The sequence below is a fragment of the Ctenopharyngodon idella genome, chromosome 11, assembly GCF_019924925.1.
Source record: "Ctenopharyngodon idella isolate HZGC_01 chromosome 11, HZGC01, whole genome shotgun sequence".
Taxonomy (NCBI): domain Eukaryota; kingdom Metazoa; phylum Chordata; class Actinopteri; order Cypriniformes; family Xenocyprididae; genus Ctenopharyngodon; species Ctenopharyngodon idella.
Window position 1 is genome coordinate 13,601,446 of NC_067230.1, and position 288,358 is coordinate 13,889,803.

The window sequence follows — 288,358 nt, forward strand, 5'->3', positions numbered from 1 at the left end:
GTGTCATTTAATAGGTTAATTAATGCCAACAGTTCTGCAACCTCGCCAAAAGCTCTATTTTCACATTTTTTTCTTAAACATTTTTATCGCTTTTCATTAAAGCTCCACTAGCATTGATCGGTATTTATATTATCTTAGTCATTTGTTGGCCGGATCCCTTACACTCTAAAATGTTTTATCATAATGTTATAGGTCAAAGTCCTACATTTTTATTTCTTCAGCTTTATAATTTCTAAAATGTTATCTAAATTTTCTTCATCATTAAGTAAATTCAGTGTGTTCGAAAAATGCAATGCAACCAAAATGCAACCAAACACCGGTTGTAACTTTGTCACTTCTTCCTTTTTTTTCGTCTTCTTCTTCTTCTTCTTTTTTTTTTTTTTAATGTAAACAGAATGCGTAAAATAAAATTTTTTTACAAAGTGTTTTCACTAAACAGCTGGTTTTGTTTAATAGTTTATGTATGAAAACCTTTGAAGGGAATGCCACCTTGAAGTGGTGATGTATTGATGCAGCATTTTAAGAGCTGCTGAAACTTGTCGCGTGTCATAATTTAAAAACTGCGTAGAGTTGCCTAGAGGGAGATTCCTAAAATGGCGGCCGAACTCATCTAATTAGACAAAAACAAAATGAGTAAACTCCAAATCAGACTAAAACTTTGTGTCTAGGAAAAAAATATCTGAGAAATAAAAGCTGTGATAATGGAAAATTGAAATGTTCAGGCCACTAAACCATTGGGGTTTCATTTGTATTTGGCTAAATACAATTATTTTTAAATATCACAAAAAATACATAGGCTATAGGCCTGTTATATATATATATATATATATATATATATATAATGCCTTTTTAAAAGGCTCTCTAACCAAATGTGTCTCTAAACATATACTCTTCACTTCATGATCGAGTCAAGAGCTAATGAAACTCACCTGAGCACGATCGCGTCTTGCTTTTACATTTAGGTGTGAAGCTCGAAGCGGATCCACTGAGGAGGGTACCAGGATGAAACAGACCGCCGCCGTACTCGTGCGGCGTGGGCAGAGAGTATGTTGGGTAGGTCGGGATGGGATGATGCGTGGACGGTGTCTGAGCGCTCATAGCCAGGCTTCCCCGAAGAGGACTACAGCCCTCCATTTTCATCCCATCAGCGATGACTTGATACTTGATGGACTCCTTTTCGTCCATTCTAGCAGTGGTGGAGGTCGGAGAAGAAGGACCGGGGTCTGGTGAGACGTCTTTCGGTGGGGTTGGGGGGAAATTGTAAAGGGGATGCGGACTGGAGTGGGTTGCGGATGTGAGGGAGGAGACGGGAGCGGTGCTGGAGCTGCTGCTGCACGGATAACCGGCGCTGGCGGGGTGCAGGCCGGGCTTGCTGAAGTGACTGACCGCCCAGGCGTTGTGGTGGGCTGCGGAGAGCGCTGCCTTCCCGCTGTCCAGCCAGGGAATACCGGGACTGTGTATGAGGTGTGGCCGGCAGACCTGACTTCCCGTGAGGCGAGCTGAGAAATATAAGACAGAAACAAACATAAAAACTCGATTCGAAATGAAAATTGCGAGCAAATGTACATCTCTACGCTGTTTTTGCCGAAACAAATAAACAAAATGTCTAATGTTCAACTTCACCTGTTGACTCCGTAGCTGCTCGAACAATTCAAACTTGACATTGAGATAAATAAAATTGTAGTAAATATCAATTATTTACAAAATCGCATTTGCCGAGTCACCCTTTAGTCCAGTACTTGCTCGCTAAAACTTAAAAGACGTTTTTCTTCGTGTCGACATGATTTTCTAAATAAAAACGCACTAAGGCTACTCCTAAGAAAAAGACGTAAAATCTCCTTACAAAAGCGACACACGACAACTTTTTTAACGAAGCATTCTCACTACAGCTTGTTCTTCGCACAAATTAGACACTTGAACTAAGAAGTTCATGAGGAATTTTTCGTTTTGATTTGGCATCCGGGAAATGCCTTGATCCCCCTCTCTCTCCCTGACACGAACTTCCCTTTCCTCATCAAGTCATTCGCTGGACATTTTCTTTTTCTTCTTATCTTTACATTTCAACACGCACCTCTTGGAGATGACAGTTCGCACCGCAGAGAAGAAATCCGATATCTTACATTTTAAACATATTTTTGTCACCCTTTTGCTCGGCTAATTTGTAACTGTCATGCACATACGCATAATGTTTGTGCAAAACAACAACAAAAAATAAATGTTTAAAAAAACATTAAGCCTACATTAGCATATATTTGGTTAAGCATCGAGACTTCTCAGCCATGGGACAGTCGCGTATTTAGGCCCCACTATGATTCGCCACAAAGTGAGAGTAAAAACCATCGAAATCTTTCGTTTTTACACTGCACGCACAACACAGTTGTACTAAAGCTACACTAGTAGCCTATATATAAGCAACTGGCACAAAATGGGCATAAATGGTGTTGACAATGTCAAGTTTGTTTACTAAACCTTTCTTTAAGCACAAGAGTAGGCTATACGACCAAAAAAAAAAAAAAACCCCACATAAACAAGTGATCTCTTTCTCCATAAATATGGGCAACATTTTACACTGAACTGTTCGTTACACCTTTAAGTATAAATAATAAATAATTTAGCAATAGCAGTAACACCATTATTTCAAGCAGCTTCATAAATAAATTTACATTCAGTAGGCTAGTAGCCAATTAAATCAACAAACAGTGTTATGTAATTTATATGACGTATTTTCGTTCATGATTAGCCTAATGCAAAGTGTGACTGAAATATGTCTCGGTAATTACATAATGAAATATGCGCAAGATATATAGCTATATTAGGCTATATTACTGTTACACATTTTGCCATTAAAATATTACATGTAGCCCACTTCATGCGAGAGAAATTTGACATAAAAAAAGAATCCTACCATGCGCTTGTCCGTATGATACTCTGGCCCGAGAATTGGAGTAGTAGGGGTTCCCCTGCGAGTCCAAGTGATTCAAGAACACATCCACCTCGTCCGGGGGTAGAAGAGGGGCCATGGGCTCCATGTAATTGTGTGTAAGCCCGTGATGATGTGAATCTGGGTGCTGGCCGTTGAGTACCGCATGATGATGGGCCATCCATCGAGACTGATCGGCCGCAACCTCCATGTCTAAAGTGTCCGCGCTTAGAAAACGTTTTGAAAAGTTTTCTAGATGCCTACTGAAAACCCTTTGGACACTAAGAGACCCAGGAACACAACTATGGTCCTTTAGATTATTAAAATAGCCTGTTTGTCGTTAGCTTACTGCTTCAGTTGGTGATGCTCTATTCACCTTCTACACATGCCCTTATTTTTGGAGAAGAGGTCCTACTTCTTTGCTTTCAACAATGCTCAGGAACACCTGTAAGAAAACAAATAGATACATCTTATTTGAACGTTTTTGCAATTTTAAGGTTAAATACATTGCAAGACAGATCTAAATTTGCTTTATCGAAATAGGCTATGCGTTGCAACTTGTAAAATAAGCATTACAGGCTCAGCTGTACGCAATTTCAAAGAACTCTCGGTAAGTACTTACGGCGAGAAGTAGCATTTCAGCACTACAATCCTCAGTTTATTTTTTTTCCGTGTTAGTCCTGTACAAAGAATGTTAATCCTCAAAGATGTCTGTTGACATTCGTAATTCGCCACTGGTTTAAATTGTCCACAGCCCAATCGTTAAACTCTCCCTAAAACTCTGCGTCTGTCTGAAGCGGAGAGAAGTCTCATTAATGAATTGTGCCTGTGTACTGTCGGAACTGGCGCCAGTAGATTCCATATCTTACGAACGTGGGCGGGGTCACGGGCTGGCAGGGATCGCTCTGTTAACCAATAGCAGATCGCGTTGACTGCCATTGGCTCTAACATCATGCTTTCCAAACTGCCACGGCGACTACCGGCCTAGTGCTCCACTTTCAGAGAGCTGAGAGACTCATCATTCAGCGGAGCAATTTATTGAGTTCTTTTTACCTTTCTTATAGCTTCAGATGATGATGTAATAATGTTGTCTTTTTACTCAAAGACTAACAGAAAGACCTGAAATTAAGAATGTAAAGCTGAAGTCTTGTATAGGTTTATCTAAACAAAGAACGAATTGTATTTTTAATCGAATTATAATATTACATTCGTTAGACTACTTTTGTTTAAGCATAAATTAATGAATAGTGCCAACCAGCAATTATAGCTACTTTAATTGATAAATAAAAATGATTTATTGCAGTTATCATAAACGTTTGTTAAAGATTCTATGAATGTGATTAGGACCTGTTGCCTGACCATTAACATTGTAACGTTGCTTAATACAACAAAACCTGTAACAGTCAAGTGTCACATGCGATATGCGTAATGCAAACAAACACCATTCCTAGCACCTCAGGCATTAATTGGGGAGGAGTATTTTATGGTCTCTAAATTGGGGGCTATTGTTCTTGCGCGTCTAATTGTTTTAAATTAGTTGTCACCACATTCTTCTTGTGAAAACAGTCTTTGTATGCTGTTTCGAGCGATCAAACGTCACTTTACATATTAATAGCGGGCCCTGTCTCTCGGTGGTGCCGACAGGTCGCATGGGCAGGTCCAAATAGAGCCAATTGGTGGCCATTAGGGCAGCTTCGTTGATTCTTACTTACAATTATCTCGTGGCAAAACAAGCAGCAGGCTCGCCCACCGCAGGCAGAAAGACAGAACGTCGCCAATTAGCTTGATAAGCGTTTAGATAGACCTCATTTGCACATTGGGGTTAATAAATTGTTGCAGCTCTCAATCCTCAACATAAAATTTGCTTGTCTCTCCAGTCAAAAAAAAAGAGGCTATCTTTCCAATTCCACACGTTTTAAAGTTGTTTAAACAAATTTGCGTATAGCCGACTAATTTCGCAGTGGAAGCTCCAATTCAAATAATGTGATATAAATAAACACTCCTTTGACATATAAAATATGTAATAGGCCTATGTAGCAACGTGCTCCTCGATAGCTGCTTCTAGCTCTGTGGCCTCTAACTGCTTGTAGCAACGCTTAGTGTATATTAATTATTTAACTTGTCTGGTTGGCTCAATCAAAGATAACACAAGATAGACTTGACTACCAGGTCAAGTCATCATCTATCGAGAAAGACACTATTGTGGTCATTTAGTTTTTTTAATTAATTAAAAGCTCTACACCAAGAATCAGTTGTAAAAATGAGAAATTGAGTTTTAACTGATTTTGTATTTTAAATAATGGTGGGGTGTCTCTCTGACAATATGCCTATATATTTGTATTATTATTTAAAGCAGGAGTTTTAGTCTGCGTGCTCTCCTGAAAATTGAAAGGCAATAATTGGAGCTCAGAGCCCCTGCCGGCCGCCACTCTGACGCCATGACTTGATGTCACAGTATCTCGGTAAAGAAAAAAAAAAAAGATCTTGACGGGCTGCAAAGACTTTCCACAGCTATCTACAATGTAATGCACTGAGTATTAAGCACTAATTCTATGGGTTGTGTCTTTTCATGTTTTCATCTAAGCATATAACCATCATAAGAGGATAAGTTTTTTTTTTTTTTAAGAGTTTTGGTCCAACTGAAGAGCAAATAATCAATTTGGACACAAATGCTACATTGAGTACTTAAACCACAGAACTTCTGTCAACGTTGGATGTATAGCCTAAAGATGCTCAAACAGGCTATTTGGCGTTATTGTGTGACAATATCAGATGCTTAAATCCCTTTTTAACAGACTGGATTCCTGCCAGGGGCCCTACACAACACAAAGAGCCCTGGCAGCCTGAAGCCAACAAATTAGAATGTACAGAAAAATATGACGCTTGGTTTTGCTGTGTAATGATGCATTTTATACACAGTCTTACGTAAAAAAAGGTGCAATAGCAGATTATTCACTCTAGCTGATATAAACCTTTAAATACAGTGGCCTTTCACATTGTCAAAACTGCTTTATCACAAATTTTCTCACAAATTGTGTGTAAAAGCGCAGTGCCATACTTTATTATTCCAGCTCTGACCCACTTCAGCCCTCAGTATAATGGAAAAATAAAATACTCAATATCTGATATACAAATATTAAAATATTTTCATAACATTTATTCTATTGTAATTTCGGTGTAAATTCATTTCCGTCGCTATGTGCAGCATCAAACCGTTTTAGTGGTATATGCCACCTTAAGCCTGCAGCTTTAGTGCCGCATTTGAAGTGTAAATATGGCAATATACATTTATTATTGTGTGTGTGTGTGTGTGTGTGAGTGTGTGTGTTTCCCATCACAGCCAGTTTTGGCGCTAATCACGGCTCTTGGTTCAGCTCACCTAGGGCTAAATATTCTTTAGAGAATACCTGAACTAAATACCTGTGGTAATCCAGGTGCTCTCGATGTTAGAACAAAAGAGACTGTCCTTTTAGGGACTTAACATTTAAGGTTGGGGGTGTTACTAAAGAGATTGACCCGACTGAGGACTCTAACTCAGTGGGCACTCTTCTTTAAATGCGTGTGCAGATTCAGACTTTATTTCTTATGTAACACAAGTTGTGTCGTCTAACACGTGTGAATGTGACGACGGCAATGACATCACGTTTGTGATGTCACGTCACTTTGCTTTAAATTAATTGCATCAAAAATAATGGAGAGCGGTGGAAAACAAGCTCCGCGAAAATGGAGGCAATCATTCCCTTAATTAACAGGTGCCGTGAAATGGCTTTGCCCGTTCGTTCCCTCACGGCGCATTTATCATTCTCCGTGGGGTTAAAAGAGGGCAGGAGGGGGCAGAGAGCGGCGCAGAAGGGTTTGTGAAGATAAGCAGGCACTGGGATATAGGGGGAATGACACAGACCAGCTGAAGCGGTATTGTCCTTTACTCACGGGTAATTAGATTGTGACAGGGCACTCGGGGGCAGACACAAGCACAGGCAAAGTCACAAGCCTCCTGTCCTCTGCTGAAGCATGGATAACAGGGTTTGAAAGCAAAGCGTCTCACCCCTCTTTTCATTTCAACCAACAATCCACATTATTTTGAGGCAAAGTCTCATATTTGTGCATGCGTTAGCAGTATTAGGCTAAACGACCCTTCTAGTCGCGTTTATACTAACGTGCTGTTTTATGCGACACACTGGGTAAAGTTCTTCTTCTGAGTGACGGCATTTGTTAGTCGGAAAATGATCCTGTGGCAGTCATAACTCTGAAGGGTGATGACAGCGCGCCCGCCCTTCTTTTGTGCTTGACAGCTCTTGGAGTCAATGATTTAAATAAACAGCACAGGTGGGCTAATGCAGGCGTCCTTGGGGCATTCCAGAGAAAGCTAATTCCTCAACTCACCCATACCACATTCGCTTTCACATTATTAATAATTCAAATGCCCATTTGAGATGTTGGCGAAAAATTGCTTCATACGATTTTCGTAACTTGTGCTGCGTTCTTGCCCTTGTTAGATTTGTTAAGTAACAAAATCGTATCAACACAAGCATACATTTTCACATCTTAAATGTGCATTATTTCATATAATTCGTAAATTGTTTATTTGTTTCCTTAATAAATACATTTTGTATATTGTGTGGTGTAAGTATATGGAATTGCATTTTCGTTCGTTTAATTGGTATGTTTAATTTGTATTTTTAACATGTTTACAAAGAGGAGTGCATAAGCATGTCCCTTTCCATACATTTAAAATAAGAAAGTAATCATATTCTAAATAGTATAATATTATATTAATATTATTAGCACTTGTCACTATATCTCTGAGCTATACGTGTAACGCTCTTTGTAGTTTCCTATAACCCAAAATGCCTGCAGTAGTAAAGTGTAGATAACGGATTTAGTAACACAATATGGCCTAATAACAATATGTAATTTTTGTATTTAATATATTGGGCCTATTAATATTATTTATTAATTATTCGTATTATTATCATTAGCCTATTATTATTATTATTATTCAGCCATACAAAATGCATAATTCAGTTTATTGTATTTTTTGTTTTATTAAACCGTTTAAAACTGCAATCAAATTAAAATTAACTCTATTGATTTGCAGATGGAATTATGCATGATAATTATTGGACTAACAGTTCTCTTTATAAACACCTCACTAAAACGCGTGAATAATCTCTTCGTATTACTCCGCTTCACGCTCGCTGTGTCGAATGATATAGTCTACGCAAAACGCATCTTACCAGTGTTTACGATTAGGCTCTCTTCTCTTGACATTTCGCAGAGAAATGTGTCCTGGGGCCAATTCCGTGTGGCACCGTCTTTGATGGAAGAGTATCGGTGATTCGTTGTGCTTTGCGAAGCGCTGAAGCTCCGGGCACAGTCTTCTCTAGCTGGCGATGCCAACCTTCCCTGGCAGTCAAGCGTCCTTCCAGAATTCATTCGCTGAGGATCTTTCTTCAGTGACTTACGGCGTGGTGTAGTGTCTGACACCTCGTACTCTATCTTGTCTTACTCCAGTTCTCTCTCTCTCTCAATGGAAACAGCGAAACTTGAGGCACAAAGTGGGGCTGCTGCAACGTAGCCGTGCGTCAGCCAATCTGGTCTTCCGGGTCGTGCTTTGATGGTTAAAGGCTGTGCTGAAGCTGTTATGTGTGGTGTTCTCACTCGTATAATTATGAAACAAGACCCAGTTGCTACAGGGAGTGCGCCCAGCTCTTAAATTTTGACCTTCACATTAGCAAACAATGCAATGTACAAATCCTTTGAGAAGATTTGCACTTAAGACTGTCACTCTTACTTGGTTTGGCATATGCTACTATCACTTTTCCGTTTTTGAGATTGAGAAGATATATTTTACGATTGCCAGGAATAAGGAATAATTATAAAAAGCTAACCCCACCATAGATAACTGGTATAGTGTGCGTGATTTGCACATTAAGTATTGCCCTTCTCATTTGATTGCTGCAAATGTGTTTGCGTGAGTGTTGTGAATATGTAAATCTTTACTTTTAATATGAGACGCCTTTAGGCTTCCCATCTTAATGAATTCTATTCCTTCTTGATCTTGTCTATAATATGTTGCGACGTTGCGGTCGACCTTGCCTTCCCCCAACCCGGCCAGTTTTAACTCTCTCTCTTACACATAACACCAACTTTTAAAACATGCAAAGCCTCGATAAATCTCTGGCACAAGACCCTGTGCTCGCGTGCAGCGGCTCATGGCAGGGCAGGTGCAGCTCCAGCCTCTCGCGCCCGGGTTCCCCCAAGAGTGCACGAGCACAATGACAGCGCGAGAGGAGTGAACTCTGACAGAATTAATTGCATTATATAGAATGATCAAAATAACAATGTCCAATGCCAGCTATTGTTTTGTTTTCATTCAAAAGACTACGAACGATGAAGGATTCAAGTCAGTCAAATCAGAGACTACTCCTGTTGGTTTCTCCCATGATGTTGAAAAAGAGGGCCTATAAGATTAGCCTATGATAAAAATCAAAATTCTACGAAATCCTTGGTTCTCCCTTTGTCTTACACTTATCAATAAGGATGGAATAACAGATTAAAAGAAAGACAAGTATTTGGCTACTCACAGAGTTTCCGGCAGTGCAACGTTCTTTTTGGACAAGAATAATCGTTTTGTATCGTGTTTATCAGTTCCTTTTTGAGTGCTTCAGTTATCAGTTTTATCATTGTTTGAGGATAATGTCATGACATGAGTTGGCATGTCTTTTCGTAGCCAACTTAATCATATCTTCTTACTACAAGTAGTCTGACAAGGGAATATCCCTCATATACACACTTAAAAAAAAATTGACTAGCTGCTGACAGCTAATCACGAAATTTTGGAGGAAACATCTCTAGATGTTCTGGTAACTTAAGAGGTTTACTTTGCACCGCTAAATATTAGTTTTGCCCGCCTCATGAAACTTTTGTGTGGGGACAAAATTCTTTATCAAAAGTTAAAGGACTAAATGACGAGTAATGAATACACTCTTAAAAATAAAGGTTCTTTTTTGGCATCGATTGTTCCATGAAGAACCTTTAGCATTCATGGAACCTTTCCATTGGACAAAAGGTTCTTTAGGTTCTTTAGATTATAAAAATGTTCCTCACACCTCACTACAGTTCCTCTTTAAAGAACTGTTAAGTAAAAGGTTATTTGGGGAACCAAAAATGGTTCTTCTATGGCATCACTTCAAAAAACCCTCTTTTGGAACCCGTATTACCCGAGTGCTCCCGTTAATGTTAACTAAAAAACAAAGAAAACTAATGATCAAAAACAGTTAAAGTATTAGCTTATATTGTTGCGACTATCTAAAAATATTTGAAACACTATTATTATTATTGTTATTTATTGCTATAAAACAAAAACAAAAAAAGAATAACGCATATTTGATTCTAAAGAAATAAATGGATTTAGTGTGTGCGGATTTATGAAAGATCTTATTAATGCGTCTATTATCATGGTAAAGCGTTAAGAGCAGTAGGTGCCTGGCTTACAGGAGCTTTGCAATCTGACCAGAAGAAGATGCTCACTCACGATGCGAGCGAGATAAGCGCTTATCAGTCTGGAGCTTGCATCTCCAGCGCATTAAAAAAAAAAACTACTTTAGACTAATAAAGGCGACTGCTAAGCTCGCCTGCTCCTTTCCAGCAGTGCACACTGTGGCAGACACGGTGACATTTCCATTTCACGTTGTCCATCAAAGGCGCAGTAGAGCCGTGCATAACTGTCTCTGAGTCTGAGTTGTCACTGCGTCAAAGTGTGCTCGTGAATCACACTCATTTATTACGAAAAAAAAAACAGTTTAAGTTCTTATGCCTATTTTTATGTAGCTATGCTAAATAGTAAAAGGCGTCAATTCCTAAGCAAGATAATGCATTTATTCCACACTGTTTTTTTTTTTTTTTTTTTGAAGACTTGTAAAATATAAAGCATTATTATTATTATTATATGTTATAGTTTGTATTTTTAATAGTCTTTCCATTTTTATATATATTATTCTCATCATTTTTATTACTTTTTTTAAAGGGCTCTAAAGTTATTATTTATATATGCATGCATCAGATGCCAGGGCCCTCTCCTTCCGATTATTACCGGGGGTAATATTTCATCGGCGTGAGGCAATCTTTGTTCTTTGTGAAGATAATAAATGGCCTAATCGTTATCAGCTTACCGCTGGAGGTGTCAGGACCGAGCGAGGCTGGAAACAGGGTCCAAAGTGGCGCTGAATAAATTGGTGTTTCTTATCTCTCTCCCCCAGATTATCGCCGCCTTTTCAAACCGCCACAACAAATACATTCAATGCATCTAATGCATCATTTGAGGGGGAAGATCGCAGGGGTGATAGAGACAGATAGGCTACCCGAAGGAGAAATATTTACACATTTAACGTGTTCGGGCCAATATTAGCTGGGTTTTTGAGCGAGTTTATTGGACGAGCAAAGGTACACACGCTTAACATATCAATGCAGCCATTATCATTCATATTGTAGCGCTACTGTTGATAGGTATCTGCGTGATTATTCTGTCTTGTCATTAGATCTGTTACGTGTTGAATTAGTTGTGAAATTAGCTCGTTTCATCCAAACACTTGTTTTGCCTTCTTTATCCAGTGGATATCAGCAGTATCGTTACCCATCTTTTCAGCACGTCTTTCTTATGGGAAATAAAATCGATAGTCCTATAAATTAATTGAAAGGCAGACAGCTGAAAACACTTGGCACTGGCTATAGCGCTTTGCAATAGCCTAAATTACTAATTACAAAAAACAATAAGAGGCGGTTTCTTCTTATAGATTTAAATTAACAATTATAGACTAGTCATATAAAGAGCGAAGTCTACATGCGTTTATGGGAGTCACTACATTTGCCATTTAAAATATTTCTAGGCCTAGTTTTTTAGTCAAAAATCGTTTCAGTTTTAGTCGAAATAACTCTCATCAGCAGATTCACAGAAGCAGGCTATAGTGTTTAGTGTTCTGTAATTGAATATCAGTCCGTCCATTAGGCTTTAAAACAGCGGTGATCTCGTTTCATCACTAATGAACGCCTACAAGTTAATTCCATTAAAACGTGTGTCCTGAAAGTGTAGACGTCATAATGATTTTTCATAATGAATTTCATTTAAAATTTCCCCGCGCTGACAGAAGACACTAAAAACTACAACTAAATAAAAAAAAGTAAATACAAAGTGGTGCCAAAGTGAATTTAATTGATTTTCTAACGAAGAAAATAAAGTTGAAATTTTGAAAATACATTCAGCATTATTATAGAAATAAAAAAACGACAGATATTATTGTTAAATTGGAATGGAAACATTGTTGTTATAATTATGAAACAATTTTTACAGTGTACTTTACACATTTATTATATTAATTATAGCCTACTTAATTGTACTAGAGCCTTTCCAAATGCCTATATCTATTATTAGCTATATTATTATTATTAGCCTATTGTTATTCTAAAATTTAAAATTGATACCAGTTTTTCCATTCCAGTTTAAGTATCTGTGTTTAGAGACTCTATAGGCTGTTTTGTTTTATTAAATGAACAACTGTGCAGTTAATTCATGTGAATGCTGAAGTGATTATTAGTTTGGAGAAGACACTGAGCGCCGTTTCACTGATAGGCCCATTCTGCGCACAAAAATAGACTTCTATGCTTAACCGTGCTCGAAGTGAATTTTGTTATGTTAGAGAAAAGAGACAGGTTTCCATTTACAATCGAGAGGGGGACGTTGTGCATGTGAGTGACACTTATGACAAAAAGCGCCTTTTTCCAATATATACAAACTCCCCTTTTAATAAGGCGGCATCTTCACCGGGCGCTCGCTCTCTGATGGTCTCCACGGCAACTCAGATAACGGAGCAGCAGTTTTCCATATCTGCACCAGAGTCTATTATACCCCAGGATTAGCTCGTTTTCCGAAAAGGTCAAACACAAAGTCATGAAACCTGGTATTTTCACCCTTCTTGCGAGTCCCTGCATATTCATTCGCATAACATTCGCTCCTCTGTCATTTCATTTAGCTAATTTCATCAGGATAATGGCTTTTCTTCTGAGTTATGTGAGAACTGAGGGGAAAAAACTGTCTACATCAACCGTTTTGTGTTGGAAAAATACAAGTAGCTCGCAATGAGCGGAATGACTGATTATGGGCGTTTTGCTTTGTGATATAGTGACCTCTGGTGGTCAGAGCGCAATGTATTCAGATCCCACACTCCCACAATGGATTTGAGGGGGACAGGATGCGAATTATGTGTGGTTTAGGCTTGAATGTTAAAAAAGTTAAAAAGTTGTGTTATATATGTATAAGTATTATTTTTTATGTACAAGTATGCAACGTTTCATTACTACAAAAGTTAGATTACAAGTTAAAGTGAGCTAAATACGCTCGCGAAAAGAATTCGCGCTCGCCTGAGGAGTAACCATAGCAACAGAACCCCTGTCGGACCGCACATCGACAAAACACAAGTACTGTCGTTGTTTATTACTTTATTATATGTTCACACAACACATCTATCACAAAATAACTGTAGCCTATTTTTGTGTGTTAGCCAAATGTTTAAAAAAAAAGCCATATCAAATGTTCAAAGGGCGCCAAAAAAACAACATGGGTCGCGCGAAACAAAAACCGCGAATATTATTGACAGAAATTTCTTTACGAAACTGAATGTTATTGAATAGCACACTGCAGAGAGAGTAATATTGTGAAAACCAGGATGGAATTCAACCACGAAGGGGAAACTTTAGCTTAGAGTGTAACCATAATAACGTGTAGCCTACGGTTTGTAAATAAAACACAAAATGAAAGAGAGATAGAGGGAGAGCGCGAGGCACATTTCATGGATGGAATGTCCCAGGTGGGAATCCCAATAGCTGCAGAGGAAGTGTGCTGAGTTTTGGCAGGAAGAGGGAGCTGGGAGGGGTGGTCCTGACTGAGGAGGGGGGGAGTTTCCTGATATTCCTCTTAACTGGCTCCAACTCGTGGGTTCTCTTCCCTTCCCCAAACCGTCCACTCTCCATAATGCATGTCCAACTCACTCTCACCCCAGCGTTCCTGTCTGCACTCTGCCCTAAAACATCATCTTTCCAAAATCACTCCCTACAATCTCCCAGCATTGTTCTCTTTCCAGTGATCTATGTTCAGCTGCGACTACTTATTTACTCTTATCATGACCTCTTTATAGCACTATACTGATTTTGTCATGGTGTACCTTGTAAAAAATGTATGTAAACTCCCACCGAAAAGAAAAATTGCAGTCAATAACTCAATTATTTCTCATTTGAGATAATAATAATTTAATAATCTCACATATTGTTCAGAAAACATCTCAACAATGTTGCAAATTTGCCAAGATACAAATCAGAAGTGAGATTTCAATATGAACATACATAGGCTGCATGATTCAGTATGACTATAAAATAACAATAATAATCATTTTTATTACTAAATCAAAATAAACAAAATAAGAAATATTGCTGTTGTAATAAAAATGGTGATTATAATAATAATACACCGGAGCACTTGCAGAGATGTGATGGTACTAAACATAACTAAACTTAAGTTAACTTAACTTGAAGATAACCTTTGTTTCATCTCACAAATAGTCAAGATAATGGCTTACTTATAAATTAAACTTCTAAGTTTAATTTTTAAAAACTTGTCATGACAATTGGAGTTAAAAGAGAAGAAATAAGTTCAAATAACTTAATGGTACTGTAATGTTTTACAGTGCAACGTTTCCTGCGAACATTTGATAATTGGCTATTTTTGGTTTTATTACTTAAGGTATCATCACCTTAAGTTTTTCTTCCCAGTGAAGAGCTTTGGGTGGTCTTGGGCTATGCAAGTGGAAGTGAGCTTCAGATGTTAGAGGACAGCAGGTCCGGCAGTCCGACACACAGTTTGATGGAGGGGTAAATAAAGAGTGATATGGGAAGCAGCCGGGACAGGAGGTCACTTCCTATCTGTCAAACAGCTCCAAACATCAGGCTTCATCAAGTTCAAGTGGACAGCACACCTGGCCTCACCTTCACGTTCCGCTTTGACAGGTAGAGGGCAAATAGTTAATATTGTGGGGCAGGGTATAAAAAAGTGGAAGAAGATAAAGAGGGAGAGAGTATATGAAGGGTCAACATGGAAAGATGTCTTGAAGTGTCTGGGGAGGTGAGAAGGAAAGTCTTTGTCTCTGCTGAGCTCAGCAGACTATCTAAGTTTCCTATCAGCAGTCGAGTAGGGGGAAAAAGCTGCCCTGGAAAACAGAGGGTTAGACTTGCGGCCAATGGGAAGTGACCTTGCCCTTCCAGTCGGTCCAAGTTTGTGTGACTATTTGTGTGTGATAGTTTATGCACACAGATGGTTGTGAAGACACGTATCAACTGTGTTGCGTCCTGAGGTGGTTAGACTATTGTATGTGTATTTTGACAGGGAGCTGGGTTGAAACTACCTTTGGAGTCCTGCTGAGGCAAAGAATAACACACACACTCATGAAAAAACATTAGACAGGGATCTGACACAGGCATGCTTCCTCCAAAGATGAATCACGGGGCTGACTCCTTCTTAGAGCCTGCAGTGAAGGTGCTTTGAAGGGATGCCATGTGGCAGAGATCAGGGGGTCTTAGCTGGAGCTCTGGACACAAATGAGGTGGAGAGCAGGAGGATTAGACTATGATCTACACAGATCTATTATGAAACTAAACACTGTTATTACATATGTATAAAAAATGTATGTCACACAGACATATTGTATATTAAAAACCAAGTCTATATTCACAGTATAGACCTGGTAATAAGTTCCTAAGTCTCTTAAAATATCAAATAATTTGACCTTTTTATGATAGGACAAGCTTAGTTCAGGTTGTAAAACGTTGTTGTGTAACTACACATATATACACAGTATAGTAGTATATATATATAGTACTTAGTATATAGATATAGAAGTTAATATTGTGTTGTATTTTAGATACAATAGTGTCTGTTTTTGCTCAGTTTTGCCAACAAAAATATTACCTATAAAGCCAGAGCAGAACTGTTGTGCGTCTCTGAAGCACACAGCGGTGTTTCGTTTCTGAATGAATCTGCATTTTGAGCGAATCAATCGAGTGAACCAATGATTCAATGGCCTGTTCATAAAGAGAGCCATACTTCATTCCTGAATGAATCAGCTGTTTGAACTAATCAAATGAATTAATGACTCAATGACTTACTCATCAAAACATTTACTGCCACCTACAGGCAGTTTTAGTTTCTTATTTAGAATATCATTTCATTAAAAAACAAATTATATTTCCATATTAATAAAAAAAGGTATAGTTCATCATTTTATCATCATTTACTCACCCTCATGGCCGTGAAGCCTAAAAGTTTGTGTAATAAATTATTTGTTGAATCAAAAAAAAAAATATATATATTTCTTTTTAAAGCTACTTTTTATAATGTCTATTTGATGCTTTTCTCATTTAACACAATAATGACTTTAAATTATCTTATGGGGGTAATTTCTCAACAAAATGTGATGTGTGATTAATTTGCAATTAATTAGATTAAATATTTTAATTAGAAATAGTGTAATTAATTAAACATTTTAATTGCTTGACAGCCCTAGTGTGTGTGTGTGTGTGTGTATATATATATATATATATATATATATATATATATATATTAATAATCATAAACATGTGAACTCACATCTATTAAGGTGTAAGGGCAATATGTTAAAAGTTAAAAAATTAAACATTTTAATTGAAAAAATCAAACAAAATTAATATTAAAAAAATTACAAGTTTTGAAACCAGATGAAACCAACATGAATAAAAATGGCATTTCTAAGAATTTGGCACATGTGTTTTAGACTATATTTTTTAAATAGTTTTGCCCTTTATCATGGACACTTTTGTTTGTCATTGGTCCAGATGAAGACAAATTGGTGTATGATTTCCTTTGAAACAGTTTTCACTCAGAAATTGCTAGTAAATTTCACAAATAATTACAAAGAAACAGCAAGTAACACGTTGAATTAAACGTGAAATTTTGAATTAGAAAGACTGAAATACTATTTTCTTGTATTTATTCAATTTTTTTTTTTTTTTTTTTTTTGTAAAACTTACTCAGATAATCTTTATTTATAACTTTAAAAAAATCATTTTTACATTGTATAGCCTGATGCTGATATTTCTGATTTCAAACCATTGTTCGTAGTTAATGTGGTTATAAACTACACTGGTGGTTACTCTACTAGCACACCTGTGTGAACTGTCTGAAATCACACCAATCAATGTAATGTCAAAAATCAAAAATGGCGCTTTTTTGCAATCTATTGCTCTACCATTCAGACAGTTTCAACGTCTGAATGCCCAACTCGTTTTTGAAGCCACTGTATAGATTGTTCCCTGCCGAACATCAAGAGACAGGCACGCACACTTGCGCACAGGCAGCATTACTCTTTTCTATCTCCCTCTTTCTTCCGCCTGCCCCCACCTTCTTTTAGAAAGAATGTGTCTCTCGGCACCCAGGACCCAATCCTGCGTTTGAAGTATCACCGTCAGAGCTCTCCTTCCATCTTTCCGTCTCCCTCCGTGCCTCTTCCCTCCCCTCCCCTGTCGTGTCTGTCTATCTGTCAGCCGGACTCATCTCCACCCCCTGCAGCTGTGAGCGGGAAACAGACCGGTCCTTTGTGTCCCTCTGTTCCTGCCGTCCCTCGTCTTTTACCGCCGTGATCACACCTGCCACCTGCGCAGGGCACCACTCACCTTTCATCCTGCTCTCTGCTCTTTTTCTCTTACTAAAGCTCTGTCAGTGTGGAATGACCGCCGGACAGGGCAGTGCCTGGCTTCTCTCACATACTCTATTGTTGAGCACTTTTCTAAACCGGCAGGCGCTGTGGTCGTGAGAGGACCAAGTTTGGAAGCCACTTGAAGCCGTGCATTACACTGATTTTACCATTGGTAAGGGGTGTTTAAACCACAAAATCACTGCAGAACCTTAAGTGTCTTAGTGCTTTTATCATATTGCTATTGCTGCCATTATATAAAAGGCACCGAAATTGAATTACTGGTTACTTTAAAAGAGTTATTTAATAAATACATATAGTAAATACATATAATATATAATATGTATAAAATATAAATCTATGTATATTAAAATATACTTAATTGTATGTATTATTACACACATACACACACACACATTTATATATGTACCGTTTAAAAGTTTGGCGATCGGTAAGATTTTTAAATGTTTTTAAAAGAAGTCTCTTAAGCCCTGGGTATAGATACCTCAGGGATGACGTGTTTTTGTAGGCCAACCCAGAAGTTAGCGGCACACGGGTTCCCTCGATCGAAAGGCCAATGCATTTTTCCCATAGACTTTTGGAAAATCGCAAAAAATCAGCTCTGTGTTTAACAAAGGGTTATGACACTTACACGTTTTGTCTATCAAGATAATCTTTACAAGTTAACACAACACTTTTGAAGCCTAAATAAAGTCGTCAGATATAAAAAGCTAACAGTAGGCTATAAACGGACTACAGCACACCATGGTCGCGGATCAACGTCACCACCACCAAACTTCCTCAAACTTTATTTAGAAAACAACTTTATTTAAAAACATGCTCTCTGATTATGATCTGCGCTGTGTATGAATACTTATCCACTTTTTCCATGAGAAATGCTGTCCAAATGTCCTGTTTGTCATGATGACATCTAAAGTCCCCGCCAAAGGAAGTAGTCCCTTTTAGCAATTTGTTAGCAACTGCTGTTTTTAAGACACAATAAAGGTTTAAAAAATCACAACCGGGTTATAACTGGTGTGATTTATGTCATTAATCAAAACGTGAAAATATTTAGAGGCTTTGTTAACCACAGACCTTATTTCAGGCGATTTAGCAAAAACACATTCAGAAAACCCAAAGACTTCAGGGCGATGGAACCGGAAGTCCTAAAATGCTAACTCGCTTCCGGGTTTTTCCTACAAAAACACGTCATCCCTGAGGTACTCTATAGAGGGTATGCACGGGACGTCAGCGTCGGCTGTTGTGAATGCGGTTACGCCCACTGAAAAGACTGAGTGGCAGCATTGGTTTTCAGCGTGAATGCCGCAAAAAACACACAAAACATCTAAAACAGGAAAGAGCATTGTGACTGACTGTACAAATAGATTTGACTAGAAAAATGTTTTTAAATAAACACTGACAAAAACTATACAAATTTTAGAGCTGGACGATATGACGATATATATAACATTGATATAAGTGATCACCCGGATTTAGACATATTTATTGTATTTATATAAAGCGTTCACGGGCAAATTTGAAAATAAAATCAGGCAAATAAATGTCAGGAAACAAGATTTCTGGCTGCATGTTGATATCCACGGATCACTGGAACTTTGGTAAGTTGTAAGGAACACTAATCCAGTCCAACCTTTAGTTTAAACTGATATTCATTTGTTGTACTCGCGTTTTCGCAGTTTCCCCTATTAAATCCAGTTATGCAGCAGGTTCTTTTGCCACTCAGTCTAGCTGAAGAGGCGTGTTCCGGCAGGAAAGTGACGTCAATGCGTACCCTCTATACTTTGTTTTTTTGCCACTTCGTGGATAAACTAATTACTGCAAAAAATATAAATTAAATGCACATGTGCAACCTGTGCGTACAAGTAAATGCGGTTACAAAAATCCAGCGGTGCGCGTACAGTATGCGTGTACTCTTCTGATGACGAAATTCACAGAATTTATTTGAAATAGAAATCTTTTGTAACATTATTAATGTCTTTACTATCACTTTTGATGATTTTATTTCATCCTTGCTGAATAAAAGTATTAATGTCTTTTTTTTTTTTTTTAATATATATATATATATATATATATATATATATATTACTGAACACAAACTTTCGAAAATAGTAAATTACATTAATTCTTCAAATCTTATAGCAACTTTAAACTTATATATACTGTAGCTCATCCAAACAGAATTTATAATCAAATCCATGTTTTAAAAATGTCATTAAAAGTCAGAATGGAAAAGTGTATTTTTGGAGGATGTTGAGGAGAAAGAAAGAGACAGACATAGAGAATGCTGCAGCTGGACTTCGTCTTTCTTTATTAAAGAAAAAAGATGGGATGAAAGAGAGATGAAAGTGCGTTTGAGATAAAAGTTGTTGTGAGGGGAGGATTGGGCCTCAGGCCTCAGGTCCACTCCATGTGGGGATGTTTAGAGGTCATATATTCACCTGTGGAGGGGTGTCTATTTCCTGTTAGACTACTGGAGGTCTTTGTTTCTCGTATAAAAGCTGAATGGTTGTAAGGTTTATGAGATTGTGCAGCTAGAAAATGATGAAAAGATGGAAAATGATTCATTAATTGAAATAGTTAATTCGAACAACATGAAATACAACCAATGTTACTTCTGTAATGTTATATATTTATGAGGGGATTAGAACATTCAATGAAAAAAAATGAATAAATATATGTGCGACTTGATTTCTGGGAATTGATTGGATTGAGTAAAGTTACTATATCAGTGTGTCTGTTCTGATAGTAGGGGAAAACAATGCTAAATGTGAATAATAAAATGCAAATAACCATATAACTGTTCATACTTTAGGCTTATCAAATTTTAAAACAGTAGAAATCTGGTTACACTTTATTTTGAGGTGTCTTTTTTACAGTCTAATAATACAATTATTATTATAACACAATATATTATTACTATAGTAAATAAATGTATGTGTAACAAGGAAACTGTAAAATAAAGTTTTACATTCCCTCATTTTTGTTGATGCCAAATGCAGTCCATTCAAACTGTACGATATTTTGCAGCAAATTCATATGTCACATGGTAGAGGCAAGCCAATTGAGTTAAATTTTGATGAAAAATATTTAAAAGATTGTATTATAGATGATTAAGGCAAACAGGTGTTTTCAAGTCATTTCTGTTACACATATGGAGAGCTGTATTAACCAATCAGCAACCAGGACCAGCATGCTTTATATCCGTTTCATGATTACGTAAATAACAGTTGTTCTATGCGAGAGGACGCAGTTAATAAGCTGAATATTTTTTTGCTGGCCCAAGTCAGGTGCCACAATGTAACCTTTCAAAAACACCCCTTTCATGTAGTTGCACAGCTTGAGGTTTTCTGACAGAGAGAAAGAGTGTGTGTGTGTGTGTGTGTGTGTGTGTGTGTGTTTGGTTGCATGTGTGCGTGTCATGGAGTGCGGACAGTGAGGGCGGTGTCTCTGTCACCGTGGTGATTTATGAGCGTGCTCAGTTGCAAGCTGCACAGTGCAGGATATTGTTCTCTGACACTGACGGGTCTCTCTGCGGGCTGTCAGGACGTGCGCGCGTGTGCGTGCGCAGGGGCTGCAGGTGAGCCCGGCCCGGCACAATCAATCAACGGCGGGTCAGTGCGGTCCTGGGGCCCGAGACCACCTCACACTCGCCTCTATTGTCGGCTCTCTATCGCTAATGAACACCGGCCAAGTTGAACTCTTTGTTCGGTTCTGGAGGCTTCTCGAGCTTCTTGAGCTTTCTGCCTGGGCTTTGAGAAACTGTCATTGAACTCTTCAGCTCCCACCCTCTACCTCCCCCACACCCTCACATACACCTCAGCTTTCATTGTGCACCACATCAGGATACAGTACTGCTGCTGGATTCCGGTTTCAAACAGAATTTAAGCTCCGGTCTGGTCAACAGCTAAACCGCAGCTTTGGCAGGAGCTGTACTGTATGTTCTAGATGAAGCTATGATGGAGCAGCATCACCCGTAACGACCCTCTTTCGTTCACCAATCAGCTCGCGCTGGAAATCCAGACAAACCTCGACGTGTATGCATGTGTGGGCTTATTAATGTCAAATATCTGACATTTGGCTCAGTGTCAAACTCAAGCTGAAATGAAAAGTTGTTTCTTTAAGGAATAAGTTATGAGAGGCTTTGTGAATATAACGAATGGAACACTGTACTGACCTATCAGCATCCAGGATCCAAATTATGCTGGTTTTATTTTATGTGAGTTTTATAGTAAACATTATAAAATTTGTTTGACAACTAAAGACAAATTGGTCAACTGGTGGTTGCTAGGGTGTTGCTATAGGTGGTTACTTACTGGCCCAAGTCAGAAAGAGCACACTGATATTATGGTCTGTTGATATGGCTTAAATATCTATGGGATTTTTGAAAATTAAAATATAATTTACATTACTTAAAACTGCAGTCTGTAAGTTTTGCCTTTTTGTCGCCATCTCTGTTTGAAACCTGCAGTTGCAGTTATTTGCGGAATTATCATCTTTACGTGGGTTGTGGATCAGCACGGCTCCTCAGCGCAGATAAATCTAATGTTTGCTGTCAGTCACCACATTGGTGATACTGTACGTCGGAATCACAGATTCTACGTCTTGGAAGTATGACCAAAATAAGAATTTTCACCAGAAAATGAACTAACATGTCTGCCACTTTTGTTCTGACCAACTGAGAAAAAAAGCAATAAATCTCGCTACCAATGGTGATTAAATCTAATGATCGCTTAGCTCAAACCGTGCAAATTATTATTATTGTTATACTTTGTTCTCAAATTGTTAATGTTAACAACATCAGCACTGCGTGACTATATGTATTTAGTGTGTATTAACATTATAACTGTATTTTTTAGTTTCTGTACAGTCTAATCTATATATAACGTTAATTTGTCATACCATACAATCCCATCAAAATGATAAGTTTAATTATTGCAGCTGCTGTGAGAAAAGGCTATAAATGATCCGCCGCCTGCAGCATCCTCACATGATATATACTGGGACTCGTTCTTTATGTGAACAGACGTGACGTAATGACGCAAAGACAAACGGCTGCATGCACAAATTTCCTGTGGAAACCCGCCAGTACCACCCGAATTAGAAAACATTATTACAAGCTTACTGTTGTGAATCAGGCTAAGGTAAGGAGATAGTTTTGAACACTGGCTGGTTATGTACTTGCTCAAAAATAGATTTTGGATCATTTTTAACCAAAAAAAGTTACAGACTGCAGCTTTAAAAAAGTGTTAGCATATCAAAAAGCCACACAAAACAAATAAATAAAAATACATACATTACCAATCAAAAATTTGGGATCGGTAAGATTTTTTATTGTTTTTGAAAGAAGTCTCTTCTGCTTACCAAGGCTGCATTTATTTAATAAAAAATACAGTAAAAACTGTAACATTGTGAAATATTATTCCAATTTAAAGTAACTGTTTTCCATGCCAATATATTTTTACTCCTGTGATCAAAGCTGAATTTTCAGCATCATTACTCCAGTCTTCAGTGTCACATGATCCTTCAGAAATCATTCTAATATGCTGATTTGCTGCTCAAGAAACATTTATTATTATTATTATTATGTTGAAAACATAATGATTCATTTTATCCAGGATTCTTTGATGAATAGAAATGTAACATTATGTCTTTACTGACTTTTGATCGATTTATTGCTTCCATGCTTAACCCTCTATGTTACAGAGTTGCCATATGGCAACAATTAATTTCTACTCATTTCCTTGTTATTCAGAAAAAATAATCTGTTTTTAATTCCCATGACATTTGAATGTCCCTCAAAAACTCTCTTTCCCACTGTCACCCTCACATGGAAGACACCTGTAGAAGTGCTCCAGAAATTGCTCTATTAACCTCATTTCTAAACCTCTTCTCATGGGGGATTTTTTTTTTGCAGCATCTTTGAAAAGTAAATTAGAAAGTTGTATTCAGAAATCAACTTTGTCTAACATAGTTTTACTGTAAATTGAGAAAATATCAACGTTGCCATTTGGCAACTCTGTACCATAGTGGAATTGCAGTAATGTATTTCCCCGTTGGGATTTTTTATAGATAGTACCATCAACAATATGATTGCGGTTATTTATTTATTTTGAAATGTTTTTTTGTAGTATAGTTGTATTTATGTATAAATAAAATTATTTCTTCTTTTCAGAAAATGAATATAGCAATATTTTACGGAAAGGGCAAAAAGTTAGCTCTTCCATATGATGAGTGTGAGGATGAGTTGGCCAAATAATAGGGAATAATAGGGATTAAATGATAGGAATCTACTTATTTTTGGTTTGCATGAGTTCCAAGTATATAAATCTATCAATTTCTAAAAGAAATGTGCATTTAAACAGAAAAGAAAATCATAATTTTATAGAAAAACTACTTTTTTGACCCTTTTCCATTGTGGTACAGAGTTGCCATATGGCAACGTTTCCCCAAGTACCCCCCGTCCAAATATATATATATTTTTTTTAAATCTTGTTTGATATGCATAATCGAAGCTATTTCATGTAATAAAAAAAATAAATAAAATAAAAGTATTAATTGTTATAAAAAATTCTGACCCCAAACTTTTAAACAGTATTGTAATAATAGTAAAAACATACACAATTAAAAACAAAACAATTACAAAATCCTCTAGCAGTAAAAATGGTCAGTACTGTCCAATTGTAACAGAATACTCTCACTTTAGTATGACCCAAACTGATGTGCTGACAGATGTTATCAAGTTCTGTAACTATAAACATATGGACTATGGCAGTAGTAATGCATGACAATGAAAAGCAAAAGCATATAGCCATTCTAGAAATGTTTCTGTTTGTATGTTCTGTTCAGCATTCACACATGCCCTTGACTTTCACAAAAGCCATTTTGACAGCATTTTGTCTGCGAATGTGTGAGAATAAGTGTTTCACAGGGTTTCCCACCCAGCGGTGCTAAAGACTAACCACAAACACAGAGTGCGTGCCATTGTGAGGCTCTGGGCACTCTAAGCATCAGTGCTAACAGACATTGTCTTGGTTTCCCTCCAGTGTGTATTTTCAGAATGATTATTGTACAGCATATACAATATGTCTGCGTTATCATGGAGACGAGAATGGCTCTTGTTATTTTGGCGCAGGAAATGGCCCTGTGGTGACCAGTGATGACCTCATGAGGGAGGTGATGACCTCAGGTTGGCCTCTGCCAACTTTTTGGCTTTGGCTGAGAATGGGATCCTGGGTATGTCCTGTATAGAAGCACTTCAAGTAATGTTGGCCGTATGATAATACAGATTTGTTTGCATGTTAGTAATGAAGGAGAACTGGTTACTCTATGCGAGATATTTCACTTTTTTGCCACAAATCTACAAAATTGCACAATAATGGTAAACTCTGGTCCTGTAGTGATTAAACCCAACAACTGTGTAATGACATATAGATTTTTTGGGGGAATTTATTTACTTTTTCATCCCTTACCTTGTCCAGCAGACAGGTTAGTTTGAGAACGTTAACAACAACTTAGAGAGACCATGGTTTTAGATTTGGTTTCAGAACAAATACAGCGTGGTATTGCCCTCTTGTGGTCATAACATGCAAACTCATTAAAGTGAGGCTCTACAGGAGAATTTATTTTACATTTTTCTTTTTCAAGTGGGCACAGTTGTTCAAAAGTAATCTGATAGGATTTCGGCCATCGGATTGGATCAAATCCTGAAAATTGATTGTTCAAAAGAAGAAGAAGAAAAAAAGGGTTTGATCTGGATCAAGTTTGTGTTGTTGAAAACATTTTAGTAAGATTGAGATACCTTTAATCCAAAAAAAAAAAAAAAAAAAAAAAATCAGGATTATCCTGATCCCAGTAGAAGGCTGGATTTTATGGAAGTAAAATAGTGCCATATGTTTTTGAAAAAAAAAAAAAAAAAAAAATAATCTTGAATTGCACTACTTGAAAAATATATGCATATATATATATGCAAATATGTATTTTTAGGGCTTGCATTTTTTAGGGCTGAAATTCAAATGGTTGTATATTTACGCTGTGAATATTTCAATTCAAAACATTTCACACACATTTTCATTGTTAAAAATGCAATAATCCATATTTACCTTTCAGATTTCACTTCCAAAATATTAATTCTATTTAAAAAATACAACCTATAATATTCAGCAGGCAATAATCGGTCCATTTTATTTCGCGTCCACAAATTCAGTGGTTCAAATTTCAACATTTCACATCCAGGAACTGCAGGAAAAGCAGTAGAGTACCGATCTGATGTTAGTCGACCTCACCAGCAGGTGGTGCAAGCGCGTGTTGACGAAGAGCAGAGCAGCAGAGCAACTGTTTTTTGGGGGAACGCAAAACTTTTGCGAGACAGCGCAAAATCATTAATATACAATGTATATATATATATATATATATATATATATATATATATATAAATTTTTCTCCCATTTAATTTTTTTTTGTCCATCACCATGTCCCTTTAGTGCCTCTTATGGTTTAAACTTTAAAGGAAATTGAAAATGGAATAATAAAACACAAAGTGACCAACATTGACTCTTCTACCTGTTGTTTTTAGCTAGCAGCCTACACTGATAAAAAAAAAAAAAAAAAAAAAAACCGTAGTTGGATCAAAGTAAAAAAAAAAAAAAAAAAACTTCAACTTTTGTGATATGTGATACTTTTGTGTCAACATTGTAATATGTAACCCCATTTGGACCACTGGTAATCTGGATTTGTTAATCTAATAAAGTGTGTATCTGGATCATGGTGGTCCAATCCTATTTTGCTTTGAAAAAAAATAAGATGGATTACCTGGTCCTGGATAGCAAAACATGGGATTTCCAAAACTAGATAACTGATCCAGATTAAACTTTTCGAACAACTTGGCCCTGTAGACAACACCATAAGATCTAAAAATATTCACACCCACACAAAATAATATATTATCATATACGGTGTGATTAAATTACGCTTTTATAATATGCAAATTATCAAAAGATCTAATTTGCAATTCTTGTCAAAAAATGGTTTATTACACAGTAATACAGTTAAAAGGGCTCCAAAGAATCATAAAAAGGTTGTAGTCTTACATTTTAGTTTTAAGTTGCAAAATATTTAAAGTGTTAATTTACATAAAAAAAAGTTATTTATGCTTGTAGTTTTGCCTTAAGAACAGGAAACAGCTCAAATATATAACAGCGGCCTGAACATTCTGAAGCAGAACTGCGTTACTTTGTAAAGACTGTTGTAGTAAAATAAATGAGATCACGGGTCCGGTTTTAAACACCTTGTTTATTTACGGACTGAAAATGTTTCACCAGCAAATTGTGTCACATTTACCCTTGCCATACAAAAATCAATCTCATTCATGTCATTCACTTTGGAACTGAAGTACATCATTTACAAAAAAAAAAAAAAAAAAAAAAAAAATTATACAAAAATGTGAGAAATAAAAAGCCAATAAAAAAAAATTGAAAACATGAGAATATCAGTGTCAACCATTTCAGCACCTGATGTTCCAGACTTGTGTTTTAGGATGGGGGTAGATCATTTTCTCTCTCCCCCCCCTTTTTTTTTTTTTTTGGAAACAGTAAGTGCAATGTTTTTCAGGTGAGATTACTATAAGGGGTTGTGGAACTAATTTAAATTCAAACCCAACTGCAAAAACTGCAAATGAATATGAAAAGGAAGCAGTTTGGTGGACTGTGATAATGAAGACTGCATCTGACATTCAGCAACTTTAAAACAAACAAACAAAAAAAATTCTGCATCCAAGAACACACACACACACAAAACCCTCTTCCACAATCACACACACATATTCAGCAACACAAAACAACATGCACATCCTGCAAAAATCAGTTTCATTTCCCATAAAGGCACCAACATGATGTTCACAGAATGATACATATTGTATGTGAGTGTACACAGTTGATCTGCCAGTCCGTGTGACTGTTTCGAGGACGGTGGCTGTTTCATGGCCCGGCTGATGACTGGACATCTGATGTTCGATTTACAAGGCGTCCAGAAGGCTGTCGATGCGGCTGACCAGCTCTTGCCTTTTGCCTGCCAGGGTTTTATCCGAGTCGATGTAGGCATCCTTCTTCACCTTTCCGGCCACCAGCCGCTCAGCTTCCTGACAGGATCGGCACACCAGATCCTTCAGCTGGCCGTCCAGCTTCTGTATCTCACCAACCTGCAGGCGGAGAGACGAAAACAATTTAGAAAACCAACTTAAGCATTCTGAAATACCGTAAAAAAAGAAAAAAGGGCTTTCAATGAGATTGACTGTACTTTTTCAGCCAGGTCGGAGCCTTCTGCTTTGAGACGGGCTTGTAAAGCAGTGATGTCACTGGTGAGGGTGCGGTGTTCGGCCTCCAGGGTCTTTCGGCCGCTGTTTAGTGCTCCGGTATCCCGGGATTGCTTGTAGCGGTTCACAACTTCATCCATGTGGCGGTACAGACCTAGGCGCTTGTTGACCAGAGTCAAGACCTGCTCAGTGATGGAGGCCACCTTCATACGCACCTCTGCTGCTGGATCCTAGCAAAAGAAATGAGGAAACGGACAACTTAGTTCAAAATCTGACATCTTCACAGTCATTTCAACAATACTGTGTGCTCCAGGCGCACCTTGGTAATGGAGAAGTCGAGGCGCACGTAGATGATCACGGTGAAAAAGAGGATGTAGAACGCTCCCACCACTAACAATGGCTCCTGCAGCATCAGGATCTTATTGAAGTTGTAGTGAACCTAATGAGAAAAACAGAGGGTTTATACTTGCCACTTTTTGCCCAAGCAAACTAATGCGAATACTGCCTCCACAAGACATATTTTGGCACTTTCCACGCTTTGCATGCACTTCAATTCCATTGGAAAAATTAAGGAAGGTGCACCTGTACTTTAGAGGCAAAGTAGAACTGCAGTGAATAATAAAAGAATACTGTAGTTTGATTTTTTTTTTTTAAAGTATTTTTTTTTTTTTATAGCTTTATATTAGAGGTGTGATGAGACGCTTAGCTCACAAGACGAGACGAGGCAAGACTTCACGAGAACAGAACAAGACAAGATTTTTGCATAGTATTTTAAAGGGTCATAAAAAAAAAGGGTAATAAAATATGACAAGATCTCAGAGTTAAACTGTCAGAAATCTTAATTATGTCAGATAACACTTAAGCAAAACATGGTCAGGTCAAAGTGTCTGAATAATTTTTGGTTCCAAATGTTTATCAATTTTACTGGTAGTCCACTGTATGAAGAATTTTTGGGTATAATATGTCAGTTTACTTTATTTTGCTATCCTCACTTACATAAATAAACTATAGTGTCCTGCACCCACTAGTAAAAATATATCAAATGTCTGAATAATTTTTGATTTGACTATATATGAGAATATGAGTTAATTTTTTACATTTATCTTTATTTACTTAAATTACATTTAAGCTGATTAAGAAAAAAATATATATAAAAAAAATTGAGTTTACAAAATAATTGATGTTTAAAAAAAAAAAAAAAAAAAAAAAAAAAAAATCAGTTGTGTTAAGTTAAAAATAAAAATGTAAAAAAATGTCAGTGACAAATTGGTGCATTTAAAACCTTTTGATTTATATTTAAAAATCTAGTTAAATGTAGCACTTAAATATTTATCATGCATTACATATAAACTGCATTTTTATAAAGCATTTACAAATTGCTTTATCCATTTGCCAATTGCATTACACTTTAAACTTTAATTAAACCAACTTAAAGGTCTATTTTTTGTCAGTTTACTTTAAAAAAAAAAAAATTTAAATTAGTATTTTAACACCTGGTTTAACAAACAAGGCTTAAGCTAGTCCTAGACTAAAATGCATTTGAGCTGTTTTAACCGAAAGCAACTTGCACTAACATATCTTAAAATATGCCAGTGTTATTGTTTTGTCTCAAGATGCAAACTAGTAATTTTTTTTCTAGGGTGTGTAAATAAGTTACTTAAATACCCTAAATGAACTAAGGCCTAATCCTGACTTAGTCTAAGCCCTGTCTGTGAAACCGGGCCTAAAACTTTCCTTTTATTTAAGAGGCGCTCTTAGCCCTCCATGCTTATCTAGACCAGACTCTAAAACATGAAAATAAAATGTTCAGCACGTATTTTCTCAGCACTGCTGTAACAAATATAAGATGATAAAACAGGATTGTATTTGGGGAAATTGAGGGAAACAAGGCTTTACAGATGTTCTGTATTCTTCCAAGAACTTTAACGTCATTCAAAATGACACTGTTGGTCTCCTATGAAAGTCTGAGATTACCACAACGTCCTGAATGTGCTGCTCCACCAGATTGTTCTTGGTGGCCACCAGCACAGGTCTGCCAAAGGTGTCCAGGTAAGTGTAATGCAGTTCATCCTGACTGCGGGTGATGGGGTAGGGAGTGTCCATGTGGATATTTCTAGGAGATCAACAAAGTAACAGTCAATCAATTATCAAGATTTTCAAAGCAATTGTGTATTTCATATTTATATTAGTGTCCAAACTAAACTTTGCAAGTAAACAGTTTTGATTGAGTTGTGATGCTAGTGCATATAAAATGCTCACCTGGCTCCTTCAGGAAGGATCAGTTTCACAGTTAGCTGGTCAATAACCTGGTCATCATAGACATGATCGACCAGACGCATCTTCAGGGCATACTGATCACCTAAAGAACAAATGGATGCATAACATTATAATGACTTCAATTTAAGGAAAATGTTTCTAATCTGTCAACTTGATAAATCAGACACACACCCAGATTATAGAGATATTCGTAGCTGGGAAGATTATAACCAATGATGTAATGTGTTTTCCAGCCACCGAACAGCGGGAAACGGGGACGGATTTCAACCTCTACGGAATCATCTAGAACTTGGAGGTGAGAGGTGGAGATGTTCCCAATCTCATCGCGGTAGTACACATCCTGAGCAGAGGCTGGGAGGATGGTCTGCAGGGAGACAAAAATAGAGAAGTTGGAGAACACCAAACCAAAGTGCCACATGGTTGTCAAGTTTCCTCTACTTCAACCGGGTTAAGCTTAATTTAAAGGGTTAGTTCAACCAAAAATGAAAATTCTGTCATTACTCATCCTCATGTCATTCCAAATCTGTAAGACTTTTCATCTTCAGAACACAAATGAAGATATTTTTAATGAAATCTGAGAGCTTTCGGTCCTGAACCCCTGACCAAAACAGAGTTCTTTCAAATTGCCACCTTTAGCTAAACCATTATGTTAGACCAGCTGTCATTTTGTAAACATTTTTAAGGAGTTTAAAAAAATAAAATAAATAAAAAGAGAGTTAAGACACCTTGAAAGATTTGACTGAGGAAATGCCGCTATCAGACTGTCTCTGGTAGTCATATCGGGAAAAGGGCCCCTTCAGGTAGGCACCAGTGTGCCTCAGATCGATGGTTTCCTCCACAGCGATGTTGCCCCAGTGAGAGACCTCGATGGTTCGAGTGATGCTGCTGATGGTAAGGAAAGGCGTGTTGTTCTCATAGTGGAGCTTCATGGCATCCTACAAACCAGCAGTTTTCAAAAGGTTATACACTACTGTTTAAAGTAGAGGTCCACACATTATCATTTTTGTTTCTCTTGCCTCCCGCAGCTGAGAAGGGTACGCTGTCATTACACAGTTCGAGAGCAGCCTCTAGAGGCAAAATAAAAACTATCACTGATGCCTCATGGTGTTTGTTTTGACACGTGATGCTTCAATACTATTATGTAATCACACTGTTTGAATTATATTACTATACAACAGAATGAATATTGTGATCAGTCACCTGGCTGAAGGGAGGTACATCTTTGAATGGTCCATACTCAATGGCCTCGTCGCTCTTGCTGGGGTTGCCCAGTTTGGTATAGCTCTCCACGGTTTTGGAGGCCAGGCGGACACGGGTGGTCTGGGAGCGGGTGGGATATGGGGAGTACAGGTAGTGGTTCCCCTGGAAGACCACCAGCTGTCGCTCGGCCTGGGTGATCTGGGTGGGGAAAGGCTTCAGCACGTGACTGAACACCGTCTCAACCTTCACCCGCAGTTTAGCACCCGGTGCGAGAGAAGATGGTAACTGTGCCTCGAAAAATTTACCACTGCAGGAGGGGAAAGCAAACAAGTTGGAGCTGTAAATGATATATACACATCTCCAAGAAGAAGAAACATGCCTATATACACAAAGAGAAGTGTCTCTCATAGCCCACGTGTAACTGTCATTTTAGTTGCAATCGCGATTATTACTGCATTCGAATAAGCATAATCATCTGGGATATGAGCCCACTGGTTATAACATTTTTTTTCCCCATTGCATTGGTAACAAGCCTCTGTGAGCTTTCATGCTTGTGTTGCCAAATGTCAAGAGTTTAAATCCCCAAAACAGAGCTTTTCTCTTAAATGGATACATTTTCTGGCCAGTGTAATCTTCCCAACCTGGCAACCACTTCTGCACTGCAGAAAAAGTGCTGATGATCTGAAAACATGGACAAACGTGTATGTTGGAGTTTAGCGATGTCAATTTCGATATTCTGTTCAAATTAAAATGTAATACAGTTTGTGTTCCTTCACAAAGCAACTTGTGCTGTTTGCTGTGACTAACTCTGCAAACAAACTGTAATAAATCCAAACATGAATCTTGACTATATTGTTAAGGTATCAGGGTAACACTTTACAATAAGGTTTCATTATTTAACATTAGTTAACAAATTTAGTTAACATGAACTAAGAAATAACAATGCTTCTATAGCATTTATTACTCTTACATAATGTTAATTTCAACATTTACTAATACATTATTAAAATCAAAAGATGTATTTGTTAACATTAGTTAATGCACTGCGAACTAACATGAAAAAAAAAAAGAAAAAAAAAAAAATATATATATATATATATATATATCTCAGCCAAACAGAAAAGCATAAGGGTCAATGCCGATAATTAAAAAATGGCAAATATTGTCCAACATATTGGCCTTGGGCTGACCACTAGTAAGAAGTGTTTAAGTATATGATAAATATAATAAATCAGATAACTATATAAACTCTGCTTATGAGTTAACATTCTCTTGAAGTGTGCTCATGTGAAAGTGGAATGATTGTCAAATGAGAACAACCGTAATTACTAATAAATTATAATTTCAGCAAAATAATTGTGATTATCAATTTAACCATTATTGTGCAGCCCTAATTTAAATCTGATTTTTGGAATGCTGATCATGTTAAAGTCACCATGAAATAAAAATTTAAAATTTCTATTATTTATTGCAGTATTTATTATAAAGAAAATTCATGTGCCCTCATACACTTTAATCAAAATAACTTCTCGTCTCTGATGACGCATTTACTGGTGCGAGGGAGGGGCAACCTGTCACTCACATGAGATCCACCAATAGCAAACCACAACCATCCAATCAATTCCCCATGGACAAAAAAAAATAAAAAATCAAGTCCCAGTTTTACTCAGATATAGGCTAAAGCCCCGTTCACACCGCCAGCGACAAGCAGCGACAAAGCGACATGATCCCATTCATTTCAATGGAGCGCTGGCAACTTCCGGCGACAGTGACCGTTGGCGACAAGAATGTAGGCGTGTCAAGCGACAAAAGTTCAGAAATTTCAACTTTATGCAAATGAGAAGCGAATTTCACGAGCAACAACCAATAGGAGTGAAGGCTCTCTGGAGCTCATGTCACCGTCTCGAGTGCAGGCAAGACAGACAGGACATAGTGTCGGAGCGATATCACTGTTTTATATGATTTGACTGTAACCACATACATGATGGACATAATAAAATGATGCGTGGAAAAGAAGAGGTTGTCAGTCTTGTGAGTTTGATTCATACATTGATAGTTTGTGTGCTGTTAATTATGATGCTGTGAGCAGTTTAGCACTGCTGCAGTTTATATTATAGTTTCCCCTGCATTATGCTGATTATTAGGGACAAGAAAATTGATTATTTGTCAAATTCGAATGACGTTATAGTCATTTTTGACAGTATGAGTGAGTTTAACTTGTTGATAGATTGATTGTTAATCTAGTTAATGATTTGATGCACTGAGCACTGCAGTCACTCTACAACAGCAGAATGTTACTTTTAATTATTTTAAGCCTAATTCCTAGTCAAATTATAATGATTTCTTAGTTTTATATATCATTTGTTATTGCATCTTCTATAGATATGATCAGACGTGCAGTCTACCAAAGATATTAAAGAGACAGCACTAGGATCGCTCACAAGCGAAACTAGCGACATGCAGCGAAAAAGTCGCTGGCGGTGTGAACGGGGCTTAAGTCACAATAAGGAAGAAAAGATGATCACAACTTGCTGACTTTAATACTTTGCCCCAGTGTTTACCTTTGTCCATGGATAGTTTTCTCTTTTAGCTCTAAGCTTTCATCTTCCTCTTCCTCCCCTTTTACCTAGTGAAGATAAAAAAAAAAAAAAAAAACTTGTTATAACCAGAAACTTCTTAATATGCAGAATCTAAAGTACGAAAAAACAGGGCAAATCCATGACCCTAAATTGTGTTGAAGCTTAAACAGGTCAAAGTCAACTACCTGCAAATGAGCTCTTGATATGTGGATTCACTGTCTGTCAAACACATAGCTGCTTATGTACACATTTAAGCAAGAAATCGAAGATTTTATTAAATGACAGAAAAGCAAATGATGCAGTATTCGTGTTTTTGTATACTATTGCTGTAGGGATACAGCACGGAAGTGAAGTGTGCATCCAGAGCTTACGTGTCACGCTGGCACTGACAGAGCAAAGCGGAAGTCCGCTGCACACTCACTGCTAATGCTAACTCCTAGATATAACACTTAAATAATGACATGTGCATAACATCATAATTCATTTGAATGATTTATTCGAACCAGCATTACATCTTAACTACGTTGTTTGAGATAAACTTTGCCCAAAATATGTGCAAATGTACAAATCAAGCGGAATTATGCAGCTAGCTTAGGCTACAGTATATGAGAGGTTGCACTCCCTATTGTCTCTATGCCAAAAATAAGTTTCAGAAATAATTTAATAAGCACAAAACAGTCCGAAATGAATAAGTTACAGCTAAAAAGAGAACCAATGAAGTGATAGCTAGTAAAGAGCCCCCAGTATCACCCACTCCTGCCTTCTTGCATATTTATTCATCATTTCATTTACTCACAGATGCACCGATGAAGGCCAGATTCGGCGCGAGCTCGGCCTCCAGCGCGAGGGTGAAACTGTGCACTCTCGAGGCTCCGTGATTTGCGAGCTGAATCTCCGCTGTTATCTTCGCGAGGTGAGTGCTCAGATCCAGCGTGCGCTTCACGTCCTCATTCACCAGCCCGTCCGCACTAACCGACGCGCAGAAGAAACACGAGATAAGCACAAAACTCACCGCTCCGGCGCTCCACATTGTCTTGCGTTTATATGTTATGCTTTGGAGGTTAATAAAGGTAATTAATCCTATCTAATGATGCGTTTGCGCGTGCAGTGAGGCCTCGCGCTGCAAAAGCTGCTCCTGAAAGATGACGCTTCATTCATTCCCTAATGAGGGACGTCACCAACATGGCGGACGTTGAACCCACCTTTCACAGGGGAAGGTACTGTCACTTTTCATTCATTAGTCTTGTATTCAGCAAGAAAATTTGGTGAAAAGTGACTGTAAAGATATTCATAATGTCGCAAAAGATGTCTATTTCTAATAAATGCTGTCCTTTTGAACTTTCTATTCATCAAAAAGTCAATAAAAATGTTTAGCAGTTTTTTTTATATAAATAATAAATGTTTCTTGCGCACCAAATCAGCATATTAGAATGATTTCTGAAGGATCATGTGACTGAAGGCTGCTGAAAATTCAGTTTTGCTATTACAGTAATAGCGTTTTAAAATAAATATTTCTTGAATATTAGTTTTTACTGTATATCATTTTTTTTTTTTTTACTAAAAGAAATGCAGCTGAAATAAAATAAATGAGCATCTGAGTCTTCTTTTAACAACAAAACAGTGGTGTGTGTGTGTGTATATATATACTAGGTTAAAAAAATTCCTACACATTCAAAAACGATGTCCTGTCACTGTTAGTTTATTGAAACAATAGACAGATAGTGTCCATTCCAAAATGATTTTAGCTGATACAACTGGGATGATATGAAAAATAGGCCTATTAACTTCTTGTCATATACCATTTTACGAACCAAGACCCAAAAACGGCCATTTCTACATTCTTTCAGAACAATCCTAACTTAACCTGTCACATATTACAATGCACAAACATTAAGGTCAACACTTTAAAGTTCAACATTTTATGAAAATGTTTAAATTGGTCTAAGAACATTTAATAGTCAACATACAAAATCAGCCAATTGAAAGTGCTATCAAGAAACATCAACACTAACAAAGCCAAAAGACAATATTTAAGCATTACAAAACTCTAAACAGAACGTTATTCGATCACAACATGAAAACACTAAGAACAGCTCATCTCACTGTGTGAGAATGAAGAGGAATGCTTCAGATGTTTTGGATGTTATACGTCTGTTGAATGTTTAGTGTGTCTCGCAGCATTAGGTCCCGTAGTCGCCACAGAGCGTCAGCCATGGTCTTGTGAGCTCCCTTGCTCTTCAGCCAATGCGAGGGCAGACGGCTTTCCTGCTCTTTGGTGAGCCGCACATCTTTCCTGCGAGCTGGGGTCACAAATGGCATTTGTAAAAAAAAAAACATTTGTTACAAAAGATTTTTAGTCCAAAGATATTCTGTTCTTCAAACTTTCTATTAATCAGAGGAAATTGAAAAAAAAAAAGAACCGTTTCCACAAATATATTAATGTTAATAATACTAATGATAAGAAGAAATGTTTCTTGAGCACCAAATCAGCATATTAGAATGATTTCTGAAGGATTTTAAAATATAATAAAATAGAAAACAAGCTATTTTGCAATATTTCTTTCTTTCTTTATTATTTTTTTTACTGTATTTATGTTAAAATAAATGCGGCTTTGGTGAGCGTAAGAGACTTTCAAAAGCTTAAAAAATATGTACCAACCCCAAACATTTTCAACAGTAATGTGAATGTTTATTTTATTTATCAACAATAATTTAATAAACCAACGATACAATAACATAATACTGGAATTGTAAAATTATTTTATATTATATATACTGTATTTTATCATCCATACGTTGAGTGAATCTCACTCATATTTTGCAGTTTCTTTATACAAAATGTAATTATTATTTTTTTTTTTGTCAACAGTTTACAGTAAGGTCTCAATTGTTAACATTAGTTAATGGATAAACTAACATGAACTAACAATGAGCAATATATTTTTGCAGCGTTTATTAACCTTTGTTAATGTTAGTTAATAAAAATGTTAATGTTAATTAACTAATGCTAACAGATACAGTTTTTGATATTAAAAAAGTTATTAGTAAATGTTAAGATTAACATTAACTAAAGGTGTTTTCACACCTGCTCGGTTGGAGCATTTGTTTCGTGTGTTTTTTGCCTTAGTTTGTTTCGTTTAGCCATATATGAACATCCGTGTATCTGCCGCTCCGAGATCACCTGAACGAGGTGGTCTCGGCCTGATTGAAAACAAACACTGGAGCGGTTTGGAGGTGAGAAAGTAATCCAACCCAACGAACCAAGCGGTATCGTAATTCATAATGGGAAATGTGTTATCTAAAAAGCAGCAGTGTCTGATTCTGTGAGTGAGCACATTTGTTCCTGCAGTTGAAAACCAAAGAGTGCCTCTTCATTTGATATAATTTTAAATATAATTAAATGGGGGAATGACAGCTACGTCCGTAAGTGTTTGCATGTATCACAAATCACGACAGCTACAGATAAAGCCACAATAAGCTGGTGGAGTGAACTCTGATAAGAAGACAGCTACTGTATACTCACATGTGACTTTGAAATGTTGCCTTGTGAAAGCAAACCAAGAAGAAAATGCAACACTGTAACAAATTAAGTCCCTGTTTCGGAACAAAGCAAACAATCTACAGGTCTGAAAATGCCATAAGATTAATAAATGCTGTACAAGTATTTTTCATTATTAGTTTATGTTAACTACTGTAGTTAACTAATGTTAACAAATGAAACCTTATCGTAAAGTGTGACAATTTTTGCTTTTGATTTTGTAGTGACATGTGACCTTGAGTCATCTGGCTATGGCTGCATTTACACTGCAGGTCTTGATGCCCAATTCCGATTTGTTGACTATATCCAATTTTTTTGACGACCAATTTACATCTTCTTTTAAAAGTGACCCATATCCGATGTCTGCATTTACACTATACACTTGGTGAAGCAACCCAAGGTAGACGTACTGATCCAGAAAAGCTAATGCTGAATGCACGCTGACAAAATGATAATACAAGCATTTGCTTTCTGCACCGATCTTTAAAGGTCAGTGATACATTGGTCTCTTGAGGCAGAGAAAAAGAGGAGTCATGTGATCGTGGTTGGATCCAAGTTGATGTCGTTTGCCACCGTCACTTTTTCAATGACATACAAATGGCATTGACGGGAATATCCAATCTGTCCGCTTGCATGGCAAATGCATGTATACAATTCATATCAGATTTATTTCCACATGAATGAGGCCTGAAACCGATCTGAGAATATCTGAATCCATGTGCTTTTTTCCTGCTTACATGTTTGTGGGTTACCCATCTGTGCCACACGGGGGGGAAAAATCAGAATTGTGTCACTTTGAACCATGTAATGTAAATGCGGCCTTAGTATTTGCATTGGCAATGTTGGTCCACCACTACAACATAATGTAAATCTGCCTTCTTACTCACCAGAGAGTGTTTGGTCCCATTTGCTGACAGTAGTGGACTCAGCACTGAGTCCTTCTATATACCTCAGGTAGGCCTCTGAATGTAGCAGTCGCTGGGGTTTGGGTGGAGGAGCCACAAATATGGGGGTGGAGGGCTGCTGTAGAGAGGGCTGCCCAACCTGCCCCTGTCCCGGGTAGGGTGGTGGGGCCTGTTGGCCTGAGTTCATCACACCCATCTACAGAAATGTGAAGATTCAGAACAACTCAAAGCGCAGAATTCATATACAACTGTTGTTTTTGAGATAAAATTGCATCAGCATTTAGCATTAAAGGAACACTCCACTTTTTTTGAAAATAGCTCATTTTCCAACTTCCCTAGAGTTAAACAGTTGAGTTTTACCGTTTTCAAATCCATTCAGCCGATCTCCGGGTCTGGCGGTACCACTTTTAGCATAGCTTAGCATAGTTCATTGAATCTGATTAGACCGTTAGCATCTCGCTCAAAAATGACCAAAGAGTTTCGATATTTTTCCTATTTAAAACTTGACTCTTTTGTAGTTACATCGTGTACTAAGACTGACGGAAAATGAAAAGTTGCGATTTTCTAGGCCGATATGGCTAGGAACTATACTCTCATTCCGGCGTAATAATCAAGGAACTTTGCTGCCGTATCATGGCTGCAGCAGGCGCAATAGCCATATCGGTCTAGAAAATTGCAACTTTTCATTTTCCGTCGGTCTTAGTACACGATGTAACTACAGAAGAGTTAAGTTTTAAATAGGAAAAATATCGAAACTCTTTGGTCATTTTTGAGCGAGATGCTAACGGTCTAATCAGATTCAATGAACTATGCTAAGCTATGCTAAAAGTGGTACCGCCAGACCCGGAGATCAGCTGAATGGATTCGAAAACGGTAAAACTCAACTGTTTAACTCTAGGGGAGTTGAAAAATGAGCCTATTTCAAAAAAAGTGGAGTGTTCCTTTAATGTAAGGAATAAATGTGAAACCTGTCAGAATCAGCAATACCTGAGTCCCGTAAGTGCTTCCTGTTGAACCTGGGGCCAGTCCATTCATACCTGTGAAAGAGGTATCCGCATACATGGAGAATAAGACACTTTTAAAGTGAACTGATACCCTGAGCTCTTTCTGTTCATGTTTATCTGTGTAGATAATCAGTTCTCCACTGCTGAAACCATTAGAATCTGATCTAATCAACAGGAATTAAGACATCTGAAATCTTTGTTCCAAATCAAGCAAAAGGAGAAATTGAGAAAAATGTTCAGACTGCTCTTTTTTCTTTTTTTTTTAAACAACAAAATCATATAGTGACCAGGGGCTGTCAAGCTCCAAAAAACGTACTATAAAAGTACTGCATATGACTTTCTGAAGTCATACGATAACTGTGTTTGGAGAAGATTGAAAAATTGAAGTTTTGTGTCAGGTTCGATATTTAAAGCACCAATCAGCCAAACACAGATTTTTATTGAATAATGAATTACATTTTGGTCTGTTCCTGACACAAAACTACAGTACAGCTTCAGAAGACTTGAAATGCATTGCAGTCAAATTGAGTAATTACTGCATCCGAAATCACATACTGTCTTAGTTGGTTAAAAGGTTGGTTCACCCAAAAATGAAATTTCTGTCATTAATTACTCACGTCGTTCCAAACCCATAATATCTTCGTTCATCTTCGGAACACAAATATATTTTTGATGAAAACTGAGAGGTTTCTGATCCCCCATAGAAAGCAATGTAAGTACCACTTTCAAGGCCCAGAAAGGTAGTAAAGTCATCATTAAAATAGTCCATGTGACTACAGTGGTTCAACCTTAATGTTATGAAGTGACGAGAATACCTTGTGAGCAAAAACAAAACAAAAATAACAACTTTATTCAACAATTTCTTTTCTTCCCTGTCATTCTCCTACGCTGTTGACGTTGTACACACAGTGCAGCACTTCTGTATTCTACGTCAGAACTTCAGCGTCAGTTACCTGCCATTCACAACTCCTCTCCTGTGGCTTTATGGGATAGTAATGTTTCCATCGAATGTGGACTCTAGAATCTCGGCAGAAGTAGTAGGTCATTTAATATGTACTTTTCACCTACTGGTTTTCAAATACTATGTATTCAAACACACTACTGTTTTAGCGATGTGTTTGTCACATACTACATACTGTAGTAGAAAAATAGGTATATTTGGATGCAGCGATAGTGTGTTTTGTCTCTTTTTGAAGCTTAACTGCTCCTAGTCACTTGCTTTCGTTATATGGAATAGAACTTGAATATTCTTCAAAATATCGGTAACATCTCATTTATTAACATTGGTTGATGTGTTAAATAACATGAACTAAAAATGAGCATATTTTTACAGCATTTATTAACCTTTGTTAATAAAAATGTTCATGTTAGTTCACGGTGCATTAACTAATGTTAACAGATACAACTTGATTTAAAAAAGGTATTAATAAATGCTGAGATTTACATGAACTAATATTAATAAATGCTGTAGAAGTATTGTTCATTGTTAGTTCATGTTAACTAATGTAGTTAACTAATGTTAAAAAATAAAACCTTATTGCAAAATGTTACCAAAATATTGTAAGTTATTAATAGTTAAAATGAATTAATCAGTGAACTAACATTAACTGCAATACATTTGTAACAGTATTTATTAATCTTGTTAACGTTAGTTAATAAAAATACAACTGTTCATTGTTAGTTCATGTTAGCTCAGGTCCATTAAATAATACTAACAGACACAACTTTTTTTATTTTAATAATGAATTATTAAATGTTGTAATTAAGATGAACAAATGCTTTAGAAGTATTGTTCTTTGTCAGTTAACTAATGTTTACAAATGGAACCTTACTGTAAAGTGTGACCTAATTTGGTGCTGTACGAATATAAGAAAGCCATACAGGTTTGGAACGACATGACGGTGAGTAAATGATGACAGAACTGTCAATTTTGCATGAACTATTCCTCTACAGAACATTGGGAGTCTCTTCAGTCGGTTTTGTCACGGGCAGGGCAGACAGTTTGCTCTATGGTACAGGTAGCCCCTCTTGTTAGGATTGGAGAGGCAGACAGGAAGCAACTGCGAGTGGCTGTGAAGTGGTCCTTACCCAGATACGGCATGCCAGGCATACCCCACGGGAAGTGGAGGGGTAAGGCAGGCACCCCCATGGGATGTGGAGGCATGCGGGCCATGTTAATCATGCCATCGACAGGCCCATGAAAGGGCAGCATGGGTGGCCCGTAACTACCCAACATGCCTTTTCCTTGGAAGAGGAAGGTGGCGACACAACATATGCATGCATCAGTATATCATGCAGTTATGAGAATGAATTCATGCACTACATGTAAAAAGAAAATTAAAACTACAATTAGAGCAAGTTAGCTGATTTATCATTCATGATTAAAAGTAAAACCCAACACACACACACACACACACACACACCCCTTTTCCACTAACTGGGCAGAGCTGTGCTTAATCTGGCCCCTATCCACCCATTTCCACTGAAGAAAAGTGGTTCTGGGCCTGAAAAATCATCTCTGCAATGAAAGCTGGAACTTCACTACAGTGCACAGCATAAATGAGTACACCCCCTCTGAACAAATACAAAAGATGTATTTTCTTTATGATCACTAATACAGTTCATGGAAAGAAGGCAAAACTAAAATGTATTAAACATATACATAATAAAAACTGTGAAATATTTGTCATTAATAGCCATAAAATAAGTAAATTAGCCAATTTTGTTTAAATTAAGGATTGCAGAAATGAGTACACCCTAGATTTAATTCAACAAATGTATAATATTCTAGTACTTAGTATGATTAAATATACTAATGAATATACTGCTCTGACCCTTCTTGGCACGGAGTGTACAAGCTCATGACAAATTGTCACATCTGTCCTGTTTAACTCCTGGATGATGAGCTCCTTAAATGTCCTGATCTTTAATGGGGAGTGTTGCTCAACTTGTCTCTACAGAATCCCCCACAGGTGCTCAAGAGTGTTAAGATTGAGAGCAATACATGTCCACAGAAGGTTTTTCACCTTGGGAGAATGCATATCCTCATTGTCATGTTGAAAAAATGCCCAACAATGCAGGAAATGAGGAAAGGGTAGCATCTTCTGTTTCAAGACGGTGTATTAAATTACACAGTGGTGTGGGAATTCATGACAGCATTGATAAAGCACAACTCCCTCACACCTTCAGCACTCATACATCCCTATATAAGAGCTTTACTACCACTGAACTTTACTGTGGGAACCAGGCACTTCTCGCTGTACTCCTCCTCTAGCAACACCATAACATTTTGGATGCTGTTATATCCAAAATGATTGATTTGGTCTCATGAGACCAGAGTACTGATTCCCAGAATCTATATTTTGTAAATATGGGCTTTGGAAATGGCTAACTTACTTTATTGTGCTTTGGCTACAGTAGATAGTTCCTGTGAGAACAACAACCATGCATGTCATTTCTGCAGGCTGCATCTTACTCTGTGAGATAAACAGTCACTCTTTTCATAGCTTTTGCTGGCTCTGAGACACTCACTTGATATTTCTCCTGCTCCTTGTCTAGCAAAAAAATCCCTCATCACTAAATGAAAGCTTAAAATGAAGGCCTGATTATTTCAGGGGCCTTGTCACAAGTCCATTGTTTTTGAATTTCTGTGTTACTTTTACTATATTTTCACACTTAAAACAATGATTTGGTAATCCTCTTGTACCACTGTACTCTTTTGTGCTAAGAAATAAGTCTCCTGACAGTTCTCTCCCAAGTGCTTCCATTGTTGTCAGCATTTAGTCTGAGAATGATTCAGTGGGCTATATAACACTTTTAATTGTCAAGAAATTACTTCTCTTTAAATGTTTTGGTTCAACATACTTACCTATTGATCAAACATTGCCTTAAACTTACACCACACAATTTTTATTTCGTAACTTTTAGGAGGGTGTACTCATTTTTGCTACACAACATTTTATCACCTTGATAAGAAAATATTATTTTCCTAAATATTTTTGACATGCTTCTTTGGTAATTGATTAAGCAGACTTGCTGGAACATTATATCTTTAAAGAACCCTAACATGTCTTCTAAGTAATTGAGTAATTGCTGACTTTCAGAAGTTTCAGAGGGGGTGTACTCATTTATGCTGTGCACTGTATGTAAAGTACACTGTTCTACTGTTTGTTCTTCTCCAGTTTTGTTGAGCTGTACAGCTACTCCAGCAGCTATTTTAGTATTTATTCATATTTTGAATGATCTTTTAGTTTCATATTTTCAGTTCATATTTTGTCATTTTTATTTTTTTTAAATGATTTCTATTTAACTATTTTTAATTCAGTTTTATTAATTTTACTACTTCAATTTAAACATTTTATTTCAGGCTTTAACTTTTATTTATTTAACAGTTTTATTCTTAGTTTTTTCATTTGAAGCGTTTTCATCTAATAATTATATTTTAAATCATTTCTGCTTTATTTCAGTTAACGAAAGCAATTCTTTAATAGTTTTAGTTAACAAAAACAACACTAGCCTTTTTATTTTTGTTATCCATCTGATTATTTTAGGAATGCACCAAAATGTACATTTTGGCTGATTCTGATCTTCTTTTTTTCCTTGTTATATGTGTTGATGGCTGATATTAAAATTCTATAATATTGTATATAAATAATTTCAATTGAAACTAAAATCATTTTAAATTATTAAGTGAATTTAGGCATCACGACATTATAATATACAGTCTGAAAATGGTATTTATTTTGACATTTGCTAATGACACGTTTAACAGTGTTGTTAAATTAGTAGCGTTAATAACAATTAATTTTAAGTGAGCATTAGATGATGGCAAAGGTAATCAACATGTAAAAACAGGAAAATTAGCATGCATAATTAAATATCCAATATCAACTGATATTGATAAATTTAAAAAAATCTAATATGGGTCGATAATTAATATACTGTGCATATTTTGCTTTTACAAATATGTTTTTTAAAATATTTATCATATTTTTCACACGCTATTCTATTCAGCTTATGTTAGCATAAAGATGTCAAATTAAACTTTTTTGGATAAACAATCCGTTCCGTCATTATTCAGCTCTCAAGTCAGTGGAAACATGGATCATTTCTGAGAAAAGTTCTCAGAACTCATGGCTGAGCAGCACCATTCCAATGAAAGAAAGGGTAGTAAAGTTTCACGATTGTTACAGTTCATGCAGTAACTCTTTGATGGATGACAGAGACATGATGCATTCAGAATGCATCAGATAACAGAAGTTAGTTTAGGAATTACAGACATCAAAACATGGCAACATTGCGGAAGGAATGAACTGGTTGAAGATGGCGCTGGAGATGAGTGTGTTAGCAGTTAGGCTTCATATTGCAACTCTGTGTGTCCACCACACCTGAGAGGGGTTACCTGCCATAGGCGTCATGCTGTGGCTAAGCATCCCCATGGGGGTCGGGGGAGGTACTACCCCCATGAGCGCCCCTACTGGGGTACCTGCTCTTGGGGAGTTCTGCGTTGCTCTTTCTCGCTCCTGCTGCTCCGCTACCTTAGCTGCCCGCTCTGAATTGACGACAAAAGATAAAAACAATTTGATGTTTCATGGAGAACCTGGAGACACTGTATCACATGCATCAGTGTCCATATATGATTTCCAGGCCAATTTCTTTTGTGAAGAATAGCAAACTTTGACACTTTACCTTCGTACTCAGCTTTCTTAGTGGCCTCAAGGTTCCTCCACTCTGTGCCCACCAGTCGACTGAGTTCTCCAAAGGAGAAGTCAGGGTGCTGGGCCTTGATGACAGCTCTCATTTCACTGCTGAAGAGAATGTACCCACTCATGTTGATCTTCCTCTTTGCTCCCTCCTTCTTCGACAGACCCTTGATCGACTTTGGTGCGGACTGTGGGAAAATGAGATACTGATTATCTAGTCTCAGCATTAGACAGCATGCATAAGGCTGCTTGCGGTACTTTAGATTCAAATTGCATACAAAAGTGCCAAAATCCCTCACTTCAATATGATTGACAGGATTCTATGTAACATACAGTGGTCAGGGTAGAAGCTTATCATCAGAGCAATCTGCTACCATGAGCGTTTCTGCAGAAGAACTAGTCACTGGAAATGAGCTACCACTTTGTGGTTCAAGCGGGGCTGTTATAGGGTACCACTTATTTCAGATTTATGGTGCTGTTTTACTGCCAAAAAAGCCCTAAGATTTTGAGAATAAAGTCATAACATTCCAAAAATGACGTCTTAAAAGGATAATTCACAGAGAAATTAAAATTCTGTCATCATTTACTCATCTTCATGTCATTCTAAACCTGTAAGACTTCTGCAGAACGCAAATGTATATGTTAAATTTTTTTTTTTGTCAATATAAAAGTCAATGGTCACCAAAACTGTTTGGTTACTGACATTCTTCAAAATATCTTCTTTTGTGTTCCACAGAAGAAAGAAAGAAATTCAGGTTAAAGGCGCGGTCATATTAACGAAATTTCATTGGCAAAAAATTGTCCATTGTCTATTGTCTATAGTGTAGCGATGTATGAAGCACAGCTCACACAGAAGTCACTTGCAAACCAAGCTGTTTTCTGTTGGTCAATGCGGTGAATTTGAGAACCAACTTGAACCCATTGCAAAATTCCTAATCATGTGGATTCCTAATGTAATTACTGGATTTTACCCCTGCAAAAATTTGTAGTGAGTGAGTAAATGCTAACAGAATTTTCATTTTGGGGGAAACCATCCCTTTAACTTTTTGAGAATCAATTCATAAAAGGCCTTTTACAAGATTAGTCAATGTTTCAAGAATAATGTCACAAGATTGCAAGGTAAATGTGAAAATATTTTAAAAACACTTAAGGTGTCATTCACACAGCATTTATTTTTGCCTTTAAAAAACTTGATAATGCTGGGCAGTTGAATGAAAAAGTAAGGTATAGAGGTTTTCAATTATAAAAGTTAAAATGATTTGAACACTGCATTGTTAGAATGCTATGTCGTGCAAGACGCTGCAAAAGATGCAAGTGCAATGGTTAAACACATCCAGCTAGAGCATTTTTACATAGAACCGTCAATTTGGGCGGAAGAGCAACCTTTGACCTGATGCGATGATGCAATGATGAACACAGAGGCACAGAGGAGAGAGCAAAACAAAACGCTGGTCACGAATTAGAAGTTTAAAACAAGAAATTTTAAAGAGAAATGTCGGAGGATTTCGATGTAAGAGAAGAGGAGCTTGAGTTTGTTGCCCAGCCCTATTTATTTGAACCATGAGAGACGTCTAAGCTTACGATACTCCTACATCCTGCGTCATACATCGCGTCACAGGTTACTCATCTGGTGCAAGTGGACTTGCGCATTCTGCGTGCGGTCGTTCGCCGGAAACTAGTTGTTTGAATCTATAAAGTTTTAAATATGGATATTTTCAAAAACGCATCCTTTCACTTCAAAAGGCCTTTATTAACCCTCTGGAGTCATATGGATTCATTTTTTTATGGATGGATGCATTTTTTCTGTCTTCAGAATTTGGCCTACCATTCACAACCATTATAAACCTTGGAGGACTAAGGATATTTTTAAATATATCTCTGATTGTGTTTGTATGAAAGAAGATAGTCATATACACCTAGGATGTCTTGAGGGTGAGTAAATACTGGAATAATTTTCATTTTTGGGTGAACTATCCCTTTAAAGGTGCAGTATGTAATATTGACAGCTAGTGGTTGAAATGGGTACTGCAGTCCAAATTCAAAATATTGGATAGAGTTGTTTCTCCCGCCCCCTCCTCCTCAGACCCAACGCTCACACAGTTTGCCAGATTAAAGACACGCAACTGGAACAAGCGCAACTTACAATGAAAGGAAATAAGCCTTACACTGTAAGTTGATGAGTTGATTTATCCGCATTTTAATATGCCTCTGGACACGGAGCTTTTTAGATGGATGCCAAGGCTTTTGAGGTCAGGTAGAATCTGCAATCTCTGAACCAGTTTGTTTGCTGGCTTCCATTGCTGCAACCCGGGATGTCAAAATACTTTTGGGTAAATTAGCAGCGGGCGGAATCACACAGACCAAAAACAAAAACAGATATTCCGACATGGTACGCGCATTTCAAAGTAGAATAACTGGCCGTAGCATTGTTTTTCTGAGAAAAATGTATATGAACTTGTTTAGGTACAGTAAAAAAATTACATGCAGCACCTTTAATGTTACAATTTAAATTGAATAATTTTCATTATTCTAGTAATTACTAATATTACTAATTTAATCTAATAATGACCGGTTTACGTGTTCCATGTCGGCAGTTTCTGACCAGAATAAGCTGCAAAATAGTGAAAACTCTCATTCTTTGAGACTACTGATTATCAGACAATACAGCCAGTTACAAAGTACTACAATGACAACTTCTACGAACAGCCCCTTTTGAGATCAGTGGTTTTCTAGGCATAAATCATTGAGGGTCATCTACTGCTATTCCTATTGCTTTTGCACAAGCACAACCAATAATTTTCATTCAACAACAGCAGACCTGCGGGGGTGCATAATGCAGCATGTCCATGTCGCTGGTCAGCTGAGTCTGAAGCTGCGGCATGCAGTGAGCATCAGAACCGTCTCCATCATCATCACCCAAATCCTCCAGCTCTTCATCCGTCATGTCCGCAAACTTGGCCTCCAACTCCTCGATCTTCTTATCCAGCAATGGAGACGGCTCCTTCTGAGGCACTATGAGCTTTCTGACAGAGATAACCAAAAGCATGAGTCCAATGACAGAAAACGAGCAATCCCATCGCTATACACTAAAGTCTGTTTTCTATGTAAACCAAGTTTTATTTTTCTTTGTATTACTTCAGTAGTTATCAATAATGAAGCAACTGACCGAAAGTAATAGATTTCATCCTCGACTACTTTGGCAGACAGAGAGAAACGCTTCAGCCCTTTAAACTTCTTCATTTGCTTCTCACTCTCGATGTAGCGGCTCTCACACAGCAACACATCCTCCTCCGGCATTTCAGTTGGCCGGCATGACAGGAAATCTTTGAAAGAAGACACTGTACACTTCCCTGAGGACAAGAAACAGTCCAGATGTGGGAGAAGACATGGTGATAAGATTTAATCAGGAAAACTAACAAATCACTTCATGTAATAATAGTCCTTTCAATGGAAATAACTCAGTGGCAGATTCAATGTCCTTCAGTCAATGTTCTTGAAACCACTTAGTAATACAACTGTAATGATGGAGGCCAGCTAAAATACTGTTACCTCCAATACAGGTCATAGGGCAGGATTCCTCCAGGTTACTGAGGAACACTTCCTTCTTGTAGAACATCTTGGTAGGCTCATGCTCAGTCTCCTCGGGATGGATGAAAATGGGCCCGAAAAAATAGGCAGCTCCATCTCGCACCCACATCTTCTCTATCCTATTACAAGACAAAATCATTCATATATCAGGAGACACTGTCATGAATCCAAGTGTGCTGGTCTTGTTGTTACTGACACGTTAGGAAGTGGCAGCTGAGATTTAGCTACAGCTACAATACGTACAAAAAGAAATAAAATAACCAAGTGGGATTCGTATGCAACATTAAACAGTCAGTTTAGCCAAACACTACAGCCCCGTTTCCACCGCAGGAACTTTCCCCAGGAACTAGGGACTTTGGGGTGGTACTCGGTGTGTTCCGACCGCAGGAACCAGGGTCTAAATAAAGTTCCAGGTAAAAATGATCCCCTCAGAAAGTCCCTCCTCGCAAGGTAGTACTTTTTCAAAGTTCAGGAACTTTCGGGGTGGGACTTGGGAGCTGAACATGCTGAATGGTTAAGTTCACGCAGCATTTTATTTCACCACCATTTTTAAAAGTCTGTTGCGGTGCGTGCCGATCCGACCGATGATCTGACGACGAGATTCAGGCATTATTAAGCTTATATGTGGAGAACGAAATCCAGCGGGAACTGAAAAGTCGCGTGCAGTCCTATGTCACCGGACTAATCTTCACGGTACTTTAGATGCGATGGAAAAGCAGACAGCAACAGATCTGGGGGGAAAAAGTTCCTGGGACAAATTGTTCCCAGTAATTTTGGTGGAAACAAGGCTTTTTATGATGTTAACATCAATGACATCAAATGCTGTTAGTTCTCTTTGTATCTTTTAACCGAATGCGACATCCAAGGCCTCAGAAAAACTTGAAATATCACCAAGTCAGTTCCGTCATCAATTACTCAACGTTATGTCTTTCCAAATCCATAATACTTTCCGGTAACACTTTAGTATAGGGAACACATATAAACTATTAACTACGACTTTTCCTATAATAAACGCCTAATTTACTGCTTATTAATAGTAAGTTTGTTGTTAAGTTTAGGTATTGGGTAGGATTAAGAATGTAGAATGAGGTCATGCAGAATAAGACATTAAAATGTGCTTAATAAGTACTAATAAATAGCCAATATTCTAGTGATATGCATGCTAATAAGCAGCTAGTTATAAGACCCTAAAATAAAGTGTTACCGACTTTCCTTCATCTTCGAAACACATTTGAAGATATTTTTAATGAAACCCCAAGCACAAAAGTGAAACTCCTCCTATGACTGTAATTGTTGACAGAATTTTCATTTTTGGGTGAACCCTTTTTGTACTTTTCAAAGCTCTATATTGTCCTATTCGATTTCATTGTATGGAAAAGAACAGCGTGAATATTCTGCTAAATATCTCCTTTTTCGTTCCACAAAAGAAATTACGTCATTCGGTTTGGAACAACATGAACAACACTGCGTCTCGTCATTGGTACCCTACCTGCCCACACGGTTGCGTACGAGCCCATGAGAGCGGATGTAGACGCAGTCTCCCACTTTCAGCCACATGTCGTTGTAGCAGAGCTGCTCATAGTACTGGCATCCTGGCTCGCCATTACTGATCTCCATGGTAGCATCCTCCCTCTCCTAATGACACAGATTGTTGGTCAGGCAGCATAAGATATTTAATATATGTCAATATATGTCTTACCTTATCAATAATAGATGGTACAGCTTTGCTATCCTCTGCCACCTCAGGAGGCTTTTCACTGTCCTGTTTGGGTGCAAACATGGAGGCCACACGGACCACAGGCAACGGCACTTCACGACTGACGAACTTCACTGAGCTCAGGGGCATCGTCCACATCTTGATCTTTTTGAAGGACTTGGTTTTAGCAGAATACCGAGACTCGCAGACAAAAACGTCTTCAGGTCGGAAGCTGTCAGGCTGAAGTTTGAAATACTCCTGAAATATCAGAACAGATTTATAATGTTTTTAAAATGTAATCGTAATGTAAAAATGTGTTTTGTTTTATTGGGAATGTTTTGGACTCATTGCTGAATGATATTACCTTCACAAACATGACGACACATTTGCCCATTATTTTACTGACAGGAATTTTGTTGTAATAGTCGCTTTTGAAAACTTCTTTCTCAAGAAATTTGCGTGTAGCAAGATGAAATGTTTCGTTGGGTCTGTAGAACCAGCAGCCATAAAGCCAGTTCTCTCCTTCATGAAAAGATACATACACACAGTTGAATAGCTACACTACTGTTCAAAAGTTTGGGGTTGGTAAAATTAAACTGGAAATCGAGGGTAACGAGGGTATGATGTCACTGATAGGCAACGCACGGACACGGTCCGTGTCCTGGTTAAAATTGCTTATTTCTCTGGATTTAAACATTCTTGGAAGCATCTGGGATAATGTAAGTACACAAGTCAACAAAATATATAATATTGTTCTAGTGGTTTTTGGATATTTTAATCCAAAAATCTTACATAATGTGCCTTTAATATACATCCTTGCTGAATAAAAGTATTAATTTATTATCTTTCAAAAATAAATCTCACTGACCCCCAAATTTTTAACAGTAATATATATTTTCAATAATTAGTGTTATGAAACAACATATATGCATAACTCACATATATGTTGACAGCATCTATTTAATGATTTATGAATGTAATACCTGCATCATCCTGCCAGAGGCGCTCTATGCAGACTATGTGTGGCTGCAGGTTTGGTTCTGTGGGCTCCACATAAACATAGTCTCCCACATGGTACATGTTGTCCTTGAAGCTGCAGTCCTGGCTGTAGTTGCGTTGCAGGACTCCCTGCCATCCACCACCTGCCGTGTCCTCACTCTTCTCAGCCTCTGGAGATCAATGTGAAAAGATTAATAACAGCCATCTGCACCACAAAACATAACAATTATGCACACTGCAAAGTTTAGGGAGTGAGAACTGTGACCCCTAAATGATTGTTTTGTGTGTATGGAATAAAGGGGTCGCTACCAAAATTGTGATGGTTGATAAAGGCTGTTTAGAAAAAAACTAAACAAAAACAAATGTTACAGTAAATGTTTGATTATGGTTTGTGGTTACGTTTGTCACTCCTGTAAATGGGTCAATGGTAAATAAGAATGTCTAAGATAAAGATTTTGCGCCAAGTTTATATTATTTAATGTGATAATATAACATATAATGTCATTATTATATATATAAAAAAAACAACAACTTAAAATACCTTTTTCAAGGTAAAACTTTTTTCCCCAAATATCATGAAATACTAATTTAAAAATATTTCACTTGAATTCAAAAAATGAATGTGAATTCAGAAATTAAAAACATGCTTATTTTAAGTTTTTTTTTTTTTTTCAAACATGAAATATTAATTCATAAATATTTCTGAATTTGAAGTTATGATTAAAATTTTTCGGGGTAATTTTTTATCTCAAATTCTATGACCTTGCCACAATCATGAAGGTGTGCTTTATGGGTTTTTTTCTGCATGTTTCTGCACATTGGTTGCACCACATGACCTTGATTTGGCAGACAAACATTTATAATATTATATAATCTATATATCTAAAGTACTTCACTTAAGTCAAAAAATAAATTTGAATTAAGAAATTAAAAATATGTTTATCACAGAAGAGGTATGTTCAAGTAATTGTATGTATGAATTGCATTTTATTATGTATTTTTGAATACATAAACGACTGAATACTATTGGAACAGTACCTTTTTTCTCTTCCTCTCTCTTGAGTTTATCTTCTTCATATTCTTTAGGCAGCTTCTCTTTCTTCTCTTTCTCAACGTCGCTGTGCAGGTGTTTAGTGGTATAACTGAGGGCGGGCGTCAGCAGAATCTCTCCGTTCTTGCACAGCTCATCTCTGATCCGGATGAAGAACTGCTGGAGCTCCACAGAGTCCTCAAAGATCTCAGAGTCCGTCCTACGACACAATTTAAAACATTCGGTATTGTGCAAATGAACTCTGTACCTCTCCAGGTACAAAAACCCCATGACAAAATGAGTACATGAAGAGCATCACCTGTGCAGACGTCTGGCTTTCTCCAAAACTTCAAACATATGGTCCTGGAACACATCTAGTCTCCTATAACGGCCCTTATCCACGTTAGCTCTGATGATCTCAAAGTTCAATGGAGTCTTATCGGAATTGTTGGGATCAACAGCTGGAATCTCCGCCAGTGAGTCACTATAGCAACGCCCCTCGTCGTCCTGGTGGCCTAGCACTGAGACAAAAAGATTGCGAATGAGCTCCTGGATGAGCCGTGCAACATCTGGGACATGCGCGTCGTCGCCTCCCTCCAAGTCTCTCCTAGTCTCCAAAAGCACTTTGTGAAGCACTAATGCATCTTTGTAGATCAGCGATTCAGGTTCGTTGTAGGTGCAAGCGTTGTTGAACATCAAGACTAAGTCTTCCACCAGAGCATCAACATCCTGGTACTTGTTGGCCAGCATGTGGCTCTTGACCTTCTCCATGTCTATGGGTTTCTTGATGGCAACATAGTAGTCTGGAAGCTCAGCACGGGATGGAAGACGGAGGAAGATTGTGCTGAGGCGCCGTCCGCGCTTGTCGGTGTAGTTCTTCACGGCTTCATAGAGCTCATTGAGTTTCTGCTGCAGAGGGGTCAGGTACTTGGACTTTTTAGGAGAGATGCCACTCTTCCCTGGAAAGACAGTGGCACATGGTCAGTCACAGCACCTAAGATGGTGAAATCCATAACGCCTGTGACTTCACTCCAAAAAATAAGTCAGAATTTTTTTAAGTTAAAATACTTTCTCCAAAAATGCAAAAACTACAAGTATTTGAAGGTTGACCGGAATAAATATTGTAGCTCTGAGGCTCTTTCACAATCTGTGTCCATTTGTTTGAGAAATCCAATTCAACCAATGGCGTGAGGGCAGAACTACCTATAAAAAGCAGGACATTGGCTAGTTGCAAATGGTGCGGAAAGTGGGAATGTTTCAGAATTTAGTTTTGGGAATATCATTGTTTTACACACTTTCTATTTAAATAGGATTACACTGTATTTTCTGATTTGTTGAGGCAGAATTGATGAAAAACTTGTCAACAAAGAGTATCCGACAAACATGTATGTATGTTTAAAACTGAAAAGCAAAACCTAAAGTAGGGCTGCCCGATTTGGGGAAAAAATTCAAATTGTGATAAAATATTGCTGATAAAAATTCTGGGAACACACTGGTATGGGGAACACATATTCACTATTAACTATGACTTTTACCTCAATAAACTCTTAATTTACTGCTTATTAATAGTTAGTAAGGTAGTTGTTGTAGCATTTAAGTTTAGGTATGGGGTAGGATTTAGGGATGTAGAATAAGGGTGATGCAGAATAATGCATTAATGTGTGCTTTATAAGTACTAATAAACAGCCAATATACAAGCTAATAAGCACCTAGTTAAAAGTGAGAAATTTTTCCCCATACTAAAGTGCTACCAAATTTCTGATTTAAAAAACTGCTTTCTAAACATACTAATTTTCAACTTGGGTGAAATTATATCGTCGTCATCTGGCGGAGGTCCGAGTTCCCTTCGTTTTTCTCTTAATATCTTCTCCAGAATGTTGGCGTCATTGTAAACCTAGAGTCAAACCAAATAACAAGCTAGTCATGAAACGGCAAAGTAGTTTAGAATATTTATATGTATAACCCGAATTCCGGAAATGTTGGGACGTTTTTTTTAAAATTTGAATAAAATGAAAACTAAAAGACTTTCAAATCACATGAGCCAATATTTTATTCACAATAGAACACAGATAACATAACAAATGTTTAAAGCAGAGAAATTTTACACTTTTATCCACAAAATGAGCTCATTTCAAATTTGATGCCTGCTACAGGTCTCAAAAAAGTTGGCACGGGGGCAACAAATGGCTGAAAAAGCAAGAAATTTTGAAAAGATTCAGCTGGGAGAACATCTAGCAACTAATTAAGTTAATTGATATCAGGTCTGTAACATGATTAGCTATAAAAGGGATGCCTTAGAGAGGCAGAGTCTCTCCGAAGTAAAGATGGGCAGAGGCTCTCCAATCTGTGAAAGAGTGCGTAAAAAGATTGTGGAATTCTTTAAAAACAATGTTTCTCAACATCAAAATGAAAATGCTTTGCAAATCTCATCATCTACAGTGCAAAACATCATCAAAAGATTCAGAGAAACTGGAGAAATCTCTGTGTGTAAGGGACAAAGCCGAAGACCTTTATTGGATGCCCGTGGTCTTCGGGCCCTCAGACGACACTGCATCACTCATCGGCATGATTGTGTCAATGACACTACTAAATGGGCCCAGGAATACTTCCAGAAACCACTGTCGGTAAACACAATCCGTCGTGCCATCTGCAGATGCCAAATAAAGCTCTATCATGCAAAAAGGAAGCCATATATGAACATGGTCCAGAAGCGCCGTCGTGTCCTGTGGGGCAAGGCTAATTTAAAATGGACTGTTTCAAAGTGGAAAAGTGTTCTATGGTCAGACGAGTCCAAATTTGATGTCTATTTCAGGGAAGACCTTGTGTATTTCAGCAGGACAATGACAAAACCACATACTGCAGCTATTACAACAGCATGGCTTTGTCGTAGAAGAGTCCGGGTGCTGAATTGGCCTGCCTGCTGTCCAGATCTTTCACCTATAGAGAACATTTGGCGCATCATTAAACGAAAAATACGTCAAAGATGACCACATACTCTTCAGCAGCTGGAAACCTATATCAGGCAAGAATGGGACCAAATTCCAACACCAAAACTCCAGAAACTCATAACCTCGATGCCCAGACGTCTTCAAACAGTTTTGAAAAGAAGAGGAGATGCTACACTATGGTAAACATGCCCCCGTCCCAACTATTTTGAGACCTGTAGCAGGCATCAAATTTAAAATGAGCTCATTTTGTGCATAAAATTGTAAAATTTCACAGTTTAAACATTTGTAATGTTATTTATGTTCTATTGTGAATAAAATATTGGCTCATGTGATTTGAGTCTTAGTCTTTTAGTTTTCATTTTATTTAAATTTAAAAAACGTCCCAATATTTCCGGAATTCGGGTTGTACTATAATATAATAATAATATAATACTATTAATATTTCTTTATAGAATATTTATAATACCTACAACAACAAAATTCTTCAGAAAGCTAATTTTCATGCTTATTTACTCTATACCAGGGGTGACTGTATCGAGCAGTGGTGCCCAATCCTGTTCCTGGTGATCTACCTACCTGCCAGCCCTGCTCAACACACATGTCTGTAATTATCAAGTGTTCCTGAAGATCCCAATTAGCTGGTTCAGGTGTGTTTGATCAGGGTTGGAGCTGAAATTTGCAGGAAGTTAGATCTCCAGGAACAGAATTGGGCACCCCTGCTCTGTACGGTCTTTCCATGCTTATTAGTAACCCTCACTTGTGAGCCTTCTTCATTGAAGTGACGTGCATTGCGGAACATCAGCTTCATGTCCTCCATCATGGAGTCCTCACTGGGGTATCTGTCGGAGCGGATGTTGTGGTCTATGGTCCTCAGGTCCATTGGTTCCAGTATAATCTTGTAGTAGTCTGGGTAGTCTTTCTTTGAGGGCTTGACCATGAAGAGGTCGCAGAGTCTCCGGCCTGTCATCTCCCGAGCCTCTGCCACAGCAGCGTACAGAGCCTTCATGCGGTTTTTCTTTGTGTTCTTCTTATGGCTGCAAGAGGTGATACGTTAGGGCCTAAAACAACTGCCACCCTTGCAAAGTGTGAATGTTTAAGAGCCAAATGACGCACTATACACTATGCACTTATACATTATGTACACTATGTACTCAACCGTGTAGTGCAATAAGTGCCAAACATATACTACCAGTGGTTTACTTATGCTGTAAATGTACCTTTTGCGTTTGATGCTGCCGCCATCAGAAAGAGTGGATGAGAGCATACTGTCACCATCTTCATCATCTCTCCTCATCAGTTCTTTCCTCTTCATCTGAAGACACACGTATACCCAAACATAAAGTCAAGACAAAAAGCATTTAGATTCTCTCTGGATGTCACACATTGGTGGAACATGTTCATAGTTAATGTGATGAACTGTAATTTCTTTTAGGGATGCATGATAATGGTTAAACTGATAATCACGATTATTTCACAAATCAAGAGAATGTCAACTCGTATGCCTGGTTTAATTTCCCTCATCTAGTTTCGTGGTTTATTATATTTAGTCCAATCATTTAAATAAACACACTCTACATTATGGAAACTTGCTTCTCTCAAGCTTGTGCAAAACCTGTGAAATTCCTAATATTACTGTAACTCCAACTATTTCAAATTATGTTAATGTTTTTTTCTATTAAAACAACAAAAAAGACTTGCAAACAGTCAAGATCCATGTTTAGATTTATTACAATTCATCAGTTAATTGCAGATTTAATCACAGCAAACAGCGAACCGACTGGCTGTATGATGTTGAGTGTCACGATTCCCCTGTGTCTTTGTTCATGGACTTTTATTTTTATATTCTTTCGTCTTGTATTGCCTGTATTCAGTTCCTGTGTGTTCAGTTCCTGTTTCCTTGGTTGCCATAGTTATTCATTGTTTCATTGATCAGTATCTCACCTGTTCCTCATCATTATCAGTACTTACACTTGGAAGAAAATGTACTTTTTAAAAAGAAAAACTCTGATTGGGGATTTAAACTCTTGACATCTGGCAACCCCAAGCATAAACACCTGTGGAGGCTTATTAGCCATGGAAGATAACGCAAATTTCAAAAAAGAAATAAATTAAAAAAAAATCAGGATAAATAACCTGTGTGCAAATATCGCAGACAATTATGCTTAATTAATCGAGAGAAGCAATAATCGGAATCAGCCCTAGTTTCTTTTTAGGTTTAAACATCTAACAGCAGTTTAAATGGTGGGAAGAAAAAAAGATTCAGTGACATATTTATATTTATTAAATTATAATATAATGTAATAATATAAATATTCACACATTATAAATTAATATTATATTTAATAATAAAATATTTGTATATATTTTATTTTTTATATATTTTTCACAGTATAAATGTAAAGATCCCGCACATGAGGGGGGAAAAAACAAGATATTGTGGGCATGAATTAAAAATTTGTTCCCACAGCTTTTTAATTTGTGGCCACATTGCACTAATAAATAGTTCCATCATTTTAGTTAAATTGTGGTCATTTCATGTAATCGAATTCTTAATTCAAGGCCACAATATCTATTTTTTATTCTGCATGTCATGTGCAGGGCAAAGCACAAATCATTCATTCTAACTGCACTGCCTATTGAGTCACAGTAATTCACAGTCATTAATAACATGTCATCATATTACCTGCAGTATATGCTGCAACTTTAGCACGCGCTTGTAGATTTGAGAGTTGGGAGCGTTGTAGCGCTTCGCGTTCTCAAACATCAGGTTTAGGTCTGTATCTATCTGTTCCACACTTTCATATTCATTGTTCTTCATCTTACTCCTGAGGAGAGATAAAAAACATGTCATTATATGTTCAGAACTGAAGAACATGCAGCGATGCTGTCCTACTGCACCTTATCTGCTGGAGGGAGATTGGATGGCTGATTTGCTGGAAGTAGTCGGGGTAGTCTTTCCTGGAGGGCAGCTGAAAGAAGGGCTCGGCTAGGAGCTGTCCCTGGTTGTTTCTGCCGCCCCGCACTGCCTCGTACATCTGGAAGATGGGGTTGCACATGTCCATGCTGGAGTGGATGCTCTCGGCCTCTGACTCACCTTCGTCGTAATGAACAGAGCCTTAAGAACATGGAAACAGTCGTCTGATTAGTGTATACTAAATAAGACAATAATGAGACATTAAAACAAATTATAACATAATATATTGATGTTACATCTCTGTCTTCAACAGTGCTATTACCAGTTAGTATGGCATCCTCTTCACTCTCTGAGCCGTACTGTAGAGCAGTAGTGATGGAGGAGAGTCTGTCTCCTTGTGCAAACCTTCTGTTCCTGTTCACAAACACCAGAGCAAAAACAATACTATAGGTCATACTTGACAGAATATATATGTTTTTGTTTGTAGATAAAAATTATTATGTTAAAACCCACACAGTGGTAGGGTACGTAACACTATGTTACATACCTTAAAAAAAAACAACAACATGGTAACACAAATATTTTTTGGTACTTTTTATATCATTTTTACTATATTAAAATGGTGTAATTGTAAAACTATGTGGTCACAAAGCAAATATTATATTGGCAAAAGTTTAAGAAATACTGCATATGATAAAAATATATTATATGTAACCAATAACATAACTTACCTGATCCTGATGCTACTTTTAACAGGTTCAGCATGTTCAAGCTCCAGTTTTCTCTGTGCAAATACCTTTTTGATGGTGTTTGCATCCTGGAAATTTATGATTTTACATTATATATATATATTTATATTATATACATGACATTATTCATGTATTACAAAAGTATATATGTATATTACAACATGCTAATCAGTGCAAGTCTAAGATATAATATAAATTGTATACAAACATACAAATATATATACACAAATATAAACAGAATTTCAGTGACACTTTACTTTAAACACTTGTGATCCCGGTTCATTGTAGGTTTTGGCATTTTTGGCTAACAAGTCAATGTCTTTAGCCATATGGTTTACACTTTTATAGTAGCACATCTAGGGGGAAAAAAAGACACAAACTTCAGTGTAAATCGATAATAAATGGTGATACTGTATAAGCTGTAATAGAATATGATCATAATAATAAGATACCTGTATTCGGTGTGCAATGGTCTTCAGATCTATTGGTTCTTTAATAATAGCATAATAATCTGGATATTGCTGAAAAAGAATGTTTAAATGTTTAAATAATAATAATATGATATGCTTGTGTATGTACTCAGATGAAACTGAGACAACTACCACTTTAGAGGGAAGTCTCTGGAAAAGTTCACTAATGAGACGCCCATGTTCTGTGTAAGTCAGCACAGCATCCAGAAGCTGCCCAAGAACTTCCTTAAGGCTTGAGACGGACTGTACAAACAAAACAAACCAGAATGAATTTGTCTGCACATCTAAAACACATTTGAATAGGTCCAGAACATCATCGACGGGCAGATACAAAATGACAGTCAAGATCTGTGACGTCTGACCTCCTCCTCTGTGACCCCTCCAGGGTTTTCCTGTGTGTCGTCATCGTCATCATCTTCATCGTAATCCCCTCGCTGCACAAACTCATTTTTGGTGCGTATATACAGATCCCAGAGTTTACAAGCCGCTCTGAACTCCGGAGTTTCAGGCTGCACAGGAAAAGAGGTTTCAGCGTATTTATTTATTTTTTGGAATTTGTGAATTTATTATTTGAACGGTTTTGTAGATATTTCAATATCATATTCTCAAACCTATTTATGGCACAATAATTAAAACAAAACATACAGTCAAACCAAAAATTATTCAGACATCTTTGATATATTTTTACTAGTGGGTGCAGTTCATTTATGTAAGTGAGGATAGCAAAATAAAGTAAACTGTGACATATTATACCCAAAAAATTCTTCATACAGTGGGCTACCAGTAAAATTGATAAACATTTGGAACCAAAAATTATTCAGACACTTTGACCTGACCATGTTTTGCTTAAGTGTTATCTGACATAATTAATATTAATTTTTTCTGACACAGTTTAACTCTGAGATCTTGTCATATTTTATTAACATTAACACAACTATAGTGAATAATCTGTAATAATGAATGAAATGTTCAAGGTGTCTGAATACATTTTGGTTTGACTTTAAATATATTTTATATATACACTAAAGTTTTGAATAATTAAGATTTTTTTTTTATGTTTTTGAAAGAATTCTCTTATACTCACCAATTCTGCATTTATTTGAACAAAAATACATTAGAAAACAGTAATATTGTGAACTACTATTACAAATTTAAAAGAACTGTTTTCTATTGAAATATATTGTAAAATGTAATTTACATCTGTGATCAAAGCGAGTTTTTTTTTTTTTAAATCATATTTTTATTCAGCAAGGATGCATTAAATTGATTAAACGTGACAGTAAAGACATTTATAATGTTACAAAAGATTTTCTGTTTCAAATAAATGCTGTTTTTTGCACTTTCTGTCCAAAAAAGATATCACAGTTTCCTCAAAAATATGAAGCAGCACAACTGTTTTCAACACTGATAATAAGAACGGTTATAATAATAATGCACCAAAAATAATTAGTCAGCAAATCAGCATATTAGAATAATTTCTGAAGGATCATGTGACATTGTACATTGTTACACTGTAAAGTTTAAAGTTGTAATAATATTTTACAATATTACTGTTTTTACTATATTGATGCAGCCTTGGTGACCATGAGAGACATTTAAAAAATGTAATTATTCCAACAGAAACATAAAAAAAAAAAATCTTAATTATTCCAAACTTTTGACCAGTCATGTAAGATATATACGCACTTTGTAGTATGTCTTGGCATTGTTGAATAAGAGCTGAAAGTCGGCCGTGAGCTGCTCAACATCATCATACTCCTCCATCTTCAGCTTCTGCTGGATCTTCATCATGTCAATGGGCTGGGACACCACATCATAGTAATCCGGCTGGTTTCTGTAGGCATGCATTGCATGTGTTATCCATTATGATGCTAAAACTCTTTCCCCTGGTTTCACAGACAAGGCTTAAGCCTAGTCCCAGACTAAAATGAATGTTTGAGCTGTTTTAACTGAAAGCAACTTGCACTGGCATATCTTAAAATATGTCAGTGTCATTGCTTTGTCTCAAGATGCACGCCAGTGATGTTTTTTTCTGAGGCATGTTTATAAAAGCTACTTAGATGCCCTATTTAAACTAAGGCCCTATCCTGGCTTAATCTAAGCCCTGTCTCTGAAACCAGGACTTTAAGTTTTAGTTTTAAATATTCAGTTAATGACAGTAAAACTGCGTAACTGGTTAGATCTCTCGTGTGTGACTGACCTTCTCTTTGGTGCTCTGATGAAGAGTTCACACAGCATCCTGCCCTGATCATCCTTATAGTCTCTGATAGTGTTGTACAACTCATGACACACAGCAATCTGCAAGCAAAAAGGATGGGGCACAATGACACACTAGACTAGAACATACAACATCTGCAATATTCCTAAAGCAGATTGCGAAGTCACTTGATCTGCGAGAGCTGGATCAGAAGAGCAATAAACGTGACAGCTAGGGGTGTGACGAGATCTCATGCCACATCTTGTGATGAGATTTCTCGTCGAGGTGAAAATCTGTCTCGCGATATTGCCATGACAGAGTGTGAGGGGGAAATTAGGATAGAATATACCAACGCTACATTTACATTATGCTTCTGCTGTTGTTTTGCTTTTTATAGAAATAAAAACTACTTAATTCAGTTGGATAACGGTCGCTTCAATTCCATCCAGCTCATCCAACACAAGCTGTAGAGTCGTACGTAGTGCAGCAGGAATCAGAGTTCACTGATCACGTGACTAGATTAAGTGAGGAGATGACTGGCAAGACCATGGCGGAGGATTCGCTGCACAACAAAGCCTAAGCGTCTGATAAATGTATTTCTTATCTTGTAAATGCGAGCTCAGCACCACTGCTCCCTATTCACAGAGTACTCATGATCACGAAAGTGAAAGTAAAACGCGAATGCTCATTCAAACACAATTTTAATACCCCGCATTTAAAAGCGGCTCCTTGATGCATGCAAATATCTCCCATTATGAAAGCTATCTTAGGCTGGGCTGTGTAGTTGTAACCATCTCTTAGCTCTGTATCATACTTTATTTGCACTTTGAATATTGAGAGAGTATTTTGATTATGGTTGCACTTACTGTTTGCACTTGATAAAATTAAGAGAAAACTGTGCTATTCATTTTTATTTGTACTGTTTTTATTTCTATGATCAATTTGTGGAAATGAGTTCAGTTAGTAGGTCAAAAGATGTAGAAGCTCATAAATCATGTACAGTCTGAAGAGACTCATGTGAAATCATACAGGAGAGAAGCCAGTCAGCTGAGTTTGTGGCAAAACCTTTTACAGTGCTTGAGTATTGTTGTCTTTTACCGCATATGATAATTCATACTCAGAAAGTAGAACTGAAATGACCTTTATTACAAGATGATTAGTTAAAACATTTCAAATGCGCCTGCAGACTATTTTTCTAGTCATGTATTTCGTCATTGTCTCGTCACACCCCTAGTGACAGCTGTGAATGAGTAATGTTGATATGCAGTTATTAATGCCAGAGATATGAAGTGCATTGAACTCACAGGGTCAACAGTGGGGATGTTTGTGGTTCTTCTCCTCTTCCGACTGGTTGAAGGTATGGATATGGTCTGGCTGTCCTCAAAATCTCCTCCGCTCACACTGCTGGATGGAGACGTGGCTCTCCGTCGCTTTGAGCCCATTGTAAATGCTAGAAAAAAAATATGTCAAATAGTTAATATTCAGTAAAATGGAAGCTTATTTTAGATCAAACTGAGTGCTCCTTAAATTTATTTGATAAATTATTATTGCTGTTGAAGTAAAGCTGTTGCACAGCAATACTAGTAATCTAGTACCAGGGTATTATGCTCTTACAAACCACTGATTCCACCAAACGCCTAGTCACTATTACTAATAAAATTGTCACAATTTGCTATCTACCAACACTGTTATCAAAATAAAAAATATATATAAAATAAAACGAAAATGATTCTGAAAACTCTGAATGAATGAGACCAAATATTAATTTAGAAATATTTCATAATAGTAACAATAATTGTAGTAACTGATATTTTTTTGGTGGAAACTATGCTTATCATAGTAAAGGGTCAGTAAACCAACACAAATATGTTTTCAAATCAAATTTAATAATGTATTTATTAAAAATAGCTATAAAGTATTGTTATTGTCATGAATTGCCAGTAATACTAGTTAGTACCATTTACTAACAGAATTATTTCTAAACATCCATTCACCAGTGTTGTGTTTATAAAAACTGTAGGCATAGTTTAAAAAAAAAAAAAAAATAGATACTTCAATTAATATTGCAACAACAACAACAACAACAACAACAAAAGTGGTAACTAGTATAAGTCACCCCCAAAAATAAATAGAATAAAATAAGCAAAATGCCAGAAAGATTCTAAAAAGATATTAACACTGATTGATGGACATCCCTTATTTTATTTATAAACATTTACATTAATATTTATAACTGAATATATATGGGGAAGATGCTCACTTGTTTTGTAAGAGCCCAACAGGAAATCGGGACACTATTCTCAAATCAGTGAATGTATTACAAGTAATTAAATAAGTATTTAATACAATTAATTGATTATTGTTGGTGTACTAAAGTACAGTAATGTTTGTTAATAACAGCTTACTAACAGAATTAGTGGCAAATTATACGTCTAAACATTCATATGCCATTTAAGGGAAGATGCCCACACTTTTGAAAGAGTATGCAGAAATAAAACAACACAAGAAGCTGCATATCATTAGAACACCTTATCTGCACAAAACTGATTTTTATTATGCTGTAATACAATAGCATCTCCTAAGTGAGTGATGTGCAGCTATGAGACAATGCGTGAACCTGTGATAAGATGCATTTATTAACACGTCTGATAATCACAGCCACTTCAACAGGGTTCAGAGTGTCTGCAGGACTCCGTGTTTTACAGTGCGATGATGATGATGAGGGTGAAGGTGGGACCGTCTGCAGACACAAGCTGTGTGACACATGCATCAGCACAGGCGGATAAAAACAAAGACACACACACACGCGCGCACGCACGCATTGGGCCATGCAACACTCTGCGTGATGATGCTCGCGCTTTATTATAGCATGAACAGCAGACATGGCAAACAATACACAGAGCGCGCGAGCTGCAGGCCTTACCGTCCGTGTCTTATCAGCTGTCTCTGAGAGCTGTCTGAGGACTGACACACATTCAACAAGGAGGCTGATTGATTTATTAAGAAACCAAGAGGAAAAAAATTAACCCTTTACAGCGCGAAAGCGGAAGCGGAAGTGAGGAGTAGACACGTGCTGCGCTGTGAACGAGAGGAGCGCGTGCTGGAGCAGCGACAGACATGAAGAGACCGAGTGAGTTTATAATCTCGAAAATGTTATTATTAACATACTTTAACTATACAATCACAACATAAATCGTTATATTTACCAATTGTTCGTTATAAGGATGTAATAAACTATTAGAAGTAATCTGACGTAACTCACGTGTCTTTTGTAGAGTTGAAGAAGGCAAGCAAACGCGTATCATGCGCCAAACGCTTCAAAATACAAAAGAAGGTAAGAGATTTCAACGGTCCATGTACATTATATAAGTAAATATGGGCTTTGGTACCGACCTGGTTGTTGTCAGTCAACTAGAGCTAACAAAAAGAGTGCCACGGTGTACAATAGAGTTAACACTGAACAATCATTCAGTAAAAAAATTGCCGTCACCTACTGGCTGTTTAGATTCATAATTAAAAGTATCATTGCGTATTTTTGAAAAAAATCATATTTGTATTTTTTTTTTTTAAATAATCTCATAACCTTTTGATACTGATACTTATTCTCATAATCTTTTGATACTGAATTAATTTGATTGGTAACAGTCCTATAGTGTTTTATTATTCTAATGGAATTTATTGATAAAAGTTAAGAAGGGTAGGAAAAAATGCCCTGGAAATCAATTTCAGAGAGCAAATATCACAATTATGCTGATTTATGTAAGTAAAAGCTGATAGAACACTGATGAGAATAAATTACTTTTTTCTTTAGAGACAAGTAACCTATTTACTCAAGTGAATGTCTGATTTACTGACAAACACATGACCAGGAGTAATGTTGTTTATTATTGTTCTGGATGTTATTATTACACATTTGGACACTTGTTATTTTTTTCTTTTTTGTCTTTCTCCATTTCTAGGTTCGGGAGCATAACCGTAAATTACGGAAAGCGGCAAAGAAGACAGGGATAAGCAGAAAGCCAAAGAAAGATGCTGGAGTACCAAACAGTGCACCTTTTAAAGAGGAAGTGCTTCGAGAAGCTGAGCAGAGAAAACATGAAGTAAGATCAGTACTAAAACCAGTGGAAATCAAACTTAATTTTTCCAAATTAAAGAGCATATTGCAGGTTAAAATTTTTTTGAGATGAATATATAACCTTGTACGAAAATATAAAAAGGTACTGCAGGATTTAAAAATGTTTTGCAGGACATAAGGGCACAAATTTGATAGATAAAATGACGGTCTCTGTAAAAAAAAAAAAAACACTTTTATTTTTATTTTTTCAACGTCACGTCATTTTACGTCACGAGAGTGAGTCGTTCGCCGGGCTCTGTGTTGACTCAGTGCAGAGTAGGTTGGTATTCAGTAACAGCGGCCGTGAATCTGTGTGTTTTCGGGAGTGTTTGTATTTTAAAGGGTTAGTTCACCCAAAAATGAAAATGATGTAATTTATTACTCGCCTTCATGTCGTTCTACACCCGTAAGACCTTCGTTCATCTTCGGAACACAAATTAAGATATTTTGATTAAATCCGATGGCTCAGCGAGGCCTGCATTCACAGCAATGACATTTCCTCTCTCAAGATCCATAAAGGTACTAAAAACATATATGTAAAACAGTTCATGTGAGTACAGTGGTTCTACCTTAATATTATAAAGCCACGAGAATACTAATAGTAATTCCAAAACACTGCTTCTGAGCTTTACGAATTGAATCAGTGACTCGGATCTCCTATCAAACAGCTAAACTGCTGAAATCACATGACTTTGGCGCTCTGAGTCACTGATTTGATTCGTAAAGCTCCGAAGCAGTGTTTTGAAATCGGCCCATCACTATATTGTTGAAAAGTCGTTAATTTGTTTTTTTGGCACACAAAAAGTATTCTCGTCACTTTATAATATTAAGGTAGAACCACTGAACTCACATGAACTGATTTAAATATGTTTTTAGTACCTTTATGGATCTTGAGAGAGGAAATGTCATTGCTTTGAATGCAGGCCTCACTGAGCCATCGGATTTAATCAAAAATATCTTAATTTGTGTTCCGAAGATGAATGAAGGTCTTACGGGTGTAGAACGACATGAGGGTGAGTAATAAATAACAGTATTTTCATTTTTGGGTGAACTAACCCTTTAATTTATCATCGTCATGGCAAATTATTGTTTTTGTGGAGGTTGCACGAACTCCTGCCTGTCAGATCATAGAGTCCATAGGTTTACTAACAAGAAAAAGGACGGTGCTATCTTCCGTGCCGGGGTGTGTTTAGTGCAGGTGAAAAGACGGGACTTCACTTCTGCATCTGCTTCGAAAAAACGTGTTCATTATAGACCAATTATCATCCCGGCGATATGATGGAGTTCAACAATGTAATACTACTGTAAATGATGATATTAAATGAATAAACACACGCGACAACACTGATGAATACAAATTATGTACACAAATGCATCCAGTCTCACACTCACACAAAACAGTTTTGAATTATGTGCTGGTAATGTAAATACTCCAATTTCATTCGTGCCATGTGTGTACATTCAAGTTCACTCAACTACATACAACAACATGTGCATCCTCACACTATCAGTGAATGGGCACGGAATAAACTCATAACACAATTAATGAATAAAGGATAACATGAAACACATTCAGTAACACTATACTGTCTGTGGTTCGTCCACCGGCGGGAGACATGACGGTCACGGATCCGTCAGAGATGCAGCTCGACGAAAACATGAACTGTGCACCGTAAGTCTTGTTTTTTTACATTTGCTAACAAATCAGTTGTGATGAGAAACCACTATATCACATAACGTTAGTGTGGACGGATATTAATGTGACAGGCTATGCCTGGTCAAAGTTTATTAGTTTCTGTTATTAGTAATCAACACTCCTAGATGACCAATACTAGCTCTGACCTAATCCTGGCCTGTCCCTGCTCTCTTGACCACATAGCAGGCTAATTTTGGCTATAGTCTGTTATACGAGTATGAATAAACATTTACAATTTCCTCAGCGTCCGAACTGTCATTGCGAGCCATTGTTTTCCTATTGTTTATATTGACCGCACTCCCTCCCGTTACGTCACTTCTGATTTGGCATTTTTCAGATGCGGAAGTAAAATTTTCTTACAAAAAACGACTCCAGAAGCCCAAGTAGCGTATTTCTATGTGTATTTTAAAGAAAATCTAGCTCCTACATTATTTTTTTATACATTGGATCTCTGAAGCTCTAACCTGCAATATGCCCTTTAATATATAAGTGTTTTGTACATATCTATTACTGAAGCATATGTCTTTGCACTAAACTGATGTGTAATAATTGTGTGTTGTTCTTGAAGCTTGAAGCTCTGAAGGAGGAAAACAAGATTGCAAAACAGCAAGAAAGAGCTGAAAAGAGGAAAAAGGAGAAAGAAGCTGCCAGTGCTGAAGTCGAACCTGCAGCCAAGAAAGCCAAGCAAGCCAAAAAGGAAAGAAAGGTGTAGAAACGTTTATTATAGAAGTTATAGAACTCACTGACTCTAGCTTCACTTCTAACTTTAGTGTTTGTTTGCAGGCGATGAAAGCTAAAGAAGCAAGGGCTGCTTTAGTTAAAGAGAAAAGCGCTAAAGCATTCAAATGCTGTGAGCTAAACAAGGCAAGTTGACAAACTGATATCCAGCATAACAAATTGACAATGATATATTCCTGAATCCATGTGATGGTCTCCAACGTGGCCAAAATTGTCATCTACAAGGTTGATCTTACATTGGATTGAATTGTTGTGCAGGTTATTGAGGCATCTGACGTGATAGTGGAGGTTTTGGATGCTAGAGATCCTCTGGGCTGCCGCTGTCCTCAGGTGGAGGAAACTGTCCTGAAACACGAGGGAAAGAAAAAACTCATGTTCATATTGAACAAAATAGGTAGAGTGCAATCTGTATTGCCAAATACTTAAAGTCATCCAGTTATCATGATGGAAACTGGTTACTAATGTCTCTTTTTTACTTTCTAGATCTTGTTCCTAAAGATAACCTAGAGAAATGGCTTGGGTATCTTCAAGCTGAGTGTCCAACGTTTCTCTTTAAAGCATCGATGCAACTAAAAGACAGAACTGTGGTATGTACATGTGGTTCCATAATACAAAACATTCCTTAATTAAATGGGATATGCAACAAGAAAAAAAAAAGTTTGGTGGCCCTTATCATTTCAGAATTTTAAACTTTGGGGTCGGTAAGATTTTCTTTTGGTGTTTTTTTTTAAATAAGTCTTATACTCACCAAGGCTGCATTTATTTAATCTAAAATACAGTAAAAACAGACATATTGTGAAAATTTAAAACAACTGTTTTCTATTTTAATATTAATTGAAAATCTTTTTGTAAGCAATTTAATCTAGTATTTTTAATAAGCTTCATTAGATTGGAAAAAAACAACAACAAAAAGCTGGATTTCAAAGCGTGGCAGATATTGACAGCTCATATTTTCCATTTTACAGCAACAGAAGAAGCAGAGAGGAGCTAATGCAGTTCTGGATCACAGCAGAGCAGCTTCATGTTTTGGAAGTGACTGTCTCCTACAGACGCTTACTGACTTGGCTAACAAGAAGGATGGCGAGACCATGCTTAAAGTTGGCGTTGTCGGTAAGACTTGTCATTTGTATGGACCACGGTGATCTCATTTCTTGATCATAAAATAACTTCTTGACTGCTTTGTCTTTTTCTTTAAAAAATGTTCGTATTGAATCTTTTATTGTTGCCTTGTCTTCAGGCTTCCCTAACGTGGGAAAGAGCAGCATCATCAATAGTCTGAAAGAAATCCGAGCGTGTAATGTTGGCGTACAGAGAGGATTGACCAGGTAAATCTTCTCTATTTTAGTGTCCTAGTAGATGTGAATTTGAAGCATGATGAACTGTATTGGACTGACCACATCATGAAGTTTTCAATCAATCCAACACTGAGCTTCATATCCCACAATGCATTTTTTCTGCAAGGCATTGAGCCTCAATAACATACCACCTTCAATGACATTCTTCCCCCTATATAGGTGTATGCAGGAAGTGCATATTACTAAGAGGTTGAAGATGATTGACAGCCCAGGGATTGTGGCTGCCCCCAGTAACCCAGGAGATGTGATGGCCCTCAGAAGCCTGCAGGTGGAGGAGAAGGAGGAGAGTCCCCTGGAAGCAGTCAGGACTCTACTCAAACAGTGCAGTCAGCAGCATGTAAGAAACACCACTGCTCATCACATATAAACTCCTTAAGAAATTACATTGGGAGATTTGTGGCTTTTAGGTCAAATATTGATGACTCATGATTGCATAGAATTTTCATTTCGTTTTGGTTGTGTTAGCGCCTATACTTCATACTCTCTTGAACTGGTTACAAAGGAAGTGACTGATTCATTTTAAAAAGCATCTACATTGCTTACACTGATGAGCCAAAACATCATGCCAGTTACAGGTGAAGCGAATATTGTTGATCATCTCCTAACAAGGCCACATATCAAGGTCTGTGGCCCTGTCCCAAATGGCACCCTAAACCCTCACAGTTTTCCTCTGAGTCCGGACTTTCACGACGTGATGCTGCTTTGACTGCCGGGTAAAGTCCTCTGCGTAGCTCACAGTCTTGCGGGCTCAGCAGAAGTGTGCATCGAGGGCGCATCGCAGCCGCAAAGGGGGCGCTCACGAGCACCCTTCTTTAAGCTTAAATGACGAATGGGACACTCTACGGTCTTGTGGACTTAACGGACATGCGCACGCAGCGGCCATTGTAAGTCCACAAGACCGAAAGTGCACATGAAGTGTGCCATTTGGGACAAGGTCTGTGTAGATGAGATGGTAAGCAAACAATCAGTTCTTATAATCAACGTGTTGGATGCAGGAGAAATGGGCAGTGGTGAGTGGTGAGAATTTACCAACAGTTGTCCGAGGAGGGACAAACCACAATCCAGCGACAGGGTGTTGGGTGCCCAAGACTCATTGATGCACGAGGGCAACAAAGGCTATACTGTCTGGTCCGAGCCAACAGAAGGTCTACTGTGGCACAAGTCACACAAAATTTAAATTATGGATATGGAAAGAAATGTGTCAAAACACACAGAGTGCATCAGACCAATCAGAGTGTAGCTGCAGACCAATCAGAGTGCCCATGATGACCCCTGTCCACCTACAATGGGCATGTGAGTGTCGGAACTGACCTTGGAGCTGTGGAAGAAGGTCGTTTGCTCGTCCGATGAGTCCTTTTTTCTTTTACATCACATGGACGGGCCGTGTACGTGTGCGCCATTTACCTGGAGAAGTGATGGCAGCAGGATGCACTGTGGGACAAGCCGGTGGAGGGAGTGTGATGCTCTGGACAATGTTCTGCTGGGAAAGCCTGGGCCCGGTCATTCATGTGGACGTAAATTTGACAAGTGCCACCTACTTAAACATTGTTGCAGACCAGGTTCACCCCTTGATGACAATGGCATTCCCTGGTGGAAGTGGCTCTTTCAGCAGGATAATGCACCTCCCACACTGCACACATGTTCAGGAATGGTTTGAGGAACAAAGAATTCAAGGTGCCCTGGCCTCCAAATTCCCCAGATCTCAATCTAATTGAGCATTTGTGGAACGTGGCAGAGTTTGATCCATCGCGGCTCCACCTCACAACCTACAGGACTTGAAGGATCTGGGCCTGTATTTATCAAGCCTCTAAGAATTACTCACAAAATCACTGCTAAGAATTGACTTGAGAGTACAAAAATTCTTGGCTCAAACCTACGCTTAAATTACGACTGAGATGCTTGATAACTAACTTTTAAGTGAAGTGTAGGACTAAATCTCAGGTGTCAGTCTTAGAGATGATTCACAACACTTTGTTGTGCCACAAACGGGATTTTGGATGACGACATTGGCATGGACCAATCACTGAACAGATTTCCTTATTAAAGAATATTGTCAGGTAAATTCACATTGAATGGTGAAATTGCTAAGAGTTTACATTCAACACACATTTGACAATAAAGAATTTAAGAGAAAACATGATATACACATTGGAAATTAAAGATAAACATGTTTTCAACCATGTTTTAATTGCAATTTTTAAACCAGTATGCTGTTAACTGACCTAGATATTATGATATAATCAGCCGCCATGGATTCCAAAAGACAACCGAACTGGCGCGAAGAAGCGCTACTGCAAACAATTCAGCCCAATATTAAACAGTGCTGACAAAGATGATGCCTGCTCTGTCCAAATGATAAAGTTTAACTGCTTGTCCTCAAACATTTCAAAAACATTCTTGCTCCCCTGAAAGGTTTGCGCACGTCTGTCTCCTCAGTGCCATCACAAGCCCCTACTGGCAACTCCTAACCACTCGTGAGACCTCTCAAGTTGTCTTAAATAACTGGGAGAGTAAGAGTGATTCTTAGCTTTAAGAAATTTGATAACTTGCTTGTATACTTAAGTTTGAAAGTAGGAGTAAATTTCTCAGCACTTAAGACTAAAATGGCACTTTGAGAAACTTAATACGGGCCTTGCTGCTAATGTCTTTGTGCCAGAAACCACACGACACCGGTCACGACAGAGGTCTTGTAGAGTCCATGCCCTGCGGGTCGACACTGTTTTGGCAGGACTGACAGCATATTAGGCAGGTGGTCATAATGTTTTGGCTCATCGGCGTATGTCTGTGGTATAAACTATCTGGTACTCCAGTCTGTGCTGTAAACTAAAGGCTATTTTTACAATGAAAGTTCACTGAAATGTCCAGCTTTTTGCGTAGCATATTTTAAGGTCAAAATGAATACCTCTTATGCAAAATGGATACAGGTTAGCAGGTCTGAGAAAGTCACAATTCTGAATTAAATTAAGTAAATAAAATAAAAGCTTCATGCAGTTTAGAAATCGCATGTGCTCATATTGTGATTTATTTGCGATTGATTGCACAGCCCTTATAAATTTTGTGCATTCATTTATTTATTTAAAAAAAATGGACTTTAGTTGTTTCTAAAGGGGCTTTTCATTGAATATAGGTAATAACTGTAACAGGAATTAAATTAAGACAACAGAAATACTTTTTGAGGGGTCAATTTACTTCATTTTTGGGGGGTTATTTTTCTGTTTAACCTCATACAGTAATGCAAACTTTTCGTGTCTCTTTCAGATAATGCTACAGTACAATGTCCCAGACTACAGAAACTCCTTAGAGTTCTTGACCACCTTGGCCAAGAAACGAGGTTTCCTGCAGAAAGGTGGCGTTCCAAACACAGAGCTGGCAGCCACAACATTCCTCAACGATTGGACTGGGTTAGTTTCAGATTATATTCATCTTATATAATTCTTAAATGACTTTTTCTGTTAAAGTTGAATCAGCAGTTGTGCCCTGTATCCTCTCTCTTCCTAAGTTTTGTGTTGATGTTTTAGGGCTAAACTAAGTTACCACTGCAGAGTTCCAGAGCGGCAGGGCCTGCCCTCATACCTCTCAGAATCCATCGTGACTGAACTGCAGTCAGATCTGGATATGAACATGGTGAGGAGAGGCAACATGAATGTTATCAGAGGTACATCAGTTCATTGAACAAATCTGAATATAACACTTGATATTTCATGAAACAAAATATCAGTGAAATAAAATGTACCTCTCCTCAGGTGTGCGGTTCCCAAATCTAGCGAGCAGTTTAAGTTTTACCTCAAAAGGCCCCACTGCTGGTGTGCTGAATGCCAGTGAGCTGCGTAAAGAGATGATAACAACGACAGCAACGACCACAACGACAAAAGCAGATGAGATGGACATGACCACAAGCACAGACAAGGTACTTCATATGAGCGACTTACCTCTGGAGCAAATCTGTCATCAGAGACAATGAGAAATGATGAGTTTGTTGTTCACATAAGTCCTTGATGACCTTCTAATCCAACTCTGATCTCTCTCTGACAGCAACTCCAGTAGATTCGATATTCACAAACCATACATGAGATAAATGTCATTGTTTCTCAGAATGCACATTGAAGAAGTGTTTTAGGTTCAATACATCTTAAGATCTCTCATGCTGCCGATTATTCTTTATTAATAAAATAGTAACTTTACGTTAGGGCTGCACGATAACTCATTTTAGCATCGATATCGCGATGTACGTATCCGCGATAGTCACATCAGTTTGTGAAATGTCATGTATAGGGATCGTAGTTGATACGTGATCCGCGCAGACCAGGCACCATGTTTCGAAATGCATGTGATTCTCGGATTAATCAAAGTTTAACCATCATAGAGTGAATGTTTATCGTTTGCATGTAATTTAGGTCTTGTCAGTTCAAACATTCAAAAATTAAACTTTTTAAGCTCATTTCAGAACTTGTACGCTGTTTTCTGTGCGCAAACACACATATGGATTACGTGAACGTAAACAATTGAGAAAGAAAATGGATGTGTATCATTGTATTGGATCTGTGCATTAGCTCTTAACGTGACAGTAGCCTAATATTGCTCCTGCTGTCTGTCATTAATGTTAAAATCAGTAGCTTTAACTTGGCTTTCAATGTAGCTTTAACAAAGATTATTTATATTTAATTTATACAGTGAAGACTATTCAGTGTTATTTTACATTTGATTTATTGTTTCTGTACCTGAATACTGTTAGACTTATCTGACAAACATAAATCACTGTTTATTTCATTTGTATCTTTGTTCTTTTGTGTTTATGTATGCTTGTAATTTATTTTATATGCAGATTCACTCCCCTAATTCCAAATAGGGCTATTCAAGTCATCTGGTGAAACTGTTTTTGTATCACAGAAAAACAGTTTTTTTTCCCCAATATATCGTGCAGCCCTACTTCACATTTCAGCTTTTAAAACCTCTATAATGCCAAAGTCTTCCATTGCAAGTGTGTTACTTTAAAGTTGTGTTTGAAGATAAGTTTGAATATCTAAGTGAAATGGATTATCGGGGGAAAAAATGAAGGATGGGCATTATTTCTACCCATCAGTTATGCACCAGTTATTGATTGGATTATGAGATGTAGGCGTTGCGCTCAAAAATGCAGTTGATTTTCGAGAGACAGGGTTAAAGCGGACTAAATGGTTAAAGTCCAGCATAATCTCAAATATTTCTTAAATGAAACACATGGATGAACAGTTTACAATAAGACCAATAACATGCACTTTCAAAAAGGGTGAATTATTTCATAAGTTTTTTTTTTTTGTTGTTTTTTTTTACTAATTGAGTGTCAAGGTTTTTTTTTTTTTTGGTTTTTTTTGGTACACAGCTGCTGAGTGTGTTTTGAGCACAGCACATTACCCCAGTTCTCAGAATGCAGTAATTGGCGTATGTTGAATATTGATCGACACATTTTCTGTTTTTAAGCCTGAGGCTGAAACCCCCATTTCAAAGATGGTGACACCGATTCAGGAATCAACACAAAAGAGAAAAGGTATGTTGTTTTCTGATTTACACCAATAAACTTTCTTTCTTTTTTTGATGTCTTCTGTCTATCTCAGTTGTTTTGTCTTTTATCTTATGTAGACAAGCCAACGAAAAAAACTAAAGTGAAGTTTGTCAACGTTGACCTGACTTCAATGCAGAACAACAACAATGACAACGCATATGATTTCAACACAGATTTTGTGTAAAATTTCACCAGAAAATGCAGATTTTTATGGACTGAGAGGAATCAGATTGTGAAATGGCACTGGTTAGAGTGCATCTGTATGTATTCATAATTAAATTGTGTGTTCAATCTTATTTGAGTAAATAAAGGGTTAATACTCCTTACATTGCATACAAAACTTATACTGAGCTTTATTCAATACTTTGTTAGAACACTTTCCTTTCTGTACAAATTAGCATATATTCCCCTTCAACAGTAACAGCTGACAAGTGGGGGGGGGGGGAAACATCCACAGAAATATAACAATTTATAGAAGGCGAAAGTGGTTCCTGTAGTGTCAAAGAAAGAAATTCTGAAATGTTAGTTGTCACAGGTTTGTGTCTGAGCCCTGAAACAGACTAAAATATTTTATAATGAAATGGACATTTTGCACAAAAAAAAAAAAAAAAAGCAAGAGGTGGGTCCACAATTCCACCCCAAAATATTCAGGATTATAACATTTAAAAAATCTAGACACTTGCATGGATGTAGTATACAAAATGGAAATTTAGAAGCTTTATCATGAATGTTTTAGTGTTATTACTTTATAATTAGACAATGAATGCTGAGGTAGTGCATTGATTGGTGTTGAATGTCGCTTCTTTACTGTTGCTCCGTTCCAATGTTGGTCCCAGTAACTTAGGTACTTCTAGGTTTCTTAAAGCCCCATATTTTGCTTCCAGACATCCCCTGAATAAAGTCAAATGTTCCAATGTCCCTCCACAAAGCACTTGCGTAATTTTTTTTTTTTTTTTTTTTTTTTAAATGTAGTCCAAGCCACAGTCTATTTTTCCTCAACATGTCTCCGGATTGGGTGGAATTTACCTGTGGGATCTGGTATGTACCATTTGTCCCAAATGTCAGAAAAAGAGGAGGTTCTTCCCCACGGTTTATAATGTCCGTTCCAATGGAGAAGTTTAGCAGCATTCACAAACTGAGGTGAATACCGTTTCCCCGCTCCCGTTGCCCCTAGAAACAAAGCGCGAAATGAAAACAAATTATTGGTCACTTGGAGATTTAGAAAGCTGCTTTACATTTATGAACCAGAGCCTCATTGATTTCCTTACCGAGATGTCGGACATGCCACATGGGATCAATGTTCGAGTGCTGCTTGTAGAATACAATGAGCATAGGTGGCGTTGTGATGCTGTCTGCTAAAGTCTTACTGTAAAGGTCCTCTCTAGAGCAAAACCACCACACAAAACCATTAATAGCCCTGGACCTCCAGAGGCCTCAAGATGTCTTATATACCATTACTAAAGAGGATTTTAACAGATTAAACACTGGAAACAGATTTTACTCTGGTTCTTTGCCTTGTAACATACAACAGCTGTCCTTAACAGTTTATGAATGAATGATATTAGTTTTCATAATAGAGCAGAACACAACGCAAGTAATAAAACATGAAACTAACTTGGCATTGTGCTCCATCCAGAACTCAAGCTGGCTGGTGATATTCTGCTGCTTCCACTCGGTTAAATTGGCCACAAAGACTCCAGGATTGAACGAGCAAGTGTTTGCTCTCATTCCAAGCTTCTTGATCGCCTCTTTTTTGAAGTCCAGAAAACCAATATAGCTGTTCTGTAGCAGGTAAAACAAATAAGCAAATCTAAATTTAAATGTATGGATATGTTTTCTGAAAGCCTGTTTTGAATTAGAGCTGGATGGTATGAATAATTTTATACCACAGTGACGGTATACAATAACAATAAAGAAAATAAATGGTTTATATATTTAAAGGGTTAGTTCACCCAAAAATGAAAATTGTCATTTATTACTCACTCCATGTCGTTCCACACCCGTAAGACCTTCGTTCATCTTCAGAACAGAAATTAAGATATTTTTGATAAAATCCAATGGCTCAGTGAGGCCTCTATTGACAGCAAGATAATTAACACTTTCAATGCCCAGAAAGCTACTAAAGACATATTTAAAACAGATCATGTGAGTACAATGATTCAACCTTAATACTGTAAAGCAACAAGAATACTTTTTGTGCGCCAAAAAAAAAAAAAAAAAAAAAAAAAAAATAGCGACTTTATTCAACAATATCTAGTGATGGGCGATTTCAAAACACTGCTTCATGAAGCTTCAAAGCTTTACGAATCTTTTGTTTCAAATCAGTGGTTCGGAGCGTGTATCAAACTGCCAAAGTCACGTGAACTATTGAAATTTCGAAACACTTATGACGTAACGAAGCCTCGTTTAATGAAACCATGTGATTTTGCCGCTCTGAACTACTGATTCGAAACAAAAGATTTGTAAATCTTCGAAGCTTCATGAAGCAGTGTTTTGAAATCGGCCATCACTAGATATTGTTGAATAAAGTCGTTATTTGTTTTTTTGTTTTTTGGCACACAAAAAGTATTCTCGTCACTTCATAATATTAAGGTTGAACCACTGTAGTCACATGATCTGTTTTAAATATGTTTTTAGTAGCTTTCTGGGCATTGAAAAAGTAAATTATCTTGCTGTCAATGGAGACCTCACTGAGCCATCTAATTTTATCAAAAATATCTTAATTTGTGTTCTGAAGATGAACAAAGGTCTTTTGGGTGTGGAACGACATGAGAGTGAGTAATTAATGACTGAATTTTCATTTTTGGGTGAACTAACCCTTTAAAAACTGTATGGCTATACATATATTAATCTGATGATGTACAGTGTGAATTGGGGAATCAGGACAGAATAATCATACCTGATTTCCGGCTCCTCTGACCATGCCTTTAGTTGAGGCGGAGTCACAGTCCTCTGAGAAAGCTGCTGCATGTCCAAACTTAAGACTGGTGTCGAAAAGCTCACGAATGTCCCCTGAAGCACAGAAAAGAATACAATTAGTACTAACTACTGTATTTTAGTCAAAATTCGCGCAGTATATAATATGCATATTTTTCACAGTATACGGATTTTCTCTATGCGTAAAATATGCAGATGGCGTACTACATGTAATAAAATATATAGTATAAAACCAAAGGGGAAATGCAAAGACCACTGCAGTCCACAATACAATGAACTTTACATTTCATTTCTTTCAGTAATTACAGCAGGAATTTTGAACTATATATATATATATATATATATATATATATATATATATATATATACACACACACACATACAAAATAACCACTTTAATTTCCCATATAACTGGATGCCACTCACTGAATTAAAAATGTAAGACTACAGAGTAGTGCAGGGATGACATCAAAATCTGGAAGACTAATTTGCCACTGGTTCCCTCAAGATTTTCTTATGGGTTTCTATAATGGGGTTTTTCAATTTATAAGTAAAATAAAGTCTGTGGTAAACATAAGTTGACAATGCTTGAATGTTTTGTTCTACAACAAATTACATACCAGGGGTCGACCGATATGTGTTTTTCAGGGCCGATGCCGATACTGATCATTACAGATGAAGTAGACCGATAACCGACATTTTGAACCGATATACATGTCTGGTGTAAAATGAAAATTAATGTCAAAATTAATAATAACAAAAAAAAAAAATGACCAAAAAAAATAAAATAAAGTCTTTAAATGCTTTTAAACATATCCTTAATTCTAAGAACTGTTAATAATAACATTAATAATAATAATAATCCAATATAAAATAACTCTACATAGCCTTAACTGTATAAATTAAATATAGATTAATCCTTATTAAAGATTTTCTTTTGTTGTTTGATTGTGACAGGCAATAGTAGACAGTAGCGGGTTTAAAGGTATTGTATTAATCGGAAAGAAGAAAGTCATATACACTTAGGATGGCTTGAGGTTGGTAAATCATGGGGTAATTTTCATTTTAAAGTGAACTAATCCTTTAAGACTTAATCAACGGATTCAATATACTGATTTCTTTCCCAAATGTTTCCCCCCCTGTGGACAAGATGTGATTTCTGGGGTCTTTAGAAACTATAAAACTATGCACTTCACCTTGTACAATTACATCATCATCTAGGTAAATTGCTTTCTCTGCATCCGGCAAGAAAACTGGCATGTAGAATCTGGCGAAGGTCAACTGAAAAATAAAATACATATACAGTTATATGATATATAACACAACACGATACACTTCTATTCAAACAGAAGCACTTGCACTTGATTACCGGCTTCACTGCCTCCACCTTCTGAAGATCATTAGAAATTTTCCCCGCCAGAATCTTCGGATCAAAAATGATAATTTTATGTTTCAAGTCAGTCTTACTCAACCATGTTCTGGAATGAGAAATAATCATGTGTACCAATGATCACAGGTAATGAAACACAGTATAGTTTAATACAGGGGTTTTAATGCTCATGCGATGGACCCCCATCAATTTATTTAATTATGTTAATTTTTTTATTGATAATCTATAGCAGAGGTTTTCAATCTTTTAGATGCCAAAGACCACAAATACGATGATTCTCATACGAGGGACCCCCATCCTAAAATTTAAAAGGAAGCTATATAGTTTCATGTCTAAAGACACAATTTAAACTGTGGAAAAAAATAAATATTATAAATAAGCATAAAATATAATTTGGAAAATATTTAGTTTCTATTACAATACTTTCCTTTTTTGTTCTACTCACTATGGAATGGTACTAAATTAATCTATGCTGTTAGATTTATGCATTTATTAAAAATAAATAACTAAAAAAAAATGTGTTAATCAAGTTCTTCATTTAGTTTAAGCTTTTTCCATGGACCACCTAGCTGCAGAACCCAGTTTAATAAACCATTGTAATGCAAAATAAGGTGTACCTGAGATGGACCACAGACTCATTTAGAGTCACTATGTTGAATACTACATTAGCTTTGCTGTTGCGGTAGATGCTGTTCATGGCGGTGACAGCTGCTCCCAGCCTCTCCTCTGGAGCAGTGATGAGAACTGGGATCTCATCTCCTGCTCTGATGACCTTATGATCCGACAGGAAGTCAGTCTCAAAGGGCAGGGCCATCCCAGGCACTGTGTCTGCAAACAAAGAAAAAAACAGTGAGGTGCTGCATTTCAGGGTGCCAAGTACTTTTAAACTTCAATAACATCAGCATCTTCATACCTGGATTCACTTGCTTCAGGAAATCATTGAGATTGAGCAGATTTCGATGCAAAATAATTAAAAAGGCGATGGCAAGGAGCACAAGAATAACCACATTCACTGGAAAAGAGAGGATATATGGCAAATGTTAAAGTAAAAATATATAACGTTTGAAGTAAGCAATGCTTAATAACTTACCTCTGCGTACAGTCATGGCACTCGATCAAAAGCTCTTGAGTTTAAATCCTGAATCAAAACAAACACTAACATGAGTGAACAGAAAAAAAAGAGAGAAATATGTATTTAACTGCAGGCTGAAGTAGAATATAACACAAGCAGGTTAAAAATTAAATCATACAAGTAAAAAAAAAAATCCCTGCACATACAAACAAAATGAGTTTTAGCAAAGAAGCAACTCCAAAACTGTTCAGACATAAAGCCTTGAAAATTGCAGGTGTGTACAAACCTTGTTTATTATAACGTCTGGACTCTCCTCGGCTCTTCATCCAAAACGCCAACTCAACATCAACAAGTCCAGTTACCCTTCAGTCCTGCAGTGAACACGCCAGAGCCGAAAAGCCCTTTCACTGATTATATAGTATCATGATCGAGCGCAACAGTCACGAGTCACGAGTGGTGCTTTGAACGAATCTTTTAAGTGAACAAATACTTTCCATACACTGACTTCTCTGCTTTCCTACATTCAAAGAAGACAGACTGTAGCGACAGCCAATAGCATTCGAGTGCGGTCTGTGAAAAGGCATTTCATTGGCTTGACCTATTGAACGAGCACGCCCCCTTCAGTTCACAGAACGAGTCGATGATTTGAGTCTGAATGAGACTCGGAGCGGGAATTTCCTACTTTTCTTCTCAAACTTTTTTCTTATTTTTTTAAATTGTGTGTAGATGTGTATATCTTTAAGTTAATGTTATTAATGCTTTGGCAACGTAAATACTTTTTGCCATTAAAGCCACTTGAAACGGAATCTAAATCACTGAACGTCTCTTTCATGGACCAACTGAACTGAATGAATTGATTGAATTAATATTGAATTTATATGTGAGGCAGTTGACAAAATGGAATGAAAATATGATAGATATGTTTATGCAAATCTTAATAAAAGACAAAAAGACTCGTTTCGGTCACGACTGATTATATCTAAAGAAAAGAACGAACGATTAATTCACTGAAAACACAAAAACGTTTGCTTGTTGCCATCTTCTGCAATCGAATCAAAGAACAAATCTGAACGGAATTAAATAATACAAAAGATTCGAATCACTGAGATGAATCAAAATCCTTACGTTCTCAATATGAGTTACAGATCTGATGGTTTCAGCGGCTGATGACGTACTTCAACCTGCCCATGACCATAAATGGTCTGAAGTGTGCGTCTAGAATACCGCCTGATTAAAAACATAAATATATTTGAAATGTAAAATTCCACGGAGACAGCGTTGAAAGCTTATCTTATTATTTAAGCCACATTTGCACTGAGAGCTCACAAGAGGTGTTTTTCACTGATCGGAAGCATTTTAGCCGGTCGATGCTTTTTGAGGGGTCCTGCGAATCTCTACGTACACACTTTCAAACAGGAAACCATCACTCTCATCTGAATGAAATTTTCTTGCAGCTTTATTTTGTTATTTCAAAATGCTTTCAATGTTTAAATCCATTCCGACACATATGGTAAGCCTTCATGTGATAAATTGCTATTTATCTGCACGCATGCGTTTATATTGTGAGTTTAGTGGTTTTTAGAGCTGTTTCAAAACACTGACATATGTTAGCAGCTAACGGATTAGCGACGGTCCTGTAAATATTAATTATGTAAAAAACAAAACAACAACTTTGGTTTTGCTGCAGTAATCGGCACAAAAACTTCAGCTAGTTAGTGCTGGTATAAGAACGAAAGCTACCCATTAAGTGTTTGAATCTAGTGTGCACTCAACAGCTTTGGGAGTCAAGTGATTGAGATTAATTGTGGATGTAACATTTATATAAAAAATATTACTTACTATAGACATACAATATTGATCCCTATGTTTATGACGTAATTCATTACATATATTGGGTGTTAAGCCAGATACCTTACATTTTACGTTTGAAATGTGCTCTAATATTTATAATATACACTAATATTAGTATTTATTGCAAAACCTACTCTAAGAGAAAGTGTGCATCTTATGCATGGTTATCTAATACAAATTGAAAAACATTCCTGATGGCTTGCTTGTATATAATTTATCACAAAACATATATTATATATTTACACTGATTATTTGCAGGACTATAAGGGACAGAAACTTGCTGAGCAAATTTTCCAAGGAATCATTCTGGTGTCAGCGGTAAGTAACATGGACAGCACCTTCACAGCCATCACAACATTATCATTTGTCCTCTGCCTCATGTCTTTTACCTTGCAGGTGATCGGCTTCATCTATGGCTTATTTATTCAGCAGTTTGGATGGACGGTTTACATAATGTTGGCTGGATTCACAGTATCCTGTTTGGTATGTCACAAGACTTCTGTTTACTTGATGTAAAGTTTCAAAAGTCCTCTTGTGTAATTCTGGCTGTGTCCTGTTCTTCAGCTCACCCTGCCTCCCTGGCCGATGTACAGAAAAAATCCTCTGAGCTGGCAGCCGGCCATGCCTGAGACATCTGGAGAAAACCGTGAAAAACCTCAAGAGAATCCGACTCAGAAGAAGAAGAAGCACAAGTGATTCACAGCAGTATTTTAGTTTGGATTTGGCACAGCAAAGCCATATAGATATACAGTAGAAAAAAAAAAAACAATCTATATGAAAACCCATTCATTTTTGTCACTGTTTGAACATTGAATATATGTAATAAAGAATTGGTGTTTGGTATATTTGTGAGGAACTTATTTATTTTTGAGTGGAGATGTATTGGTTTGTTAGCGCAAAAGAAAGCACGGCATTCCTGAAAATGTCATTTATTATAAATCATTTCTTACTGATTTACATTATTCATAATATAAATATACAGAATGAAAATAGGAAAACTATTGAGCTATTTTCAATGTCTTGCGATTTAATTCAATTTTGCTATCCACATAGCATAAGTTCACATTTCCAATAGAAAATAATGCTTTTATGAAATTTAAAGGTGCATAATAACACAGCTTTATTGCATATCTAGTGTTAAACTCAGTTCTATCACTATACATTTACAAAAGCATTAAAAAAGTAACAGTGATTGTTGATAGGAGGCTTCAGTGAAGTGTTTTTCTGTTAAGAGCACAAATCAGTCTACTGCCCACCAGCAGTAATGGTATATCAGTGTTTTACAAGGGATTCACACAAGGCGTCTGGCTCAATCTTTGAATGCGACATCCTCAAAAAACTTCAGCTGTCGCACTTTCACTGCGTACTGCTTGTATTTTTCCTCCCCCATTTGCTCCTGCAGTAAATGCTGGATAGAAAAACAGAATACAAATCTTTTGAATGTTGCTATTTAGTATGTTTTCTACAAATGTTTCATTCGTTCATTTGTTTTCACAGTTGAAATTTAATTTAAATACATCCCCTTTAGTCAAGTCACCTTTATACAATATAGATCGTTTCAAAGCAGCTTTACAGAGATAAACAGGAAAATAAAGGTAACTGTAGTACTCTAAAATCAATGGGTTGCATGGATTATTTAGATTTATATGCACAGAAGAAATTTGTCTAATTCACAACATGTGCATACACATAGTTTTGTTCTTAAAGGGTTAGTTCACCCCAAAATGAAATTTCTTTCATTAATTACTCAATCGTTCCAAACCCGTAAGACCTTCATTCATCTTCAGAACACAAATTAAGATATTTTTGATGAAATCCAAGAGCTCTCTGATTCAACCACCACATTCGAGTTCCAAAAAGGTACTAAAGACATTAAAACAGTCGACGTGACTTCAGTGGTTCAACCTTAATGTTATGAAGTGACGAGAATACTTTTTGTGCACAAAAATGAAACAAAAATAACTATTAAACAATATCTTCTCTTCTGTGTCAATCTTCTACGCAGTTTACGATCAATGCTTCCGGGTTCCACGTCAGAACGCAGAGTCTTTATTGGCCGGCTCCTGTGTCAGCATCACACGCATGCGTCGTGCTGCTCACATGAACAGCATCGACCAATACTGAGCCGGCGTTCTGATGCAAACACGGAAGTGCTGAACGTAAATAGCGTAGGAGAATGACACAGAAGAGAAGATATTGTTGAATATAGTTATTTTTGTTTCATTTTTGCGCACAAAAAGTATTCTCGTTGCTTCATAAAATTTTTTTGTTCTGAAAATTTGTGTTCTGAAGATGAACGAAGGTCTTGCGGTTTTGGAATGACATGAGCGTGAGTAATTTCATTTTTGGGTGAACTAACCCTTTAACCTCAAATCTGCCTTTTTACGCAGAGGAACCTTGCAACTTGAGCTGTAATGCACATTTATAAATATTAAATATATTTGAAATGTATAAAATTTAATCTTAACACATTTATAAGGCCCCCCCAGAGTATGTAATTTTTGTGTACGTGTGATTTTACTTGTTCCTGCATTGTATCATAAATTTTACAAAACAACAAAAGTTAATGATGAATCATGATTTGTTCGTAAACATCATTATCAATGGCCTATTAATTGTAATGTCTTTCTAATGTACAGTGAGTCACCAGTCTGCTCTAGCACATGGACTTTAGCTGACTTGCCTCTCTCTTAACTTCATCTTCTTCCTGCATGATGTCCAGGACTCGGTCCAACAGCTTCACGCCGAGTCCTTTAACCACATCTGTACGCAAGTGCTCGATCACTCTCCTGACCTTTGCCGGACCCGTGCTGTCATCTGAATGCAGAAAATTAGGAATATAATGATGGATTCTGTCACCAGACTAGTGTATTTAAAATGCAGAATTACTCAATTCACATTTGTTCTAAATATATTGATCATTTGCAATTTTCTTTTGTAAAGGAATTTGCAGATTTGTGTTGATGGTGAATGTTACTAAAAAAAAAAAAAAAAAAAAAAAAAAAAATATTGTCAGGTGAGTTACCTAACGGGAAGCCACTGATTTGGAAATCTCCCTGTCCCTCTCTGGATTTCCCATGAAGCATCAGTGTGTCCCTATACTTCCTATTTAGTTTGAACTCAGGCAGTGGAGTGGAGTGGCATCTTAGCCCATCTGGCTCAAATGATACATCTCTGGCATCCATGTGTAATGTCTGTGTCATCATTTGAACCAAGTCTTGCATCTCATTGGTCTCACACTTTCTGTTAAAAACAAACAAAAAAAACATTTAGGCCTTTTGTCACTGTTATTGGCAGTAAACAATGCGAAGAACATATGCCAGCTACACGTGATGCATACATAATCAGAATATGACCCAATTCTGACATTATTCATAATGTGGCCAGTTATGTCTCATTAGGGTGCAAATTAGTGCGAGGTCTTACCGTTCTCTGTAGTCCCCCTCTGAACGTTCAGTGGAGCTGGTGGAGGAACTACACTCGTCTTCGTCAGACTGTCTCCATGAGGATTTCCTCTCCTGATACACAAAGACAACCAAAACAGTTCAGGTAAGATCCCTTTTGACCAAGTAGCTGAGATCTTGCATTCTAAGGTGATATTACATAACACTGAGTAGATGTCAGAGTATTTACTTCAAGTCAGCATGAAACTGGTTTGATTAAATGGTGTATTTAAAGGGACTGTTCACCCAAAAATGATACTTTTGTTATCATTTACTCACCCTCATGTGGTTCCAAACCTGTATGTGTTTCTTAAATGTAATATCTGAGATAATAATATAAAATATAATTTAAAGAATGTTGAGAACTTAACTCTGGGGCCCACTGTATGGACAAAAAAAACAAACAAAATATCTAAATGTCCCATAGAAAAAGAGACAGGATTTTCATTTTTAGGTGGACTATGCCTAGAACTCAGATTCTGTCTAAACAGTCTTATACTGCAAGTATGAAGTGTATGCTGTTTGACAGGCCGTTCTGAGTCAGCGAGAAAGAATTAGACGTACCTTTTTTGTTTCCAAAGTTGTGCTGACAGGTCTTGGGCAGTCTATCTGGTCTGTCTGCTTACTGTCTAATGAGGGGACATCACAAGGTGCCCTTTTGACAGCGGACACTGCTTCAAAGAAAAGAAACCAAGGAATCATATTCAGTGAAACTGTACAAAATCTCCTTTCATCTGAATTCATGTATGCAGCACCTGTGGGCTTTGATCATAGTGGGCGGCTCTACAGCCCCTCATGCATTCTAATGGACACATGCAGAAACGTCTCGCTTTGATCCGCCAAAACTGTTCTTAAGGGTGTTATCGCTCTTGAGGCCTCTTTAACAGAATGAAAGTCAGACCCCCTTTAAGTGGACTAAACAGTGAACAGTTTGAAAAAGAATCTAGCATACATACTGATGGTGTTTATATACACATATAGTAGTCAGAATATGGTCATATTCGAAAAAAAAAAATGTGCATGTCTATGTCTATATTCAAATAGTGGTGCAGTGTTATTTTAGTATTATTTATATATTATTAATTTGAATGAGCTTTTATTTTATATTTTCATTTTAGTAATTTTTTATGTGCTTTTGTCATTTTATTCATTAAAGCTATGAAGCATTTAAAGCCTTAAACAGAATACGGACCTTAGTCGGAAAATGGAGTGTATGTGAACACAGTCATTGTTCCTGATAGGGCTGGGAAAATAAAACGATGCATCGTGAATCGAGAAATGATTCTGGATCGATTCTGAGATTTTCCGAATGCATCACGATTCTCTCTCTCTAATCGATTCTGAGCTTAGTTTTTAAAAGCAGATGGCACTGCGTGCTTTAGAAACAGCCGTACTCTGCTTGCTTCCAATTCCTTACACACACCACTTGAACCTAAAACAATCATTTATAAAGTTCGAAAAGGTTGAAGTGATTTGCAAGGGTGTTTTCAGTGGGCTGTTTACATTAATATGACGTCATAAAAGCATTTTGAGGTGCAAGTACATTCTCAGACTCAGCCGAACGCACGAGCACTCTTCAGCACTCTTCTTCGTGAGCATTTGAGCGAGGTTAAAAAGCAGCCTAGAGCACCATCTGCTGTTAAAAACTAAGCTCAGAATCAATTTGAGAGAGAATCTCAATGCATTCAGAAAATCTCAGAATCGATCCATGAATTGCGATGCATCGATTTATTGTCCCAGCCCTAGTTCCTGACCCAAAAAGAGTATTCAGATCCTGCTTTGGTCTATATTTTGCACACATTCCATTCACAACATTTTAGAGGCAATTTAATGGCATTCAAATATATTCACAAACCTTGTTGTCTAGAGTTCTCCTGTAATTGCTTCAGTCTTCTCCTTTCCCTGGCAGACAGTGGGCGATTCTGTAAGTACAGTGATTTCTATTAACAACAAACTCACAGATGAAACTTTACCGATACAAAGCTTCAAACATACTGTTTAAAAGAAACATGATGCCATGGGAAATATCAGATTTCTGCATGTGCACATGCATTCTTTATAGGGATATTTTGTATACAGTAGTTTAAAACAGTCCCCAATGTTTCACCTGCTGTTCTGGAGCGTTCTTGGATGAGAGGTTGGTGGGTCTGTTCGTCTCTGAGTTACTCTGGCCTTTCTGTGCACTGTTTATTGATAGCACATCTTCAGGAAGAGGCGGCAGAGGTCTGGGCACTGCTTTGACCTAAACATACAAATGTTTTAGTGAGTTTCAGCGACAGACAAAAGTAATAATATAAGGAGTTTGTGTTAAATTAATCATTAAATTGTAAAAATAAGAGAATTCCAATGCCCAAACTACTCACTTGATGACTGTTCTGGTCATCTAGAGACTTGTCCTTCTTCCTCTGCCTGCGCTGACGTGACATGGATGGTTCGGAGGAAGAGGAAGAAGGCAGAAGAACTGGTCTGCTTTGATCTGAGAGTGCTGTGGACTCTGAATTGCATGGCTCCTAAATGTTATTACAAGTAATGTTTAAATATTATTTAAAGGATTATATAAATATTTATAATAAAAATATCAAAATATTTTTAATATACAGCAACAATAATAATTAATTAATGATTTGCACAAAAAGTAATTGTATTTGAATCACCAATCTGAAAAACAAAAGCAATAAAAACACCTGTGTTTTATTATCAGTTTTTAAAGGATAAATATCTAGTAAATATCTGTACTATTAATAATAATATAAACAAATAAGTAAATATATAATTTTATGGAATAATTATATAACAATATACAATTATTTAAAGTATAAATTTTACAATAAAAAAACAATATAATTTTGTATTAATAAATTTAAATAAATAATTAAAACAAGAAAGAAAGAAAGAAAGAAAGCAAGAAAAAGATAAAAGAACAGAACGGCGTTTTACCATTAAAATGACAGGAACAGGCTTGAGTAGTTTCTCTGTGGAGTCTAAACTTCCCTGCAATGTGAAGGACAAAAAATACATTATCTTTAGAATCAATCAATCAATCAATCAAATAAATAAATAAACATTAAAGAAATAGTTCCTGAAAACTGAAAATTCTGTCTGATGTTGTTCCAAACCTCTACGGTTTTCTCTCTTGTGTGGAGCACAAAAGATGACATTTCAAAGAATGTTGGTAACCAAACAGTTTTGGTGACCATTGACTTCCATTGTATGGACAAAAAACAATGAGAAATTTCTTAAAATATCTCATTTTATGTTCCACAGAAAGTAAGTCACACAGGTTTGGAACGACACGAGGGTCAGTGAATGATGACAGAATTTTCATTTTTTGGTCAACTTATGAATCTTTCTTAGTGTAAATCTTTCTTGTTAGCACAGATCATAAAACATACTTCAATCCATCAATGTAAGAGTGACTTTAAGAGAGTTATGGTTTAAGATTAGGCAAACCTATCAGAAGCTTTGATTGGTTCCATCACAGTAACGTACCTCACTCTCCTCAGTTGAACTTCCAGTAGGAACATCCTTCAGGACACAAGCATTGCTGTGATTATCATCAACAGCTGCTGAAGTTCTTTGGCTCTCCGACTTTCTCTCAGCATTGTGATGTTGTTCAGTGGGCTCATACGGGATGTCCTCCACCCCTGCCTCCTGCAGGAGCTTCATAGTGTCGTCTTTAAGATCCATACTTGCATCAAGAGCCTTATTATTGGTTCGATCCGCAGGTTTGGCTGTGTTTGAGCTTTCTGATATCAGTTCATTTGCTGACATCTTATCCTCCGTCCTGCTGACACCAAACTCTTGTTTCAAAGGGTGTGTCTGAGGAGGACTGGGATCTTCTTTCTCATCTTTCTCTCTCTTCTTGCTCACAGATGGCGGCTTGTGGTTTTGATGGCTGCTGGGTTTTGGCTGTGGTGGTTTGGCTTTTCTTTGTTTCTGGGATTGGATTTCAATGTCTATGTTGCTAATAGTGGCTATAGATTGTCCTGTTGAGTTAAGAATGTCCCGACTAGGAGATTTGGGGGGCAATGGTGGGTTGGGAACCACATTTTCAACGACACCATTACAGAGTTTTTGTCTGTTCAAGTGATTTTCTTCAACCTATGAAATGTGGAAAACAAAACAGATGAACTGAGATCATGTCCACACACATGGGCATAAAATCAGCAACTTGGCAGCTGGACGCACAGACTTCTAGGATTCCCATTTCATCCTACCTTTTTTCTTCTGGTCTTTGACTCAGAGTGAAAATACTGTGGCTGAACTTCATGATTTGGTTTGGTTGAGCCATCAGATCCGGCACTCGGTTTGCTGTTCACTGCATTTTTCCGTGATTTGGCAGTTTTCCTGGTAGATCAGTAACAGGACAGATCATTTAAACTAAGGGTTTAACGGCACACTTATAATTACGTTCCGCACATGCAGTGATTAAAATAACACTGTATTCCTTTGGTACACATGCGTACAGACCCGAAAGACACGGACCGAAAAATTTCATACACGTGTACCAAATGAATACAGTTATTTTAATCACTGCATGTATATGGGAAAATATTGTTTATATTGATGTACTTTGATGTTGTAAACATATCAGAAACATAATGAAGGACACAGAGTGAGCTGCTACAGAATAAGTGCACAACCCAACCTGTCTTAAAGGGGACTTATTATGCAAAATTCAATTTTATATTGTTTTTGAACATATTTATGTGTCTGCAGTGTGTGTACACAACCACCCTATTGTGTTTTGAAATCGGCCATCACTAAATAAGTCGTTATTTTGTTTTTTTTGGCGCACCAAAAATATTCTCGGCGCTTTATAATATTAATATTGAACCACTGTACTCACATGAACTGATTTAAATATGTTTTTAGTACCTTTATGGATCTTGAGAGAGGAAATGTCATTGCTGGCTATGGAGGCCTCACTGAGCCATCGGATTTAAAAAAAAATATCTCAATTTGCGTTCCTAAGATTAACAAAGGTCTTACGGGTGTGGAACGACATGAGGGTGAGTAATAAATGACAGAATTTTCATTTTTGGTTGAACTAACCCTTTAATGCGTGCATTTTTGAACATGATCAAACATGATCACATGATCAAAACACTAATCTATTATAATGTCAAAAGAGCAAATGTCGATATCAGAAGTGGCCAGTAGTTGTTTGTTAAAATCGACGCATCCCTAGTTACAACCTACTGTAAACTAGTGGAATTTTTTTATTTTAATTTTATGGGAAAGGTAGGAATGAGTGCACATACTCTTTTGTGGCCTCCAGGAACATGGAGATCTGATGTTTGATGTACGGCTGTCGGAGGATGTGTTTGACGTCTGGCCTGTCCTCTGGTTTCTTACACAGCATCCGCTTTATCAGTTCTCCCAGCTGGGGGTCGTACCTACTCGGCATCTGGGGCAGCTGAATATTAAAAATTAATAATTAATAATACTGTTGATATAATATGAAGAAGGATGAAATGAGTACTGATATGAATTGACAGCTCTTTAGAGATAATGCAAATATTTACAGTTCAACAGTGAAACAGATGATGAATATAATACCTTCCCTTCTACGATCCGATAGACAAGAGAGTTCATGTCTTTTGCGTTGAAGGCATGTTTTAGGGTTGCCATCTCATACACGCAACATCCCAGAGCCCATATGTCCGACTGCAAACACAAACAAACATGAGCGAAATGAACAAACATGAATAATGATCTTAAACACAAAATTTGGTGAAAAAACTCCAGGTTACCCAAAAATTAGTCTACTTTAGGACTATTTAGATTTCTGTCTTAAAAATTAAGTAATCCTCAGACATTTTATGTTTGATAGTTTACTTAAGTTTTTTTTTTTTTCATTCCAATCCTTCATCATTAAATTGTCATTACTTTAAAAAAAAGTATATTTTAGTGTTAAGGCAGAATAACAAATACTAACATATCTTTCTAATATGCTGATTAAGTGCTTAAGAAACATTTCTTATTATTATCAATGTTTAAAACAGTTGTACTGTTTTTTTTTTTTTGGGGGGGGGGTAATGCAAACTCTTTTGCATTACAATAATTAGAATTAGTAGGGAAATTTGTGCTTGTCACTATGTGCTTATTAAAAACAAAAAATATAAAATCTATTTTCTTTTTTCTTTTGACTTTATGACGTTGACAGGTTTTGTGACATTCACCTATTTAGCAAAAGTTGATACAGACACGATCACTGACGTAGACTGAATCCAGTGCTGTACTAACTGTCATTGTGAGTTGTGTCCATGCAGTACCTTGTAGTTGTACGGTTTGTTGGAGAACAGTTCTGGACTCATGTAGTAAGGTGTGCCGATCAGAGTGCTGGCCATATCGTTCTGATTCTCCAAGACCCGTGCGATGCCCAGATCACCCACTTTGATTATATTGGTTTTGGTCAAGAAAATATTCTGCGTTTTCAGATCACGATGCAGAATGTGCTTCTCATGTAAATACTACAGATCAAGAAAAAAGCAACAGCTTTATTATTCAGCCGAAAACTCGGAAAGGACAAATGGACGGACTGATGGATATTGACTTACCTGAAGGGCCATGGCTATTTGAACAAACCACTCCACCACTTGTCTCTCGGGCAGCAGTTCTCCCTTCTGCTGTTTGAGTCTGTGGTACAGATCTCCTCCCTCACAGAAACCCATCACGATGTATAGCTGACAGTCCTCTCCTTCCCATGATTCCCGGTATGTGACAATGTTGGGATGCTTGAGCTGAGAGAGAAGCTGTGCTTCCTGCTCCGCGGCTCGCCGTTCACGTCTGGAGGATGTTCTCAGGTTCAGCTTCTTGATCACATACTGCCAAAAAATGACTTTAATTGTTATTATGACAATTAAAATTATTATTATTTTTTTTGTTCAATATCAAGTTTAAAATGTAGAAAAATGTAAAAATAAAAGTGTATGTTTTAAGTGCGGGTAACTATTTCTTTTAAGATTTTCCACAATTTTAATCAATTTTTCAGTATATTTAAAATCACCATGAAATCAAAATGGACAATTCTTATTTTTTATGGAATATTGCAGTACTTATTATAAGTTATAAATATGTATATATGTGTATATATATATATATATATATATATATATATATATAATTATTATTATTAAATTCATGTTCGCTCATAATCTTTAATCAAAATAACTTCCCCTCCCTCTTACAGAGACAACCTGTCACTCACATGAGATCCACCAATAGCAAACCACAACCACCCAATCAATTCCTGTTGGACAAACTCAAGCCCCGCCCTACATTTTTTCTTGTTCAAGAAGCCGTTTCACTCGGAAATACATCACAACAGGGAACGAAATACTATCGCAACTTCTGTTTCATGCTGACTTTAAATGGACCTGCTTGACAAATGACAAAAAGTAAAATAAATAAATAATCATAAAAACGGCATTAATGATAATTAAAGAGAATTCAGTTTCTAACTTAATTTAAAAGAAAAAAAAAGCTGTTCAAATAGTTTCAAATTATTTTAGAGCATTTTACACTCCAGAATGTCAACTACCTTTCTAATAATTAGTCAAAAACTAAGTTAATAATAACATTTAAAACATTGCATTATCTGCTTAACAGATCATACATATTCACCTCATAATTTGCCTCTTAAAATAAGTTATTATATATAAGTGTAACGTACAAGAAATATTAAATGCATCATACAATAATTAAAAATACCTAAGCTTTTCCTAAAATATGCAAATTCAATAATTCCACATTTTGATGGAAGAAGCTAACTCTAAGCAGTAACGTGTACCCATCAGAGTGCATAACAACAACAAAATCTGTTATTAACTAAGGCATTAGTTCAGCTTAGCAGTTAAATATATAAACCAGTGTGTTACTGATTAGCAGCTTTATGCACAGGTCTGCACAAGCTGTGCACAAACTCAGCAGCATGCATCACTCTACCTGTTTACGGTCTGATTTGTGTCTGACCAGGTTCACCTCCCCATAGCTCCCCTTCCCCACAACTCTAACGAATAAGTAACTGTCCATGATCCTCCTTCCAGAGATGCTGTCTGTATCACATAGCGAGTGATTTTAAGCCCCTCCGCGGGAGTTAAAATACAAGTAAGCGCGTTAATCTCAATGCATCGACGGTGATTTGTCTGTTTCAAACTTGTTTTTGGTGACACAGGGCGCAGGAAACAGACAAGCACAGCTTCGGTGTCACCAGGCAACTGGCCGCATTAACGCTACACACTCCGGTTGAATGTGTGTTCAGTTTGAGCACAGCGCCCTCTATAGGCTCAGCGACACATGACAAATGAGAATAATAAGACGGTTTGAGTTTCATAAGAAGATATGTTGACAATACAAGTTTGATTTCATAATCCTTAACATGTACACTAATATTTAAAAATAACAATTATCTGCATATTACATTTCACACTATATTTATTTTTTCTACCACATAATGCAAATATGAAGGTTAGAAGTTAGTGTATGCGTCAGTGTATTTTCACCAGTAGGTGGCGTAATGTTTTTATTGGTGTCATTGGTTGGTGCAGATGAAGACAAGTAAAACCGTTTGCCATAGTTGAACAAACAACAAAGTTTTAACATTTTATGAATTTTAATATTCATGCTGTGAATGAAGGAAACGCAAAATCTAAAAATGCCATGTCATTGTGAAGTTACTCTAAAAAAGTAATTAATTAATAGCTGCTGATTACATCTTCATTAGGTACTGTACTAATTAATCTCTATAAAAATGATTACATCGCTTATTACTAATTACTACTTTCTAAATCTCATATCAACCTTGACCAGTTAAACAATACAAGGATATACATAAAGCTGCTCTTTTAATTCTTTCAAATAAATAGGCTAATATAAATTTCATAAATTATTTTTAAAGTATTTAAAGGGTTTTAAAGTTTTTAAAGTATTTAAAGTTACATGAAAACATAAATTTTTACATTAGACGTTAAATTTTCATTTTAAATCCACTATTGTTTTGTTCTATAGTCAATACGGTGTTTAATACAATTAATTAATAAGTAACTAAATTACAGAACATTTAAGAGTAATCCCTTACTTTACTTTTCAAGTGAAAAGCAATTAAATTACAGTAATTAATTAGTAATGCATGCATTACACCCTGTATATTTTTATATGTAGCTAGATAAACATATTCACGTATATCACCAAAGAGATCGAGGGACAGCGGGAGAGATTTTCTTAAACAAACGTCCCCATCAGCACATTCTGAGCTCTAAGGAATAAGGATATCAGATAATGCCAGCTATAAGATCAAATTCTGGGAACACCGAGTCAGACAGACATAACCCCGCCTCTATTACCTGATTCAGCGATCTCTTTCATCTGATTGGCGCAGAGCTGTAGAGTCGCCGTGACGTCAGGCGCGCGCTGAGACTGGGTCAGCCAGAGGAACCAGCAGTCAGATCTCTGCGAGACTAGCGCGAGCGCACCGCGTTCATATTACAGCACGAGACGCGCCTCTGCACCTCTCCGATACACAGCACAGGTACCGACATCCACTGCATTTTTACCTTGTATTTAACTCGAAATGTTCAGGACAGGCGTGCATGATCGATAATTGCTGCTGCTGCTGCTGCTTTTTTGCAAGTAATATAAATCAGCCATTTATAAGCTTTTTGTAGCCTGTAATGTTGGTTTTATGTGTTGGTGTCATGTAATGTATGAATGTATGTATGTATGCATGCATGCATGTACACAATGTGCAGAAAACTTTTAATATTATTAGTAATAATGCACATTAATATTAATATGCACTTCGCAAGTGCAGGCAGGTCCAACAGATTAAGAGATTATCTTTCTGTCTTAGTTTGTATTAGAGCTGGTTGTCTCTACCCCTCATGACTTTATGATGGGTTTGTTATCTCACTCATTCAGAGGGTGGATGTGGTTTACCACTCTAAGTCTTTGAATGCACTGAAATTTTGACAGCTGATGGCTTGAAAGAATATCAAAGGATGAGGATCAGAAACAAAACATATGCCTACATGTTTTTAAGTTGTCATATGAAGCATCAAATGCTCTTTTTTTTTTTTTTTTTTACAATAGTAAAAAGATTTTACTATTGTATTGAATACTCTGCTAGTTTAAAACTTGAATTATATAATTTAAAAAAATAAATAAAAATAAATTGCTAAAATGACGCTTTTTTGAACTTCCACAACATTCTGACGTCAAACAAATGAACAATTCAGCAAATTATCATTTGCATTTATCAGTCAGTAGCATAAAAACTGATTGGCTGTCAATCCATGTCATTCCACGTTGATATCTTAGCAGTAGTGGTGTTTATAACTGTTATTATGACACCTGCCTGTCGTACAGCGACTGGAGACATGCAGCGTCAAAGTTGCTGGCTTTGCGAACAATGCTTTATTCCTAATACCAGAATAACTAACAATAAGAGTAAAATATGGGAACATGGAACTGTTTCTCGCGCCGCACATCCTTCTGAAGAATCTCGATGGTAGAAATGAGCAATTGAAGGGTGTATTTAACAAGTTTTCTGATCATTTCAGTCTTATCTTAACAGTTTAATTGGCACATTTCAGCACTGATTGTTTAGTGAACTTGTCGGGCCCCCTTTTTTTTTTTTTTTTAAATGGCATAGTTAAAAACTTGTTCAAACTTGACAGCAAAGTGCTTTATCTCATTTGACATTTACAAAGAAGTCTTAAAAGATTAGTTCACTTTAAAACGAAAATTACCCCATGATTTACTCACCCTCAAGCCATCCTAGGTGTATATGACTTTCTTCTTTCTGATGAACACAATCGGAGTTATTAATAAATATGCTGACACGTCCCAGCTTTATAATGGCAGTGAACAGGGCAACAAGTTTGAAGCTTAAGAAAGTGCATCCATCCATCATAAACGTACTCCACACGGCTCCGGGGAGTTAATAAAGGCCTTCTAAAGCGATGCGATGCGTTTGTGTAAAACAAAATATCGAATACGGAAGGCCATCTAGGAAGCTGGTTATTTTACTTCATAACTTGTTAAATATGGATATTTTTCTTCAGAAGGCCTTTATTAACCCCCGGAGCCGTGTGGAGTACGTTTATGATGGATGGATGCACTTTCTTGAACTTCAAACAGGTGGTTTCCATGCACTGCCATTATAAAGCTTGGGAGCATCAGGGTGATTATTAATATAACTATGATTGTATTCTTCTGAAAGAAGATAGTCATATACACCTAGGATGGCTTGAGGGTGAGGAAGTCAATTTTCATTTTAAAGTGAACTAATCTTTTAAAGACAAAGGAGCAAAATGGGCTGTTTTATTCTAAAGGTCAGAGACATGCTAAAATATTAAGGATTCATCGATATATAATTTTTGGTCGATATGATAACCGATAATTCTTCATATTTGGAAGCCGATAACTGATATACAGGCCAATGAATCTAAATTTTGATGTAAATATTAGAAAACAAAAGTCTCACCTACACAATTATGTCCAAGACTTCAAATTATATCAAACGTATATAGTGTACAACTGCTTTTATTTTGAAATCTTAACTGTAGAAAACAAAGAAACTGCAAGAAAACATCTTTTCTTTTTAGAAAAGGTGATTTGTTTTCCCCCCAAAAATATTTTACCCTTTTGTAGCCTGTTTGAACTAGTTAAAGATATCTTAAGTTTTAAAACTCTTCTAATGTATCAACCTAATCACAGACAACGATAACATAAAAATATAAAACATAAAACATTTATCAGCCAATGCCAATATTGTTTATCCCAATAAAATAGTCAATAAATAATGAATTTAGAAGAAAAAATAAATATTACATGTATTTAGGCCTAGTTTTTAGTATCTAGTATCTAAGTATCTAGTTTTTAGGCCTAAAAAAATACGGGAAAGGGACCAATGAAAACTAGCCTTTGGGCTAATTTGGGTACATTTACATTCATGAATGTCGATTAATGTACACAGTCCCTTTTGAAATAAATAAATAAATAAAAAATATTACATGACCCCTTTAAAATATATGAAACCACACCGCACGGTTTCTGACCATAGAAGGACAAACTTTGCTTCTAATAGACTCAAACTGCATAATATTTTGGTTTCATCAATGTTATCTTATCTCAACATAGCATCTGTTTCTTTTAACCAGTAAATCAAGTGGCTCCACATGTTTGCCCCTTTCTCTGTCAGCCTATTAGCATTTCTTTCATTCTTGTGCTATTTCCTCCTCTTTGCCACACAGCACAGCTAATGAAGGCGTTATTTAAATACTTTGGCTTGTCGATTTCCTCAGTTGCACATTTTTAGGGATCAGACAGCCTGTCTGTTTTAGCAATTACTAATCTCAGATGAAGTCAGTAGAGATCTATTGTTTGACCAGTTTGGTGTACTAGAATAGTTCAAGTCTTTATCAGCTGTTGTGGGCTGCTCTGACAGTCAGAATGTGATTGTGATGTACAGATAGACGCATTAATGTTAGGGCTGGTGTTAGAAGTGACGTCTTCCTCTTTGCAAAGCGTTTGTTTGCACTGTTCTGTACTAGGCTGTAGAAGGAAATAAAGTCACAGCTATCGCTGCATTTTAAGTGTTTAAAACAGTAACAAAGCAGCAGCTGAACTTCCCTGTGCTTTCACATTGCATTTACTTCCCTTTAGTGTCACGTCAAGTGCACGTGCTTCAGTGGAAGCCTCTGGGAGGTTAAAAAAAGTCTCAAAATACAGCATTTTGTTATATGGTGCTGTAGTTAAGAGCTGAACTTTGAACCTGTCTGCAAATAGCATGTGGATCACACTAACTGTCCCAAGCAACCATATGGCATTTGTGTATCTGTAAGCATCTCACCCATGCTTAAAGAGACAGTGCACCAAAAATGACAATTCTGTCATTATTTTTTCACCCTCATGCCATTCTAAACCTGAATGACTTTCTTTCTTCTGTGGAAGAAAAACTGTCTCAGTGTGGGTTTTTTTTTTTTTTTTTCATACAATGTTAAATCATTGGGGTCCAAATTGTTTTGTACCAAACTGACATTCATTGTATGGACGAAAATGACTTTCTTTAAAATATAATTTATTCCAAATAATCTTTATGCAGTAGTGCTGGGTATTGATACAGATTTCACAATTTTGATTTCGATTCACAAGCTCCTGATTCAAATTGATTCCGACTTGGATTAATTTGGATATATATTAGGTACAGTATATGTCAGATTTTTAAAGAAAAAAAAATCTCTCTCAACTAAAGCAGTAAGCTATACAGGGAACCCTGTCAGGTTGTACATTAAAATTAAAGGTTCAAATTAACAACAGAGTCCAAACTACCAATTCAACTGCTGTTTATTTTTTATAAACATTTAAATTGCACATAAGGCAGTTTTTATATTTAATAAAATAATTATATTTCTACTCAATTTTATTGTTTAAATATAAACATTTAAACTCAGGGGCGTTTCAAACAGCGACACCTGCAGGTGAAGTTACAGCGAGGAGTCCGCGTCTCTGTGCCTCCGTTCAGCTCATAGAAACAAAGCAGAGTTGGTAGGTTTAGTGGGGGGTAAGAGAATGAATGGGCAAGGTTGCCAGGTTTTCACAACAAAACCCACCCAATTGCTACTCAAAACTAGCCCAAAACTTGCCCAATCATGTCTCAAGGGGGGTCCCCCGGTAAAAATCACGTTCTGGGGGGTAAAATCTACGTTTTTCGGCAGAGTTCCCCTGGTAAAACTCACATTTCAGGGGCTAAATATCATATTATTTGGGGTCGCTTCAACCCTCGGTCATAAAAAACAACCCACAGCAACAGTGTTAAAAGTAGCCCAAAAAACAAGGACTTGGCAACACTGTGAATGGGGGAAAGTCACGTGAGAGGAGGCAGTGCCTCCATTGCGCTATGATTGGATATGATCGGTTACGATTGGACATGACTGGTTCGTGCGATAAATCCCGCCTCTTGTTTTCGTGCGCATCCGTCGAATCTGCCTGAATGAAGACAATGATGGTGTTAATGGGAAGACTGTAAACAACTGTCACTTGGATATCACCGCTTTATTTCATGTCAAAATCAAACTCGAAATGGCCTGAAAACATGATGACTGCGGGGGTTTTAGTGAGCAATCAGGGTGGTGAAATTAAAGGTACATCTGTGAGTGAGTGACCCGTGTGTACAAGCTTGATGACTGCTGAAAATAAATTGACTATTAAAAAGATTTATAAATAATATATATTGTTTTAATTGTTACTGCCTTTAGTTATTATTTTGGAATAAATGTAAAAATGCTTAAAAACACCAACTTGATGAAATTTATACTTGGTTTTAATAAATAGAACATTATATAGTGTAAAGATACAAAATAGAATTGTAGTTGGTCTCTCTTTTTATGTAATGTTAACTTAACCAGGAAAATTGTGTAACAGGGACATAAATGAGGATATTGCTTCCTCATTTTAAAACACCACCGCACACCACTGTTTAAAAACGTGACATTGTTTGCAAGCTTTTTTACTGATGTCCTTCTGTGGTTGAAACATTACATGAGACATGGTACATTTCAGTAAGTTGTGCTGTTTCTTTCAACATACATTCTGGTGTTCATTCATGCATATTTCCTGCTGTAACTAGTAAAAGGAAGAGATGATCAGTTCACATGCGCTCCGTTCTGCCGCTTGATCTCAGATGGTGACATGGATCAAGAAATGCCACAAAACAACATTTATTGTTTAAATTTCATGTTAAAATTGACAGAATTTGAAAGCTGAGACTTTGGCCCTGTTTCCACCTGGTATTAAAGGATTAGTTCACTTTCAAATGAAAATTAGCCCAAGCTTTACTCACCCTCAAGCCATCCATATATGATATGATATGATATTTCTTCTTTCTGATGAACACAATCAGAGAAATATTAATAAATATCCTGATGCATCCGAGCTTTATAATGACAGTGAACGGATGAGTATGAGCTGAAGAAAATGCATCCATCCATATCCATCCATCATAAACGTGTGCTCCAGGGGGTTAATAAAGGCCTTCTGAAATGAAGCGATGCGTTTGTGTTAAAAATATCCATATTTAAACAAGTTATGAAGTAAAATATCTAGTTTTTGCCAGATCGCCTTCCGTATTCAACGTACAAAGAAAGTGTAAAACTCTTGCAGTTCAAAAAGCTTACGCTACGTTATACGCCTTTCCTATTGCACTTACGGAAAAAGTGTAACTGACGCGATGCCAGTTTACACTTTCTTCGTAACTTGAATACGGAAGGCGTTCTGGCGGAAGCTAGATGTTTAAATATGGATTTTTTTTTTACACAAACACATTGCTTCAGAAGGCCTTTATTAACCCCCTGGAGCCGTGTGGAGTACGTTTATGATGGATGGATGCATTTTCTTCAGCTCATACTCGTTGGTCCCATTCACTGCCATTATAAGGCTCGGATGCGTCAGGATATTTATTAATATTTCTCCAATTATGTTCATCAGAAAGAAGAAAGTCATACACCTAGGATGGCTTAAGAGTGAGTAAAGCTTAGGCTAATGTTCATTTGAAAGTGAACTAATCCTTTAAGATGCGTTTTGGTCGATTGGATCACAAGTAGACGAGGGAGACACGTACACATTTAAACCTGGTGTTTTTAATCTCTTTTCTCCACTTTTGACCACTTCTGTCCTGATTTTTTCGAGGGGATTGTCTATGGGCGGGTAAATTTATGGCCTTTTTCAGATCTTTCGATCACACGCACGTCACTCTGACAGCTGCAAGACCAGCCGAACGCTGTGAGTGTGTGGTAGGAATCAGGAATGGTGAGGGAACATTGTGCTTGGTTTGTTTTTTGTCTTCAAATCAAACTTGGATATCAAGCCAGCAAAGTTTAAATCCCGCCTGGTTGGCTCATTTCCCATAATGCATCTACGCATCAGTAGGCAGAGTAGACGCTACTACACAAAGCATTCGACCTACACAACGAAAGCAATCCGGTCAAATGCGTTTTCAACTACCTCTGGAAGTGGTTGAAAGTGGACAAGCGTAAAAAGTTTTGGACCCCGTTTACACCTGTATTTAGCGTCATCCACTTGTGATCCGATCGAACAAAACACATCTTAATACCAGATGTAAACAGGGCCTTTGTTCCATATCAAAAGTATTAATGTTTAGTGAAGTTTCGAAACTGCATGAAAACATCATAGATTGATTCTTGGGATTTAATAATTGCTCACAATTCCAGTTCATTGTTACCAAGACTATTAATCTCCAGAAAATGTCTATACGACTTGTGCACTATATTCCAAGTCTTTTGAAACCCCATGATAGATTTGTGTAAAGAAACAGACCAAAATTTGAGTTGTTATTCATAGATAATTTCCCCCAATTTTTCGGGAGTATGTTGATTGGTTTGATTTCTCACTGATCATTATTGGTTTTGGAACCTTATGAACAAAAAGACAGAGTCATTCCTGTAGCCTGTTTTTGCACTTCCTGTAGTGGAGGCCTTTTTCAGGGTTAGAGAAAACTTGCTAAGGTTACCTCTGTGTATATAAGCTTTATACTTCCTGAGTGTGAGTTATGGTGCGGTTAGATAGCTCACCTTAAAAGGGGAAGCACAGTTTGTGGTTATAAACGCCCATGACAGACTCCATCAGTACGAATCATGAATCGTTCTGAGTGTGATGTGACACATTTCTGACCTACTGAAGGTTTAGGTGTCACTCTCTATCTCTTTTGTCCTCTTCTGAGCAGCCATGGGAAGCCAGTGAGTATCTCCATCGTCTGTCTGATGAACTCAACCTTCTGAATGCTGCATGATGATCTAGATGGATGCGTTGTATGGATGTGTCTGTTCTCAATCTTTCAAGCTTGCCTTTTGATTCTCCTTTGTACGTGGGTTAGTTTATAGCTTTTCTACAATCTATTTCCTTACCTCTATGTGGTTCCTCACTAACAAACGATGAATTAAAACCCTTTCTACTGCTGGACCTGCATGTATAGTGATGCAAAATACCTACCTGGCCTTTCATTGTGATATATAGTGTATACAACTCTTAAAACTTCTTGCCTGAGATTTTGGATGCCTTTGAATCTTTGGTGTATGTTCATATTTTGCTTGCCTTGGAGAGCATTGGATTGGAAGTTCAGTCTAACTCAAGGATGCTCTTGTGATTCTCAGTCAGAAAATGGGTTTGTCAATTAAGGGAATTAATGTTTCCCATCTTCTTTGCATGTGTCCATCCATGTTAGATGTCGGTCTGGTCATCTCGTTTAATTCCTGTATTCTTTTTTTGCTGTCTTTAGCTGTTTTGCAAGCTGCCTGTAATGCAGAAGTTTTAAGGAAGTATACCAGCCCAGTTGAAAAAGAGATTTCCAGCATTTAAATAAACATTCTTGGTTAAATTCTATAGATAACTTTTGTGATAAGCTTTTGATTATCACAGACGTACTCGTACAGAGTACATCTGTGGGACGGCCATCTACATTTATATCTGTTCATTCAAAGTCTCTTCATTTTTACAGATTTCTAATCAGATTTCTTGGTTTCGATTATACCAACAAAGTCTTCCACAATAAAAGGATCCATTTGTATAATGTTAAAGCAAAAGTGTGATTGTAGCATTTATAAACCAATTCGGATTTCATTTATTACGGTAATGCAGCATAGTACTTTGTGAAATCAATATTTATTGAGTCCGTTTTGTTATGCAATGACATCAAGTATGTCCTAATATACCACATCCTGCGGTCTAGGGAATGTGTTCAGTCTGTGAGGCTTTACAGCCAAGCAGTGTATCCAGCTTATCCCAGTGAACTAAAACAGAGCCTACAATGGAATGCTATGGTGCAACATATAATTATTATCCCATAAACTTTATTTGTAAGTGAATCTCTTCATTTTTTTTTGTTTGTTTTTGGGTCACAGTTTTCTAGAATAAAAGAAAAATACACGTAAGGTGGTTTAAAAAAACATTTTAACCAATTTTCAAGAAAGTTACAATTTTAATGACTCTAAATGTAAAAAAAATAATACATAAAAAATAAAATATGTAAACAATAACATATCCTCACATTATGAAAACATGTGAATGTACACATCTAAATCATTTATTTTTATCATGATTTTTTTAAACATATTTTGAGGGGTTACAACCTGATTAATAATTTACAACCTGAGGTAATTTTGCAATGTCATATAAAAGGTCAAATTATCATATATTTTAAGAAACCTATTGTCCATGTGGGCCATAGGGTGTCCTCTCTATTATATAATTTCCTGCATGTTTTTGGAAGTTGGTTGCATCACATGACTTTGTTAGTCACGCCACATTTGCATTGCGTGATTTGCTGTAAAAAAGGGGTTTTCAAATATGAAATTTGCTTCACTATAAAAATAAAAATAAAAGATTACACCAAACATTTTCTTTTCAAGTATTTCTTTCTTTTAATGAGGCCTTTTTCTTCATTTTCACATAATATTAATATCACTTTGACATATTTGACTTTATGCCTCTTCAGATTTTTCAGAAATTAAAAACATTTTCATCATAGAAGAGGTACGAGTATGAATTGCATGTTAATGTATTTTTGAATACAATAATAGATCAGGGGGGAAAAAAAATGAGCTTCATGTCTTTGACCTTTGTATAAGGGGCTGGTCTATTTTCTGTGGTAACTGACAGCAAGTTGCTGTCGATAGAGTTTAACTTACTGAACCCGGAACAGTATGTAGGCCAGGTTTAGCTATGACTTTTGATGCAATTAACATTTGATGGCCGCAAACATTAAATGTTCAGGTGTCTGATCAGTGTAACATGGCTGTGACATTACTCAATATTGCTACCCCATTTTGCACAACTTCTGTTTTAGGAAAGAGGAAATGTACTGTCTCAGATTAAGAATCAATTGACACAGAGGTTTACTGGTGAGACAGCCCTCCCTAAATACAAACATTCAAGCAGTTTAGAGTGTTTACCCAAACTGTACGCCTAAACCACCCGAGATCCCATCGCAGCTGCTCTGTTAGCTTGCCGTTTGGATCCAGACACACCGTGGATCACCGGGTTCCCATGGAAACATTGTCATCACATAAAAAGAAAAAAATACAGTAGACCACCAATTGTGTTTAAGCTAGAATAGACATAGCCAAAAACAGCACAGTAGACGGTTATGGTTGACGTTAGGTGACAAGGTTTGGCTGAAAGCCCTTTGACAGTTGTCTACATGAGGCATCTAGTCAGGTGGATAGATGGTGGCAACTCTTAGCATGAAGAAATGCTTTTGCACTCTTTAAGTTAGACACAACAAACCCCCACACAACAGAACAAGTCGTGAGTCTACCCTGGAAGTGATTGCTGAAGATTGCAGACTTACAGGCGACAGAATGTGCAAAGCTGTATAAATGTTATTTTGGTGTTGATCTTAGAATATCCCTAAGGCTATGTGGAGTGAAAGTTACATTCACCAAAGCTGTTTGGTGGCTTGTAATTCACACTGTTGAAAATTAAAATGGTATATAAAGATTTACAAAGTCACACATTTTATGTTTTGTTATGAAAGCCATATTTCTACTTGTACTATTTCAGAGCTGTTACGTTGTATCTTTCCAGTGTATAATTATAAATTTAAGGTGGATATTGAGCATATATTTTATGGATGCACTGATATTAAAGGATTAGTTCACTTTAAAATGAAAATTACTCCAAGCTTTACTCACCCTAAAGCCATGCTAGGTGTATATGACTTTCTTCTTTCTGATGAACACAATCGGAGTTATATTAATAAATATCCTGACACATCCGAGCTTTATAATGGCAGTGAACGGGACTAACGAGTATGAAAGTGCATCCGTCCATTATAAACAGCTCTAGGGGTTAATAAAGGCCTTCTGAAGCGAATCGAAAAGAAAAATATCCATATTTAACACATTATAAAGTAAAATATCTAGCTTCCACCAGACCGCCTTCTGTATTCAACTTACGAAGAAAGTGTAACGCCTCTCGCAGTTCATAACGCTTACGACTTCAACTTACGGAAAAAGCTAAACTTATTCGACATCAGTTCCGTTTTTTTCGTAAGTTGAATACGGAAGGCGGTCTGGCAGAAGATATTTTATTGAGAAATCTATTTTGTCTAAATAAATTGTAAAATTTCAAATTATAAAACAATAGTGAAACATAAAATCAGTTGTTTTTACAAGTGAACTTAAAGGATTAGTTCACTTTCCAATTAAAATTTCCTGATAATTTACTCACCCTCGTGTCATCCAAGATGTTTATGTATTTCTTTCTTCAGTCGAAATGAAATGAAGGTTTTTGAGGAAAACATTCCAGGATTTTTCTCCATATAGTGGACTTCAATGGTCTCCAAACGGTTGAAGGTAAAAATTACAGTTTCAGTGGCAGCTCCAAAGGGCTTTAAACAATACCAGACGAGGAATAAGGGTCATATTTAGCGAAACGATCGGTCATTTTCTAAATTTTTTAAAAATGTATATGCTTTATATAAACAAATGATCGCCTTCAAGTGGTTCCGCCAAAACCACACTTCTGTATTCTTCAAAAACCTTACACTGTATGTCCTACACCTTCCCTATTCAACTTACGGAACGAACGCGGCGCCAGTTCCGTTTTTTCCGTAAGTAAAATAGGGAAGGTGTAGGACATACAGAATACAAGAATACAAAAGGACGGTTTTGGCGGAACCACTTGGAAGGTGATCATTTGTTTATATAAAGTATACACATTTACATTTTTTTTTAGAAAATGACCGATGGTTTCTCTAGATAAGACCCTTATTCCTCGTCTGGTATCGTTTAAAGCCCTTTGAAGCTGCACTGAAACTGTAATTTTTACCTTCAGCCGTTTGAAGATCATTGAAGTCCACTATATGGAGAAAAATCCTCAAATGTTTTCCTCAAAAACCTTCATTTCTTTTCGACTGAAGAAAGAAGGACATGGACGTCTTAGATGACATGAGGGTGAGTAAATTATCAGGAAATTTTAATTTAAAAGTGGACTAATCCTTTAAGCATCAGAAAATGCGTAGATTTTTACTAAAGATTACATTTAAGAGTGTTATTAAATTATTTGTGTTTTTTAAAATTATCTTTAGGTGGATGTTCGATAATGACAATTTAATGGTCATCTAAATATAAAATTAGAGGAAATTAAATGGTGAATTGTATAATTAGTAATTGACAATAAAAGGATAGTTTAGGTCATGAATGCTGATTGGTCAATGTAAGCCATGCTTTATTGTGAGCTGAAGGGTTTGTAGGGTGTGTCATGCCTAATGGGCCGTTCATGCAGAATTTGTTTTTGCATACTACTTTATAGTTTTTCAGTTGTTTTTCTCTGTGTTTGACCATTGCGCTCACGTCTTGCATCTTTTGCAGCATCTTGTGCATGATGGACTGTTCTAAAAGTACCGTTCTAAACTGGTGCTGCACTTCTCTGTGTGAATGGCCCCTAACAGTTCCCTTTAGCCATGAATATATTCTCAATATAGCACAACCTCTCGTTCCTTATTGCTTAATTATAGTAAATGAGACAAATACTGACATGGAAAGAGTCCTTTTTGTTCTGGTGGAAGCTTTGATCAGGTATAGAACAGGTAAGTTAAATAACTTATGTTAAGTCTTAAATAAAGACATGGTGAGAATATGTTAGACTAAATAATTCATTAGATTCCCATCATGCTTAACTGACTAGTGTTAACTTTCCTTTTTGTCTTTGTACAACCCATAAAAAGTACTTTCTCTCTGTGAAAATATTCTGATGTGGTCAAACGGGTGTTGCAAGATTCTTTAAGAAACTGCGGCAGACTCAATTTACACTCTCATGTCTTATTGAAGCCTGAGCTAAATGAAACAGGTCTGGCTGATAGTTCATATATTGTGAGTATGTAGTTGTCAGACCCCTTTTTTTTGACATGCTCAAGGCAAAACAGACAGATGAGGAGAACTTGCTGTGACATGATGGTGTCTTAATAGAAATCACAATCTACACATAGTAAAAGGTCTTAATGCTTTAAAGGCACATCATGTGTCTTTGTGTGACAATTATAAATTATACCACAGTCATGTAAGCCTGAAGATTTGCACATGGTGAGGTCAAGGTCCAAGTGAATAGCCCTATAGGTCAAAGGTTTAAAAGATTCAGCTTAGTTTCAGGGTAATTTCATGTCATAAAACATAGGATTTGGCCTAAATATCTGTTTTGCATAGACTTTATTGTATAGTAATTGAATGGTTTCCTGTTCCTCTCTCAGTTTCTCCATCATTGACCGCAGCAAAATGCCATTGGGAGAGGATGGACACTCTTGGAAAAAGAAAACATCAAGCATCAAAGAAATCTATGACTTCAAAGATGTTTTGGGAACGTAAGTATAAGAACATTTTACTTCCAACTCAGCAGCTACAAAGATACCGCTGATGTTTGCATTTCAGCCGATGGCAGTCGTTTCTTCCTGACATTAATCTTACTTCTCTGTAGTGAATTATGCTACAATTTTGTGCAGAGGATCTTTTTGTGTTGACCTATGCGGACGTGGCACTTCCCTTTGATTCCAAGTGCATGGTCATGATGTTTGCTTAGAAAGTCAAGCTTTTAATGGACTTTTAATAGGGAACATTCAGTATTTAGTGACTTGGCCCACCCTGACAAATCAGAGTATATGTGGAAATTAGCTGTCATAACAGAGATCATTTACAAATTGAGGTCTTAAAGGTGCAGTATCAAATTCAGATATTTTTGATGAACTCCGATGGCTCAGTGAGGCCACTATTGAGAGCAAAGCCACAAAAGATACTAAAAACATATTTAAAACAGTTCATGTGAGTTCAGTGGTTCTACCTTAATATTATAAAGCTACAAGAATATTTTTGTGCACCAAAAAAAAACAAAATAAGGACTTTTCAGCAATATCTAGTGATGGGTAATTTCAAAACACTGCTTCTGAGCTTTATGAATCTTTTGTTTCAAATTAGTGATTTGGATCTCCTATCAAACGGCTAAACTGCTGAAATCACGTGACTTTGGTGCTCCGAACCACTGATTGGATTTGTAAAGCTCCGAAGCAGTGTTTTGAAATCGGCCCATCACTAGATATTGTTGAAAAGTTGTTATTTTGTTTTTTTGGCACACAAAAAGTATTCTCGTCACTTTATTATATTAAGGTAGAACCACTGTACTCACATGAACTGTTTTAAATATATTTTTAGTACCTTTATGGAGGTTCAATGGCTTTGCTCTCAATGGAGGCCTCACTGAGCCATTGGATTTCATCAAAAATATCTTAATTTGTGTTCTGAAGATGAACAAAGGTAAGCTGCAGGTGAACTAACCCTTTAAGGTGTCCTTGTTACAGTGTAATTATACATTTAAGTACTGAGTGATATTAATTAATTACATCTACTTACTGTAGGGTTAGGATTAGGTTTGGTTGAGGGTTAGTTGCATGTAATTATGCATAATTTATAGTTATTACTAGAGTAACTACATGTAGCATGTGTAATAAGGACATTGTAAAATAAAGTTACCCTAAAAATCCAATTAATTTTGAATTGTGATTTGACTACTTTCTATAAGATAAAAAATGTCATTGTTTATTTGGGCAAGCAGAAATCATTTCTGCATTTGGGGTCTTAGGATATAGCTGATTTTTGTTTTGTTTTTTATTTGCATATGAGACCTTGAGGAAATTATTATTATTATTGTGATGTTTGCTAAGTTTACTGACTCATTCATCGAAATCAAATCAAATTTTTCTGAATTTGCAAAAATCGTGAATTCCTGAACGAATGCTGTCTACCCAGAGATTCACATCGCTACTAAAATATGTAGAATATAGCTGTTTTAATCAAACCAGATATTCAGATTTCAACAAGGATCAACAACAATTCCCACAACTGCTCACACGTGACTGTCATTCCAATATGAAGCTGTCCAGGCCATTGTGCGTAGAGTGCATGTTACTACTAAGTTGCTTTCTGGTTATTTATTATTCTGGTTCTGATCCTTCTTATTGTTTTGGCTCTTGAACAATTTTATAATGTGTTTAGCCCCTTTGACCCTCTATCCCACATATTTGGTGCTAACTACTAAACAAAATCAATGCTATTTTCTATATGTATCTTTAACTACTCATGACATGCGAACAAGTCAGTAATTACAAACTTTTGAAGCGCGGAACATTAAGTACAGATAACTCGTTCAAATTATTTGTCCATTTTGTGTTGGACTTGATGAAATAAACAATTGTGGTTAAGTGAGGCAAGAACCATTTCAGGCTGCCCATAGGACCGGCTCACAGGAGTCATTTGTTCAAACTACACAACATGTTGTGTTATTTTGCACCAGCAATTTTTGTCTTTCTCGCCACATTTAATTCAAACTATACTTAATTTGTTCAAGTTCAAGAACCATTAACCATTTTTTTTAGCATTCTGAACAGGAACCAATTCTAAATTCCATACCCCTGACCCTCTTTAAACACTTCCACATGCTTACTTATAGCCAGTTTAAAAGTGGCTATTGTTAGGGCTATAAGGGGGGCTTGCTTAGATTTTGGGTGTGTGAGATTACCCTTGGTCTCTGCTCACACAGTGACAAGAGTGGGAATATTCAGGGCCCATATCCCAGGCCTGGATTTAGTGCACACAGCAGTGTTAATGGAATCTTTAGTGACATCATTCATGTCTGCAGCAATGGTTTAGGACAGAGAGAAGGGGAAATTGTGCTTTCATTTATTTAACTAGAGTTTTAGGATGGTCTGGTTTCTCTGCTCTGACTGTAGGTTTAATGAGAATTCAGAAAGACATATTATGTTTAAACAGTCCCAGAATCCAATTGGAACAAATGTTAAAATCTAGGGCTGTGAAGCGATTAAAATTTTTAATCTAATTAATTACACAATGTGGCGATTAATGAATCTAAGTAATCACACATTAATCACACATCAAATTTGTCTGAGAAATGACCCCCAAATGATAATATAAAGGCATTATTGTGTTAAATGAGAAAAGCATTAAAAAGATATTACAAAAAATAGCTTCAGAAAACATAATTTTTTATTTGATTTAACAGAATTTATTACACATAAACTTTTAGGCTTCAGCGGCCATGAGGGTAAGTAAATGATGATAAAATGATGAACTATACCTTTAATGTTTTTTATTACACTGTAAAACCCGATAAGTTGAGAATACTCAATTTTTGTAGACACAGATTACCTGAAAAAATGTAAGTAAAGCAACTCAAATTTATTAAGTAAACAATAATTATAAATAAAGTAAAACTGAAAAATGCTAATTTAATGTTTAAGTCCACTGTACTTAAAACTATTGTTTACCATATGTAATGTTTGCAATTTTTCACTTATTTTGATGCAGTGGTTGTAAAACCCGATAAGTTCAGAATACTCAAAACATTTAAGTAAGCAACTCAAAAATTATAACGTATTTTGTACTACACAAACTTGCTAATTACAATTTAATAATGAAATATTGAATAAACTAACACTTAATCTTTGTGGTTAAGTGTTAGTTAGCAACAGCAACATGCACTACATATAGTCTTGAAGTTTCACAGGCACTACTGTTCACCATGATGGTAACCCTACAAAACTTCAACATCACAGAAACACATTTAAACACCAAAATAACATTAAACAATAACACATCTTCTCCTGTATTAATCTTAAACAAAATACACTCAATTTCACCAATTATTCTACTTACACAGTGTGACGCAAAGCATGCTGGGAACTTTAAAATCTGCTGCAATTCAGTTTAATGTTGAATGGATTCTTCTGATAACGTCGGATAGAGAAACAATGTGACATTGATGTCACTTTATGTCGCTCAGTAAACTTAAAAATAATAATTTGAGTATAAGGGTTTACTCAAAAATGTTGAGCTACACAAAAATAAAACTATACTCCTCATTCAGAAAATGTAATTGTTTTAAGTTGCATCAGTGATTTAACAGACTTTAATTGCAGCGTACTCGATCTTTATAAGTTAGTAGTACTGCGTCGGGTGTACAGTGTATTAATATGGAAATATAGTGAAATGATACTCTATATAAGAAACTAATAACGGCCAGTTTATGGCGGTAAATGTCTAAATGAGTAAGTTCATTCATTCGAATCATTCAAACAGCTGATTATTTCATGAATGGGCCATTAAATCATTGGTTCAAATTCATTAATTCAAAATGAAACACCGCTGTGTTGCTCGGAGATGCACTACAGTTCTGCTCTGGCTTTATAGGTAATATCTTTGTTGCCAAAATTGAGCAAAAACAGACAATGTTATGTATAAAATATAACACAGTATTAATTTCTTATTTATTGAAAAATCATAAAATCAATATCACATTTGCAGTTTTGCTATTTAGGACAAAAACGGCACTCTTGTGATATTGCAGTCATTACTTGTGTGATATTGCTTAACTATATCATGATATAAATATGAGACAAAAACTCAAACAGAGGCATTTTTGCCCGACATCTTCAATTTTAGGTCCATTCTAACTGTATTCTGTTGGCTCCATCACGCAGTTGTTGACCTGCTTCAGGGTCGTCATCAATCAACTTTATGAAATGTAAGATCTGGGGCGGGGCGGGTGCATCAAATGCGTTACTAATTTTAACACGTTATTTTTCCACACAACTAATTAATTAAATGAACGTGTTACATCAACAACCCTATAAAAATCTATGACAATTAGTCAGTATTTTTGGCACTGCAAATTTCAACAACATTCTCTTTCTCAAGCCTTAAGATTTTAATATTGGCTAAACTCTATTCTTAAGGTCAGTTTTGTATGTTGTCCAGGCTTGTTTGGGGATAGATCAACAGCTCTCTACATCGTTCAACTGCGAGCTCATCGTGGGTTGGTTGTCTTGGCAACAGGAGGAGACACTTTCCATATGGACTATAACTGTTGCTATGGAAACAAAGTTTTTATTTTCTATTAATAATCTGGCGAGTAAATGTGTAAGGATCGAGAGCCTCAATGTTCAGTCTAGTGAAAAAGATTTTTTGGGGATTTTGTCCAGTTGTAATGCTCTGCTGAATTTCCTTAGGCTTCCCCTGTTTGACTTTAAGCTGCAGTGGATGCTTACCGCTTTGAGGGATGTTACACAGCTCCTCATCAGACCTCATCAACCTAAACAAACTCTTTAAACATATACTCAGCCAGCCTAATAAAACCTAGCTCTTAAACTGAAGAACATGTCGATATAATGTCAGACTGTTAATGTGCTTCTCTAAACCGCTATTGATTGAGTAAGTGAAAAACTCAGGAAATGTAAGTTGATGCATCTTCGAAAAACCTAAGCCATTTCCTCTGGTGTCAAATAAGCCTACTGTAAAATCCAACTTATGACCATCTGGACCAAGCTGGTAGACCATTTTTGGACCAGCAATAAACCAAGGTGGTTAAAGAGTTAGTTCACCTAAAAATGAAAATTATTCCATGATTTACTCACCCTCCAGCCATCCTAGGTGCAAATGACTATCTTCTAGACAAACACAATCTGAGATATATTTAAAAATATCCTGGCTCTACCAAGCTTTATAATGGTTGTGAACGGGGGACGTGTTTTGAAGCCCAAAATAAATACATCCATCCATCATAAAAATAATCCATACGGCTCCAGGGGTTAAAGGGATAGTTCACCCAAAAATGAAAATGTGATGTTTATCTGCTTACCCCCAGGGCATCCAAGATGTAGGTGACTTTGTTTCTTCAGTAGAACACAAATGATGATTTTTAACTCCAACCGTTGCGGTCTGTCAGTCGTATAATGCATGTCAATGGTAACTCCATCTATAAGAGTAAAAAAAACATGCACAGACAAATCCAAATTAAACCCTGCGGCTCGTGACGACACATTGATGTCCTAAGACACAAAACGATCGGTTTGTGCGAGAAATCGAACAGTATTTATATCATTTTTCACCTCTAAAACACCACTATGTCCAACTGCCTTGAGCATCCGGTTGGTGAGGTCTGAAAACGTGTTCTGATGACGGAAGTGATGTCTCGCGCTTATACTTCAGACCTCGCACACAGGATGCTCAAGGCAGTTGGACATAGTGGTGTTTTAGAGGTAAAAAATTATATAAATACTGTTCGGTTTCTCTCACAAACCGATCGTTTCGTGTCTTAGGACATCAGTGTGTCGTCACGAGCCGCAGGGTTTAATTTGGATTTGTCTGTGCATGTTTTTTTGGCCTTCTGAAGCAAAGCAATGGGTTTTTGTAAGAAAAATATACATATTTAAAACTTTAAACACCCTATATCAACCACCCATAACACCTTAACAACGGCATCGCAACATGCTAAAAAAATCATAGTTCTGATATCTGTGTTGTTTCTTCTCCACATCTGTTGTGCTTTTATTTGAGCACTTGATTCCAAACTGATCAAACAAGATCTTGTATGGCCCTACGCTTTGGACGTGTGCCTGTAAAGCAAACGATTTCACATGCTTACGTTGTCATACAATACGTTACAGATGTATTTCAGTATGTTACAGATATGTTACGGTATTCTTGATGTATTCCGATTCTCATTAAAGCGTTGTTTGTTGTTTGCTCTGCTTGTATCCAAGAGCAACAGATTGTGTATTTAGCTTTTGGGCGGACGCTGTTTGTTCCACGCTGTTTTAACAGTTGTTGATGTACTCAGCATTGAAAACTGTCATGCTTCTTTACCCCCACCCAATCCCTCGTGCCCCTGCTCTCATGCAGTTATTCCACATAGTCGGTTTATCAACACCATAATGACTTCCTTTAGTAAATGTTTGACTAAGTGACTCCTGTGGACACTCTTTCAGATTAAACAGACTGTTTTCTGAGGACATCATTAAGAGGGTTGGGTAATCTTCATAAGTAAGTACACATAATTGCAATGCTTAGCAAATGTACATTAGACTTACATTTTTGTGATGGCGATGTCAGTGTGCATGTGTGTTTTTTCAAAGCTCCTGAATACAGTTTCTTCACAAAACAGATTATTATCTTTTGGCGCTTGATAGTTTTGAAATGTTTTTTTTTTTTTTTTTTTTTTAATTCAGTAAAAATAGTAATGTTGTGAAATATTATTGCAGTTTAAAAAAACTGTTTTCAATGTGAATATATTTAAAAATGTAATTTATTCCTGTGATCAAAGCTGAATATTCAGCATCAGTCTTTAGTGTCACATGATCCTTCAGAAATCATTCTAATATGCTGATTTGCTGCTCAGTTATTATGTTTAGGCCTACTCAATTTTTCTTATTATCAATGTATCAATGTCATTATCAATTGTGGAAATCGTGATATATTTTTTCAGGATTCTTTGAATAAAAAATCGAAAGAACACTATTTATTTGAAATAAAAATGTTTTGTAACATTAAAATGTCTTTTACTTTGCACTTTTGATCAACTTAATGCGTCCTTGTTGAATAAATGTATTAATTTCTTTTTTTAAACTTTTGATGGTAGTGTGTATCATAGTTTCGACAAAATTATCAAGCAGCACAACTGTTTTCAAAATTGATAATAATAAGAAATGTTTCTTGAGCACCAAATCATCATATTAGAATGAAAAGTGATCTCTATTTTACATTTTGACAAAGCTTTCTTTTCTTTTGCATGATTTGTTCTTGGATTTAACCTGAAAAACATTTAAAGCAATGTTTCAGAATAGGAAGTGGAAATAGAAGAAGAAAAAGCGGTGACTGAAGCAGTTTTCCTTTAACTAAGAGAGTGCCGCTGGCCAGTAGCCAGAGCTATTTTTGGTTTATAGGGAAGAGTAGGGTTGGCAGTTTTTATATGACTAATCAAAATATTTATTTTACACAGCATTTTTTATGTGAAAGGATGCTGCTCAGGATGGTTATTTATATAACAGCCTAAAATAGAATTGTTGGTGGGAGCGAATCAACAATAACTACATAGTTACGTTTTTATTTTTCTGAAAAAATAAAGTGTGCCGCACACATCCTGAAAAGTGAAGACAAAATATTTTGATCGCCCCTGGTGGCTGGCTGCAGTATAGGTCATAAACCCCGCCCTCTCCATATAATCAAATGGGACTCGAACAAAACTAAAAAATCCAATTATAATTCAAATAATTTTTTTCCAAAGATCAATTCTGTCATTTTAAGTAGTTCTCATCACACTGACCTATGTTCAAGTGTTAATTTTTCCAATAAGTTTGGTTTTAATTAGTTAATTAATGCTGTAAAACCAGGGTGTAACGTCATGATTGACAGCTGTGCTTGCGATTGAAGCCCAAAGTATACTTCGCTTTTTTTATGCGTACGCTAGTGTACGCGCACCATCGAACGCAAAGCCTTGCAAAGTAAACTTCATTTGGCTTGAATGACATACACAGGCATTCGACGCATGCGCAGTTTTGAGCAATCTCTCGCCACGAGTTACAACCCATGTAAACGTTTTTATATTCTTTCATGCTAGAGTTGTACAAATGAGGGTACTTTCTAACCTCTTCACACAATCTCTCGACTATATAGGTCTCCATTGTCGCTGTAGCTCGCATGCGGTCTGTTCTGTTTATGCAGGTTTTCTTCGACTACATTGTGAATCGACGCCCCCAGGGCAAAGCTGCCACCTTGTGGATGAATTATGCAAAAAAATTACATGCACATGTGCGACCTGTACTCACATACTCTTCTGATGATGAAATTCGGATATATTTTTACTAGTGGGTGCAGGACACTATAGTTCATTTATGTAAGTGAGGATAGCAAAATAAAGTAAACTGTCATATTATAACCAAAAATTATTCATACAGTGGACTACCAGTAAAATTGCTAAAAATTATTATTCAGACACTTTGACCTGACCATGTTTTGCTTTAGTTTTAGTCTAACATAATTAAGATATTTTTTTCTGACACAGTTTAACTCTGAGATCTTGTCATATTTTTTGTTACCATTTTTTTAATGAATGATATATATTAATTATAAATTTAATAATATAATAATAATATAATTTTTTCAGGATTCTTTGTTGAATAGAAAGTTCAAAAGAGCAGCATATATCTTTTATAACAATAACTTTTTTTAATATCACTTTTGATTAAGGCATCCTTGCTGAATAAAAGTTTAATTTCTTAAAAAAAAAATAATAATAATAAATGTACTGACCCCACACTTTTGAACAGAACAGAAATCTATAATACTTTATTGTCAAAATAGGCCGAAATTGTAAATCTAATCCCTTACCATCTATATCATGCCTTATTTTTAGCAAGTTAGCCTAATGTTTTTGACTTTGTTTGTGTGTGTGTTTTTTTTTTTTTTTTTCTAGCATGTCATTCTGTTCCACAACAAATCACATGCCCAACCTTATTTAGTAGCACTGCAAGAACTATGACACTTCCCAGCATGCTTTGCGGGGGCTGGCGGTTTGTGGGCGGTTTGAAAGCACTGGAATAATCTAAAATCAATTCGGAGTATGGATCGCCTGTGCCCACTTCTGCTGTCGCTGCTGACCCTGTGCTCTCTCATGCTTTCATTTCAGTGATTGATAGACAGTGAGAGCACAGGACGGCCAGCAGTTTGACAAATTTCTGTCAGGTCAGCATAGCAGTGTGAGACCTGCTTAGCTTTATGCGCCTCTGGACAAGCAAGTCTGCATTTGGGGTTTCTCAGGAAGACATATGGCCCTGTTTCCAATAACATGATTCACACTCGTTCTCCCAGTCCTAAAAAGTCACACCGGGGCACAGCAGGAGGCGGCCTGTTTATCACCAGGTCTACAGCACACAGTGAAGCGTGCTCAGATGTGTTACAAACGTGCATGGAGGTCCATTCAGCTGCTGCCCGTTGTCAGAAATCCATTAAAGCCTTGGGAAAACTGATCATTCAATGAAAGAGTTGTATAAATATTAGATTTGTACCACAGAATGTAGAATGTACCACATCAATGTTGATGGTCAAAATATATTTCAAATATTTATACTTTTTTTCCTTCCTACTTTTTTATATATATATATATATATATATATATATATATATATATATATATATATATATATTATTATGCTTTCTTTGAGAATTAAACCCATGTCCTTGGAGTTACTAGCGGCATTCTGTACTGTCTTAGCTACAGGAAATGTCGGTGCAAATGCAATGTCCCAAGTCAGTGTTATCGTAGTAATGTATATATACTATTATAGTATTTATTGCTGTTTTTATTATTTGTATTACTAACTGTTTTATGGTCTGCACAAGAAAGTCTACAGCAGACAAGGAAAAGTCCATTTCTTGTTTTTCCTTTTAAGAGCACCCCTCCCCCCTCCCCCCATGGTCATCCAAGATGTCCATGTCCTTCTTTCTTCAGTTTTTGATGAAAACATTCCAGGATTTTTCTCCATATAGTGGACTTCAATGGCCTCCAAATGGTTGAAGGTCAAAATTACAGTTTCAGTGCAGCTTCAAAGCGTTCTACGCGATCCCAGACGAGAAATAAGAGTCTTATCTAGAGAAACCATCACTCATTTTCTATAAAAAAATTAAAATTTTATACATTTTAACCATAAATGCTCATCTTGAACTAGCTCTATTCTTCTTCTTCTCTATTAGAATTCCGGCAGTGTAGACACTGCTAAGTGTATTACTGCCCTCCACAGGTCAAAGTTTGAACTAAATTGTCATATACAATATGCTAGTGCAAGTATATAACAATTAGTTCAAACTTTGACCTGTGGAGGGCAGTAATACACTTAGCAGTGTCTACACTGCCGGAATTCTAATAGAGAAGAAGAAGAAGAAGAAGAGAGCTAGTTCAAGATGAGCATCTATGGTTAAAATGTATATAATTTTTTATTTTATTTTTTAGAATATGAGCTATGTTTTCTCTAGATAAGACCCTTATTCCTCATCTGGTATCGTTTAAAGCCCTTTGAAGCTGCACTGAAACTATAATTTTGACCTTCAACCGTTTGGAGGCCATCGAAGTCCACTATATGGAGAAAAATCCTGGAATGTTTTCATCAAAAACTGAAGAAAGAAGGACATGGACATCTTGGATGACATGGGGGTGAGTAAATTATCAGGAAATTTTAATTTGAAAGTGAACTAATCCTTTAATCCTACCCAATGCCTAAATTTAAACGCTACAACAACTACCTTACTAACTATTAAAAAGCAGTAAATTAGGAGTTTATTGAGGCAAAAGTTGTAGTTAATAGTGAATATGTGTTCCCCAATCTACCTTATATTTTTATAACAATATTTATATTTTATTTCAATGAACAAAAATACGTTTTACGTTTCAGTTTTAGTTAACAATAACAATGTTGATCTAGACTAATATAATTATACTCAAATTTTCTATGATTAATATGTTATCAGAATCTATGTCTACTTTTGAATAGCCAGAGAAACATCATAAAATTAAATGATCACTCAATAAGCCACAATGATTTGAGGTGTCATTCGTGTCTGTCGCACTAACAGTGTGGGATGAGCTACACGCCGTGTATTTGGTTATGGGTTTGTTCAAATCCCTTAGCGTAAGTATGAGCAATAGTAATAATAATGCTTGTTTTCACTTTGTTTTGCTATGTAACATTATCCTGTTTAACAGCAGATTGTTTCAGTTCTGGGATATCCAGTCATAAAGCACCGTTTCCTCCAGGTACTTGATTTGATTATGAAGAACCCATAATCCATCAGAATAGGCACTGAGCTGAACCAATAAATCACTGCTGAGTTGCCATAGCGATTTAATGGTTTCCCTTTCATTGATGTGAAGCACACTAGGGCATGTTGAATTTCCATTTGCTGCTTATTAGCAGATGCAGTTACGGGCTGTTGTGAGTGTTGGTTTAACCCAAGGCGAGATGAGCGTGGTGTGTCATCCAGAGTGTTGTCAGAGCAGTTTGGGTGGCAGCGCAAATATTTAAAGTGAAAGCCACATGCTTGGTATTAGCAGTAATTTGACATTGACATTTGATATTTGTTTTTCTCTGTAAAAAGAGAAAGATTAAGTCTTCGATTGTGTCACATAAACACTTTGTTATTTAACTTTTTTCAAAAACAAATTGTACTCTTTGGCTTTTAATTGTTTGTTATGTGCTAGTGAAGGTGTGAGCGGAAACTGAAAGTGTGTGTGTGTGTGTGTGTGTGTGTGTGTGTGTGTGTGTGTGTGGAGGGGGGGGAGAGCAGGTGTTTCTACCAGGCTGGTAAACACCATGAGGTGTCCCTGTGCATTTATTATTCAATCACCAATCCTTGTGCACACACACACATTTGCACGCATGTACACCCACAAACACGCAAACACACTCTCAGTTGTCCAGCCGTTCACACGCATGAGTGGAATCGAGGTATGTCTTCTGCAGCGGTTATGCCTGGAATGAAAGGTTAATCTCCTGATTGCTGTCGCTTGTCTCTCCGCATCCCCCCCCCCAGCCCACTAATCTCCTTCATCAATCATTGCATCATCAGCCCCTCCCCCCATTTCCTCTATCAGGTGTGCCCATCTTGCACAAGCTGATAAAATCATGCAGGTGAGGAGCTGTCGATGAAGTCATACTTTCACAGGGAAGATGTTTCTGCTCTTCTGCAGCTTGTTTTTCTCACCGCAAGTAATGGTTTGCAATGACTAGCGTGTGTTCTTTATTATCAGCCATGCCCGTCCCGCCCACTACTCTTGTCTTTTAGGCCCCTATTTTAAGAACTGTGAAATAAAAAAAAAAAACAAGATCTAAGATCTCTTTTTTTTTTTTTTTTTTTTTTAAATCCGTTCTTAGAATACTGTATCATGTGTGAAGTGGTGCAAAAGACGCAAAATGCAAACGCAGTGCAAGCATGGCTTTTGAATGGCTACTTAGTATGTTGGCTCAAAAAGCAGCTGCAGATGTAGACAATAGATAGCCACAAAGGTAGCTCACTAGTAGTGGTTCAACGGATCACAAAACTCACGGTTCGGATCATATCAGGGTTATTAAGTCACGGATCGGATCATTTTTCGGATCAGCACAAAAAAAAAAAAAAAAAATGGGGGGTGGGGGTAACTTTCCATTTATTACTTAGCCCACTTTAACTACTCCGATACCACAGCAGAAACTACTAGCCTAACTTATACATTATTAAAGGCAAGTGAACAGACTGTAAAAAGAACAAATACTGTACACCTAATTACAAGCATAGATAAATACAACATAAAGTTACAAATAAAGTATAAGGTCTAAATGTAGTATTAATTTTCTTGTACAGAAATGTAGTAATTAAATGTAAAATGACACTGTTCACTGTATAAATTTAATATAGATTAATCTTTGTTAAAGCTGTGTTTTGCTGTTTGATTTACATGACAGACAACAGCAGGTATTTATAGGTTGCTGTCACTTTAAGAGTAAGACTCTATGCACTCACACATCCGAATTCTCACCTCGTTCACTTAAGACATAACCAAATTTGTTTACGAGAATACTTGCCGAGAGGGGTATTTTGACTGACATAATGCGTGTATGTGTCCATCCAAGTGCATTTTTGCGAAAGAGAAATCAATTTGGAGTTTGCGAGCTATCTGAAACGCGCCTCCCTCTCTGTGTGTGTGTGTGTGTGTGTGCGCGCGCGAGCCTTGTATGTGTGTGCGTCTGTGCGCACCGATAACAGCGTGGCGTGCGATACCGAATTAAATCCTCTTTTGCCTCTTCTAGCGCTGAAATGGTTTTATATCTATTTAATGTGTAAACTAGCATGACAAAACACGTGCAAATGATAACCTTTCACTCTATTTCCTGATAACCTTACTCTATATAAGACATTTCTGTCATTAATTACTCACCCTCATGTCGTTCCAAACCCGTAAGACCTTCGTTCATCTTCGGAACACAAATTATTACAATATTTTTGATAAAATCCGATGGCTCAGTGAGGCCTCCATTGACAGCAAGTTAATTAACACTTTCAGATGCCCAGAAAGCTACTAAAAACATATTTAAAACAGTTCATGTGACTACAGTGGTTCAACCTTAATGTTATGAAGCAACGAGAATACTTTTTGTGTGCCAAAAAAACAAAATAACGACTTTATTCAACAATATCTAGTGATGGGCGATTTCAAAACACTGCTTCATGAAGCTTCGAAGCTTTACGAATCATTTGTTTCGAATCAGTGGTTCGGAGCGCGTATTAAACTGCCAAAGTCACGTGAACCATGGAAATTTCAAAACACTTATGATGTAACGAAGCCTCGTTTACTGAAATCACGGGACTTTCACGCTCTGAACCACTGATTTGAAAAAAAAAAAAAAAAAAAAAATGTAAAACTTCGAATTTTTATCAAAAATATCTTAATTTGTGTTCTGAAGATGAACAAAGGTCTTACGGGTGTGGAATGACATGAGGGAGAGTAATTAATGACAGAATTTTCATTTTTGGGTGAACTAACCCTTTAAGTAAAATACTTCAGGCTTTGCAAGGAATCACTACTCGCATGGTCACTTTAAATCAAATAATGAAATTCTGATGATCATATGTGTACAGTCTTCATTAAAGGCCATGTGGAAGTGAACCTCTGTGAAGGGTCCCTACCAATAGTGTTCTCTTTCCACAGTGTAAAAATAACATTTGGAATTTGCTGTTAGTGTCTCACATCTAGTCTTCTAGTCTAGACATTACAGAAATTGTCTGTTCATGTTTAGTGCTATTGTCTGCAGGCTAACCTCCGGGCTCGGCCGGCGGCCAGGTGTGAGGTCGCAACTCCTGTTTTGGAAACAAAAATATCCCAGGAGATCAATCAGTGCTGCTGTTTGTGCATGTTTGTGTGCGACCCTGATCGACCACATTCTAAGTGCTCTTCTCTGAATTACATGCCTAGTGGAACTGTTCTAATCATCTGTGTGCCAGAAACGTATAGCAACACTTTCACCATGACTTACTGGAATAAGATAGACGTCTATAGCATTTCATAACATTGTTCTTCTGGATTTTCGGACCACTTTTGATGAGATTACGCCAGCTTAGTTTTATGTTTTCAAAGAGTCTAGGATAGAGATAAAACTTCTATTATTACTAAAACTGAAGTGAAAATAAATTAAAGCTAAATAGAAATAATCTAATAAACAAAAACTTGACAAAAGCACATAACAAAATTACTGAAAATATAAACAAAATATCATTCAAAATATTAATAATTACTACATAACGTAAATACAAAAGCATACCTAAAATATTTGAATAAAAAAAAACACCATTTAATGAAAAATATAAATATATACAATTCTTTTGCGGTGTGGACAGTGAAACAGGCAATTTGTTAAAGAAAACCTAATACTTATAAATATTTAAAATATAAATATTTCTATCAAATATAAAAATACAGTGTTTGGTATTGTAATTGGGCATTTAAAAATATCACTTGACCTGTAGTTGATCAAGAATCAATGCATATCACAAGCAAACTTGTGTCTGATTGTAGCATGATTATGCAGGAAGTCCCTACTTGGACTGGACTGTAAATAATTTGTTCACCCAAAAATGCAGTCAAGAACCTGTTCACCAATATGGAATGTTTTGCATCAGCCTGCCTTGTCTAAATCCAGATTATGATGTTAAAATGTATAATACACAATGCTGTTCTCAGATCAGCTGATTAGGCGCTCTAACACAGACTGTGAAGCAGCTATTAAAGGGTCATGAAACCCTAAACCAAATTTTCTTTATGTGTGTTAAACATCATAGAAGACAATGTTACCATCCGTTAGTTTTGAAAACTAGTTAAAGTCCCCTTGTAGTCAATCATTTTATCCCTTAAAACTCATCTTTGATCACCAAAATTCCATTTTTAAATGTTTTTGCCTTATTTAGTATACGTGGATCCATGAATATGCAAATTAGCCCCACCTCCACTTGCTCGCACAGTTCAGAGATGAACTTGCTCAACTTACTGAAGTAAACGCTGCACAATGGTATCACTCTTTACAACATTGGACACATAACGGTAATTAATATGATTGGCCTTTTGCTTAACTACGTTATCAAACAGCTAATAATGTGTTGCTAATGTTACACAAACCATGTTACAGTTCGCTATGTCAGAATCAGACCGCTGCCTTCTAACAATCAGCATCCTTACAAATGCTTTGAACAACTCAGAACGTCAGTGGAGAAAGGCATATAGCTCATCATAACATCGTAATATACATCATACACCCGCCATATTTCTAAATCTACACAATTTTTCATATCAACAGAAAAATATAACAGATAACCTGGCTTCTCTTGAGACTCCCCTGCTTATTCACTGTTAATGATATGCTAAATCCTGCCGGCACGTCAACGTGATTGGTTACAATGTAGTTTGTGATGTCACAGATACCAGCGATTTCAAACAGTGGGTTTAAGACTTTTTTTTTTTTGTCACTGCAGTTTTAAAGAGAAAATACTCAGCAATGGTGATGACTTATGAATTTGCACATGGTTTGTCTTAAAGCATATTAAAAACACCACATAGACATATAAACAACATTAAAAACTTGATTTTCACCATATGTGGACTTTAATTTTAGTCTTTTTTGCGCTCAACTTCTGGGTTTAAATTCGTCTTCATGTCAACAGCACGCACTGATTTCCAATTAGGCGCTTCAAACAGTGAGATCAACAAGTGTTTTTTTTTTAGCTTTGTAAGAGTTTCTGCGTCGCATAAGTTCTCTTCAACAGATCCAGAGTCTTCGACACAAATGCAATTAATCTGAACTGTGAGTGTAACCGGTCTTTACAGTCCTTTAACTGATCAAATGGCTTAAAAACGCAGCAAAATAAGCCTCAAAAGTTATTAAAGATGCAACAGTGTGTTGATGCATTTTCGATGCAGAGAACAAATTCTGTGCAGTTATTTGTGCATTAAATTATAGCCGTCACAGGATGTGTGTATTTGTGTAATTTGGTGAGCTTACAAAACCATTGTGTATATTGTGTTGCATGTAATGGTAATTTGCAGTGTGCATTTGTGGAAAGCTTTGATGCTTTTAATGAGAGCGAAATAAATCTGTCTGAATCAGAAGCTGTTGCTGTGTCGTCGGTCTCCCCTCTTCCACTCTGCAGCTCACCACACCCACTTTTGTAGCTTTTTTCAAAACTGTGGTGAAGAACTGACCTCTGCTGAAACAGGGGGTTTCATGGCCCTTTAGGGGAGCCTGAACTTAACCGAGATCAGAGACACTTGACCGTCTGACTTGATTCACACGATTCGGTCTCAGTCTGGCCTCCAGCACATGAGCTGCACCTGCTTTTTGTTTATTTTAGGGAACGTTACATAACGCAATCAGCAGAAATGGCTGTTCCGTGTCAAGTCTGTGGGACCTGCGCTAAACTGAATTTAGGCTGAGGACTGCCTCAGGAAGCAAGATGTCATGTGGCGTTGGTCTCTTGAGAGATGAATTATTAAATTGTTTGTGGTATCTAATTAGATTGGATTAATAGTTTTCTAAAGAATGTCACACCCCCATGTAATTTGTTTGCCTCAGTGCTCTAATTTAAAATGATTGACCCAAAAATGAACTCAGGTGAAGAAGTCTTTAATAATCTACTGGTTACTCTTTTCCATGCAATTAAAACTAAAAGGAAGCTTTAAGGCCCAGATATATAGCCTACTTCAAGCAAAATCGAAGAACAAAGTTGTATGATGTCATTTAAAAAAAGATTAGACCAAGACAAAGTTGATTTGGAGATTGCCAAAGCGAACTTGAGGAACAGTTTCCTCTCTCTGGTAAACACCTTCAAATTACCATTTGTTACCATTGGTACCAATGATTCTGGTTCGATTCTGATATTTTCAGAATGTATTGCGATTCTCTCTCGAATCGATTCTGAGCATACACAGTAAAATCCCCAGAGTTAAATCAACTCTGCTCAGAGTACATATGGTCCCTCTCTAAATAGTGTTAAAGTAACACTGAAGCAGAGTTAAAGTTAATGAGATAATTAAGCAATTAATAAGGCTGTGACTGAAGTCAGTTGTAGTTCTTGTGTTTCTCTTTTCTTCAGTGATTCTGCTTGTTAACAGCAGGTGTTCATCACTAATGCACAATCATCGCTTGATTAATTGTTTAATTATCTCATTAACTTTAACTCTGCTTCAGTGTTATTTTAACACTATTTAGAGAGGGACCATATGTACTCTGAGCAGAGTTGATATAACTCTGGAGATTTTGCTGTGTAGTTTTTAACAGCAGATGGCACTGTGTGCTTTAGAAACAACTGCACTCTGTTTCCTTCCAAATTCCTTGCACACACCACTTGAACTTTCTATAAAATAATCATTCACAAAGTTCGAAAAGGTTGAAACGAATTACAAGGATGTTTTCAGTGGACTGTTTACAATAATCTTGCATCATAAAAGCATTCTGAGGTGCAAGTATATTCTCAGACTCGGCCGAACGCACGAGCGCTCTCCTTTGTGAGCATTTTAGCGTGCGGTTAAAAACTAGCCTAGAGTGCCATCTACTGTTAAAAACTAAGCTCAGAATCAATTTGCGACGCATTTGGAAAATGTCAGAATCAATCCAAGAAATTGCGATGCATGGATATATTGTCCCAGCCCTAATGTATCATAAAAGTAGCCATATGATAACTTCATGTGATGAAACAGACCTATAAATGAAAACTTTTTCTTTCTACTGATACAGTTCTGACTGAGTGATCTGGTTGCAGTGGTTATTAAACTATTCCTTTAAAATTTCCTTCTGACAAGGCTCTTCCTGCTAAAGTGAGATGTGAGAGTCATGTAACACAGACTGGAAGTCGCTCTCCCCTCTGCATTGCTCCTGACCTCTTGTTTCCTCTCAGGGAAACCACAATTTCTCTAGTGGCCAAACCAAGCAAAAGTGTGTTTTTAATGAAACGTGAGAAAGAAGGAGAGAGAAATAGAAAGTATGTTAATGGGAAAGAGTGCTTAATGGAGGGAAAGCAAACATAAAGGATAGAGAATGTGACATTATTATAGACATTATCACGATGATGTCAATGATTGTTCCAAATGGTAGTAAGCGACATTGTTCAGTTCGAGAGTGCATTGTGACAAGCTTGATGAACAAATGACTAAAATAAACTGGCTTATTTTTCCAATACTGAAAAAAACCCCAAAACAATTTCAATAAAATAAAAATTAAAAGCGCAGCTGACAATCACGACATGAATTTGGTTTAGCGTTAATGAAAATTACAGTCTTTCAGGCATAACGTTATAATTCCAGATCATGTTTCGGAGTCCATCTCTGCCCCCCGGCCAACCTCTCTCTGTCCTCTGTGTCATCTGGGAAGTATAATGAGGAAGCCACAACAGACAGGCCTGTGTTGTAATCTAGTCCACATCCCCTGGTTCCACCAGATGGCCGTCCTCTTGTGTCCCTGACCGGAGAGGAATGTGCTGCTTTGCTATCTAACATCCCTCAATCCCCAGCTCACCCTACAACCACCAAATACTCTAGCAACTGCATAGCAAGTTAAGAACACACTAATGGATTATTAAAAAGGAAATAAAAATTGTGGCCTTGATAATTCAGAGACCAAGTTGATCATCATGTATTCATGTTATGGCCGTTAAAACTGAGAACAACCGTCCCAAGCGTCGTTCACATATGTTCACGTTCATGTTTTGCATGGTTAGAATTCATAAAAATGTTACCAATACCTTTTTTTACACGCATTCAGCGCTTGGCGAGTGTTCATTTTAGGCTCTGCCTGCATGTGTTAGACTAGTTTGTGTGTGTAAGTGTGCAATTTCCTTACAGTAGAGCAACTGATTCCAGTTGCTGAACCATATTGAGTTTGATGAGGTCACAGCACTGCACAAGATGTCCGACATATGCACAGTCTGCTGTTTTACGCTCGTCATGTCAATATCTGTGTGCCATGTTCAGTTTTGTGTGAGCACTTGTGTGGCATTGCTGTACTCGGGCTGATGGGATATGTCCTGTATGTGTCCTCGCAGGCTCAGCGTTGGCGGTTTAGCCCATAGTCTTCCCCTGTCCTCTGGTCATGTGCTGAGGACACACATACGCGTACAGGCTTAACTATGCATCATATCAGTGTTTGTCCTCCATGGCTGTGCTGAGCTCTCTGGGATAAGGCTGCCTGGCCGGATCTGTGCCGCTGAGGAGCTATAATCACATCCTGTTTAATAATGAGTTTACTCTTAATCTTCATTCTATTCTCAAATATTGAACAGGCTGGTTGGTTTGCTGATGATATCAGAGCTTTTAGGACTGATCGCAGATCCTCTGTTCAAATTATGTCTTGTGACTGGATCTCTGTGTGCAGTGGTATGAAGCCAACTGAAACAACTTAAGTTGAATCGACACTCGGCAAATAAATTTTCACCTGACCTTTGGCTTGCTTAGTTGGGATTTAAAAGACACTTAAGATGATGATACACAGGGCAACTTTTTGAGCAATGTCGCCGAGGGATGATGCTTGGGCACTTTCCCATTGTGAATGGGCAACAAATTTCTGTGTGGATACTTTAGATCCCATTCTCAATGGGAAAGTCCAGTTAACAAAAAAAGGTCATAAAGGCATTGTAAAATTAATCCGTATGACATAAGTGGTTTAATTCAAAGTATTGTGAAGAGATATGCACACTTTTAATGCTGAACAGATTTAATTTATTCACATACAAACACATACACAAGTGCATTGCTTATTGTAAACAGGAAGCTTGTGTGTGCATCACATGCTAGAATGTGCTCGTTGGTTCTCGTGCATCACGCATGCAAGTTTGAGCTTCTGTGTTTACCATATGTGATGTGCTCCATGTATGTGTGTTTATATGTTAATAAAAGCCTAAATTAAATCTATTCATCATCATATAAAGTGAGCATATCTCTTCACGATTAAAATGCTTGATATGGATTTGGTTTACGACACCTTTTATGACCATATTTGGTTACCTGGAGAGAAAAATCTCAGGTTCCCTTTAAAAAAAATTCATTGTGTTTCGAAGATTAACCAAACTTTGTACAGGTTTATAATGACGTGAGGATGATTAAACAAAGTTTTGTGTGAACGATCCCTTTAAGCTCTTCTAGAGAAGTTGCTGCCTGTGCTGTTATCCTTTCAGAGGAAGTCTGTTTACATCTTCCTGTTTTCCTACGCTTTCACTGATCCATTATAATGGTTGAACATGATACCTAATGTGCAGCTATGTGCAGTGATAATTTGAACCAATGAGATTTCTCTGTGGGCAGGACACATATTCTTGTCACATTCACATTTGGAGATAAGAACTCAAATTTACATGTTGTCTCTGGTTAGAGACAACATGCTGAACAAGTTGAAACAAGTCTGTTTGAGAACATGTCAACATTCAACCCGTCTGCAACTTGCACTGTAAAGATCTGTTGATCATATTAATAGTGAAATAAAAGGAGTGCTGTTCCAACAGGATGTTACTCCTGCCAACAATTGTAGGAGTTTTGCGTATTTGTCGTTGTTTTAGTTAGTGGTTGCCAACTTTTTCTGACCTAGGAACTAATGTTATTTTAGTACAATTCATATACTATTATAATATTTATTAATATTTTTAATTAGCTTTTATTTTTTTTTATTTTTTTTTTTGAGTTTTAATCATTTTGTTGTTTTTTAATATATATTCCTATGTAACTTTATATTAGGTGTCTTTAACTACTCTGCACTTACATCAAAAAAATAATTGTTAGGTACAATGATTCAGGTACAACCATTGAGGTGGGATACGGGTAAGGTTAGGGACAGGTTTGGTGGTATAGTTAGGTTTAAGGGTGGGTTAAAGTTTAATATAAAAACATGAATGTACACAACAAGTGCATTGTATCAAATGGTGAATTTAATACTGACACCCTAAAATAAAGTGTAACTCTATAAACTAATATTTAAAGTGTAATTATACATTTAAGTACTGAGTAATAATAATTAACTGCATGTACTTACTATAGGTTTATGGTTAGGGTGAGGGTTTGGTTTAGGGTTAATTGCATGTAATTATGCATAATTTCTAGTTATTACTACAGTAACTACATGTAACAATGATACTGTAAAATAAAGTGTTACCATTTATAGTAGTTAAAGTTTAGTACTTAAACTTATTTATATCATTTAGTTGCCAATGCATAATTTCCCATTTTTTAAGTTTAAAGGTTTTGTTTGTTTGTTTGTTTGTTTGTTTCCACGGCCAGGAACCCCCAACCAGACTCTTAGCCAACCCAGAGAACCCAAACACTAACTTTCATTAAACTATTAACATTATTAAATTAATTACATACTTAGATTGGTAGTTAAAGGGTTAGTTCACCCAAAAATGAAAATAATGTCATTTATTACTCACCCTCATGTCGTCTTCAGAACACAAATTAAGATATTTTTGATTAAATCCGATGGCTCAGCGAGGCCTGCATTCACAGCAATGGTACTTCCTCTTTCAAGATCCATAAAGGTATTAAAAACATATTTAAATCAGTTCATGTGAGTTCAGTGGTTCTATCTTAATATTATAAAGTGACGAGAATATTTTTTGTGCGGCAAAAAAACAAAATAACGGCTTTTTAACAATATCTAGTGATGGCCGATTTCAAAACGCTGCTTCGGAGCGTTATGAATCTTCGAGTCGAATCAGTGATTCAGATCGCATATCAAATGGCCAAACTGCTGAAATCACGTGACTTTGGCGCTCCGAACCACTGATTTGATTCGTAAAGCTCAGATGCTTCATGAAGCAGTGTTTTTAAATCGGCCATCACTTGTTAAAAAGTAGTTGTTTTTTTTTGCAGCACAAAAAATATTCTTGTCACTTTATAATATTAAGGTAGAACCAATGTATTCACATGAACTGATTTAAATATGTTTTTAGTACCTTTATGGATCTTGAGAGAGGAAGTATCATTGCTGTCTGTGCAGGCCTCACTGAGCCATCGGATTTAATCAAAAATATCTTAATTTGTGTTCCGAAAGTCTTACGGGTGGAGGACGACGTGAGGGTGAGTGATAAATTACATTATTTTCATTTTTGGGTGAACTAACTGGTGATGGTGGTCTGTTAAGCCCTGTTTTTTCTGAATTCTGATTGGTCATATGCATTTTGTCTTACAGAGGGGCTTTCTCTGAGGTGGTGCTCGCAGAGGAGAAGAGGACGAGAAAACTAGTGGCAATTAAGTGCATCCCGAAAAAAGCTCTGGAGGGGAAAGAAAACAGCATAGAAAATGAGATCGCTGTGCTCCACAAGTGAGTCATTGAAACAGCTGTTATAGTTCACTTACAGATGTATACGACACGCACACACATTCACACATTAAATATCACCACCTACTAGCTGTATGAACACTGAGGCCCAGAGTTGTAAAGTCCATGAAGTTCTTTATCTATATGTAATAGCCATGTTATCTCAGGGAGAGAGGACAGTAAGTGATTTGTGCATGTGTTAAGAGTCACATGTTTAAACCGCTGGAATCATAAAGCTCTGTGGGAATGACTGAAGCCGGAGCAGCCAACTCTATTTTTAGTGTCTGGGTTGCCTGGGTTACCACAGGCAAAGAGGCACAGCATTCACAGAGATATTTGAGGCAACGTGTGAATGAGGAAACACTCTCACAGCCTGCTGCAAAGTCACATTTCTCAACAATACTGCTGGCAGCAGTGAAATGGCCTTAGACTTAAACTAGGGTATTAAAAAATCGAATACATCCTCATTTATTTATTTAACTTTGTTTCAGAACCTAATGAGATGCCTTTCTTGGACAGCAATTTAAGGCATTATAGGTTTCAAAGTGATGACTGTTCTAAAAGGTAGGCAGCAGCATTAGGTACCTCATTTTGGCAAAAAAAATCCCAGAATGCACTGCTACAACATCAGTGGAAAAAATCCATCCAAGATGGTGAATGAATTAAATAAAATTTACACCAAAAAACACCAAAAAGTATAAATAAAAGCTCCAACGAATTAAAAGTGCACTATTTTGTATATTTACTCTGTGCTTATTAAAGTCTCAATGTAACAGAAGTAGTGACAGATCTTCCATACTGTGACGTATTCGAGTGAAACAGATTATCGGAAAAGAAAAAGATTGTAGGGCAGGGAATTGGTTCTGTCCATCGGTTGTTAACTGGATGGAGTCAGATCTGAATGTGAGCTTGCAGTCAATTGTAAAAAAGGAGTGGAGTTTAACAGACCAAACAATGAAAGAAGTACGGCATACATCACCAGAGAGAAGTCTGTCGTTTTACTGGAAGTTATGACATTTTTGTATTCAAAACAGCATACATGGATGAATCGTTCACAATAAGATCAATAACATGCATTTAGAAAATGCGTTTTCTAAATTCATTGGACATATTATCATTTTGTGTCGTTAGCTTTGAAAAATGCAAATGTCAAACTACTGGAATCAGTTATAAAGTTGAGTCTTATGTTGATCATTTTAAATAGTCAAGTATGAGGTTCGGTTACAGTTAGCATGCTGCCTGAGAAGGCAGCTGCCCATATAGTTCATAGATAGCGAGGCAGCTCCAGGTTTTGGAACAGAGCTAAAGTCTGTATTGTCTCAAATGCCCTTGTGGCACAACTTTGTATCTCAACTGAACAGATTAGCTGTCATTTTTTTGACAAATGCTTTTTCATATAAAGCAATTTACAGTAATCTACTGCAGGGGCAGTCCCCCGGTCTTTGTCACCCACAGGGATGATACAGCAGGATTGTGATGTCAGTGTTGTGTAAGATGTCCAGATTATGTCACTGTGAATCCGACAGGGCGTCCTCAAGGAAAGACATGCTTAGTGACCTTACTGTGCACACCGAAGCGCAGGGCACCCTGGGACAGCTTGAGGGCCTCGCTCATATCTGCTGTCAGCGAACGCAAGCAATTTGTACTTTTGAAGTAGGGTTGTTATAGTTTGGAAAAATTTTCAAATTTTTATTTTGTTTTGTATTTTAATCATCAGTTTAATGATTTATACATAGTTTTTATTTTAGTCGCAGTATACCAATATTGACAGTAACTGTGATATTTAAAAATAGAATATTATAATTCTAATACTACACATAACATCATAAATAACAAAATAATAAATAATCTGTTTGGCATTCCAACATAGAAAATGGCAGTATTGCATCTTAACGCTGGTTGCCACCCATCATAAAAAAAAAGAAGACACAAAACCGTGTTGGTGGAGATGACTGACAAAAGTGAGACACTCTACCCGTACCCAAGAAAAGTTAGCTCGCCAGTGTTTTGTATTCCTTAAAAAAAAGTCTACAGGAAATGCAGATCAACTGCAAATTATTTTTGTACGCTATAGTAACAAACTGTCTTTGCCTCCTTACACACATATTTTGAGTGATTCATTGGCCTAAAACACAAAGTAAAGTTATAAATTAATTTTTATTTTTAAATTATTAATGACCAATAGCATTATTTATTTATTTTTCAGAAATATTGTAATATCTATTGTTTTGGCCACAATAATCATGTAGTGAACAACATTAGCCGCTTTTCCACTGTCGGGGCAGTGCGAGGAAGGGCTTTCAACGGGCAGGGCTGGGAAATATTTTTCATTAAGTCATTATTTTTTTTCTAGCTGTGATTTAATAATTAGTCCCATAGAGGGCTAATTTTTTATATTTCAAAAATGACTATCACCTCAAATTGTTTCATCTGTCTACGATGACATAGACTGCACTGGAAAAGCACCATACCAAAAATAATACCATTAAATTTAAGTTCAGTGTTATACAGCATACCATACTTGCAGGCAGTGTTGGGTGTAACGCGCTACTAAGTAAAGCGTTACTAATTAAATTACTTATCCACTGAAAAAGTAAAGTAAGGGATTACTGTTCATTTTTAGGTAATTTAATTACAGTTACTTATAATGTACTTGCGTTACATACTGTAAGTTAGTTCAACAGTTCTGTTTAAATCAATATTGAATTGAAAATCTAAATTTGTCGTCTAAAGGTAAAAGTGAACGCTGCCTCTTTAAAATCGTTAGCTGTAGTGCAGTTGCGCGTGAGTTCGCAACTTCGCACCAGTTGGCTTCGTAGTCGCTGCCTGAAGATGTCGGCAGAAGCGAGTGGCTGTTTTGCAGAATGGAAATAATCCAATTACTTCACATTTTTTGACACAGGTAGGCAAGAACATTACGGTTAAATGTAAGGTTTATTACACATAAACATTCAAATACACACACAGTTATGTCAAATTGGCGTATATTCGTGTTGGTTATGTGAATGTGAACAGCATGTGTAACAGCATATTGTCTCCGTCCATTAGTGACAGCAGCCTTTAAAACATGCTACTGTCTACTATTGGCTGTCTGTATTATAAATGATAAACAAACAAAAAATAAATAAATTTTTAAAAAAATAAGTTATTTTATATTTGATTATTCAATTTCTGTGGTATTTTTACTTACTACTATTAGACCTACCTGGAAAAAAATATATGCATTGTTTTATTTGTATTTTTATATATTTTTACCGTGGTATCGAGTATTGTGCACTTTTGGTGGTATCGGTACCAACTACTAGATTTTTGGTATAGTGACATCCCTATTTGTTACTAAAAAGCAAATAAAAGTATTATAGTATACGTTTTAATAAAGTTAAAATGTTTTAAAAAGCTATAAAAGGCTAAAATATTCCATGTTTGACTAAATTATTAAAAGAGTTTCCTTTCTATTGTGGTCAAGGTTTATAGGGATTTTAAGAAGTAATTAGTAAGTTACTTATTGAGTAATTAAATTACTTTTCAGACAGTGTAATTAGAAAAGTATTTTAAATACAACATTGATGATATAATTAGTAATTAGTAATTAATTACTTTTTTGAAATAACTTACCTAACACTGCTTGCAGGTAAAGAAATGTGCTATAAATACACCATGGCTTCTGCATTTTAGAAGGTAATTGTGACTGCCATCATTCTGGAATCTCTAGGGCATTTATGATTCAACCGCACAGACCGGATCTGCTCAGATCTTCTGTCAGAGGGCCAAACCAGACAACAACTAGTCTGGATTTGCCAAAGGTAGAGAAGTTCACAGTGTGGAATCTTTGAAAATTATTTTGAGTTTAGTGTGAAGCTGTTTGGATATACTAAACAATAGTTTCTCTGCAACTCTTTATTTACTTTAACCCTATAGAAAATAGGTTAATTAATGTATGTAATTACACTGTAACACAAAAACACCTATACTCATATTTATTTCATATTATAGAGCATTTCACTGAGGCAGAAAACTACTCTTATTTTCATTGTAGTACACAGTATGCATATTTCTTGCAGACATAAAATACCGTAAATGGCCTGTACAACAGAGTACACTGCAAAGAATTCTGGATTCTGCTTGGCTGCCAATGTTTTTATTGTTCATCGGCTGGAAAAAAACCTTTTGTTATGAAAGTGATCCCAATGATATTGTTTCTCTGTGGCGTTATTGTTATAGTTGTGGTGTGGACTCTGCTATTCTTTTACATTTAGAATGATTTTTATAACTAAATCTTTATCATTATTATTATTATAATGATAATGATAATTAACATCATTGTGTGAATGGGACTTAAGACATTATCACACAAAATAAAAACACTAAATAATTTGATTTCCAAGATGATAACTGGATGCCACTCGCATGCATTCGAGAAAAATTAAATCAGATCATCCAGCATTAATTGAAAATACAACAGTTGAAATGATTTTATCTTTAATTTAATTTAGTTTTTGTTGTATTTTAGCGAACATTTATACTAATGTTTTTATTTTATATTAGTTAAAGGGATAGTTCACCCAAAAATGAAAATTTGATGTTTATCTGCTGACCCCCAGGGCATCCAAGATGTAGGTGACTTTGTTTCTTCAGTAGAACGCAAATGATGATTTTTAACTCCAACCGTTGCGGTCTGTCAGTCGTATAATGCCTGGCAATGGGAACTACGTCTATAAGAGTAAAAAAAAAACATACACAGACAAATCCAAATTAAACCCTGTGGCTTGTGATGACACATTGATGTCTTAAGACACGAAACAATCGGTTTGTGTGAGAAACCGAACAGTATTTATATAATTTTTTACCTCTAATACACCACTATGTCCAACTGCCTTGAGCATCCGGTGTGTGAGGTCTGAAAACGCGCTCTGATGACGGAAGTGATCTCTCGCGCCTATACTTCAATGAGTGCGAGAGACCACTCCTGTTGTCAGAGCGCGTTCAGACCTCACACACCGGATGCTCAAGGCAGTTGGACAAAGTGGTGTATTACCATTTTTTTACTCTTATAGACGAAGTTCCCATTGCCATGCATTATACGACTGACAGACCGCAACGGTTGGAGTTAAAAATCATCATTTGTGTTCTACTGAAGAAACAGAGTCACCTACATCTTGGATGCCCTGGGGGTAAGCAGATAAACATCAAATTTTCATTTTTGGGTGAACTATCCCTTTAATGAAAATAAAATAGTGATATATAATAGTAATAGTTTTCATTAACAATAATATGCTTGTTTTGGAATCGTGCCTGCCCACAGTTGTGTGGGTCGGAGTGGTGTGTAGTTTGGAAGGAGGCAAAGACGAGGCCACCAGAATGCCTGAAAGGAGAGAAGGCGAGAAGGGGAGTGGGTGAGTGTACATGTTGCTGACGGCAGAGAAAGAATGAGAGGAAGAGAGCCTCAGTGACTCATTCAGGTGCCTCTGTCGTGTCGTATTGCCAATGGGGAGGTGTGTGGGATTCCACCGTTCGGCTCAATTAGAGCCCCCGCATGTCGCACACACTCACGCAGTCCTGCTGTAAGTCAATGAAAATCAGCTGGACTGTTGGCTGTTGTGGGGGCAGTGAAGACTGAGAGTCAGGGGTCACGGAGGAAGATGTGTGACTTTAGTTTATACATTCTTCTTTAACTCTTCTTCATTATGCACTAGACTAATACAAAATCCACCCCCTCATAGACTTTAGTCAGAATAGACAGCATATTTAATTTGAATGAACACAAGGCTGTGTGGGAGGGAAGTACAGTCTGTTCAATATGTCACAAGCTGCGTTCTGATTCTCAGGGTTCCTACGCAGTGTTCACTGCTCTCTGCACTGATCAGGCGGATTCTGTAAGTGTTTACTTCACATGATGTGATTCGTTCATTTTGGAGTTCCCCGAATCGTCATCAAACAAAGATGAAACTTGTGTCAGACAGATTTGGGATTGAGTATGATGATGGTGATGACATTATATACCTATGGAACTACATAAAATAAAATAAATGATTACATTTTATATAGAAATACATATAATACAACTATATTCAATTTTATAAAAATTTACACTATCGTTGAAAAGTTTAGGGTTGGTAAGATTAAGTCTCTCATGCTCTGCAAGGCTGAATTTATTTGATCAAAAATACATTAAAAACCAATAATATTGTGAAATATTAACTCTTTTCTATTTTATTTTATTTTATTTAAGATTAAAATGTAATTCATTCCTGTGATCAAAGCTGAATTTTCAGCATCATTACGCCAGTCTTCAATGTCACACGATCCTTCAGAAATTTTAATATGATGATTTGCTGCTCAAGAAAGATTTATTATTATTATCAGTGTTTCAAACAGTTGTGCTGCTTGATGTTTTTGTGGAAACCATGATACATTTTTTTCCAGGATCCTTTAAATGTTCAAAAGAACAGCATTTATTTGAAATCGAAATGTTTTTTGAATTGTTGAAAATCAGCATATCCATCTATCTATTGGAGTTTTTGAATACAACAAGACTTCTCAAAAACACAAGAAAGATGCAAATATAGAAAACAGTCCAATCTACTTGCAGTTCTAAACTAAATTAAAGCTGCAAGCAGCGATGAAAGGTCCCTCGCACCTGTGCCACCGCCACCCAGTGGCTTTAGGAAAACAGAGCACGGTGGGCAATAAGCATTTAAGTATATAAATATAGGAGGACTACGTCAGTCATTTGTATTTGCCACACTTTCTGCTACCAGCTGGTGGCGCTATGACTTTAACTAAATTTTGACATGTAGATGTCTTCAGGCCTTAAACATGTCAAGTTTGAGGCAGATTGAACATTGTATGCTTGTGTTATAACAACTTCCTGTTTCATAACGATAATAGCATGCTTTAGCACTCAGCTAAGTATTGCTAGCATGTTTTAGAATGTTTGTAGCATGTTTAGCACAATATTTTAGTATGTTTTTAGTAGTGCATCACAGTGTTAAACACGTCACTTCCTGTTGCCAGTGGGTGGCGCTATTACTATTACTGAATATTGTCATGTAGATGTGTTCAGTGCAGGACTCTTATCACACATGTGAAGTTTGGGGCAGTTTGGACATTGTATGCCTGAGTTAAAACAGCTTCCTGTTTCATGGTGAAACATCAGATTTTGTCAGGCCGGCACGGACCTGTCCTTCAACGAAAACTCAAGATTTTTGCAATTTAACATTGCTAAGGCCTTAAGATTAGACAGACCAAATATGATGTTGTTTTGGTTAAATCTCAATGAGGAGTTAATCACAGTGTAAAACATGCCATTTCCTGTTGCCCAAGACCTTTAGATTACACTGACCAAATATGATGTTTACATGATAAAATCTCTGGGAGGAGTTCGATTAAGTGCAACGTCTGGAAATGGCAAAAACTGCAACAATTTTGTAGAGAAAATTCAAAATATCTCACTTCCTGTTGGTTTTTCAGATTTTGCTACCAGGGAATTTTTTGTAGATATTGGGCTGTTACATGTGTAAACCAAGTTTCATATTTGTACATAAAGCGTAGCACGAAGGGTGGTAACACCTAATTCTGAAACCCATATCAGATGTAAATTTTCACCACTTCTGACGCATGTGCAAAGTTTCATGGGTTTTTGAGCATGTTTAGGCCCTCAAAAATGTGATTCATTTCAGAGAAGAAGAATAATAGACCGAGCAATTACAATAGGGTCCTTACACCATCGGTGCTCGGGCCCTCAATTTATTGTTTTAAATTAAAAATTTTAAGTCTTGAGTTTAAATATTTTTTGTTAATTAGGGCCCGAGCACCAATGGTGTGAGGACCCTATTGTAATTGCTTGGCCAATTATTCTTCTTCTCTATTTTTGCGGGCCTAAACATGCTCGAAAACTCATGAAACTTTGCACACGCGTCAGAAGTGGTGAAAATTTATATTTGATATGGGTTTCAGAATTAGGTGTGGCAAAATGACTCGATAGCACCACCTACAAAATTTCAATCAAGCGGCCTTCGTGCTACATTTCACATACAAGTATGAAATTCGGTAGACAGATGTAACAGCCCAATACCTACAAAAAAGCCCCTGGGTGCAAAATCTGTAAACCCAACAGGAATTGAGATATTTAGAATTTTCTTTGCAAAATTTTGGCAGTTTTTATCATTTCCAGATGTTGTACTTTAACAAACTCTTCCTAGAGCTTTAATCAGATCAACATCATATTTGGTCAGTCTAATCTTAAGGCCTTAGCGATGTTAAATTGCGAAGAACATGAGTTTTTGTTGAAGGGCGTGTCCGTGGCGGCCTGACAAAGTCTGATGTTTCGCCATTAAAGAGGAAGCTGTTGTAACTCTGTTAAACAATGTCCGATCTGTGTGATAAGATTCCTGGCCTGAAGACTTCTATATGCCAATATTCAGTTAGTCATAGCGCCACCTGCTGGCAGCAGGAAATGGCATGCTTTACACTGTAACTCACTCCCAGAAACACATTTCAACATGCTATGAAGTGCCAAACATGCTAGAAACACGTTAAATTATGCAACACTTGGCTAAGTGCTAATGTATGCGATTAACGCCACAAAACAGGAAGTTGTTGTAACTCAGGCATACAATGTTTGAACTGCTCCAAACTTCACATGTTTGATAACAGTCCTGGCCTGAAGACTTCTACATGGCAATATTCAGTTACAGTCAAAGCGCCACCTGTTGGCAGCAGGAAGTGCGGCACTTTGAAATGACTTTGCCGCATTTCCCTTGTATTTACTCGCTTACATGCATGTCGCCCACTGTTCACTGTTTTCCTAAGGTCAACGGGTGGCGGCGAGCCCGGGTGCGAGGGCCCTTTCATCGCTGCTTGCAGCTTTAATTTCTGATTTGAATCCATAATTCCCAATGAGTAGTTGAGAAGTTCATTCCCTAATAATAATAATAAGTTTTGTTCTTTTTGTGTTATCCAATTTTCAAATACTGTTTTGCTTAAAATGAAAGTTTGTGATATTGTGATTCATCTCAGAGCCTTGTAGCTTTGCTTGATGGCTTTGAACTCTTTTTGAAGAATGTTTTGAAATCCCTATGGAGAAGAAAATGGATAGGAAATTTTTTATGGAACCCCTGAAGGCCGCTGATTAAATTAAAGATGAAACATTTTTCTCCACGCTTTTGTGAGAGGTTTCTGCCTGTTGCCTTCTTGCTACGAGTGGCTCACTGTGCCAGCTGCTCTGCAAATGTCACATTATGTTGTTGTTAGTAACATGCCTTACAGTATGTTTGTAATAGGCATGAGACATTTGATAAAACCAAATGAGAACTCTCTCCCTCCCCCTCTGTCTGGTTTTCCTCTCACTCTCTTTCTCAGGATTCAATGCACTCAGACCTGGTTTCATATTTACATTGCATCTGAGGCTATAGACAACTAGAAATCTGATTCCAGATCCCCTTGGTAAATATTTATGAAGCATCTCTGGGTCAGTTTAACGGTCTAGAACACTGTGGCAGAGATTCGTCTGGACGAGGAGAGATCTGTGGTCAGATCAGCTTACATGGAGACAGACTGATTAAAGCTGTTAGAATGAGCCATGAAGCTGCAGCAACACTAATTATAACACATTCTTTGACACTTTCGGTTCCACCCAAACAAATTTGCATATAGTGCTCTTGGTTACATGCCTAAAGGATATTTCATGTTCAATACAAGTCAAGCTTAGTTGACAGCACTTGTAATGTAATGTTGTTGATCACCACAAAACAATACTCACTGTTTCAAAGGTATGCTACAAGACTGAAACAGCATGTCAACATGATTTTAGTGTGAAGAAGTCACTTAACTAACCTTTCTGGTGTAAAGTTAAATACTTAAATTCTTGCCATTCATTTTGGCCTCTGATGCTACTTTTCATTCTGAAAGTATTTATCTTTTTCTTATTATTTATTTCTGAAGCACCAAGATGTACTAAGCCTATAGATATTTTGCCTTATTCCTGGGTTGACATGTTTTTTCCCCCCCTTTTCTCTTTCTCTTAGGATTAAACATGCCAACATAGTTTCCCTGGAGGACATCTATGAGTGTAAATCACACCTCTACCTTGTCATGCAACTGTGAGTGATGTTTTTGTTATTTTAACTTGTTGTTGTCCCATATTTTCGTGCTTTCCATACAGAGAACATGAGCCGACCTCCAAACAGTTCTGCTATTATCTAGTGCAGCTGCCATGTGCTGGTTGCCAGTTTTAGCTCCTTATCTCGAACTCATTCATTTCCTTGACTTAAAGGCCCTCCAAGTTTAGATATTGTGTGGCTTTTATGGTGAATGAATCTAAATGCTGGCCAAAAGCTGTAGAGACTTTTCAAAAAAAAAGAAAAACAAAATGCAGGAGAGATGCAAAGGTAGAGAAAAGACATTATTACATGTATTATTATTATTGCTACCATACATACTGTAAATGAAGACATTTAGACAAAATATTCTCTACATAAGTACATGAACACAAACGCTCTCATTGTATTCTAAAATATGACAGAACTCCTCCATAACACTGTAAGTATATGTTGCATTCTCAGCCAAAGGGGGCACTATAGTGGCATTAGCGGAAACTGCTGATTGCAGTGCATTGTATGGTGTACATTTTAGGACATTCTCAGACTTCAGTCATACAACAAAAAGGCGTCATACCTCAGACTAAAAGGCTTCAGTCATAAGACAAAACGGCCTGAAATGCCTGAAAATGAATGGAAATGAAAGGCTTCAGGTCTCAGGAAAAACAACGTCAGGTGTCAGGTCTCATACAATTAGGCATAGGACAAAACAGCCTCAAACTAAAAGGCATCAGACGAAACGAAATCAGACAAAAAGGCATCTGACTAAAAGGCATCGGATAAAAGGGACACAAGGCCCGATATATTCAAGTTCTTTTTTCTTTGTTTAGGGTAACACAAATTTGCAAATAACTTTTTAGAGCAATATACAACATCCCAACGATGCCCACACTACTGAGAGCAGCGTTTCTGTAGCCTAAATATGCGCACACAACAAAAATGAGAGCAGTTCAGAAAATATCCAATCATAGCGATGTTGATATGTTTGACCAGCTCTGCAATTCGGCCATCTAGTCTAGTCTAGTCTAGCTGATTTACTCACCCTCCAGCCATCCTAGGTGTATATGACGATCTTCTTTCAGATGAACACAATCAGAGTTATTTTTTTAAAATATGCTTAGTCCTCCAAGGTTTATAATGGTTGTAAATTGGGGCCTGTATTTTGAAAAAAAAAAAAAAAAAAAAAAAAAAGCATCCATCCATAATCAAAGTAATCCATATGGCTCCAGTGGGTTAATAAAGGCCTTTTGAAGCGAAGCGATGCGTTTTTGTAAGAAAAATATCCATATTTAAAACTATAAATTAAAATAACTAGCTTCCGGCGGACAACTGTACACATACTGCGCATGTCAATTTGGGCGGAAGAGCAACCTTTTGACCTGAACGCAATGACACAATGACGAACGTGGAGGCGAAGAGGAGAGAGCAAAACAAAACACCGGTCACAAATTAGAAGTCTAAAATGAGAAATTTTAAAGAGAAATGTCGGAGGATTTCGATATAAGAGATGAGGAGCTTGAGTTTGTTGACCAGCCCTATTTGTTTGAACCGTGAGAGGCGTAGCTTACGCTACTCCTACAGTTGTGTTCAAAATAATAGCAGTCCAACATAACTAACCAGATTAATCACTGTTTCTGGTAGAAATTATATTTCTACATGGCAAATATTTTACTAGTTGGTATAGTAGAGTAATAGAAAACCAACAGACCCAACAGTCATGACATGCATGCTGCTGATTCTGTGTAATTGAATCATTAATTGAAATGGGCGTGTTCAAAATAATAGCAGTGTGGAGTTCAATTAAAGATCAATCAATTTCAATTAATTCTGTGAAAAAACTGGTGTCAAACAAATGGCCCTTATTTAAGGACGAAGGCAGCAAATGTTGTGCTGTGCATTTCTCTCTGGAAATCAGAGTAAAATGGGTTGTTCCAGACATTGTTCAGAAGAACCGCGTACTTTGATTAAAAAGTTGATTAGAGAGGGGAAACATATAAAGAAGTGCAGAAAATTATAGGCTGCTCAGCTAAAATGATATCAAATGCTTTAAAATGGCAACCAAAACCAGAAAGACGTAGAAGAAAACGGAAAACTACCATTCGAATTGATCGAAGAATAGCCAAAATGGCAAAGACTCAGCCAATGATCAGCTCCAGGGAGATCAAAGAAAGTCTAAAGTTACCTGTGAGTACTGTAACAATTAGAAGACACCTATGTGAAGCCAAGCCCTAATCCCCGGACCTTAATCCAATAGAAAACTTGTGGGGTGACATCAAAAATGCTGTTTCTGAGGCAAAACCAAGAAATGCAGAGGAACTGTGGTGTGTAGTGCAATCCTTCTGGGCTGGAATACCTGTTCACAAGTGCCAGAAGTTGGTCGACTCCATGCAACACAGATGTGAAGCAGTTCTCTGAAACCATGGTTATACAACTAAATATTAGTTCAGTGATTCACAAAGCTAAGTCTTCAAGTATTTTTCAGTTTATACAGTAAATGTTTGAGAAAAATGCAGACACTGTTTTTTTGAACAGCCTAATATTCCTTTTTCTTCACTTTCTTAACAAATTTGATCAATCTTGTTTTAATTTAGAATAGAATGTGCATGTATTGAAATAAAATTTATTATAAGGATTTTGAGCTTTATTCACTTTTTTAAACACACTGCTATTATTTTGAACAGAACTGTACATCCTGCTCCATACATCGCGTCGGAGGATTACTCATTTGGCTCAAGCCAGTTATTTGAATTTATAAGGTTTTAAATATGGATATTTTTCTTACAAAAACGCATAGCTTTGCTTTAAAAGGCCTTTATTAATCCACTGGAGTCGTATGGATTACTTTGATTATGGATGGATGCAATTTTTTTGGTGCAAAATGCGGGCCCCCATTCACTACCATTATAAACCTTGGAGGACTAATGATATTTTAAACATATCTCCGATTGTGTTCAACTGAAAGAAGATAGTCATATACACCTAGGATGGCTTGAGGGTGAGTAAATCATGGGAAAACTTTCATTTTTGGGTGAACTATCCCTTTAAGTCCTACTTGGGTCCTCTCTTCGGTTCAACTTATTGCATTTAATATAGATTTAAACATTTTATTTTATTTTATGCATTTTCATTTCATTGTAAATAACATGCAGTTAAGTGTCCAAAAACATTACATTTAGTTCACACTAAAGTATATTATTTCCATAATAAGTACTCTTTTTAAAAGTTTGCTAAAGTGTAGAATAGGTTTCTGACCTTATTGTCATCTCCAAAGCCGCATGTCAAGTGCGAGCCAAAGTAATAGAGCAAAAAGTGTTCTTGTCATTTCCTCTGAACTCAAGATCTACTGATAGACCACACAGGGAAAGAGAAAAATTACCATACATGGGTAAATACTAGCAGAGGGGCGGTCAGTTTAAAGAAGGACTGTTTAAAGGTGAGGTATGTAATTTCAGCCCAACTTGCCTCATTAAACAGAATCACAAAAATAATGATTTTAATGAACAATCCCTCAATCTGCGATTGGTTGACTAAACAAATAGCCCCGCCACAAACTCATTCTGTTGGTTGAGCCAGTGTTGCTGTGTCTGGTGCATTTTCAATACGACCACACTCACTGCTTAACTACCATAGTATGATGCATTGTTAGGGAAATTAACTAGTTAGTAATTAATGACTGTTAATAATAATATTATAATAATTTATTTAGACATAAGTTGTTCTTGCATATTAAGCTGCTATTTGGAAAAAAAAGGTTTTTAACATTGAAAAAATGACACTTCATCTTCAGACTAGATGAACCCACAAGAGACACATGACACAATACTATAGAAGCTATCGTGTTTCTTTCTAACAGGCCCCATAGAGCTACAGAGGAGTAGGTAATGCATGACTCTGTGTGTCACCCCCCTCAGCGCTCTCTCGCCCCCTCATAGTGTCAACCTGTTTTAATTACTTATGTGCCGGAGAGCTTCGCTATTGTCTTTTCCACTGAGAAATCAAGGGAAAGGCTAAACAACCACACACACACACAGGCGCATAAGCCCACTGAACAGAACCAGGAAAATATGCTCACACCTGTGTCTTCACACCTACCATCTGAAATGTCAGTAGAGAGAGAGTACATAGAGAGGAGAGACAGATTATATCACGGGTGACAAAAGATGGAGAGAGAAACACAGCAAAGGGTCGCTTTCCACAACAGCTGTGTTAACAGAGAGATCAAGAGCGACAGAATGACAGAAAGGGACGCGAGAGATGTTCATTGTCGCATTTTCCGGGTGATGGCAGCTCTGCATGCAAGACAGCAGGACTCCGAGCTTGCCAAGGCTTTCAACTCAGCGAGAGATTAACTCTGCATGCATGTACGTGTGTGTGTGTGTGTGTGTGTGTGTTCGCACCCACAGTCTTGATGCTTCAAATACCACAGACTATGAAATCCCACCCTCAGCGTTGTCTTCATCCTACACACACGAGCAGACAAAACCGTCACTGCTGAATGAAGTTTCACTGTAACCGCAATGCTTGTGCTGAGAAGTTAGAGGAAACTCACATAGATAGCATGTCTTGTCCATTCCACAAATGGGTGAATCTCACAAAAAGTGTCCAGATCATATTTCACCCCAAAACCAAAAGAAAGTATATTCCTATTATAAAAGTATATTCCTTTAAAAAATTTACATTATTTAATTGTGACATTATTTTCATGACAAATAAGCACAATCCCCCCCAATTTTCATTCCCATAATGTGAAAAACATCAAATCTCATTATTATATAAAATCATTCTTATTACTGTAAGACAGTGATGTTGTTGTTAGCCTAAATTATGTTAATTACAAATACTACCATGAAATATACCATGAAGTATTTTATTTTACAATGTAAATAATATATTATTTTTCCACAGTACAATATAGAGAATAGAATTTTGTTTGCATTATGGTATTTATAATCGGGAGAGAAAATGTCATAGATGTAAAAAATGTTTCTGCATGCTATTTCTTTTGTTTTTTGTTCTTTGGATTTTTAATGTGAAATATGACCTGGACATTTTTTGACATTTCCATGATATTAACTTAAAGGGTTAGTTCACCCAAAAATGAAAATAATGTCATTTATTACTCACCCTCATGCCGTTCCACACCCGTAAGACCTTCGTTAATCTTCGAAACGCAAATTAAGATATTTTTGTTGAAATCCGATGGCTCAGTGAGGCCTCCATAGCCAGCAATGACATTTCCTCTGTCAAGATCCATTAATGTACTAAAAACATATTTAAATCAGTTCATGTGAGTACAGTGGTTCAATATTAATATTATAAAGCAACAAGAATATTTTTGGTGCGCCAAAAAAAAGCAAAATAGAAACTCATATAGTGATGGCCGATTTCAAAACACTGCTTCATGAAGCTTCGGAGCGTTATGAATCAGCGTGTCAAATCAGCGGTTCGGAGCGCCAAAGTCACGTGATTTCAGCAGTTTGGCGGTTTGACACGCGATCTGAATCATGATTCGACACAAAAGATTCATAACGCTCCGAAGCTTCATGAAGCAGTGTTTTGAAATCGGCCATTACTATATAAGTCGTTATTTAGTTTTTTTGGCGCACCAAAAATATTCTCGTCACTTTATAATATTAATATTGAACCACTGTACTCACATGAACTGATTTAAATATGTTTTTAGTACCTTTATGGATCTTGAGAGAGGAAATGTCATTGCTGGCTATGCAGGCCTCACTGAGCCATCAGATTTCAACAAAAATATCTCAATTTGTGTTCCGAAGATGAACAAAGGTCTTACGGGTGTGGAACGGCATGAGGGTGAGTAATTAATGACATTATTTTCATTTTTGGGTGAACTAACCCTTTAAATAGAAAAAGCAGGAGTGTTTTAGGAAGGGTGGAGGAGCTCTTACTTTAAATGTTTATTATTATTATTATTATTTACTATATTTAATAATGCTATTGTTGTAAAACCCAGATCACCCTTACAAAAAAAAAGAAAAAAGAATAGTACTATGGTGGCACCATTGTATAGTGATGGTATCACATGGTATTGCTACTTTGGTATATACCGGTAACTGGCATATTAATAATAATAATAATTCTTAACATTTATACAGCCCTTTTTTTAGCAATCTCCTCAACCACCACCAATGTGCAGCATCCACCTGGATATTCATATACCAAGGAATTTACTTGCTTTTCCCAAGTACTGTAAACAATACCCTGGTACATGTCTAAACAATATTATATTACCATGGTACTCTTTTGCAAGAGAATAATGATTTAATCTCCTAGTAAAGTTAGAGTCAACACTTCTGAGGAATGAAATCTACTTTATACTCCAGAACTTTGATGAGTCATCTTTGACTCTTTGAAGTTTACTTAACCACGACTGCCTAGTCTTCAACCAAAAATGAATAAAACAGCTTCATCTGGTGGTTATAATGCGGTACAGCATCACCATGTGCTTCTGCTGTGATCCCGCTGTGCGCCAGTCTGTCTTGGGTAAAAAAACGAGCGAGAGTGAGCATGTGCGTTGGTGTGTGTGTGAAAGATACAGAAACCACAAACAGCTTTGCAAGCGTCTCTCTGTTTTTCCATTGGCAGGGTGTCCGGTGGCGAACTCTTCGACAGGATTGTGGAAAAAGGATTTTACACTGAGAAAGATGCCAGTAAGCTCATACAGCAGATCCTGGACGCTGTGAAATACCTGCATGACATGGGCATTGTGCACAGAGACCTGAAGGTGAGACGGCAGTTGGTCTGGAGTGAAACAGGTCTGATGAAGCAGATTAAAGCAGCTATTTTCAACCAAAGAGTGTCAGAAATCTGTTCTGAAAGTTCGAAGACTTCTTTTCCCATCCATAGAGCTTCATCATTTCATTGCTCTTGATATTAATAGTTGGGTCTTTCCCCCCAGAGAACAGGAAAGTAGTTCTAGGTAAATGGATCAATCAATGGCTCCAGTCCCATTTTTAAACTTTAGAATAAAGTCGAGGTGAGGAGTTGCACCACATTTTATGTTAAGAATTATCATCTGGCTCATTCACATTGAACCCTGGTTCTCAAATAGAAGATGTGAGTTTGAGCCCAGCTTGTGTAATTCCTGGTCCTGTTCCCCTCATCATTTCCTGTCCTCTCTCCAATATTCATGTATTGATTTATCTATATTTATTCAACAGTTTATGTTCTTAATGCATTTATTACGAGCGACTCCAGCCATTTCTTGGAAATTTTGCCAGTAAATATCCATCAAATAACCTCCTGAACCCTGAAAAGTTAACAACCACTTAGAACACATTAGCAACCACATAGCTTGGAAAGAGATTAATAAATATATATATATAAAATATGCTATTTCTTTAATTTACAACTTCCATTAATGTTTCGTTAATGGTGCATTTCTGAGCATAAGAAGTCTCTTATGCTCACCAAGGCTGCATTTATTTTATCAGAAATACAACAAAAACAATAATACTGTGAAATTTAAAATATCTGTTTTCTATTTTAATATATTTTAAAATATAATTTATTCCTGTTATTGTAAAGCTGAATTTTCAGCATCATTTCTTCAGAAATCGTTCTAATATGTTGATATGGTGCTCAAGGTACATTTACTGTCACTTTTAATTAATTTAATGCATCCTTGCTGAATAAAAGCTTTAATTTCTTTCAAAATAAATAAATTCTGACCCCAAACTTTTGAACAGTAGTGTAAATAGTACGTATGTTTTGTTTTTAAATTATTATCCGCAAGAAGTCACTTCATATTTTAGACATGTTGATCAACCATTACAATTTTGCAATGTCTGATCACCTAACCCAGTAAATGTAAATCACATTTTCTGTGTGTTGTATATACTACTCACACCTTTTTGTGTCTCCGTTTTCTGATGCAGCCGGAGAACCTGCTGTACTACAGTATGGACGAAGACTCCAAAATCATGATCAGCGATTTTGGCCTGTCAAAGATTGAGGGTTCGGGTAGTGTGATGAGCACAGCATGTGGCACTCCTGGATATGTAGGTAAGACACGTCTCCAAATGCAAATATACAATTCTGAATTGAAGAGAAAAATACACATAAAACAACTACAAATATCAATGAAATGTTCTGCCTGGACGTGTAGTTTAATTCCAGGTGTAAACTTGGTCTAACATCGATCTTTTCTGATTTTATAACATTTGTATTGTAAGAACCTCTGGATTACCTATATGCACTCATCTCTTTTCCTTATCTCTTGGAAATTTTCATGTGTAGCACTAGTTATAGCTTTAGAAATGACTGGTTGAAACTGGTTCCATGGGCACCCAATTCTAAAGAATATCCTGTATGTGTGTCAGGGAGAATAGATGTGGGTTATTTATACACAAAAGTGAGAAGTGAAACTTGGGTATAAGTATCTTTGCCAACAATACATGGCTAACTCCAGAAGAGCAGGCAACAACATATCAAAGAATGTATCTAGAACCAGTATTCTCATCTTAACTACTTCCAGTTTTTCTCCAACATCAAAATTAACATAGTTGTAGAATCTAACAGGGATAACCCCCCACGGTTCGTATGAAAAACCTGGAAAACTCATGGAATTTTAAAAATGGCAATTTCCAAGGCTGGAAAAGTTATAGAAAAATAAATAAACCCTGAAACTTTTGAAAAAGTCATGTAAAAATTTGTTTCACCAAAAAACAAAACAAAACAAAAACTGTATAATAGAATATATGTTTAATCAGGGCCTGAATTTTGGTGCAAGTTTGTGAATAAAGCGCCTAGTTTTACTCATTCCTGCAGATTTTGTGCTTATAATAGGGGAAATTCCCTCAACATTTATTCATATAGCATGTAGGTTAGATGAGTAAATGAAGCCACACAGTCAGAATATTAGATCAAATCAGTCACAATGCAAAACAATGCAGGTGCTTTTTGAAATGTTTTAACTAATCTAGGGCTGTGACTAACATTATTATTTTTTTTTGGTAAATGAGTAATCAGTCGATTAATCAGATTTTTTTTTTGTGTGTGTGTATGGTAATTAAAATAGACCTAAGTGAACAAAAGTCTTAAAATAGATATAATAACAATGAGGCAGTAATAATTGGTTCAAATAAAGTATCAAAAGCAAGTGGTCATATGGTTTTATTGAACAGCGCTGTTAAAATACATAACGTAATATACAAATATAAATGTAATCAACTTATGTATTATAAGAGATGCCTGCAGAGGGCACCAATGGCCTGGTGATTGTTGTTGTTATACTTTACAGCATGATCAAATCCTTGTTTAATTCAACATTTAATTCAAAACTTCACTTAATCTTTAATATTTGGCCTTTTCTTTATGATAGAAATACAACATGTAGACATCAAAACATGCAAACTCAGAGCAAGGGTTTAAACTTCTGTTTTGAAATCACGATAAACAAGAATGTGCATATTTAGAAACTTATTGATGTATTCACCTGTGTTGGCATAGGTTTATAATGACTCGCGTTACAAATCTGGTGAAATGGTACACAATGCATTCCCAGATGAATGTTATAAGCAACCCAAACACACAGAATATGCAGAGATGTTTGTTAAACGAGCTGCTGAGATGTGCTCTACACATGTACGTCATAACAGCACATATATTTATTTTATTATCATATACAGTAAAAGACAAAACAATATAATGGAAGCACTGTAAATGGTTTTTTGCCATAAACTAAACTCCGCCATGCTGATATTGCAAGACAGCTTTTTACCTCGATGAGAAATATAGTCACGTTTTAATGGCACAAGATCTCATCACACCCCTACAAAAAAGCACAAAAAAGACTTGATTTCAGTTAAAAAAAAAATCATTTTAGTTGAAAATGAAAATTCTGTCATCATTTACTCAGCCTCAAGTAGTTCCAAACTTGTATGAATTTCTTTGTTTGGTAACACTTTATTTTAGGGTTCTTTACCTAGTTGCTTATTAGCATGCATATTACTAGAATATTGGCTGTTTATTAGTAATTATTAACCGTATATTAATGCCTTATTCTGCATGACCTTATTCTACAGTCTTAATCCTACCCAATACCTAAACCTAACAACTAACTTACTAACTATTAATAAGCAGTAAATTAGGAATTTATTGAGGAAAAAGTCATAATTAATAGTGAATACATGTTCCCTATACTAAAGTGTTACCCTTTGTTCTGCTGAACACAAAAGAAAATATTTGGAAAAATGTCAATAACCAAACAGATCTTGCCCCCCATTGACTACCATAGTATTTATTTTCCTATGGTAGTATTGCACATAGCAATATTTGAATATTTGAAGCAATAATTTGCAGAATTTACATATGGGTCAGGGGGAATGATTAATCATGTTATTTTTATATAATTAATCACAAATTATCAGGTTAAATTGTCAGTTGTAAAGTTTTCCTACCCGGTGGGTCTACTTGCTAGAAAGGGCTGAACTGATAAATGTGTGAATTGATCATTTACTCTGATCTTCAGCTCCTGAGGTTCTGGCACAGAAGCCGTACAGTAAAGCAGTGGACTGCTGGTCAATCGGGGTCATCGCTTACATCCTGTGAGTGCGACTACTGCTGCTGCTTTTACATGTGTATTCTTACATATTTTCCTATCTCTCCTCTCTATGTCTTCATCTATAATTTGTTATGTTGTACCTGAACTGAACTTGTTCCCAAGAATTCAACTGGGCTTACCATCTGTCTGTCTATTCTCAGTTTATGTGGCTATCCGCCATTTTACGATGAGAATGATGCCAAGCTCTTTGAGCAGATCCTGAAGGCAGAGTATGAGTTTGATTCACCATACTGGGATGATATCTCTGACTCAGGTATAGCACACACTTTTTCTATAATATTTAATTTTCATAAGTTTCATGAAGTTTATTACTGATAATTCTTTTACCAAACTATAATGGCTGTCGAATATATCCGGAGAGTCAAAATATTACATTTATGTCTGGGAAATCTCACAAGTTATTTTCTCTTTCTCTGACAATTCCTCAGTGACATTATGGAAACAGTTATGTCATGTTCTTAACTTTAACAATGTGCTCTTTTCTCAGCCAAAGATTTTATTGTGCATTTAATGGAAAAAGATCCCAACCAGCGTTACACGTGTGAACAGGCTCTTCAGCACCCATGGTATGAGTTCAGACTCCACACTTAGACTGATCTTCTCACATAAATCTCACATATAGCACTTTAATACTTTGTGTTTTGTAGTCTCTCATACATCAATTTAAAAAAATTACAGCTTACATACAGGTAAATATTGCCATAACTTTTATAGTTACCAGATGTTGTGGTTTTACTGCTTGAAAAGGCAATGAGACATTGTCACGAACCATCACCTTTCCAACCTTTCAAATATCTGTCAACGGATCCAAGAACACTATGAGTAACTTTCACTGGTACAAATAATGTAGAGCTTGTGGAATTCTTTCCAACAGCATGATTTATTCACCCTTGTGTCGTCCCAAAACCATATAACTTTCTTTCATGGAACAAAAAAGGAATATTTTGAATATTGTTTACGCTGCTCTTTTCCATACTGTGAAAGTAAATAGAGGGGTGGATGCTGTAGAGCTCAGAAAATGACAATAAATTACCAAAAAGAAGTATTACATGTGATACACGTCATCAGAGAAAAGACGTTGTTGTAAAGGAGTGTTAATTTTTGATTTAAGTTTATGAGGCCAAATGTTAAAAAATAAAAATAAAAAATATGTGCAGGGATAAATCATTTGTAATAAACATTGCAAAATTACATTCAATTATTTTAAGCCATTATTTACAAAAAATCTGTCACAGCTTTAAAATCTCATTCATATATTCATATATATACGATATGGTTGACTACCTACTGTACCTTCATAAGAGTCAAAATGTAGAGAGAAAGTAAGCTGTAGCACTTCGGAACAAAAGTGGGAATAGATGATGACATAGCTTTGCGTTTTTAATGAACTGTTGCCTTTGAAAGAGCAGATTGGCACCTCAAAAAGATATTTTGCTTTTATTGGCACATATACAACCAGATGAGACACTGGAAACTTAACAAAGGAAACTTGAACATGAATGTGTTTTGTACTTCAGGATCGCTGGAGACACAGCGTTGGATAAGAACATCCATGAATCTGTCAGTGCCCAAATCAAGAAGAACTTTGCCAAAAGCAAGTGGAAGGTAAATATGTATATAATAGTGGAAGGACCTCATCTGAGAAAGGTTTTTTTTTTTTTACTATATACTGTACTGCAAACTACAGGTGAAAAGCATGGTTTCTGATTTTCTTTCTCTTGCTATTATTGTACACAGCAAGCATTTAATGCCACAGCTGTAGTTCGTCACATGCGCAGGCTGCAGTTGGGAACCAGTCAGGAGGGCCAAATGCAGTCCACCCTGCCCAGCCCGTGCCACGGACAGCTGCTGCTGCCCGAGGGGGACGAGGAAGAGAGCTGTCAGTATCTAAACATGTCACATTTACATTTCCTATTGTGTTTTTGCATACCTTTTCATCCAGACAGACACTACTGCCAGTCATATTGAAGCAAACCAAATATTTACACTGTCTGAACTTGAAACCACAATGACTATCATATATCTGTCTATCATATATCTGTATATTTATATCAGTTATTTATATCTGTATTGGACCAGCTTTTAGTGAAGCCAGAACATATTTCACCACATAATATAAAAAAGAAAGGAAGACAGAAATTTTTATTTTGCATAAAGACAGCAAAGCCTATTTAAATACCTTTTTTTTTTTGCATTCCTTTTTTAACATTATTTTTATTTAAACATTTTTTACCACAAAGTTTCATTACTGTAATGTTTTATATATATATATATATATATATATATATATATATTATATATATATATATATATATGTAATGAGGATAGCAAAATAAAGTAAACTGTGACATATTATACCCAAATATTCTTCACACAGTGGACTACCAGTAAAATTGATAAAAATTTGAAACCAAAAATTATTCAGACACTTTGACCTGACCATGTTTTGCTTAAGTGTTATCTCATAATTAAGATTAATTTTTTCTGACACAGTTTAACTCTGAGATCTTGTCATATTTTATTACATTTTTTTTTTAAACTATAGTGAATAAACTGTAATAATGAATTAAATGTTCAAGGTGTCTGAATACATTTTGGTTTGACTGTACATTTTATATATATATATATATATGTATATATATAATTTTCATTATTGTAATATCTAAAGAATCTCATTAGAGCAATACAGTATTGAAAATCTTTTTTTTTTTTTAAATCAGCATAAATTAAATAAAGTACAACACATACAAACATAATCTGTAATTTTTTTTACAATTTTTAGTAATAAACAATTTAATTAAATTAATTTCAATTAATATTTGCAGTGATGAGAATGACCTTTTTTGCAAGAATTTGGGATGAAAATTTAAATAAAAAAAATGTGTTATTTTTTGTCAGGCTAAGCTTTCTCTCTCTTTCTTAGCTCTTCGGAGAGAAAATAGTGGCTGTTCTGAGGGTGTCAGTGAAGGGAATGACATCCAGAACTGCACCTACCATGTCCATCCTACTAGCCGGGTCTGAGTGTCAATCATCCTGCATTAATCAATGACTGACTGTCCTGTTTTTCCACTGGAGTCCTGCCACACCCCCAGTCTGGCCAGGAATACTGAGTAGCTCCAGCATCCTGGTGCCTCCACTTGGAGGCACTGCAGTGTAAAGAACCCAGGTGGGAATGGGGGCACTACTATTCCAATGGAGGGATTCTGTTTAATGAGAGTTCGAAAAGAAAAGAGACAAGAAGATTGCCACTGGCGCTTCATGGGTAATATATGCTTTTGTGGGGCTGGATAGAGATTGGACAGTGTTTTAACTGATTTTTCAACACCGTCTACTTTCATTTTTCTTTTCCTAAACTAAAAGTATGCAGGCCTGTTTCTTTTTTAATTCAAAATGCAAGTTCTTGCCACAGTGGCTGTTGGTACGTGGCCTAGTTTAATACACATAAATTTTGGATTAGGTTATGCTAAAATTGTCCATTTTAAATTCTCACCTTGAAATTATGTTAAATATTCTTTTCTTTTTTTTTCAACTAAGATATGGACCGATTTTACATCCATTAGATTCGACATGTTAGTTGTGTTGCCACATCTCAGTTGCTTTGCTCTTCCAAAAGAAGTGCTGATTAAGTGTAAATTATATTTTAGTCTGTATTTGAAACATCTTTTTTAACATTTAACGTCTTTTTGCACACTAAGTCTACTCAACAGTTCATGAATTCATTGTCAGTATGTTTAAGAGCGTCTTCAAATGTTTTCTGTGGTGCCTTCATGGATTCAGTATCAATGTTTTACTTTTTTTTTTTATTTGTTCAAACATGTTTTTGTTTCATCTTTTCAGTTGGGACTGTTGAAAGCTGGACACGTTAAAAAAATAGCTGTTTACCGTCAAATTCACCTACAAGGCATATACGGCTATTCTAAGCTATGCACTGTCGGTGGATGCTTTGTAAATGTCTAACATTTAATGCTGCCATTCTGTAAATACTGCAAAGCTTCTTTTTTTTTTTGTAAACCCCTTTCTATTACAACATTAAAAGTACTCAGGGGAGGAATAGAAATCAGAGAATTTTGATATATTAAATGGTCGTTTTACAAGAAAAAAAAAAAATAGGATACCTAAAACATGTCAGTACGAGGCTATGGTCCAAATCATTTAACTATATTAGACAATTTGGATTCTTTTCAATGTTGGAACATGTATGAAAGTAACCTCATTAAATGACATGAATGTATGACTTGACTCCAATTTTATTGTTTTGTTTGTTTTCATTCACCCAGAAGTTTAGAAAACAAAAACTGGAAAAACTGTTTCATAAAAGTCACATAATAGGAATCTCCAGATGTTTGCGGGAAGTTTTCCACAGGTTTGTTGGAAGATGGTGGTTTTCCAAAATGCATTGGAAGACTTCTTTAAGTTTTTTGTTTTGGTTTTAGGGTATATGATTATTTTCAAAAGTGTATATATGCTGTTAATTGCTTTGGATGAACATAATATATAGTGCAAAATTTTCAAACGATACCAAATGTTTTAGATTTATTGATATTGTAAAAGTACATACAAATATCATGTAAGTCTCAGTCCTGCTTGATTTGTAACAGCAGTTTCATAGACACTTTGTCATCTGTCTATAATGTTTGGAATGGTTGTTGGAAGGTTCTCATCAAAACATAGGTGGAACCATGGGTTAAACTTTTTATTCTGGTGCTGAACGGCTTTCAAGGATCTGCAGAGGTCTGTTTCTAATAGATAAGAAAATGTGAGGTTAAAAAAAAATTAAGTTATAACCTAAAAAAAAAATTATACATTTGAATAACCAATTATAAGATGAAAATGGTGGTTAATTTAATTATTGATTATGTCCTATATCTGTATCTGCTTTCTGAATTTATTTTAGATGTGTGGTGAAGGATGAAATTAAAGTTTAAAAAAGTATAAAAAGTTATAGTGAAAGGCAACGTGAAGAGCATTCTGTCATGTGATTTTGCCTGCAGTGTTGCTTACGCAGACTTCCTGTATTAATCAAGGTGCCATTGTGAGATGGTGGGTCAAAGAATAAATTCAATTGAACTAATCAGTTGTTGCTGTGGTAGCCCTTTACATGCTGTGGCGTTTTCAAAAATATATGTATGACTGTATTTTGCACAGTAATGCACAGATTGATTGTGGTTGAGACAGTGGAAACGAGGATATATATGTTGATACAGTCAGAAGCAAATGATTTAAGCATGTTGTGGTGATTTATGTACATACATAAAAAGATTATTGTAAATACATAGATATGTTTACTCAGAAATATATGCTATTGTTAAATGTAAAGTGCAAAAAAATAAAAGTTTACTACTTAAATTTAAAATCAATGTAAACCTCTAAACATCTTCTTGGCTACATGGAACCGAGGATAGAGACGGGGTCATGATTATCATAAACCAACTATGTTCGGAGTGGAATACAAGTGTGCTGTGTACTGCGTACTTCACATTATATACTATATACTGCCTCATATAATTTAAAATGGATTGTGAAACAGTTTATGAATGCTATTGTGCATTTCTAATTCAATTTTGTGTAACAATTAGTTAACTTTAGATAATCAGTTTTAGCTAGGAGTCAAAATTAGATTTAAAACTAAAGTGTCAAAAAATACTGCTGTCAAGTATATCAGTCAAGTATGCTGTCATATAGCAGGCTATCTCATGCAGTGTGCTCTGCTGTATACTGCACATTTTGGTAGGAGGTCAGTATTCCGTACATGCCGCTCTCACTACTCATACTGCACACCGCACAGATAGTAAGAGTAGTATGGTGTTGTATGTTGTCAGTATGACGTTCTGACTATCCCTGCTCTCTTTGACACGGGAATAAAGAGTTGATAGCTACCTCTCTTCTGAATGCTTTCTACAGAAGTTGTGGTTTGCATTTCTTTATTTCTTTTGGAAATAAACAAGTGTTTTTGACAGTATCTTGGACGAAGTTTGGGAATGAACGTAGTGTGAAAATGTACCAACAACTCAGGATAGCAACAATATTGGATTTACATTCTGCATATTAAAAAAGTATTTTTCCACACTCCTAAAATAGATTTGCAAACCCAAACATTTGTATCATTGGCCTTAGTAAATATGCAAAATGAATTTTTAAGGGCTTGACTCTTTAAAACAAATGTCTTGCTAATTTTAGTCTATTAGTCTTAAAACTGAAGTTAGGTTAATTAATTTCTCTTTCTAAACATCTAAACAAACTATTTCTAAACCAAAATGAGATTTATGTCAATTCCCCTAATAAATGTGTTTAAATTGTATTTCAGGGTAGTCTTTGATTTGATTTGAAAAAATATATATATATATATTAATGACAGTATGTTGTGTAAATATGTATAACCATTACAACATACATACTGTGTTTAGCCTTTTTGTAAGACTTGTAAAAGCTGTTTTGAGCCATTATTTGTATGGATGCAGTGCATCATAGGTATTTACTGTATTATTTGTAATGGAGTACTGCTCGATATTGGCGCCAACGATTTGTATTTTTAAAACATTTGTAATTGTAAAGTGGATTAAACTTTCCTTGTCTATGCACTGTTTCTGTGTGCTATCTAGTGTGTTGAATACATGAGAATCACAGAGAGAGAGAGAGAAAGAGATGAGTGGAAGGATATGGTAGAAGTGAATAATAGCAGGTTATGGTAATATGCCTACTCAAGCATGTTTTTAAAGTGTGATTCTTGAGGGGTTCAGTATTTCCTGCACCACAGTGGAAATTCTTTGGAAATCTTGGCCTAAATGCAGAATATCAGACATGTTATATAAAAAGCACTTAATACATGTATATTGTCTTTATGTGCAATTTGTACACCTAAGCCCCATTTTTTAAATTTACAAGTAAGCAATAAGGTGCAAGAGGCTGTGCTGTATCGTGAATAAGTCACGGCTGAAGGGCGTTGTTAGGCACGACGCGAAGCGGTAAAACGGTTACCACACAATACAAATATTAAATATGTATTAATGCAACTTTCATGAAGTAAAATCACTAAAAGCCTTCCTTCTGCTGGAAAAAATAGCCCCTGACCTTGAACAGCAACAACAGAAGTTACATTATTACGCCATTAGATGGCAGCAAAGACCGTCTTTATAAGTGATTCACTCAGTCGCAAAGACTTTTATATTGAAAAGACTGAATTGCTGTGAACATGGAACAAGACGCAACTGACATGCTTTGACTATCGCTGTTAGTCACGGGAAAACCCCTAATCATTTAAACAGATGTCTTATTATGAACATTGGACTGACCTGAAGGAAAATGCTAAATCTGAATGCAGGTAATAAACTCGCTCACTCGATCTCTTTCTCACAATACTCTTCTACATAATACAGTAAGCTTCAATGAACAAAATCAATTGAGATCAAACAGTTTACGTTGCTAAGAGTGGCTGCTAAGGTTGTTGTGTAGCAATATACAGAACTGTTGGGTGAAGCGGTCATAGCCGTGTTTTATCGTGAATAAACACAACTATTGACCAATCAGAATCAAGGACACGAACTAACCGTTTTATAAATGTCATTGAATTAGATACAAAATATATTGTGTTACAAATGTTACTCTGATGCTCTTTTTAAATGTTTCAAAAGATTAGCCTTAAGCCGCCTTTCCACTGCACACGACATTGGCATCCGATTGTCGTATTTCGCCCCCTAGCGGCAGTCGCACGGAACTTTGAAATTGGTCGTGAAGCAACCGTTACCCTCGGCTTATTGCATGGTAAACTGAACGATTTTAATGAATGTAACGTTAATGCATGTATGAATATATCCATACAAAGCAAATTACTAAAAAAAATACATATAAAAAAAAAACATAGTAGATTTTATAGAGGTAATCAACGTAAAAATTGATTTAATAATTATAATTATAAATCTTTTTTCTGACATAATTATTAATAAGCGCCATTTTACAGAAATGGTGTTTACAGAATAACATTAAAGTGTTAAAATATTGGTAATTCTAACTTCGCGCTCATAGTTTTGATTAGAATACATCATATCGGCCGGTCGCATACGGTCTAGCCGGCGAAGTTCAAATATTTCAACGCATCCGAAGCTCAAATCGGATCCGAAATTTCCGCATTCGCATATGATCGGAACTCCACGCAGCCCCCATACTACTCGCCATTAGAAATGAATGACTTCCGGTCTAACGGCTGTCGTTTTCTCGTCACTTCATAACATTAAGGTTGAACCACTGTAGTCACGTTGACTATTTTAACGATGTCTTTAATATCTTTCTGGACCTTGAATGAAGGTAATTACGTTGCTTTCTATGGGGAATAAAAAAAAAAAAAACCTTGGATTTCATCAAAAACATCTTAATTTGTGTTCTGAAGATGAACGAAGGTCTTTGGGTGTGGAACGACATGAGGGTGAGTAATTAATGACAGAAATTTAATTTTTGGGTAAACTAACCCTTAAAGCAATGAGATTCAAGGATCAATGTAACCAGTTCAATACTTTTTTCTAAATTAAATGCAGAAAGTTAGTACACAGAGTGCAGTCTGGTGCACAGTGAGTTCACAGCCTCAAACCAGCGATTCTGTTCCGTTTCGTGTCAGTCAACACCTCCTGCTGGAGGGTGATGAAAACTTTTCTGCCTGATTTCTTCCAGTCTGCTCATTCCCTCTTCACAGCTTGTTGTCAACACCAAAAGACTGCAACCAGTGTTTTCTATCAGACCTCTGCCTTAATGCTTATCTTCCTTTTTTACAAAGGCAAAAGGGGCCCACATTGTCTGAATGGAGACCACCCTGTAATGACCATATTATATTACAAGCTTTTTCAAGAACTCTAGAATAGATTGTCATCATCTTTGTCACTTGCTTCTTGATGTCAGTCCTCTCTATATTTTTGTTCTGTCAGATTTCAGGACCTTACCCCATTGCATCACCTTATCAAAAGCAAACCAAGTTATTCATCAAAACATTCCCTCCCCCTCATGCAGTTTTCCTTTGTTTCTTACCGCAAATTCCCTATGCTCCCTCCTAAATCAATGAAGTCTCAGTTTCCTGTTTGACCTGACCACTAAACTGTTGTGTGATACAAGCTGGAATCTAAGAAAACTGGAGACACTTCTTTCACCTCTCCAACTACTGCTGCACAGTATTATAACAAAAACAAACAAACAATGTATGTATGTATGCAGTGTTGGGCAAGCTACTTGGAAAAAAAGTTAAGCTAGCAGTTACTGCCTGGCATTGTCTTGCTACCCAGGAAAGATGTCATCTTGATGGCAGTTTATGTCTCTGTACAATCCAAATATATGCCTCCATGTCAATGGTACCTTCACACAAATGCAAGTCACCCATGCCGTTTAAACTGATGCACCCCCATACCATGACAGATGTTTGCTTTTGCACCGGTCGCTAATGAAAGTCTGGACGGTCCCTTTCGACTTTGGGACTGAGAGCTCGACGTCCGTTTTTTCCAAAAACAAGCTTAAAATATGGACTCATCTGACCACAGCACACATTTCCACTGTCTTTTAGACCATCTGAGATGAGCTTGGGCCCAGAGAAATCAGCAGCATCTCAGCATAGTATCGATGTATAGCTTGCTCCTTGTGTAACAGAGATTCGAGTTGCATTTCTTGATGCAGCGTCAGACTGTTAAGTGACAACTGTTTTCCAAAGTACTCCCGAGTCCATGTGGCTATATTTGACACAGTAGCATGACGGTTTCTAATGCAATGCCATCTGAGGGCTCAAAGGTCATGCACATTCAACTGAGGTGTCCTACCTGACACCTCAGTTTGAGCTAATTCCCCTGGATGGAGGAGAGAAGGTATCCATCGCTCTCAAAGAAACCAACGAGGAGCGATCCCTAGCATGTGTGCAAGTGCTGCAGCGGGATTTCTAATGGGCAGAAAGGAAAGAGACCACATTTCCTCAGTGCTAGCAGCTTTGCAATGGCTACCGTTTAGTTGTAGATTTAATTAAAAGATTGTGCTTTTGTCTTTAAGGTCCTTCTTGGTCTTGCTCCACAATATATTTTAAATCCACTCAGAAGCTCACTGCTGTTGTTTTTAAATAATCGACTTGGCTATAACAAGATTGTGATCTGGTATCAAAAGTGAGTTTTGTGAACAGGAAAGCTTGCACCTGCGAGGAATGTAACGGTGAGTACTCCCAAGCAACCTTCATTACACCTTCAGTTTGTTTTTGCACAAAAAAGCATCACAAATTGTCTTGCCATTGTTTTTGTCAACATTGGTCTAGGGGTATGATATCAGAAGTGAGTTCTGTAGTCAGGAAAGCTTGCACCTATGAGGAATGTAACAGGTTGAGTACTCCCAAGCAACCTTCATTACACCTTCAATTTACTTTTGCACAAAAAAAGCATGACCGTTTGTCTTGCCATTGTTTTTGTCAACATTTTTTGACTTGGCTATAACAAGATTGTGATCCGGTATCAGAAGTGAGTTCTGTGGTCAGGAAACCTTGCACCCACGGGGAATGTAACAGGGTGAGTACTCCCAAGCAACCTTCATTACACCTTCAATTTGATTTTGCACAAAAAAAGCATCACAATTTGTCTTGCCATTGTTTTTGTCAACATTTTTTGACTTGGCTATAACAAGATTGTGATCCGGAATCAGAAGTGAGTTCTGTGGTCAGGAATGCTTGCACCCATGAGGAATGTAACAGGGTGAGTACTCCCAAGCAACCTTCATTACACCTTCAATTTACTTTTGCACAAAAAAAGCATCACAATTTGTCTTCCCATTGTTTTTGTCAACATTTTTTGAGGTTGCCCATTGTGTCTTGAGCCATGCAAACGGCCATGTTTGTGACCAGGCATCAGTAGGAAGGCTGTTGTGTTGGCTTGTTGGTCTAGGGGTATGATTCTTGCTTTGGGTGCGGGAGGTCCCGGGTTCAAATCCCAAATGAGCCTGTTCTTTGGCTGTGTTTTTAATCTCTTCACGGGATTAGATCAGTCGCGGGTTAGATCCCGTACGGGCCATTGTTTTGCTCTTTGGGACCTTCAGCTCTGCGCTTCTCGGAAGTGACAGGCAGTCTCACAGAAATCAACGCTGGCCAAGCCACCAGCTGGTGTGCCCGAAATAGCTCAGTTGGGAGAGCGTTAGACTGAAGCTCTAAAGGTCCCTGGTTTGATCTCGGGTTTCGGCAGAGGAGTCCCTACCATGTGTTTTGGATCAAGGGGGTCCAGTGACTGAACTCCTTCACCTAGCCACATCGCAACATCGCTAGGCCACCATTCATGGAGTGGTGGTTCCATGGTGTAATGGTTAGCACTCTGGATTCTGAATCCAGCGATCCGAGTTCATATCTTGATGAGACTTGCTTTTGTCACAAATGTGCGCAGGACCCCATCCAAAAAATCTTTTCAACAGCAGCGAGCCTCAAAAGCTCATCTAGGGAGTGTCCCTTTGTGCCATAAAAGCGCAGACTGTCCCGTTAGGGAACTGAGCGTAAAAGAAGAGGGCTCCACGTGGAGAATGCGGGCATCGATCCCGCTACCTCTCGCATGCTAAGCGAGCGCTCTACCATTTGAGCTAATTCCCCTGGACATTGGAGAGAAGGTATCCATTGCTCTCAAAGACACCGGAGAGGAGCGATCCCTAGCATGTGTGCAGGCGCTGCAGCAGGATTTCCAATGGGCACAAAAAAAATGAGACCACATTTCCTCAGTGCTAGCAGCTTTGCACTGGCTACCGTTTAGTTGTAGATTTAATTAAAAGATTGTGCTTTTGTCTTTAAGGCCCTTCTTGGTCTTGCTCCACAATATATTTTAAATCCACTCAGAAGCTCACTGCTGTTGTTTTTAAATAATCGACTTGGCTATAACAAGATTGTGATCCGGTATCAGAAGTGAGTTCTGTGGTCAGGAAAGCTTGCACCCATGAGGAATGTAACAGAGTGAGTACTCCTAAGCAACCTTCATTACACCTTCAATTTGCTCTTGCACAAAAAAAGCATCACAATTTGTCTTGCCATTGTTTTTGTCAACATTTTTTGATGTTTTTTGACTTGGCTATAACAAGATTGTGATCCGGTATCAGAAGTGAGTTCTGTGGTCAGGAAAGCTTGCACCCATGAGGAACGTAACAGGGTGAGTACTCCCAAGCAACCTTCATTACACCTTCAATTTGCTTTTGCACAAAAAAAGCATCATAATTTGTCTTGCCATTGTTTTTGTCAACATTTTTTGAGGTTGTCCATTGTGTCTTGAGCCATGCAAATGGCCATGTTTGTGACCAGGTAGCAGCAGGAAGGCTGCTGTGTTGGCTCGTTGGTCTAGGGGTATGATTCTCGCTTTGGGTGCGAGAGGTCCCGGGTTCAAATCCCGGACGAGCCCGTTCTTCGGCTATGATTTTAATCTCTTCAGCCTGACAAGGTTTACTAGCAATCAGGATGTGCGCAGGACCCCATCCAAAAAATCTTTTCGACAGCAGCGAGCCTCAAAAGCTCATCTAGGGAGTGTCCCTTCGTGCCATAAAAGCGCCGACTGTCCGGTTAGGGAACTGAGCGTAAAAGGAGAGGGCCCCATGTGGAGAATGCGGGCATCGATCCCGCTACCTCTCGCATGCTAAGCGAGCGCTCTACCATTTGAGCTAATTCCCCTGGACAATGGAGATAAGGCATCCATCGCTCTCAAAGACACCGGCGAGGAGCGATCCCTAGCATGTGTGCAGGCGCTGCAGCAGGATTTCCAATGGGCACAAAAAAAAAAGAGACCACATTTCCTCAGTGCTAGCAGCTTTGCCCTGGCTACCGTTTAGTTGTAGATTTAATTAAAAGATTGTGCTTTTGTCTTTAAGGCCCTTCTTGGTCTTGCTCCACAATATATTCTAAATCCACTCAGAAGCTCACTGCTGTTGTTTTTAAATAATCGACTTGGCTATAACAAGATTGTGATCCGGTATCAGAAGTGAGTTCTGTGGTCAGGACAGCTTGCACCCATGAGGAACATACCAGAGTGAGTACTCCCCAAGCAACCTTCATTACACCTTCAATTTACTTTTGCACAAAAAAAGCATCATAATTTGTCTTGCCATTGTTTTTGTCAACATTTTTTGAGGTTGCCCATTGTGACCATGCAAATGGCCATGTTTGTGACCAGGCAGCAGCAGGAAGGTTGCTGCATTGGCTCGTTGGTCTAGGGGTATGATTCTCGCTTTGGGTGCGAGAGGTCCCGGGTTCAAATCCCGGACGAGCCCGTTCTTCGGCTGTGATTTTAATCTCTTCAGCCTGACAAGGTTTACTAGCAATCAGGATGTACGCAGGACCCTATCCAAAAAATCTTTTCGACAGCAGCGAGCCTCAAAAGCTCATCTAGGGAGTGTCCCTTCGTGCCATAAAAGCGCCGACTGTCCGGTTAGGGAACTGAGCGTAAAAGGAGAGGGCCCCATGTGGAGAATGCGGGCATCGATCCCGCTACCTCTCGCATGCTAAGCGAGCGCTCTACCATTTGAGCTAATTCCCCTGGACAATGGAGAAAAGGTATCCATCGCTCTCAAAGACACCGGCGAGGAGCGATCCCTAGCATGTGTGCAGGCGCTGCAGCAGGATTTCCAATGGGCACAAAAAAAAAAAGAGACCACATTTCCTCAGTGCTAGCAGCTTTGCCCTGGCTACCGTTTAGTTGTAGATTTAATTAAAAGATTGTGCTTTTGTCTTTAAGGCCCTTCTTGGTCTTACTTCACAATATATTCTAAATCCACTCAGAAGCTCACTGCTGTTGTTTTTAAATAATCGACTTGGCTATTACAAGATTGTGATCCGGTATCAGAAGTGAGTTCTGTGGTCAGGAAAGCTTGCACCCACGAGGAACATACCAGAGTGAGTACTCCCCAAGCAACCTTCTTTATACCTTCAATTTGCTCTTGCACAAAAAAAGCATCACAATTTGTCTTGCCATTGTTTTTGTCAACATTTTTTGATTTTTTTTGACTTGGATTGTGATCCGGTATCAGAAGTGAGTTCTGTGGTCAGGAAAGCTTGCACCCATGAGGAAAGTAACAGAGTGAGTACTCCCAAGCAACCTTCATTACACCTTCAATTTGCTTTTGCACAAAAAAAACATCATAATTTGTCTTGCCATTGTTTTTGTCAACATTTTTTGAGGTTGCCCATTGTGTCTTGAGCCATGCAAATGGTCATGTTTGTGACCAGGCAGCAGCAAAAAGGCTTCTGCGTTGGCTCGTTGGTCTAGGGGTATGATTCTCGCTTTGGGTGCGAGAGGTCCCGGGTTCAAATCCCGGACGAGCCCGTTCTTTGGCTATGATTTTAATCTCTTCAGCCTGACACATCCAAAGTGCCGAATCGCTACCAGCTGGCCATTGTCAGAAGAGCGCCTGGCATTTTTTTCAGCTGGCTAAAAACGAGTTATTGGCTACTGGTTAATTTAATATTTATTCTTAGGCATATGTCCTGTTAGACTCTTTTGCATTTATTTATTTTCACAGACAAGGCTTAAGCTAGACTAGACTAAAATGCATTTTGGAGCTGTTTTAACTGAAATGAACTTACACTTAACAGTAATGTTTTTTTTCTAGGGTACGTTCATAAAAGCTACTTAAGTTACTTAAGGCCTAATCCAGGCTTAGTCTAAGCCCTGTCTGTGAAACCGGGCCTATGAAAGCTAAATGTGCGCATCCACGATAGTCACATCGCAGGAAGTGCAATGTCTAGTAATGGGATCATTTTATTAATGTTTTATTATGTTTTATTAACATAGTTCGGGAGGAGCACATTCAAATGATCTACCCAATCAGCATAAGAGGAGGCCTATAAATGGGTCATTCTACAGGAATGTCCACTTTTGGTATGGCAAGATGTCTTAAAATGTATTTATTTTTCTAACATTTAAAGGGTTAGTTCACCCAAAAATGAAAATAATGTCATTAATTACTCACCCTCATGACGTTTCACACCCGTAAGACCTTCGTTAATCTTCGGAACACAAATAAAGATATTTTTGTTGAAATCCGATGGCCCAGTGAGGCCTCCATAGCCAGAAATGACATTTCCTCTCTCAAGATCCATTAATGTACTAAAAACATATTTAAATCAGTTCATGTGAGTACAGTGGTTCAATATTAAAGGATTAGTTCACTTTCAAATTAAAATTTCCTGATAATTTACTCACCCCCATGTCATCCAAGATGTTCATGTCTTTCTTTCTTCAGTCGAAAATAAATTAAGGTTTTTGATGAAAACATTCCAGGATTTTTCTCCATATAGTGACTTCAATGGCCTCCAAACGGTTGAAGGTCAAAATTACAGTTTCATTGCAGCTTCAAAGCATTCTACGCGATCCCAGACGAGAAATAAGAGTCTTATCTAGAGAAACCATCACTCATTTTCTATAAAAAAATTTAAATTTTATACATTTTAACCATAAATGCTCATCTTGAACTAGCTCTCTTCTTATTCTTCTCTATTAGAATTCCTGCAGTGTAGACACTGCTAAGTGTATTGCTGCCCTCCACAGGTCAAAGTTTGAACTAAATTGTCATATACAATATGCTAGTGCAAGTATATAACAATTTACTAATTGTTATATACTAATTGTTATATAAAGTTACTAATGAAGAGAAACAGGTCAAATGCTTGTTGAGCACATATCAATGTTTCATAGTGGATTTTAGTTTTGCAGCGGACACTGATTTTCACAGCAATAAATTGTCCTAGCTGATTGCAGTTTTTCCTGTGAAAGTATCTGAGTATCCTGTAAGGTCAGTATTCCTGACCTTCTGAGGCTCATATTTTTCATTCCATTAAGGGAATGAATCCACATTCTTGCCTTCAAGCTGTTGACTGGACCTAATGGTGAGTTGATAATGATAGCACAAGCATTCACAACAGCAACAAACCACAGTCATATCCGTTGCCTTGTTGTGGAGTATTCACCACATCAGAACCCTGAAGGTCTTCTGTTGCTGATGTGTACATGCAAGCTACGACTTTCATTAGTACTGGAACAGCATTTTTCAAAGTTGTAAGACTGGAAATTTCTGAAATTTGCAGTGGCAAGAACCCAGTGACCACTGCCTGAAATATCGGTGTTGAAGGGAATTATAACTAGATCATAATTTAGAGTCCTGTTTGCGGCAAAAAAAAAAAAAAAAAAAAAAATTCAAAACTGGACTTAAGTCTCCTAGGGCAGCTAGTTGGTAAAGGTATGTGGGTGCACATAGAATTAAGAATTGATGTTTTTTGTTGGTGAGTGAAGATATTAATAGCCTGCTCATTTGTTTCTCCTTTAAGCCAGGTGTTTGGAGAATGACAGCAGTTTCTTCGAGAGACCTTTATCCAGTCATGAATGATGCCATTGATGCACATCCAAGGAGCAAATGAAGCCCCTGTACTGTTTGGTGTGGCTATTCTGGAAAAGTGTGGTGAAACTACAGGCAGACTGCCGCCATTTCAAAACCCAGACTGGTGAGTGTTGTTCTCTTTTTAGCACCTGGCCGTGCTGGCACCTTAGACAGCTTAGCTATATAATAACACTCATTCTGCTCTGCATTTCTCTCATTTTCAGCATCCAAAGAAATTAATGGCATGCCATCCACCAAATAATCTGATTCATATGAACACCCAAACTGGTTGAAAACTGAAAAAAGTATCTTTTCCATCAGACCGTGAAGACTGCTCAGACAGTGTAGTATTCTGTGCAAATATGTGGTAGCATTTCCTACTAATGGGACAAGAGCATAATGCACCATTGGCAGTATTTTGAACTACATTTACTGATTCATTTGAAGCATTTTTCATAACCAACACTCTAAATGATGGATTTAGACGTACAAGACCCTTTCACTGTCTTGGCCAAAGCTATCTGAGTTGACAGAAGTTTAGCTCCTTCAACCATTGCGCAAAGAAAATATATTTCCTAATATATGAATGATCAATGTATTAAATTATTTAGTTGTATATAAGAAAATATACAAAATAAAATATTGTGTAAATATGTTACAATATATTGAATAATACATAAGGAATTGCCGGTTCATATATTGAAAAATGTGAAAATATATTTACTTATATATCATAATATAAGTAATTTTATATTCATTAATTACACTTACATAAACATATACACTATGTAGTGTATAGTATATACACTATAGGCCTACACTACATAAACATATAGATGTACATGATAAGATACTGCATCACACTGAATGTTTATAAATGTATTGAACATATATTTACTCATGCTGTATACACACACACACACACACACACATATATATATTATATATATATATATATATATATATATAATGTAATATATTTCTGATATTTCATAATTATTTCCATTATATATGTTTCATATTTTCATACACTGCCTGGCCAAAAAAAAAGGTCGCTGTTTGGATTTTATGAAATGGATCATTATTACAGTGATTATTATGTTTCTAGCATGTTATATGTTTGAAAACGGTTCTTTTAACCCTTAAAGATGGATTGTGTAACTTTTCATTTCTTAAACAGCCATGTAGGCTGGGAGAGTCAGCAGCCGGTGTGGGTGGAGACAGCCAAAGTACTTTGGTGAGAACATTTTAAGATCATGACGTTTTATTTTGGTTGAAGTAAAAGATAAATCTGACACAACTTTTCTGTTTTGCACCTACTGCAGTGCTTTTTTACCATTGCATGATTTATGTTCACATCTTGTGTGGTTGAACGTTATATTTGATGTGCTATTATGTAAAAATGATCAAAATTTTATGCATCCGATAATTCTGATCTTTAATAGGCACCATCATGCAGGACTCATTTCCAGCGGTGACAACAACAATAATGACTTGGACACAGTGAGGTTTGGGAAGAGGAGAAAGCTGGAGCAAAACAAAAACATCTGTCAGATTGGTTTTTCTTTTAACACAAAAGGAAGTATGAAAAATAATCCACAGCTGTCCTTCATAAGACAAATGTTCCTACTTCTCAGTGCACTTAAAATGGTGTTTATTTTAGAATGTTATTATGCTAAGATTTTATATTTAAAAAATATTAAAATATGAATAAAATGTACTATAAAATGTTAACATTGAAAAATTAAAAAATGTACTATGAAATATACACTACCGATCTAAAGTTTGGGGCCGGTACAGTAAAACAGCAATGTTGTGCAATGATATTGCAATTTAAAATAACTGTTTTCTATTTTAATATATTTTAAAATGTTTTCATTTATTTGAATTTTTTCCCCCTGTGATGGCAAAGCTCTATTTTCAGCTTTGTTATTATCATTGAAAACAGTTGTGCTGCTCAATATTTTTGTGGAAACCGTGCTACATACAAAAAAACACTAAAATGATGTGTATTTTTGTCATTAATATTTATATTTTAGACACCCCTCAATTGAAGCTGTTGTGTGGCGCTGATGTGCTGGAGTCATTTGCTGTCCCCAACCTTTGGAAGCCCGAGGACATTGAGGAGATATTGGGGCGGTACGGTGTGGTGTGCATCACAAGATGTGGCAGTGACGCTGAGAAGTTTATCAATCTGTCTAATGTGCTGTCCAGACACTGTAAGAACATCCACGTGGTTCAAGAATGGGTGACCAATGACATCTCAGCCACCCATGTGCGCTGTGCCCTACGCAAAGGACATAGTGTACGCTACCTGCTGCCCGACCCCATGGTGCGTTATATTCAAGATCACAGTCTGTATAAGGAGAGCGAGCAGAAGAATGCTGATGACATCCTCGCCCCTCTTCAGAGATACACCAGCACCAACTATAGGTATACGCAGAATTGCAGCGATCCATTTGCTTCTCTTTTTCTGTAGCTTTCGGCATTCTGAAAAAAAAGGTCATATTTATTTATTGCACAATGCACAGTTTTTATTATACCTGGAAAGTTTTTAATAAGTTTTTTAATATCACTATTAATAAGGATTATATGATCTTTGTATCAGTCTTTAAATGCAGGATGTTTAAAGTGTAAAGTATACTTGCAATATTTGTAGTATACTTAGCACAAAATAAATGTATTTTAAATTTTAGTATATATATATATATATATATATATATATATATCTTTTTTACTAGGTTACCCATAGCATTTCTATGGCAACTGTGGAATGACAACAAGACACGTATGCTGCGTCCCAATTCACATACTATCCATCCTAGTATTCAAAAATAGAAATAGTGTGTCCCAAATCGTAGTGTGTTGAAATGAGTATTCCAAAGATGGTCTACTTTTTCTAGTTAGAATCCGAAGTGCAGATCCGTGCACACTCTTAATGGCTAATGTTGCCCACAACCCATTGCGCTGTGGATGAGGATTTGATTAGAACTACATACACGATTAAAAAGTGTTAAAAATATACAAACATGACGGATGTGCGAGACCGACGGTTAAGCAGAGCGGTTAAGATAAAGGGGGTTGTGATTAATGATCAGTACCTAACCTGACGAAAAAATATTTATTTAATGTTATCCACATTATATTTCATCTGCATCAGCATTGTGAACTTTTATAACGATGCATTTAGTCATTAACTTTTAAATGCATCACGATGCAAACATGAGGAGAGTTCTCCGTATAAAAGATCCATGACTGGCAGATTAACATGTGATTACATTTCTCTCCGCTGTATGTAATTTAAATTATATTATAGGTTAAAACAATAAGAACTAAAAAAAGAAGAGCTGGAATAAGAATAAACAAATTTTTAACATTTAAACGCTGACTTCACAAGACTACATAAAGTGTAAGTGTGTGTATCTGCTACACACTCAAAAGTATGTACTTGTTCTTCATAAAAACAGTAAATACTTTTAGGGCATAGAATAAGTAGGTGAATTGGGACCAGGCAAGTGTCACACAAAGTATGACATACAGTTTGACAACTGAGCATCTGACATTATATTCTGTTTGAATTCTGTTGATCAGATACGAAACAACAGACACCTTGAGAGAGGTATGTCTGGAGATGTACATCAACAGTGACTTCTATTGCGGTGACAGTTGCTGGGTACCAGATGAGGAAGATGTGCAGCTGGAGGCTGATGACAACAATGTCATCTCAGAAGTGGTTCAGCTGGTGTCTGAAGATCTGACCGACCCAGCATGGCCTTCAACACAAATGGCAGGAAGCAGCAGTGGGATTGATCAGGGTGGCATGGATGCTTCTCCTGTAACCCCTGAGGAGAACAGGCCAACAGGTTAATGTCAACAAAGCATTTGAGATGCAACATTACAATTAGATGCAAAAAGAAAAATCCTACCAGTCAGACTAATTATTCATGTTTAACCTGTGGTTGGTTTCTAATAGCATATCATTTGTTTTTCTTCTATTTTTCAGAGAATACCATAGTGAGGGAGAAGAACATAATTAGTGCATTCTTCCAAAAGCTATTTGGGATCTTAGCAAAGCCTAAGACAGATCTGACTGTTCCGGAGCCATTGCGTATCCCAGATAAAAGTGCTGTCGAGCCAACATCTCAAACGGATCTTTTTGTTACCGAGCAATCAAGTGTCCGAGTTCCAAGCTTTCCTGAGACAGAACCTGAATGGGATCTGGTTAATTCAAAGGAAATGTGTGTCCCAGGACTAAGCCGGAGCCTGTGTCCTCAGATGGTCAGGAGGTCAATGTCAATATTGCCATCTCAGAGTTGAAGAGCCCTACGCTGGTGTCTGAAGATCTGACCGACCCAGCAGGGCCTTCAACAGAAGTGGCAGGGAGCAGCAGCGGGATCGATCAGGGTGGCATGGATGCTTCTCCTAAAACTCCTGAGGAGAACAGGCAAACAGGTTAATGTCAACAAAGCATTTGAGATGCAACATTACAATTAGATGCAAAACGAAATTTCTTACAAGTTGGACTAATTATTCATGTTTAATCTGTGGAGATGTTTCTAAAAGCGTATTATTTGTTTTTCTTCTTTTTTTCAGAAAGTACCAAAGTGAGGAGGAAGAACAAAATTAGTGCATTCTTCCAAAAGCTTTTTGGGATCTCAGACGCAAGTGCTCCCGAGCCTAGTTCCTGAGCAATAAAGTGTCCCAGTTCCAAGCATTCCTGAGCCGAAACCTGTGTTCTCAGAAGGTCTGGAGGTTATCATCAACAACATCCCATTCAGTTAGTGCACTTCAGTAGAAATAGATGTGCAACCGGAGGTTGATGTCAACGATGCCATCGCAGAGTTGAAGAGCCACACACTGGTGTCTGAAGATCTGACCGACCCAGCAGAAAGTATGTGTATTCCTCCAAAAGCTTGTTAGGGTCTCAGCACAGCCTGTGATGGATCGAGCTGTTCCAGAGTAGTTGTGTGTCCCTAGTGCCTGCACTTCCAAGCAGGAACCTAAAATGGCAGATCTTTCAGTGTCAGATAACTTTTTTCAGTTGAAGGACCATTGTGAATGGCTGTACACTGCCCCAGACACCTGTCACTGAGGTCCGAACCAGTGTCTTCATAGGAAATAAGTCTACAATGTAAGCTTAATGTAATACAGGAGTATAAACAGGAATCAAACACAATTATTTTCCTACATTATAAATCCTCTTTAGTGAAAGACTAATCTAGGCTGTTGTGTTCTTGTGCAGTGAGACAGCTAGGAACTGAGCCAAACTGAAAGAGATGGATATTACCGACATCCTGAACACTGCAGCGTTGAAAAAGAACCAGAGGGTTTTGTTGGGAATGCCAAGAAAGAAAGACCTGAGAGGAACGATTAATACAGGGGTGAAATATTGCACTTATTGTTGCTTGCATGCCGCAAAATTCATCCACAAGGCCCTGAGAAAACCGTTTTGAGAACCAAATATATATGAGCTTCAAACATATATATATATACACACACACACACACACACACATATACATACAGTCAAACCAAAAATTATTCCGACACTAGATATAATTTTTTATATTTTTTTTACTAGTGGGTGCAGGACACTATAGTTCAAGTTTATATGCAAGTAAGGATAGCAAAATAAAGTAAACTGTGACATATTATACACAAAAATTATTCAGACACTTTGACCTGACCATGTTTTGCTCAAGTGTTATCTGACATAAATAAGATTAATTTTTTCTGACACTCTGAGATCTTGTCATATTTTATTACCATTTTTTTAAACTATAGTGAATAAACTGTAATAATGAATGAAATGTTTAAGTTAAGGTGTCTGAATAAATTTTGGTTTGACTATGTATGTATGTATATATATATATATATATATATATATCAATAATTGGCTGTCATTGAATGTTGGCTGTCATGGTGTGTCCATGAAGGTGCATGAGGGTTAAAGTCATCGGTAAAAAATTCCTTGATTGCTGTTTTGACATAGTCTTTGTCTTCATATGGACATTTTAGTCATATTTGCTAGTTCTCTTTAATGTATTTGCCCTGTTTTGATCTGTTTTCCTGGGAATTTATTTTTATTTTATTTTGTCATCATTTATTTTAAGGAGATAAAAATGGTCCTTATCAACCTTGATTAACATGGCAGTAAAATTCTATCACATTATTTTGGCAGTTAATAGGCTTTTTCGACTTGAAGCAGCACTGCACATACCAATCAGTGTATGACATCGGAGTACCGCGAGAGCAATTCAATAGCGTTTGGAGCCATCTGCTCTCTAATAGCTCTCGCTGTATTTTGATGTCATACACCGATCGGTTTATGCAGCGTCGCTTCAAGTCAAGCAAGCCTAATGTTTTCGACTGGTTTTTCTTGGAGTTGGTGGGTTTTGGTGAGCTTTTGGGCTGGAAATTGTCGACCCAGTCTAGCAACACTGGCTAGATGGCGCTGTTGACTACAGGAACAAAGCGTAGTAGACGTTTGTTTATCTCCATGAAGCGGCTGCAGTGTTAACGAGTAGACTAAAATTTGTAAGCATTTAGTGGAATTATCTTTTAAATTTAGCTAAATTTATGTGTTTAAATTAAACATATATTACGAATTTTTGGATCTTTAGTTTCATTTATGGTTAATTAACTGTAATAAAGAGTCATACATGTTAACATGTTACTTTATTCAGAAGACTGAACATTCTATCTCTGACTAGTTGACACTTATTTTGTGCTTTTGATTCTTATTATTTATCTTTATTTATCTATATTTTATATTTTGTGCTTTTGTTTCTTGTTTATTGTCTATAATTTGTGATTTTACCCTGTCCTTGTAACATGTATGTTCAGTCTTGGTTTAGTTTCTCAGTGATCTGTTTCTGTTTTACCTGCCTGAGTTACTAGTTAGTTTCCTTGGTTATTAATTAGCTCTACACCTGTTCTGTTTTATGTTTGATTACGTTCCCTGTGTATTTATATCCTCAGTTCTGTTTGATCAGTGTTCCGTGTCCTCAGTTCCGTTTACTCCTCATGCTCGCTCCTTTAAATATTTAAAGATATTTACCCAGTTGTTTTTGCTTTTGTACAGACTCGTCTCCCACTTCTCCAGCGGCACGTTGCAGGATTCAAGATTTGCCAAGCTTACTCCATAGTCGGGGACAGGGATTCAAGATCAGCATTGCATCATGGTAAGATTTCAAATGATCAACCAAAAGCACACCTTGACTAGATCAGTGGTTCCCAACCGGAAGAAACTCTGGGTTTACCGAAGAAAACCTGCTCCCGACCAGGTTAGGTTCAAACAGTAAGTTACCATGGTAATACCTGATATACCTCCCATTCTGAAACAGAAAACCGAGAGTTTCCCTCATTTCAGGGTTAAAATAAGTGTTCACTTAACCCTCTTTTCTGAAACGGGCCTCTGATCCGATTTGGTTTTAAAACCAAGGAACTCTGGCAGTCGTGACTAAAGAAAAAAGATTGAGTTGGTACCTTCAGCATTTTCAGGCAGACCAATGATACGTAGATTTTTCCTCCGGCATTGGTTTTCTAAATCATCCTAGTGTTTGGTTAATTAAGAAACCTGGTGAGTGAGGGTACTTTGAAGGCACACATTTGCTGTATCAACAGATGACTCCACATCAGCAATTGCCCATGTGCTGTTTCTCGCTTACTGCGTCCGCAGGTAGATGTAGCAGTAGATGTATCAGCGTCAGTGAAAGTGTCCCCCCCCCCCCCATTTTGATACTCCACTGTTGAAATGGATAGAGACAGAATTGTTCAATTTACATTTTCTTTTCTGTTCAAAAGATAAACTGAATAATTTGGGGAAATTCTGGGGAGAGCCTGCTCCTACTGAATCAAAATCTGGGGAAACTGTTAAACACATCAGCTCTCAGAGACTGTATTATTGCCAGCATTCTTGTCTGTCTGAGATGCTGTGGGTCATAAAACATGCTTGGAAGGCTGTATCTATAGACTGGATTTTGCACAAACACCCACAAAACATTCGCTATTCATATGTGTAACAGGCTTGCTCTTTTCCCATCTGCAACTGAGCAGAATCTCCTGGCACTGGTCCACCCCTTCATTTACTCTTTAATTATATAGTATGAGTGCTGTCTTTGCCTTTGTTATGCCTGTGGCTCTGTGTTTAAAATGCATCTTGTTTCACTGCTTTTCTTGGCAGTCTTGTTGTTTTGTTGTCTCTTGAGTTGAGGGGAAAAGGGCCCAAAGGTTACAAGACTATGTTCATTCATAGTTGCCCCATCTCACCAATTCTCCTTAAATCTTTAATTACCCAGATTAATTTATGCTCTCTTTAGTATTTCAGTCTCTGTAGTTAAGGTACAAAACTTCTACTGCAGTTCAGAAGTGCATTTTATAGGAATGTATTAGAGCTGGAAGGTAAAATAAATCACTTTTGGACAAGAAGATTGAAACAAGTAGAATGATTGCAGTAGCTTTATTGTGTAGGTGTAAGGGTATAAAAATGAGTTTACATTTAGGTGATGGTCCTTCTGTCCTACAGCAGTTTACCTAAAATGTGGCACCCTCTTTTTAAGAGTAAGTGTGACCAAAATTAGGATTAACCTTAAACTTTAGCTTTACACTCACTAATTAAGTCAATGAACTCATCTCAACAAATTCAGACTGGCAAATCTAGAACCTTTTGAGGATTTGAGACAAGGGCTATGTGCAGAGTAGTGTACCATTATACTGTTTTACTGTTCCTGTAGTATTAAGTAGTAGTATTCACTCTGTATGCATGGAATACTTGGATGACCCTCTGCATTTGCCAAATAGTGCAGTACATAACAGAGTATAATAACCTGGGTACTGTATACCACAATGCAATGAGCTTGTGACCTCGTGACAAATACAAGGCAAGTGACCTTCTATTTGTAGAAGACTGAACTAGATCTCACTCAATATTGCATTGTATGGAGTTTATAGATGGTAACTAAATGCCACTTGCTCAATTAAACATAACACAATTAAGTCATGTGACAGCATGACTGTTTAAAATGTTTATTGTATGTTAAAATTAGCAGTTTACTATATTAAAATATTTATTTAGTATTTTTATTGCCCACCATTTCACATACAATTTAAAATTACACTGAAAAAATCATTACAATGGAATGATGTGATGTGTATTAAGAGGTTTAGGTCCTCTTTTAATTCCCAACATTAACTATTTTCCCATGTACTTCATCTCTTTACAGCTAGACAGAAATGACGGATACTGTACTTGATTGTACATTCCTGGTTATTGTATGATCACATGACAAAAATATTGACTGTTGTCTGGATACAAGGGGTGGGTCAACTTACCCACAAGTTCATCATAACCCACTCTTCCCTGTATCACATATCAAGCACAGTCTGCATATAGAATACTGATGCATGAAGACATTTGACTTGGAGGGTTTTATACCACAGTTTTGAAAATATAACTTATGGCAGCCTGAGCTATATCACAACCATTCATATTTGAAAATATGTATTGGTAATTTTTTATCATGCATTGCCATGACTGTAAAATATATCTATATATCTCAGTCATAAAAAAAGTGATTATAAGGTACTGATTAAAAAAAAATAGTACAATGGAAAGTACAGTGTCCACTCCAAGATGAAGACCCCAAAGCATTTGTCATGTTTCATGTTTCATATTATTGAAGGGAAAAAAAAAATCAAGAAAGAGAGGAGATGGCTTGCTAAACATCAGACTTAATATAGGGTTTCTGAATAATTATAGCCTAGTCATAGCCTAATTATAGTTTGGAAAATTGAACATTTTTCTACTTACCACATGCCTGAGGGCTACCTCCCATTTTGAATTGTCTGTAAGAGTCTAAGAGTTGGGTTTTAAGATCAGGTTTGCATCTACAGTTTAAGTCAAATGTTATGTGAACATTTCAGATATGACTGGGGTAGTATGATACGTGAACAAAACATCTTTTTTTTAAATCTTGCATTCGCAGAAAGACCAGAAAACCTGAATACAACTGTTTGTATGGAATATTGCTTAATAAGTACTGTGTAGTATATATTGTATACTGTTTGCTATTTAACGTTAAAAACGGATAAACATTTTAAATAACAGTAAGAAAACTTTTGCTAAATTGTTTTACCACATCACATAAAACATGCCAAGTGGCACGTCGTTAATGTTACTACAGTAATTTCATGAATTTTATATATAATTCTGACATCTTTACTATTCATTAAAACCTAAAGGTTAATTGAGTGAAATTAATCACATTGAATTCATAGTGTTGCTATTATGACATACAGTCAGTATCTTCAATGAAAATATAGACAGTTTTATATATACATTACCGGTCAAAAGTTTCTGAATGGTAATGTTTTTAAAAGAAGTCTCTTCTGCTCACCAAGGTTTCATTTATTTGATCCAAAAACAGTAATATTGTGAAATACTTTTTCAATTTAAAATAACTTTTCTATTTGAATACATTTTAGAAAGAAAGAGCACTGTCAGTGGATATTGTAATAATACAATTTTGGTGAAACTGTTTTGGAAATGCTCCAGTGTGTATTTGTGCTTGCTCTCTGGAGAACGTCAAATGTTTCTATTTACAGCTGTCACTCATAGCATAAGACAAAAATATGGCATGTGAAAATAGATGCGTAGTAAGCAATGTAAACGCAGACTAATATTAAAAGAAAAATATTTGTATCAGGATATTTTTGAAATTCTATTTATTTGTAAAAGTAATGTCTTGTAAATAATCTTATGTCTCACTGCTGTATCTCAATGCACATTGCTATTCTTGTTATGGTGAAGCCATTGCTTACATATTACATCTGCAATTTAATAGAGCATCACCTCAGCCAAAAATTAAATTTGCACATGTCTGTGAAAGTTTCCAGGTTGGAAATCCGTTATCATGTAGCATTCTAGTGAAATCAAGTAGGAAATTCCAACTTTCTGAATTGAATGGATTGCAGCATTCCATTGAAAATATCAACAGAAGGAAAACAAATAAAATAAACAAAGTCATGTCTATAATATGCATTACGTCTTTATGGAAGATCACTGCAGCACACCATATTGTCAAGACATCTGTTCTACAGCTTGACCGGGAAAATGGTTTATGTTTAAAACGCAGAGTGTGTATATCTTCTTTGGAGTGTGTTCATGGAGTAATGACAGATTCTTGCAGGGTGCAGCACTACTATGATGTAGTGCTTTAAAAAGAGGTCATTCAGTGTCTGCATCCTGTTAAAATGCCAGTTCTGTGCTGTTGGTTTGGACATATATAAAAGTCTGTCACACTTCTCTGTTTCATACATTTACCACAATATCACTTTTCTCAGATGATTGCAAAAGTAAACACACTAAAGTTTTTAAGTCTCAGTTGTTCAAAGTTAAATCCATACCCCTCCCTCCTCCCCCATTCAGGAACAGTCACATGCATATGGAAATAATTGGGTTTGAACCTCCTGGAAATAGTGTTGAGAAAAATTAATCAAGCAATGGGTCTGCCAAGAAAGTTCCATGATAAAGTGTATGATTTCTCTTCAAATATGTTAAAAAAATCTTAGAGAAGAGATTGGGATCTGAGGAAACATTTTCGCTTTTTACTTTATACTTGGCTTAGCATCGCATTGCGCAAGTCGTAAATGATCATTAGTTTGGGAGTTTCTCAAGCACAGGGAGAAACCCAGACAGACTTTATGATCCCTTCGATATCCTCAGTAGAGTTCAGCCTATTTTAAGGTCTAAAAATGATTCTTATTGCACGTCTGAGTCAGAAATTTGGCTAGCGTGTGTATGTATTTGGAAACAGTGTTCCTCCAAGGGCTTCAAATTCCTGAGATGTGACATGAGAGGAAGAAGGGTATCTTTCTTAGGCCTCTGAAGCCTCATGGACTAAATTTCATTCTAGTGACAAGTCTCGGACTGAATGAAATTTTTTACTGTGGATGCAATATATCATCCGTTCTTCTTCTATCCAATTAAATGTGCCAATCAAACCCAACCTGCATTAATGTACTTCCTGTCTGTTGTTCATATCATAGCCTGGCAAGACCACACTTGACAGCTTGTACTATGAGTGAAAGCAATGAAGACATTTTACTATTTAACTTGGACCTTTGACTGCTGAATTACTGTACCAGAAACCAGGGGCGATGAATCAGAAAATCAGAGGGTGATGATTCAGGTGAAGATGCCAATAGTCATCATCACTGATGTAAATGACGGACTGTCAAATTATTTAATTATGATTTTTAAGATATTTTACTTTTAGGGGGAGGAGACATTTTTTATTCTTGAGAACATTTCATTGGACAAAAACTTCACCTTTTAAAGGCAAACACAAACATTGTTTTTTATGACATCATTAGCATTCATTAACTATAAAAGAAACATAAAAAGTATGGACAAATATTAAGGGAAATGTGACGTTTATTTAATTACTCATTGGAATACATGTGAATGTGCTAAGTAGAAAATGATAATACATATTTTTACAATTAAAAACAATTTTTAAAACATTGTCAGTAAACGGTACCTTAAATGGTGAACATTTTCACTTTAGCTTCACTGAGTAAAGGTTATATATATATATATATATATATATATATATATATATATATGTGTGTGTGTGTGTCAGGTGCTCAGCACCCTGTTTGCAATTATAAAACTCATAAAAAATAAAAAAAAATCAAATGGAAAAGGGAAAGCTGATCCTAAACCAGGAGATTCATGATGTGCATTGACTTAAGATATATAAGCCATAAATGGTCAAACAAGACTATGTATGGAACTAATAAACAAAAGCTCAAAATCAGATTTTGTGTCTGTCTTGTACACGAAAATGGATGTTTCTTGGAGTTTTCAACTGACTTACAGTAATGTGAAAAGGTGACTTTTTTTTCCATGTAACCACTTGGCCAAATAAAATCACAAGACACTGATCTGTATCCCTGATCTTGTCAGGCTCTGCCCGATTAACAATGACATCTGCATCTAGGCAGAAAGACAAAATTTGCTTTCACAAAAACATTATTTTCGATTATCATTGGATTTTACTGGCCCAAACCTCATGTTGTGGTTGAAAGTTGTAATTTATATCAGTATTTTCACATTTTGATCAAGGATCAATTGATGGATTGATGATTATAATGTCAAAACATTGTTTGATGTTTGTTATTTTGCCTTTTGATGATATTATACATCTAGTTAAATGAAAAAGTTGTTTGTCTAAACCTTCTGAAGTCACTAAAGAACAATTTAACTAGTCAAATGCCTCTTTGCAAGATTTATTTTTCTATTCATTTTGAAGGATAATCCACAGTAGAAGGTTCATTGCACATGAGAACCTTTTGAAGGCTACACTATCTTCATAGATCCCTATGACCTCTCAGCACTCCCTATGACCCCATCATCTAGATCTGCCAATACACCATCATTTTAATCAAGTTTCCTTCAGTGCAGGAACGGCTCTTAGTTCTTGAGCTTTTTGGGCAGGTTTTTCCTGAGAGGAGGCTTCTGGTCCTGGGTGGTGTCCTGTTGTGGATGGGGTAACTCTGGTTTGGCTTCATGAAGCTGTTTGAAGCTTTGAACCGGCTCTTTGGTCTCTTGTTTGGCCTGCCTCAAGAGACGTTTCATGTTCTTCACCTTGTCCCTCAGGTGATTGTTGGCTTTTTCCAGGATCTTCACTTTCTGAGAGAGGTTTTTGACTTTCTCTTCCTCCTCAAATAAGGCCTTCTGCACATTGGAGCACCATAGCTGAATTAAAGTAAACAGAAAGTAAATAGAAATAAACAGGAAGTACAAAATACATAAAGCATCTGTTTGGCTCCTATAAACATGATTTAAAGTAAACTTAAGAAGCAGACTGTTTTGTGACAGTTTAAAGGGATAGTTCACCCAAAAATGAAAATTTGATGTTTATCTGCTTACCCCCAGGGCATCCAAGATGTAGGTGACTTTGTTTCTTCAGTAGAACACAAATTATGATTTTTAACTCCAACCGTTGCGGTCTGTCAGTCGTATAATGCTTGTCAATGGGAACTCCATCTATAAGAGTCAAAAAAACATGCACAGACAAATCCAAATTAAGCCCTGCGGCTCATGACGACACATTGATGTCCTAAGACACAAAACGATCGGTTTGTGCGAGAAACTAAACCATATTTATATCATTTTTTACCTCTAAAACACCACTATGTCCAACTGCCTTGAGCATCCGGTGTGTGAGTTCTGAATGCACTCTGACAACGGAAGTGATCTCTCGCACTCATTGAAGTATAAGCGCGAGAGATCACTACTGGCATCAGAGCGCGTTTTCAGACCTCACCAACTGGATGCGCAAGGCAGTTGGACATAGTGGTGTTTTAGAGGTGAAAAATGATATAAATACTGTTCGGTAACTCACACAAACCGATCGTTTCATGTCTTAGGACATCAATGTGTCGTCACGAGCCGCAGGGTTTAATTTGGATTTGTCTGTGCATGTTTTTTTGACTCTTATAGATGGAGTTACCATTGACATGCATTATACGACTGACAGACCGCAACGGTTGGAGTTAAAAATCATAATTTGTGTTCTACTGAAGAAACAAAGTCACCTACATCTTGGATGCCCTGGGGGTAAGCAGATTAACATCAAATTTTCATTTTTGGGTGAACTATCCCTTTAAAGCAAGTAGTATATTAATGAACTGTAAAAGTTTCTAGCGTCAAGTAACTTTCTGTTTTCACCAAAAGCAAAAAGGTTACACAAAACAAAATCACAGCCATACAGAACAAAGCTATTTAATTTTTTTTTTTTTTTTTTTTTTTTTTTATGGAAGCACAGCCTGGTATAAATTCCTTCATTGCTCTACTTACTGTACATGAGGCATGTGGGTTAAAGTACAAAGAGTATGGTGTAGAGAGAAAAAATGATTACTTTGGCTGTAATTTAATCAGGCTGTGATTATCAGTTGGAAATCAAAGCAGCTGAAACTCATTTGAAACTTTTGATAACATATATTGTTCTTGATGTAACAGAAACTTCATAATCCTGGGAAAAGCAAAGCATTTGATGCTTTCCTCTCACATGTGTTCCTGAGTCTCGCCTGAAAAGATTTTACATCTGAAAATTAGTCACAGCTGGGCCTTTTCTGTAAGTGTGGATTTCCTGGGTAGCTCTAATAATCATGCTTGCACCTGAACTTGCGTGTAGGTCAGATGTGATCATAGATTTATGGAATATAAACATGTAAAGACTGATTTGATTTCCATTGGCTGCTACTTTCAATTCCTATGGGGATCAATCTTTTGTTGACTGCTCTCACAGACATATGGTAAAGGCATGGGAAATGTTATTGCTTAATTAATTCTTTATGATATCCAGTTTCACATAAAATTCAGCCAGGACTGCTTGGATGATTACAGTTTTAAAGGAATAGTTCACCCAAAAATGTTTCTGTCATCATTTAATCATATTCACACCATTCTAATGTAATAAAAAAAAATCTTCTAAATTTTGGGTTCCACAGAAAAAAGAAAGGCTTCGAACAACATGACAAAGAGCTCATGTGTATCACTAGCCATAATGAAAGCTGGTGATACTCACTCTCTGAACTGGCATAAGCTCACATTGACCAACAATATCTTCACATGCACACATAGAGAAGCGGCTCCTGAAGACAAAAAGGCTGATAACGTCTAATGCAGGCACACTTTTATATGCATGGGCACTCCATGTGACGTCATAGCTGTCTGCCAACTAGTTAGCATGTTTCACATGTGCTTCAGACAACGATCATGCCTGGAGACGTTCCTATAGTGTCAACGTAATGACGCAGTGTCTCGTTCCTTTATCAGGGAAGCCGGGTTATATACACCCTTTTTTTCAAGTTATGGTGTCAGCTTTGAAAAACACTTCTTGCTGTTTTAACCACAATAAATTGAAAGTGTGCCTCACAGTTATATCACTTGAATCAGTATTTGGTCCTAACACAAATAAGAAGAGTGAATCCTTTTTTGTACCACTAAGTACTAGAAAACAGCTTTAAAACTATTTTGCTATAAAGATTATGCTCAAGCAACTTTAAAAAATATGCCATCAATAAGATACTTTTCATAGAAATCTCCCACAACCCAATGTGGAATTGCAATTTATGGCCGAGAACCTCTGGTTTAGAGTTTAAACATACCACCAACATTATAAGAAACATGTTCTCCCAAGTGAAAAGCTAAAGAAGAAAAGATGTCCAGAGAGGAATGTTAATATCCCAGCAATCATTTCTCTAAATTCCCTTTAGACTTGGACCCAGACATAAACTATACTTAATGGTGAATACCAATTCACAGCAAAATATAGGATTGAAAATGTCCGTTAGCTTGGATTCTTGAGAGAAGTTGCCTACTTTTTCTTGCAGGATTTCTCTGGCAGACTAGCTGATGTTTAGGCACATCTTCCACTGAAATGTTGATTTATGTGTTCAGCATTCAATAGCCACAAAAATTTCTGCTAGATCCCCTGATCCTTTCATAAGCCAAGAGAAACACAAACAGACATGCAAAAGACCTGAACAAGCAATACTGTCATTCCACTCTTGTTTTCTCACTATGGTGTGTCTGTCTCCCTAATAATGTCCATCAATGTGCATACAGAGAAGCACACAGCAAGCAAGGATGGGGCAAGTTTGGAAAGGAGTCTCTCTAATTAACACTACAATAAACATGCTCGTCGATATTATGCAAGTCGATATTCTGATCATATTTTTTTTCCAAGCACACTTTACCAATTCCAAACCACATCAGTCTAAGTAACTACTATTACTGTTGTATATAATCATTTATAAGTGATATATAACTGTAAACGAGGGCTGGAAGTGAAAAATGCCTCATATTCAGATGTGCATAAGTATTAAAGGGTTAGTTCACCCAAAAATGAAAATAATGTCATTTATTACTCATCCTCATGCCATTCTACACCCGTAAGAACAAAATAACGACTTATATGATGGCCGATTTCAAAACACTGCTTCATGAAGCTTCGGAGCGTTATGAATCTTGTCGAATCAACCGTTCGGAGCACCAAAGTCACGTGATTTCAGCAGTTTGGCGGTTTGACACGCGATCCGAATCATGATTCGACAAAAGATTCATAACACTCCGAAGCTTCATGAAGCAGTGTTTTGAAATCGGCCATCACTATATAAGTCGTTATTTTGTTTTTTTGGCGCACCAAAAATATTCTCGTTGCTTTATAATATTAATATTGAACCACTGTACTCACATGAACTGATTTAAATATGTTTTTAGTACATTAATGGATCTTGAGAGTGGTAATGTCATTGCTGGCTATGGAGGCCTCACTGAGCCATCGGATTTCAACAAAAATATCTTAATTTGTGTTCCGAAGATTAACGAAGGTCTTACGGGTGTGGAACAGCATGAGGGTGAGTAATTAATGACATTATTTTCATTTTTGGGTGAACTAACCCTTTAAGCAGGTTTTCTTTAACAGGTAAAATGGGCCAAAAAAAACAAAAACAAAATATTCTCACTGAAAAGTCAAAAATTATTAAATGCCCATGAGAAGGATGCAATACTAGAAATTGCAAAATTAAGGCATGACCACTGAACAGCGAAATGCTCACTGGGTTAGCAAGATGAAAAAACAAACAAACCAAAAAAATAAAAACAGGTCAAGAAGAAAAGACATGTTAACTGCAAAAGACTTGAGTTTCTTGTGGTTTCACACTTATTTCTTTGCCTTAATTCTTAGTCTCCAGTGCCACCATTTTCCAGAACTGCAAACTACCTTGAGTCTCAAGAAGTACAAGTCAACTCATTAATTTGCAACTACATGTCAACTAACTCTCTGTCACGTGCTTGCAGGGATTCAGACGAAGGCAGATGATTAAAGTTCAATACAACAACGTTAATATATATCTAAAGCAATAGCAAACACACTTAACCTAGATGATACCAGACAAAGACCTGAACACAAGCAAAAACTTAAATACACACAGGTAAATGACGAACAGCTGTGAAGGTGGTTAGTGTCCATGGTGACTGATGAGTGGCTGCAAGGTGGAACAGGGAACACGAGACAGGAGTGACAACAAACTGAAAGTCCTAGAACTGAGCACAAGGGTTAAAGTATTAAGTATTATTAAAGTATTGCGGACTGTTAGGGTTATGGTTAGTAGAATAAGTTGAAATGTACTTGCAAAATTAGAATGTCTGTTAGGAGAGCATCAAAATAAAGTGCTAGCAGATATTAAGCAGACAGTTCACTAATACTTTAGACTGTAGCTGACAGTTTCAAAGTTAGGGTTAGTTGGTAGAATGTCTAAAGTGGACTATTGAAATAAAATAATTTTAAAGGAGTCTATAACAGAGGTTTTTAATGGGTGGGTTGTGATTCAAAAATGAGTTGCAAATCTTATCTAATAAGATTTAAACACTTTCCACATCTTTTGTTATTGACCTAATAGTCTGTGCATCCAATGGACCTCTACAATACTTTGACATAAATTCAACTTGTTAGATTCTAGTCAAATTAAGTAAATTCCAACATGGACAGCCTGCATGCCATGCTCTCCTCCTCAAAAAAATTATCAAAACTACACAAACTTGTCATAGACATATCCTTGTGGGCAGTGCTCTGATATATGGTGTAATAATGCAAGTTACTATTATTATTATTTTAATATAAAATAAAAGTAGCTCACTCGGTTGTCCTCTTGGACCTCCCAGTCTGGGGTGTACATGTGAACCTGTGTGCCAGCTGTGCAGTTGGAAAACTGGAATAAGCTGGAAAACATGCGGTGGTTCTCCGGTGTGTCAGGGAAGATGGGGTCCTGGAAGTTGACTCCGTGAGGAATGATACTGTAGTTTTCATCCATCCTGAGAAGAAACACAGCACACACAATGCTATATGACAAATAATCATTATGTGTGGAATATGATTAAATATGATTTGAACAAACCACTTACTCTAAATATTAAACTCTTCCCACACCATCTGTGCTATAGACATGAATGATAAATTATCAGGCTTATGAGAAGAGGTGTGCTATTACTTTTCTAAGCAATTTGACTACAATTTTATGAAGTGGATATTAAATTATCAAAAAAAAGAAGAAAGAAAAAAGGCATAAACTTTCAGTGAATGCCATATCCAAACCATAGAGCTTTAGGGTGGACTAATTTGAGCCAGTAACCAACCAACTATAGTAGAAACTACTTTACACTTGGAATACCTATGGCATAGCAACATGTTCGCGTCATGGAAAATGTAAATCTTGCTTTATAATGTATATTTTTAGCATGTTACAATGTTTATACACACTATAGAGGGTGTATCAAACATGAGCAACAAAATTAGCACTACAATAGCATGCTACACCCCAAAAGTTGCACAATCTTTGTGTATTTTTGTATCTCCTGTGTGGGCCTCAGCGCTGTAATAGTTCACCACCACTAGGGACGCTTAATGTCAATGACCCATATATTTTTACACAGGAAAGCAGCCTAGGAGAGGGGAAGTACCAATAAAGGGCATGCTGGGACAGCTCTATTTGTGTTCTTTACGTGTGTGTTTGTATTAGAGCTGCCTTTGGATTTGTTTTTCCTAAAGCATTAGCAAAAGTATTACATTTAAAGCAAAATAGTGAGTAGTGAAAACATATATAATACAAATAAGAGGTTAATTATACAGCTTATGTGTCGCAGTGATTATACACATAGCTATTCTTTCCTCTCTGTTCTTTCTCTTGTATCTCTATTTATCTGAGTGAAGAATTCATTATTTGTGATTGGCGTTCAAAGCTCCTCTTTGGCTGGTCTCTTGCTGTTTCGACCTGCAGTCTTGCAAACTTTCACACATCAACACACACATACACACACACACACACCTCCCAGCGGTGAGGAAATGAGGAAAGTCTGTTATCAAAGTTTCAAGGGTGGTTTTAAAAATATTGATAAAAAAAAAAAAAAAAAAAAAACTTGGTTACATTGGCACAATGTGGGGAAATGAGACACGCTTTTCATACGGACTCTTCACAACGCTTGTTCTCTTTTATTCATTGTTTAATTTGGCCACCATCAGCTTGCAGGAAAATCTCTCTCTCTTTTTTTTTTTTTTTTTTGCTCTTGATTTGTGTACTCCTTTTAAGACATCAAAATGCAAGCTTAACAGTTTGAAGCACTCGTGTAATCATCTATGTATATTTTTCAATTTTAGTCATTTGGAAAAAGGAAAACAGTTACAACAAATGACAAGTTAATGCATGTGCATATGTTAGAGAGCCAGAATTCCCACAAGGCATCTTTTTTAATGGTTTATTGAACAGTCTGGGTAATTAAGGCTTTTTCCCTCTATATGATTAGGCATATAAAATCATATGTAAGCTTTGTTCATAGGTTTTGTTGGCTTCAAACGCCATTGCTCTCAATGAGGGAAATGGGTTTGAGGTGAATAGTTTTCCACCTGGCTTCTATAGCCCATTTTCCCTGACGGAAACATTGGCTTTGGACCTTGACAGCAGAGAGTTCCTCCATCTGGATCTAATTCAGTCTCTTTAGAGGGGCATCAGAAGCTCAGGGGCTTTTACAAAACCTGTGCTCAGTGCCAGACTTGGAACATCTAGATCCAACTAGAGTTCCAGAATACTCTGATGGATTTTAACTAAGCTCCAGAATCTTTTTGTATTAAATGTCTTGAGGGCCATTTCGGTTTGCTGTTAGTATTCTGTGGAGTACAAAAGGATATATTTTGAAGAATCTACACACTCCTTTTTTCCAGTACAATATCAGTTTATGGTGACCATGGGAGTTGAGCACCTTAAAGAGCAAAAAAGCATCTTTCTGTAATGTTATTATTATTATTATTATTATTATTATTATTATTATTATTTCCAGAACACTTAGTATAAGCATTTTGGAGAATGGATGGATGGAGTTGTATAGACAACTTTTAAGATATTTTAAAGAGGGGGTTTCTTGTTCTTTTTGGATCTTGACATGGTCATATTTGCCAGCTTGTTCCATTCAGGAGCATGTGCATCCTTCAACTTTTCTGTTTTAGTGTTTTGTTTTGTTTTTAAACATGAAGGTAAGTAAATGGTGACAGAATTTCCATTTCTGGAAGAACTATTCCTTAAAGGAAAATTAAAGCAAGACTTTATTTTCTAAGAGCATTCCAAAGGACAGTGTCACACTCCGCTGAGAATCCAAAAAGAAGCTCTATGAGTAAGAGATAAATATTTAGTAAACATGCAAGGCGTTGAAAAGTTGTTAAATAAAAGTGCCTGTTTTTTTTGTAAATGTTTTGAGATACAGATGTTTAGAAAAAAGTGTGGATTACAGCAGGCTCATGGAACATGTGACGGCATATCAATTTGCATAGTTTATGCTGCTATGTAATGCATTTTTCAATACATTTAAGGCCAGCTTTTACAATACATTTCTTGAGAGCAGTGTTTGCAAGTGCGACCAGCCCTGTTAAAATGCTAAAAACCAATACCATATAACTTTCCAAGGGTTCCTCCTGATATACTACACATGTTCACATCTTCAGGATATAACCTTTATAATTTACTGGCCACCCTCTATTAAAAATGAGAGCCTCTCAAAGAAAACCTGAATGTAGTTGTTCTATGCACCATATTGCATTAATTATCGTTTCCATGCAGAGTGTCTCCAGTTTCTCAGGCTTTGATGGTTTGATGGTTTGACTGGTGAGAATTGTCTTGCCAAACTGGAACCAGCTGTCTGATTGGTTCATGGCTTAGATTCATGACATATGGGACATTAAAAGACGGGGAAGAAAAGTTGGACGTGCACTGAAGCAAAGTCTGCTCAACAAGTGGGCCATTTTAAAGACGCGTTTCCCTTTGTCTTCTCCGGAATTAAGCCAGCCCACTGAATGCCATAATGAATTAAGAGTGACAAACTCTTGTTTGGAACATTTCACAGGAAATATGGAAGTCACCAGAGAGCAGAATGGAAATGTTCACTGATAAAGAAAAGTCATTATTTCCCTCATGGCATTTCGAAACCATTCACTGTTGTTTTTCTAAAAAAAGAAAGCGGACTTGTTTGAATTCTCTTATACATACAATGAAAATAAAATGAGATGCCAAAATATGAAAAAAGCAGATAAAAAAAACATAAACATGGTCCGTAACACATTATTGTTTAGAGTAGCATAATTGTAGTCATAAATCAGAATTTAATCCCTCCTCAATTAACCATTTTAAATCAAACCTCAGTTTGACCTCGTTGACACTCAGGTATCGTTACTTATGTGTGTCAGAACAACACATGACGTGTCAGTTTGAATATGCAGAATGGATTAGGTGTGTGCAAGTTCATCACATGAATAATTGCTTAAATATTAGACTGTTCCTTAAAAAACAAAGCTATCATATGGCAATTCCAGTGTTCTCCTGCAGCACAAATGTATGACAGAATCTTTCAGTATTACTCTAAGTGAAACATGCTGGAGAGTAACAGGACCGCATGAACCCTAAGTGAATTTGTTCACTGAATGACATCACGGCATGTCTCACTGGTAGTACTGTGAAATACAAGAGATCAAGAAATGAGGGACAGGCTAACTTCTTTAGGCAATGTTTCTGAAATCTAGATTAGTAAGACTTTTACATCAAATTCACAAAAGTTTCAGGCAATAGCAAATGATACTCTCTTTATGTACAATTCAATATCAGTGATCACAAAGGAACGGTGGTGTAGGGGAGGCTGGTCTACCTGTCTCCACAAGCTCAACACCCCAAGCACTTCACAGAGAAATCAAGGCTAATGTGGAGAATGTTGGGGTGAGGTCAGTGCTGACCTGCTATCAAGAAAATGACTTTCCTGATGAATATTCTTTCAGATAACAAGAGACAAAAACTGTAAACTTGAACTCCCAAACACCTGATAAAATGCCAAAACAGCCTGTTAACACTCCACTGGACCTTTAACCTGCTGCCCTCAGGCCACCCGAGCAGTTCGACACTGTATGTCCCGTGCAATTAAGTTGAGTGTAAAGAATTCCAGAACTGCTCTGTCTCTGAGACTGGGAGAATTAGTCAACTTTTTAGCTTTCTCACAGATTGGGAAAAGCTACATTTTATGCACTGTGACAAGGAATAAGGAGCAGTTATTTAACTACAGTGCATTAATAAAATTTGTGCCATGGCATTGTTAAATTCTTTATTCTGTCTGGTTGACATATGTTTCAAGAATATTAATAATTTGTTATAAACTGCACGGCTATGCTTTTTCAAAATTACTAAACTGAACTCATCCAGCACACATACTTACAATCATCTGTTGTCAATTATTCCTTAATTGTTTGTTACTTTTTATATTTAGTCTTTTGCAGTCATAAAAGTTGGCTAATCTTTTCAGAGACCTAATGTCAGGTAATTTTAGAATAACATGAAATCAATCTGCTACCTTCACTCTCTCTTTCTGTTAATGGTTATGACTTCATTCACAGTGACCTGGTTTGACCTTTTAGTCACATGTAGTTGAAAAAAAGACATTGCAATATGGTTCTGTATATTAGTGCTAATTAGTGTCCCTTAGGTAAAACTTCTCCCATTGCAAACAAATTTATGTTGCAGGGGTTTAATTATTCTTTTAACATTATTAATTATTAATAGTTTAAAAAAAAAAAGTTTTGTTTGTTATTTCACATTAAGGTCTTTTTATGCTACCTTCATTATTTATTGTTGCTAAATGTAATCATTTTACTCCTGTGCCAAAACTTTCAATTGTAAATGATAAATAAAAAAGGATATTAAGTAAAGATCATATTCCATTAAGATATTTTAAATTTCCTACCGTAAATATACAGTTGCAAGAGAAAGTATGTGAACCACTTGCAGAATCTGTGAAAATGTTAATAATTTTAACAAAATAAGGGAGATAATACAAAAAGCATGTTATTTTTTATTTAGTACTGTCCTGAGTAAGATATTTTACATAAAAGATGTTTACATATAATCCACAAGACAAAAAATTGCTGAATTTATTAAAATAACCCCATTCATAAGTATGTGAACCACTGATTCTTAATACTGTGTGTGGTTACCTGGATGATCCATGACTGTTTTTATGTTTTGTGATGTTGTTCATGAGTCTCTTGTTTGTCCTGAACAGTTAAACTGAGCTCTGTTCTTCAGAAAAAATCTCCAGGTCCCAAAAATTCTTCAGTTTTCCAGCATTTTTTGCATATTTGAACCATTTACAGCAGTGACTGAATGATTTTTAGATCCATCTTTTCACACTGAGGACAACTGAGGGACTCAAACACAACTATTAAAAAAGGTTCAAACATTCACTGATGCTCCAGAAAAAAACATGATGCATTAATAGATGGGGGGGTGAAAACATTTGGAATTTGGTAAATTGTATTTAATTTGTCTTCCGGGAAACATGAAAGTATCTTCTGTTGCTTCCGAAGGGCAGTACTAAATGAAAAAAAAAAAGATATTCAAGCGAAATAAGAAAAATTTGGACCTCTTCATCCTGTTTTGGACCTCTTCAAAAGTTTTCACCCCCCCGACTCTTAATGCATCGTGTTTCCTTCTGAAGCATCAGTGAATGTTTGAACCTTTTTAATAGTTGTGTTTGAGTCCCTCAGTTGTCCTCAGTGTGAAAAGATGGATCTCAAAATCATTCAGTCACTGTTGTAAAGGGTTCAAATATGCAAATGATGGTGGAAAACTGAAGAATTTTTGGGACCTGGAGATTTTTTCTAAAGAACAGAGCTCAGTTTAACTGCTCAGAACAAACAAGAGACTCATGAACAACCATCACACAACAAACAAACAGTCGTAGATCATCCAGGTAACCACACACAGTATTAAGAATCAATGGTTCACAAACTTTTGAACTGGGTCATTTTAATAAATTCAGCTATTTTTTTGTCTTATGGATTATATGTAAACATCTTTTATGTAAAATATCTTACTCGGGACAGTACTAAATAAAAAATAACATGCATTTTGTATGATCTCTCTTATTTTGTTGACACAACAAGAAAGATTACTTTGGGAAAACAGGTTATACTGTCAGCCCTTAGATACCAGTTTACATTCAGTAGATGAGGTGCCATCACAGTAAATGACTTGGCCAGAAAAGTGCTGAGTGTGATGGATCCAGTAGGATGCATGAGGAGTTAAACATCCTTCAGTTTAACTGATTGGATTTTATAGGTTGAGACAGGAAACGCAAGCAAAAAACTTGTCAGGAGATTCATGCCTTATGCTATTACTACATAAATCACTTTTGAGAAAAAGTGAAATCATAACAACAGTGAATCATATAATATCTTTCTTTATCCAAATGTGCTGCACTTCTGTTCTCTGTTAGCTACCTCATCCTTTGTAAGTTCATCTGCCAATGTGATTTCATTCTCACTGTAAACACAGAAACAAAGACAAGCCAGAGCTAATTAAGTCTGACAAAAGTTTTGATCATTATGCACAGTATTCATGATCATTATACACAAAGTTAGCCATTTTCCATTCATTATGAAAGAAAATAGAGGGAGATTTGGGTTGTTTGGCACAGTATTCATTCTTTGTTGAATATCCCTGGTGGACCATACATTAACATAACCCAACCAAGGGCAAATAAATTCTTAAGGTCTTAGGTAACAATGATCACAGATGTCAGACAGTTGTGGCCTAGTTGTGTGCTATAGCTCTCATGCTCATGAGACATGTAAGTTTGAAGCCAGCTCATTCCAGCTTTTGTTAATTCAGTATGTTTACCCTTTTGTCAAACAACCCTAAATGCCACAAATATTAAATGTATGCAATCCCATAATATTGATGTGATGCATACACAAGTGCTCTCATAGCGGTGACTCATTCTACACATTCCCACAATAGTTACATTTACATGCACCGAATGAAATAATAAGGCTCAGTCGGATTGAAAAGTCTTCATTTTTAACACCTCAGTCGATCTGATTGACTTTGATCTGAAATCAATTTAGATTGAGCTGAAAGGGTGGTATAGACCTGAAGTAATCTGATAAACAGGAAAAAATAACTAAGCATGCCAGCACATAAATAAAACTATCTTCTTAATCTGATTCAAAAACACACTGTGCTGTGATGCATATGTTTACCAGAGCACTTTTCGCATGCACTTAAGTTTTGTTCAGAATACATAAATGCACATGTATACGATCGGATTGCAAAGTTTAAAGTTTATATAGACCTTTCAGAAAATGACATTTGATTTAATTAATTTGGATCGATGAACATTAGAGCATGTAAACATACCTATTGTCTCGCATCATTTACGATTTGCACTCATTTGAAGCTACACAGTGTCTCAATAGCATCATTGGTTTCGGACTTTTACTGACACCTATAGGACTTGTTTACTAACTGCTGTCATTTCACACTAAAACTGTTTATCTTTTGTTTTGTCTGTGGCCTAGGAGCTGCAGGTTGATGCGGTTTGTGCTCTCACAAGGGCTGCTTATTTGAAACTTTATTGTTCTACTCTTGCTGATTATGTTTGTATAGCACAATACCATTACTCTGCACTATGCTATTTACTCAGGCTCCATTGATATGTTGTGCCTGTATTTATATATATATATATATATATATATATATATATGTATTTATACCTGTTGTTTATCCTTTAAGCACTGACTATATAAAGTAATTACTGTATATTTTTATGATCAGTAGCGTTAGTCAATTGCATGACATGGGTAGTCATGTGATCTCAATGTGGCAGTGCCCATGAGGGGGTGAGACTGATTTGTCTTAAGTCTTCATCTCTTCATCTTAGTTTTAGTCATCTTATTTTTTTCGCTTTTAAAAGTGTTCTTGTTTTCTTTTCTTTTTTTTTTAAATTAGCAAAACATTACTAAGTGCACCTTTAAGACGAGTCTATATTGACATTTAAAATCCGTATTGACATTTAATCTCACCTCAAAAAGAAATAGTAGGAGTTGTTCTCCATGACGCTGTACGAGTAGCAGGGGAAATATCCCAACCCGCTGACATTGAACCTGGATCCGGCTGGCACCTCCAGCATGCTGCCCCATGCCTGATCGCACAGCAGCTCGATCTCCGCGGAGAAGAACAGATCCGTGTCGTACTGCCACGGCAGGTAGTTGTACACGCTGTAAGACTCCTTATGAAGGGCGAGCACCTTGGCAAAAACTATGATCTCCGCCAGCTCTGCGCGGCACGCTTCCGTCTGAGGTCTCCAGTCGTGGGGCAGTTGGCATCCCCATGATGCGCTCAGGGAGAGCGCCAAAATTAATGCCAGAAGAGAACCCATGACATGCAACCTTACTTTACTCGTTCAAACTGCCTCTAATAATAGCAATTCCAAGCGGTTCGCTCTGATATCCCTCTAAAACAGACTTATCCAAGTCCGCGTAAAACGCACACCACTAATATCCAAACTCTCAAATGCAGTGAATGATACGCGTTGATATAAACGGCCGTTTATCTGCTGTAGGTATAGCTAATGCATCTCTGTGGATTTAAACTGATCTATAGGTCTTATCCCTCTCCATTCTTCCCTGTGCGCCGTGTGCATTACGCGCAGCGGTTAGTGGAGAGCCTTTCAATGACGCTCAGCTCTACTACAGACCTGCAGAAGAAAACAGATCAGTTCAGCTTTCATCTTACGCCTGAGCAACGCGGGCTCCAAGAAAGCAGAGCAAAACAAATGTAAAACATTTTTATTCACAAAGTATAGTCTGCGTTTTCAATACCCTCAGAAACAGCAACATGAACTGTCATTTTGTTATTAATATACATAATGCTAAGCAAGACTAAAAAGTCTGAAAATGTATTCCTAATTGTTCAATATGTTAATTTCAGTGATTTGGGAACTGAAAAGTAATTCCAAGAAATGTCATGGAACCATTCATATAAATATTAAAATTATTATAAAATGTTACCAGACTAAACACATTCGCTGCCTGTATGTCATGCATATGAGGCTGCCACATCTTTAACTCATTTTGTTTCCAGTTTGGATTTGCTGTGAGGAAACAAAGAGTGACAGACTGGTATGTCTGCCAAACCAATAATCCTCCAATAGTTGGCCATTTTTGGATTATCCTCATGGACAAATAATCATGAACACTTGGATGATTAACAGAAGTGTCAGTTTTCTGTTTCCAAATATTTTTTTCCTACAACATTACATTGTGTAACGTCATACGTCTTATCATGTAGGCTATCTGCTTTCTAAGTACTGGCATCTGGCATGTGGACGTCTCATGCAAATATTTGCCAAATGTCCATACAAAAAATTATTGAGTTTTAAGGTAGTTTTCAGTGTTTTGTAATCAGTATTATCTATCTATAATGAGTAATAAAAATAAACTTTGTTCATGATGTATTTGAAAACAAGTCCTAAAGTAAAATGCGCATTTGCTTCTCGAGTACTTTGTGTGTGTGTGCAGATTAGGATTTGACCAATTAAAAAAAGAAGATTATTGTTTAAATAATGTTGAGCTGTGAAGTAAGGATAATAAACCAGAAATGAGGATAATGAACCATTTGTACATTACATGAGGTTAAGGTTAAGAATAAACATCTCCACGTTGACAGTCAAGTATACCCTGAAGCAAATCATTAATGCATAACATGTAATGACGCGCAGAACATTTATCACCCTACAGGACAGCAAACCTAAAGGAATCACATTTCTAACCCCCTACATTTCTCTTAAGGTAAGATTGTAGTACTATTAGTTTCATTTAACACATTTTACCAAATTTAAATCCATTACAATGAATTCAGATTCCAGATTATCACCCTAAATAGGAGGCTTTAACCCTAATGCACATAGCTCGCTAATGATTCAATACTCGCTTAAGATTTAATAAAAATAAAAAAAAGGAACACATTCAAAAATTGAATGAAATTATGCATTTTAGTTAACTAGAACAAACATCTTTCTGTTACTATACCAGCAGGATTGACAGGATTGATACTATAGAGATAGAATGACTCATTTAAAAAGGATGCATGTGATGTTGCCACAAATTTTGGTCAAAATAAGATGACACACCTATGATGTTGAGGTAGGCTGCTCACTATATTTTGAGACACAGCAACTAATGATGGAACTAAAGGAACATGTTTTGCAAGATGACCATCAGTGTTTTGACTGACTTTCTTGCATATTTAAATGAAATAAAGTTTCACTGGAAAGAAATCTTTGTGCTAAAAATAAAAAAATTGAGATTAAAGCCTTGGACAAATAACAGTTTTTGGATAATCCACTGTTAACTCTTGTGTCAGAATGGTAAAGTCCATCGTTTGTTCATGTCTAATCCAGTCTGCGCTGGCTTCAAAGAGATTTAGATTCCTGAAGCTCAGATCTAACGCACAAAATAGACTTTCACGCTGGACCAAGATACCCGGACTTTGATCAGCCACGCGGCTCATTCATTGGATCTAGCTGCAGATATACACACTGCTGTGAATCTTTTATTTCTGGCTGAGGGCACAGTCTAATTCCAGACTGAAGAGATCAATGTCATCTCAAATTATTTGCACAAAATATCAGCACATTTGTTTTCAATTGCAAAGAGATCTAATTTAGAAAGTGACTCTTTGCATCTATGACAGTGGACTACAGAGTGTGAAATTGTTATCCTGAGCTTTACTGCCACCTGTAGGTGTGTCACCATTATGCACACTTCTCTGAAATATCAAAATGTAAATGAAGCAAACAAATATCAGTATAATCGTAACACATGGTATATTTCATAAATGCTTTTTTTTTTTTATATATCAACTAAAAGTCTGATTTATTAAATTGCATTTGTTCATCAAAATAGCAGTAGCTGCTGTGTTCGAAATGGAATACTAGCATTCTGATTACTGCATACTGCACAGCATATACTAACATAGGCTGTAAAAAAAAAGATGGATGACGCACCTTCACTCTCTTCCATTGTAGTAAGGCCCTGTCCCAAATGGCACACTTCATGTGCACTTTCGGTCTTGTGGACTTACAATGGCCGCTGCGCGCGTGTGTCCATTAAGTCCACAAGACCGTAGGGTGTCCCATTGGTAATTTAAGCTTAAAGAAGGGGGCTCGTGAGCGCCCCCTTTGCGACTGCTATGCGCCCTCGATACGCACTTCTGCTGAGCCCGCAAGACTGTGAGCTACGCAGAGGACTTTACCCGGCAGTCAAAGCGGCATTACGTCGTGAAAGTGCGGACTCAGCGGAAGACTGTGAGGGTTTAGGGTGCCATTGTGAAGCTGCCAGTGTGCCAATATGGCGCTGATTTCTTGAATCTCGAGTCTGCGCAGTAGTGAGTGCGAAGTGGAGCCGCGATGTCAAGGTCCCGCCCACACTCCCGCAGAATCGGTTAATACTGCAGAACAACTCATTATGTCGGTGTGAAATAAACAGTTCTGGAAATGTAGAAATGAAAGTTAAAGCTCCAATATCCTCCCGAAGATCCAGAAAAAGGTCAGTTGATGCTTCAGTGATGACTTCGCTCAGAGAAGCTGTCAATCTCAGCTGTCAATCATGACGTCAAAACACGCGTTTTTATAGCATCAAATAACTAACTAAAACCAAACTTATTTAAAGAACGAACACTTCAGCTAGCATCAGTGTGATAAAAACTGCCTAAAATGATGAAAACCATCTTTGGAAAAAAAAATATTTGACTGTTTAGTTTGTCTCACGTCCCATTACAATACATGGAGAGGGCGGGGTTTATGGCCTGTACTGCAAACAGCCACCTGCTTTGGCTTCACTTTTCAGGACTTATGTGGCACACTTGTTTACTAACTTTTAAAGTAGGAAACTTATTTGAAATATTATACAATATGCAAAGATAAACATTTAAAACAGTAGCATATTACATGATTGTCACATAACCTCACCACGCTTGCACGTTTAAATTAGCAAGTGGTGTTATTGTTTCAACGAATATTGAAGTTTGTGTTAAAATGTCTAAACTTTCCAAAATGTCCAAAATTGTAATACTTTTTACATTTATAAGAGCAATAAACTAGATGAGGAACAAATGGTACAGTGATGTTGGTTAAAAAACAGACTAGTGTAGAGCTAGCCTGCTGGATTTACAAACATCTGTCAAGCATTTTAGCATGTTTACAACTGTCTTGGAAAGCTATAGCTTCATGGCACATTTATATGAACAAATAGCACCCAGGTGGATTATATTTTTATTTCAGGTTTTGCATTGTTCTTATTTTAAAACTGATTTTAAAATGTCAGACTTTTTGTCTCATAAAACTACTCTTACAAACCATTTATGTTTCTGTTTCTTCACATAAACCCACATCTGTTATAGTATATACTCAATTTTCCCTTTTAGCCTGTCGTATTTCAGCATTTGTGTAATTTGGCAGAAGGCTAGTATACAGAAACTTCTCTGCAGAGTTTGTATTGCTCTTTTATTGTGGGGCTCCAGGGTGTTCCATTTCCTCCTGAAATTTGTTCATATGGCCCCGGCTTGCCCTCCTGCCTTCTGGTTCCTCAAATCACTGAAGCATTCTGTCTCCCACGGTATAGCTGACACCTCACCATGTTTACATGTCTGGCATCGCCTAGCAACCTGCCACCAGGGACGCCACACACAGTCGCAAGAAGTGGTGTCAGGTGGGCCGAGGTTCTCTGGTGTTCCTGTGAAAAAGCTTTACCTGTCAACATTCTTAAACATTCCTGCTCAGGTAGAAGAAGAAAGTGTCCTTGTTTGTCCCACAGAGCAGGTGTAGATATCAAAATTGCAAGTATTGTTTTCCTCTACACGATTTTCACCCTTTTCTCTCCATGTTGCACAATCTATGGAATGCCAAGTGGCACTCACTGGTATGGCGGTAGTGCCATATGAATTACAGCCAAGAGGTGGCAGCATAAACACTTCAAAGACCATCTGAAGACAATCAAAACCTAGCAAACAGTTTTTCAGCCAAATTGATAGTCAAGGTTTATATTACTGTTGTGTGTGTTTAGTCGCCCAGTCGTGCCCGACTCTTTGCGACCCCATGAAGTACAGCATGCCAGGCCTCCCTGTCTTCCACTATCTCCTTGAGTCTGTCCAAATTCATGGGCAATATTACAGTATATTACTGTTCGGCAGCATAAAACACATTTAATATAGTTTTCTGAATAAAATGTTCCAGCAAAAATGCAGATAATGCTGTTTATTCATGTTAGCGTGTCAGCAAGCTTTTGAATATAGACATTAAAATCAGAATACAAAGCAGAAAATGGAAATATGTAATATTTCTAAAGCAGTTAATCTTTATTTTTAATTTTGCACTGAGGAAGCAAGAAACGAAATCTGGTAAAAATATAGTCTTTACACTGTAAATGAAATACAGTATGTCTAATTATAGAGGTTGTACTGTGTGTGTTTTGATAAACTGACATAAACAGCAACACAGGCCTGAACATGATAGTATTACATTGCAATACCTTGGTACTTTGACATATACCATGGAACTGAATGATTAGCATATTCATATTTAAATTTTATTGTAATGCGTTCATGGTATTTTCCATGACATATTTTTATTTTATGACAACCTTTTTGTAAAGTAAATTAAGATATGAATTGATGGTTATGTAGCAGAGATTTCTTTGCATCCGAGTAGGCCTGTGCTGAATATATTAACCCATTTGCCACCAGGAAAAAAAAAGTTGTATGTCAGAGGCGTAAAGTCCAGGTTCAGAAAGTAAAAGTCCTCAGTATTTTGTTCCAATCACCTGGATTTGCTAATTAGCACAGTTTTTCAGCCAGGAGGTAGAACTAATTAGTAAAATCAGCTGGCTGAGTTCATGGGTGGAATAAACATATGGCAGGACTTTTACTTTCTGACCCCTGGACTTTACACCTCTGTTGTATGTAATATGTAACATAGTAGCATTGAGGTACCTTATATATAATTATATAGTTATATTGTTTTAGATTTATTCATTATATTTGTATAGAATATAAATACTGTCCTCTAGAATGAATAATGTCAATTTAGCACCATGACTATAGTGTCATAACAGGTTGTACAACAGGTAAAGGCTTTCAGCAGCATTCTTTAAAAAGCACCAAAGTTGGCATCACCACATCTATGTTAGAATTACATGAGAACTTATCCATCTCAGACTGAATAACATTCAAAAACACTTTAGGAGTCTATTCTTATTTTTAAGACACTTCATTCTAAGATATTATTATAGTATCTGACTTTATTCCACATTGGAGCACCTGTGCTTATATCCAATGATGCAGTACAGAGGAGATTCCCCCAGGCTTTCTCTGTCTTTCCCACCGTGTGGACACTCACATCCCTGGAGCCATGAGCCACAGGGCTACATACCTGAGCCCTCTCCCTGTGGCTCACCGTCAGGCCTCTGAGAGTTAGGCAGAGAGAAAAGGAAGAAGTTCAGAGAAGCCCCCAATGGATGGATTGAGTTACATTCCACTTTACATGTTAGTAATTGAGACATTTGAGCAAGCTCTGGACATACAGTACAGTTTTTTTTTATCCAGGGAACAATATCCATGCATAAATTATGTATTTGGAATTGTGGTGTTTCCATCCATCCATCCATCCATCCATCTGTGTTTGAGTCTTACCATCTGCACCCCTACTTGAGATCCACCATTAAAGAACATCTTTGAGTTGTCCTGCTCCTGATGAGTGAAAATAGATTAGCAGTTTTCATGAGGTGCTTTTCAGTTTCAAAACATATCAAATACATCTTTCAGTAAAACAGGGTTCAGACTAGGGATGCACCGATACCAGTATCGGTATCGGGCCGATACCAAGCTCATGTACTTGTACTCGTACTCGTAAAAATTCCCCCGATACCAAAGACCGATACCTCACGTGACGTAACTGACAGAATTTTCCGTGCACAGAGACACCGGCGGCAGCAGCAGAAACAATGTCAGCCTCAAGGGAGTGGAAATACTTCAAATTAATGATGACAACCCACACATTGCGAACTGCATGCTTTCAATCACAATTCGTTATGGATTAGTGAAGGCGGGATAGGCGGAATCGCGCTGAATAACACAGACCAGAAGCGCTCCCTCTCGCGCGCTCTCTCTTTCTTGCGCGCGATCCCAGTTCTCTCAGACAGCGCGCGATCAGTTCTCCTCGCACCTGAATGGTCAAATGCACACACAGTTGTCAAAATGTCCATCGTGTGGAGTATCTCACGTAAATACAGTCGCTTATGGCTTAAGTGGACGTAAACATTTGGGTGAAAACAGGATACGTGTCAGTATCCATGGATTCGGTCTTAAAGGGACCGTAGCCTATATTTGTCATTAATGTTAATAAAACAACAAAATATGTTAAATAAATGTATACATGGTAAATAAACCTACTGTATCTGAAAAACAAGTTTATTTAATTTGTATCTCTATAGTATTTGTTGTATTGTTTGTAATTTGTTTGAAAATTTCTTTTTATATAACAATAATTATATATATTGGTAATTATGCTTTGAAGGTTATTGGACACTGTGAAATTTTTGTTCTTTAAGTTTGTGACAAGCACATAAAAAATATTACTTTTTTCATTAGAGTAATAATAAAGAAGCTGTCCTACATTCATTAGTCTCATTGTGTTGTGCTTGAAAAACTGCAACATCACCAAAAAAAAAGAAAAAAAAAAACAGAGAGAGAGAAATTAATAAATGTATAAATGTATCGGCGAGTACTAGAAAAAAGTATCGGTACTCGTACTCGGTCCTTAAAAAATGGTATCGGTGCATCCCTAGTTCAGACCCCTAAGATTGTCTCACTAAACCACCAATATTATACAAATAAAAGTTTTGTACTGGCTGATATTCAATGTGATCTCTAAATATTAGCAGCTATAATGTAAAAAAAAAAATAGCTGATATTAGCTTCCGTGCGTTTGTAGTCAACTCACGTAATCTGAGTTGGCCTCCAGTAGTTCTTCTGCGTCACTGTCTTCAGAGCTACAGCCTCCGTGTTGACATCTCACTGCACGCTTCTCTCTCCCAGACCTCAGAAAATCCACTGCAGAAGACTTCCGGAGCAGTGCTAAAGCAAAACAACCCAATGAAACGATCAGTTTATCGTAGGGAAACTTCTACACTGTAAAAATCTCAAATAGTTTCTTCCCCCTTCAGAAAAAAATCAGAATAATCTTGTTCCCTGATTATTGTAGGTTACTGATAATTAAAATGTAACTAATTGTGTGTGTTCTTTCCCTGTTAATAATAATGGTCACACTTTATATTAGGTTTCTTTAATAAGAATATACTTAAAAAAAAAAAAAGTTATGTACAGTGTACTTATTGTTTTCTTGTATTTCAAAACACATTTGCATTTCAAAACACATTTTCATCTATTGAGGAGGGATACAGGTAAGGTTAGGGACAGGTTTGGTGGGATTGATAGGTTAAAGGGTGGGTAATTATAGATGTAAATAGAGAGCAAAAAATAGCTGTAATTACATGCAAGGATTTTTTAAATATAAGTACAATGTAAAAACATGTATGTACACAAATGCATTGCACAAATGATTAATTTAAATGTTAATTAAAATTAATGTTAATATAAATATAAAAAATACAATAATATAAATAATAGTATGAAATCTCATATATATATATATATATATATATATATATAAATAAATTACTTTTATTAATGTTAAAAACTGTCAATTCATTATCATAAACAAAGAAAAAGATACGTAAAATAAGAAAAACATAAAAAGAAAAAGTTAGTGGCACAAGTTTCCCATACCTGCCTCACAGATGTAGGTCACAAACATCAGGACGAGTAGCGTTAGTATCACCTGTCTGTATGGCCCCATGTCTCATCTCAGCTCTGAGTTCAGAGTCCTGCTGCTTTGTACCACACCTGAGACTCAAGTCCCTCCCACAGCAGCCCTCTCAGAGGGGTGTGACCTTCAGCATCTGTCCTGACAGATGGAACTGGGCCAAAACAGGAATGTTCATTTACATAAACCAAAGCTCAGTTTAGCCAACACTGGGCAAGCTACTGCACATCTTAAGATGTTATCAGAAACTATGAGAAGTAAACACTGGTCACAGGGCAAGCCAGCAGCAAGAAACAAACAAGAAGCCATTGTCTTAAGATGTGTTACTGAATGTTATACTACTTACAGTCTTTACATGTGGTGAATTGGGACACATATATTATGCTAACTTAAGGATTAGTACACGTTAAAATGAAAATCACCCCATGTTATTCACCCTTAAGCCATAGGTGTATATGACTTTCTTCTTTACAATTGGAGTTATATTAATAATCACCCTGATGCTCCAAAACTTTATAATGGCAGTGCACGGAAACCACCTGTTTGAAGTTCAAAAAAGTGCATCCATCCATCATAAACGTACTCCACACGGCTCCGGGGGGTTCATAAAGACCTTCTGAAGTAATGCGTTTGTGTAAAAAAAAAAATCTATTTTTAACATGTTATAAAGTTAAAAAGTTATAAAGTTGATTGTCTTCAAATGGTCTTTGAAGTGTTTATGCTGCCACCTCTTGGCTGTAATTCATATGGCACTACCGCAATACCAGTGAGTGCCACTTGGCATTCCATAGATTGTGCAACATGGAGAGAAAAGGGTGAAAATAGTGTAGAGGAAAACAATACTTGCTTCCACCAGACCGCCTTCCGTATTCAACTTACGAAGAAAGTGTAACTGACGCAATGTCAGTTACGGTTGTTTTGTACGTTGAATACAGAAGGCGTATGACGTAGTGTAAGCGTTTTGAACTGCGAGAGGCTGTCTGGCGGCAGTCTCCCTGGACTGGCGGAAGCTAGTTATTTTACTTTATAACGTGTTAAATATGGATATTTTTCTTACACAAACGCATCGCTTCACTTTAGAAGGCCTTTATTAAAGGGATAGTTCACCCAAAAATGAAAATTCTGTCATTATTTGCTCGCCCTCAAGCTGCATACATTTCTTTCTTATTTTCATTTTAAAGTAAACTAATCCTAAAGGGTAGGCAATTTGTTTTATAAACACTTTATGTTATACTGGTTGAAACTATCTTTAGCTATCAATAAAATGTACATATATCTTCTGTGGAAAAAATGTTCATGTAAAAGTGACATTTACATTGTTACAGAAATGTCTATTTCAAATAAATGCTGTTGTTTTGAATTTTCAATTCATCAAAGAATCCTAAAAAAAAGTGTCAAGGATTCCACAAAAATATTAAGCAGCACAACTGTTGTCAACATTGATAATAATAAGAAAAACCAGCATATTACAATAATTTCTGAAGGATCGTTTGACGCTGAAAACTAGAATAATGGCTGCTGAAAATTCAGCTTTGCCATCATCAAAATAAATTACATTTTAAAATATATTGACATAGAAAAAAACAGTTATTTTAAATTGTAAAAATATTTACCATATTTTTGCTCAAATAAATACAGATTTGGTGAGCATAAGAGACTTTCAAAAGCATTAAAAAATCTTACCAACCCCAAACTTTTGAACGGTAGTGTAACTTTAAGGTTTTGTGTAAACATAAACTATCCTTCAAAAATAAAATATTAAAATATAAAATGGCTGAATGTGCTTCTCAATTGATTATCATTTTTGTAGTTTACATGTTTGATTCAATAGATCAAATATTAATTTGGTTTAAAATTAAAATATTAATAATGATTCATAGCAGATGCATTGGCCTGGTTTGCATTTGCACTTGTAGCATCTCCCTAAAACACTGTGTTCATGTTCAGGCTGTTGTGTTGCCTGTAGTTCAGGTGTGCCATCGTTCAGTTCAGGTTCACAACTGCCTCACGTCAAACAATTTAGCCCTTGTTTACTAGAGCACAACAAATCGGATCCTGAAGATTCTTAGGGATTAAACAGATTAGAGGTGGATAGCGTGTTTTTGTGGACAAAGGGTCTTGTGATTCGGGATATAGTGTTACCTGTCCCTCTAATTAAGAAGCTATCGAGAAGCTGGATGGAGGGCAAGATGGAGAATTTCCATCAGTGGAAAAAAAACTCCACCGAGGACCCATTAAGTGAAACCGAGCATGATAACCCTGAACCGGGCCCTGTGACCTCCTGTAGCATCACGCCACTTCACTTTTAGAGCATTTAGTTAAAATTCACAACACACACACACACACACACACACACACACACTATTCTCTACTGTTTCACTAGAGGTTTGTGTTGTGAAATTCCACAAGCGGGGAAATCTGGATGCCTGGCCCTGCAGACACGGAGCTGGCATTATCTAAATAGAACAGAGCTGAACTTGATAGCTTATTGTTAATGTGTCGGTGCATGTAGATGGTTCAGATGGTTTTCTTTGCAAGTGTGTGTTTTGCAAAAAGCTGATTGTTTTTTATGAAGCATGTTTACCTTTTCTTTATTGTGTAAGTTCTCTGTTTATTACAATCAAAAGGTCATGGCTAAAGCTACAAAAAACATAAGTAGCCTACCCTTATATATTTTTTTATAAGTAAATTAACATTGAATTGTAGTAACAAATTGATTGTTGTATTATCCAAATGGCTTTAGGGGCCAGAAAAGGCAGCAATTACATATTATTTCAATTTTACTTTGTGCTTTAAAAGCCCAAACGATCTAAAACAGTATGGGGGAAAAAATGGAAACATGACTTCAACAAAATTAAAAAAAATAAAATCAAATAAATCATATGATATAGCACTTTAAAAATACCTTTCAGTTCTGAAACGGTTTCAGCCATTAGTGCTTTATGCTCTATTTCTCATTTGTAAGCAGCAAATAAGTTGAAAGAAATGTCACTTTTTCTGATACGCAGCCATATTATGGAACATTTCATAAAGATAAGACTATATGAACAAAATTCTGTGCAACATACATTGAACCACATTAACAGTCAGGCAACCCATACTGTTGCAATACTTAAACAAAGGCACTGGAATAAGCACAAACTAGACAACTTCTCTATTTTTACACAGGATTAACTCTCTGATGTGCCGAATTAAATAGTTAGCTTCATGTAATGGTGCATCATCATTTTAGCCATCATTGTAGTAATGATCAATGTTTACTGGTTGTCTTAAAATCAAGGGTGATGAAGGCTGAAAATAATAGTAGTTGTTATATCTTCATTTAAAAGTGACAAGTGCTGATTGTTAAGTATAAGAGACAATATTTAAAAGTAGGCAATGAACAAATATTTGGCGGTTTGGTAAGCAATAAGCAATAATTTGTCTGTAATACTGATATGTTTGTCTAGTTGTCGCCTTATAAATGTTCTGCCTTTCGGTTAGAGAGCAACAGACTGTTTATAAACTTCTGAAACTACTCCTTGTACCTTGTTTTCACTTTTTCATCTAATGTGACAGAACCAGAACATAGCTGTCCATCCATGCATAAACACAAACTCATAAGCAGCCTGAACAGTTAAACTTTAACCCATCAGGTCCCATCCGGAGCAGAAAAAACAACACTCTCTTTCTCTCTGCAGTCTCCTAAACCTCTCGAGCATCAACCTCTTCGTGACGTGAAGGTGTAGCAGAGGCCCTTTGGGTCTTGTCCTTATCTCGACCCTCTCTAAACCTGCTACAGGGAGCGGTGAAGGTGTTGTTGGTGTGAGACAGGAAGTAGAGAAGCTCAGTCATGTGGGTGGTGTTTAGGAGCTGCAGCAGGTCTCTATGTTACTGGCTGTGCACAAATACACACATCCAGTCTGTGTCCCTACACCTCCTTCTCTCCAGAACTTGTAAACGATGTTCGTCTCAGGTTTTCCTTCACTTTGATGAACTCCGGGGCGCTGCAGTTGCTTTCCTCCAGTCTTGCTTGCTCCTTCTCCAGCTAAAGTACACACACACACAAAAAGACAGATAAGAAGAAGAAACAGATAAATGTCAGATATTCAGCACATATTTGGTTGGTGGTTTGCAGCTGAATAGGATATACATAAAAACAGATGGTTTAGTATGATAAGTACAAAAAATACTAAAAGAGGATATTGACCCTCATTAGTCCAGGTCCGTATGAAATACTGTATGATTGTATGGTTTCTATACCTCCTCTAGTTTCTGTTGTCTCTTGAGAAGCTCCTGTTCCAGTGGAGATATTTTCCTCCTGGCTTCCTCCTCCTGCTTTCTCTGTTTAATCATCTGCTCTCTCTTCCTTTGCTCCAACACACGCTGCAGTTCTGGCTTATTCTCCACACTAATACCTCTGAGTAGTATATAAAAACAAAAGAAGAAAAATGGAAAAGAATTAACAAGAAAAATAATTAATAGAATAGAATAGAGCACATTTGAAAAAAAAACAGAATACAATAGAAATTAGATTAGAATAAAAGAATAAAACAAAAATTAGAATTAGAATAGAAATTAAAATTAGAATCAGAATATAATAGAACAGAAAACAATAGACCACAGTAGAATGTAAAAAGCAAAGACTGGAATACAACAAACAGCAAAGAATAGAATAGAATCGAATAGAATCGAAAACAGCAAATGAAAATAAAAAGCAAATAAAAGAAGTATCACACTGCAAATACAGCATGGTAAAAACAATAACAAACAATAGAATAGCAGAATAAAAAGAATAGAGTAAACAAAACAAATACAGAATACAAAACAGAATAGAAAAAGATAGAAAAAACAAGAAAAAATATAGCTGCAAGCAGCAATTATCAGGGGTTCAATCGCTTCAAGGCCTTTAAGCACATGCGTAAAAAGGTATTTTGTTTCATTTGCCAAGCCTATAACCATCTCAATCATAGATGGAAAAGACCATTTACAGCCAGTTTACCATAGGAAATTTATGTTTTTAAAAGCTTTTTAACAGTTATAGCGCCACCTATGGTCCAATCTCCATAAAAGTTGGCATGCTTCTTTAGAGTCATATGCTGCATTTTTTCGTGACGTTCTGAGTTTTCGTTTAGGATTTATAGGCTTTTGGGTATATGTTGCCACACCCTCAATTTTTTTTTTTTTTTTTGATAATTATTGATCAGGAGAGTCCAGAGAATTGTACTGCACTAGTTTGGTTCTGATCGGGAGAAAAACCTAAGACTAGTTCTCAAAAGTAGGTTTTTCACGTAATCGCGAATATTTAATGAATGATTTGATTGAGAGCAATGGTTCTTGAGGCAAAGTTGTTGGCTGATGGCGGCCATGTTTTTTGAAATACGCCAATGTCCTCATAGACTGTCATGGCACCTTGGACCAAGACATTGCATACCAATTTTCAAGTCAATCGGGCTAACAGTCAGGTGGTTATAGCCGTTTTCATGTGTTTTTTTTCCTGTTATAGTGGCACCTTAGTGTTCAATCAATGTGATTTTTTTTTATCGTGACCAAAGACTGAGCCCATACATGTGTACCGAGTTTGGAGTTCAAGAGTTATAGTCATTTTAGCAAAAGTGGCCCGGGCCATTTCGAGCGTTTTGGCGCCCCTTAGTGTCTGTGAAGCAAAATTTCAACTTTTTTTTTATAAGTATTGATATTCAGACTCCAGGTTTGGTTCTGATCGGGCAAAAAAACCTAGGACACAAAAGTAGGTTTTGGACAAAATCCAAGATGGTGGAATGTTTTTTGGCAGAAATGAAATTGGAGATATACGTTTTGTTCGTCTTGAGCCAAGGATTCCAATGATATAAGACACTTAAGACACATAAGATACAGTCTGGGACAAACAGTCTAGGAGTCATGAGCAGTTTCGTGTTGATCGTGTTTTGATCGCTGTAGCACCACCTATTGGCCAATTTGGACAAGTCCGGGTATCTGAGTAGCTACCATTTGACAAAGACTACCATTTGACAAAGTTTCAAGTCTCTAGGCCAGTGGTTCCCAAACCTGTCCTGGAGGACCCCCAGCCCTGCACATTTTGTATGTCTCCCCCATCTATCACACCTGATTCAACTCATGTGCTCATTAGTAGAGACATCAAGACCTGAAATTAGTGTGTCAGAAATAGGGAGACATACAAAATGTGCAGGGCTGGGGGTCCTCCAGGACAGGTTTGGGAACCACTGCTCTAGGCCTTACGGTTTGGTCTGCCCGATCAGTTTTAAGGCAGAAAAAAAAGTAAATAAAAATCCTTACAATTACAATAGGGTTTCAGCACTGCGTGCTTGAACCCCTAACAAGAATAGAATAGAATAGAATAGAATAGAATAGAATAGAATAGAAAACACATTATTAGCTGTTGCAGTCCATAAGTCATCCAGCAGGTGGCAGTATTGTCATGTTTAATCAGATTAGTGTGCTTTGTAAAACTTATTTGTTTGTTTTTAATGAAAAGAAAAGGTGTGAATGCACACACAAAAAAATGTATTATTCATATATGGTAATCTGTTATAATGTAGCCTGCTGTGAAAATATGTAGAGATGTTTGACTGTAAAAGGTGGCAGAATATCCATTAGTTTCCTGCTGTTCTTTCCCTTCATGTTGCTGATGTTGTGACTTTCCATCTTAGTCATAGTCAAGGCCAATCCCATTTATAATAGGCTCATTTTGACAGACCTGACATCTGAATTGTGTGCTTGTTTGTCTAAGTGCAGCTTGGCTGAATATATATTTCATCAATTCTGACCAATGCTGCTTAAGCTCTCACAACTGTTTCTCAAGGTGCCAAGCCGCTGCTAACACACGTGATAATTATTAACTTTAGTGCCAGGATAGACATATGCACACACACACACACACACACACACACACAGACAGACTGATAATTAAATTACGTGTGAGCTTGTTCGCTCCACAGGGAGGTGGCGCCACGGGTGCTGAGAGGAGGGAAAGGAAGTGAGTGTATGTGTGTGTGTGTGTGTGTGGAGTTCAGCAGATTTGGGATTTCCAATTAGCATCCCTGTTAATTTAGATGGTGTCCTTCAAGCTGAAGAGACAGCCAGACAACAACAAATAAACACAAGGGACATTTAATGAAGATAACAAGAGAGACACCAGGCCCCCGGACAGCTCCTGAAAGCCCTCATAATAATAACATGCTGGTCTTTAGTCCTATCTCAGCTCTCGGCTATGAATAGTCACTTGCTGAACCTTGCTCGGATCACTGGCATCGACCTGTTCCTGAAATGATCCATAGATGGTGTCTTTTTTCCTATCATGGCTAACAGTGACATATGAGCCAAATTAGTCTCTCCCCTTTTAGTGTCTTCTTTTAGCATCACTTCTCCTGACTGATTTTTTTCAATGTTTAGTTTAACTTTTCGTAAAGAGCTCTATCACTGCCACATAAAAAGCTTATCTAGAGAAGGCTTGAGAAAAGAGGCACTGTTCTGAAAGTGACCTATTTCCTCTGCCACCCTTGCGTGCACTGTGCCAGCTTTGATGCCCGCCGTTATCTGTGTGGATTTTAGATCCCCATCCCTTTCTCTCTCTTTTAATGTCCTCTACAGATTGACTGTCTTCTGCAGGGTCTCTCAGCACCAAAGAGGCAAAAGTGCCAACAGTAACTAAAAGATACTTGCTTAATGGCCGACACGGCACTGTGCCAGTAAGCTCTCTGTGGCTAAAGTGTTTCATAGTGGTAGAGTGCACACACTAACGAATGTATCCACACAAACAGCGATTTCTTCTCTGTAATGAAAGCCTCTAATAAAGAGGCCCTCTATTCATGCTGTCTTTAACTCCATTGGTTCCTATTAGTCTTAGCACATGAGATAGCTGCATTAGTACTGGTACTACATGTTGGTCAAAGTTAAGGGTGTCGAATCCTGCTCCTAGAGGACCACCTTCCTGACGATTTTAGTCCTGGCAATTACATTATATTGCCAAAAGTATTGGGACACCCCTCCAAATCATTGAATTCAGGTATTCCAATCACTTCCATGCAGCCACAGTTGTATAAAATGAAGTACCTAGGCATGCAGACTGCTTCTACAAACATTTGTGAAAGAATGGGTCGCTCTCAGGAGCTCAGTGAATTCAAGCGTGGTACTGTGATAGGTTGCCACCTGTGCACGGTCAACTGGTATCATAACAAAGTGGAAGCAATTGGGAACAACAGCAACTCAGCCACAAAGTGGTAGGCCATGTTAAATCACAGAGCGGGGTCAGCACATGCTAAGGCGCACAGTGCGCAGAAGTCGCCAACTTTCTCCAGAGTCAATAGCTACAGACCTCCAAACTTCATGTGGCCTTCAGATTAGCTCAAGAACAGTGCGTAGAGAGCATCATGGAATGGGTTTCCATGGCCGAGCAGCTGCATCCAAGCCTTACATCACCAAGTGCAATGCAAAGCGTCGGATGCAGTGGTGTAAAGCACGCCGCCACTGGACTCTAGAGCAGTGGAGATGTGTTCTCTGGAGTGACCAATCACGCTTCTCTGTCTGGCAATCCGATGGACGAGTCTGGGTTTGGTGGTTGCCAGGAGAACGGTACTTGCCTGACGGCATTGTGCCAAGTGCAAAGTTTGGTGGAGAGGGGATTATGGTGTGGGGTTGTTTTTCAGGGGTTGGGCTTGGCCCCTTAGTTCCAGTGAAAGGAACTCTTAATGATTCAGCATACCAAGACAATTTCATGCTCCCAACTTTGTGGAAACAGTTTGGGGATGGCCCCTTCCTGTTCCAACATGACTGCGCACCAGTGCACAAAGCAAGGTCCATAAAGACATGGATGAGCGAGTTTGGTGTGGAGGAACTTGACTGGCCTGCACAGAGTCCTGACCTCAATCTGATAGAACACCTTTGGGATGAATTAGAGTGGAGACTGCGAGCCAGGCCTTCTCGTCTAACATCACGGCCTGACCTCACAAATGCGCTTTAGAAGAATGGTCAAAAATTCCCATAAACACACTCCTAAACCTTGTGGAAAGCCTTCCCAGAAGAGTTGAAGCTGTAATAGTTGCAAAGGGTGGGCCAACTTCATATTAAACCCTACAGATTAAGAATGGGATGTCATCAAAGTTCATGTGCACGTAAATGCAGGTGTCCCAAAACTTTTGGCAATATAGTGTATTAACGTGTTGGGGAAGCTATTTTAAAACTTTAGCCTGCAAAGCTACTCATAACTGAAAGTAGCTAAACTAATTTGATGATTCAACCTGCTGGACAGAGGACAACTCCTCCTCTTACCAATAAAAAATTCTGAACGTTATACTCTACGCTATATTCTACTCTACAGTCAAAGCAGCTTTATGTCACGAAAGTATAGACACAGAGGAAGACAATGAGGGCTTAGGGTGCCGTTTGGGACTGGAACACTGTGATGTAGCTGATCTATGTACATGGAAATGATTAGGAAGCCATGATGATAGAGACCAGTGGGCAAATTTTTCCAGGAAGAAGATTGAGAAACAACCTATACATTGACAGGATCCTAGATTAAGCCAAAGTGCATTTTTACAATATTTGCCCCGGTTTCACAGAGAAGGCTTAAGCCTAGTCCCAGACTAAAATGTAACAGTAATGCTTTTTTTCTAAGGCATTTTTATAAAAGCTATTTAAATGGCCTACTCCTGGCTTAATCTAAGCCCTGTCTGTGAAAACAGGCCAAAATATCCCCTTTGCTAAGAGGTCTCCCATCCATGAAATGACCAGGCTGAATCCTGCTTAGCTTAATTTGGAAACCAGCTGGGAACTGCATGAGGATATGCCACATTGAAAAGTTCCTACATATGATATTTAATTATGACATGGCAATCATGGATTTGCTGAAGAATTTTATATTCATCTTCACTTCCTGACAAATACAATGTAATTTACTTACATTTATTTCCTCATAAACCAACTGAATGAGCTCTGGCTAGCTTTAACTGAGCTACAAACTAAATGGTCACATCAACATTATAATTAGAATACATTATGACAACTCAAATAAATAATTATTTGCTGTTTTCATTGTGATCAACTTGCAAATACAATCACTCCAACATGATTTGAATGCGCCAATAGCAGCTAGCAGAAAAAGTATTTAGCTACACTGCAAGAATGCTAAAATGAACCAGAATGCCCATTTGCCCAGTTCGGATTGTGATGTTTCATTGCAATACAAATTAGCGATGCTACTTTTAGGCTACGTACTGCCATGCACTTACCACTTGCATGATCAACCAAAATCTGTGTACAGAACTAGATTAACACAATAGTATGTAGCCACAATGTGTGCATCTTAATTGCTCTCCAACACTGTTGTAAACTACAGACCTGTTTCTGTCTAAAATTTTACAGTTGAAAATGACAACACACTCATGAGCACTCTAAGTTCTTGGGTTTGCTGTGTCACAGGATCTGGGGCATAAACAGCAAAGCTCTATTGTTGGCCACTTTAGATAAGTGCTCATATTCCTTGTGTGAAAACACAATGCAGAAACCGCATGGGATGTGAACACTGTATCTCTAATTGGCTGAGCCTTGTGTTCTTTAAATCTTAAACCTTAAACCTTCTACTGTGTCTAGGAAAGAGAGGAATGGAAAGAGAGGGAAGGATAAAGGGGCTCTGTTGCCCACTCCTGAGGGCTTTAGACCCCTCTGCTCAGACAGAGAGAGTGTGTTCACCTTTATCACATTTACTGGTATTATAGAAGTGGGGGGTGGCATTGTAGTGTGCTGCTACCAAGCAACTGAGCAATGCTAATCAAAGTGCTAGCACAGACGGGGGGGATTTTGATTTATTTTTTACTTACTAATTTATTCTTGCTGAAAACTTTTTAGATGCACAATTGTATGTTAGAAGTTAAAAGTAATTAAATTATTAAGTCATATGCTCCAAATAGTTTTTTTTAAAGACATTTAGTAAGTTTGAAATTATATAGTAAGGGTTGTTCAGAATAACAAAAATGTTCAAAATATCAACCAAAACCTGTCCAGATGTACTGGGAAAGTAAGTAGGCAACTGGTGACCATCATTCCAGCACATGTTTGTCCTGTCCAAAAACACAGTCCTAAGCATATCCTTAAACTGTTAGTTCACCTGAAAATGATTATTCTGTCATCATTTACTCACCTTTGTGTCATTTCAAGGGGTGGGGTGGGTGTAGTCGTTAATAAAAAAATGAGTTTTGCTAAACGGAAATAGGACAAATGGTGTAAAAAGTCCACACATTGCATTTAAATGAACACGCATTTTAATTGGTATCGACAGTCATACGTCATTTCATGACGACAGATGTAACACAACACTGTCATTATTTTTACGCCAGCTAGAGGGCGCGTGACTTTAAAACATAAACATAGACACACAGCTGGAGGAGCCATTCCCCAGGTGGCGGAGGAGTAAAAAGCCATCCACAGAGGAGCATCCAGTACCATGAGTGGCAGTGTGGCCGGGGAACTAAACCAAGGTTTTTTTCTCTTTTCCTCTCTCGATACTCTAAACCCCAAGTTGATTTAAACTGAGAAGGCCAAAAAAGTGTTAGTTTGTGCTCCGCTCTGCCCTACATCACCTACCCCCAGAAGACGCTTCCTCACTCTGTATGTAATGAGTATTACTTGCAATTTAGCAGATGATTTCACCCAGAGGGACTTAAAGTATACTATTTTCACAGGAATGTGCAGGAAAAAGCCAATCAGTCTATTTTTGGCTTACTATCAGATTGCAAAGTATGATCACAGAAGCTATCCTGGACAGTTTGCACAGGATTTGTCATCCATGCAAGAGTGTGTATGTACTGTACACTTGTGTATCCTCATACCGTTTTTGGTTCATAAGCAGCTCCCGATGAAGCTCCTGGTGGCTTTTAGAGGCTTTCACTGGATTAATCAGCTTTTTGGGCTTGATGAGATCATCATCTCCTGTCATGTAATCAGGTTGAGGAGCGTAACTGGCCAATGGGGGGATCTCGCGATGAGGGTAACCAAATGGATCCCTGTCTGGGTTTTTCGGCTGATGAGGCTGTTCCCATTGAATATCGGCATACGCTGAGGCTGAGGACAGAAAGAAAACAATGTGAGAGGAAGGGTTTTGTTGAAAGGAAATAACTTTTCCCTTCCTGACTTCTTTTTACTGGGAGCAAAAGAATAACATAAACAGCAGTAAGTGGGATGGTGCAGCATAAACAACCTACATCAGAGAGCCAGCATTTACATTCACCACTACAAACAGCTTATCTCTGCTCCAGTTTAAATGATTCCATGTGAGCTGAAGCAGGTTTCCTGAAAGTAGCAGGTGGACATTCAGCGTGTTTACGTTCCTCTGGGTTTGGGAGAAAATTCCTTTCCTTCATTTCCTTCTGCTGAGTCCAGCTATTTGGAGACTTTTTACACCACCTCTAACACACCATCACACACAGATGAAAGATTTTTTTTTTAATGCAAAAATGTATTTGATTTTGTTGTGAAATATTATGTGGTACAATATTTTTGTGAAAAGTCACCAAAATGCAAACCGAGTTTCCTGTCATAAATTGTGAAATGCAGAGGTTATTAAATAGTATTGGTTCAGACAAGCTTGTAATTCATCACCATAAAAGGACAAACGTGTATCCAGATCCATAATGCAAGCCAGCCCAACTGCATCATGGGTAGAGACACTCCTCTCAGGATAGGACAGATTAAAAGTGCAGTGATCCGTGCTAAAGTGACAGCAGATCAGGTGTCATATGCATTGAAGCTTGCTCTGAACAATGCTATGCTTGGAGGAGGAACCAGAGACAGTCTCCACCATTCAATATTAAAAAAGCTGAGCTCAATTCTTAGCACTTCTCAATCAGAGTGCACGAGAAGAGGACAAGGATGAAATGATGTTGATGATGACAGGTAAGATGATGAAGGGAATTCATGCATGTGAAAGTATTTGTGGTTTGGTATCAGAGGTTAGCAAGTTTACACCAAAGGTTTTTTCCTTTTTCTTTCAAGCATGTAAATAAAACCTTTTTCCTTTTTTAAAACCTATATTCTAAGTATTTAATTGCATAAATTAAAGAAAGACTCTTTTGTGCTAAGTCCATTTTTTCCCCTTATATTCAGTATTATTACTCATACACTACATTGCCAAAAGTATTGGGACACCCCTCCAAATCATTGAATTCAGGTGTTCCAATCACTTCCATGGCCACAGGTGTATAAAATCAAGGACATAGGCATGCAGACTGCTTCTACAAACATTTGTGAAAGAATGGGTCGCTCTCAGGAGCTCAGTGAATTCAAGCGTGGTACAGTGATAGGTTGACACCTGTGCAATAAGTCCATTCGTGAAATTTCCTCACTACTAAATATTCCACAGTCAACTGTTAGTGGTATCATAACAAAGTGGAAGCAATTGGGAACAACAGCAACTCAGCCACGAAGTGATAGGCCACGTAAATTCACATGCTGAGGCGCACAGTGCGCAGAAGTCGCCAACTTTCTGCAGATAGCTACAAACCTCCAAACTTCGTGTGGCCTTCAGATTAGCTCAAGAACAGTGCGTAGAGAGCTTCATGGAATGGGTTTCCATGGCCGAGCAGCTGCATCCAAGCCTTACATCACCAAGTGCAATGCAAAGCGTCAGATGCAGTGGTGTAAAGCACGCCGCCACTGGACTCTAGAGCAGTGGAGACGTTTTCTCTGGAGTGACGAATCACGCTTCTCTGTCTGGCAATCTGATGGACGAGTCTGGGTTTGGCGGTTGCCTGGAGAACGGCACTTGCCTGACTGCATTGTGCCAAGTGTAAAGTTTGGTGGAGGGGGGATTATGGTGTGGGGTTGTTTTTCAGGGGTTGGGCTTGACCCCTTAGTTCCAGTGAAAGGAACTCTTAATGCTTTAGCATACTAAGACATTTTGGACAATTTCATGCTCCCAACTTTGTGGGAACAGTTTGGGGATGGCCCCTTCCTGTTCCAACATGACTGCTCACCAGTGCACAAAGCAAGGTCCATAAAGACATGGATGAGGGAGTTTGGTGTGGAGGAACTTGACTGGCCTGCACAGAGTCCTGACCTCAACCCGACAGAACACCTTTGGGATGAATTAGAGCGGAGACTGCGAGCCAGGCCTTCTCGTCAACATCACTGCCTGACCTTACAAATGCGCTTCTAGAAGAATGGTCAAAAATTCCCATAAACACACTCCTAAACCTTGTGGAAAGCCTTCCCAGAAGAGTTGAGGCTGTTATAGCTGCAAAGGGTGGGCCAACTCCATATTAAACCCTATGGATTAAGAATGGGATGTCATTAAAGTTCATGTGCACGTAAAGGCAGGTGTCCCAAAACTTTTGGCAATATAGTGTACTTTGTAAGGGTAAGGGAACAAACCAACCAAGTACTATACTTTGGCCCACACTTCGTGCTGCAGATATGAATGATACTTCAAATAATGCAGCTTGTTGAGAAGAGGTGTGATTGGATTTATGGTGACTTTTGTCACCTGGCAGATAATTCAAGTAAGAAAATATCAGAGTATTATATCAGAATATCATAGAGACTTGGTGATGGGTTCTTTTGACTTGGGCCGGTAGCAAGCACCTACAGTAGCATCCATCCAGAAGACCTCAGCAACCACCTAGCAACATGCTGCTCAGCATGTAACCAACAATACATTGTGGCAGTGCATTTTTTACATATAAACACCACATTTTTCTTTTAGAAAATGTACAATTTTTTAGATTTTGCATAGTTGACCACTGTACTCAAAATAGTTATTTTCTCTTCCCCTAGAAGCAATTTCCACAATCAAATCATATATGAAAATGTCATATGCATCAGGAAAATAAAGCTAAAAGTAAATCTCTCACAGTCCATGGACTAATATCACTGATATGACCTTTTTGGGTTATACTAAATGCTGTTAATCCATTAAAAGAGATATTTCATGTTTGTGAGGATTATGAATCCATAATCATTGGTTGGACAGAGAGTGTGTTGGCACAAGGGAGTCAGAGAGTCTACACAGTACGTGGGCTTATGTAGCTATGGAATAATAAAATAAAAATTATATAATATTCACATAATTATTACAAAAAACAAAACTCAAAATAAGTATTTTTACATAACAAACAATAGAGTCAACATATCTCTTGTTCAGTGGACACCAAATTTTTTTTTAATTTTGCTTCTTTTCGTGTTTGTGTATGTAAATATTGTTTCTTTTAAACAGTGATGGCAAATAAATGTGTTGCAATATCTGCTTGCTGTTAACTGAGTGAACAATGTGAGCATATGTGTGGCCAAGATCAATGTTTTGTGCATGGAGAATGTTGCGTCATGGTTATGAAATACAAAAGATTTCTGTGTATTTATTCAGAGCTTACAGATAGAATTCAGTGTGGGATAAAAGTACTTACACATACACATATACACAAGCAAGCGCTACAATATGTTTTGTATTGCTACATAATCTGGGGTTCTGGAAGCCTGTCCTTGATCTCATTGATTAGGGATCAGTAACATGGTGAAGAGCAGCAGAGGGTGGACTGTGTCTGCTCTGAAAGTGAATATCCCTCTATTATGGGCATAATGTATTTATCAACATCCTCCACAAAGCCAGGAGTCACACAGACAGGAAAGTCATGGGCTTCTGCTGATCAGATCTGAGTCTATTTCCAAGAATTGCAGATGATACCTCATGGGGTTAATTAGATTTTGTGTGGTGTCTGTTTGTGTGTGGCTACAGCAGGTGTTTCCTTATATACCCAGCATAACCGAAAGTGATTCAGTATGGCCTACTATAATTAAATGCGTGCTAATATGCTAACCCTTTCAAGAAAGTACAGTACTATGCTTCAGTAGATGGTATTACCATGGCACTTTGAAATACAATGGTCCTAAAAAGTATTTGGACACTTAAGTCACACTTAAAATATAAGAATTAGATTGCAAAACACCGCATGAAGTGATGCTCTAAGAACTTTACTTTTTTTTGATATTTAGTGGATGTATGAAGTAATTTCCCCTCAGAATCACACAGGTCTCCTAGCAGAATAACAACAGTATATTTTATCATTTTAACTATGAACATTTTCCACTAGAATTTAAACAGAATTTGGATCATATTAGAATTTAAAAACAGCAAACTTCCATTCTTTCGGATCAAAATTTTTAAATGTGCCTTAAGTATCCAAATTCATTTTGTATTAACTGAAACTTATTTTTAATCTTTAAAATAGGCTGAATGAATTAATAAACAAACAAATAAATAAATGAATAGATAAATAAATAGTTAAGGCAATACTATTACAGTTTAGATTCCTCTGCATCACATTAAATACATATTGTCTTGTTGATCACCAGGCATTCAGCATTAAAAAGACCATTTTTGTTTACACACACACACACAAAAAAAAAACTCTGTTACATAAGAAGTTTGTTCCCAGATAGGATTGTATACAAATAGAATGCTGACAGTTGTCATGGCGACATCAGCATTCTCAGAGGATGCCCTGGGATCCCATTCTCCCATGGGTGTGTGTGTTTGTGTGGAAGTGCAGTGCTATTTCCCATAATCCCTGCTGAATACTGGTCCTTGGCAAGCCATAAAATTTAGGCACAGCTTTCAGACAGGGAATTAGCATTATAAAGGTGCCCAGCAAGAAACAACGCAGCAGTCTCTATGGACAATAACAAAATATAACCTATTTTAAGAATCTAAATCTAGACTGGAAGATTAAATAAAAACAGTTTTTATGAGGAACATGCAGCTTTACAAATCTTTTTCTACCTTTAGATTGTGTAACTTGGATCATTCTCTTTTTCCTAAGCTATTTTTGTGAGTATAATTACAGAATAGAATATAATAGAATAGTAAGAGAACAACAGAAGAGAACATAAGAGACAGTAGGGATAGTTCACTGAAAAATGAAAAATAAAAATTCTGTCATTTTTTCACACTTGTGTAGTTCGAAACCAGAATGAATTTCTTTATTCTGTAGAAAACACAGAAAAATATATTTGGGGGAAAAAAAACAAAAAAAACAATGAAAGTCATTGGGGTACAATGATGTTTTGGGCGTCACTGACTTTTTTTTTTTTTTTTTAATTTAATTTACCTACTACTATAGTAAGTACATGTAGTAATGTGTAACTACGTCACCTTAAAATAAAGTGTTACCAGAAAGTCATACAGGTTTGGGACAACATGATGGTGAATAAAAGATGACATATTCATTTTTGGGTGATTATCCCTTCAAGGTTTAATTCACATAGAAATTGCTTAATAGACTTCCAAGATATGTTGGTGAAAGGCGTGTTTGTTTAAAAGCTGGGTAGTCTGAGATGGATGATTTAAGATAACTGTTCAAATACACAAAGCTGGGTTTATTGGTGTCGATCATGGTCAGGCAGAAATACATTGTGGACCTTGCGCTTTTCGGCTAAAACAAACATAAAGCAAGATACTGCTGGTAAAACATTACAACAACAAAATTGTGAAAGATGATCCTTCCTGTCACTAAGATGCAGGGATATTGATTTAGCCTATGTTACTGACACCTAAAAATTTCCAGATGCTTACCTCCAGCTGACAAAAATACATGCAGAAAATGTCAAATTGTGCATTTCTAATGGCTACCAAAGAGTTTTTGAAGTCTGTTGCCTCACTGTGCAGCAAAACACCATGAGTAAGAAGTTGGGCACTATGCCCAGAGAAAGCATGGCTCCCTGTTTCTCAACGAACTGATTTCTTTAAGTGACTTTTATATCATTCTTTTGCCTTCTTAGTTTTTCTTTTATATACTACAACTTGTTCTCAAAAACATTATACATTTAACCCTGAAAACAGGAATTTCTGGTTTAAAGCAGGCAGAGATCATAATATTTTTTGCATGTGCAAGCAAATGAATCAGTGTGACTGTATCTTAAATATAAAACAGTTTATCTGCAATTACTACATTGTAACTGAGTTGTTACATAGTAATAAAACATTGAAACTCAATGAATACTACAACTCTATAAATTCCTTCTATGATAAGAGTGAAAAATGTTCTTATCCTTGGTATTCAAATACAGACCCCTGGTAAAGTTTTACTGCACAATACAGCATCATCAGTTCAGCATCCTGTAATCTCAGCCGCAGTCTGTTGTATCTGTCTTACCTGACTTAACAAGCACATCTCTGGGTCTGCTGGGCTGGCCCTCAGGGGGATACAAACTGTGTCCAACTCTCTGGTCCATCCTGCTGTTGCCTGTGTGTGCGTGTATGTGTGTGTGAGATATCCTACATGTTTATGTGAGGGCCGTTTCTCCTGAGTTTCTGCTGTTCTTCACACACATGCCTCCTCTCTCACAGTGTAAACAGTCATGTGACCACTGGGCATCAAAGCTACGCCCCTCCTGCTCCTCCCAACTTTATTTTTCCACACACACTCTCTTTCTCAGGAGTCTGACAGGATTAGTGGAGGGCTTAATCTCTCCCTCTCTCCCTCTTCTGCTAAATCTCACACTAACCATTGGTCTACCAAGAAGATTTCATCATTCACAAACTCACACACTGGGCAATTTAAAATAAATACACATACAGAGCGAATCATCTTATGAGCACGCAATGTTCATGTTTACATTCAAGATTACATGAAACAACATTTCTGGATATGACCATCAGGTCAGACTCATCTTAACTTGATAATCCATGGAATGATTTTTTTTCCCCCACTGGAAATAGGGCTTCTGTGGGAGATTTGTTAGTTATATAAGAAAACGATTTCAATATTAAAACTAGTATGAATATGTTAGGGTTGGATGATAGTAACAAAATTGTATACCATGCTATGAGGAATTTCATATCATTGTAACAGTATATCACAATATAGTTATTTTTGTCAGGAAAAAAAAAATGTTTTATATAGGCTATTAAATAACAGGCTATTAAATTAACTATATAACAAGTCTCAATTGCTTGATTGTTATAATGTCGAAAAATGTATTGTCAGCGATATATTAAATGTTCTATATAGCCTATAGTACATCCTACTTTATCTGCATACATAGAATATACTCATATAGCAATATACACTATATAGCAAATCTCGTCTGAGTGATTTTTTATATCGCACAGCTCTCTATATAAAGTTGGATCCAACTTTATTCACATAAATACAGTGCACATACATATTCACACACATATGTAAAGCGATACTATCTACCAAATCTTAATTGAATGATTATTTTATTTCGCCATAAAATATAACTATATTATCACCCAGCTCTTTGTATATAAGCTTTGCATACATATTTACTCACATAGGGCAATATATACTAGCCTATATAGCTCAACTGCTTGATTCCTTGTATCGTCGCACAATGTAAACTATATTATCGGCCAGCTCTAATCTGCTAAATGTGACTACAGTATAAGGCAGGAAGATATTATAAACATTGACATCATGGTTTCTGTAAAGCTGCTTTGAAACAATGTGTATTGTGGAAATTGCTATATAAATTTGACTTGATCGTAATTCTATATTAATTGTGCAAGTTTAATGTTTCTTGCCAAACAACTAAACTTTGCGTTATGCCTAACATCTGTTAAAATGGGTTCTTTCTTGTCTTTGCTCCTAGATCAAATGAAGAAGTTTTCAAGGCCAGCGGCGCGTGACACATTTAAAAGCCTTTATTATTATTTTACGTCAGGAAGCATGGCAGGAACTTCGGAAGTTTTTTTGACCCAGCCGTGACGTGTCAAGAAACAAGGTCAAAGACAGAAGGAGCCGTAGCAACATTGCATTGTTCCTCTGCAGGGCTGTTGGCCGGCTTTCATTGTTCTCAAGGACGCGTAAGTGTAGACTTACCCGCTCCATTCAGGTGTTTTCCGTTTTTCACACTCTGCTGCTCAATGTTGTATCCCTTCTGATGCGTGCGAGAGAGAGAGACAGAGAAGAGAGAAAAAAGAGGCTTATCAGCTTACAAATATTCACATCACTCTCATCAATCACAGCATTACTGACTTTCTGTCTGCTTGCTCCTTTCTCCAATTGATTTAGGATATATTATAAGAGACTTCAGTTGTCATGGATCCAGGAAAGGTGGAGGCACATTAACTATGCTTCTGCCGCTGTAACATGAAACCAGCTGTTCCATTGCTTTTCTATTGCCATGCAATTCTAGCAAGGAGTAGCATTTCTATGCTCTAGAAAATAAAGGCACAATCTTAGGGTGTGCAAAGAACCTTCTAAGAACCGTTTTTCACAGGCTTTTGAGTTTAATACAGTATATGGTTATTTAGATAGTTTATAGTTGGATCGTTCTTGAATAGCTCATCCAAAAATAATTTACTCTTTCTCATGTCATTCGTTTTTTTCTTTCTACTGTAGAATACAAAATGAGATGTTTAGCAGAATGTTAATGCTGCACTTTGATGTACAACAATTGCACACAGTAACCAGGGGCTGTCCAAATGGACCAAAACACCATAACAATAATACAAGACATTAAAAAAGTAGTCTGCATGACTCATGCGCTATATATATATATATATATTTTTTTTTTTTTGTAAAGAAAACACCAACATTTGATTGAAATTTTTTCTGTAATTCTCACATCTCATTCAAATTTAGTGTCAGTAGATGCACCAGAATTCAATGATGCCATTTGACATTATTGATGCCAAACCTATTTTCATGTAACGTTACACAGTTTTCAGAAAGCCATGAGTAAATGAACAAATTTAAAGTTTTAAAATTTAAAATTTCATTTTATTTTTCTTTCTTAGGTTTTCCTCTTATATAGTTTCATAAAACGTCTTGGGCTTACATAACCCTCGTTCTCTGAGAAAGGAAACAAGAAGCTACATCAGTTGCTGATGCTATGGGAACGCATCCTTGTGGAACCCAGTGTCTGAGGCACTTGTAAAATCATGGCAATCATTGGCTGACGCAGTGCGATGACATCGCAAGGTGCTATGCTGACCCTAATATCAACTATACCCCATGCTGACCAATGCCTGCCCTCTTGTGGTTCGAACCAATCTAAAAACCAAGGCACTAAAACTCGAAGGCCTTAGCTCTGAGTCAATAATGTGTCAGTGGGCAAGTGGTACACACCTTGCACAACATTGCTCCCAGTAACTAGTATAACAATGTTAGGAAAGGCCCTGAAGCTTCTATGCACAAATGAAAATCTCAAACTAGTCCACAACTGCGACACAACTCCTCGTCCAGGCCCTGGTCATTTCTAGACTTGATTACTGCAATGCTCTTCTGGCTGGACTGCCATCATGCACAATCAAGCCTCTAACAAATGATTCAAAACGCTGCAGCACGTCTTGTCTTTAACAAGCCCAAAAGAGCCTATGTCACACCTCTCTTCATCTCTCTGCACTGGCTACCACTTGCTGCTCGCATCAAGTTCAAGGCGTTGACACTTACTTACAGATCTTCCACAGGCTTAGCACCCTCCTACTTCCACTCATTTTTACGAGTCTACACCCCTACCAGAAGCCTGCGATCACAAAAGGAACAAAGGCTCGTGGTACCATCACAGAGAGGCACAAAATCACTCTCCAGAACATTTTCGTTCTTTGCTCCATGCTGGTGGAACAATCTTCCTGCCTTCATCTGGAATGCAGAATCTGTGGCAATATTTAAAAACCAGCTGAAAACTAATCTCTTTTGTGAGCACTTAACCTCTTAACCTTCACTGATCATGTGATGAGAGTAAGTGACGATGACTGACAAGACCATGGCAGAGGATTCGTTGCACAACAGAGCCTAAGCATCTGACAAATGTCTTATCTTGTAGAATGCGCGCTCAGCACCGCCATTCCCTATTCACAGAGTACGCGCGATTGCGAAAGTGAAAGTAAAACGCGAGTGCGCATTCGAACACAATTTTAATAACCCGCATTTTGAGAGCAGCTCCTTGATGCATGCAAATATCTCCCAATATGAAAGCTATCTTAGGCTGGGCTGTGTAGTTGTAACCATCTCTTAGCTCTGTATCGTGAAAATTTGGTGTCTATTTGCACTTTGAATATTGAGAGAGTACTTTGATTATGGTTGCACTTATTGTTTGCACTTAAGACTAAGAGAAAACTGTTCTATTCATTTTTATTTATACTGTTTTTATTTCTATGATTAATCTGTGGAAAGGAGTTCACATAGTAGGTCAAAAGTTCTCATATGAAATCATACAGGAGAGAAGCCAGTCAGCTGAGTTTGTGGCAAAACCTTTTACAGTGCTTGAGTATTGTTGTCTTTTACTGCATAATTTATAGACAGAAAGTAGAACTGAAATGACATTCATTAGTTAAAACATTTCAAATGCACCTGCAGACTATTTTTCTAGTCATGTATTTCGTCATTGAAGATTTCTTAAAAATCTTGTCTCGTTCTCGTGAACTCAATCTCGTGTCTCGTCTCATGAGCTGTCTCGTCACACCCCTAATAGTTTCATATATAAAACACAAATGAAGATATTTTAATGACTCCTGAGTTGTTTCTGCCCCTCCACCGAAAGCTCATTCCAGAATTGATGCTTCAAAACGTTAATAAAGACATCGTAAAAATAATATAAATGTATCAAGCAGTTTAATCCAAGTCTTCAAAAGAGACTTTCAGGGTTATATTTAGTTTAGGAAAGACGTACCTGTTTTTGCAAGTCGCCAAAATACGTAGGCTACCAATGCGTCCATTTCACTGCAGTTTCCAACAGAAATGAACACTAGAGGCAGTAAAACAGCAAGCGCTTTTAATCGTTTTCATACACAGTTACGATTACGGGGTCAGATGGATTAATAAAGACTCGTTTTCACGTCTCCTTGCACAATATTATGTTATGACTTCAAAACGCTTTTTTTTTGTTTTTGCCATAACAAGCTTGCTCGGTAGCTCAGCTGATACGGAGTTGTACTTAAGACGAGAAAGCCGTGGGTACGAATCCCGTGAAAGGCGAGTCATGTTAAAGAGATCTAAACGAGCTAAAACGGAACGATTACGGATGCTTTTAATGTCACATTTGCTTTTGTTAACACTATCGGGTAGGTTTAGGTGTAGTGTTGGTGGTACGTTATTTTAAAACGCAATGGAGTGCAAATTTCAAATCAGAAATGCAGTGATTCGTATAAAACCAATGTCATAAAAACGTAGGCCTACCATATTCATGTTTATCTGTTCCGGCAAAAAAAAATGAACACACTTTTAGCGTCACTCAGTGGACATTTCACATCAAAACTGCAGTGATGCAGATATGTATTGGTACGTATTTTGCGACTCGCGAAAACGTTCCCACAGGTACGTTTTTCTAATGAGACTGGGTTGACTTTTTGAAGTGTACAATTTTGGAGAGAGATGGAATTTCAATGAAGGGATGGAAATCTTCCATATTTCATTTAAAATATTTTAGCAACTGTCATTGCTGGGTTGCAAATAAACTTGAAAAGTTGATCTGTTAGCAGCAGTAATGGTTTTATTTAGCATAGAACTTAGGAAGCATGGAAAAAGAACAACTCAACTTAAAGTAATGTAGAATGGACAACTGAACGAAGGAAACTGAGGACTTAAATACACAAAGGTAAATTAGGGAACTAAATTAACCCACGGGTGAACGTAGTTAACTGGCACACAAGAGGAAACTAGTTCAACTTATAATGGCAAGGAACACAGGCAAACAGAATAGAACCAAAACATATTCATATTCAACCCCAGTATTTACACTCAGTGAAACCACTTGGTCTCAGATGTAAAAGTTTTGAGATCCAGCAGTAGGAGCACGCACCCCCTCTCCTTTTGAGTGGACCTCACATCACCCAGTTTTTCTACAGCCTGCAGTTACAAATTAATGCCTGAGGACTCTTTTCCGGCTATATTCAATGCAGAACACTCTAGTGAATGGATACCGTTGCTGTAGTTGCTAGGAGAAGCCTGCTCAGGCTTGGTGTCGTCACAAGGGCCTCACTGTCTTATCATTCAAAGTGAGCACATGGAAAATGGGATATAAAAGAGAGAGACATTCTGAGGAAAGAACAAATGTCTTTAATTTCAGGCTTACATAGACCTCTTACAACCGAGAAGGAAAATTCAGTGGGTGCAATAATTTCTGTTTAGCTGTCCCTTACACACCCTTTGCAAACAAAACTGACATAGGATAATTTATTCACCTGCACAAATATCAATGTTTTCCCTCTGAGCGAGCTCTCAGGCCTGACATAAAAAAGGAAGCTTTATTGAGATGTAATTAATTTGCTTGTATTTAAAGGGGATTTGTGTCCTCTCATTGGGAGACAGGCTTTAAACAGCATTATAATCAACAAAGACTTACTAAGAGGCTGAAAGATGCAAAGCCTCCTCAAGTAACAATGGAATCAGGTTGAAATAAGCTTATGCTCTCTAAGAGTCAATCCATATTTGGAGCAGCGTTCCGTGAATAGTAGAGTGGTGTTTAATAGTATGAATGAGATCGGAATTGGATTTATTCAGCACTGAATGCTCTCCTTTAATTATGGAATGCCTCTCAGTGCATTAAGTGTGGAATGGGGCTTCATATATCTTGATTCTCTGGTGAAATGTTTCTTAAGACAGTCAATATGTGTCAGTGTGACTGTGATTATTCAGACACAAATGAACCAATTAAACGTTAAACAATACAGGCAATCTCTAAATTTGTGAATGAACAAACAGCATACTGTAAAGTACAGTATAGCATAGTATTGATAGATTAGGGCAGTGCAGTGCGGTCAATAGACATAAATGAGAGGAGACAAACCACTATTTTTTTTTTTTTTTTTTAAATGATAGAAATTGCAATGCATGGCAACAGTAGGAATAGAAGCCACATCTTTCATCTAAAGGGCCAGTCACTTTTTGATATGAACACCGCTGGATAGTTACAGTCTAGAATGCACAATTTGTTTGCTGGACCAGTGAACTGACTTGACTTATAGTGCAGTATGGTGCAAGGTGCAGTACAGTAGTATTAATATTATATGTGTGAATATTTATGTTCCTATAGTGAGGCTATGGTGTAGTGTAGATATTTTGAAGAATGTTTCAATAGTTTTTGTCCATATTAATGGAGTCCAAGACAACATATGGACTTTCATTGTCAAAAGACATTTTTTTGAAAATATGCTCCACCGAAGAAAGAAAGTCATAGACAGCACTACACTATGCGAGGGTATGCCTTACTATGAATGTTTATGTAGAAACAATATCTGGCACTTTGAAATAAAAGTTATAGCTGCAATGACTGCACTTCCATTGAAAGGTATTACAGTAAAAATGAAACGATAAAATATGAAAAACAATGGGAATGAACAAAGCATGCATCACAGTACAGCACAAAGTACAATACAGTAAAATGTAATATAGTATAGTATAGTAGGCCTATAGCAAAGGATAGAACTATAAAAAAGTTTGTTTTTGTTTTTTTTACAGAAAAGACTGTAAAATGCTACAGTAGAAACCTGTTAATTGGTTAACTGTAAAATACCTTACCATATATTGTGAAATATTATGTTTAACATTGCTTTATATGTAATTTCACTGTAATAATACAGTCAAATGGATGGTTTTTACAAATAAAGATGATGAATTACCATATTATTTTATGGTGAAAAACAGTACAAGGACATTCCCATAAGTCTCTGTGTGCACATACAACATATAAATTATGTTTTATAAAAATAACTTTGTTTCTCCTTATTTTTGTTTATTTTAAGTATTGCACGCTAAGACTTATATTGTGTTTTTTGTTGCATTTTATGTTGTTTAGTTTTAGTTTCTATTGTTTCTATCCACTTGTATTATCATGGTGGCTATCAGTACATATTGAAGTAAAAAGCAGATTTTGATAGTTTAAGTATTGGTACATTAATATTATATCTGTTACGATTCCTGTTTCGTGTTTCCCTGTTTTGTGTCTAAGGACTCTTATTTTTAAAGGATTAGTTCACTTCAGAATTCAAATTTCCTGATAATTTACTCACCCTCATGTCATCTAAGATGTTTATGTCTTTCTTTCTTCAGTTGAAAAGAAATTAAGGTTTTTGAGGAAAACATTCCAGGATTTTTCTCAATATAGTGGACTTCAACAGCTACCAACGGGTTGAAGGTCCAAATGTCAGTTTCAGTGCAGCTTCAAAGGGCTCTACATAATCCCAGCCGAGGAACAAGGGTTTTATCTAGCGAAATGATCTGACATTTTCTAAAAAACATAAATAAATTATATACTTTTTAACCACAAATGCTCGTCTTGCACTGCTCTGCGATGCACCACGCATTACGTAATCATGTTGGAACATTGGGATGCAGGGCAAGTCAAACGGCCTTTACAAAAAAAAAACCAATGTTGGACGATTTTGAAGTTGGAGGAGAAAATGAGATGGAGTTTTTCGCCCTACCACGGTACTTCCACCTACGTCACGCGTGACCTTTCCAACGTGATTACGTAATGCATGGCGCATTGCAGAGCAGTGCAAGACGAGCATTTATGGTTAAAAAGTATATACATTTTTATTTTTTTTTAGAAAATGACTGATTGTTTTGCTAGATAAGACCCTTATTCCTCGTCTGGGATCGTGTAGAGCCCTTTGAAGCTGCACTGAAACTGACATTTTGACTTTCAACCTGTTGGTAGCCGTTGAAGTCCACTATATAGAGAAAAATCCTGGAATGTTTTCCTCAAAAACCTTAATTTCTTTTTGACTGAAGAAAGAAAGACATAAACATCTTGGATGACATGGGGCTGAGTAAATTATCAGGAAATTTGAATTCTGAAGTGAATTAAACCTTTTAATATGTAGTTCCGGTTCTCATGGTCCCTGTGTTTTACTTCCTTAGTTTCACTTTCACCTGTTCCTTTTTTTTCACGTATTTCCCACATTCTTTGTCTTTGTTACGTGTGCACGTTTGTTTCAGTTCTGGTTTAGCTCGTGTCTGGAATATTCTGTTTCTGCCTGGATTTACCCTTGTTGTGTTTATTTTAATAAATCTGTCTGCTGCACTTAGATCAAACCATCCTTTGTAAATTATAGGACTCTCTTTTTCTAAATTGTAAATATACAAGCACCAATGCCATCCTGTGAAGTCAGAAACCATAAAACGAATACATTTCTGGCGAATCTCTAGCAACTATCTAGCTGCCATTTTTTTTTTTTTACCGTAAATATAATGGGACTTTTTTTTTTTTTTTTTTTTACAATGATGGCATAATGAAGTGTATTATGGTACAGTACTATAGTTTCATCTAGTGCAGTATAATGTAGTAGCCTAATGCAGAAACCATCAGCCTCTCTGAAATCAAAGTTATCCTCTCGTCTATCACAAGGGACAGAATATAGGCCACAGCCAAAGCAATCTGGCATCACTAAACCTTGAGGAGAGCCAAGCGTGACCTCCTCTAGAATGCCCCATTGTCCTCCAAGATGGGCTGAATGCCACAGCGCCTCACTTGTAGTGTCCAGTTACTGGCCAAAGTGATCGTTTGACCTTTCCGCTTGTGGCCCGTTCTGATCACTCATGTTTTATTTACGCTGTTCAGAACGTGTCTCTGTACCCATATACTGCAAAGTGATATTGCATCCTCACGCATAAGCCACAAACAAAAAGGGTGTTTTTAATAGATTTTGGCCCTGCTTTGCTGCTCTCGTTTCAAGCTGAGGGTTCTCAGGTTTCCTAGACAACACAAACAATTAGCGGAGGCCACAGAGGGGAGAGGGAGCCTGCTAATTATCCACGGAACCTACTAGAGAACATGGGCACGGATCAACGCTCCAGTCTTCTGCAGGGACCTGCTGCGGCACCCAGACAAAGGCTGATAAGGAATGATTTTATGTACGATAAAATATTGTTTAATAGTTTATCATCCTGTTCATTACACGTGACACCGTTCTGCAGATTCCCATGGTCCTGATCCACTGCCTGGGCCTGAATATGAATCTAAATGTTGCAATTAAACAGACATTTAGAGACCCCTAAAGGCTTCTTTCCTTACACAGTTAAACATTTTCCATTCCCCTAATGGTCATTATGTGTTTTAATGGCAGCTAAGATCTGGTAAACTACACAAGATCAGAGTCCATCTTCTGGTTTCCTGTTGAGATGAAAGTAAGTGGAAATGGTGATAAATCTTGGGCTGCTTGGAGCCATTCTATTAAACATTTGTACATGTGTGTAGTCAAGTGCGTGCGCAACTAGCATATGCTCGTCAAGCAGGTATTTTACAGCAACACAAGTATATCTTATCTGCTTGAATATGGAAAGACTCAAATCTACATCCCAAACAAGTCAAGTATTTGGGTCTTTTAACTGTAATGTGGGACTTTTATTCATCACAACTTCAAATGCGGCTCAACTAATAGAGAACATATCTAGCAGTCCAACAGCAGACTCGTTCAATTAGTGAGGTATTGTTTTTTTGCAATAATATTTTTTTGTGTCTGTATCTAAAAGGGGGTGAATTTAGAGATAACTTCTTAGAGGGGGCTTCAGGGTACTGTGCTTCAGCAGGCTATCAGTTAAGACTGTTGTTATACTATAAACAAGTTAAAACCTTTAGAGAATTTGAGAGAATTTACATCTATAAATTCATTCCTTCCAGCATAAAATAAGCAAATAAATAAAGTAAAAAAAATAAAAAAAATAACTCACACTCATCCATCCATCCATTCTCCAAACCTGCTGTCCAATGTAGGGTCGTGGTTGAATAAACATTAAATTGATTAAACATTAAAGAAGAAAAAATTGAAAAAATACAATGGAAGCCAATGTGGTCCATCAACTCTTTGCTTAACCATATTCTTCAAAATATCTTCTTTTGTGTTTAGCAGAAGAAAGGAACTCATACAGGTTTGGAACAAATTGAGGGTGAGTAAATGATGACAGAATTTTCATTTTTGGGTGAACTGTCCCTTTAAGATAGTCAACTTCTCTGAAAGACATCTCAGCAGTCAACTACTAGTCAACTACACTTTCTCTCGCTTGATCATAAGGCTTGTTAATATATTTGTACATTTGTAAATTTAGCACCACTGATGTTTAACATCATAGGAGACAGAGCCTAAAATATACTGTATGCATGTTTGCAGGGTTTTAAAATAAGCATATAACTTAGCTAGGATTTAATTTCTTGAAATATTAAGTAGTTAAATTTCTATGAACAGTATAATGCCAAATGTAAAACAAAGTAAAACAAATCTACCAATTTAAGTTTTTTGAGTTGTAAGATATTTGCCTTATGTTGTTGTTACTCAAAATTGTTTTATAGGCACAGTTTTTAAATACATTAAGAAGTCTGTTTCCAGTATGTAATATGCTAATTATACTCAAAGGCATTTTAACATTTGGAGCGATTGTGCCACCTGGTGGGGAATCCAGTACTACAATTAGAGCAGTACATATCCACGCATTCTCAGTTTACTGTAAATCATGACCCAAACAGATTCATTCAGTGCTGTACGTGTTAAAAATGTTGTAAAAACAGTTATAAATATAACCTGAACTGTGTCAAATGTCATCAAATATTTTATACAACACATATCTTGTTTCATATGCCAAAGGACGAATCAGTCACATGCAGCTGTGCTTTTTAAGCTCTCAATGAATCACAACGTTTCAGTTACAAAGCTCTGGGGATTTTTCAGTAACGACAATTAATGAGTTTTAGACTACTCATTAACTTGCAATGTATGCAATCCTGCATCAACAGCTGTGGGTCAATTGCATGATTCCCACAGAATAAGCAATTTGTTTCCAGCAAATATGAAAAATATCCTTCAAAAAACAATATTTGTAATCCAATTTTTCTGATGTAAACATACAATGTGTTGTCATTATCTAGGCTTCATTTGCATGTTTACATTTGTGTTCCAGGCCTGTAGTAAACTGCGTGGGAGGAAAACATTAGTATTATTTAAGGTCAAACCAAAAATAATGAAAGAGAAAATTGATTTGTAGGCTGGAATAATTAACTTGCAGGCACACATGCTCCGTATCAGTACAGATTTAGATGGTCACAACAATTTTGATGTCTTATAGAATTCAACAAATCATTTTTGACCACAATAAAAAGTCATAAAGATCATATGCTAAGTCATATTCATAAATCCATGCTTATAAACCATATATTGCTGTTGACGTTCTGCAATATTTTTTATGTTATGTAAACAGTGTGCCACACTATTCATAAGCTGATTACATTGTTTTCTCTTTATTTATTTATTTATTTTAGCTATCTTTCTCCTTGGTTTTCTGTGCTTAATCATGGGTCTTTTAAATCAGCAGATCAGAAGCCAGGTATGTAATTTTCCCTTCTGATTATTTCAAATTAAGCCACTTCCAATTCCTGTGACCCACTGAATTCATCTGGTTTAATGACAAGAATTCTTAGGTTTTATATTGGGTGGTGAACCTTTTTCCTCACTTTTTCTTATTTGTATAAATTCAATCATTTGACCGAGTTTTATAGACATGTTGAAATGCTTGGTTATTCGTTCTGTCTATTACATAATTTTCAAGAACATACAGCAGAATGAAGGCATTTATATAACTTAAAACTAAGGAACACTAAGACTAATTTACTGAAACAAATATGTAATGTAAAGCGAAACATCCAAGCAGTCATTTTTCAACTTCAACATTCCAGAGTCTCAGATTAACCTCTATCTCTGTCTACAACCCACAATTTAGCCTTCAAATTAAAGTGTTGTTTCTTATTTCAGAGAGTTTTTTTTTCTTCTCTTAATGGAGTGAAATGAGACCCGTGCTAATGCTGAAAGAGAGAGACAGTGAGAGAGAGAGAAAGAGAAAGGGATTTCTGCTTTAAGAGTCCTGTGTAAAGTCCATTGATCAGAGGCTCATTTGTTGCGGAGGCTGAAGTGCACCACGGACAGGTTCAGTTACTTGTCTCCAGGGTTCTTATACATTCTGGTTTCTGGACCCATCTTGCTTTGAATCTGACCCACTTTTTCTCATACACATTCACTGTCCGACATCAGCCAACCAGAAGCTACTAAACTCTAGATTTTTGTAAAAAATTCAGCACAGTTTTAGGATTTAGGATTCATCTTTTTTTTTTTTATAACACAATCAATACAGATTCAAACAACTGTTAAAACACAAATGTGATCAAATTAACATTAAATTAAACAAACAGCTAATATTAATGTATATAATATAATATATTCTTTATATAGCCTATTTAATTAAAACTAGTTAATTATAAAATCAACCCAGTGTAACTTAAAGACCCCCTGTGGTGAAAATCAAGTTTTTAATGTTGTTTATATGTCTATGTGGTGTTTTAATATGCTTTAAGACAAACCATGTGCAAATTCATAAGTCAACACCAGTGCTGAGTATTTTCTCTGAAAAAAAAGACAGTCTCAAATCCACGGTTTGAAATCGCTGATGTTTCTGACGTCACAAACTACCTTGTAACCAATCACGTTAACGTGCCGGCGGCTTTAGCATATCATTAACCAAGCAGGAGAGTCTCAAGAGAATATATCCCTGTATATTTTTCTGTTGATATAAAAATTTGGGTAGAATTGACAAAATAGCGGGTGTATGATGTTTAAAACGATGTTGTGATGAACTATATGCGTTTCTCCACTGACGTTAAGGTGTTCAAAGCGTTTGTAAGGATACTGATTGTTAGAAGACAGCTGTCTGAACGGGAACATGTTTTGTGTAACATTAGCAACACATTATTAGTTGTTTGATAATGTAGTCAAGCAAAAGGCTAATCATATTATTTACCATTATGTGTCTGGCGTTGTAAAAAGCGATACCATTGTGCAGCGTTTACCTCAGTAAGTTCGCTGAGTGGAGGCGGGGCTAATTAGCATAATCATAGATCCGTGTATAATAAATGAGCAAGGGTGTAGAGTTACAATCAATCTATTTTAAGGCACGAAGAATTTATTTAAAAAAAAAAAAAAAAAAAATCACAGGAAAAATGTTTAAATGTGTTATTTTGGTGATCAAAGATGAACTTTAAAGTGGCTCTATGTAGGAATGACACCCAGTGTTCGAAATAGGTACTGCAGTCCACATTCAAAATATTGTTTGCCCCGCCCCCTCGTTTAAAGACGCGGGTGGCCAGCTTGAGCACGCAACAAGAGGGAGCGCAATTGACAATGAAAGCTGAGGAGACTTACACACTGTAAGCTGATGAGTTGATTTATCTGTGTTTTAAAATGCTGTCATTTATATAGATTTTTAGATGGGTGCAGAGGCTTTTTAGGTCAGGTAGAATCTGCGATTCTCTGACCCAGTTTGTTTGCTGGTTTCCATGGCTGCAATACGCGGTGTTTTTCGATAACTGGCAACCTGTGATGTCGAAATACTATTGGATAAACTGGCAGCACACGGTTTCGCACAGACCAAAATAAAGACACGGAACAATATAAAATTGTTGACTATACAGGGGCACTTTAAAGATGCACTAAGTAAGATTCAAAGACCTGTCATATCAGTAGCCTAAAAAAGTATTACATAAAGCGGATTGCCTCATAATGGTCACTTTTAATTGTGAAATAAATGAATCATGGGTGGCAAATATGGCTACAAAGGCAGTGGCAACTGAAAACTTGGATACACTTCGTTTGCATGATGCTTCATCCACACCACTAGATGTCAGTATATAGTCTAAATCACAGATAACTAATAAATAAAAAATATAAATAAATACTTTGTGCATCTTTAAAATATAAGGCTACTTCAGTCCATTGATTAAAAAACAAAAATGGAAATAAACCTTTGAAAATATTAGACATTTGTGCTGTCTCAGGTAGCTTTTATATAAATCAGGAACTGTCAATGTAGAACATAAACACCTGGTCTTTCAGAGTTAAATTCCTCCCCAGAGCGTGTAATTATTTTTAGCTTGACTGTTGGATCATTTAGAAAGGATTTTGTCTGATTGGTCTAATCTTCCTCAGTAGGTCTCTGGCACAGGAGGCATTAGCGCAACTTGACATCCCATTTAGCAGTAGGGCAATCACATGCAAGTGCTCTGCTCAGGAGTTGGCTGATGTAGTCGTATTAATCCTGATCCTAGACCAGCTTTGTTGTTACTCATTATAATTTAGGAGCAGAGATGCTCATCCAAGATCAGCCTGAGCTTTATTGTTCTTAAATAGTTTCCACCCAAAGCACGTACAATGTCAGAACAGAGGCTATGTTTGGAATGAAACTGAGTATGCTGTTTACTGCATAATGCTCAGTATACAATAACAGTGTGCAATTTAGAATAAAGGCCTGTTCACATCAAGAACAGTAACTACATATGTACACCAATGTAAGTGTTTATTTTAAGTGCGCTCTGCAGTTATGTCGTCTGCTGCTTTAAATGCTCAAGCTCTTTAAAGTCGAGGGGATTCTCATAAGTTGTCAATATTTTTATCGTACATCCGCTGGGAGAAAAGACATTCTGAAAGTTATTCCAACTATATCGTTTCTCTGTGTCATTATCATTATAGTTGGTGTGGACTTCCCTATTCTCATAGAATTAGAATGTTCCTTGGGCCTCAGTGATTTTAATTTTAGAAAACGTTTTTTTAGTGCATTTCATTGTTCCAAATAAATAGCAAGTCACTGCACTGGAATGCTGAGTGTTTTTGGTTAAATACTGCACATTTTGGAAAATGAAATGGGTAACCAGATTTTCTATGCATAAATACACATAAATTTGCAGAGTAGGGCCTATACGGCAGAAATAACAGTGTTAGTAGTGTGGCCGGGGAAGCAGAGATTTCATTAGCTTGGATTACAACCAGTTTCCCAATCGTTCCATATTCACTCGTGATTGAGTGAGCTTTGGGCAGGTGCGTCTCATTTCACCCATGCATGAAATGCCACAGCAGAGATACACGCTCCAGTGGAATAAAGCTTGTAACAGGATGAACACAGAACAAAGTTTTAATTAAATCCACTGAGTTAACCAGACACAGCAAAACAGAGCATGTTGCTGCATTAGGATATATTAATAATCGCAAACGTTTGCATGATCTCTCTTACAGTTAAGCCTCAGTTCAACAGCCTATTTGAAAAAGGGAAAGAGGGGTCTTGTAATGTGAGGGTCTATAACTGCGAGGTCCTGTCGAGGTATTCAGCTCATGCCAAGTGGCCCGGAAGCTGGCAGAGAGGGTGAAATTACAGCTCTGACAAGCTGACATTTTCAGCTCTCACTGAGCACTGGTTTCTCTGCTGCACCTTAGACATTACTGAAGAACTCACATTCCAATAACTGCTGGACTATCAAAACAACAATCTGCTCAAGGGGGGCCATCATTCTTGTTTTACGTCAGATAAACTGTACGTTTTGAAGTACAGGCTGTACGATCCACAATGCTGGCTGAACAGAATGAGACGGCTGTGTGTGAAACTTAAGTCAATAGTTTGGGTGATTATGGGATGCTGAATTGGTCTGGCACCAATTTGCATTTGGGACTTTCCTTGACCTGGAGAGGAATTTACAAGGTCATTGCTAAACTATTATTGGCTGCTTTTTGGTGGTGTGTCTTGCAAGTCAATCAGCATAACTTTAGGTCACATCCACACAAAGCCAGAGCTTTCCCTATCTGACCTTTTTTCCCCTTGTTCTAAAAAAAAAAAAAAAAAAAATCAATCCGTAAACAGCGGCATCTCAAGAAATATCTGTGTGCACGAAACCACTGAAACGGACTCAAAGCGATGTAGTATACATGCCAGACCAGTATGTGGTGCTGTAATTCTGCCACAGAGATACACTAAATACAAAGAAGAAGACTTGGGCTTTGTTTCAGTTCGTTTTTTTTTTTTTTATGCCCTTCCCTCGCTAACTTCCCTCAGTCTCGTTGGCTCGGATGTACGTCATTGCTTATGTTGCACGAGTGCCCACTACTGGCGGAACCCTTGCAATGGGCTGAATTGGAACGTCCTAAGCCCTTGATCACTTGGAATCTGCTATGGAGTTGATTTATTGTTTACATTTTTTTTCCCCTTACGAAATTGTTTAATGCAGCATGTGTTTTAATTAATATGTCATAGAGTTATTTGTGGTGGGGTAAATTAAACACAATATGCGATGATGTCACAATCGTGCTGCATTGTGGGATATGAAACTGCCTGAAGTGTACATATGAAGTAAACTCACTCCCTCTGAGGGAGCGAGGGTCTGTCCATATAACTTCCCTCGTCCACTTGACGAAGTGGAACACACTTCAAAATGGCGGCAGGGATTCCCCTGAGGGGAAGTGCTTAGGGAAGTTTGTGAGTGCATGTCTAAAAGTGGAGTGGAACGCATCCTTGAAGCACGTGAGTCGAGGTGTCGAGACGTGGGGTGATGACATCATTGTTTCAAAAAATATACGGATTGACTGTACACACGAAAACGCAAGTGTGTCGTTTTCAGATTTATCCACTCTGGGACCCGGTTTCAAAAAATAGCTCCCAAAACACGGATCCGTCTGGACGAAACGCTGATACGATACAAATTTTTTACGTATACAGCTAAAAGCGTCTCTGTGTGGACGGGCTCTTAGTTTCTTTTAGAGTATAAACTTTTTGAAACACTTCTGTCACTCTGAAACTCTCAGTTTATTAGTATTGTTATTATTATGAAAGTTATAAACACATTCATCACAGTGTCATTTCCACCTCATATTATGTATTTTCATACATAATATGAAATATACAAATTACATTTTTAACATTTTTTTTTTTCTTTTGGAAAAAATCTCCAACCCATGCTAAGGCTAACTTCATAGCTAGCATTTTTATGTATCCTAAATGCACAAAATTTCACACCTAAAGGAATTTTTTTTTGAAAATAGGCTTATTTTCCAACTCCCCTAGAGTTAAACAGTTGAGTTTTACCTTTTTCGAATCCATTCAGCCGATCTCCGGGTCTGGCGGTACCACTTTTAGCATAGCTTAGCATAGTTCATTGAATCTGATTAGACCGTTAGCATCTCGCTCAAAAATGACCAAAGAGTTTCGATATTTTTCCTACTTAAAACTTGACTCTTCTGTAGTTACATCGTGTACTAAGACCGACGGAAAATGAAAAGTTTTCTAGGCCGATATGGCTAAGAACTATACTCTCATTCCGATGTAATAATCAAGGAACTTTGCTGCCGTACCATGGGTGCAGCAGGAGCAATGATATTACGCAGCGCCTGTGACCCCCTGCTTGCACAGGGAGCGTGCCTTGCAACCATGGAGACATTTGTGAGAGACGCTGTGTAATATCATTGCGCCTGCTGCACCCATGGTACGGCTGCAAAGTTCCTTGATTATTACGCCGTAATGAGAGTATAGTTCCTAGCCATAAGCTATGCTAAAAGTGGTACCGCCAGACCCGGAGATCGGCTGAATGGATTTGAAAACGGTAAAACTCAACTGTTTAACTCTAGGGGAATTGGAAAATGAGCCTACTTTAAAAAAAAATGTGCCCAAAATTACTTTATTCTGCCTGCAAGTGATATTTACTTTGTCTTTTCTTTGTTTGTTTGTTTTTCCCACACATCATATTCTTAATATTTCATCTCAATTTTCATATTTCACTTCATAATTTTAATCCCTTAATAATTAATATTTTATGATGCATTTTTTTTAATCATTTAAGGCTGAAAGTCTGGGTGTGAAACACAGGCAAAAACAAGTCTATACATAAAAAGCTTTTGAAAAGCAGCACAAATAATTGATAAAGAAATAATAAAGTTACTTTTGATTCTGATATAAAAAAAAATAAAATAAAATTGGTCCCACTTTATATTAGGTGGCCTTAACTACTATGTACTTACATCAAAAAATAAGTACAATGTACTTATTGTGTTTATACTGTATTGCAAAACACTTTTGCTGCTATTGAGGTGAGATATTGGTAAGGTTAGGCACAGGTTTGGTGGTATGGGTAGGTTTAAGGGTGGGTTAAGGTGCAAGGGATGGGTCAACAGTGTAATTATAAATGTAATTGCAGAAAATAATTATAGATGTAATTACATGCAGGAATTTTTAAAAATATAAGTACAATGTAAAAACATGTACGTACACAATAAGTGCATTGTATCAAATGATTAATTTAAATGTAATTACATAGTAGTTAAGGCCACCTAATATAAAGTGGTACCATAAAATAAAAAAAAAAAAAAAGTTACTTTCTTTTTAGTGAAAATAAACTCCTGGTCACATAAAAGTGCCCAAAGATATAGAAACACCCACAGACACAATACACCTACAACTGTTTTCACAATTAGAGTTGTCTTGTAGAACCATTGCCACCAATGGTCTCATAGCTCACAATGCTTTTGAGAAACGCAGCCGTGGTCAATAATCCGCTAATTTACAAAACATTTAGCTACATGCCTATTTAATACAGCACAGTTCCTTATCCGTGATATGTATCAATATTTATTTAATTCTGACTGTAACTCTTCACCCTAATAAATCTGACACTTGATTGTACAGTCAAATGACAGACATAGGTACTCAGAAGAGGCTCTTATATCCTATAATCCTCTAGTAACCCTCTCTACAGCAGCTGTCAGCTGTCACTTGCAGCACTGAGCAATGAGTCAACTTCAGTCACCACCACACCCTCCATCCACACCTTCCCAGCATGCAGCACTCCCCATAGCTCAGATATTTGTCAGTGTTACTACTCCAATACTTCACTGGAAATGGTCCAAACATTCAAAGCACCAACAATGGGCTCTTGGTTTAATCCGAAACTCGTGGAAATTAGAGCAATTCCATTTTATATTGGGCCGAAAAACTGCTATGTAATGTCAACATCATTTACCAAATGCATATAATGCAATAAATGATCATCTTTTAGACTTTTTAAACAAGTGTTCATTTGAAAATATCAAAGCATTATCATAAATGCTGACTTCTATAACAAAATAACTCTAAAATCAGCACTCACAGTTAAGTATATATTTTAGAAGACACATTAAATGATTAAATTAAAAAAGGTTTTACTTTAGATATTACAATTGCTCAATATAAATAGCAGTGCTTTGAATGCTTGGTGATGATTCTTATTTAAACAAAACATAACTCTTAAGACACATCAAGTGTTCACCTCAGTTACCTAAACTGATTAACAAAAATTACAAAGCATACTTACTTTTTTGCCATAGGACGCCCCCATGCTGAGACTTTGGGGTGGGATGAGGTTGCTGTCTGTCCGCTAGGCCCAGATTTCAGAGATTTCCTTGTGATTCCAAACTCTACTCCTCTCCTCGATTTGATCCGTGTAAACTTCAGCTCCACCAAGGGAGGGAAGGAGGAAGGGAGGGGGTGCAGACAGAAAAGCCCTCTCGCTCTCCCTGGCACCTCAGCAGTGGGGTAGTCTGGCAAAAGTGACTAGTTGGGTTAGATTAAAATGACTAAGTCTCTCTGACATTCTTTGGCTTGACAAAAAGGAGCAGCTTGTAAGATTGAGGTAGCTATTTTGTCATCTTTGGTTTCTTAGCTTTAAACAAACTGGAATCAAACTGAGCGTGAGTCAGAGAGTAAACCAGACCATCCGTGGCACCTGTTACTCCGCTTTCCTTACAGGACTTATCCACTGCACCAAGATTATGCTAATTGGCAGTGACAGAGAAGGAAGTCTTGAGGAAGGCTCATGGTGGGATGGACTCAGAATAACTTTCAGAATTCAGGGATAGGGGGTTTGATTTTTGCTGGGATTATCAAGGCATAGGTGGTCTTTTTTATTTTTGTATTTATGTATTGAGAAATGTTAAATGTCCCCTACTTTGGAAATCCAGCCATGGCCCATAAGTGACCCGGTCTAATCACAAAGGCATTTTGAGCTGATCATTAATGTCAGGTGGTAAAATACAGTTTTTGTATGAGCTGTGTTGTTTTCATTTACTGTGAAAATTTATTATTATAATCTGGGATATGCCATATTACATTTTAAAAGGCTGATTTGTGACTTTGCTGTGCAATAAACATTAACAACACCAAAATTAAACATACTTAATTTTATAATATTGCTATCTAATTTTAGACACAAGACTGACACTTGCAAGTGTGATAATTGCCTTCTAAAGTGAAGCAATCTGTTTGTGTAAAAATATATCCATATTTAACAAGTTATGAAGTAAAATATGTAGCTTCCGCTAGACCGCCTTCCGTATTCAACTTACGAAGAAAGTGTAAAACTCTAGGAGTTCAAAAAGCTCACGCTATGTTCTACGCCTTCCCTATTCAACTTACGGAACTGACGCGACGCCAGTTCCGTTTTTTTCTCCGTAATTTGAATATGGAAGGCGGTCTGGCAGAAGCTAGATATTTTACTTCATAAATTGTTACCAATTTTTTTTTTTTTTTTACACAAACGCATCACTTTGGTTCAAAAGGCCTTTATTAACCCCCCGGAGCCGTGTGGAGTACGTTTATGATGGATGGATGTGGATGGATACACTTTCTTCAGCTCATACTCGTTTGGTAACGCTTATTGCCATTATAAAGCTCGGATGCGTCAGGATATTTATTAATATTTCTCTGATTGTGTTCATCAGAAAGAAGAAAGTCATATACACCTAGGATGGCTTGAGGGTGAGTAAAGCTTGGGGTAATTTTCATTTGAAAGTGAACTAATCCTTTAACAGTTTAATACACAAGTACGGTAGACAGAGTTATAAATATTATTATTTCTTTTTGCTGTCCTTCACAAATACTAACAAGAATCAATCAATCAATCAATCAAACAATCTATCTATCTATCTATGCAAAGGGTAAATGCTAGTTTGACCCTGTACAAAAACAAACAGAGCAGTACTGCCATCTGCTGGTGATGCATTTATTATTTTTATTTTTTTTAAGAGCTAAGATGAACACTCTTGCTTTTGGAGATCAACCTACCTGTTTATACACCCTAATCAAACACAGCAAAACTGGCTAATTAAGATCTAAGTGATTTAAAAATTAGAGCCAGGTGTGTAAGAGTAGGACTGAGCATCTTACATAGTGAATTTATATGAGGGGCATATTCACTTTCTAACAAGCAAATGTAATATAAAACAAAACATTTTTAATTTGTTGAAATAAGAACTGCATTGTGAGACTTTTTAGGGAGCGAATGTTTCAGTTCCCTGGAAGGTTTTGCAATTGAGACAACCCTTAAAATGGCCAGCTCCCTGATCAGTGCCCTGAGTACTGAAGGGAGCTGATTGAGACGCACCTCATTTTTCCTCTGGGGAAGTAATGCTCCTCACTGTAAGTTTAATAGGCATCAAGATATGCCAAATATTTTCATTTTATTTCTTTATTATAACCAAGACTGTGTCTATACAGAAACCGACTTTCAGAAATAAACCTGAGAAATATTCACTGGAATTAAAAGTGTGAAAAACTCTGGTCTCTCCTATAGTACACTGTTCATTATCACTTTAATGGACCACTGAGAAAATATGAAGCAAGCAGGAAAATGGCACCTTTTTTAAAGCACACATATTGTAACTTGCACTCATTTGCAGTGAATACACATGTTCCCCCTATTCCCCCCACCAAGAAATGGTGTTGGTAAAGGTGGGAATTTATTCTCACCACAAAATATAATTCAACTTTTATTTTTCGGCTACAAAATTGATTTTATTATATACTGAGTGAAATTAAGACAGCTTTACTAATGTTAAAGGTCATGATACGTAAGCTTGTGTTGAGCATTGAAAAAATAACAACAACTCATTATTAACAATTTTTGCTACTGCCAGTCCATTCTGTACTCAATCATTTATAGTGCCTATTTACCTTGAGAGCTTCATTAAAAAGTCATTTTTCTTTCTGATAGCATTCACCTCTGAAACACTGTTTTACTCCTTAAATAGAATGACATTAAGAGAAAAACATGTTTACTTGAGACAGACCAGTACAAACAGAGCACTGAGATAAAAACAGCTAAGAGTGGTTTTTTTTCTTGCATGTCAACATGACACAATCAGAAATATTTACAAATCTAGCATTTGCTTGAATGCATTGAGACTGATTTCAAACTAGAACTGATTTTCAGCTCCATCTTTTGAACTCTCACCAAAGTATATGGTTTTGCTTACTTAAAATAAGGGGAAAACATCTAAAAATCTCCAAATAATGATTTACAATATATTGATATATCAGGTTGGGAAACAAAATGAGCAAAAATAATTTAACAAATACATTGTGAATTGATTATTGATTAATGTCAAAGTGGAAATGTTGCTGTTTCCAAAACTGATGGCAGGTAAAACTTTGAGACATGTTTTGTCAAAATCAGCCTATTAGAGCACCTTGGCTTTTAGTAGATGTTAAGTCACCTTTTTTCTCCTCTGTTCTCGCGTCCCTTCTGCTTCTCGGATGCATTTACAAAGCGACACAGTCCATAATTGGCTCTAACATGCCTTTACATTACTGATGAGGACAAAAACTGTGTTCTTGCCTTTTCTTTGCACTTGTGCTTGTGTTAAGAGACCTCTTTTGTTTTGTCCTTTGGGGAAGAAGGATTTAAGAAAACACTGTTATTTTTTATTTATTTATTTATTTTTCTCACCAAACCAAACTACTTAATTGAATCATGGAAAAAAGAAAAGCAAATGCACATGCATTGAGTCTGTCTTTGCCAGTGAAAATGACACAAATGCTATTTTTTCTCCCTATTGCAGTTATTCATACAAGCTGCTTTTGCGATGGAGATCAAGCTAATTTATCACTCAGGGAAAGGCCTAAGAATATGAAATGCACTAAGAACATGAACATTTTTAAAAATTTAAAGGGCACGTGGAACATCATTCATTAATCTGTAATAAATGTGAATCCTTCAGCCGCATTACGCAGTCTGTCTCTCAGTTTAAACACATGTTGGCACATCTCACCATAATAAAGATAGTTCATATCATTTTGTTTTGCACTGAAATTAGTTTTTGAGAGTCAATACAGACATTAATCTTGTCAGACTGTTGCTTTCTTTCTTTCGGAACAAATGTAAAAAACGTGCCTGCTTATTACAAGTAAACTTCACAGACTTCTTCCGAGTTTTATCTGATGTTCCTCGACCTTGAACTAGCAGAAGGACAAGAAACTATCTTTACTTATTATATGTTTCAGCAGTCATCAGCATATATATTACACTAAAAAAGTGAAACACTGGGATGTAAATTTCATCAAATCTAAGTACATTAGCAATTCAATCTAGCTGCCTGAGAATATCTGTAGTGAAACCCTTTTCTCTGTTGACTTGCTGAAATAATCAGTTCCCGTGGTACCAGCGGTGTCAGACTCACCTGCCCATTTGAGACCATCTTAAACCTTGTACCACTAGCAAGGCTATTTTTAACCCACTAGATAAATTCTCCTTCAGGGCTTTAAGGAAAGACCTTGTACACTCGGTAGCCGAACAATACAATAAAACACACACTGTCATATTGTTACCTATAGCACTTTTTTCTGTCGGTCAGACAAATGAGCACATGCACTCTGGTTAATGCAGGATATTGTATGAGCATGAGTTTGTGGACACTTAAAAATGGAATGTTATCGCATTAGAAATATCAAAACAAATGTCAAGCACAATTTTCAAGCACAATACACAAATAGACGTTTGTTAAGTTTTAGATTAGGCTACTGTTCAAAAGCATATTGCTATAAGAGAAAAAAAAAAACATTAACAGTAAACATTCACTGGCATTCACAAATAATTTTATTTTTATAATACATTTTCAAATAAAAAAGAACGAAAACATAGGGCAGGACTAGATTTTATTAATCGGGAATTGATTGGATGGTCGAAAATTGAGCCACAATAAATGTGAAACGGTTACAGTGACAGCTAAATGACATCAATGCAAGTCATGTTAAAAGTCAAACAAGTTATTATATTTTGAAAAAAGAACAAGCAAAAAACAAAACAACAACAACAAAACTTTTTCCTTTGGTGTATATTGATGAATCGTGCACAATAAGACCAGGAACATGACTGTGATTTTAGAATATATCTTCAGAAGTGAAGAAATCAGGTTCTTGTCTAAAGCATCCAAATATGACTTTTTAATAGAACCCAGCACACATACACATACACTACTTTGATTCAATTCATGTTCGGAAGATCTCTAGAGATCTGTGTCGCCTTCACAACTAGTTTAACATGGTATACTGCAGATCAGGCCAGTGCCTCGGGTCCATCACAGTACACCGTGTGAGTCAGACCTCAGTAAAAATTCATTTACTATGCAAGTGTATTCTTAGAAATAGCTATATATCCTAGTCTTGCTGTGAAGAACAATCTCTATTGTTTTGCCTCTCAGTCTCAGTGGTGCCTTGCTTTGAACAAAGACAAGGGACTGATGAAACAACTATTACATTCTTTTAGCTCTTTACAGAAATCAAAACATAAATGGGTTAGTTCACCCCAAGATTAAAATTTTCTTATTATTCACTCACACTTATGTCATTCTAAACCTTGTAAGACTTTCTTTCTTCCATAAAACAGAAAAGTAGTTATTTTGAAGAATGTCTGAGCTGCTCATTTCCATGCAATGCAAGTGAATGGGGACTGGGGATGTCATATTTGATATCGTATTGAAAAACGTATTGTGAAATATGACTATTGTGCTGTATTACAAGCTTCTGAAGCCATACAATAGTTTTACATGAGAAAAAAACAAAACAAAAAAACAATTACATTTATTTTCAATTCTCATTCCTGTTTGTGTGCAATTGAATATGGTGCATCAAGATGCATTGCAAGATTTGAGAATATATATATATATTACAAAGAACAAAAATATATATATTTTTTCTGTGGTATAATGTATGCTGATGAATAATGCACAATAAGGCTGGCAACAAAGGTGAGTATGGAGGAGAAAAAAAGAAAAGAAAAATGGAAAAAAACTTGAAAAAAATATTGTAATTTTAAATGGTAAAAGACTGTAAAAATGCTATGGTAAACACCTGTTATATATTAGTAATTACTTCAGCTTGTGGAAAAGCTATTTGCGATGAACTTTGATTCATCATGTGGCTTTCTCATTACCACCTGTGGTTTTTGGTGGTTGCCAGTGTATTATAAAGGCACAAAACATATTTTAGTACTTCAGTAGGTTGGTATTTTAACATTATATCAGTTAATGAAATATGTTTTTATACTGTAAATTTATCTGTAGCACCTAAAATGTGGCTACCATATTTTGTACGGTAAACATCTGGCAACCGCAACGCCCTTTTATATAGTACTCTCTCATCTGGCAACCCTATTAGATTTTCCCCCTTTGCTCACTACAACCTCAGCCCTGGACCCTCAATACACCCCATCAAGTCCGAATAATCCATTTTGCAAAGAATAGGGATCGGTTAAAGTGAAAAGCTGGTATAATTGACAGGAGAATAGGATAGGGGAAGTTTTAGAGTACACCAAGCCATAAATAGCCTAACAAACATGAAGGTTTTGATGGATGCTCTCCAGATGTAATGGAAACATCCAATCTAGAGAGGAAATAAAGCAATGAAAACCACTGTGATATGTAATTCAACTAACAAAGGCCCTTTGCCACAGCTAATTTGAGAGACAGATATGACACACACGAGAACAATGTGATCTTCACACATTTCACTGAACTATCCCTTTTGTAGCATTACAGAGAATCAAAAGGAAGGAGAAATCAGGTGAGGGTTACTGGGTTCAATGTGAAATCCAATGAAATGTAAACGGATAATTTAAGGGCACTAACCTGCCCTGCCAAGCATTGTGTGCTGAATGACTTATCAGCTGGCTTGAAATGTTTGACTGAAAATGGTCCTCAGTATTTTTGCTCAGAGCTGGACACGGGCCCAATTTAATCTAGCGTACCCACAGTAATTATGTGAAGATCCTCTTAGGACTCATGCGTATGTGTGTGTGTGCTGGTATAATGGATGGACCCTCATCACACAGGCAGTGTGGGTAAATTAGACCGTTCCCATCACGCTCTCTTTCTCTTCACACAGAGAAAAAAAAAAAAACATTTTGTCAGTGTTTGCTAAATGTGCATTATAGTTCCTATAGAACAGGAATATTTTGACAAATCTCACTGAATCAATACTCTCCATCAACAGGCAAGGTCCAGAAGCATCCTGATATTAACCTAAAGTGACAGGAAACTGATATGAGGACAGCAGGATCCCAAGGTCATTACTTTACCACTTCCTTCTTCAGGGAGCTGACATATGTTTTGAGGTCAGCCTTTCAGAAAGAAAAATTGCAAATGAGAACTGATGCACTCTCACTTGATTTGACATGAATAGAGAACATCTCACATTTTCAGGGCTGTCATGCTTTTTTTTTTTTTTTTTGACTGGCCACCAATAAGATAAGAAAAAAAAAAAAGAAAAAAAAAAGAGCAATAAATATTAATTTAGGAGACAGAATATCATAATGTGATTGGATGATAGTACTGCAAGAACAAACACAGTCCTAGCCACTTTTTCATCACACACATACATAATGAATTTTTAAATGTAATTTATTCCATGTGATGGCAAAGCCATTAGCCATTATTCCAGTCTTCACTGTTACATGATCCTTCAGAAATCATTCTAAAATGCTGATTTGGTCCTCAAGGAACATTTCTATGCTGACAACAGTTGTGCTACTTCTTTAATAAATACAACGTTAAAGAACAGCATTTATTTGATATTTGTAGCATTCATGCTGAATATAAATTTCTTAAAAAATGAACTGACAGAAATGCATATTACAACCCGAATTCCAGAAATGTTGGGACTTTTTTTAAATTTGCATAAAATGAAAGACTAAAAGACTTTCAAATCACATAAGCCAATATTTTATTCACAATAGAACACAGATAACATAACAAATGTTTAAACTGAGAAATTTTACAATTTTATGCACAAAATGAGCTCATTTCAAATTTGATGCCTGCTACAGGTCTCAAAAAAGTTGGCACAGGGGCAACAAATGGCTGAAAAAGCAAGACATTTTGAAAAGATTCAGCTGGGAGAACATCTAGCAACTAATTAAGTTAATTGATATCAGGTCTGTAACATGATTAGCTATAAAAGGGATGCCTTAGAGAGGCAGAGTCTCTCCGAAGTAAAGATAGGCAGAGCTGTGAAAGAGTGCATAAAAAGATTGTGGAAAACAATGTTCCTCAACGTCATTACAGTGCATAACATCATCAAAAGATTCAGAGAAACTGGAGAAATCTCTGAGCGTAAGGGACAAGGCCGAAGACCTTTATTGGATGCCTGTGGTCTTTGGACCCTCAGACGTCACTGCATCACTCATCGGCATGATTGTGTCAATGACATTACTAAATAGGCCCAGGAATACTTCCAGAAACCACTGTCGTAAACACAATCCGCCGTGCCATCTGCAGATGCCAACTAAAGCTCTATCATGCAAAAAGGAAGCCATATGTGAACGTGGTCCAGAAGCACCATTGTGTCCTGTGGGCCAAGGCTCATTTAAAATGGACTGTTTCAAAGTGGAAAAGTGTTCTATGGTCAGACGAGTCCAAATTTGACATTCTTGTTGGAAATCATGGACGCCGTGGAAGGCACTATGAATGCTGAAAGATATGTAAAGGTTTTAAAGCAACATATGCTCCCCTCCAGACGACGTCTGTTTCAGGGAAGGCCTTGTGTATTTCAGCAGGACAATGCAAAACCACATACTGCAGCTATTACAACAGCATGGCTTCGTTGTAGAAGAGTCCGGGTGCTGAATTGGCCTGCCTGCAGTCCAGATCTTTCACCTATAGAGAACATTTGGCGCATCATTAAACGAAAAATACGTCAAAGATGACCACATACTCTTCAGCAGCTGGAAACCTATATCAGGCAAGAATGGGACCAAATTCCAACACCAAAACTCCAGAAACTCATAACCTCGATGCCCAGACATCTTCAAACTGTTTTGAAAACAAGAGGAGATGCTACACCATGGTAAACATGCCCCCGTCCCAATTATTTTGAGACCTGTAGCAGGCATCAAATTTGAAATGAACTCATTTTGTGCATAAAAGTGTAAAATTTCTCATTTTAAACATTTGTTATGTTTTCTATGTTCTATTGTGGATAAAATATTGGCTCATGTGATTTGAAAGTCTTTTAGTTTTCATTTTATTCAAATTTAAAAAACGTCCCAACATTCGGGTTGTATAACATTGATATACAGTATTATATATGAACAAATGCATAACTACAGATGAATATATAGTATGTTAAATATATGCTACAAAATTATTTAATAGAAATAAATTAATTTTGAATGGTCAATATAGAGAAAAATGTTTTTTTTTTTTTTTTTTTTTTTTTTTTGCTGCCAGATGGTATAGTTACAACTGCAAACCTTGATCCTTTATTTAATAAAAATGAGCACACACTTCTTGCAACCACGACAGACTATTCAGCAAGTAAGATCTATAAAAATCTATTAAAAAAGTGTTCTTTCTGCATTGAAAATAGTAAAGTTTTTAATCTGTTGCACTGGAGAAGTTTAGTCTTTAGACGATGAATAAGTATAGAGTAAAGTAATAAATAATAAAAATAAATGACAAAGCAGAATGAAAACATATGCTGTAGATACAGACTCTCTCATTTTTCTTTTGTTGTTGTATCATGGCCCTTTGTCGTCGCTGAAAGACGGTTCTAGCGGCCTACACATGGAAAAAAGAAGAAGAAATGACATAGCCTCTCACTCTCCTAAGTTGAATCTTTACATAGACCTTCAGATTAATACAGAAAGAACTAACCTTTTGTTTTCAAAAGCACATTGTGTGGGAAGCTTGGCACATGGTCTATGTAATTGCACCGATTTCAGTTTTCTGAAGCTGGCTGAAGTTCACTTGCTTTCAGAGATAGCGATTATCAGATATTTCTCATGTGCCTGGAGCTCAGAGTGGCGGCTCCCAGCAATATCCTCTTTGCTTTGATGTGAAGGTTGTTCTTTCTCCATCTCCTCAGTATGCATTTCAGTCTCTGTATCCAACATCTGAAAACATGTTAAATACGTGCATGCCTATGGGCTTTACAACTCGCTCGGAAATGGGCCACCGATTTGAATGATCCAAATGGAAATCACTTAGATTAGTCTCGCAATTGTGATCAAATGTGTAATTAAAAGATAAAACCAATAAGATAAATATAGAATCTCATTTCTCACCTCCTTCTGTAATGTAATGGGTTGAGGAGGTATTTTTGGAGATGTAATTACAAAAGTTGCAATTTTGAATCAGCAATTTGGTTCTGTGCATTAAACTGAGAGAGTGCTGGCACTTTTGATATGCTTCAGCATTTTCTAATATATCTCTTGCTTGAAAGGCAAACACATTTCTCATTGCAAACATCGCTTTGATGATGTGTAATCTCTCACTGTCTCCTTCCCATCATGCACTCTGTCAAAGAGAATCATTCACACAGTCAGACATTGAAAATCCTCATAAGGAAACTCACATCACACAAATGAATGTTTGACTCGTCATTCAAAATTAATGTTACACACTGAATATTGTTAGAAACCTTTTTTTAATATACCACAAGCTTATGATTTAAGATATGCATATATTAAAATCTAGTAAGTTAAAATGCTGTTAAGCATTTAACATATGACATTCAGACATATTTAACACATTATTATACAGAACTGAAATTTTGGTATAGTTGTAAGATGGAATATCTTTTGTTTTGATGTTTTTTTAATATATGACTTGTCTATTTCAGTAATAATAAATACGAGTTTTTGTTTTGGTGAATTTCTGTTTCTCAGATCATAAAAATTGTGTTCCCCTATGAAAACGATATGCCCCTCCATTCTATATGTTCTGGCGATGAATCTGCAATGTACACTACATTGCCAAAAGTATATGGACACTCTATTTTAATTAATGTTTGTTTTGGCAGCTTAAATATTATTAAATAGCATTATTAATGTCATTGTTGAAATGACAATCAATCAATCAATCAATCAACTTGTCTATTTCAGTAATAATAAATACCTGTTGTTGTTTTGGTGAATTTCTGTTTGCCAGGTCATAAAATTTTTTTTGTTTTTGTTGAAATGACAATCAATCAATCAATGTATTTATTTATATAATAATATTATATAATTATTTTATATTATTTAAATAAATACATTGATATATATATATATATATATATATATATATACACATACACACACACACACACTGTTTCTCACATCATAAAACAAAAAAATATTTTTTTTCGACAGCTTAAATAATATTAAATAGCATTATTGATGCCATTGTTGAAAGGACAATCAATATATATATATATATATATATATATATATATATATAAAAGATGTATTGTGTCTTGGACACATATGACAAAGACCAAACTTCTCAGCTTGTACATCTCTATCCATTCAGCAGGGGGAGCCAGTGAGCCTTAATTCTCAACGCACAGCTGGAATGAGGACAAGCTTCGGCACAATGCAAAATGATGCTTTTTGTTTCAGTCGCACCGCTGTGCTGCTCTCTCCGGTCATTTATTGAAAGCAAGGACATTAAGATGCAAAGAGTGCTTTCACAACTCGGCAGCCCTTGTGGAAACACCCACACTTCTGTTCCTATGCACAAACACTATGCTAAACAACAATAGGCTGAAGAGAGGGAGAATGAATAGCAATAAGAGAAACAAATTCAGAGCGTTTGTGTTTTTTCAGACCTATCCTCTGTGACAAGTTTATTAAACAAGGTAGCAGTAAGTGGAAGTGCTAGTGTGAGTTTACACCAATACACGTCTCACACGAACACGCTCAGGTAGCTCCAGAGGAGGGCTTCTCTCAGCATTAGGCATCGTGAGGAGATAACAGAGTTCCTGCCACAGCATTTTTGGGACATTTGAATCGTTGCGTATCAGCCAGAGTCAGATTCTAATTCATGGCAGACTGAAAGCACCTGACGCTGAAAGAGAATTATTTCTGCCTTGTAGACACAAGTAGAGGCAGGCTCCTCATAAAGGTGCAAATGGGGTATTTATATCACGTAGCAACTCTGAAGCCTCCAGTGAAGCGCTGAAAGAGGCAGGTATTGGGTTTGTCATGGTAGACTAACATGGAAGCAAAGCAGACCTCTGATGATAAAATGAGTTGAAACATTCGCTACGCAGGCTGAAACACTCAGCATGCGTCATATAGTTTGTAAAGCATTCAGTTATGCCATTTTGAGATCTTCTTTGAATAGTTGTGCATAAAAATAAATAAATATGTTTCATATTTAGTTACTCATAAATGATGAATTAGGCTGAAGGAAATTTGTCACATTTTGTCATTTTGGTTCGTTCCACATAGCTGTGTTATACAGGCCTACAGTGATTTGATGTTCCAGCGACAAAAACTTGGCATATTTTATCAGCCTGAGGCATGAATATTAATTTGATGAAGTTATGTTCTGATTTTTTTTCTTCTCAATCTGTCCTCTTAAGATATTTTTATTAAAAAGAAAATATAATTTATATTTAAATTTTCTGGGTGATATAAAGATTTTTTGTTGTTGAAACAATATCGCAGCTCTGTCAGTTGGAAAAAAAAAAAAAAAAAAAAAAAAAATCACAAAATCATTAATCCAACAAAATGATGGCCCATGTAAACTATTTTACATTTTATGGTTTGTACATTTAAAAGGAAAAATCTTTGATTTTTTTTTATTTTTTTTATTATTATTTCATTTTATTTCTCAGATTGACTGTACAGTAGCATCCCACCCGTCATATCCAAATTCTGACTCCAGGAGGCATGATATGATGGTTGCTACCCTGTTTGGTTATAAATGTTTAGGTTACTGCAAAGTTTGGAGAGTATACCAACACAAATGTTTGGCACAAAATTTGTATGCAATTTATCTGATCATATCATAATGCATAAAAATGGTATATAAACAGTAATAACACACAAAATGTCTTGGGGAAATGCATGTTCATTCATTAGGCAGATTTGTCAATGAATTAGTGGATAGGATCCATTTCTATGGAATGAAAATGCAGATTCACTCTCTGACAGTAGGTGCCCCTTATAGAAAAGCAGAAATACCCGTTATTCATTATCACTTAGCAAAATACTGTTTGTGAGCGCCACCAAGTCATAGGTTTATGTAACAGCAGTAGCTCTGGGCATGTGACCAAATGTGTGAATCTTATTTAAGTTATTAAACGTAACTTCGGGAGGAGTATGCCTAATCTTCTAATTATTACCAGGATATAAAAGCAGCCTCTTACCTCTTCCCGGCTTCAGTTCTTTCAGAATTTGGCTTGCCCCAAACCGTCATCATCTCGTCTGACTTTGAAAATTGAACTTCCAAAAACCTTCCAAAAACACCAACTCTTCTGTCCTCAAACAGCGTCACTGAAGCACCGAAGCGATCCATCACATGGAATAGACGGCTCTCTTCCAACCCTCAACAGCCTCAGCCTACAACTGCTACCACCGCTTCTTCGCCCGCCGCTCATCCCAGCCGGCAGTCTATTGTGGTCACAGGCTTTGACCATGACTTTCACCCCTTTCCCAGCCCCACCTTACACTCAGTGTGGGCTCTCCCGTTCGAATGCAGTGCGAGCTTTCACGATCCAATCGTGTGTTCTCTTGTTCAAATCGCAGTGTGAGCTCTTCCATACAGATGCCATGCTGGCCTCCCGTTTGAATTACAGTGAAAGCCTATTCCTTTTGGATGCAGTAGAAGCTCTTCCCACCCGAATCACAGTGTGATACCTCATGTTTCTAAACATGGGGGCTCTCCCATTTGAAATACAGTGTGAGCCCTTCCTTCCGAGAACTTTTTGACTGGAGGTGCCAGAGTCTCCCCTTCCTGGAAGGGATGCATCCTCTCATAGTTCAGGCCCTCACATTATGAGGGAATGGGAATACCATGTGAGTTGTTTTATGGTTTCCTTTTCCGCATCTGAGGGTGGTTGGGCCTGTTCTTCTTGGCTTAGAAGCTCCAGCCACTTCTGCGACATCAGTGAGCCTCATGTTCTGTAATTTATAGGCCCCATGTCATGGATGCAGGGGTGGGGAACTTTCCAACCTCAGCGGCAAACCCCCAGTCCGAATACAGCTTCCGCAAGAGTGCGATACTGCTACTGCAGTGCCCCGCCATGGCTCCTGCAGAAGCTGCGCTAACATTATTCCTTCTAATGTTTTTGGGGGGTCTTTCAGACTGCCAAGCTTAATTACACATACAAACTTTACTTAAATACATATGAGCATTTTGATTTGGTAAATCCAGCATGCTGTGACAAACTTTTACTTTCCAATTTTGGGTGGTAAATCGGAGATCCCACCTGAGCTCCTCCATAGCGGACAGCAAGTCAAAACCGTTTACCATGTAAGCTACACTGTATTGACAAAAGTTTTGGGACGCCTGCCTTTACGTGCACATGAACTTTAATGACATCCCATTCTTAATCAGTAGGGTTTAATATGGAGTTGGCCCACCCTTTGCAGCTATAACAGCCTCAACTCTTCTGGAAAGGATTCCCACATGGTTTAGGAGTGTGTTTATGGGAATTTTTGACCATTCTTCTAGAAGCGCATTTGTGAGGTCAGGCAGTGATGTTGACGAGAAGGCCTGGCTTGCAGTCTCCGCTCTAATTCATCCCAAAGGTGTTCTGTCGGGTTGAGGTGCAGGCCAGTCAAGTTCCTCCACACCAAACTCACTCATCCATGTTTTTATGGACCTTGCTTTGTGCACTGGTGCGCAGTCATGTTGGAACAGGAAGGGGCCATCCCCAAACTGTTCCCACAAAGTTGGGAGCATGAAATTGTCCAAAATATCTTGTTATGCTGAAGCATTAAGAGTTCCTTTCACTGGAACTAAGGGGCCAAGCCCAAACCCTGAAAAACAACCCCACACCATAATCCCCCCTCCACCAAACTTTACACTTGGCACAATGCAGGCAAGTACCGTTCTCCTGGCAACCGCCAAACCCAGACTCGTCCATCGGATTGCCAGACAGAGAAGCGTGATTGGTCACTCCAGAGAACACGTCTCCACTGCTCTAGAGTCCAGTGGCGACATGCTTTACACCACTGCATCTGACGCTTTGCATTGCACTTGGTGATGTAAGGCTTGGATGCAGCTGCTCAATGATTTTAGGGATCTACGCGCAAACACATGTCGTCGATACATGCGCACTAGAAAGTTTCATCACATACTATGATGATGATAAAGATGAAATTTCATCACACTATATGCATACCCTAGCGTACATGTAAAAAAATTAAGTGTATTTTAAGCTTATGCAAATTACAATGGTGAGAGACAGACTAGCTGTTCAATTTGGTTCTGTACAAACTACGTGGATGCAATATAAATGCAGGTGTCAGTATAGTAAATAGTAAAAGCTGTACAGAACAAGATTAAGCACTTAGAAGAGTGAGAAATACGGTGAATACATTCTATTTTAAAGGCCTGATTGAATTTGTACAGCCATACTGCCTAATTACCACAAGACTGACTCTCTGACCCCTCAGTATTTTATATAACTATATAACTAAGTTTCATATAACAGCTTTCTACACCATTGGCATTTTCTGTCTGCTCTCTCTTTGGCTGTTTTTTCTTGCAGATAACAGTTATTCTGCTCTTCTGCCAGCGCTGCTGCCAGTCTGTTTGCTTACTTTAAAATGAATAGAAACAACTTAATGGACTTTGTGGCAAGACTGCACAAAACAGTGATGCAGTATGCCATTAAAACCAGCCGCAACTCCAAACAAATGAAGATTCACAATGATTGAGGAGTCATTGGATTGTTCCAGAAATCACAATGTTTTCTTTAATGATCTTTTATTTTGCCTCTTTTTCCATGTGGCTTACTTTTTTGAGATAACTTAAAAAGCAGTATTTACATCAAAAATCTTCTTTTTAAATACATACATTGTAGCCTTTCTGCTGACCTGCAGTTCATTACTAATAACTTGTGATTTATGATGTAGATAAGGACAACTGTAGAACAACATCTACACATACTGGCACAAAGATGATGGTTAAGTGGTTATTCTCATCAGATCAGCGATGTACATGGTAGGGAGTAATGAGGCTGGGTGGTGCTGGGAGAATGGACAGGGTAAGGTTATTAAGATAGCAACACAGATACAGGCTTGAGGAACTTTTATGTCCCATCGGCGTGACAAACAACACCAGCAAACAAGCTCAAGAAATGAAACTACTGTAGCAACATCTATAGAAAATATTAATCGCTGTAGATAAAGCTACAGCCCTTGAATGGTTGACATGGTGAACATGATATGTCTGGGTCATATTTCATCTCAAAACAAACAAACAAACAAACAATAAAATTTGCTTAGTAAGTAAATTAAGAATATTTTCTGCCAAATTCATGTTTCCTAATTATTATTATTATTATCATCATCATTATTTTTTTTTTTTTCCAATTACTTAACCAATACCTTAAGTAATTTATAGTTATTCCAATTAATTTTTGAGCAAATCGGGCGAACACTATTTGACTCTGTAAAAAACAGCTAGCTCTCTCTGTCTCTCTTCAGGGCGCTGGGCTTAGATAATCAAGTAAAGGTCACCAAAAGATCAGCCATGATGTGGCGAAGGTCATTGGCTACGGTTTATTCATCAAACGTTGTGATTGGTGGCTAATTAGCAAGGCTAAAGACTTCAGTGGAGGCGCTTTGACAGAACCGCCGGATACTTAAGATAGAGAAGGTGAAGTAATCAGGTGTGTAGATGCTCCTGGGAATGAAATGGTTTCGGGCTGCCATCCTTCAGAGCCTGAAGTGAATGCAGGGTTACCCAAGCATTGCATGCTTGGAACGCAGTAGATCAGCTCCCGTGGAGTAAATGTATGCTCGGCTGGAGTTGAATCCAAACAAGCTCTTTTACAGCCATACCCCTTGATATCTTGAGCAAAGCCACTTGGGATGCGAGAGGCGAATACTTTGTATTACAACTCTAAAGGCAAGCGACTCTTCTTCATATCTGAGACAGATAAAGGCAGACAGGGTGAAGAGGTCTGCTGTCCGATATGTGAGTGGTGTCCTCCAGATATGAGTGAGTGTCTTTTTAGCTTCAAAACTCTGTGACCTCATATGGTGCTGTTGTGAAGGAAGGCACTGCCTCCAGCTATGGGCCTCTCAGAGCTGGATGAGGCTCTGAGCGTTTGAGCCAGTGCCTGGCATTTGGTGTGGTTTTCCTTTCTGCGGTTCAGCGAACTCTTGTTTGTCTGTCTTTTTGTTTTCAAAGCAGTCCCTCTCGTCTGATTTTGGCCTGCTCTCTAAATTATGGATCAGTGCGCGTTCCTCTTGCCTCGTCAGAAGCACCGGGAACCAGTGGGCTACCACAGCTAGCTCATCAGAGAAAGGTCAGGGGTGTTCGGAAGGCACGGATTTCCTCAACCACATTATTTTGAGCAGAAAAAAAAAAAAAAAGATTTGAAAGAAATCCTCCTGCAAAATGGTAAACTGATTCATCAAGGCACAAGTCATTAAGGTTTAAAAATCACTCATTTGTTTCTATGTGTCTTTCAATTATTATTGGTACTTGATAAGACATGTATCACTATCTTTCCTAATATATTAAGCTATGGATTTGAACAAACCTCTAAACCTAAGTACTATACTGCAATATTCAACCAACCATGTTTGTGCATGAATGACACTCAACATATTTCAATTTTGCGTCTGATGTTCCTACCTTGACCTACACAGACTGCGATTTCTCTGGATTTCCTGAATCTTTCCACAATATTATGTATGCCAGATGCTGAAAGATCTAAATTCTTCACAATATTGCATTGAGAAATGTGATTTTTGAATTGTTTGAGAGTTCACTCGTGTTATTTGGCACAAAGTGGTGAGTCATGACCCATCTTTGCTGGCAAAGATTGAGATGCTACTTTTATACCAAACCAAGATACCCTCACCTATTACCAATTCACCTGCTTATTGTGGACTGTTTCAAAACAGTTTAACTTGGATATTTTATAACCTCTTCACATTTATTTTGCCTCTGTCCCAACTATTTTAGAGTATGCTGCATCCATCAAAATCAAAATTTGTTTATATTTACAAAATACAATTCATTTGGTCAGTGAAACAGTGGAAATCATTTATTTGTACCTTTCTCAGTTAAATAAAGCTTAAAGAAAATTAACAAATCACATATTCTGCTTATTGCATTTTACAACTTATACAGTACATACCCAAATATATAATTTGATCTATTCATTTACTCGTTTGTTTCTATTTGATGTCATTCAGCTACTCCTTCATCCATCCATTCATTCACTTGTTTGATCAACTGATTTTTCAGTCTATTGAACCAAACCAAGCTTACACAGACAGGACTTAATTTTTCAGTTTGTAGCACTGTGACATTCAAATTTCAGCAACTTCAAGTCACTGGCGACAAAAAAGAGACATACAGAGGAAGATGGGCATTTGCTGTCTATCAAACAGTCTCTTCATGACTGACTGAATGAACGTGTCTTTTAATGTGAAACTCTTTCCAGGCTCTAAACCACCAAACTTATTCCTCACTTCAGTTCTGTTATTGGATCACGGTTTCACACCAAACTTTCCCTAAAGCACTTGTTATACTGGCCTGACAAAATGACCACACTATTGTTATTAATCAGCTTATTGTTTTGGGCTTGACATGCATGCAGTGTTTTTGTGTGAATATCTGTGAAGAATCTGTATATTGTTTTACTTGAGAATTCAATATCAGAAACGCTATGCTTTGTTGCTTATGATGAGTCAGATGGTTTGAATGATTTATAATGCAATTATTCCCACGTTGGTATCTATGTTCTGTATAGTAACTCTATGTTACCCATAACTCAGCACACACGAGTCGGTGCATAGACTTTCATCGGTCCACTGGGAAACAAAACTGTTTTGAAAAGTCCAAAGCTGATATTATTTTCTGATGAAGAAATACTAGACTATAATGTTACTGCAGAATTAAGAATGTTCAAGCATTTTACTTTTGGATGGATATAAATTTGGATTATTTTAGCATCACTAAGTCTCGAATTTGTGATTGTATTGTATTTAATCAATGAGACTAATTAAATGTTTAATTTAATTACGACATATTTGTAATATATTTACCCAATTTGCCACTATTATGGTTTCATTCTATCAGTAAATGTGTAAATACTTAGTTTTCATGCTGTCAGCACATCCATATTGTTTCTGTGTATATCCAAATCAACTACAGTGTGGATCGACCTAATGCCAACAGTGAAAAGTCAAGTCAAGTCATTTATATAGCGCTTTATACAATACAGATAGTTTCAAAGCAGCTTTACAGTGATAACACCAAAATGATGATGGCTGTTGTTCAGCTGAAGTCAGTTCAGTGTTGATTCAGTGCCGTTGTAAATATCATCAATTATTAAATTAATTAATTTCATCTATAGATCAATATTATTGTTGAATATTAAGTGTCACCAACTAAGCAAGCCAGAGGCAACAGTGGCAAAGAACCCGAACTCCATCAGGTGACAGAATGGAGAAAAAAAACCTTGGGAGAAACCAGGCTCAGACGAATGAACACGGTGTGATTATGATTCAGGCTGCAAGTCAGAATTCAGATTGGGATTGGTAGCAACCAAGGCACGACTCTCTTTCCATCCTCTCTCTTTCTCCTTTTAAGTGTTTATCAAACATTTTTGAGTGTGACATCTAATGCTTAAAGTAGTGTATTATCTATCCCACCAAAGCTGCAAACTCCCACTTGGAGGAAGGAGAATGAGCAGCATAGACCCTGTTTTACTCCGTTTGCACACATGGTACAGGAGATCAATAATTGTAATTATTATCATTATTTTCTCTTGGCCTTGGCTAATCCCCAGTTGTGGCAGGAGTTCGATTTTCTCATTGCACCAGGGGAGAGAGATTACACCATACAGTCCCTGAATTTGATATACTGCATTTGTTCCCATTTCGGTGACACTCCCACAGTGCCAGACTAACAACAAAAAAACAACGACATGCTTATTTATTTATATATCATTATGTGGACAGAAATCCAAAAATCGGAGAGCACATAAATAAAATCGTTTAAAGGTCACCTATTATGCCCATTTTTACAAGATGTAATTTAAGTCTCAGGTGTCCCCAGAATGTGACTGTGAAGTTTCAGCTTAAAATACCTCACAGATCATTTATAAATCCATGTTGTAAATACCCATTTCTGACTACAGTCAATAACAGGCTGTTTTCGTGCGTGTGCCTTTAAATGCAAATGAGCTGCCCCGCCCCCTCTCCACGATCACAGTTCCTGCCTCAATCGGATTCTCTGCCAAATACAAACAAGACATCTGCTTGGTTTTGATTATCATCTATATCGCGAACACTCGCACGGATAGTATAGTTTTTCCTTCATAATTAAAGTTTATTATCTCCACTCGTTTTAAAGATATATCAGTTTAAACTTCTAATGGATCGTTTTCTAAACGCACTTATCTGAAGCACAGGCACACAGACAGCTGGCTGTCAGACGTCAAGTCTCGTGAGTAACTTCTCTTTCACATTTTTTGTTGCGTTTAAACTGTCAGATACACACAAGGTTCTGTCAAAAACACACACAGTTCACATAAACATAGTCAGTTATGTCTGTGAACATAAATCGTATGTGTATATTAGATATGTGGAGCATTCTCTTCCAACAACAAAACCTCTCAATTACTTACCAGACATTGTTGTCGCTACAGCTGCTCGAGCGCGGAGAAAATGGCGGGCAGTGTACAGCTCGCTTAGGGCGGAAACTATGGTAAAACAGGACTGTCAGTCAGCAGCCGTGGGCGGGGCATGAGGAATGTGATGTGGATGTGGATAAAATTGTCATTTCCTTCATTTGCTTTGGTTTAATGGGGATTAAAAAAAAAAAAAAAAGAGTGGGTGGATTTTTATCATTGTAGAGTGGTTGTGTTCACACACTGCCAACACACATTTATATCCAAAAACCTCGTAAAAGTGGATTTAGCATAATAGGTAACCTTTAACTAATTTAGTTTAATATTTTACATATTAAAGTAGATGTTATGTCTACTGCAGTGATGTTTTCGGATCATCAGTCATCAAAGCTTGGTACACGCTGCAGGTGTCATGATGTCACAGACAAGGAGATGTACCTTTATCTTTTGAATTTTCAACTAAAAACAGAATACTTTTTATGCTTTTTGGCCATTAGTTTAACAACAACAACAGCCTTTTGGAGGCCTGGAAACACAAACGGGTTTCAAAAGGGCAATTTTTTGAAACCATTATTGTCTTCATGTAAACTACAAAAACATGAATTTGTGAAAACGGTATGAAAACGGTATTACGTGTTCAGTCTGTAGGCGCATATAGGGTTTCTTTTCAAAGTGACATCACCAATTACTGGCCTGGCATGCATAATACAGCGTTTTTTATTCATTTAGACCAATTTGCGAATGCAGAACGAAAATGAGAGGTGGGATTTATTGCATGGACAGTGCAATAGCCAGTCATAGCATGATGGAGTTTCTAGATCACTAAAAAACAAAACAAACAAACATTTGTGACATTAACCTTGTTAACTCTTCTTTTGCTCTTTTTTGTTTGATTTGATTTAAACTCTTCTTTTGGAAAGTACAACAAATCTAATTTAAACAAAATGAACACATTTGAAACACAGCTGTATATCGACAGGACGCCTACAGGCAATTGAAACAGTGCATTTCCTCCTGAACTGTCGTGCTGCAACACACGATTTGGATAAACAGATAGACCTGAATCTTCAACCGCTCTGACAGTTAAAATGGAGTGCAAAAGCTAATTAGAGTGCTCTTTATTTCGCTGAGACTGGTTGGTGAACTTTAATTCATGCCGGCTGGAGAGGGAGCAGATTCATTTATTTGGGTAATTGAAGGTGCTGATTAGCTGTCTATGAGAGAAAGGAAAAGGAGAATGATTGCTCACAGACTCTAGCTGAGTAACAAACCTAATCTACCTTTCGCAGTTCCCTCAGATAGCTCTTTAAATCTTGGCCAGACACCACATTTAAGAAGAGAAAGACAGAGATAGCAAAGGCCACCTGTTGGAGACGGGTCTTATGTTATTATCTTGTATTTGCGTTTGGATGTGTATTCGGAAACTGTCAGGAAATCAGTTTGAGATGATGAGACAACTGTAACATGGAGCTTACCAGCAGATGCGAGACATACTGATATGTTCACCAAAGAGGAAAATGAGAACATCCTGTTAAAGTGTGTCAATATGCTCACAACTAAAATTAACAGCCGATTGTACACATCACGGCTGGTTTTAAATACATCTTCCATTTAAATGTAAGTAGAGAACAGTTGTAACTAAAGGCAGTTGACCCTTTGCTTCCTGCCTTAAAAATGTTACTGACCAATCCTACTGTAGCAACTGTTGCCATGCACCGTTTTCTCACACTTGTGTTTGCTCTTTTCTAATACAAGTCTAAAGAGGCTCTATGTGTTTGGATATTTTTAAACGCAATTTTAAGAAAAAAAATAAATAAAAAAATGTACCAAAGATATGGTAAACAACTATTGCCAGGTCAAATGATATCCAGAGACCACACACACGTACACACACCACTATTTATGAAATTAATATAATAAAAAAACAAGTTAAATCCTTTTAAAATAGGCCTTTTGCTTAGGAGTCAAAAGCAAATAGCTACTTTGATTAAATAAATGTTCATAATGCATTTTGTTAAGATGTATTTTTTTCAACTCAGTCATACAATTTTAATGTACTCGAGGTCCAACTTATACTTTTTCTTCACTCATTAGCCCTGACAGCTAAATAATTCATACAAATGAAACTATGCTGCAATATTAATAAGTATATAAGCAATAATACATATAAAAGCAGTTACTTTTATTTGAGATATAAGTTTTATAAATGGTTTCATAAAATTTATTTTTGCTGTTATTCAGCCATGCCAGTGCTTGAAACACTCCTGCTTTTTGTATTAAATACAATTGTATTGTATTTCTGGTTGCAAATAGTCATACAGGTCATTTTAGGCACCTATAAATGTTTCTTATATCAAAAGATGCCAAGTATATTTGTAATAGCCTGCGAGTTATGAAGCAAAATATGTCCCCAGTCTCCTCTACATGAGCTCATTAGAAATCAACACAATCGTGAATGTATATGTCAATTTCCATGGCAGAGTGTCCATACTTCTTTTCAAGGGCCTTAATATATCCATACATTTATGGATTTTTGGATCATATTTATTACTCATGTGCACTGCATGTCATTTGAGGAGATATTAATACACTATATTGGAGTACATAATGTATTTAATGTACAAAAAGGGCCCTGTGGATTACATTTCAAAGTGATATGTTATAAATTCATAGCCATCTCTCATCCAGTGGTGTCACTGTTGTCATGTATTTGACACGGTTGGATTTCCAGATTTTGAGGTATTTTTTTTTTTACATCCAAACCAATTCAAAGGATTTTAAATATCTTAAACATATATACACTGATGTACTGAAATGTTCAATTTATATAAAAAAGTAAAACAACGAGATGAAGAATAATATGTAGGTGTCCTTGTATTTTATTATAAGGCTACTGAGACAGAACAATCACAGTTACCACAGCAACAAAGTGCACAGCAACAAATATAATATGCCTATTATAGTAAAGGCTTATAGCTTCCCTCTATGGTAAAAATCTAAAGCTGTATGAGCTCAAACCATGACTGCATACATGACTTTTTTTTTTCCCCCCCAATATAAAAGCCTGGTTAAATGTCTCTGAATAGTTCCATAAAAATGAGCTGAATAGAAAATGTTGAATGCAAACTGGCAAAACCAGAAACTGATTTAGGCATTCTATTATGCTGTAGCCCATTTTGTCCTTGTTTTTAATTCAGATGTACCGAATGCCAGATAATGATTGCCAAATAAAGCATAGTCCATTCACCATTTCCCAAAGCAAATTCTAAGGGGACTGAATATGACAATCTGAGCCCAAATTTTGAGCACAATGGGCCTATTCTCTCGATCAGCAAGTAGAATTTATCCTTTTGAATACATTAACAACCCCACAATTTGGTGAAGTCTTGTTGCTCCACAGAAAAACTTCAGGATGAGGTCTATTTTAAGTCAGTTTCTGGAAGAAAAAAAAAATCACCCCATGCTTCCCTCCTCTTGTCGGATTTTCTGGGGCCATATCCTTAGGGAAGGACTATAAAACTTATCAGCGGATTCCATCTCGGGTACTCTGTCTGGGCTGATGAGATTCTGACTGTCCTTAGTGAGACACTCGTAAAAGCTCTGGTGCAGTTTAAAAGCCATAGAGGTCTGGGACCCAGAACATGGTAGTGATAACCAAGACACACCCAGCCTCTAATAACTTTACTGAGGCTGCTGACAGTTAAGTCTACAGATTACAAGAGTGATAGCCTGCTGGAAATTGTCATATGGTTCTTTGTCTATGTCTTTGATGTGTTTTCTTTCATTCTTTCAATTACAAACTGGAAATTTGTTTAGACCTGGATTTACAATTTTCAATTGGCTTTTGATAAACACGTAAAAAATGTTCCATAGATTTCCACTGAAGAGGGACTCAAAACATATCTAGGAACCAGAATGTCAAAGGCATTCACATAGACAGTGTTTATTACTGACAGTTGTATTTACTAATTGGTGTGACTCTCGAATGGTGGCATGTATGATAAACTAAAGTCAAGCAGCTTTTCTTTTCTGTAAATAACACTTGTAACCATGCAGTGATAAAAAAAGGCAAGATGATATTCATTACACTGGACAGACTTAACATTATTAATAAACAAGTCCAAATGAGGTGTGAGTTCAGCTGTCAAACCTTAATTAAATGACAACAGCTTCATTTTTTTTTTTTTTTTTTTTTTTTTTTTTAATTTACGAGTGTAAGTGTTATTTATAGTGCAAAGAGCATCATTTGACCACAATGACATCAGTTCTGAGGGTAAGACAGCGAGTTTGACTGTGGTTCCTTTCACACAGCACAGAGTCCTGAAAATTTAAGGGAGTCTTTTCAATTATAGAATCTGGTTATGGAATCACATAAATGACTTGAACTAGTAAGTAACCACCTCTAGTAAAAACCACATAGCAACACTAGCAACCAACCAAAGCACTCAAGCAACCACATGTGTGTAAGCAAAACCATATTTAGTGCTCAAAAGGCCCAAACAAACCAAACCAAAATTCACGCATATTAAAAGCATGGGTTCCACTTTATATAAAGTGGCCTTAACTACTATGTACTTACATCAAAAAATAAGTACAATGTACTTATTGGGTTCATACTGAATTGCAAAACACTTTTGCTGCTATTGAGGTGGGATACGGGTAAGGTTAGGTGTAAGAGATGGGTCAACAGTGTAATTATAAATGTAATTACAGAAATTAATCACAGATGTAATTACATGCAGGTGTTTTTAAAATATAAGTACAATGTAAAACATGTATGTACACAATAAGTGCATTGTATCAAATGATTAATTTAAATGTAAGTACATAGTAGTTAAGGTCACTTAATATAAAGTGGGACCAAAGCATGGATTTGTATACATAGTACGGTATGAAAATGAAACGGTTTATGAGAACATTCATGGCCAGTGCATAGTCAAAATCAAAGTAGCCATCTGTAATGAGGCGGAAGCCGAGTCCGAATCCATATGCAGTCATTTATTAAAATCCACAGCAAACAAATCCAAATCAGCAGGCAAATAGCATAAACGTGAGGCAGGCAGAGGTCACACACAATAAGGCAGTCCAAATGTAAACAACAGAGCAGAGTAATGATGTTCAATTCTTGAACGAATCGTTCTTTTGAGCCGGTTCTCAGGAAGTAACCAGTCGAGCCGGTTCACTAATCAGACTGAATCGAACTTTAGTTCCGGGTTGATGACGCACAGCAGAAGTAGCATGTCCAACCAAAAAAGAACCAAATGAGCCGGTTCAACCAACTGTCGAAGTTTGCTGAGGATTACCGAGGAGTCCGATGAGTGAGTTGATGATACAATACAAGCCACGTACTGGAAATATGCTTATTATGGCTATTGTTATTAAATAACATTTTATTAGCTGCAAAAACCTTTCTGTTGAGAGATGTAAATCATTTTTACAATGGTTTATTGTACATGCAGATTATAATTTAAGTTATGTGAAATCAATGAGTTTATAAAACTGGTTTATTTCCACGTTTGTGCATCAAATGTGTGTAGTAGTTGTGAATCTTATCCAAGATGTAACATTAGGCTACTCAATATTGGTCAGTCGTATCCGACATAAAGGATCCGCGAATGAAACTGTGACCACAAACTCATTGATATAACTTGACTGAGTTGTTAGAAAAGAAATGCATAGTGACATCATTGCATGATGATGTCAAGAACCTATGAATCAGTTTTTGGACCAGTTCAACTGTCCGAAAAGAACTGGTTCACGAAAATGAATCGGACTTTGCATCACTAAAGCAGAGGGATAATCCAAAAGGCAAAAAACATAACAGAGCAGGCAATGGTCATACACAAGAGAAACAGGACAATGATAATATAATGTTCGGTAAGACAGGTAAACTGGCAAAACTTCGCAATGGCCTGTTAGCCAGGCCATGCTTAAATGTCTCACAAACAGGAAGTAACCAGTGAAGCAGAGGGAACGGCACACAGTCAGTACTCGGGAGAGGGCTCCCTCTGCTGGTGTGACGTTACACCATCCTTAAGTTTACACGGTATCTGAGGCTGAAACCCAAATGGCACCCTAAACCCATCATGAGTCCGCCCTTACGTGACGTAATGCCGCTTTGACTGTCCTCTGCGTAACTCACAGACTTGCAGGCTCAGCTGAAGTGCGCATAGAGGGCGCAAAGGGGGTGCTCACGAGCACCCTTCTGAAACCTAAAATGATGAATGGGACACCCTACGGTCTGTGTGCCATTTGGGATTCAGCCTGAAAACAAATGTCAGTTGTATTTTAAGGCCATGACACACCAAGCCGAATTTAGTTCATTTTCGGTTTCCTGTGATTCCCTCATTGTTCCTTAATTTGTTCTCACCTGTGTCTTGTTACCCCTATTAGTGTCTGTATATTTAAGCCCATGGCTGCATTTGAAATCGCATACTTCCCTACTATATAGTAGGCGAGAAAAAGCATGTGAAAAGAGTTGAATGTCAATAAAATAAAACAGTAGGTGAGATTCTGAAGTGCACATGCAATGGACACTTTACTATCCCATGAGGCCATGTGAGAGAATTTGAGAATGGCAGTGAAGCGACACAACTGATAGGTCACACAAAAATGACAACATGGCGACTATAGTACATGGCGGATTAAATTCATACTACACACATTCATACTAAATAGAACATTCTTTTTTAACGTTCTCAAAGCAAGTACTTATTCAAAAGAAGTACCCATTCAGCAAGTGTGTGATTTTGGATACAGCTATTATGTTCCCGGTGTTCTTGTTCAGGTCTTGTCTTTCTATGGTGTGTTTCATTGTTTTACTTCTGTTCCCTAGTTTTCAGTTTTCCGTGCTTTTTTTTTTTATTTCTCAATTATATTAATTAAACGTTTTACTGCATTTGGATTCTTTCATCCTCAATTCTGAGTACCCCAGCGTGACACCGATGTCAACTGTTGGCCAACGTCAGGCTGTCGTTGAGCATCTGTCTTCTTAATTTTTGGCATAGTCAGATCTCCATTGATGGCTTTTTGGATAATCAAGGATGTTGAATCAGTGGTGGAGCCTGTCGGTGAGAGAAATCAGTCTGATTGGCTGTTCAGCTTAGCTAACCAGCTCACAAGAAGAAAAACAGAAGCAACAGAGCCAAGCAAACAATAAAGTGAAGAGAGCAGATGCAGACAGCTCATCTCGATTTCCTTCTTCATCTTATCTGAGTGTGCCGATACGCAAATTTAATATTAAAATAGTAGGCAAGTGCTGATTTTTGTCTCTGATAGTTCTTTGATGTAGGTTTGGTTTGTTTGAGCCTTCAGAGCACTAAATATGGTTTTGTTTACACACATATGCTTTGGATGGTTGCTAGTGTTGCTATGTGGTTTTTAGATAGTGTCACAGGGCCAATAGATCTTGCCTTGGTTTGTGCTTATGCCAAGAACATACATATAAATAAATTAATGATATCATCACAGCATGAACAGTTACTGACTGTTTCATATCCCGCAAGTCAAGGTGAACATCGACCCACCGGATTCGCTGTAGGCAGTATTTCCAAAGCATCATCCGTGGTGAGAGTGGGAGAGGACTTTAACTCAAAAGGACTAAATACATAGTGTTGCAGCATAAATCCTTTTATGCATATAAACAGATAACAAGAATCTATTTATTCACATCTGATGTGCCCAAAATGCTAGTGTCCACAGCTAAAAAATGTGAAGGGTAGATAAATATTTTATACATTTAAAAACAATGAAGCTGTAATCATGAACAAAAGAGAGTAGAGGCTACCCAGAAGCTATGGTTGCTCTAGCTCTAGTCCCACAAGAGGGAAATCAGGTGGAGATTACATGTTTTCAGAGAAAAAGAATGGCTGATTGTAGAGGACAACTGGCTGAATGATAGAGTTATATTTCTGTTTTAGTCATTGCCTGTGTGTCCTTCCTGTAGACATCACCTGGAGTTCTGTGAAGTCATCTACTGTTTGTACATCTGAAATTACAAACAGACAGTCTGGCACTTAGCAGCAACTAGCAGTTAAACCAGCACACACACATACGAATCTTTAACGCTAAAGGAAGGCTCACTGTTGTTTTTAGATGAAATGTTCAGAGAGCGGTGGCCCTGTCTTTGCCAGCAATGCACACTTAATTACTGTCAGCTTTGCTCTTTGTCAAGAGGACCTTTTGGCTGCCTGCACAGCAAGACTCGTTAAAAGCCCCTTTTCAAGTGCTTCTCTCCCAATCTGACGTTAATTACTGTATCAGTGCTGTTTGTTGGGTCAGTACGAAGCTCCGCTTCGCAGAGAGGAATCGGTCATTATGATGATCTCATTATTCAAAGATGTGCTTCATTCCTCTATTCTATCTGCTTCTTTTTCTGCCTCATTTATACTCAGCTCTCATCTATGAAGACATACACATGCCCGCACAGCATCACCTATGCCGGGGTTCGCATACTTGGTTGAGCTTGTTGTTGGAGAACTGTCAGAGGCATTATCAGAATCATAGATAGCATATTCGGTATCCGTCAAAAGTTTGGACACACCTAATTGCACACTTCCTAACAACTGGATTCAAACAAGGAATATATATATGTGTGTGTATATATATATATATATATATATATATATATATATACACAAAATAAAAGTAGTATCTATAAAAAATATGGTGGTTTTGCTTGTCCGCCATGACACTCGCTGTGAGTGAATGCAGAATGCTGACAGCGAGTGGCGAAACGGGTCCTCATGGCGATATATGTACATCATATATCATTTCAAAAACATACCACTGTCTACACCGATAACACCAATGACAGGAAACCAAGGGACAAGTGGTTATTATTAATAATAATAATAATAATAATAATAATTGTTTATTTTGCTTTTTATTTTTTGCACAAAATTTTTTTTTTTTTTTTTTTTCACTTTAAAGGGTTAGTTCATCCAAAAATGAAAATTCAGTTATTAATTACTCACCCTCATGTCGTTCCACACCTGTAAGACCTTCATTCATCTTCAGAACACAAATTAAGATATTTTTGATAAAATCTTATGGCTCAGTGAGGCCTCCATTGCCAGCAAGATAACTTACACTTTCAGATGCCCAGAAAGCTACTAAAGATGTATTTAAAACAGTTCATGTGACTACAGTGGTTCAACCTTAATGTTATGAAGTGATGAGAATGCTTTTTTGTGCGCCAAAAAAACAAAACAAAATAACGACCTTACTCAACAATATCTAGTGATGAGCGATTTCAAAACACTGCTTCATGAAGCTTCGAAGATTTACGAATCTATTGTTTCAAATCGGTGGTTTGTAGCATGTATCAAACTGCCAAAGTCACGTGATTTCCTTAAACGGGGTTTCGTTACATCATAAGTGTTTCGAAATTTCAGTGGTTCACCACTGGGGGGCGTGACTTTGGCAGTTTGATACACGCTCCGAACCACTGATTTGAAACAAAAGATTCGTAAAGCTTTGAAGCTTCATGAAGCAGTGTTTTGAAATCGCCCATCACTAGGTATTGTTGAATAAAGGATTTTATCAAAAATATCTTAATTTGTGTTTCCGAAGATGAACGAAGGTCTTACGGGTGTGGAACGAAATGAGGGTGAGTAATTACTGACAGAATTTTCATTTTTGGGTGAACTAACCCTTTAAATTAATTTTATATAGGTCATTTATACTTAAAAAACTCTTGCAGGCAGTTTTTTTTATCCAAATGTGGTTTGTTTTTCTTGGGCATGAGTCTAAAGGTGCTGTTATTATAATCTCCCGGTTTGTCCTTTATTGCATCATGGTTTTTAATGACAAACTTTTTTTTTTTTTTAATCAATGACAAATTTTATCTTCAAACCTGTAGAAAACCTGAGATAAGTTAGATGTCGTAAGTTCTGCAGTTCTTGGGGGAATCGCTCAAGACCTTGGTGAGAATTTTAGAACTTATCACAACTTACTGTCATCCCGGCTGACATGAGGTCAGCTAGAAGAGAGAGCAACGACTTCCCTCGACGCAAGAACAGATTACAGATTCAGGTGGCAAGCTAACCCAGGAACGGATCCAATCTGCATGCACCCTGGCAAAAAGAAAAAGAGGAAAAGCATGCATTTAAAGTGTTCTGGTGGATAAAACAAGAGTGTTGTTTCATCTTTGTTTTTTTATCTGTTAGGCTTGTAATAATTGCCTCAAGGATTACTAGTATTTCAGCAGAATTCTGATGTGAAGAAAGAATTGTATTTAAATATTTATGACTTAGTTTCACATTAGATTTTTTTTAGAGACCATATTTCACACATTTAAAGCCTCAAAAAAAAAAAAAAAAACAAGATAATGTGGGCTCTGAATTCAGTAAGCAATCTGATTGGTTGAAATCCCCTGAATACACTGCCAAGATAGATAGTTTGAATTCTCTCTGTTGATTCAGTATGTCTATAAAGAGCACCTCAGACCCAGAGGTGCCCTGTCCTCTCCAGTGGCTCTGAGACACAAACTCTGGCTAATCAGAGTGATTGGAGCAGCTGGCGTGGTCGTGGGGGCTGAGGGACACCTTGTGACTCCGTCAGACCTGCCAATGGCACACCTGGAATATACCACCAGGGTGACTTTGAGATTTGAGAGAGAGAGAGAGAGAGAGAGAGAGAGAGAGAGAAGGAAAGGGACACCCACAAGGCCTTGCAGCACCAAGATGAAAAAATACCAGCTCCTGGTCAGCTGTTCCTGTGACCAATGCAGACTAATAGGACCACACACACAAAAAAAAAAACATTACTTGACTTCAAACTTTGAAAGGTGTGTTTGTGTGTGTGTGTGTGTGTGTGTTTATGGGGGAAGACAAAATCATTGTGGGGACATTTTTGGTCCCCGTGAGGAAAACAGTTTATAAATCATACAGCATGTTTTGTTTGTTTGTTTGTTTGTTTGTTTGTTTTTTGAAAATCTAAAAATGAAATGCAAAACGTTTTCTGTGATTGGTAGGTTTAGGGTTAGGGGATAGAATACAGTTTGTACAGTATAAAAATGATTAAGAATGTCGTCATAAAACATAAAAACCCAACATGTTTCTGGAAAATAGTGATTTTTGATATTGTATTATGTTGATACCGAAGTTTTTCTTGTGTCTATTTGTTAATGAGGATTTTAAGCACACATTCATGTTTTTAGATTTGTCTATTATTCAATTGTTCCATTTCAGACATCTTCACTATAGGCTAATTGAGTGAAATCATTCAATTTGAATTTGACAGTGTTGCTATTATGACATATTTTCAATTAAAATATAGGCAGTTAAATATACATGTATTCATTTTCCTTTGCATGAGTCATAGAATAAAATTACCTTTCAGATGAATCTGTTACTTGGATTCTGCTTTGTCTGTGATTGGTTTTTCAGTCAAAACACAATTTTAGTTTTTTTTGTTTTGTTTTTTGTTTTTTTTGTTTTTTTACATGAATGACACTTTAAAGGGGACCTATAATGGAAAATTCACTTTTATCAAACACTTTATAAAAGTGAATTTTCCATAATAGGTCCCCTACATAAATGTATCCTCGCTGTAGCAGCTATAATGTCTGGGCCAAAAAGGCATTACAAGTGTTTTGGGATATACCAATGCACATAAGAGTCTCCATAGACTCCTGCCACCTGAGTCATTGAGGACATCATGGTTAAATTTAATTTTCAGAAAGAAAGGCTTCCGAAGAAAATCACTAGGGTCTTATACTTTTTGCGCCAATCATTTTGCACGCACAAAGCGCTGCTTCACAAACGAGGGTCTTTTCAATGCTGGTTTTTCAAAAAGGTTGATTCTGAAAGATGGATCAATACCAATGCTTCATGTGCAAACTTCAGATCCAGACAAAGTAAGTATCACACATCATATGTTGTGAGTCCTTCCAAACTGCCTTTTTGAAAAGGCTTGTTGGCACTCTGTACGGCTAATATTGCTAAAGCTACCATTGTCTCTGCCTGCTTTCACTAATGCTGCTTTCACATGCTATCGTAAAGTTTTCTAGTTTTCTAGTTAAAAATTGCACATGAACGCCCTTTCAAGTTGCCCACTTTAATGCTATGAGACTTTGGAAGTAGGAATATGAAATTTCTGATAGCACGTGAAGGCACCAGGAGACCAGAGCTATGTCGTTATGTTTATTCCGTCATGCTCACCATCTGCGTAATTCATAAACGTGCATTTATTATGTTCAGTATAGTCAGATGACAGCGTGAGATTGTCCTGTTTTATTGTTGCCGGGAATGCTGGAGCATCAGTTCTTGAAGCTCCGTCCTCTTATTGAAAAGGGGCTGGGAGCACCAGTTCATTTGCATTTAAAGGGACGCACACAAAAATTTTTGCTCACCCCCAAATGTAGCAATTTTAACATGCTATAAAAAATTAATTGTTGGGAATTTTGAGCTAAAATGTCACACACACACACACACACACACACACTCACTCTCTCTCTCTCCTCTCTCTGGGGACATCAGAGACTTATTTTACATCTTGTAAAAAGTTTTTTTTTTTTTTTTTACAGTTTTACATTTTGTTGTTTGACAACTAAATTAGCAAATATTTCTATTTATTTTCAAAAAGTAACACTGATGAACAACACTCTCCATATTATACTGTCTAAAAAATGCTGGATTAAAAACAACCCAAGTTTGACCAATTTGCTGGGTAGTAATGTCCAACCTATTTTGGGTTCATTTTAAGCAAGCAATACAGTAATTTTTAAACAATATTTGAGTTAAATAAAACTACCCAGCAGGGTGGGCAAACATTTAACCCAACCGCTGGGTTAAAATAACCCAATTGCTGTCCATTTTTAACCCAGCATTTTTTAGAGTGTACATTTTAGTAGATATTTATGGGTATAAAGCATCAAAAAGTTTGAAAAACCCTGGTTGAATCCACTTGTTTTCAGTTACTAGAATATATGCCGATCAGGCATAACATTATGACCACCTACCAAATATTGTGTTGCCCACTTTTGCTGCCAAAATAGCCCTGACTCGTCGAGACATGGACTCCACTAGACCCCTGAAGGTGAAACTGGTATGTTAGCAGCAGATCCTTTAAGTCCTGTAAGTTGCGAGGTGGGGCCTCCATGGATCAGACTTGTTTGTTCAGCACTTCCCACAGATGCTTGATTGGATTGAGATTTGGGGAGTTTGGAGGCCAAGTCAACACCTCAAACTTGTTGTTGTGCTCCTCAAACCATTCCTGAAACATTTTTGTTTTGGGGTGCATTATCCTGCTGAAAGAGGCCACAGTCACCAGGGAATACCGTTTCCATGAAAGGGTGTACATGGTCTGCAACAATGCTTAGGTAGGTGATACGTGTCAAAGTAACATCCACATGGATGGCAGGACCCAACGTTTCCCAGCAGAACATTGCCCAAAGCATCACACTGCTTCTGCCGGCTTGCCTTCTTCCCATAGTACATCCTGGTGCCACGTGTTCCCCGTGTTCCGCACAAGCAACTGGCCATCCACATAATGTAAAAGAAAACATGATTCATCAGACCAGGCCACCTTCTTCCATTGCTCCGTGGTCCAGTTCTGATGCTCACGTGCCCACTGTTGGCGCTTTCGGCGGGATCAGCATGGTCACCCTGACTGGTCTGCGGCTATGCCGCCCCATATGCAACAACCAGCCTTCGCTCCCCACATGCATCAGTGAGCCCTGGCCACCCATGACCCTGTCACCGGTTCACCACTGTTCCTTCCTTGGACCACTTTTGATAGATACTGACCACTGCAGACCAGGAACACCCCACACCTGCACCCCTTGTCAAACTCGCTCAAATCCTTACCTTGCCCATTTTTTCCTGCTTCTAAAACATCAACTTTGAGGACAAACTGTTCACTTGCTGCCTAATATATCCCACCCACTAACAGGTGCCATGATGAAGAGATGATCAGTGTTACTTCACCTGTCAGTGGTCATAATGTTATGCCTGATCGGTGTATTCATGCACCACATTGCAAATGCTGCCCACTACCTAGTTAACAAACAAAACTGTGACACTTTCAGTTCTCTTAAATAAAACAGTTAATGCAGACACATTGCTGTGAGTAAAATGGCTTGGCTGCAGCATGCGATGCAAAGCTGAGAGCCACCTTGATGAGGTGTACTTAGCAAGCACCATATGGCTACAGGGCCTGATAGGCACAGATTCATGGCTGCTGCATGAAGAATTATTGTGCCAGCAGTGGGGAAGACACAATAATCTCAGAGCCTCACCTCACAAATGTGTGAAACACAGTCATATCTGTGATAAATTCCTCACCAACAATAACCACACATGTCCTCACTTTGGCAACATACCAAATGCTGAAAAACTGCCATTTTCAGATGGGAGGAAAACAAACACAACAGCAGGTGATGTGTGTGCCAGCCATCATTATGTACTTGTGTTCCTAGAGCCCCTTAAGCCAAGAGTAATTTCTTTCAGAGCTTATACTACTGGACAAAATCACATTCCATTATAGCGCAAGCATATGACACATGGATGGCCGGTATTGTCACCACATGTCTGGCACAAGTAATGTTTGACTTTTTTACATTCTCTGAATGAAATTAATGATTTTAATTCATCTTAACAATTCTTGTAGAAATATATGACAAAACACTGGACAAACACAAAAACAACAATACTTAACCAAACATAATATTTTGTATTCATTTTAAATAAAATTCTGCTGACAAAACTCATATAGTTTACTTCACATTGTCATATGAACCAGTAACTACACTAAATCAATCAATCAATCAACAAGCCAAATATTCAGCACAACACATTAGGTTATAAGCTGTTTGTGTCTGATTCACTTAAAAGAACCGGCACGTAAGAGTCAATTGTTCAGGAAGCAGATGAACTACACTGGTTGCTCTGAATGCGATTGAACCAGCTCATGAGAGTCATTTGATTAAGAATTGTTTGAACTATAGTGGTTACTCTGAATGTGTATTGACTCAGTCATTCGTTCAGGAATTGTTTGGACTACACTGGTCAGGCTGTAGAGTAAAATCAGTAGGCTTAAAAGGGGGTAATGCATTACAAGTAATGTGAGTAACGTAATCAGATTACTTTTTTCTAAGTAACTAAAGTAATGCATTACTTTTGAATTTACAGCAAAATATCGGAGTTACTTTTTCAAATAAGTAACAAGTTACTTTCCATAAAAAGTAACTAAGTAATGAATCAGTTACTTTTTAGGGAGTAAGACAATATTGTAAAGCATTACTTTTAAAGTAACTTTCCCCAACACTGCTCAAAACAGTCCTGTGATCAGGAATCAGACTACATAGTTCATGCTGTATTTAGAAGTGGTGTTGCGTACACTGTCAGGGTATTTTAGTACAGTGTTCTGTCCGCATCAGCAGAAGAATGCTCATGCGAGAACCACTAACAGAGCCGGATGACGGCTCCTGTATTTTGATTTATTTGAATCTGATTGATTCAGTTTATAAATGTCAAAACAATGCATTCACTGACCCTCACAAATCACACTATTTTGAAATTCAACATACTGGCTCAGTGATTCAGTACAAATTCTAGAGTTTGAATGGGGCTAAAGTTTAAAGTGGGTCACTTTTACGTTTGTCTGGCGAAATTTCTTAGTTGAAATGTAATCATTTCAACATGAATCCACACGATTGAGAATTTTTTTATTTGGGATTGGGAATTTTAAGCGCAAAAGATTTCCCAACAGAAAGCTACTTGGAATGAAAGTGACTTCTATGATTTTCACCAAAATTATAATAACATGGGCGCAGCTTTACAGATTAGTGGAAGACATTAATAACTTAGCCTGTTCCTTGCACAAACCTATCATATCTTCTGAAGATGTGGAATAAAGCATGTTGCACAGACTAGTTTTATGGTGTTTTTCTTTTTTCTTTTTTAAACATTGCTAAAAAAACAAACAAACAAACAAAAAAAAACATCAATGTAGTTCTACAAAATATTTAATTTTGTTTTCTACAGAAGAAAGAAATTCATACAGTTTTGACCGACATGGTAGTGAGTCAATAATGATAGTATTTTCATTTGCCTTGGCAAGCAGCACTACTAATGTGGAAGATACGTCTTGTCTGGGTCTGGAATGTCTAATGTGAATCACAAAATGAGTTAATAATTTGTCTTTGGGAGAGACTGAGGAAAAATCATTGTAAGGTTCAGTGACTTCTGCAGGGAAGTAAAGAAAGTTTGACATCTGAATAATTGATTCCCTGCTTCAAATTTAGGACCAGTGGATAAATCTAGTTTCAGTAGTTTACTTTATTTTCAATTAATCAGAGAGTCCTGAGCTCTCCTGTGATCATATCAATGCCATTTCATTTGGTGGCTGTTAATCGATTCTTAATGAGCTTTAAGTAATATCCCCTTTATCTTGTAAAAAGGCAGTTTGGAGAAACGAGGGGCCTCTGACGTGTAAACATCATTTAAATCATGTTAAACGTATGGGTGGTCTTACTCATATCATCTGCATGTGTAATTGTTAATTAACCAGAAGCTTAGTGTCTTCATGTTTTTGGCAGTATTCAAACATATTTCCAATGGCAACTTTGATATTTCATTCCTTGTCTTCTCTCTTTTTGGACATGCAACAGAGGGAATGACACATTCTTTTCCTAACTAGACAAACACATTTTCCTAACAGTGCAGTCAAGGGTGCAAATTCACTTGTGACACAACATCACTCTGGTGTCCTTCCTTCATCTGTATGTGTCTAATACGCTGTGGTTTGACATTGTCTCTGTCACCGAGAAAGTTTTCATCAGTTCTTTCTTGCGTCAGTGGTGCTTATAGAACAGAGTAAACGCTTGTCAGTTGCTTGCCCTTACTGCCCAGTATTTTGCATCAGTGCTTTTTAATTTCACAAACACACTTTGGCTCGCCTCAGTATGATGGTTTCCCAACACATAACAAGGCCATACTTCTGCAGTAAATACATTAAATATCAGTGTTCATATCTTATCACCATTACAGGCTCAACGCAGATGTAAGATTGAGGAAAATCCAGAAAACTGAGGTCAAAACCCAAATAAGAGTTTAGGGATCTGGGATTTCCATAGCCCTATATATAATTATATAAACATGTGTATATCCTAGTTGCTGGGAACATTGTTTACAGACATAATAATTTACTTGTATTAGGTTTTGCATTTGGATGCATATTTAGACAATAAAGACTACTTTTTGTCAAAGTCGAGATTGTTTTTGTTCATTTAAAGGAACACTCCACTTTTTTTGAAAATAGGCTCATTTTCCAACTCCCCTAGAGTTAAACAGTTGAGTTTTACCGTTTTCGAATCCATTTGGCCGATCTCCGGGTCTGGCGGTACCACTTTTAGCATAGCTTAGCATAGTTCATTGAATCTGATTAGACCGTTAGCATCTTGCTCAAAAATGACCAAAGAGTTTCGATATTTTTCCTATTTAAAACTTGACTCTTCTGTAGTTACATCGTGTACGTAATATCATTGCGCCTGCTGCAGCCATGGTACGGCAGCAAATTTCCTTGATTATTACGCCAGAATGACAGTATAGTTCCTAGCCATATCGGCCTAGAAAATTGCAACTTTTCATTTTCCGTCGGTCTTAGTACACAATGTAACTACAGAAGAGTCAAGCTTTAAATAGGACAAATATTGAAACTCTTTGGTCATTTTTTAAGGAGATGCTAATGGTCTAATCAGATTCAATGAACTATGCTAAGCTATGCTAAAAGTGGTAATGCCAGACCTGGAGATCGGCTGAATGGATTCGAAAATGGTAAAACTCAACTTTTTAACACTAGGGGAGTTGGAAAATGAGCCTATTTTCAAAAAAAGTGGAGTGTTCCTTTAAGTTCATTTGAAGTGTCAGTATTTGCATTTTTGTTACAGTCAAATCTGGACACAGAGAAAGCATTTTGTTACTCACACTAGCTACATATAATAGCTTGATCAGTTACACAAAAGTAACATTGAGTCAGTGTGATTTTAAAATATATAATTGAGTGTTTACATACCATGAACAGAGATCTGGCCTGTGGTCTGTCCTCCTGTTTGAACAATTGCAAATCAATCAGCGATTGACAAATTCGGATTCAAGTAGCTTTACTGGCATGGTAAAAAGGGTGTATGTAGATAGAAATGGCTCATTCCAAGGTAATAAAAACATAACAGTTCATCATGTAAGGTCTTTATATACCACTGAAAACATAGTTATGTATATTATATTGCATTTCTGTCAATAGATTCTCCCAAATTTTACACATTGCACCTTAAAAGCACTTACAGGAGGTGAATTTTTAAATGGATTATCTTGCTTTATTGCACTCTATATCAAATGTCTATTACTGATTTAATTGCAAAGATGACCCTCTATGGTTTAATCTGTCCCGACACACTTTTTTAATGAACCTAAAAGATGGTTAAAATAAATAAATAAATAAATAAAAATCACAAAATAGTAGTGCATTTATGGAAAAGGCTGGTTGCGTCAGGATCCCAAGCAAAGCGCACTGTGTTCACGTGAGCAGCTCATGACTGGCATCTCAGAGCGGTTCTGTTCAAAGTAAATGCTGTGTGCTCCATCACTGCATGTGCTGTGAGTTTAACCTGCATTTTTGACTACTGAGTATTTAATTTAAGTTGCATACATTTTGTTCTTCCTCTGATGTTACATTTGTAGCAATTTTGACAGCCAGTTTGAGATATAGGCTATATTTGAGTATTGTGTGTATCAGATAGTTTACTAAATCAAATGTTTGGGACAGTTTTGCCTTTGAAATGACTGGGAAAATATGTCCCAATCAACCTGAATTCACCCTACTCTTTGAAATCATAATTGCATTGCATTATGTTGTTTTAAACCCCAAATATTTCACTTATAACATTCTTCATTAACAATTATTCAGTTATTTGTAACAATGTCATTAAAAATGTAGTTTCAATGTAGCTTGTAGTGTAGCTAAACACTTTTTCAGAAGGCCAGCTTGAATTCGACTAAACTACTTACGAGTAGCTTGTAGCTTGTCACGCTACAGTTTCAGAGTAGCTTCCCCAACACTGCCAGTTTCCACTGCCTTGCCGAGTGTTTTCCATTGACTGCTGTTCTTGTCATCATGATATTTAATAAATATATATATATATATATATATATATAATCACTCCTTTTGTGTTCCATAGAAGAAAGTAAGTCATACAAGCTTGGAACAACAGGAGGGAGAGAATCTTTAAACAAAATGTGAGAATGAAACTGCAGCAAAGTTTGCTCAAGGACATCATTGTTTTATTTGCAGAAGTGAGAAGAGTAGAAAAGGTGCGAGGAGAAAGAATTCCTCCTGTGGACTGCTCAGTGTGCTAAGAAGGCTTATGGTCATGAAATGCCATTACACAACCACTCTTTACAGCAGCAATCTAAGGCAACCATAGAACCTTTACATAACTCTAAACTATTCTGAGTCTAACTTCCAAGAACTGTTCTGGTGATGGACATGTTTGTACACAATACATTTAATGTTTTAAGTGGTTTTGAGTGATTTGTGTACAACAAGTTTAAGCTAAGTGGTAAGCCTCCAAGGTTAGCACAAAAAGTAACACACCAGTACACTGGCAACAAGACAAAAGGCCACTTTTTGAATGGTTGTCGAAGGAGAAGAAGCTTCAGTACACTGAATAAATTATTTTTGTGAAGAAATGACTTATTGCTTAATGAAATGATAGCCTGTCTGCTAATCTTCAATGTGTTTGCCATTACATTTTTTTTTTTTTTTTTTTGGAATGAGCTATATTTGGTTTACAATGAAAAAAAAAAAAATGCTGTTTTGTAAGAGGTCGCATTTTACACAAAATTGCATTTTGCGTCATGTAATATTGATCTCTATGATATTTGCAAACAATGACTGATAATAGCAACACTCAGAAAGCAATTTCCGTCAAGGCTATAACATGATTAGTTTACAAGGCACATGTAATCCAGTTTGTCACTTTCTCCCATGGTAGAGCCACAGAGGTTGGCATCTCTTATGATCTCTGGTATTAGATAGTTGCTGCCATGTTGCTTGGTGGTTACTAGACAGAAATATTTTCAGTGGAAATCTATGAGATTTCATAGACTTGCGTCAGCTAATCATCAGCTGTACAGGAAAACTTCAAGTCATGTTGAAGGAATGATGGACTGAGTTTGGTGGATGTAGCTTTATCTAAAAGAACATAGAGTAAGAAATTTCAAAGACTCAGGTTGTCAAGCTGACATAACTGGCATCTTTAAGGGAATATTCTGAATAATGTTGATAACCACAAAAATGAATTTCGACTTGTCCCTCATTTACACACACACCAAAAATCTTGGTTGCATGAGGCACTTACAGTATGGAAGTGAATGAGGCCAATTTCTAAATGTTAAAGTACACTGTGTTTTAACAGTATAGCCACAAGCGTCTTAACATGATTCTAGTGTGAAAATTATGTTTATTTACCTTTTCTCTGTAAAGTTATAACCAGTTTTGCAACTTCATTGCTTTGACAATGTGAGTCCATAAACCCTAAAATGACTGTAAAAATAATTTAATCAACTTTACAGCTCAAAAAAAAAAAAAAAAAAAAAAAAAAAATTAAACTAGTTGGCTATGAACAGATAAATGAATGTAAGTCATTTAATAAAGTTATAAGATTCACTTTTCCCCTTTTAAATCCTCCAAAAATTGGCCCAATTTATTTATAAGTGCTTCACCATAACTTGATTTTATTAAAGAAATGCAGGGATGAGTCAACTATTATTATTTAATAATAATGCTTAACTTGTACGGAATCTGGAATTTATCTTTAAGCAACCCTTGTGAAAAAAAATACAGAACTTGCAGATTTAATATTAGTGTAATAAAATGTCACTTAAGTGTAAAGAGATTACACTTTTAAAAGTGCATTTTGTAATAATGTCAAATTAAAAGTTTTACTTTAAAATACATTTTAAATCATTATGTTTTAAAAATCTTTTGTCATGCTTTAAAGCAGTAAAACATTTAAGGTACTTGATTATAATTTTAACTGTAGTGTGTTAATCGATATTACATTTAAAGTTAATATTTTAAAATGCACTAAAATTTAACTTCATTATCACAAATGTCTAATTACAAATATATTAAAAACTGTTTTCAACAGAAATGGGATTAAAGTATAAATAAATGCTTAACCATATTTCAAAGAGCGGTAGATGAGGGTGTTGGCAGACAGGTGTGGTAATTGTGAAGTGAGTGCAGGTGATAACCAGGGAGGATTGTGGGAGATGTAGTGCGCAGATGTGACAGGCATGGTGACTGGTGATCCCGACAGTACATTTTCATTTAATTGCAATTAACATGCAATTAAGTGTCCGGAAACGTATTTAGTTCACAATTAAGTATAGACTTGTACATTTTTCCACAATAAGTACTTTATTATTATTATTAAGTATGCTAAAGTGTACCTTACAATCTTACAAAAGTGTGCCAGTACAATCCAGGGGAGAACTGGATTGTATCCAGGGGAGTGCTAAGACTTGCAAAGGACAACATTTCAATTAAAGATGAAAAAAATGACACATAAGTGATGAGGCAAATCAAAGAAAGATGGACAGGTCTGATGAATGGAAGATCCAAACTGCATTTGACAGGCATAATACACCACATGTGTTTACCCTCACAAGGTCTTAATTAAAGTGATAAAGCTCTGATTAAAAGACAGCTTGCTTTTTTATGTGGCATGTTTGGAATAGATGTTGGTCATTAAATGTCTCTGTTTCTATCTCTATCTCCTCCCTCTCTTTCTTTCTTTCATCTAGAAATGTATCAATGCCTAGCAAGTAACAATATCAATACAATTTTTCTTTGTTTGATGACTGAAGGACACAAACACAAAAGCATTAGATGTTTGAAAAGACCACACACACCTCCTGGGATTTCAAAATAGACAGATCTGTGTGACAGTATGGACTGGGAGAAGAGAAAAAAACGCTTCTATCAAAGTCACAGCTGCATTATGTGCCTCTATCCAGCTGCAGGCATCTCCTATCAACTTTGACTTGTTCATTTCAGATCTGTAGAGTTTCACCTTGAAAGCAAACATGGGCAAAACTTCAGTTTGCTGTGACATGTGAATGTGATGTCTTTACTTTTTTTGTATGGCTAGACATATTTTGTATGCTTGTTTATTTCGCAATAGTAATGGCTTTTTTATTAGCATACAGAATTACTTTTTAAAGAATCACCTGCAATCATGATGAAAAAGATAAATGCTTGCAGATATGGACAGTGGAAACATTATTAAAATGTTTTAAAAAGTTTGCAGATAAAGCCTCTAATCTCAGAGGACATACAGTTTCTCCATCATGAGCAGCACTGAAAAACTCAGTGAAGAGAATAAGCAAGAAAAATGCAAACTGCTACATGATCCCAATATTGCACATGAAGATAACTCCAAGAATGATCACCAAGGCAACTAATTACCATCCGCTCAGAGATAGATTTATGTTTGCTGTTTTAATTGCTGCCATGCATTTAATGAGTGTCTCAACAATGAATAAATAAATCCTGACAAGAGGAGGAACAATATTAAATTATTCTCTTTCACTGGTCTCAGAATCATTTAGTCCACATAGAAGCTTGTAGAAGACTCCTGCTGTTATAGACACTCTGTCGTTAAACTAGATGAGGAACCTTTAATGTTTTGCTGTAACTCACATAAGATGAACTGCACCCATTACGCACCAAATGTTCATGGGAAATTATCTTGGGACAAGATTTTGGCTGATGCTGGTGAAAACAGTACAAAAAAAAAAAAAAAAAAAAAAATTATTATAGGCTTCATCAGAGAACTTCAGCCTGAAATATGTATGAAACAAAGTGAACTTTCAACATCTGCCTGATGTTCTGTTTTCAATGTGAATGGCAAAAACAAATGTTCATTTAAGTAACTTCATCATGAAATCAAGTTTTGAGGAAGTGGCGCATGAAGCGCCATTGTATATTATTTGACTTCAATGACATCAAATGTCATTGGTTTACATGTAAAACCTGCCATGATGGGTTTTGAATACTGACTTAAATGTAGATTTTTTTTTTCTTACTACAGTTATCATATTGATAAAGAAGACTTGGAAAATAACACACCAGGGGACCCCCAGATACAACCTGAATTCCGGAAAAGTTGGGATGCTTTTTAAATTTGAATAAAATGAAAACTAAAAGATTTTCAAATCACATGAGCCAATATTTTATTCACAATAGAACACAGATAACATAACAAATGTTTAAACAGAGAAATTTTAAAATTTTATGCACAAATTTTATGCTCATTTCAAATTTGATGCCTGCTACAGGTCTCAAAATAGTTGGGACGGGGGCATGTTTACCATGGTGTAGCATCTCCTCTTCTTTTCAAAACAGTTTGAAAACGTTTCAAAAAGTTTGGTGTTGGAATTTGGTCCCATTCTTGCCTAATATAGGTTTCCAGCTGCTGAAGAGTTCATGGTCTTCTTTGACGTATTTTTCGTTTAATGATGTGCCAAATGTTCTCTATAGGTGAAAGATCTGGACTGCAGGCAGGCCAATTCAGCACCCGGACTCTTCTACAACGAAGCCATGCTGTTGTAATAGCTGCAGTATGTGGTTTTGCAATGTCCTGCTGAAATACACAAGGCCTTCCCTGAAATAGATGTCATCTGGAAACCTTTATATACCTTTCAGCATTCATAGTGCCTTCCAAAACATGCAAGCTGCCCATACCGTATGCACTTATGCACCCCCATACCATCAGAGATGGTACTGAACGTTGATAACACGTTGGAAGGTCTCCCTCCTCTTTAGCCTGGAGGACACGGCGTCCTTGATTTCCAACAAGAATGTCAAATTTGGACTCATCTGACCATAGAACCCTTTTCCACTTTGAAACAGTCCATTCTAAATGAGCCTTGGCCCACAGGACACGACGGCGCTTCTGGACCATGTTCACATATGGCTTCCTTTTTGCATGATAGAGCTTTAGTTGGCATCTGCAGATGGCACGGCGGATTGTGTTTACGACAGTGGTTTCTGGAAGTATTCCTGGGCCCATTTAGTAATGTCATTGACACAATCATGCCGATGAGTGATGCAGTGTCGTCTGAGGGCCCGAAGACCACGGGCATCCAATAAATGTCTTCAGGCCTTGTCCCTTACGCACAGAGATTTCTCCAGTTTCTCTGAATCTTTTGATGATGTTATGCACTGTAGATGATGAGTTTTGCAAAGCTTTTGTAATTTGACGTTGAGGAACATTGTTTTCCACAATCTTTTTATGCACTCTTTCACAGCTCTGCCTATCTTTACTTCTGAGAGACTCTGCCTCTCTAAGACATCCCTTTTACAGCTAATCATGTTACAGACCTGATATCAATTAACTTAATTAGTTGCTAGATGTTCTCCCAGCTGAATCTTTTCAAAATTTCTTACTTTTTCAGCCATTTGTTGCCCCTGTGCCAACTTTTTTGAGACCTGTAGCAGTGTAAAAGTGTAAAATTTCTCTGTTTAAACATTTGTTATGTTATCTATGTTCTATTGTGAATAAAATATTGGCTTATGTGATTTGAAAGTCTTTTAGTTTTCATTTTATTAAAAAAAAAAAAAAAAAAAAAAAAAAAAAAACGTCACAACTTTTCCGTAATTCAGGTTGTATAATGATCTATGGCAAATGACCCGCTTCATAAAGTAAAGGCCACTCTACTTTACTTTTTTTTTTTTTTTTTCTTTTTCTTTTTTATGTATAAAGTATGGTTTGTGTTATTTGGTCCTTTGAGTTTAGTTTCCTTAACTCTGTTTAGTTGCCATAGTAACTGATTTCTTAATTAATCAGCCCCGACTGTTCCTTGTTTCATCCCTCATTTTGTGTATTTCTCTCCTCTGTTTGGTTCAGTTCTTTGTCTATAATTGTATATATAGGATGAGAGCACACCTCACAGTTACTCTTTGTCTGGTCTCAGCTACAGATAACAGACTACTTACATGCTCTGCTTACCTATTGGATCTCTGTGTGATACTTGAGTGATCTCCTGTACTTTTTGGACTATTATATGTACCTGTCTACTTGTGAAGACGTGTGTGCTCTCTCTACTATCACACTTCAGTCATCAATGCTCTGCTGTCACCCTGGTAAAGGAAAAGAGACTCTTTTTGTTTTTCACAGAAGAAAATCATAAGGATTTTGGACACCATGAGAGAGAGCAAAGCATGACAGAATTTTCATTTGAACTGGTTGACCTTTATTTAAAATGCTTCGGAACACATTCTAAAAGCATGAACACTGCTCCTCCATATTTTGAAACACAAGAAGAAACACGCAATATTGTATCACACAATATTGTTCGACAATATTTGTCTAGTCTACTGATCTAAAACACACCGTTTTAGCTTATATAACTTATGAATATTCTCACACTGCTGCATTTGGAGGCAGGAAAATGGATAATTTCTCTGTTTCTGTAAAATGTTTTAAAAAAATGGAGATCAGCCTCCCAACGGTGTCTCAACTCCACGTCGCCTGAGGGGACAACTCTACGCGTGAGGGATGAGTGAGCATTTGCCGCACGTTAAAATGGCTTTTATGCTACAATCTGTGTTTTTAATTGCCCTTGTGCTGAAGACCCTGGGGCCTGGGAGAATTCACCCTGACTTTTATCTAATGTCCCATTAGAGCTAATGAACCTGCCGTTAAC

The 288,358-nt window shown here is 36.9% G+C and overlaps 11 protein-coding genes, 1 long non-coding RNA gene and 8 other non-coding genes across 31 annotated transcripts in view; 9 read left to right on the top strand and 11 right to left on the bottom strand.

The window, feature by feature from the left end:
* The window catches only part of gata2a (GATA binding protein 2a), a 10,424-nt gene extending 6,573 nt beyond the window's left edge, over nucleotides 1-3,851 (bottom strand). Inside the window, exons 1-3 of one of the 2 annotated variants that reach the window (XM_051913066.1) lie at nucleotides 3,543-3,851; nucleotides 2,906-3,365; nucleotides 930-1,499 (exon numbers count right to left, since the gene is read on the bottom strand). In XM_051913066.1, the coding sequence (XP_051769026.1) occupies nucleotides 930-1,499; nucleotides 2,906-3,131 (796 nt within the window). In that variant the 5' untranslated portion in view covers nucleotides 3,132-3,365; nucleotides 3,543-3,851. Of the gene's footprint in view, nucleotides 1-929; nucleotides 1,500-1,623; nucleotides 1,986-2,905; nucleotides 3,366-3,542 lie in introns of those variants that run through there. The other variant, XM_051913068.1, reaches the window with a different exon arrangement.
* A 23,129-nt stretch (nucleotides 3,852-26,980) lies between these two features.
* Nucleotides 26,981-35,257, bottom strand: rpn1 (ribophorin I). Its single transcript, XM_051911749.1, has 10 exons — nucleotides 34,871-35,257; nucleotides 34,057-34,121; nucleotides 31,496-31,802; nucleotides 31,021-31,230; nucleotides 30,467-30,659; nucleotides 30,278-30,377; nucleotides 29,993-30,131; nucleotides 28,338-28,457; nucleotides 28,003-28,248; nucleotides 26,981-27,904 (listed from the first exon to the last, which is right to left on the bottom strand). Exons 1-10 carry the CDS (start codon nucleotides 35,102-35,104, stop codon nucleotides 27,722-27,724), a joined length of 1,797 nt encoding a protein of 598 aa, XP_051767709.1. The 5' UTR covers nucleotides 35,105-35,257; the 3' UTR covers nucleotides 26,981-27,721.
* A 500-nt stretch (nucleotides 35,258-35,757) lies between these two features.
* pbrm1 (polybromo 1) lies at nucleotides 35,758-64,863 on the bottom strand. 5 transcript variants are annotated; one of them, XM_051911745.1, is made up of 31 exons: nucleotides 64,432-64,572; nucleotides 63,119-63,264; nucleotides 61,818-61,915; nucleotides 61,304-61,451; nucleotides 59,980-60,126; nucleotides 59,750-59,860; nucleotides 59,600-59,668; nucleotides 59,405-59,503; nucleotides 59,130-59,215; nucleotides 58,721-58,812; nucleotides 58,383-58,599; nucleotides 58,168-58,309; nucleotides 56,702-56,796; nucleotides 56,242-56,518; nucleotides 54,325-54,430; nucleotides 52,856-53,495; nucleotides 52,545-52,756; nucleotides 51,491-51,676; nucleotides 50,872-51,029; nucleotides 50,511-50,765; nucleotides 50,301-50,446; nucleotides 48,773-48,930; nucleotides 48,390-48,573; nucleotides 48,042-48,246; nucleotides 45,210-45,411; nucleotides 44,923-45,072; nucleotides 41,610-41,765; nucleotides 39,505-39,554; nucleotides 38,500-38,713; nucleotides 37,598-37,617; nucleotides 35,758-36,374 (listed from the first exon to the last, which is right to left on the bottom strand). In XM_051911745.1, exons 1-31 carry the CDS (start codon nucleotides 64,445-64,447, stop codon nucleotides 36,312-36,314), a joined length of 4,848 nt encoding a protein of 1,615 aa, XP_051767705.1. In that variant the 5' UTR covers nucleotides 64,448-64,572; the 3' UTR covers nucleotides 35,758-36,311. The 5 variants fall into 5 exon arrangements, with proteins under 5 accessions (XP_051767705.1, XP_051767704.1, XP_051767703.1 ...); XM_051911744.1 differs by lacking the exons at nucleotides 37,598-37,617; nucleotides 64,432-64,572 and adding an exon at nucleotides 64,738-64,863; XM_051911743.1 differs by lacking the exon at nucleotides 37,598-37,617.
* Nucleotides 64,808-75,600, top strand: gnl3 (guanine nucleotide binding protein-like 3 (nucleolar)). Its single transcript, XM_051911750.1, has 15 exons — nucleotides 64,808-64,944; nucleotides 65,090-65,148; nucleotides 65,774-65,914; nucleotides 68,193-68,330; nucleotides 68,408-68,488; nucleotides 68,621-68,756; nucleotides 68,846-68,949; nucleotides 69,328-69,472; nucleotides 69,600-69,687; nucleotides 69,877-70,054; nucleotides 72,976-73,118; nucleotides 73,236-73,372; nucleotides 73,461-73,624; nucleotides 75,175-75,241; nucleotides 75,334-75,600. The coding sequence occupies exons 1-15, from the start codon at nucleotides 64,932-64,934 to the stop codon at nucleotides 75,438-75,440; spliced, it is 1,701 nt and encodes a 566-aa protein (XP_051767710.1). The 5' UTR covers nucleotides 64,808-64,931; the 3' UTR covers nucleotides 75,441-75,600.
* LOC127523076 (small nucleolar RNA SNORD69) lies at nucleotides 69,724-69,800 on the top strand. The gene has a single exon (XR_007932816.1). It is a non-coding gene; the product is annotated as a small nucleolar RNA SNORD69 (small nucleolar RNA).
* Nucleotides 75,585-81,131, bottom strand: glt8d1 (glycosyltransferase 8 domain containing 1). Its single transcript, XM_051911751.1, has 10 exons — nucleotides 80,942-81,131; nucleotides 80,674-80,721; nucleotides 80,497-80,595; nucleotides 80,201-80,411; nucleotides 79,563-79,671; nucleotides 79,390-79,474; nucleotides 78,156-78,268; nucleotides 76,872-77,038; nucleotides 76,525-76,637; nucleotides 75,585-76,426 (listed from the first exon to the last, which is right to left on the bottom strand). The coding sequence occupies exons 2-10, from the start codon at nucleotides 80,687-80,689 to the stop codon at nucleotides 76,242-76,244; spliced, it is 1,098 nt and encodes a 365-aa protein (XP_051767711.1). The 5' UTR covers nucleotides 80,690-80,721; nucleotides 80,942-81,131; the 3' UTR covers nucleotides 75,585-76,241.
* A 768-nt stretch (nucleotides 81,132-81,899) lies between these two features.
* Nucleotides 81,900-83,349, top strand: spcs1 (signal peptidase complex subunit 1). The gene is made up of 4 exons (XM_051911754.1): nucleotides 81,900-82,165; nucleotides 82,765-82,824; nucleotides 82,903-82,989; nucleotides 83,071-83,349. The coding sequence occupies exons 1-4, from the start codon at nucleotides 82,130-82,132 to the stop codon at nucleotides 83,200-83,202; spliced, it is 315 nt and encodes a 104-aa protein (XP_051767714.1). The 5' UTR covers nucleotides 81,900-82,129; the 3' UTR covers nucleotides 83,203-83,349.
* A 70-nt stretch (nucleotides 83,350-83,419) lies between these two features.
* Nucleotides 83,420-94,198, bottom strand: nek4 (NIMA-related kinase 4). Of its 2 annotated transcripts, none has more exons than XM_051911753.1 (16): nucleotides 93,900-94,198; nucleotides 92,513-92,779; nucleotides 92,228-92,425; nucleotides 91,512-91,619; nucleotides 91,214-91,368; nucleotides 90,167-90,296; nucleotides 89,439-90,050; nucleotides 88,887-88,940; nucleotides 88,313-88,459; nucleotides 88,057-88,191; nucleotides 87,805-87,871; nucleotides 86,514-86,620; nucleotides 85,933-86,024; nucleotides 85,532-85,749; nucleotides 85,190-85,323; nucleotides 83,420-83,914 (listed from the first exon to the last, which is right to left on the bottom strand). In XM_051911753.1, exons 1-16 carry the CDS (start codon nucleotides 93,984-93,986, stop codon nucleotides 83,816-83,818), a joined length of 2,610 nt encoding a protein of 869 aa, XP_051767713.1. In that variant the 5' UTR covers nucleotides 93,987-94,198; the 3' UTR covers nucleotides 83,420-83,815. The 2 variants fall into 2 exon arrangements, with proteins under 2 accessions (XP_051767713.1, XP_051767712.1); XM_051911752.1 differs by having other exon boundaries at nucleotides 86,514-86,623.
* Nucleotides 94,199-95,333: 1,135 nt separating this feature from the next.
* Nucleotides 95,334-156,091, top strand: camk1b (calcium/calmodulin-dependent protein kinase Ib). Of its 3 annotated transcripts, XM_051912612.1 has the most exons (13): nucleotides 95,401-95,481; nucleotides 102,694-102,706; nucleotides 108,214-108,324; nucleotides 131,044-131,175; nucleotides 141,198-141,272; nucleotides 147,882-148,020; nucleotides 149,174-149,300; nucleotides 151,768-151,843; nucleotides 152,001-152,113; nucleotides 152,348-152,426; nucleotides 153,378-153,465; nucleotides 153,598-153,739; nucleotides 154,784-156,091. In XM_051912612.1, the coding sequence occupies exons 2-13, from the start codon at nucleotides 102,696-102,698 to the stop codon at nucleotides 154,879-154,881; spliced, it is 1,191 nt and encodes a 396-aa protein (XP_051768572.1). In that variant the 5' UTR covers nucleotides 95,401-95,481; nucleotides 102,694-102,695; the 3' UTR covers nucleotides 154,882-156,091. The 3 variants fall into 3 exon arrangements, with proteins under 3 accessions (XP_051768573.1, XP_051768572.1, XP_051768574.1); XM_051912613.1 differs by lacking the exon at nucleotides 102,694-102,706 and having other exon boundaries at nucleotides 95,334-95,481; XM_051912614.1 differs by lacking the exons at nucleotides 95,401-95,481; nucleotides 102,694-102,706; nucleotides 108,214-108,324 and adding an exon at nucleotides 118,769-119,009.
* A 6,871-nt stretch (nucleotides 156,092-162,962) lies between these two features.
* trnaf-gaa (transfer RNA phenylalanine (anticodon GAA)) lies at nucleotides 162,963-163,036 on the top strand. Its single transcript has one exon. It is a non-coding gene; the product is annotated as a tRNA-Phe (tRNA).
* Nucleotides 163,037-163,359: 323 nt separating this feature from the next.
* Nucleotides 163,360-163,432, bottom strand: trnaa-agc (transfer RNA alanine (anticodon AGC)). Its single transcript has one exon. It is a non-coding gene; the product is annotated as a tRNA-Ala (tRNA).
* Nucleotides 163,433-164,153: 721 nt separating this feature from the next.
* Nucleotides 164,154-164,225, top strand: trnap-ugg (transfer RNA proline (anticodon UGG)). Its single transcript has one exon. It is a non-coding gene; the product is annotated as a tRNA-Pro (tRNA).
* A 193-nt stretch (nucleotides 164,226-164,418) lies between these two features.
* trnaa-agc (transfer RNA alanine (anticodon AGC)) lies at nucleotides 164,419-164,491 on the bottom strand. Its single transcript has one exon. It is a non-coding gene; the product is annotated as a tRNA-Ala (tRNA).
* A 524-nt stretch (nucleotides 164,492-165,015) lies between these two features.
* Nucleotides 165,016-165,087, top strand: trnap-ugg (transfer RNA proline (anticodon UGG)). The gene has a single exon. It is a non-coding gene; the product is annotated as a tRNA-Pro (tRNA).
* A 193-nt stretch (nucleotides 165,088-165,280) lies between these two features.
* trnaa-agc (transfer RNA alanine (anticodon AGC)) lies at nucleotides 165,281-165,353 on the bottom strand. The gene has a single exon. It is a non-coding gene; the product is annotated as a tRNA-Ala (tRNA).
* Nucleotides 165,354-165,359: 6 nt separating this feature from the next.
* Nucleotides 165,360-170,659, top strand: LOC127523043 (nicotinamide/nicotinic acid mononucleotide adenylyltransferase 1-like; the record flags this gene model as incomplete). Its single annotated transcript, XM_051913494.1, has 4 exons — nucleotides 165,360-165,370; nucleotides 169,370-169,426; nucleotides 169,635-169,771; nucleotides 170,229-170,659. Coding segments are annotated over exons 1-4 (636 nt in total), but the record flags the coding sequence as incomplete, so codon positions are not given.
* On the top strand, nucleotides 166,068-166,139 carry trnap-ugg (transfer RNA proline (anticodon UGG)). The gene has a single exon. It is a non-coding gene; the product is annotated as a tRNA-Pro (tRNA).
* Nucleotides 170,660-180,606: 9,947 nt separating the features above from the next.
* ccdc3b (coiled-coil domain containing 3b) lies at nucleotides 180,607-195,995 on the bottom strand. Of its 2 annotated transcripts, none has more exons than XM_051913381.1 (3): nucleotides 195,146-195,944; nucleotides 186,900-187,074; nucleotides 180,607-181,950 (listed from the first exon to the last, which is right to left on the bottom strand). In XM_051913381.1, exons 1-3 carry the CDS (start codon nucleotides 195,499-195,501, stop codon nucleotides 181,666-181,668), a joined length of 816 nt encoding a protein of 271 aa, XP_051769341.1. In that variant the 5' UTR covers nucleotides 195,502-195,944; the 3' UTR covers nucleotides 180,607-181,665. The 2 variants fall into 2 exon arrangements, with proteins under 2 accessions (XP_051769341.1, XP_051769342.1); XM_051913382.1 differs by lacking the exon at nucleotides 180,607-181,950 and adding an exon at nucleotides 193,562-193,604 and having other exon boundaries at nucleotides 186,937-187,074; nucleotides 195,146-195,995.
* A 5,414-nt stretch (nucleotides 195,996-201,409) lies between these two features.
* LOC127522275 (uncharacterized) lies at nucleotides 201,410-203,094 on the bottom strand. The gene is made up of 3 exons (XR_007932555.1): nucleotides 202,058-203,094; nucleotides 201,810-201,866; nucleotides 201,410-201,583 (listed from the first exon to the last, which is right to left on the bottom strand). It is a non-coding gene; the product is annotated as an uncharacterized LOC127522275 (long non-coding RNA).
* A 3,481-nt stretch (nucleotides 203,095-206,575) lies between these two features.
* On the bottom strand, nucleotides 206,576-242,268 carry si:ch211-236d3.4 (protein FAM107B). 3 transcript variants are annotated; one of them, XM_051912042.1, is made up of 5 exons: nucleotides 242,089-242,268; nucleotides 223,830-223,887; nucleotides 215,826-216,057; nucleotides 208,243-208,399; nucleotides 206,576-208,027 (listed from the first exon to the last, which is right to left on the bottom strand). In XM_051912042.1, exons 1-5 carry the CDS (start codon nucleotides 242,110-242,112, stop codon nucleotides 207,911-207,913), a joined length of 588 nt encoding a protein of 195 aa, XP_051768002.1. In that variant the 5' UTR covers nucleotides 242,113-242,268; the 3' UTR covers nucleotides 206,576-207,910. The 3 variants fall into 3 exon arrangements, with proteins under 3 accessions (XP_051768002.1, XP_051768004.1, XP_051768003.1); XM_051912044.1 differs by having other exon boundaries at nucleotides 223,830-223,884; nucleotides 242,089-242,127; XM_051912043.1 differs by lacking the exons at nucleotides 223,830-223,887; nucleotides 242,089-242,268 and adding an exon at nucleotides 222,138-222,343.
* Nucleotides 242,269-288,358: the final 46,090 nt, after the last annotated feature.

Excerpts from the sequence above, each read along its gene's own strand:
- rpn1 (XM_051911749.1), bottom strand. The coding sequence starts at position 35,104 with ATGTGGAGCGCCGGAGCGGTGAGTTTTGTGCTTATCTCGTGTTTCTTC. Across the intron at positions 34,122-34,870 it reads TGGCCTTCATCGGTGCATCT|GTAAAAGGGGAGGAAGAGGA; the intron begins GTGAGTAAATGA and ends TATCTTCACTAG. Across the intron at positions 31,231-31,495 it reads ATGTACCTCCCTTCAGCCAG|GATGCCATGAAGCTCCACTA; the intron begins GTGACTGATCAC and ends GCTGGTTTGTAG.
- pbrm1 (XM_051911743.1), bottom strand. Across the intron at positions 59,504-59,599 it reads CCATTGCACACCGAATACAG|ATGTGCTACTATAAAAGTGT; the intron begins GTATCTTATTAT and ends TTTTCCCCCTAG. Across the intron at positions 48,574-48,772 it reads CCCTATGACCTGTATTGGAG|GGAAGTGTACAGTGTCTTCT; the intron begins GTAACAGTATTT and ends TCTTGTCCTCAG.
- gnl3 (XM_051911750.1), top strand. Across the intron at positions 68,331-68,407 it reads AAGCCAAAAAGGAAAGAAAG|GCGATGAAAGCTAAAGAAGC; the intron begins GTGTAGAAACGT and ends GTTTGTTTGCAG. Across the intron at positions 68,757-68,845 it reads GTTCATATTGAACAAAATAG|ATCTTGTTCCTAAAGATAAC; the intron begins GTAGAGTGCAAT and ends TTTACTTTCTAG.
- glt8d1 (XM_051911751.1), bottom strand. Across the intron at positions 77,039-78,155 it reads TCAGAGGAGCCGGAAATCAG|AACAGCTATATTGGTTTTCT; the intron begins GTATGATTATTC and ends TACCTGCTACAG. Across the intron at positions 76,427-76,524 it reads GTGGCATGTCCGACATCTCG|GGGCAACGGGAGCGGGGAAA; the intron begins GTAAGGAAATCA and ends CTTTGTTTCTAG.
- spcs1 (XM_051911754.1), top strand. The coding sequence starts at position 82,130 with ATGCTTTCAATGTTTAAATCCATTCCGACACATATG. Across the intron at positions 82,166-82,764 it reads AATCCATTCCGACACATATG|GACTATAAGGGACAGAAACT; the intron begins GTAAGCCTTCAT and ends GATTATTTGCAG. Across the intron at positions 82,825-82,902 it reads GAATCATTCTGGTGTCAGCG|GTGATCGGCTTCATCTATGG; the intron begins GTAAGTAACATG and ends TTTACCTTGCAG.
- nek4 (XM_051911752.1), bottom strand. The coding sequence starts at position 93,986 with ATGGACAGTTACTTATTCGTTAGAGTTGTGGGGAAGGGGAGCTATGGG. Across the intron at positions 86,624-87,804 it reads GGAGAACTCTAGACAACAAG|CAGTGTCCGCTGTCAAAAGG; the intron begins GTTTGTGAATAT and ends TTTTCTTTGAAG. Across the intron at positions 86,025-86,513 it reads CAACTTTGGAAACAAAAAAG|GAGAGGAAATCCTCATGGAG; the intron begins GTACGTCTAATT and ends TTTGTGTATCAG.
- camk1b (XM_051912612.1), top strand. Across the intron at positions 141,273-147,881 it reads CTCTACCTTGTCATGCAACT|GGTGTCCGGTGGCGAACTCT; the intron begins GTGAGTGATGTT and ends TTCCATTGGCAG. Across the intron at positions 148,021-149,173 it reads TTGTGCACAGAGACCTGAAG|CCGGAGAACCTGCTGTACTA; the intron begins GTGAGACGGCAG and ends TTTCTGATGCAG.
- ccdc3b (XM_051913381.1), bottom strand. The coding sequence starts at position 195,501 with ATGGGTTCTCTTCTGGCATTAATTTTGGCGCTCTCCCTGAGCGCATCA. Across the intron at positions 187,075-195,145 it reads TCCTACTATTTCTTTTTGAG|GATGGATGAAAACTACAGTA; the intron begins GTGAGATTAAAT and ends GTTTCTTCTCAG. Across the intron at positions 181,951-186,899 it reads AGGTCCAAGAGGACAACCGA|CTATGGTGCTCCAATGTGCA; the intron begins GTGAGCTACTTT and ends ACTTTAATTCAG.
- si:ch211-236d3.4 (XM_051912042.1), bottom strand. The coding sequence starts at position 242,112 with ATGGGGGCGTCCTATGGCAAAAAA. Across the intron at positions 216,058-223,829 it reads AAAACACCTGAATGGAGCGG|CCTCAGCGTATGCCGATATT; the intron begins GTAAGTCTACAC and ends TTCTGTCCTCAG. Across the intron at positions 208,400-215,825 it reads CTGCTTATGAACCAAAAACG|AGGTATTAGTGTGGAGAATA; the intron begins GTATGAGGATAC and ends TATACTACTCAG.